This window comes from Vanellus vanellus, assembly GCF_965231255.1.
Source record: "Vanellus vanellus genome assembly, chromosome: 4".
NCBI lineage: Eukaryota > Metazoa > Chordata > Aves > Charadriiformes > Charadriidae > Vanellus > Vanellus vanellus.
The window spans coordinates 35,979,428-36,267,785 of NC_138909.1; the positions used below are offsets into that span (position 1 = coordinate 35,979,428).

At 40.2% G+C, this 288,358-nt stretch overlaps 5 protein-coding genes across 6 annotated transcripts in view; 1 reads left to right on the plus strand and 4 right to left on the minus strand.

Moving 5' to 3' along the window:
• Positions 1–4,578: 4,578 nt before the first annotated feature.
• On the minus strand, positions 4,579–87,671 carry FBXW7 (F-box and WD repeat domain containing 7). Its single transcript, XM_082482043.1, has 11 exons — positions 87,208–87,671; positions 34,420–34,502; positions 31,264–31,405; positions 23,773–23,907; positions 19,203–19,326; positions 17,415–17,551; positions 15,599–15,712; positions 12,379–12,560; positions 10,960–11,185; positions 6,467–6,677; positions 4,579–5,460 (listed from the first exon to the last, which is right to left on the minus strand). Exons 1-11 carry the CDS (start codon positions 87,352–87,354, stop codon positions 5,192–5,194), a joined length of 1,770 nt encoding a protein of 589 aa, XP_082338169.1. The 5' UTR covers positions 87,355–87,671; the 3' UTR covers positions 4,579–5,191.
• Positions 87,672–109,731: 22,060 nt separating this feature from the next.
• Positions 109,732–192,215, minus strand: LOC309670909 (uncharacterized protein). Its single transcript, XM_082482041.1, has 2 exons — positions 192,194–192,215; positions 109,732–110,338 (listed from the first exon to the last, which is right to left on the minus strand). Exon 2 carries the CDS (start codon positions 110,267–110,269, stop codon positions 109,742–109,744), a length of 528 nt encoding a protein of 175 aa, XP_082338167.1. The 5' UTR covers positions 110,270–110,338; positions 192,194–192,215; the 3' UTR covers positions 109,732–109,741.
• A 26,706-nt stretch (positions 192,216–218,921) lies between these two features.
• Positions 218,922–237,110, minus strand: TMEM154 (transmembrane protein 154). The gene is made up of 6 exons (XM_082482123.1): positions 236,947–237,110; positions 227,762–228,073; positions 225,959–225,986; positions 224,665–224,750; positions 223,057–223,117; positions 218,922–219,279 (listed from the first exon to the last, which is right to left on the minus strand). The coding sequence occupies exons 1-6, from the start codon at positions 237,104–237,106 to the stop codon at positions 219,264–219,266; spliced, it is 663 nt and encodes a 220-aa protein (XP_082338249.1). The 5' UTR covers positions 237,107–237,110; the 3' UTR covers positions 218,922–219,263.
• An 18,892-nt stretch (positions 237,111–256,002) lies between these two features.
• On the minus strand, positions 256,003–257,535 carry TIGD4 (tigger transposable element derived 4; the record flags this gene model as incomplete). The annotated part of the gene is made up of 1 exon (XM_082483064.1): positions 256,003–257,535. The coding sequence occupies one exon, from the start codon at positions 257,533–257,535 to the stop codon at positions 256,003–256,005; it is 1,533 nt and encodes a 510-aa protein (XP_082339190.1).
• Positions 257,536–258,042: 507 nt separating this feature from the next.
• ARFIP1 (ARF interacting protein 1) overlaps positions 258,043–288,358 on the plus strand; it is a 45,479-nt gene continuing 15,163 nt past the window's right edge. Inside the window, exons 1-6 of one of the 2 annotated variants that reach the window (XM_082483118.1) lie at positions 258,043–258,172; positions 268,089–268,190; positions 277,331–277,439; positions 280,158–280,253; positions 281,691–281,800; positions 286,606–286,827. In XM_082483118.1, coding sequence (XP_082339244.1) covers positions 268,098–268,190; positions 277,331–277,439; positions 280,158–280,253; positions 281,691–281,800; positions 286,606–286,827 — 630 coding nt within the window. In that variant the 5' untranslated portion in view covers positions 258,043–258,172; positions 268,089–268,097. Of the gene's footprint in view, positions 258,173–258,446; positions 258,591–268,088; positions 268,191–277,330; positions 277,446–280,157; positions 280,254–281,690; positions 281,801–286,605; positions 286,828–288,358 lie in introns of those variants that run through there. The other variant, XM_082483117.1, reaches the window with a different exon arrangement.

Genomic DNA, 288,358 nt, shown 5'->3' on the forward strand with positions numbered 1-288,358 from the left:
CATCTGTTGTATTTATAAACCTGCACTGATGCTTGAAGAGACGTTTGAAAAATTGTATATGCCATTTTAAGGTGAAGTTTGAACAACCTGGTGGATATCATATAGATCATATACTTCATGTATAATCATAAACATCGTACATCATCATAAAATACTAAACATCATCGCACATCATATGTATCTTTGCACAATGTCAGGGATCAAGGTTATAGATAAAATGATAGAAGATGGAAAGAAAATATTCCCACTTTTATTAAAGATTCAGTGGTCAGTATGTTTAGCTATTACCCTTTAAGTAATTAATAGTTGTTTGGTCAGAGTGACTCAAGTAATTACTGGCAGGGTTTTTTTAATTGTTGCAATCTGGTTCTTTTTCCTATATAATTATGGAATTTTGTGATTTGTTTTTCTGAATGATTCAGGTGTTGACTTGCTGGTAGAAATTTTTGGCCAGACTGATAGTGAGAGATTGGTAGTTCTTTGAAACTGGATTCTATAAGCATGCTGAAAGACAGCTGAAGGCATCCAAACTTTTTTTCACTGGCAAAAACTCTGTCATGGTATCAGGCGGATTCTGTTTTTCTGCTGGATGGGAGCTGCTTGCTGATTACAAATCAGGAGCCAGGGGTGCTGTGGGAGGGAGTTTGTGGCAGGTTATGCCCACACTAGCAGTCAGTGCTGTGCAGCAGGAGCAGAGCCATAGTGCCAATCTGCTGGTCCTGAGGACCTAATGTCCACATGAATGTATTTTTAAGGTGTTGGACTAGCTCCGGTTTGGTGCCACGTGCTCCAATAGTGGCTGGAGTGCCTGGAGAGCTGCTCCAGATGTAGTTACACCCCAAAGGAATCCTGTTTGTGTGCTCTGTTGGGTGAGCTGCTGATCTGAACTACAAATTGGTGTAGACACATCTGTTAAATGTCTGGTCTTACCTCTTGAGAAAGTAATTTGAGACCATAGGAACAGGCCCTTGGAGGAAGTGGCAACACTAATTCTGACTTATTGTTAGCTACAATCAAGGTCCGCTAAGAATAACACCTTTAAAAAAAAAAAAAATCTCCTAACGTTGTTGACTTGGCTTCAGATACAGGAGAAAATGAGGAAGCTCTTTCTTGAGCTAAAACAAAAAGAAAAAAGAGAATCAGCATTAAAACAAGAGGTTAATATGCCAGAAACTAGCTCAATTATCTCTCTAGGATAGCTGCAGATACTTTGACATAGCCTATGATGAGTAAGCCACTAAATTCCAAAAGTGCCTGCGTGTTGAGAGAATAAAGCAGTTATAGTCTTACACTAGTATTCTTACGTGGTTTTATTAAAAAAAACCAACACTACTCCACCCACCATAATAATTACATGACATGAAGACATTTCCTTAACAGTCTCCACTGGTGCATGTGCTGCCAAACTGAAGACTCCAGACCAAGTAAACTGTGTTACAGTGAGTGCGCATCAACATAAAGGGGGTAATAAAGAGACTGTGAAGAAAAACTGCTTGAACAGTTTCTTACAAGTGATGTGTTTACTACAGGCCCATTTTTAAATGCTGTCACTTTAATAAATTAACAAATTTCTGCTTATTGAGCTATGTTGTTCAGGTGTCTCATAAGCACCATCAACTCCTACAAACCTAAACAGACTTTTAACAAAATAGAATTCTTTAGAGCGCTAACACAATTAACTTTGTGACAGTCCATCATATCTTGACTTTGCAGCCAATACAATTTCCTTTTAAAACCTGAATCAGGGATGAAGGCAGCTATAAATGTGGTTTGCTTAACAGGTTCAAGTTACGCTGCATCCATTTGAACATAAGATAGTGTCAGAACTACACTATGAACCGGAAAACTAAATTCTGGTTAAGTGCATTTTGCTCCTGGTCATATTGGCTGCTTAACGTGTACTTAAACACAGCTTGAACTGATTTGGATTTGTTAGTCTTCCTCTTCTGTCATTTCACTCTTCTGTCCTGATTTGTATTCCTGCCCTCCAGCGCAATGTTACGCAGAAACCTCTCATTCTCCTGCACCGGCAGGCCAGCACCATTGCTCTTTGAAAACATGTTGTTGCAAATTCTACAAATCATGGGAAAAAATTACATAAAAGGTATTACTCTGTTCCCTGCATTAAATATTCATATTTTTAGCCTTCTCTTTCCATCCCCTCTCACAAGTAGTTCAGCCCAGACTGACGTACCTTCTGTCATCGGGGGGCTGAGGGTCCTGGGCCTGCGTTCCAGCACAACAATGTGAAGTCCTGGCAATCTTTCACTGTCATTTTAGGAGAGGATTAGCTCTTTTAATTGTTTTACATAAATACCAAGATAATCATAGCTTTTATAAGTCAGTGCTTGCTGCAATTTTTTTTTCCCTTAAACACCAATTCAGTGAACAGATTTTTACAATTTGTAGCTGCTCAGTCATTCTGTATGGCTTTTTAATCCCTAGAGGCCAGATGGAGGCATGATCCTTCAGCACTGATTGTTTTGCATAATGCAGGGATTGGAACCGCATTTGAATAGTACACAGTCATAGATGTATAAGTGTATAAATATTTTTCTTTTCCATCCCTGCATTTTCTCTTCTAATGTTTTGGTTTGGTTTTCTTTAATGACAGTTTTCTACAGCGAAAACTGTCACCAACGAGTATGCCCTGACAGAAGTCTTACATGGAAGAAAACAATGATTTTTGGTCAAGGAGATTTAAGAGGGAACCTGACACTCAAGTGGTAAGTTTCTTAGATGGCTGATGACTTACCTTGGTTTCAGGGCACTGATAAAACTGCTGTTGGACTGATCTAGAATGATGTGGTGGGTTTTTTTTTCTTCTTCGTTACAGGCTTTATTTCAAGCTCTCCTACAATCCTAACTTTTAGTTGTATTTACGGATTTATTCTCTGCTGTCACACTGCAATCGATTTACATCCATAAATTAATAAACATCAATTTTCAATTTCAGATGCAGTAACAAGATGCTATTGGAAGGAGCTTTATGTACTCGAGCCGCTTTTTATAGCTAACTCCCTCCAGAGTCAAATCCTGACATGTTCTTAGCAATAGGAAGCTAATGGCTTTCCCGCATGTTTGTCGAGGCCCATGTGACAAATGCTATATGGCAACTGCAGGAGAGGACACTCGTGCACCTGTTTGTGGAAGCGTTACATAAAAAGTCCTGTGACATATTTTAGCATCTACCAGTAAGCTGAGCAACTTGACCTGCTTTACCCTTTGTAGGATATATGATAGTAAATTAACAACAAGAAATAGAAAAAAAAAAAAAAAAGACATGCTAACATGAAAAAACACATTTTATTGCACTTAAGTTATAAGAAAATAAAATTTCTAAGTGAATCAAACCATAGACACAATCCCTTTAAAGGTTGTTTTCCTCCATCATGTCAGGTTGTTACATAACTAAAATTAACCAACTGGAATCTGATTGTTTTAAATCAGACTATAAATAAAACAAACAAAAAAAAAAACCAAAAACAAAAAAAAAAAGGAGGAAAAAAGATCGCCTAGGATACAGTGTTAAACCACTTTCACAGTTCAGCTTGAGTTGTGGCTCTTGGAGAATCAATAGAATGGTTTGGGTTGGAAGGGACCTTAAAGATCATCTAGTTCCAACCCCCCTGCCATGGGCAGGGCCACCTCCCACTGGACCAGGTTGCTCAGATGAATGAGGCAAACCATTTGACTCTTTCAGTTCTCATTTTGTTTGCATGTGACATCTTTACAAAAACGTGAGTTTTTGCTCTGTCAGTTCCTCCCAGCAATAACTGTAACAGTTGTTTTTTTTTTCTCAAATACTGTAAAACACTAAGACTGACCAGCAACTTTATTTTCATTTTTGTATTTTATAATATTTTTTAAAAATTTTGTCAGTTTTTTAATGTATGTTCATTCCATTCACCACAGCCCTCACAAAGAAAAATTTCCCCACAGAACAGGCTGCAATAGCTTTGTTCTAAGGAATGTGTTTTAATTTTTGCCCAGAAAAAAGAAAATAAGCTTTGCACACACACTCAATTCTTTATTTGCAGGCAAACTTCACTCTTAATTGTCTGAAACTCTTCCACTCTCAGCCTCTTAGAGGCACAGTTGGCTCAAGTTTCAGTGGCAAAAAGTCTTTTTCTGTAACCAAACTAGAGCAAATTTGGAATTCAGTCTGGGACTAAAACGTCACAGCAGAAAAAAAAATAAAAAAAAATAATTTGCTTTTCTTTCTTTCATTTAGCAGCATAAATAAGTTTGGCCACTGGGAATACAGTACAGGGGTGGGACAACAATCCCGTAATTGAAGACCTACTTCTAGCACCAGCATTGCGAATTAAATCCATCAGAGGACTCTCAAAACCCAGGACAACTTGCCACCTCAGAGCAACTTATGCGTTGAAGAGTGTAGATGGAAGCAACAGTAAATAGATTAAACAGAGGCTAATACTGTGATTGACATTGGCAATGGTTGGCAAAAAAAAAAAAAAGAGGAGTAAAAGAAAAAAAAGAAAAAGCTCTGATAAAACTGTACAAAACAATTCACAGTAATATTTTAGCTTTTCCACACCAGGAATGGACTCTTTGTTTTTGTTTGTTTTTTTTTTTTTTTTTCATTGCAGATGCTCTCTAGTTTTTGAAAGTCAACCAGTGACTGCTCGTAGAGGTTGGACGGGAGCGCTGGAGGTTGTCCGGTCCAACCCCCTGCTCAGAGCAAGGCTAAGGGAGAGCGCGTTGCTCGGAGGGGCTGCCGGGACCCAGGGTGGCCCAGGGGTGCACGAGCAGGCTCGCCTGTGCAGCTTCTTTCAAGATCTTTGTGGTAAAATAACCTGTTAACAAGAACTGTAACAATATTTTTTTTTTCGCCTCCAAATTGCTCAAGGAGCAGTTGGAGGAAAGTAAAGAAATAATTGCACCTGGTTTCATTTCGAAAGTCGTATTTTTGCAAAGCTGCCCCGGTCGAAAGTGAAGCCTTTTTATGTGAGGAGACAGCAAATGCCTCTCTTGTCAGTTATAGTTTGTCATCTTTGTCTTCTCCTTCGTAGTCTGTAGGTCTTTAGGATCTGTTGCCCCAAGCCAACATCCTGCACCACCAAGGACAAGGGATTTTTTTCCTTTTTCTTTTTTTTTCTTTTTTTTTTCAGGGGGAGGGAAAGGAGAACATCGTCTACACGTTTGGACAAATTCATCTTTCTGCCCGTCACTTCATATCCACGTCAAAGTCCAACACCAGCAGCTTTGTTTCCTCAGTCCCGTTGCGGCTCCCAACCGCGCACACTAGCTTTGTGTTAGAAGCTCTGATCCGCCACACGACGCCTCCGCTTCCCCCGCTCTCCAATGTGACTAGATTTCGGATAAATTCACCCGTTTTCAAGTCCCAAAGTTTTACAGTCCCATCGTCTGAGCTGGTAATTACAAAGTTCTTGTTGAACTGTAAACAGGTCACAGCACTCTGATGCTTGTTGGGACCTGTAACAGTAAACCAAAACGTTTTGATTTGTAATTAGAAAGTCATGTCAGACAGCACTGCATATAAAATAAACGCCTAGCTATTTGCATACAGTTTTTTCTACCTAGAAGCGTTAACTCAGTTTTTGTGCATTAAAAGGTACAGAAGCCTCGCTGTGCTTTCAAAAAGTGAATGCAGGTATAGAAAAATCCCCCAGTATTTCCTTCTTTATTACAGTGATCTCGTTTTATTGTATGCAAACAGTAGGGCAAGTGTGCACTTGGACATTCACGAAAATGAACTTAACCATCCAGAATGAGGTGACCGCCGTAAGCATTTGTTTCCAAGTCCCTTTGAAGTGTTAATATGAGATTACTCTATCAGTAAATATTGAGAGTTATATATTGACATATAAATATATACTGTTCAAACAGCAGCCTGTTTTACAAGGAAATTTAATTTTCTGCTCCAGCCAGCAATGCTGCATATGTTATACGGGCACGATACGAGGCCTTTTCTGTGGGGGGAAACAAAACAATGCGTTGGTGTGCACGATGCCTGAGTGGCAACTGTCAGAACAGAACAGAAAAGGAAATCTTTCTTCTTACTGAAATAAAGAAAACACCTTCCACTCATTTCTCTTGATTTATTGCAACAGACAGTGTACTTTGCCTCTCGATCCAATTAATCAGTAGGCTTTGAAACATCCAAGTGACCCCTAAATAAACATGTTGACTGACTGTTTTGAGATGTCATTTCCTACATATTTCTGTGGCTTATTAGGCTAATATACCCGTAGCAAATTGCTATCAGTCCAGACCATCTGCCTTTCATAATAGGCAAGTGATGTGAATAGATTACATTAAATACATTTTGTTCTTCTAATTCAGAGAAAGATTATACAGCTGTCATCAGAAAAATACTTAAGTTGTAAGTGGCCCATGCGTTTTGTTGTATGTTTTTTTTATATAGAATCCGCAGCATAGATTACTGCAGGCAGTTTGATTTACTGTAGTTTAAGCTCACCTTGCAATGTCTGTAAACATTGTCCTGTTTTAATGTCCCAGATTTTGACGGTAGAATCGGCATTCCCAGACACGAGTATATTGTCCTTGAGTTCCATTCCACTTGTGAGAGACTGGTGGCCTGTTAGCGTGTGAATGCAGTTGCCTGTCTCCACATCCCAAACTCGGATGGAAGTGTCAAGAGATCCGCTCACCACATGGATACCATCAAACTACAAGAAAGGTAAATCTATTACAAACAATTATATTAGGATCTTGCGATGCTCTGCATGAAGAAAGCTATTAAGCATTTAATTCACTCAATGCAACATTAGATACTATACATATTCGGAAGCTGCAAAGTAAGAACTGAGCCTAAGCAGAGACGTGGCCACATTTGATATTAGAGCAGGTGATTCATGGTCAGTGGAATTTCCTGTTGCAGACACGGGCTATGAGGTATGTGGTTCAAGGAGAAAGACTCTGAACCATTTGTCTTTTAAATGTAATACAACTCTTTTAAACACAACAGAATCCTGACTATACTGCAGTGCGCAAGAGTAGGAGAATGTAGTTTTCCTAATAAAGACATAAACAAGCCAAACTTGCTTATCACAAGTCAGAAGCACCTGAAGCTGGAGAAGGGTAACAACACTAATCCAGAATCATCTACATAGAAGCCAAAACAGGAAAATGGAAGGGATATAATTGAAAAATGCTGGGTTTAGCCATTTTATAATAGTAATTGTGTTTAGTAAGGAACTTTAACTTCCTAGTTATTGTTGGAAAAGGCATATGGGCCAACAAGGATATCCAAATTTTTGGATTTTCTGGGCATATATATATAAAAATATGCAGAACATGAACATGGAGAGAAATCAGCTAAGAGATGAGACACTTTTGAGCAGAAGGACTGAACATGTAGAGAATATAAAGGTGGAAAGTAGCTTGAGTGATGGTGACAATGACATAAGAGTCCAGAACTCTCAAAAAAGGAAGGAAAAAGAGCAGTAGAATAAAACCAGTGGGCTTCAAGGAGGAATACTTCAATAAATTGAGACTTCCTTCCCATGAGGTTTTTATGTATCTATTCTCTGAGGGGAAGAAGAGTTCAGGAGAGTTGGCACTTTCTTAAAGACACAAACTATCCTTGTGTGAAGGAAAGATAGGAAGTGTAGTAAATTACCAAGACCCACTTGGCTAAAGTACAAGGAATTGTACAAAAAGTAGAAACTAGATCAATAGATGTGTTTAAAAGAGCACACTGGGACAAAATCAGAAAGGCAGGGCACAAAACAAGATAAAACTAGCAAGAGCCGTTAAGGATGATAAAACACTATTCTATAAAAAAAAACAAGAGGAAGGCCAAAATAAAAAAGCTCATTTATGCTCAGTGGGAAAGAAACAGCAAGTGAGGCCAGCTATTTAACTTTTTTTTTGCTTCAGTCCTCAGCTGTCTGAGTGTAGGCTCACAGCACTACCACCACTGACAACCGAGTACAAGCTTTTGCTAGAATGGGAGAAAAAAAAACGCGTAAGGCGAGTTGTTTTAAGACAATCTTGGAGACATCTGCTGCTATCTTTTGAGAACTCATGGAAGACAGACAAGGTTTCAGATGGCAAATACAATTCCTTTCTTTATTGAAGTGGATGATGATGGGAGATGGGGAATTATGGACCGGTCAGCCTAACTTCAATTTCCAGAAGGAACTAACAAATAATCAATGTGGTTGTAAGCCCTTAGCAATGTGGTAAGTAGCAGCAAACAGATTTGTGGGACAATGATCTTACCCAATATGATTTTTTTCCTGCGACAGAGTAAAAAGCCACGTGAAACAGCAGATGTCTCAGTTGCATTTTTATAAAGAGGGAGGCAAATGTGATGTAGGGATGCTATCCTGTTCACAACTCTGTTCACAGCATTATTAGAGATATCAGAAAGAATTCGGGGTAGGGGTGGGGGTGGGGCGGTGGGGAAGGGAGGTGTCTGGCATTTTAGTATTTTCATTATGATTTGAGTGACATTTGAAATGGTAGACCTGACCCAAAGCAAAGAGCGTGAAAGTCAAGAGAAAATTGTGAAGATCTGAGCTTGGCAGGGAATCAATGAAGGTACAGCTGCAGCCTGGGAGAACGATAGCTGGGCAGGAGTCTTTGTTACAGCTAGGGCAATCGTACACTATTTGTCCGTGTGGACTGACTGGTATCTAATAATGGTGAAGAAAGAACCCAATTAAGGGAACTCAGCTATCTGAGACTGCTTCTTTTTATAAAACCTGCAGAAAACAAACATCTTAGATCTCTACGATCAAACATGGTTGAGCATGGCACCTAGGTTCAAAAGAATGTAGACAGCGACTGGCACATACAGACTGCTTATCTGCTGTATACATTGCATTTCTGGTGAAAATATACTAAAAAAAAAAAAAGACAGACTGGTATCTGAAATAGGGGTATGCTATATAACACATATAAAATAACTTTTCACTTCTAGTAAGCATTGATAAGACTTTGACTGGAATTTTGCATCCTGTTTTGGGCGTCCTGCTTTCAGAAGAGGATGTGAACAAATTTGAGTTCAGGAGTGCTAAGCAGCCCAGCAGACTTGCCCCCAAACACTACAGAATGTCTGTCTTTCCTAAACAGAACTAAATCAGATTGCCGTAACAACTTTTGAATCCTTTGCCCCCTTCCCAACAAATTAATTGTATTCCATGTATACAAGGTATTCAGAAAGAGAGCTTTAAGGCTGGACATCAGGAAGAACTTCACTCTGATATTGCTATAGTCAAACAGACAATGGTTTGGATCGGTGGCTGAGCTGTTATCTGTGAACCCTGGGAATCTGTGGATTACTTCAAAGGCAGCTAAGAAAGAGTAAGAAAACACAACCTGGTCAGTAGTTAACTGCTGCCTAAAGATGTCTGGAAAACGTTAGGGGGTCTACAAATGGAGAAATACTGAGGTATAACAGAACCTGCCATGGAGTGGGGACAGGGAGGACAGGCTGGTTATTCAGCCTGTTCATTCTATTTATGGGAGTTCTGCTGTTTGGGGCTGTTTCAGGCCAAAGGGCAGGAGCTCACCACACAATTTGGAAGACTCTTTCTGTGCTAATACTGTAAGCACCTGTAGCCTCCTGCACCCTAGAAATTTGTTTTAGAATACCAAGTTCCATTTACAGGGTGTAAATAGTATTGGGGTATGTAACATAACCCAATTAGTTTGGCCATTATTACTACACTATCGGAGCAAAACATGAATATTCATAGGCCAAAACATGAGCCACTGGTGAAGATAAGGCAGAGTAACACATACTGTTCCCAAATGGCCCTTGGTGAAAGAATATTTTTATGAGATAGGTGGGTAGTACAGCATTTTTAACTTGCTTGCTGCTTGTCTAGAGAATACTCCTCAGCTTATGAATGTAAGAGAAGGGCTGGAGATTTGTGATAAATTTTACTACATATTTTGGAAAAGGAAACCAATTAGGTATTTTGTTCATATTTAATCTATTGTGGTGAGATACACCTTACGAAAAGATGCAGTTTATGAAAAATGTTTCTAGCACGGAGCTTCACTTTCTGAACCATAAACCAGAGTAGTTACACACCGAATGCAATCTTCCGATTTTGAACTGTCTTTGTTAATTTCTTTTTCAAGTCCTGCCAGATTGTGGTGAGAACAGGCACAAGCATGAAATTAATTTCTTTTGCCTTTCAACGCCTGGAAGTGATGCTTTGGCTCTATGAATGAACAAGATGATCTTTTGGGTTGGTAAAGGTAAGAAGAGCTGACATGAGGTCTATGTGTATCTTTGCCAGCACAGTTCTGATGAGCAGTGGGGTGACTGGTAGGCAATAGAGCCATGCCACAGCGCGGTACCGTAATAACCTGCATCTACAGTAACATGTCTCTGTTGACAAAGCCTCACAGTTGTAGATCTGGCCTCTGCTCAGAGAAGAGGAAGTAGAAGGCTGGAGATTTACATTGGAACATTAAAATGTTTGCTTCAGCCTTACTGTGAATTACTGTTTGGAACCGGAAAATGAGACTACAAAGTAAGGACAGACAGTTCTGCATAATTCAGAACATTAATCGAATGGGGTTTTTTGGTGCATTTTCTATTACTAGATCATGTGATTTATTTAAAATGGTAACATTAGAATTAATTTGGGGAAACCAAAACCATAGCTCCAAAATACATACAAGATTTTTTTTAAAAAAAAACAACCCAAGCCCAACCCAACAACCCAGAAAACTACTTAACTTGCTGGTGTAGGTATTTGGGCTTTATTGTACTGGGTGCTTCTCAAAAAAAAATCACCTCTAAAAAAGTCTCAGTCTCTAAATTTAGACAACATATAACTACTGTAACAAAATGAAAGGCAGGACTATCACAGCTGTGGACTGTATAATTCTGGAGTAGGTACCCACAATTTAATAAACAAGGTGAAATAAACTGACTTGAAATGTTACTTAAGGAAACTAAAGTAGCAGATGAAAATCACATACCTGTAATGAGTAGACTCTGTTAGTATGCCCTTGCAGCGTGTGCAGACAGGTCTCTGTCTCTGGATCCCACACTTTGACCATAAAATCATATGCACCACTTACAACCCTTCTGCCGTCATACTGAACGCACCGAACTGCAGCTACGTGGCCCATCAGAACGTGTAAACACTGGCCCGTCTCTATGTCCCAAACTCTCAGTGTAGCATCTCGAGAACCACTGACCACTCTGGAGGAACAAGAAAACCCCTCCTGTACTTAGCGTTGGACATAGATGTATTAGAACAATTAGACTTGTGTATAAATCTGTTATGAGTTTTAATTTGGGACATTAGATAGCATTAGTCCACTAGCCACCAAAGATCTGGCTTGCATGACATTTTATTAGGGTCGCAAATTACTCGGGTGCTTTTCTTCCTTGCTCTACTCACCTCCTCAGGATCCGACTATTTGAAATAATTAGCAACCGGTATTTAAAAAGGTACTTCATTCCTGAACAGCAAAACGATGCCATGAGAAATTATGTGGACTGCTCTATCTATCTGTGAAAGCTTAGGAATATGCTGAGCTCAAGCCAGCACTATGAGCATTCTGTTTTCATGACTGAGTTAACTATTTATAACGACTAAACAAAGAAGAAATTTAGAAGTTTTACTTTTAGTTAAGTAACAGTTACTCTGTTTTTTTTTTAAGTTTATACTTTTAAAAGCTTTTTTAGGCAAGAACAGAAATGAGAAGGAATTAATATTAATGGCACTGATCAAGAAAAGCCTCATCATTCTTCGAAAAAGAAGAAATGCAACCAACAGGCACTCTGTCAACAGCTCCATACCACAGCGAAGTAAAAGAGCTTTGACAATGTTTGTTGGTTGAATCAAGACATGGTTTACTATTCTAAAAATTATGATATAATCAGTTAAAATTTTAATAAAATACTGCAGTGATAATACTTAAAAAGTCATTCTGTAAAATGAGTAAAGTTTGTAGCATAAACAAATCATAGAATGTTTTGGGTTGGAAGAGACCTTAAAGCTCATCTAGTTGCCACCCCCCTGACATGGGCAGGGACACCTTCCACTAGACCAGGTGGCTCAAAGCCCCATCCAGCCCGGCCTTGGGCACTTCCAGGGATGGGACATCCACAACTTCCCTGAGAAATTACTCAGAGTGTGCGAGACCAGCTCACAGCGTAACAAAGAATGTTTTAAAATAACACAGAATGTGACTTTATAAAGTACATGACTCAATTTTCTGTTCTTTAATTAGTACTCTTACGCTTTTACTCCTATTAATCATCATGCTTTGCGTGGTTTGTATTTCACTCCATGTTGGATGAGGTACCCAAGTTGAACAGGCGTTTTCTGTGAACTCAAGTGTAAATTACAAGCCCAACTGTGGCTGTAGCTTTGGACAAAGCCTTACCTTTTCTCATGAAGATGCATGCACCGCACGGTGGAGGTGTGTCCGTACAAGGTGTGTATGCATTCCCCTGTCTCAGCGTTCCAGACTTTCAACGTTCGGTCTGTGGATCCACTGATGATGATATTGTCCCTCATCTGTGATGACCAGACTCCGCCTGTGTGCCCAACCAGTGTTCTCAAACACTGAAAAGAAATATTTTGCTTTTGACAGAGCTGAATGGAAACTTAAGTAATCTAGGAGGTAAGAGTAGCCTCCCATAGCAAGAACTTAGAAAATACTCATGTAATTTCTCTCTCCATTGTTGGTACTTCCACTATAAGGAATTCTCCCTATAATCTTCCCCTTGTTAAACTAAACCGTCTTTCCAAATTTCTCAACACAGGGCATGTTTTGCAGCCTTGAGTCATTTTCCTGGCAGTTTTCTGAGTCACGGCAGGTTTTCCAATAGCTTTTTGAAGCATAAGTGTTAGAACTGGAGAGAGCATTCACTGAGTACTTTTACCACCAATCTATAAACCATATAGTCTTACTTTTCTGTTTGTTTATCCAAGAAACATGGCATTCTGTAGGCTGTAGCTACAGCATCGATACTGCAAAATCACATTTCAAACCTTTTTCAGACTTTACTGTTGCCCAGGAGAATCCCACACTACATAAGCACAGCCCACCTTCTTTGATCCCAAATGCACGACACGATTTCTCACCATGCAGAGACAGTGTTTGCTCACACCTACTTCTATAAAACCTCCGTCACTCGAACAATGACTTGTCTCCGTCTCTCAGCCTCTATTCCTTACAAGTAATGACTATATATGCTTTCTTGCCAGGTAGCAGTGAGTGCTAATTAGCACAGACAAGAAGAGATCCTTGCAAGACCCCTCTAGAAAGATACTCCGTGAAGATTCTGCATTTTACATTAACAACGTGTTCTCTATAATTACCCGCTTTCTAACCCATTTAAATATGTGCCATGTTGATTTTTGCATTGCTCTTTTTTCTTCAGTCGTGTCATGGGGATACAGGCTTGCGGTGCACGTAGCCATCTATTTCTGCACTATTATTTTTATCAGTCAAACCTGTAACTGCACCAGAAAAGAGGTCAAGACAGTTTGATGATCTCTTTTTCTGTAATCTAATGCTAAGTGGCATTAGTTTCCGTGGCCTTCCTTGAACTGTTAGTTGACTCCTCTTGATGTAGTCCAATATTTTTTACCTGAGATAATGTATCCTAAATACCCAGTCTTTCAGTTTACGCCATTTAAATATTGACACATTTTAGCTTTCTGGCCATCCTTTGGATCTTCTCTTTGTGCTCATACCTTTAGAAAACCCACCAATTTTACCCCACAGGTTACTTTAGAAAAAAATAATTAAATACAGATTATCTGGATCAACTGTAATAAGAAAAACTGTAAATTTGATAGCTGTTGTTTAGCATCCTTGTGAATTTCCGCTGAAATAAGTGTTCTATTATCACTGCACGCTGCATCTCCATCACATGAATTTTCTCCCAAAATAAGTATTTTTTCTGCATCAGTGATAGTATACTAATTTCTGTTCTTAATATCCTGTTCTTTCTAACATCCCTGAAAATGTCTTGCTTTTTTGCTGTACATAGATTTCCTGTTCTTGAACATTTCCTACCAGTGTTCTGCAATTCCTGGCTCCTAGCTCAATTCACTGCTATCAAATCCATCTTTTTCAGTTCCTAGCTGTTATTCACTTTTACAGTTCCCATTTTTTTTTCAATTTCAACCGATTTGCTCATATTTTAAGAAATCATCCTTCTAAAGCAGTAAGAACACTGAATCCTTATTTTGGGCTTTACATCTGTCAAGGGGATTATTTAGTCATGTTCATTTACACAAACCAACCTTTAGTTTTTTTTTTTTTTTATTATTTTACTAATCCTTCAGCATCAGTAAGCATGAGGACTGATTCCATCTTTCATATACCATTTTTGGCTCTCTTAAAGGTTCGGGGCAAACAGTCCCACTAGGATCTGTAATTACTTTCAAAAAATTACTGAACATGATTGTTAAGTCATGCTGCTATGATCAGTTATATATTTAAAGGAACATTTTTGCTTTTGAGAAGGTGGTAGGTACAAAGGAAGTATTTTTCATTTGAGTTTAGGCTGCCTTTTTCAATTAAGAAAATGTAAATTTCAGTATGGGTTGCTTCATTAGACACTTTGTTGTAGGGAAGCCAACAGCAGCAGGGTGAGGCTGCCTATTGCTCTTACTTTTTATTCTTCCCCACAGTAGTATTTACAGTCCCGTCAAGGATCTTCTAGGCATGCAAACACAAATGCTTAATACGTTCAGCTTCAACCTCATAAAGTGGATACCTTTTACATCTTAAACATGTTATCCTCAATAGCTGTCCTGTTGTTCACATAACTGTATCATTAAAACAAAGCTAAGTACACACAACACTAGTCGAGAAAGAAAAAGTACTGTTTCCCTGAGGCCTTTTCTATATCCTTGGAGTGTGGTCAGTCACCTTAAAACAAAAAAATCTGTGCGCTGAGTAGCTGTGATGTTCTAACGTGAGTGAAATGTTCAGTACTGTCTTTTTGATTGCACATATTGTTTTGCTTCTCCAAGCCAAAATTAAATTATTGAAGCTTATTAAATTCCTGCCTGAGCTGGATCTAATTTAATAGGAAATATTTAAACCTAAAGCAAGTTACTCTTTTTTTTTTTTTTTTTTTGGTGGCTCAGCAATATAGTAGCTTAGAAAGAAAAACAAATTCTGTATTTGAAATCAGAGCCAGTAAAATGAACACCCCGTTTCGATAACTTGAAAACAACAGAAAGAATGCTAGACGACAAGTGAGAAAGGGAGATCCAGAGGGGTAAAAGCAGGCTAAATTAAGCTTTAAGGAAGATAAAGTAAAGCATCTGTCCAAATTCTTTCGAATCCATGTCACAAACAACTCCACAAGAATAGCAGAATTGCCAAGAGAACAAGGATATATGCCAATGGTGACATGAGCAGCATTGCAATTTCACAGCAAGGTGACTTTTTGGAACTAGACTAGTTCTGTGTAGGAAAAGACAACCCAAATGCTTACTGGTACTTCTTCCGATTCTTGCACCAGACGGCACTGGAGACCACTCTGCAGTGCGGTCTGATGGCACAGCAGCATTTTTGACATACCAGTGCTCTACCTGTCACTCATTTCCTAAGGAATTCAGCAAAATAAGCAACTTACCTTGCCTGTAACCGCTGACCACACTTTCAGTGTGTTGTCATCAGAGCCGCTCACTATTCGGTTCCCACAGAACTGAAGGCATGTGATCACGTGGTCATCATGGCCTTTGAGCACCTGGCGATAAAGAACATAAAAACGGACAGTCACAATTTAACACTGGAGATTAGACAGAAGCAGGAGAAACAAAGTGCTCTTCTGATTCATAAATTATAAAATGCTAGAGTTGCTTCAATAATAATAAGGCCCCTTAAGCCCGCGTGTCAAGTCTAATTTACCACCAGCTGGGACCAAAGAAGGTATTTGCCTTCTTCCATGGAGTGACACTGCATCGCTTAGCAAGCTCACTACAGTTACTGTAAGCCTCCGAAAAGTACCAGGAAAAATCAGAGTGCCAGGAAAAAGTAAGCTAAATTAGTAACTGGACACTGCTCAATTCCTCTGCAGTTACTCCATCTCTTTATTTTTCAGTCAATGTTTTTTTGCTCAGACTTTTTACCTTTTCAGAGTCGTTTCAATCTCAAACAAAAAGGAAGGGGTTGTATTGTTTATTGTTTGCTGCATATTTGCATTTTAGTGGTCAAGGCTGACTATATCTTTTTTTTTTTTTCCTTACCAGCCAAGCACTATAATCTATCAAATGCCAGGCAGCACCAAAGTCAAAAACTGGAAAACCGTTAACTAAAATACAAACAAAAGCGGTAATTTAATGTGCTGGAAATGTGGATTGGAATGTTGCTTTATAGAAGTGGGATTTTCAATGCTTGATTTGGAGAAACTGCCATTCAGTGTATATTACTGCAATACAGCAAAAAAGTCCTCATCAGAATACACAGGATGAGGAAATTTTTTATTTGAGATATCTGAACACTTTTCAAGATGTTCACCGAAATGAAATGGGCATTTGGATAATGCCTGAGGCTGTAATTTTAATAATAATTCCAAGATAACTTGATGTGGCGTATCAAGGCAAGAAATACAGAGCTGTTGCCAGGGATGTACATAAGTCACGGCCAACAAAACAGCAGGATATAGCCATAGGTTTTCCATGGGCATTTTTTTGTTCTTGTTTTTATTATTTTGTTGTGCACTAATCAAGAAAACAGGCAAATTGCCTTAAAACGCTATGAGTATGGTTTTCTGTCATGTTTCTGACTGCTTGTTCAATATGAGGTTTGATTAGACAGTTGCTATTTTATTTTACAAAAGGTTAAGTATAGCTTCACATCTTCATAGTGGAAAAGATCTAATAATAATGCATTAATGTCACTGAAGAATTTTAATTTTTTTTTTTTAAAAAAAAGTCTTAGCATGGAATGAAGTTATTGTCTTGTGCTGCTCAATTTAGAAGAATATGTATAAAAATAAAGCATGAAATGATCACACAAGAGTTGTGGAGTATTTTTATGTTGCGACATGGCCCAGCTCTACAAATGCATACACATACATATGTATTTTTATATATTATTTATATGTCTGCATGTTTAATTTTAAATATAAGTATTTCCAATCAAGTTTCTGAGATTTTCTTTTTCAGAGACTGGCGTATTTATAGGCATTCACAAAACCGTACAGAAATTTTTAGAACAGCAGTGAAAGTAATCTGCTGTCTGAAGAATCGCGTTTTGATTTGCTAATATGGTGAGCTCAGAAATTAATTTAAACCCAGGGTAAGCTAAAACACAAATTATTTTTTTCTGTAACAATACATTGCTTTTTGTGCATGGATAGTCTGCCTTGTCCAAGGAAAAAGAAAAACCAACGCTACGAGTCGATCCTGCTTTGTTCATGGCAGCATGCACGCAGCTCAGAAACTTACCTTAGGCGATTTAAGTTCTCCTCGCCGCCAGTTGGTATCAATCCTGTGTTGTCTAATGTAGGCGCTTTTCCACGGACTGTGTATAAAGCCCGGTTTTATTACTTTCCTCCTCTTGATATGTAATGGTTCATCAATCCCTAAAACGAATTTTAAAAAACAGGGGAAGGGGGAGAGATGAGGCCACCCCACAGAAAACAACTTCTCTCCCTCCCAAACCTTTACAGTGACCTCTGACATTAAATACTGCATTGACGTAACAACCTCCCGCATGCCAATATTTGCACTGTGTGCGACACTGCCCTGCTCTTCAGCTCTCAATACTACTTTCCTTGTCATTTCAGCATAATCGTTACAGTAATCGCGGCTGAAAACGCTCTCGTTCATCAGTCCTTGCTGGCAACCTGCTAGCTTGTTCGGAACCCCCTTTTAGGAGAGTGTAGCAGCATCTTGCCTTTTTCGAACGGGTATCGTCCAGCAAACTCCAAAACCACTCATACGCTCATTTTGGAATCCTTCAAAAAGTAAAACTTTTCCGTCCGCCGTCCTCCTCTCTGGTCACACATCCTCATTACCTTTAAGTTCACCATGACTCTTTGTATTAGTGAGCTCTTAATTCTTTTCGTGAGGTGAAAGGCTGTGTGATTTTGGCATTGTCCTCCTCCTGGCTGGAATTTCAGTATAGCTTTGCCCTTTCTGAATTGACACTTGAGTGGTAGTGCTTTATTTTAGCCTTGCTACTACAGATACAGCTTTTTCCTTTTTTTTTTTTTTTTTTTTTTTTTTACAATTCTCTCACCCATCCCTCTCCTCTCTCCACTGCATCTCATTACTAGCAAGAGTCTTGTCTTCTTGTCTCTTGCCAGTATGTGGATTTCACCCTTGCTTTAAGATTTAAGAGGTTAGACACCTGGCTTCCATTGCAAAAGAAAACTAGGTACCTTTACAAATAGCCACCTACACTCACATACTGTCATGTTTTCTAAAGCTTTTGCGTCCACCTCTCTCAAGTTCTTGTCTCCATGCTCTGAGGCAGCCTGGACAGATCCCTGTGTTTGCCCACGTCCAAGCCGGATGCTGCTCTGGGATCACATGCACATGACTGTCCCCCAGGAACAGACTCCTTGTTCATATAATTCTCCTTAAAAATAAAAGCTTGCATTCTTCATGTGCTCAAATACGTGGCTACTTTCCTGGCAGCCTTTTTTTGCCCATTCATATTACTGCTGAGCTACTATAGCTACCTGATTCGGCATGACCAGGCAATAGCCATGTGGCTTATGGACCCTGTGTCCCTCTCTAAGCAGCCAAGTCAGCACCTTCTCCCCCTCCCATGTGCCATTTCTCTCTTCGTTTTCCTACAAATGATGTGAAATTACAGCACCCCTTCTATCCAGCCGCTGAAACAGTTTTTCCTCCATGTTATTTACAAACCGCAAGACTATACTCCTATCATTTTTACATCTCAGCTCTTATTTGCTTTGGTTGTATTTTGAACAAAAATAATCCTTAAAAAGCAAAAATATTTTTATTTTAAAAACATACACCTAGTATACTTTATAAAGACGATGTTCAGACTTAACTCTAGTTTCATTTCTAGTACTCCATGGATTATTTCTGCTTCCTACTTTCAACAGAGATATACACCACATAGCTCAGAGCATCACTAGCAGTAAATTTCAAGTCACACGAACTGCCTTTGTAAAACTTTAAGCGTATTATGTAAACGAACCGCACTTTTTACAACAGCGACACTTTGACCATTACATCCATCTTTTTGCTCAGCCTTACCCTCCTCTTTGCATTTCTCTCTCCAGAGAAGATTATCTTCAGCCAGAATTCTCCAGTAACGACATGTCTGGGCTGCCTGCAGAAGGTCCCTGGGTTCCAGGAATGACAGCACATACAGTGCCAGCTGTAAAAAAGAAAAAGAAAGTGTATTTTCTGCAGTGCTTTTAAAGGAGAAGCGAAGTAACTCCAAGTATTATCACACATCAGGGGCTGAAATCCAGAAAATTGAAACAATAAATTATTAAACAATCTATCTCAGACACTTAACAGGGCTACAGTTTATTCCAGTGGGCACATGGAAGTATAACAATCATCTTTTAAGTAAATAAATCCCTACAGATCACATCAGAAATTATTCTTGTATTTGCAAGAGAGCAGATGTCAGCTGAATTCACGATTATTTTTTTAAAAGATAATCCACAGTACTTTGAATGCCTTAACAGAATTATTACTAAAATAATTGTCTATGCCATTTTAGCTAACAAGTACACCAAAAGTTATTTTGAGAGTTTAATTAGAAAATACAACACTCACCACGTGAGCAAATAGGAAAGTTTTTGTTGCGATCAATAACGTCACTCAGTAAGCCTGAATCCAGAAAAACTAAATGCTACCTGCACTTGAGTTCAAAAGCACTCTGCAGCTGTAGGAAATGCAGCACACGTATCGCTCATTTCCCGATTAGAACGCAAACACACTCCCAAGTGGAGTTGCAGGGAGTTTTATGGACTGGGATGCAGAAGGACTGATATAAGTAACTTTCATAGCGTACACAGTTTCCTACCAAAAACATACGGGTAATCCCAATGAGCACCAGAAGATGAACTTTTCTGTGTGACAAAATTAAAGGTTACTGGGAGAATTCAAACCTCAGTTGACTGGGCTAAGCCGTATAAAGACCACGCTAAACCCCCTAAAATCCCCACAAATATTTTCAGATGCATTGAAGTCTTAAGCAGGGACAGAGCCATCTATGCAAATACAGAATACAGGGACAGCTATCCTTAAGGGTACGATGACCAAATATAGTTTTTCTACTTGACAGCAACAATACATCTCCCCACTCGCAGAAAATGTAAGAGGCAGGAAAGTCCCTTCCATGGCTAAAAAACTCTGCAGAAAGAACAATATTGATAAAAAGTGATGCAGAGAACTACTAATAGGCTGAAACAGCGGGGTCTTTGTCAGTAACTAAGAGGCCGCAAAAGTTGTCGGGGAAATCAGATCAGCCACTTTTACTTCTGCATGACGTATCTTTTTTGCGTTTAGGATTTTTTATTTAATTTTTAGCTGGCATTATGATGTATATAAATAGAATCTGCCCTTCAAAGCAGCACACGCTGAAATTCAGTACGGAAGTCATAACCGTTGGCTATTGACCTCAGCAGATTTTTGACCTTATTATGTGAGAAACGTTTACTTTCAGTAATCCAGCCCAGCCACTGACTGAGCAGGAAATAAAAATTCAGTACGCCAGAACTGTTTGCATCTTGACTGCACACACACCTTGTTTGCAAGTCATCACCTGCAGCTCACGTTGAGCACGTAGGACTCCACGTTTGAGGGGCCTGTGTCTTAAATTATGCATTAGATCCCGTATGCACCCCAGGCCATAAAGCTGAGGAATCTTCCTTCTGGCCCTACTCTGGGAGTCAGCATTTAGGAGCTGGTGTTAAGGCGCTCTACTGCAAGAGCAACAACCATACCCGTCCTTTTAGACTTTCTGTCTTAATTCCTGGTACGTAAAATTATTTAAGAAGCGCTGTTTCTTAACACACACCAGAGAGTTCTGCATGCAGCACGACTCAAACATGAAAGAGATCCTTTCCGTTTTTGCAGGATGTTCCGTAACTGACAGCAGAGTTTGTTTAAATATCACTGGTCCTATCTACACAGATATGGACGCTTGCTAAGATGGTGTTAATTAAAACCTGCGAGCCAGCCGATTCCAAACCAGGTTACATATGGGTGACATTTATTTTAGACTATATTTATCTAAATAGTCATCAAGGGTCAACACAGCCCACAGTTGACTTTAAGATTAGCAGTGCATAAAAGATGACGTCCCTTTGTCTCAGCTCATGGATCTAGTTATAAGAAAGCTTCAGGTAGCAAAGATCTGACCTTTGACTCAACTGTGACTACTCTCTGCTGCAGTGTTAATAATACCCAAGAAAAAGGTGTCTCGCGCCTTTTCTTCACTCGCACACACATCACCAAGAAAATTTCTTTGGCATTCTGCAAAACTCCTAATCTGTTGGTTTCTAGACCTGCTTTTCCCTAACAAGCAATTTTAATAATTATTTCTAAAGTCTCGTCAGGAAAACAGGAGTATTCATTTCAGATTAATTGTTTGACTGCACGTTTCCTCAGGAGGAAAGCAAACATCTTCTTGGCTATTCAGCTATTAAGTTATTGCCTTTGCATTGCTGAAAACGTTTTTGAAGAAAAGCCCTCCCCGTCCAAATCATCATCTTGTTCTGGTTAGGTAATAAAATCCATGCATTGCACCCAGCAGCACTGGAGATAACTATAGACGTTAACGCGGAGCGGCAGCTCGGGAGCGCGTGTTTTCACAGGATGCCGGCTTTGATAGGGAAGCCTGTTCACAGAATTACCGACCCTAAGAACTTATTCTTGCCCCCACAGCTCGGTTCATCACCCCCAACTGCGGCCAGCGTAAGCAGCTGGGGACAGCGTCACTTAGGAGACCCGGGTGAAGAATGATCTTCACAAAGGAGAGGAGATGGTGGAGTTAACTCCATGGGTTTGTTTTTTTTTAACTCGGTTAATTTCGCTGACAGTGACTGGGGGTTAGGAAGCTAAAATGATTTAAGGCAGCTTCGCTGGTGAAGTCAGCCTTTCATGAAGCTAAGCGCTTGACAATATTCTCATTTCAAGAGGCAAGAACAAACACTAAAAATAAATTAAACAAATTAAACATAAGTAGCTTACAATGGAGTCAAGAAACATAAATATGAAAGAAATTTTTACAGCTAAATAGCATATCTTTTCTGTGAAGAAATTGCTAAAACTGAAATAATACCATGATCATTAGTTACAGCATAACCAGATCACTGGTTGGACTTGAATTAGTTTTGCCACTAAATCAGGCAAAGACAACTGAGCTGTGTTACTGCTACCAATTCTGTATTAGATTTCCAGATTTACCAGATGCAGAAGTGGCAACGCATCTTCTGTCTTCTCAAAAGCTAACCTCTTGGTCCGCCTCTGACCTAAGGCTGCTTTGGGCAGCTTCTCTAGAAACATGGCAGCCACGTAGAGGTCCTACTAAACTCTTCTCCTCCCGCAGTGTCCTTCCCACTGATGAAGGCAGCTGCCACAGGAAGCGCTTCTGTACGTACTCATCTCAGGGCACGTGTACTAAGTTACCATTCATTGTATAAATTGCCTCCAACCCTTACAAATGCTCACCAGCAAGGGAAGGCTCTGCTGTTTCCTGACTTGTGAAGACAGGACAGTATATAAAAGAAAAGAAGGGCCGTGTACATCTAAGTATTCAAAAATAGGCTATATATACCAGAAAAAACGTCAAGAAACCGGCGTGCAGAACAGTCTGAAGGTAATAAGACCATGTTAAACACAGCAACCAAACACTGGCACTAGAATACCTTTTACGAACGTGTTTTATAATGTGTTAGTAACCGCAGACTTGCAAAGACTTCAGCCCTCATGAAAATTTTCACATGGGAAACCCAACATGCAGTAGATCTGGCAAAAGAAAGTAGTAAGACTTCCTCTCCGCTCCAAATAACAGAACAATTTCCAATTCCCTAAAATCAATCAAGGTCAGAAGTACCATTTCTAAACGAACTAAAACCCATTCATTTAGTAATTGTAGCAAAGTGGGTTTATAATCTTTCACATCCACCCTCACGTTCTAGCTGTGAGGACATCAAGAATTATTCTTCTGTGGACAGCATTTAGTTACACATGCTGAAATGTAAATCTTAGTTTCTCTTTAACCCGATACAACATGATCTGATTTGCAGTAAAGGATTTACTGTAAGATATCTGCTTGATGAGGGTTTGGCTTAATCCTTAGTGAGAAGTGCTTTTCTGGTTTTACTTTTTGGGTTTTATTGGTAGAGACTTCAGGGCTCAGTTTGTTTAAAATAAATTCAAATATCACATTCACAAAAACCCCACCACTTAAAGCATTACACAAGAATGCTTATACTTACAGAATAACGTGCAGAAAGGTATTGCATCCAGAGGAAATTTTTGTGCGTGCGTGCCCTAACAGAATTAGTTCTCAAAAAATCAGCATAATTAAGACACAGAGATATTTTTAAAGCTACTGGGATTTTGTTTGAAGGAGTCATCCATATTTTCAGGTATCTAAAGGCATTGATGCCTATCAAGAGACAAAGGTATGTTAATCTGAAATTACAGTTGCCATGTTATGGCAGTGTACTGAATTGTGGACCTCTTTAACATCATTTTACATCAGTAGGTTGGCAAAACTGAATGTCATAATTAGCATGGAAGTTTTTAAAAGGTGGCAGCTGATGCACTGCACAGTCCAGTATTAACCTATATTTCTCACCTCTTTTGGGAGCAAGGAAATGAAGTCTCTTTGAAACTGGGGCTCTATCACTTGCATCATGTGTTTTACTTGTGTTGGTTCACAGCTATCAATCAGTTCATCTAAAGCAAGTAATTTCTCTGGTCCACTCCAGCTCTGCAAGGAAAAGAGAAAAAAGAAAAAAAAAAAAAAAGAGTAAGCTTAGTTTAATATACTAGTTTGGTTTATAAGCACCACTGCTTTGCCAAAAAGGCAAGTTAAATTTCCTTGTCGACCTATATACAAGCATATAAATAGCACATAAAAAGCCAACAAGATAAATGCCCATGTTAATTACACAAAAATGAGAAGTTAATCAACACAAAATATTGAAAATTGCTACACTGATTCATAAGCTAAGAAAGGATTTGTTATACACACACATACAGATTAGCAATTAAATAGATAATAATATTTAATAATAATAATTAAATTAATTAAGCTTCTTTTGAAGTTGATGAAATCTACACACATATTACTGACAATGAAGGGGTTGCAACAGAACACACTCCCTCTGTCTTTCTCCATTGTGCATTCAAGTGAGAGGATAACTTTCAACCTTTACGTTTCATCAGGTAGACCAAAAACTTTAAATGAAACATGAGGAAAGGAAAGAAAAGAAACTTTCTCTAAAAGCACATTAGCTTACTGCCTGCTTATTTCTACGGTACGTCCCTAAGTGACAATGCTGTAATTTCAGAATCCTGGCTATAAACCAACATATATTTTGTAAGTATCAATTTACACTTGAATAAACAGGGAATTTTGATTGGTAATTTTCTTACTCCACATTTTTACTAACGGGCACCATAAAATTTGAAGATTTTAATAAGGCACTCATCTGAGAGCATAGCAGATTAGCAGCATCATTTGTAGAAAAAAATTAATAACTGAATATACTCCACATCTGAAAAACACATCTTAAACTCATCTGTGCTCATCAAAGAGTTTTCATTTGTTGCGTGAAAACAACTTAAAGAAAAGAAGAATTTCTACAGGAAAAACCAATAGCCACTGCTTGCTGATGTAACAACAGAATAAGAGCATGAATAAAGCCTTAGAGAGGAGAGAAAATGAGACATCGCTGGTTTTTAGAGCAGATTCACATTCATATTCTTGAGTATCTTCTAGAGTGACATTTACAAGTAAATTAGCACATACAAATGATTGCACAGTTATGGTAAGAGGCTAACTGAAATTAAAAAAAAAGGCAAGATACCTTACAATTAAGATTTCTGTATTAATCTGCCATGTATCTCAGGACCTTTATTACTCACGCTCTAAATTTCTGTTCTCTGGATTTGAATCTGACAATTAACTCTGGTCTCTGCAACACTATGACGTTTGCGTATTGCCAAGTTTCTGCAGAACAATGGGGCAAGTGAAGGAGAAGGTGGAACTTTTAACGGTGAACACAAAGCAGATAAACACCCCGCTTCACTCGATGCAGAAAGATCATTGTGTTGCATCATTTCTCCCTAATTAAAATGTCAAACTACTTAGAATGTCAAGAAAAGCATCATTTACCCACACGATGACCCACCTGACTTTCAGGTGACCCCATTCCATCAGTGCAGCGACAGCAGCTTCAAGCTGCCTTAATTACGGAGTGAGCACCTGCCGGGACAGTTGTGTGAGGGCACAGGCGGTGTCTACCACCTTGGTCACCCTGGTGACATGCTCTTGCTCTACAGCAAACGCGTGGCAGATACTGGACAGCCCACCCCAACTGGGGAGGGGAAGGAAGGTCCTATGACCTGTTTCCGCACACTGTTGGCAATTGGTAAAATGGTCTAAGCTGGCAAGAAAATATTCCCCATGCCCGTGCGTGTATGTAGATTGTCACCACATGAGATGAGGGTTTCTGGGTCTCATGTCCAGTACCTCCGAATATTGAAAAGAAACAAGAATGTCTCAGCATAAACTGCAGCGGTGCTGGTATAAACAGCTTTTCTTCTAAATTTCTTTCAATAGAAACATTTGCATGGCAGTGCAGTTCTCCATAAATCACCCACTGCAGAACTGTTTATCTCACCAACTTTCCAACTGCTGTTTGTTTCATTAACCCAGAGCTTTGCTGGTGTTAGGTACAAACATTTGCAATCTTTAATCTCATCTGTCAGCCGCGTTTGAATTTAGGAGAATTAAAAAAATGGAATACTTGTGCTACTTCCTTATAATATAAATTTCCAAGGTCAGTCTACCCTTAATTTATAAGCAGCTACATTTATTAAAGTAGAACAACTCAACCTGAAGAGCATCGTTTTTTGCCACTGCAAACATTGCGAGAAGTTATGAACATGCTGTTGATTAATAATTTCACTGTATCCTATCTTAATCTATAACTGTCTCACACTTAGACATTTCTGTTTTTAAAATACAATACAGATCTGAACAGAAAAGGGAAAAGATTCAAGAATGGGAAAGAGATGCTAATGAATAAAAATAGTACCCTCTTTCATCTGTCCATTCATCGTTAGAGGATGGCTACGGGCGGCTTCCTGAGGCTCTTTTTAAGCAATCAGCTGCTACAAAATGTTTTCTCTAGGACATTGTCCCCTTAGTCTTTCACTTAAGCAAACAACCCTCCAGCTACAGTCGGTAAGGGGTCTCTGAGGGAAATGTTTGGCATGGAAAACTGGGATGAAGCCTTGCCAGATGAACACAACTGTTTGAGTTAACGAAGGCAAGACTGGTAAATTACTGTTTCTGGGCTCCATAGCTTGATCTGTTTGCAAAAAATTTGCGTATAGCACATTGAGCGGAGAGGGGACGAAATAAGTTTGTGGCTTTGATAAGAAACAACAGTGAACAAATGTCACAGAAGAGAAAGAAGAAGTAAATGTGTGCCAAGCAGTCGGCAAAGTTTCAAACGTTGTAGATGACTAGAGACTTCCGAGACCGGTGGTGTAGAATCATGTAGTGTCCAGACACCTTGGATTTCTACCAGGTGATCCCCTTCCAAGTTAAAGGTCCTTGTGAAGAATATACTTTATCTTTAAAATGCATTTCCTTAATTAGTTTTCCTCCTCTTCAAAACTTAAGTTTAATTTTAATGTAAAATTAAAACTTTATAGCTTTTATTATGGGCAGGGGTTCCGCTAGAAAAGGTAACTCCAGGATTCATTCACCCACCCCTTGGAAAGCCAGCAGGGACTTGCCGAATGACTTGCGATTCCCAACCAGGCGTGCCCCCTCTTCCCTCCCATTTCCCCAGGGAGGTGTCGGTTTGTCAGCCAAGGCCTTTTGGCTGGTTCATACCATTCCCTCCCTCAGAAACGCAGTTGCTGCGACCACGGCACTACCTACCTGAAAACTATCCCTTCATTTTCCCCTTTGCTATTATGTTTAAATGTCTGTCTGTTCTTTTTCAGGCGTGCAAAACAGCCTTATAATTGGTATAAACAACAGCTTTTCTGCTTCTACAATGTCCACCTCATCCCTCCTGTCCGACCGCTACCTATCTTTTTACCATCTTCTGTTTCTGTACTCTCTACTCTTCCGTGATCTACGCTTTTCTATCGCACGGCTCTCCTCTGCTAGCTCCAATTTGTACAATTACAGTTTGTAGCAATTGGATCCTTTTCCTATTATAGGTATATTTAGGACATCTATTTTTTAAAGGGTTTAATTTCGGGGTGCTGCGCTCTGTCTGAGTTCTGTTCTGTCATTACAGAGACCTGCAGAAAGGACTCTTCTGGATCCTGCTTCTGCCTGACTCTTGGATCAGTTACCGAGATCCCTGCCATCCTCCACCGCAAAGGTATCTTGGTCTGGATAAAAATAGCACACAAGCAAAATCCACTGAAAGAAACACCGAGGACATCAGCAAGTAGTTTGTCACAACAGGAGGGGTTCGGGAGCAGCTGGTGCTGAAGCCCCCGCGTTAAGCCATCTCTAAGACTGAGCCTGGTCCGCTGGGCTGAACATCTGCACCACATATGACGTCAACCTGTCTAGAGGAACAGCAGCTGGTTTGGATCATTACATCCCTACTATGGGCGTCACGTAGAGTTTCTTTGAAAGGAATCTAGTTTGTATCTATCAAAACCGCCCTGAGACCCAAACCGATGGAAAATAAACAGGGACGGGCAGGAGATCTGCTTCCAATCTGCACTATTCCTCTGAAACGAATCGATAATGCTAGTATGGCCAAAAGGGGTACGTGGTTGTAGTGAGGATCTTCCCCATTCTGTGCATAGGGGCTGCACAGAAACACCAAACCCTTGACCCGGTCCCACAAGATACAGAGCAGAAAATGCTGCAGCGCTGGTTACGATACAATCTTTCCCGCCTGGTTCACTTCACGTACGAGGTGGGCTACTTGGTCGCGCGTTCAGGCATTCATGAGCGTCTTTGGAAGAGTAAGAAGCGGAGAATGGTAAGCAATTTGAATTAAGGTGGCTTAGCCCACTATGTATGTAAAAGCAAGGAACAGTACTCTTGCGAGCCAGAAATCGCAAAAGCATTTTGGAAGTTATCTAAACTGCCGAGAAAAAAAAAATGCTTCCAGTTTTAGGTAAAATAATAGCGTTCACTAGTTCCTCAAAGTGATTGCCTATACTGTGGATGGAACAACTTTTCAACATCAATACTCCAAGAAAATGCAAATTTTTTTTATCACATTACTTAAAATAAAACCCAACACTAAGTATGTGAAGTAGGAAGAATGAAGAGAGACAATTTAATAATATTTAAAGAAGGACCATCTTTGACTGAACTTCACATGCAGCTGATTTTTTTTTCCCTGTGGCAAGCAATTTGGTGACTTAAAAATATATATCCTGGTTCAAACAAAATTAAGTTCCTTGTAAAAGAAAAAAAATCTCGTGAAGATACAATCGGGCCCTGAGTTTTAAAGATCTTATAGTGGATATTAAAAAGACCTGAAGCCAAGAGCCACTGCAAACCAGAACAAATAAATAGGCCTTTAAGAAATTAAATGGTTTGAACCTATCAAAATGCTGTTCTATTTTTCTTTCCAGACTAACATTTCGTTGAAACCAATAAACATCTTCATTTTTAAAAGGAAAGTGCAACTAACCCTTCCAACTGTTTCTCCTTTCTGCATTAGTTTTTTGTCACTTTCAAAATGAAGGGCTTAGATCAACTATAAAACATAGCAGCAGCAGTAATGTATACGAAATTAATTTGAAAGAAAAAACCTTAAAGGCCATCTTAAATTTTCTTAATATTTGAAGAGTGGTCTTGCTTTTTAATTTGACAAGATAACACAGGAGAACAACTGAAGGCCAATGTACAGGTGAGAGACCTCAAAACACCCAAATATCACTTGTTACTGCCAGCTTCTACGCCAAAGGACAGCGCTACCTTGAAACAGTACCTATGTCCAACCAACGCGCCCCTGGAAATTGAGCTTAAAATAAGACAGTGCTATTAAGCAGGCTTAGCAAGCATACAGTACATGAAGGAAAGCCCTCCCTTTTCTGTTTCTGCACAGGAAAAACTTTGTATTGCAAGCACGATGCTACACGTGCCACTTAATTTGGGCAGAGCCAGCTCCCCTTACTTGGAGAATGTGCGCTTATCACTTGACTGTTTAAGACTTGCCCCTGTCCTAAAATTCATGTGGAAAATAAGCCCACAGAAAATGAGACACCTTGGCATTAGCCAAGGAGATGCAGCACGGAGATGCAGCTACGTGACTTTGGAAGCTTTTGGTTCTAAAATAAGGGACTTCCTTTTGTGAAAACAGTAAAAACTACCACAGTGACAGAAGTGATCAATAAGTGCTACTCGATGATCTCCAGTTATGAGAGAGAGGCCTCTTTCTCTCTCAAGAGTGTAGATCAGCATTTAGGAATTTAGTACTGCAAGTAAGTATTTTGAAAAGTATCTAATTATGTATTTATTAAAAGCATGGTTTCTACATTACTAACCCCAAATTTGGGACCCTAAAATAACAACAACCTAACTATAGGCAAAATTTCCACGGGTTTACAGACGACTTCTCCTTATCCTGACCAAACAGGTGATAATATTGCTTTTACTGTCAAGCGCGTCTGCACCACTCCCTCAAACACTTCAGCCCTTCATAATCTTTTTTTAAAAAATACGTAACTATTGATAACTAGCAATCCTATGTGAGAAAATACACATTGTGCATTGTAGATAACAAAACAGCTCCTGTTAGTACAAAGGCTTTAACGTTACAAAATGTTAAAATACAACGTAGCCTTACATTATCATATATACAAAGTACCCTTCAAATACGATTCTTAGTGGTTAAAAAGACATAATTCTACGAACCGACTCAAAAAAGATACACCACCACAATAATTAAATGTGAATATTTTTAAGAAACTGAATGATGTGTACAAGAATATCTCAATTCCAAACTTCCACTGTTTTAAGCAGATTATAAATGTGTAAAAATTAAGAGGGAAGGAGTTCTACATTATTATTTTAATGTTCAGAACTGACAGTGATTGAGATCAATGGTATTATGTGGCAGCATGAATCAAGCCAAAAGCACGCTTCTGCCTGCAAAATTGCGTGCTCGCTACTGTGTCTCCAGTATTGCTCTTCTATCTTTGCCTGTTATAGTAATTGAAACAATGCCTGTATTAGTTACTTGCTCCTTTTGAAAATGTTTTTAGAAGTAACAGTTTATTCATCAAGATACGAAGACATAATATTTCCATTTCTTAAATCAATGACTAGGACTCATCCCCGCTTCTTAAAAATACAGAGCAAACCCGTAGAGCAAAGAGATCTCCGTGCTCCAGGCTATGGAACGGGAGCAGGGGCCTGCCCCAAACTCTGTTGGTACTAACGTACACAAAACCTGCTTAGGTGCTACCAGATCGGTGTCCACACAGATTTCAGTTTCGATCCGCGCAAGCGGTGCATACCGCTGTCCTTCACGCCTTTCCTTTCGTCAGATTGAGTTTTAGGCATTGCTGAAGGCTGTTGGAAAGATACAGAAAACCTCTTTCCCCTCTCCGCTCAACTGTGCGCGCGTGGACTGGGCTCACATTGTGTTCAGTATATGGAAGATCAGGAAAAATACACAGTGTTTCCTTTTCGGCTATTTTTGCTAAACTTTTCTTTCTATTCTTAACGACAAATTTAGTGCTTTACCCGCACTGAAGCAAACCAAGCACTAAAGCTCACTAGTCCCCAAGTGAAAATGTCTCAAGTTAGCTTGAGGCCATGGAGGCAGCCGCTACACGCTGGACAGACTTTGCAGAAAATGGGAAAGCATCAAACAGGTTGGGTTGAAACCAGAGAAAGCAGACATTTGTTTGTGAATCTCTCTACAATAACTCACTGAAACAGAGAACAACAATTCCTTGAAGTCGATGCCCATTTGTTTTTGCAGCAGTGCGCAGTATCAATGACAGAGACATGCTGGGACGTATAAGGGGGACTGCCTTTACTGAAGCACCTTTTTACGTAAACCATGGAGGTAAGCTGCTTCAGATGTTTATTTCTCTAAGCACCGCTTACCTGAAACATTTTCAGCCATTCCTGAAGGCCCGTCGGTGGCTGCACAGATGTAATGCGGCGACGCTGCTGTCCCTGGCCATTGGCTGCCCTCAGGTCCCCAAAAGTAGTAGGCGTGGCAGAGCATGGCACCAGCCCCGTAGTACTACGATACAAATAAAAAGTGATAGTCCCATGTAAAACATTAAGGAAAAATCAGAAGTCTACTGCAGAAAAGGAAATCTAGTACCGAAGTTGCAACTTCTACTTAAACTTCATGCAAAAGCACTAACATGAAAAATTGTTCTGCTGATCACTCAAGGGGTCAGTTCCCTCGCTTTCACAAATCTGCCTGTTTCCACCACTGCAGTACTACTCCTCCAGCTGGGGGGGAAAGGGGATCACCTTTAAAGGCTGAAAAATTACCACTCCGCTAATCGACCAGCAGGTTGTCTATAAAGATGCACGTTTATATATTCCTTTCCTTGCCAGAGTATTTCCTTTCCTTCTGGGCTGCATTTGTGCCTTCTGACTGGTGATGCAGGAAGCCAGAGCTCAGAGTCTCACCTGCATGTGAAATGTGCTGGTGCCGCTTCATCGCCAAACAGAAATAAAATATATCTATTTTTAGCTCTTAATATATTTTGTTGACAAAGAGCTGGTAATACCAAGCAGTTCCAGTGGCTTAGTGGTTTGCAACTGCGCTTTGAAATACTCTATACAGTATTTTAAAGTTTGCGTGTTGATGGAGTGACACAGGAATTAAAGGGGGGGTGGGGGGGAGGTGAAGAGGGAAAAGGAGCCAAAGGTGCTCCCTGAATTACAGTTTGATTTTTTTCACTCTGACATGTTAAAAACCAGCTCATTCATATGGGATGGAGCTTTTAGAAGAGCTGGGATTAAGCTGCTATTGTAGGAGTCTAAAGAAATACAGCTGACTGGGTTTTCCTTTTCCCCCTTTTTTTTAACATAATGTAAAGTACTTCGTTCACAGAATATCAAAGTTGTATTCCCTAGCAGGAAATTTGGAACTCCAGTAGTGTTTGCACAAGCATGGAAATTTTAAATACAGTGTGGGACTCCAAAAACCGCTTTGCTTTTGTGTACGATAAATCCAGCTTTTTAGTAATGAGCTTTGGGCTTTTACTGACTTTTCAATGGCTACAGGAACAGCTTCAAATGATGCAAGGCAAGTTCCTTTTAATATTTATCTCATCATAATCTACAAATATTTCACTCTACTCTTCCTTGTTCTGAAGGACAATCATAGCATGTCCTAACATTTACCCAAACTGGTAGAGAAAAGGAAAGATTGGTTTGAACGGGCTTATTTTCAACTGTTGATTTTACTGAGTAATAACAGAAACAGAAGCGGATATAAAAAAGCTGTTTCACAGATGAAGGATCCTCTTAATGACATCACTTTACTGGTTTTACCTGTTATATGCAAAGAAAGTTCATCAGGCCTGTCAATTTTAGAAAGTGTCTGATCCTAGGGAAACAAGCAGGCACAAGAACTGCATCATTTGCCTAAATATTATTAAATAAAATACAATCAAACAGTTTAAAAGAGAGAGGATGGGAGGTTATTTAAGGATTCCTTTAAGCCAGTAATGACTCAAAATCCAAGCAATGTCAACTGAAAGTATTTTTAAAATAAAATCTGGTTTCACAGCTTACTCATTTCTCATAACCTGTACAGAGATCCAGCAGAAGGCCTGTCATTTAAGGTCCAAATAAGGCTCTTAAAATTGGCTTATATTGGATCTGAGCAATACGTAGCCTTCAGCTTGCCCCAGCAGAACAGTTATACTTTAATTTCTTCTGCTGTAAACTGGTTCTCAGTCAAAAACAGTTATTCAAAACGGGATCTGAAAGCCTCTCTCCTTTGACCAGAGATTATACCGCAACATTTTTGCTCGTGCTTTATTTTTCCTGTATGTTTTCATTCCCCTGAAACAGCCAGTTGGGTTTCTGTGGAAGCTGGACAAGTCCAGTGGGTCCTCTGAATCCGACAGCTACACTTGACAAAAAGTGCACTTTCTTTGTTGCTGAACTGTCTACTCTAACAGGAAGGCAGAGACCGGTGTGTCATGTGGAGAACTGGTGGCCAACAAGAGTGTTCTTCATTAGACTGATTGAGAAACCTGGAGAAGCTACCAACTTGAGAGGGAAGCGGGACTGCAACACATGCTTCTTGGCAACAAGACGACCTCTTTTTCTCTACTGCAGCGTTTACACATCTGAAAAGCAACCCTGGAGCCTGTTTCCCCACGCTATCCTAACTTTTCACTCATCACCCGATAAACCTCTTAAAGGAAGAGAAATAAAATATGAATCACTTAAGAAAGATCCATCAGTGACTGAACGCTACTCCAGCGTGTTCAAAAGAAATAACATCCCCAGACACTTCTGGGAGGCAAGTGCAATGCTTGTGGGAAGGCTGATGCTTATTACAGGGGAAAAAAAAAAAAGGTAAAATGGTGTAAATTCGAACAGGACGGGAAGCAGCGTGACATCCAAGCACAATTGTTATGGCAACTATACAGTCAGAACTGCAGAGCTGCAGTTGTAAGGCGGGCACCCAGAGCCCTGCTCTACCACTGCTTCTTGCGTTCGGGAGTGCTTTACCCCACAAAGCATCTGACCGGAACAGCAGCAGCTACTGGTGTGATCTGGTACCATTTAGGAGTAGTAAGGAAGCAGACTAGAACCCGTAATAATTTCATGTTGTGGATAACAAGTACGTGTGTGTTCCTGTTAAGATCAGATGGTCTGCTCTGCCTACATAAATCTCCATTCCTGTTACCATAGCAAAGTGATACATTTGATCACAGTTTGTAATAGTCTTAGGGTTTATCATTATGTCCCTTTTTAAAAACCTGATTGATTTTATTCCCAGGAATGCTTCAGCCCTCAAAAGGTCTCAAAGTAAATGGGCTATATTTAGAATGAAACACAAATCTCAACCGAAGAAATGCAAGTCTGGGTACTTCATTAAAACTCATGTTCAGTTCACGCAATTTAAATTAGCTAAGCAATATACAAATACTGATACCACCCTTTCTTTGCTTTGCAGTGGTTTAACATTAAGAGGAGCCATGAATCGGGATTAGCAATTGGAAAAACAGGATACATGCGAGAATCAGGATCCAGCGGTCTGTTACTGCATTTAATTACCTTGTGTATTCTGAGACTTTGCAGGGTTTCTTTCCCAGAGAGAAAGAACGGACCTCGGAGCCATGGTCCAACTTTCTCTTCATCTGCAAGGTGAGGGAAAAGAGTAACAGGGATTTAGTTACATGACCAGCCTTACTTGCGCACACTTCAGTAAAATTAATCCATTTTTACCTTTTCCTTTAATATTGAATTTCAACAAAGTTGACACAAGACAACATTTTAGTTTCTAGCTTCAAAAATATTGGATACATGTTTTATATGGTGCATGTATACATATCGTTGCTGTTCTGGGGTCCAAAACCTATTGGAATTACATTCTTTCCATTTCCAAATTTCAAACGTTACAAAGCGTGAAGAACTTATGCATTGGTTTATTTACTAAACTGCTCTCTCTCTATTCTCTTGGGAGGGGAGGGAAACAACTAAACCAAATCCCTTCAGTCTTTGTGTTCAGGTTCATTGCTAAGAATCTCATGGAAATGGTTAAATTTTAAGTAGCTTATCTGCATTATAAACCAAATATTCCTTTTAGGGCCTAAAAAAAAGAAATAATTCAAATATATTTTTTCTTTTGTTTACTGTTTTAAAGTTGTACATTGAAAACATTTATAAAACTGCAGTAAAACTGACCGACAGATTAACCCTCATTTCTACAAGAAGGGTAAGGATAAAAAACACTAAACCTCGGTCTTGAATGTCACCCCCAATTAGATATGATCAAAACCAAATAACGAGCAGGGCAGCTGCTAAAAGGGGAAGCCAGTCTGCAAAAATTACCAAAGAGATGGAAACCAGTGAAAGCCGTATTTATCCAGCCAGACAAATAAAGATTACTTTCTACATATTTGGGTAATCTTTAACCACAGGGTTTGGACTCAATGAGACACATGTACGCCAAATGCAATTTCTCAGCTTTTTGTTGGTTTTCGTTTTTTAAGATGTGATACACTAAAACACTTAAGCCAGCAGAAGGATGCTCACTGCTGTTTACAACTGTGAGCAGTAAAATGTATAAACTACCCGTGTAACAATTCAGGCTTTAGTTTGACCATTTGCTCCCTTTCTTCAAATTTTCATATTTAAGATACAGTTTAAAAGTTGGCATCTTTCCTACACCACTGATTCGATCTTTTAAAACGTTGCATTATAACACAGTTATTTAACCATTTACTGTATCAGGCTACCTGCCTAAAACCAAAACACCCAAAAGCCAACAGGATTCTCTAAAGCTTACGGTCCATATACTTCTGTCAGTTTTATTTTTTTACTTATAAAATATCTCTATGGCTTTCCCTAAAAACAGCCTCTGAGGATCCTGTGTTTTGCTTCGTTAGTCATTACAAAGGAGAGCTAACTAAGGTTAACTAGTCTCGTTTTTACAGTAACAGCTACAAGGCAACCAGAAGAGATTGCCTCGTAGCCGTGTTTTCTTGCCCGTGCCTCACATGGGACACTCCCCAGCATTTCACCAGACAAGCGTTCAGCCAGAACCGCCCCGAGCGCTGGCGAACCACCAACCTCACCCTGGCCGCTTCCCCACGCCCCAGGAAGAGCAGCCCCCCTGCGCTTCCCCCAAGAAAACCAGTTGTGAGCATCACTGCAAAATAACGGATACCATCTTTTATCGCCGTGCTAGACGAGCGAGCCATCAAAATTACTGGAAGCACACATGAGATGTTTGAGCATGAATTTCAGTATTTGCGGATAGACTTTTCAGAAAGGATTCTTCCTGTTCAAGGAAAATTTTTATTTCCAGCTTGCCTATCTGAGAGGTTATCATCATCGTATTCCTCTTCTGCTTCTCCTATGAGGGAGATGCAGCTTTCCAAAAGAAAAGCACACCTTAAAAATAACAAGTATGAAGCCTGCAGTAAAATAAGCAGCTATAGTGATTTACTCTTTTGCATTAGCAAAGAAAACAATATGCAGTTTTCCATACTGTTGCCTGATAATGATTTCACCCGTTTCTTTTGATAAGGTTGTGGGTTTTTTTTCAGGTATTTTAGGGAAGTTTCTCAAGGGGTCCCCCACACAGTCGGACTTTCAGCATCTCAGAAGGCGCTAAGTAAATACACAGTCAAAAATGTCGTTTACCATACGAAGAAGATAAAACTTTCTCTCCAGCAGAGAGGTCTAGCGATGAGATTTAGACATCACTAAGCTATCCGTATAGCCGAAAAACAGAAACCGCCGAGCAAACCTCCCCCGTAAATATTTATCCTGTCGCTAAGAAAACACAACTCCTTTAGACAACGTTTATTCACCCCAATAATTGAGACTGCGGTATACTAGTAAAAAAAAAAAAAAAAAAAAAAAAAAAAGAAGAAAGGGCAGCAAACTGTGTTCCGCATCCCCACCCGCCGCCGAGGGCTGGCAGCTCTCCCCGGCAGCACACACTGCAGCGACAGCCCCGCCACCGCCGCCGGCACGTTCCCGCCCGCGGACCGCCAGCGCGGAAGATGCGCGGATCCCCCCCCCCGCCAAGCCCTTCTCTCCCTCCCTCCCTCCCTCCCTCCCTCCGCGGGCGCGCAGCCGGGATTTCGCGGCGGCCGCTCACTTTGTAGAAGATCATCTTGAGGGTGCCGTAGAAGCCCATGGTGTCGGCGCGCTTCCCCTTGCGCGGCTGCGGCGCCCCGCGGGCCCGGCGGCCGGGCAGGCGCTGGCAGTACAGCCCCTTCTCCGGCAGGTAGGTCACCGCCTCCCGCGCAGACATGCTCGGGCACGGCGGGCGGCGGCGGCGGCAGCGCGGCTCGCCTCGCCTCGGCCCGGCTCGCCTCGGCCCTGCCCTGCCTGCGCCGCGCCGAGCCCGGCTTCCCCCCCCCCCCCCCGCCTCTGCCCGCCCGCCCGGCTCCCGCCCCCCGCGCCCGCCCCGTCCCCTCCCTCCCCGCCCGCCTCCGCAGCGGCGGCGCGGCACTGCGGGCGGCGCGGCCGGCAGGGAGCCCGGCGGCCCCAAACCGCCCCCGCCCCGGGAAAAGAGGAATCGAACCCCAGAGCTGCGTGGGTTGGGGTTATTCCCCCCCCCCCCCCCCCCTCCCCCCCAATTTCCCCCTTCCCTCGGAGGCCGGGAGCCTGCCCCCCAGCCCGCCCTCTATTCCCCCCCAGTGCCACAAGGCTTCACGGTTTTTCCAAGCGGGAGCAAAACAAGCTCGTTTCCACTAATTATAATCATACCGTCGCCCTCGGCGAGCCTGGCTGGACACGTACGTGATTGCATGCCGTGGACGGACGCAAATTAGTCCTTCAAAAGTGCAGTTAATTTTAGAATAAATTTGAAATACGCTACAGTTTTGCCAGGGAAAAAAGATGCTGAAATACCCTCTATTGGCTAAACAATAGAATAAACGGGGTTTGAGGATTTAGGAGTTGAAAGACCCGAATCCAACAATTATGTAATATACATTAAAATATTAATTCTCAGCGTAGCAGCGGTGAAGCTGCAAAACGCAGGAGCAGGTCCAGGGTTTCCCCAGAAGGCAGGCAGCCTTCTGCGCTCCTGCAACAGCCTGCGCACACACACGCTCCCCTCGCTCCGAAAAGACAGCCCTCCGGCGACACCAAGCCATCTTAGCTTGGTCTTCAAATACAGATCCGACGGAGCAGTATCACCTATGGTTCAGTGAAAGTGTAAGGAAAGCCCTGGGTAACCACTTGTGAGAGAACGCTCCTGTTTTGGTCATTTCCTGCTCTGTACACATCAATAAATCTGTTCAATTCACCCTTACAGTTTGATTCAAGGGCACCGAAGTTCCTGACATATGGTTGGGCTCTCAGACAGATACCTGCAACCAGCACAGCAGCCAGGCAGCTTTGCAGCTTTTTTTTTTTTTTTTTTTTTTTCTTTAAAGTTTCTACGCAGATACCTCAAGAGACTCCGGCTTCTGCACTTTTTCCTTTTTTTGTTTGTTTGTTGGTTTCCTCTCCGGGAAAGTTTTCTGCCCAAGTTCAGAGCAGAGCAGCGCATACCCAGAACATGATCTGAAGCCGTGATGTTCCTCAGCAGCCCTCCAGACCCAGGCACTCAAACAGAAGCAAACCTGTAGTCAGCTCCTGTTGACCCGAGGGGAAACCATCTTTTTCTTTATCAGCCAAACTAGTACAAAAAGAGTAGAAAAAAGAACACACATCTAAAGGAGTCGAATTACTTTCTCTAAAACGCGTCAGCTTCCTCATTAGTACTGTAAAAAAAAAAATCTCATATGTATTATTACTTTATAATAGCTGAGTGTGCCAGGTGTTAACATGCTCAGACAAGGCAAAATCACTGCCCCCATAGCACACGAGATCCGGCTTCTATACGGTTTTGCATATCTCCCATCCAACACTGAGTCCTCATACTCTTTTTCGTCTCCCAGTGAAAATGGTTCTGCCCATCAAACCTTGGCATTTATGCCATTATCCATTAAACTGCAGTGCTGTATATTTTATGAGAACAAAATGGTCTTGAGTTGACTTCATACCTCAGATATGAACAGAGCTGTACATATCCCAGGAGACTATTACTGTCTTCCTTTGCTAGCACATCACATGCAAAGGGGAAGGGAAGAAAAAAAAAAAACACACCATAGGCTGCACATACACATTAAATAATCACAGGAAGCAAATTAATACCGAAATCATCAGAGTAAGAAAGAATTTGAACATTATCGCTGTGGGGATTGAGGAGTACTTTATATACATGCATGCATAATGCCCTGTAACGTTCACAGCTATCTCTGCCCCTTCTCCAGTCCGCGAGCGCACTGGATGCAGAGGGGGGGACGACAGCTACTCTTCTTCCAGCCTCGCGGCGGGCACTCGCAGCAAATCCTCGGGGATCAGCCTCTCCCCCCACTCAAAGGCAAGTGTAACCTGGCAGCGTAACCAGATTTATCTTTTCAACAAAACGTGCTTCGGAGTAAGCAGTCAATCAGTTGAATAATAATTAGAAATTACTGTTTTCCTCTCTTTTGGAGTACTACTATTGCTGATTCCTTCTCTTTTGATAATGATTGGCAGATATTCTCTCATGGTAAAAACCCACCAACTTAACTGCTAATCGCTTCGCCTCAGTCAGGACCCATGTAGTAACCCCAACAATCATTCGCTACTAGTAGAAAACTTGGTATATCAAGTATTTATTCTGCACCAAAGATTTGGGGGTTTTCCTCATTTTAGATACACATACCACAGACAGATTTTGTCATTTGAACGGTGACCACCTTTCGTCTAGCAGCCTGCCTCTCTCAGAGCAAGAGACAAAAACTGCATATGAATATGGCTCCGGCTCTCACTTATTTAGTATTTTTCTCTATAGTGGTACCACTTTTAATTCTCTACAAATTAAGAATCATCCTCTGTACCTCAAATTAAGTTTGATAGTCTCTGGGTACTTGAAAGACTACTCTAGTTGGGTGTCTGCTCTTCCCCAAAATGCCTAACCACAGCCTGGGATCTCTATATAGTCAACGGAGAGGACCATGCTCCACCAGAAGCTAAGGGCACCTGCTGTTAGGTTCCCGCTCTAAACTACTGTCTAGAAAAGGCTTTCTCCCTCTCTTTTGACTTTGAGAACTCCCCTGTCCTCAGAAAAGTTTAGTGTCATGAATATGCCACACACTCAATTGTAAGAAATTAACTTAAGGCTTTGCAAAAGTAGTGGGGAACTGCCCAACCTGCGCGGACCGAGCAGCCCTGCAAGTCACACAGCTTGGCTCCGCACCTTCCTGGAAAACACAACCATGGAGGAGTAAGACCCCAAACCCTCAGATGCTTTTGAGCCCAACAGCAAGTAGCAGAGAGGATGCATTCATTTACATCTCTACTGATATTTGCAATAATATTTATGGCAGTAACTTTATACCATTAAGTAAGTATTCCTAGAGCATACTAAGTAAATGCTCATCGCAAATTAGGGCACACTGAAGAAGACTATAGTTTATAAAGCAATGTTAAGAGAAAATTCAAAAGTTGTCGTGTTTGTTTCCCTATTTGAGATATATATATATATATTTTCACCTTCAAAGGTTGGTTTTATTTTGTTTAAGCTGAAGATGATTTTTCAAGTTTTTAAAACCACAAACAGCATACAATTCATGACATTTAGAAAAATGTCTACACCAAAATTACATAGTTTCCACTGGACACAAGTCCAATCTTACTTCCCGTCAGTACTGCCAGCTCTTAATTAATAAAAATTCACACCATCCAATTCTTTTCCTGTTGGCAACATTTCTAGCACCTTTACCAGTTTGTCATGTGGCATGCTGTAATTAAGACCGTCTATTACTTCTAATGAAAGACTAGAATGAATTACAGAAATCACCCACAGAGCTATATAATCCCCAGAAGAACAGAGATTACAGTGCAACAGACCAAAGAAACAACATTTTCGATTTTTTGGTTGGAGAAACATTTTTGAGTGCAGAGACCACAGGATGGTCTGGCCATGGTAATGGCCAGTCAGCATTTCAGAAGCACGCTGGTGCTTAAACCATGGAACGCAAAAACCGTAATTGGCATTTCACATACACATTTGCGCATTAGGAGCATAATGTGTGCAGGAGGAACTGTGGAGCAATATGGTTTGGTATCTCCATTAATATTGGTAAATGCATCATTCAAGACGGTGCCAGAAGGGATTCTGTGTACTCTGCACATTTAGCAGACATTTAGCAGACTGACTCCTTTAGAAACATTTCAGAGGGATTTTTGTGTGTTGTCTAATAGGATTGTGTTTTTTTCCACCCAGGAAACCAAATGCCCTAATCAAATGGGGCAAAATCCTTAGCTGCGCAAGATTTACCCTGCAGACAGCGAAGACAACCCGGGAAGGACAGTCACGCTTAGTTATTTTTCCCTTTCTCAAATTTGGACCCGCTTAGGTTTTAAACACTTCCCTTCTGCTTGGTAATCTAGTTAGGGCAGCTGCAGCAGCCAGCGCTTTGTCTTCTATATTCGACCTCTCCATCCGACCACATACTTCATTTAATTTGCCAAATGCTCCCATTCAGGCAAGAGTCTAGCCCCACAGAGAGGTATTTCTGCCATCTGCTTTAGACATTTAACTGCAGCTTAGCTTAGGCTTTGAAATGTAGGTGTGCTAAGTTCCTCATTCAGTCAATGAGAAAGGCAGATACAAGAGTCCGACTTGTATAAAGTCTTAGAAGCGGAGAAAAATAATTCCGTATGATAGCAAGTGTTAAACATGTCCCAAACTAACTCGGGGCAGGCCTTTCCTCTACAAAAGGGCACCACTATTACTGTCAGATATTTTTCTTTTTGAACGTACTATGAAATGAAACAAGTGACCCACTGGGTTCCTCGAAATCCTACGTTCTCATCGTTTCTCCTGGTTCAGCTTGGGCTAGGCAATGACCTTAAGGCTGTTGCTAATTTGAGATTTATTAGCGTGCATCGTAGAGGCTGAGCTGGAGTGATTTTATGGGTAAATTCCATACCTGCAGGCAGAGCGAGACAAAGTTTTAGGACACTGACCAATTAAGGAAAAGTGATATTTGGATAGCTGGCAAAGTTCAAGGGCACAGTGTAGGATGTACCTTATCACACAAGTGTAACCGTGTGTTTGTGTAGAATACACAATTAGTATTGATGCAACAGAACAGGCTGGAAGAAACGAATTTAAGTGCAGCGGTTTGTGACCAACAGCTGCCATGCTGTGAGTACGAAGGAAGAGCAAGTGCAACTTCGCTCCCTGAAAGCAGTTTAGAGGGAGGAATTTCTACTCAATTTACTTACAATGCCTGCAGCAGGCTTAGAGAGGTCCACTCCAGCGTGTTTGCCTCAACATAGTTACAGAAAGACATTTAAGCTTATGATCTTGTGTAGTACAAGTCAAACACAATCCTGCTCATTGCAGCGTGCAGTGATCAGTAGCTCACTGATCAATGACACATTTTTGTAGTATCGAGGAATTTAAGGTTTGGGATGAAGTAGGGAAAGCAACGGGAACTCTATTATGGTAGGAAGAACACACAGAGGCACTACAGTAAATTGCATGAAGTCTTTTAAAGCTTACTTAAATGGAGTGGAGAATACATATTACAAGTATGATAGGTACTACTGAATTGTTTTACTAATTGTATAATGTTTCTTGGCAAAGCATTTTGAAGACTGCTTTCAAACTGAAATTTCCCACACATTATTCTTCTTTATTTCCATGCAAAGTAAGGTACTGTAGTTAAACAAAATCGTAAACAGCCTTTAAGTTTAGCTTTTGCAGGGAAAGAAAAAGGCATAGATAGCAAATAAAAAAAATCAGATTAATACTTATTAATAAATCCTGATTTTACCAGAATAGTATGAGCTTTGATTATAAATACTGTTTTTAAAGGTATATATCTGTAGCAGAGATTTCCCATAAACCACTTCCTTTTAACATTTGCCTTTTAAAAAAAAAAAAAAAAAAAAGTTGTAAATATATTGTGATAGGATTCAAAAGGCGTGCTAGTTAATGGCCGCAAAAATAGCTTTGAAAAGGATTTATGCAGGAAGCGTATGTAACAGACTTCAGCTTTCAATATTCAGAATAAACTTCGAATTATGTTTTGAGAGCAGGGAGACTGCAAAGACAGGCTTAATGTAATATGGCATCACCATGTCTCCAGCAGAGCAGAACTCCCCTCTGAAGGTCATGCTTCCTGTCCTCTTTGTTGGTTGCCTGTAGTTGGGCACAGAACGTGCAACATATGCTTCCATGCTTAGTTATTTTAAAGGAGTACAGCCAAGGCTGTCATACACCCATGCACTCTTTCTTGGTGGCAACACCAGCTTGAAGGTGTCCCAGTCTCACCTGCTCATTCCCATCCCCACTTGGCTCTCGCCCTTATTTCTGTGGGCAAATGTCTGTAGAAATGCTCTGTGAGCGAACCAGACCCATCAACCGATATGGGGTGAGGGGAAATAATTTTAAGCTTTTTCCTTTGGGGTTTTTTCTTAGAACCAGTTACTGGTTTAATTTTCCACCGTGCCTTCACAAACAACTGAGCCAGCAGAAGCAAATGAGCAATTCACAGGCAGGGCACAACTTCTTGAGCCAGCTACACCACTGAGAAAACGGCGCGAGGAACTGTGACCCGAGTGTCCCACGCAGAGAGCATAAGCCTATTATTTACACCTAGAGGCATCACTCTCTCGGCTATAGTTTGATGCGCATTTAAGCCAGCACAGCCACTGAAAAGAAAGCCGTCCCTGCATCCGCGGCTGCCCTTGGCCATTCATTTCCACACTTGCGTCACCTCAGGTGTGCCACCACTGCCTTCATTGTATGGCTCTGTGGTCAACTGGGGTGGCAACTGACCTAGGGACATTAGTTTTGCTAGGCTATTTTTCAGCCAGATCAGATTCCCCATCTCCCTCACTGCATGGCCACACAGATGCCTCTGCCAGCATAGCGAAGAGGAGAGCAGACTGTACCTCTTAACTTCCCCAAGCCGCCAGAAGGGCTGCCTTAAACGCTTGCCAAACTACAGCCTTAGGTGAAATGTCAAGGAACTGGGGTTTAGGCTTTGTCCCCCCAGCCCGGGGTGTGTGTGTGTGTGTGTGTGTGTGTGTCATTATTACCACAGAGTGATTTATTTGCACTGAAAAACATACTTAAGTCTCTGTCAAATAGAAATGGGGACTTAAATATTAAAGTTTTATCATAAAACAAGCACAACAAGGTGAACCACAGGCAGGGGGTATAATGTCAACCTTCCTTAAACACGTCATGTTAAAACTCCAGGGAGCTTGTCTCATTAGAACTGTATATTATTTCACTGGGGGGGGGGGGGGGGGGGGGGGGGGAAGCAACCAAAACATTTTCTTCCCAAAGCATTTTTTTATTGTTAAAGAAAAAGATAAATGAAAACAAAAGTATCAGTGGAGCTAGGCTTCACATTGCTTTTAATTCCCTGTGACAGTAACCATATGCAAGTTTCCTACAGAGAAATCTTGTATGGTTTGTTTTAAAACTAGCAATATTATCATATAATAAACATTTTTCATAATGCATATTCATAAGGAGCAGAGTTAAGGTTGCTAATGCAACCTCCACTTTCACGTACTTGACTGCTTTCCGTGCAACAGGAACATTATGAGTTGCTTTTTTTGTGTTTTGTTTCTAGACAGTATTGTTACATTATTCATTTTTCAAAGGAATAAGAAGGTATTACACATAATGCATCTTGCAAAACATTCACTAATGGCAGCAGATCTTCATAAGAACTGCGTCTCCATTCATTGTGCTCCTATTAAAGTTAACTGTAATCTATTTATTATATCATTAAACTTAATATATTGTAAGATGAATTCTATTTATAGATGCAGTAATAGCTGTGCTAATCACTCAAGTTCACATTGAACAGGGCTGTGCTGTCTGAGACACAGCAGCAGTTGCTTCAGAGACCAAAGTACAGTCCTAAATTTCCCAAAGAGGTGACCTTGCGCGCTCCATCCTGCGCAAGCCCCAGTGGCACCACGCAGGTGGCTGCGGCCAACCAGCCCGGTGTCACCCTGCCCTGCCAAACAGCCCCCGCAAGCCGCCGGCACCCATGCTTGCTCTGTGGAGGAAGCTGGCACCACGCATCCCATCCGGGTTCCTCCCTTGGCCCGCTCTTCTCCCGGATATCCTTATACACCACTGAAGCCAAGCGCAGTGGCTGCTACGCCAGCAGCCACTGGGGCAGCAGTCCGCATCTTACTCTTTGGGTGCTTGTATAGTCATTTTCTAAAATACTATCCCCAGGCTCCATTTTTAGTAAATTTATTTTATATTCCTGTTATAGTCATTGCACAGATTCTGCCTGTGACATAGTCCATAAAGTTCGAAAACCATCCACTTGAGACTCTTCTTAAATCCTACCATAGGTGCACAAAGCACAAGCCCTTCTTGCTGATCAACAGATGACGACTACAATACCAAAAAAAACCCCTCAACCCCCAAAAACCCCTAATAGGGATCCGTTCCTTTTTGCAATATTTCAACCACAGAGCTGAGTTGGTTTTGTTTATATAGACAAGAATGTTTCCAAATTGGTGAAGCGTGCATTTCTGCCTTTGAACACCAGTGGTCAAACTGTTTTCACTCAAATAGAAGCAGGTTGGGAAATCACTTTTGTACAGAAAAAGAAAAGTCTGCTTGGACTTGGAAGGCTTTCCAAAAATGTCTGTTCTTTGCACTGAATACAAATAGAGCACTGGTATCTGCTGCCTGTTTTCTGGTAAGTTTTCCATTTTTATTTTCTTCAGAGATAGCTTAATTTTGATTGCCAAGTAAAGTACTTGCTTATCTGGCATAATCTATAGAAATCTATTTACAAAACAGTGTCTGTCCCTCATCTGTGGTATGTGAGAATGATAACGGGTTAGCGGTGAGCTTTTAGGCTACAGACAGAAGAATTCCTGGAATTATGGATTATACTAGAAGGACTTAGGAAGAATTTGAAGAAAAAAAAACTATTAAAAATGTCAAATCTCTCTTCCTACCTGCATTACCTAAAGAGCCAAAACCAAGCATTTAAAGGAGTTTGAAATGACAGGTGTAAGATGCCGTTACTCCTAAAAAGCTGCTTACCGAGACATCCCTGTGCATGGTGCATACTAAATAAAACACAGATTCTGTGGAAAAAACAGCATCTGAGCTTGTAATTTAAGATACATCGTTACCTACTTGTGCACATGCATCAAGTTTGCAAAGGCAAAAACTCGCGAATGTTTTAGGCATGGCATCCTGGCAGGATTTTATAACGTCAAGGGAATTTAATTTCCCCCTCCATCATGTGGCAACACAGTGAGTCCCTGTTTGGGTGGCATGGAACAGCCAGAGTCCCCACATGATACCCCACAGCTGCAGGTAACCAGCGGTGAGGAATACAGCAGGATGCCACCCTTGGGGCAACAGCACAAGAGGAAGGTGAAACATGATGTGCCAGTAAGTTTCAGGGCAGTCTGCTGATAGCAGAAGGACAGGACCCATGAATCTCAGCTTCCGAGAGGAGTTCGTTCTGTTGAATGTGTATGAATCTCCTGGGCTCTCCCTGTCCCTTCCTCATCCTCGCTTCTCTGTAATCACCAGCTCCAGGGTCCTTCACTCCCCTGCCCTCTGCGCCCTGTATCGATCTCCTGGCCCAGCAATTCCCCTTCAGTTTCCTCCCTCCTACCCTTTCCGCAGCATCTCAGTCTAACAACTTACTGTCCCACCTTATTACTCCTTTCCCTTTCCATCCTCTTCCACGTTTTCTCCTTCCCTGGAATACAGGGGAAGCATTTTTCTAGATGATGTCCAAGCATCAACAAGGGGGGGTGTGTCTGGATTGCCCAACACAGAGGATATTTGGCTTTCTTCCCTCCTATACTTGGCCACATCTGTGGAGCAGCTGGAAGCAGCCACTAAGGGGAAGATGCAGCTCTGCCCACGTTGCCTTTGGCTACAGCATGCTCGGTGAGTCCAGGGGAAGGGTGCAGGTCAGTCTGGTCAGTGCTGTGACCTGGTGGGACGCAAACTTCTCACAGCCCAAAGGGTCTCTGGTACAAGCAAATGGTCATTTTTCCATGACACACACTCTGCCCTATCAGTAAGTGACAGTGGTGGTTATAAAAGGGACAATTACACATTATACCTGCTTGATCCAGCTCCCTTTTCTCACCACAACCCATGCCTACGGTAGAGCAGAGAAAGGGATTTACTCATCTTCCACAAACCCTCATGATTTATTTCCATGACAACTCTCCCCTCTCCAGAGCCCTGGGGGAGCCACAATGAGAGCTGGTTTCTCCTGAGTACATTCTTCAGGGCCCCGGGAGAATCGATGCCAAACCTTTGCACAGCAGAAAGGAATGCCAGGCATGCCGGGGTCACACCAGATGCTTTGAAGCCTCGATAACCCGCTGCCATTAACCTTCTGCTGTGCAATTTCAAGTCAAAAGGGGCTACAGGCGGAGGGAGAATGCCAGCAAACCTGCCCTATCTAAACAAACTCTTCCCTGAACAGGTGCTTCCAGTCCAGAAACCATACAACACGCTTGCCTGCCTCTACAAGAAATGTAGCACTGCACAATTTAGGGTAAGTAGTCCCTTATCCAGACAAGAGGGATGAGAATTGTTAATCAATTTTCTTTTTACACCAAACCTAGCATTATTTAGGTAAGATTAGGAATAGATACCTCTAATACATCTGAGCCCGGAACAGATATTTATAACAGACATCTCTCATAGAACACGAAAAGCATGAAATAAAGTGGCGCATTTCACAGTGTTTCAGAGAGATTTTCAAATAGTGCTACCTCTATGAAACCTAAGAACTGCAGCATAAAAATGAAAATGGCCGTACCTGTCCATTGTTGTGTCTAAGCTTCTTTTGGGAAACCATTTTGTTCAGTAAAAGCTTATGCTCCCTTTATCAAGCTATAATATTTATACTTGCATTAAAAAATTACCAGTCAAAACCCACCATTTCTATCCTCAAGGAAAACTGCATATCACAACCTTTACATAACCTCAAACATCACATTTTTAATCATTTCTCCAAAACTTCTGTCAACTTGCCGGTTCGGTGTGATGCAACTGATGCACTCCCTAAACCGATCCATTCACTGTGGGATAAGTAGCAAGTCAGTTATCTAAATTCCTGCGTTTTGAAACTTACAATTTATTTATTTATAGACAGGATGGAGCAAATTAGAGATTTCAGAAATTTCTGGCTTGCTGTTCCATTCACTTGTAACCACAAAATTAGATGGCAACCATGGTTTTAAAGTTTGTAATATTATGGAGACTCTTAGTATTTCACAAATCCAATTACTGAAGGAAACATAGTCCATCTAGTGTTACTGATTTACCAAAAAAATGAAATCAATGAAATACAACAAAGCCAAATGTCTAGGAATAGTCCAAGTCACCAATGTGGTTGGCTGTATGGGGAAGTTTATTCTTTGCGTCTTAAACTATTCTAATATTCTAGAAAGATGCAAAATATTACAAACCATTATTGAAATTAGTATACAAGGAGAGGGATTAAAGATGCTGCAATAAAGCCTGTGCAAATGTGCGTCCTAATTCCTATTCCTTCTCTTTTGCTGAAAGCAACTGCTAAAGCATGTTATTAGCTATAAGATTGCTAAAGTGATGCCAGCAATGTTCTGACAAATCTCTAGGGTTTTTTTTTTGCCCACTTTCCTTTTATTATCATATTCTATCTCTAATATTCAATCAGTGCCAAACTGGTTTTTGTATGCCAATCTTTCTCACAGAAATGGAAAAAGAAATCCTGCTATACGTCGTAGGCCTGACAGAGAGAGACTGAATGTTAGTGGGAAAGGGAAGCGAGAGGGAGGAGTACGAGAGCACCAGTCTGCAGTCTGGTATTTAGCAGAAGTCCCAGTTTTCTGATCAGAAAGTTGGCAAAAATCGAAGTGCAGAGTACTGTTAGGTTCCTTGGAATTTAACCTTCAATGCGAGCTTTGCACATCGTGTGGTCTCTTCCCTTCAGTCTAATTCCATATGCAGAGCAAACTAGAGCCTTGAAAACTCGCCAGATCTAAATAATCCCCATTTTACTATCTACCACCAACAAAACGTGCTACAAGCCACTGACCAAATCATTCGCTTATCAACCTAACTTTAAATCTCTATACAGTTATTTAAATACAGTCCCAGTTGTTGGCTGAATTCCCTCTTGGGACAAGATTTGATAATGTTCACTTTTGTCCCTTGTAAAAATCATAGACAATGTTTAGAAATATTTGATGAAAAGAAAATTCTGGAAATAACTAATTTGCTGCTTGTATAAATATATTTCCTCATTAAAATTTGATAAAAACAGTCTTAATGGAATACTACAACCTCATTCATGCTTTTGAATAAAGTGATTTAAACTGGCAAGAACAAAGTTTAAATACACTTTTTCCCAGCTAACTGTCGACAGCTTTTTTACGGCCTGCAGGGACAGGTATGACTCATGCTTAGGCTGTTCTTCAAAAACTATTTTAAAATGCAGATTTTTTTTTCCACTGGTCTATTGTGCTTTACAAGTAACTGCAAACTGAAAGAGACTAAAATTGGAAGGCAGACCACTATCACCAGAGGGATTAGAAACTCCTAGGCTATGTTGATTCAAAAAGCTGAATTGGTTGACCAATACGAGGGACTCTGTTATGTTGGTTCATACTAGATTTCTGGCAAACTTCATTCAAAGTCTCTCCTGGTTACAAATTATTTGAAATTCCTGTGTTTGGGACCAGCGGACGGCCTCCAGATTTGCATGCAACATTACACTGAACAGCCCTCTTACTCTCTGGTATGCGAGAATGAAAAAATGAAGGTCTTCACTCCAACCTAAGTAAGCTGCCACGAGAACGCTACCTGGTCACAAGTCATCTAGCAAAAGTTTGGGGTTTTTTTAAAACCAACAACTGTAGCAAGTGTCTTTTCATGTGCCTTACGAAAAGTATGCTACCATATACTGATTCTGATTAACACAAAATAAGTCCAGTAGAAAGGTAATTTAAGAAGAAATCCAACAGCCTCAAGTTTAGGCTGAGCAATCAACCTGCCAAGGAAAACACAGCAGAAGATACTAACTTCCCCTGTAATTCAGAGCGGCATTTTAGGTACTGCTGACTACCGGGTTAAAAGCTAAAACAATAAGATACATTTCAACTTAAGATAGGGATGTCAGCCTCCTTATCAGTACAGTCCTTCAAAGAGTCCTCTGAAATCCTCTGCCTTTTTGACAGACAAGCCTCAAATCAGTGGCAAGATGTGTGGGCAGTGAAAAGCCACCGACTAGGTGCTCTCCGAGTAGTATCTTGTTAACCAGAAAATCTGAAGAGACTTTGTGCTTCTTTATGCAAAATACGAAGGGAAAAAATACTAAGTACTTAATTTGCCACATCACAGAGGAAAGTTAAATATCTCTCAGGTGAGGATACCAAGAAGCAAGAATGTTTACACTAACTGGATTCGTTCACTTCCTTGTTCATGATAAGTAGTTACATTACTATGTTACATGCACCTAGTTTAAGAATGGATTTATTCCCCCGCCCCCCCCGTTACAGCAAGTGGACAGCAGGATGTTTTGTGTTGCACTCAGATGAGCTAGAGAAATGTGAATAGTGAGCTGGGTTAGCTGTTCAGTACTACACACTAAATGTGGGAAAGAGAAAAGAGGAAGACTCGACCAGACCTGCATTGATCTAAAGCATGGGTCAACGGTTCCAAGACACGGAAAATCCAATTCATTTCCCATTTCCAAGTTCCAGGGGACATCTATTACAATCTAAAAGATATCTATTTTGAAAAGCTGTGATCCTAAAGCTGTTCTCTAACAAGAGGCAGTGTACACCAAGGTTAAAGAGATGGCTGTAGCAAAAGAAATCTCATCTCAGAAGAAAAAACCATGAGAAAGACAATTATAATGCCCCCTCCACCTCCACAGAACCTAGACTTTTTTGTTGCAATAAAAAGTGGAACTCTAACTTACAAGTTTAGCAGATGCCCAAGTACGACAGAATGAGGGTACCAGCCTGAGGAGCAGTCATAAGGGCTGTGAGAACAACCAGCAGGCCAAATCCAATCCTGTCTTTTGAAGGCTATTTTCTTTATCTGCATCTGGTAGTTAGTATTTGTCTAGTTTTATAGCTACCTAAATATGCAAATAAGTAAAGTGCGTGCAACTCCTGAGGAGAATTTGCGCTCAAGGATACGTAATACCTACAGAGATCCCAATGAGCGGATCAAATACAGTCAATCTTTCCTCTCTACCAAGGTACCGTCAGACTTAGCACTTGATGAAACGGAACAGGTAACTGGTCTCCAAACAAGATCCCACCATGCAACCAGCTGGTTGATGGTGTCAATAAGTGTTTTGAGGGTAGTTTGAAATTAGACAGACAAAGGCTGCTGCAGTATCATCCAGCCGGGCCTCTGTCACATATCTAGCTTATGCCCTCTAATGTCAGTTGGAACAGTAACATATCTGAACAAATCCAGTCCTGCCCAGTGAAAACCTCAGCCTGAAAGAAATTACCAACTGATTGCTTTCAGACAACACAAGAATTTCAGGAATGCAAATTAACCACTGTATGCCCCTGACAGGTCTTTCTAAACCTTCTACCAGTTCTTCCAGCTTTTCATCTCCCCAAAACAAAAATCACAGTTCTCAGAAATACTCTGGAAGAGCACACAGCTAAGAAAAATTTTCCCAGTGCTCAGATGTTAAGCTCCCCTCCCCCAAGCATTAGTGTCTTCAAAATGTTTTTAAATGAAAGGGAAAAGAGGAACAGCTTGCAGTAGTTTCCATATAATGCAATTATACAACCTCTTATCTGTATGGATCCCAGCACGGAATTGCATTATTCCTTTCAAGGCCTTTGGGAATGAGGTGAGAATATTATCTTGATCTGCATTAAACCAGTAACAGAATTGAGTATATTTGCTTCTTCATGTTAAACTAATTTTAAGGAGCTCCTAATACATTTGTTAGCACTTTTTGGGAGTGATCTCAAAGCTGGAAAGGAAGAAAACAGATAGCTCAATGTGTATAATAACGGCTTGTGAAATAACATCAATATCCTTGTAATAAGATCACCCTTTCAAAGTAAGAACTACTTAAAGATACGATAGAGACCCCAGCTCAGTAGGACCGAATGGAGCGAAGGGGCCACAAGCTGAGGGCTTAACTAACCAAACGGAGGAAAGGACTAAAAACTTGGCTAGGAATCAGGCTGTTTCTTCATGTTGCCATTTCCACCTTGTGGTTGTAAAGAAACCCTAGGGCAATGGCTGGGAACAGCAAGTCTACAAGTGCACACTCTCCATATTAATGCCTCTATGCAGACCAGAGAAGATGACTTTAGACTACATCAGTAGAAAACAGCAGTTGACAAGAAAATAAATCTTTTAGAAGAGGAGGATACTGTGATTTTTGCAGTTCAAAACCCATTTTCAAATCTATGGGAAGATGACCCCTGACAATCAAACGTGTTTTTCACAAGAACAATCCTAGACCAGAGGCCTATCTACTGCAGAAACATTCCTCATGTCTACTGCTGCCTCCTCCTAATGAAATGCCTACACCCCTCTACAGATTTGCTTCACTGTAGGACAGGGATTGAGTGTACCTTTCATAAGCTTTTCTGAAACAAACTAGTCAAAACCAGCTCTCGACATGGAAAGCCACGACCATATCCTCTTCTGGATATAGCTGTACCTGAAGAGGAGGCGACTCTTACCTCCTTAACCTGTTTCAATCAGTGAGCTAAGTTGGCTTATACAACCATATATAGTAGCAGATCTTTGGCAATAAATGCACATTTTTCCCCTTAAACAGGCTAAGAAGTGATGACATGAGCAGCTTAAGTGGCAGATCAGAAACAGCAGAAGTGTGCTGGCAGGATGCATGACAAATACCTGCAAGTAGCCTGAAGGGTGGCAGTTTATTCAGCCAACATAGCTGTGTCAGAAGATGACATGTTCACAGTACCAACTGGTCAGGCTCACAGAAGCCAAAATACATTGGATTCCCTATTGGTAGGATAAGTGATCCGAATTCATTGGGAACTCATGGTATTGCCAGGATGTGAATGGAGATCTTATAACCCCATATTACTGCTGCTTTAACTACTAAGAGCTCTTCAATCTGATACATACAAAGAGTAGCATACCTGAGTTTCAAGAGCAGCTTTCTTTGAGAAATTCTAGAGGTAAATGACTTAATCCAACATCAAGAGATCTGTTGTAAAATTCAGTTGTGTTTCCTATCCGCTGTTGCAGTTACAAGACCTTCTTCTCCTGTACTAGCAGTCCCAGCTCATTCACACACACAAAAAATGCCCCCCCTCCCCTTGTGTGATAGGGCAGGCCAAGTCGTCTGTTCCACAAGTGTATCCACAGACAGATACACAGACAGTATTGCTAAAACACATTTCATTTATTCAGTTCAAAAGCCAACTTAGTTGAGTAAACAAGTCTTTGGTCTAATTTATCTTTTTCTTTTTTTAAAAGGAGTCCAGAGTTCCGTTTCTAGTGCTGCTACATGCGACTTTGTGCAACATCTCTTGGCTCTGTGAAGGGAAAACTATAGTAACCTACTCGGAGGACAGATATACAAGAGGCCTATGTTCTGTTAAGACTTATATGTTAGTAAATATACATGGAGTCAGCTCGTAGACAGCTAACGGCAGCCAGTTGCAGTGAAGACCCAGATTGATGGTCCCCTGCTTTCTCAGTTTATGACACAGGTTAGAGAAGTAGCGAGAAACAGCAGCACAAGGTTTAATGCATACTAGCAGATAAAGTATAAACTTTTCAGAGACCCTGAATATGTGCTCTGAAGCCCACTCCACAACAATTCCCTTACTATTGCTCAGGCCAGCTAAATGAAATTGCACTTTCATTCTGCAGGCATAAAATGATACATCAGAGAAACAAACTCTATTACCTTTTTATTGATGTATTTTGGAAACGGTTTTGGTTTCACCAGATGGAAAGGTTTTCCAGTGCAATCAAAGTCATTCTGCTCAGCTATTATTCATAACATGCATTTGCACCCACATAAAGGTTTCCATTTCAAAACCAACTAATTTTTATGAAGAAACATATATGTACTCCAAATCCATTGATGAAATATCACCAGTATCTTCAAGTCCCACATTTCCTTCACCCCCTTCCACAGACCTTGTACAGCCACACCAATTCACAAGATGATTTTACTACAGAGCCCTTGCTCCTGCTATACCGATGCCAACAGAGCCTTCCTAAGACTGCAACTACCCTCCATGCTGACATGGTTACACTCCTTCTGCTGGAAGCAGTGCCCAGCGTGCCCCAGGTGGTAAGAGGCTTGCCTCAGTCATCAGTCACTCTGCCTCTCCTCTGCAGCCCCCTACACCCGCCAGCAAAGCAGCTCTCACACAAACAGCCCGACCTAATCCACTCCAATCAAACAAGCCAGGTTGGCAGAGCCCAACTATTTAAAATATCCATTTCGTTTTGACAAACAACTTTGCCGGCAGATTCGAGAGGGCATTTCTCTCAAACAGAGGGCTTGTGCTGAGCTTACCCAAACAAACAATCTACCAGACTTAGGTACGTGTTTATCAATGACTGCAACGGTATAAACTAAGCCCCTGGATTTTGTAGAGATGTGGCTGTGGAGCATTAGCATATTCCTTCTACCAGTTGTGCTGTGGGAGCAGAGTGCCCACAAACAGCTGGAAGAAATAGTATCTTAAGCTGCTATGGCTTCTTGTTAAGACTGGATCTCAGCTCTTTGCCAACAAAAGTGCTCTTCGCCCAGCTTAGCTGTAACCAAATCAATGAGTTGGTTAGCTGAGAAATAAGGTAAAAATTGGGACTTTTCAAGGCATAAGACCTTATGGTTACATCAGAAAAGTTATTACACAAACAGTCATCACTTCTATGAAAAGTACTCCGGCAGAAGCAACCATATTCCCTTTTTTCTTTAACCAGAAAAATCTCCGTATGCTATCGTGAAAGCATATTCATCATCCATGTGATTTGCCTGTAGAAGTATAAGCTGTCACAGATGACTTCTGAATGGACAATGAAAAATAGTATGCTAGGCTACAATTTAGACCATACCTTGGCAATAAAGTTACCAAAAAAAAACCCAACCCCAAAACCAAAAAAAACTTTGACAGAGCCTAATCTGTTTACAGAAGTTCAGGACATCTGCTAACTGACTCGAAGGACACCTTTAAAGGCTGTGTCTGCAAGCTCTTTAAGAAATCCACTCATGTACAGAAATCTGCAATAGGAAAAAAATCCTGGGAGGGAGAGTTCAAATATACAAAAAAGTACAAAGTCAAAGACAGTACAAAGAATTTATGACCTTCTCTCTCTGTGTGTCTTTTTTTAAAACTCCTGTTTGAATGCCTGATCTTCTTTTTGGGTTTGTGGGTTGGGTGTTTTGGTTTGGTTTTTTTTTTTTTTTTTCCTCACTTTTTTTTCAAATCTGTTCACTGGTAAATAAACAGAACAGGCAATTCCTCCCCCACCTATTTCAGGGAAGTCAGAATAATAAGCTATTTTTTTTAAAAGTTGTAGCAAACAGGAGGTAAAAGATTATTACTTACTTGAACACAGTAGATTTAGTTGAATAATTGTTTAATCAGTAAAACCAAGGATTTCTTTAAATATGGTGTACTTTTCTTGAGATGAGAAAGCTCCTCTTACCCTATAAACAATTTTCCTTCCGTTTTAGCTAGGATCAGTTTCTTGTGCCAAGATGGGCGCAAAAGGCAACTTATACAAATATTTTTTATGTAAAACACTCAAGATAGTAATTACACAAGTAACTTACAAAAGAAAGTGACTTTGTGTATAATTAGAGTCCAGAATTTGATGCTAGTATTTAAACAACATACAAGAACTTTACCACAAAGAAATACAACACAACATCGATCTCAGCTAATGGTCAGAGACAGCTAACATTTCTTGTATGTTTGGAAAAGAAATCAAAAGAAAATAGTAGGAAAAGATATTAGCTTTACTTCTGAGAGCTGAGAGTAAAGAATTTCTATACTTATTTTAACCTGTGCCATAACTGAATTCAGCCATTATTATTTATGTCCTTTTAGTTCCAAAAGTGGATGGGAACTTTACTCTCAGAGCACCAGAAGCCACAAAAGACAACGCACAAAGAACTGGGAATGCGATGGAGCAAGTAACAAGAGTGTAAGTCTTAAGTTCAGTACGTGATTCTCTCCATTATCAGTGAAGGATAATTTTCTGCTATTTTCTGCAGAGGCTTTTTTGAACAGAACATTGAAGAGTGATTATATGTCCAAACCTTAATAAAATGTCAAAATCCACTGCTTCATTGTATCTGCAATTATGATGGTTTTCTCCTACACATGGGATAGGAAAGGATACAATTTTGTATTCATGGTGTTCCAAGCACTATGTTTTAAGTTGTGGTTTGATGTAAACCAGTTATTTGCCAACCAGAAAGCCATTATTATAACATCACATTTTAATAAAAATTGAATTTTTGTTCTTAAAAATACTGCTTCAGATCTTGAATACACTTCTAGAAACTGAAGATTTTTTAACAGTTAGTGGCTCTTGCTGCGAAACAAATCCCGTGGCCAACAGCTCGTGTCACCGCTACGACAGGGACGAAAGACAGCAGGCTGGGTTCTCCCCTGCAGTTTCAACTCTGCTCCAGTCAAAATGAGACAAAAGGCCTTTGGGGAAGGAAGCTGCAAAATCTCTGTTTTGGCCTCAAAGCTTCTTCCCTTTGCCAGGGCCAAAGCTCACGCCTCCGAACTCCGGGGTCTGTCCAATGCCAATGGAAAAAGCAGCCGTACCCGAGCGGGGTGGTCCTGCCTCCACCTCCCGCCTCAGGTGCTGCTCTGGATGCCAGATGCTAGATGGAAACTACAGGCAAACCAGACCTGCCAATCGCTGGCACCAAAGCAGCGTTCGCCCTGCTCTCTGGAACTCCCACCATGTGACAGTTTTTACAGTCAAGGTGAATTATAGCCTAACCTGCAGGCTGAAATTCCCTCACGTATTTTCCATAGCACAGATAACAACATCTGACAAAACAGAACCAAACTTTTAATATCGATTTTCTCCCTGTGTTTCGGATGGGCCCTCTTTTTCCAATGTGGACCACCGCCTGAATACTTGTTACTCAAAAGAAACAAGCTCCTCGGGTAAGATGAAGTATGCTTCTCTTCCTTTTTTAATCATGCTACTGTCTACAGACGGTTATGTTAGTATTTTTTCCTCTCTGCTGCAGAAAAAAGAATCCCTCTTTGAGCTTCAACAACCAAAAGCATTGCAAAGATTGTACACAATCTATGCAGTTCCCCTCGTAGAGGGAACACATCAAACAGAAAACTTCTGTCAAGGATGCACAGCTAAACGTTGATGGCCCATACAACGGTATTTAGTCAGCTTTTGTGCAGTGGCTGCTGCATAGCTGAATAGCAAATCTTACCACAACCTTCTTGCCAGGAGATTCAGCCCTCCTAAGAGTTGGGCTTTGATGCGTCAGAGAGGAAAGGATAATTCTTGTATTTTCTTTGGAAACAATGCAATCGTGATTGCGAGACGTACTTGTCTGAATTAGATGTATAATACCAGGTCTCATAAGAGACGCTCTAAACTTCTAAAGCTTGCCTGACTGTGATAGGAGCTATTAAGGAGTCTGCTTTAATGGATAAGAAATATGACAACTCCCACTGAGAATCAACTGGTGCTGTGCTGGAAGGACTGAAAGTGCAGTCCTACCGTTGCACTTGTCCTCACAGGGGGAAAAAGAAAAACACGGTTCGCATTAAGATTTCCAAAAGCGTCTGTCCTAGTTTTTGTTGAGAAATACATGAGTGAAGATCTTTGACTTCTTATATCCCTTCTGAAAGAATTTACTGCAATTAATTTGAGAAATTTTTGGTATTCCCAAAATGCAGGTAAAAGAGCATTTGCAGTGCAAATGTTAACCGCTATTTTTAATCTAGTGGCATTGAGAAGATCCTTGAAATAACAGATCTTCTTGGTGAGGCAGAAGCATCAAGTAAGTTCACCACCAACTTTATCAGTCTGAGAACCATTGCTCCATCAGCCAGTACCGCATTTGTCCATGTCAGTCCTCCTCTGAAAAATGACATATTGCATCGAGACTATCACCAGTTTTGTGAGACAGTTTGTTTTCTCTTAAATCTTAACAACTAGGGAAACCTAATAACGATAATCTTATTGCTGCCCCCTTGCCCACTCCCCCACGGTAAAAAGGTCAACTAGCAGCCTACTGAGTGGACTACCAAGGAGCATGGGTACCCATGAACCAAGAGTCACACGAAAATTCAATTTCTGCCTGGTAAACCATGCTGTCTGATGTACATTTTTCATCTGATTTATAGCACACACTGCAACAGGAAATTTCTCTTACCAAGAGGAAGGTGAGTATCTTTCTGCTTTGGAAATAGCTGAACCCATGATGGTTATTAGTTATAAATTCCTCATCAGATGATGTTTTCAGCTAACCAGAATAAATCTATTATCCATAGTTTCAAGACCTCAGTGAATGACTGCATTGCAGCCAACGGAGGCTGTACTCTTACTCTTCCTGGTACACACTGCCTAAACTAATATGGACCAGAATAAGTGCTTTCCATTATTCGCAGCTGACATCTGTCATAATAATTTGTCTTTCACAAATGGGGGATATCTTTGTATTTCTCACATTGTCTTCAGAGGGGACAGGGTATTTGTTTTTGTGCACTTCCTATTTTGAATTAAAGCCATTTTCAATTCTTTTATCATTATTCTCAGAGGACAACTTGCTCCCCATGGTATTCTCTTTCAGTACGGGCCTTCAGGCTGACTTCTCTGACACTGTGTATCCACCCTGCGCTTACTGGAAATCACGATACACTGAAAAAAATGTATCAGTTTGATTCAGGTTTCCCTCCATACATACATCTGCAAAACTAATGTGTATTAGGATTGTATTTCCTTCGCTCCTAAAAACAAATGTAGGAGCAGAAATGACCGAAACAGTCACTAGCCATAGGCAAAATGAGAGAACAGTAGATGGATTAGGATTGTGCTAAAACCCCTCTTGAAGAGACTTGATAGGAACAGGCTATATAATTCCATCCTGAATTTTTAAAAATCTTTTGTAACCCAAAGGTACTTCCAGAGATTGCTCAAGACCTGAAGCAAGACAAAACTACAGCACCTGTGACTTCTGCACAGCTTCACAGAATGTATTTACAGGACAACATCTAAGAATTTTAATCAAAGTTATGGTCAGCTATTTGGTGACTAAATTAATAAAATTGAAGGGAGCGGCACCAACGTAAAACTAGAGAAGGGCATATGTCAGCAAAGTGATTACTGCAAAGCTCGTGAATGAGGCTACTAACAACCTTCCTTCAGGACTTTGACGCTGTTGCAGGTATACCTTGCCTAGTGGTACTTTCACCTGCCGTACATCTGCTATACTTCTGTTTCAACAATACACATAAAGGGCCAACACAGCAACAATTTCCTAATGATTTTAATTTGCCTCTTATTGTTTTGAGAAGGTTTCCTAATTGAATACTAAGCATCAAAAATGATTCTTCATTGAAGCAAGGCTGAGCTCTTGAGTTTGAAGTACAGCTGTTAACACAGACCCCAGGGATGCCGGATTGATGTCTTTTTTTTTTTTTTTTTTTTTTACTGGCCAACTTCACTGGGTTGGATGGTTTGTCCAAACCCCAACATGCTGAAGGCCCATCAGCAGAGTCCTCCACAGCAGAAATACTCCCAACAAGAAAACTGCGTTAAAAGCCCATCTTCTACTACAGAAGCAGACAAGCTTTAAACAAAAGTGAAAAATTTCAAGAGGACACTCTCTGTTGTCAGTAAGTGACTACTTTGATTTTGCCCACAGGTTGCAGATGCAATGAAGCATTCAGCGCAGGAGATCCAGGATGTCAGCGTAACAAAGAAAGAATGACAACGTCTCTAAACACTATGAAGCTTCAGTATTTCCATCTTTTCACTGAAGACTATCTCTGATGTGTTCTCACTGCCAGTCAGTTGCTTCAGATGTCGATTACTCATTACATTGATTTCTCCACTGTTTTCAGTTCCCACAGATAACTACGCTGCTGTTCTTTCACTGAAGGTTTTATTGTGAACTTCTCTGAAACAAGTCAGTATAAAATACCCTTAGTGGGATGAGGTTCTGGAGAGAACTTCATTCTACTTCATCTACAGCAGTGCCTGCTGTCTGTCTGTTTTTTAGGAATATTTCTTTTAGTCTTTACTGCAAGATCACCTATTACCTTAAGGGCACTCAAGATCCTTACCGTAGGCTTCACCACAAAACTCGTGTAGACAGTGTAACAGGCAAAGATAGATACCCCAAGATCTCTCAATCTCTTCAAATCTGTACATCTATCAATTCTGAGCACCAAACATTAATTAGACATTAAGCAAACATTAGGTAGTCACATGCATTATTTTTTAAATAACGTGGAACAGAAAAACTATACACCAGTAAAAATTATAATAATGCAAAGGAATTCTGTAAAATTTTCAAAATATTTAAGGTAGGACCATGCAACAGGCTTTCCAAGAGGTGGTTCTTAGACAACTTTAAAGATGTAATTTGCTTCTCATGAGTCTCAGTCTTTTGAGCTTCCCTACCACAAATACAAGGACAACGTCATAGATCTGGAAGATTCTAACTTGTACCACGACTGTAATCATTTTGTATTTAGTGTGAAAAACTTATCTAGATATTTTGACGACTTTTATAGCAAAAACTTCAATTATTTACTGGCCAAATACTCCCACTGAATTAGTTTTACACATGAACTGAATTCAAATTAACATTGAAATTACATCACGCTTATGAACATCCAGACTTAGATGATAAAGTTCCTTTTTACCGCCTATCCACAGCCTGCAAAGTACCTAACTGCTTTCTGCTATGCAAGAATAAACCAAGTTAATTTACAGTTCCCTTCTTAGTTTACCTAAAAGGACTTCCGAAATATACTTGCAAAGTCTTTTGTTCATCTCTACTCTCCAAGCCACTTCACAGGAAGCTTTAACATTTCCTTAAGTCACAGGGCTGGGCACAATGATGAGTAGGGTCCTTACTCAACATGCCACCCGTTTGTCGCACCTGGACACCATGCAGCTTTTGTACCACATCCTCCCCCACGTTTAGCTGGGCCAACGGAAGATGCTACTGTCCCCACTGCAGAACCAAAGGAACAATCCACAGGAGAGTTTTTAAATCTACTTTAGGCAAAATTAGCTGTGTTAGCGCAAATCACCCATTTAAATTGGCTAAGCTTTTCTGGCTGATTGCCCCACAGCCCGTGTGGGAGCTCTGCTGGCTCAAGTGAGGCCGTAACCGCCACCAAAGGGGCAATAGCAACCAGCTAGGGGGAGATGAAGGTTTCCAGTGGCATGGATTTCAGCCAAGTGAACGTCTGTCTACAACCTCCAGTATGTGATTTTTAATCAAAGTAGAAATACTAGCACAAGCAGTCATAGGAGGGCATTTATGGTGACAGAAATGCGCCACGGATAGATGTTCACTCTGAAATCTTGGCCAGTTAAAGATGTTTTACCCCCGGGTACTCTACCACCTTTCTGCAAGAGGTTACTGACCTTAGAGCTCTGCTGCTCTTTCATCTCCTTCATGCAAAAGATTTTCTAGGTAGCTTAAATCACTTTTGATAGCCTTTTAAACTTAACTAACTTTGCCTAAAGCAAATTACAGCATTTACAGGATCCATTTGCCAGCAAAGCTGAAGGGAGGAAACAACTTCTGGCAGAGCAGCAATACTGGGAAAAGAGGTAGAAACGAGGAGGGTGGGTTAAAGGCAGAGGTGTGCAAATAAAGCCTCCAGCCAGCAAAGCTGGATCCAGAAGGTGGCAGCTGTTCATAACCTCTTCTTGTACTTTTGTATAACTGCATTTTAAGACAGATGTGCAAAAGCAAAGTGCTAGAGTTTATAGACTCAGGGAGTGGAGGGGAACTACTCCTGGTGCAGCAGCTATCACAACAGGGCCTTACTTGGGCCATCACTTTTTTTTTGCTGTACTCAATACACATCAAGAATTCTAATAAATTATATTTGATTTAAAGAACTTTAACGAGTTGCAGTTGGCAAACTGCACTTCACTCTTGCCAAACACAGAGTGAATGTGCTTAAAACATAAATGCTGTTCACTGGTTAGCTTTCAACTCGCAACTCAAAACACATATAAGCCCCACCTTAATCTTCAATTTTACCAACATAATTTTAAACACGATCACTGTAACTCATTCAAAGCAAAAGTCTTTGCATCGTATTTTCCACACGTGTAGCTCACACTATAAAGTGGCAACAGTATTTTTCAGCTGAACAACGTTGTTCTTGAAAATCTATGGATGCTTTCTAACTATACCTGAAATAAAACTCTGGGCAAATAGTTAAGTAGGTAAGAAGCATCTCAACTTGATCTCTTCTCTCCAGGACATAAAAATCTGGCCTACATGGTACAAACATCTGTCAGCAGCTCTGGAATCAGAGCTCGTCTTCTGACTTCCAGGCACTGGCTTTAGGAACTACAACAGTTCGCTGTGCTGCAGGACCAACATCTACAAATACAGCATGCCTCCTTAGTATCAGTAAAGCAAAGTTTATGGGTAGAGGCACTGTCTTTCACAACACCAACTAATATAGTTGGGGCAGGGGGATAGGCAGGAGAGCGAGAAGTTGAGCTGACAAGGTTTCAGATACGCTTTTGAGACCACCTGGTCTGCTTTTAGGTACACATCTGAATTTCTGGTTCCCACGGAGTAGGAAGGGTAGTGTTAGTAATGGAGAAGTAAGGAGTTTGTCTTCAACAAGGGGTGAAACAAGGGGGAAAAAACCCCAAGATCATAATATGCCATGAAATCAATACCTCTATTGAGTCTATGGTTTTATTGTCCCAGGCCCAATGCTTTGGAAAGCATTCTGTAGCTCTTCCTGGAGGGTTAGGACTGAGCGGGTCAGTGACAGCGTGGGTACTCTGAGAAATGTTAACCCAGTGGCGTTTCCATCGTTCATCAGCTGTCAGAGCACTCCATCTGTGCGAGGTGACTGCTTAGTCACCCCCGGGTGTCCCAAGGGGCTTGGAGCACTGCACGAATGCACCGAATTCCAGGAGGAAGCCAGGAATTTGATGATCCCGTTACAAGGGCCACACACTAGACCCACGCAGGGCTGTGCTAGCACATACCAATTACCTTGTATTTCAGACAGTAAATGATTAACATGTACGTCTACTAAATGCAGAACACCTGTCCTCAGCGTGCACTTAGCCTCAAAATTTCCTGCCTCCATTTCAGGCCTGGAAGAACAGGCCATATACCCGAAAGCTTGTCCCCCCTTCCCAGCTACGGCAATAGATCCGGTAGAAGACATACCAGCTCCAGACACAAACTTTGTTCAATTATCTCTTCAGATCATCTCAGCCAGTGCAGTACTACTCATATTGCTAGCAAGAGAATCAATTTCCATGTATATGTAAAGGGTTGGCTTCTGGCAAAGATTTATGTAATTGTACATAATGCGAAGTTCAGTCGCAACATCAAAAGGAAAATTATTTTTCCTTTCATGAGATCTGGGATTTTTACTGTTTATTCACTCATTTGTTTTGGCAACAGCCCGGATCACAAACACAGTATACAATCCCGTGGTTTTTTTTTGTTTGTTTGTTTGTTTTTTTCCCCCAAACCCCACAAACCAAATCAGGAGATGCTAAAGGAAATGAACCATAAAGCGGGGGCAGCAGGATAGTATCTAACATTTCTGCAAACAACCCATTTGTCACTTTCATGGACCAGGGTTAATTAATATTCTATAAAGGTCTTCCAAAAGCTGAATACCTCTCAAGTTCTGAATTCATGGGGCTGACCTTAGACTTTCTCAGAATGATTTTTAATGCAGTCTGTTATCAGCAAAACCCGTTTAAACACATGTCCCATCTGCCAGTACCCCATTTGCAAAAGAGCTTCTTATACTTGCAGACAGTAAAGCTTCTGCCTGCTTCCCTCTCTCCGCTAAATACCAGCTGTATGGTAATGAGCACAAACAGCTGAAAAATACTGCACAGTAACAAAGCTGGTACGAAGCGGGCAGAACAACGCTTCCACTCAATGAAGCAGTTGTAGCATGAATTTAGCAGATTAGCTATTGAACAGGGGTGGGGGGAGGTTTGGAAAAAATGTAAAGGGTCTGCACAGATAGCAAGAAAATGAAAAGAGACCAAAGGGGCACAAGCTACCAAAGAAAAGCCCGAATTCTAAAGTACTTTTGTTGCACTGCATGAACCGATTCTTCAAATTTTCTAAGGCTTATTCCTTGCGTACTAACGATACGCCAAATGCTATTCTGATCATTTGCAAGTTCAGTTAGTTTTTAAAGGAGGCAACTTGTTAATGAAAGTTTTCCATTCATTAACAAATCTCTTCATCGGCTGGGGGTGGGGGAAACCCTTAAGAACAGGAACACGCTCTTCTGCTTCAGTTTCTGGTACTTTCAGCATGTGTGACCAACAAGCACCATATTATCTATTAACTTTTTGCATAATAGCCCTCTCAGCCTATCCATTTTTAAAAATGCTGACAACATCCACGCTACCCTCCAGACACCGACAAGCCTTCTAAGCAGTGAGCATAAAAGACACTTGCTTTTAAGAAAATTTGTGCATAACTGCATTCAGCTGACATGTGCGTACGAGGCATGCCGTTGAGTATTTGTTTATGCAAGTAGCTAATTAGATATACGCTGTTTGCATAAAGTCTAAAAATTGCCCATGCACTTTTGCACTTGAAATCGCATGCATCTATCGACTGGCAGATGTGAAATACGCATGCAGTTTCCATATATAAAGCTGATGTGAAAATAGTAACTTTTTTCTTGTTTGCAATTTCCCAATGACATCTAGTGTTCCTGTTGCTTTTGAAGAACTGGAGCCTAACGCTTTCAAAGAAAAACATGTAAAAAGATGGTGTATTGACACTGCCCAAACAAGTGCTCTATCAAAAGTTTGATACACACAGCTTGCTTTGTTGTTGTTTGTTTTGTTGTTGTTGTTTTTTGGTTTTTGTTTTTTTTTTTTTAATTCCTAATTTAAAAGCCTTACTGTTTCAATCCCTCAGCATCCTAACATTTGTCTTCTGTGACAAGTAAGGCTAGTTCAATATTTTTCAAAAATTCATCTAGTAAGACATACTGAAATAAAACCACTATATTGCTTCTAGAAGTAGCGAAGAGTGAAACCCCCCATGTGAGGGGAAAAAAAATACATTTACCTCTACGGTCATCATAACGCAGCTCCTAAGAAAGCACAGACAATCTTTTAACCTTTATACATCACACTTAGAGATTTAAACAGAACACACATAGAAAATTGGCTGTGTTACTGGCTTCTTTTCACCAGTGATCATAGAATAAACAAAAAAAGAGAAAGCAATTTTCTCAGGGCATGAAAGAGCTTGTCATGCAGCTATACAATGGCATTCTCAAATGACATTTTTATTGCTTATGTCTATCATAACCCTGTAATAGATAGAAGAAAAAAAAAATCACTATTAAAGTTCACTGGAAGTCTCCACCTAATTTCAAATTTTAATGTAGGTCAAATCTATTGACTTTACGTTAAAACACACGTACTTTGATCTTTCCTGGAAAATTCTAGCACACATTTCAAAGTATTTCTCACATTTTAGAGCACCTTAAGGAAATAATAAAGAGTTTATCAAAAGACGAAACAGGTAACAGACATTTTAAACATACAGAAATAAATAAAATACTAATGAGTAATCAAAAGCCACTTATGGCTAAAAACTGTTAATATTCAGTCTACACATTTATTATCAGTCATTAAAATTGTCAGTGGTTCTCTTAATGGTCTGTACTTAAAACAACATCATACATACCACTCTGAGGTCTTATTTTTTAATCTGTTCTTTGAATTGTTTAATATGCACCAGGATGAAACCTGTTTGCTTTAGAACACTAACTGAAAGTATTATATTATGAAAGAATGTACAATACTTTATAGATGGAAAAATGACCTGCCAAAATGCCTTTGGTTCTTTCCAGATATATGCCTTTCTTCAGCTCATCAGCACTCCAGGTGGAAACAATGTGATACTCCAAAAGTGCTGTAGATGGTATTTGCTATGCTACTAACCCAGCTTTGCCTTGCTTGTTATCTTCAAAAGAGCCCGAGGTTCTCAATATCACTATTTACCTTTTAAGACCATGGTCCTGATCTACAGACTGAGGTGCTAAAGCAGAGTTAATGAATGAGGAAAGCCCCACTTACTGCGGAAGATTCAGACTTGAAAGATCCAAGGTTTTTGCACGTTCCACATTTCATATGAAATCTTTTAAGATTTAATGCTTTACTACTAAGAAACAAAATTAGACATCCACAGAAACAAAACCAGTCGTCTATAAAAAAAACCCATAAAAATTTCAAAAATAAGACACAGTATGCAAGAAAACGCTTGCCACTGAAACTGTCAGAGCTACACTCATTCATTTCTAAAGTATAACCTCAAAATCTTCATTATTATATCTGTTGGATAGAATATCAACTACACCAACCAGTACACTATCATAAGAAAAGACTGGAGTGAATGTTGACTCTGTTGTTGATGAAACAGCAACATCAGAAATAATCACAGAATCACAGTACGGTTTGGGTTGGAAGGGTCCTTAAAGCTCACCTAGTTCCACCCCCCCTGCCATGGGCAGGGACACCGCCCACTAGACCAGGTTGCTCAAAGCCCCATCCAACCTGGCCTTGAGCACTTCCAGCGATGGGACATCCACAGCTTATCTGGGCAACCTGTTCCAGTGCCTCATGGCCCTCATTGTAAAAAATTTCTTCCTTGTATCTTTTCTTCCTTATAGCTAGGGTTTATATCTATAATCATTGTTTCAGACCATACATGCAAAGATGACAACCCTTCTGTTTGTGATGGTGGTTTCAAGAAACACTGACACGCTGCCTGCTTTGGATACCAACACATTCTACTTGAGAAAAATATATCAGGCATCTCCAGTCGTTCAGTTCTGCAGAATCTCATGTAATACATATACAATGGTTGCTACTAACAAGGAAAATGTACTTCAAATGTACTTTAATATCCAAAAAAAAAAAAAAAAAAAGGAATCAAAGCTGTTTTGTCGATACCCTTTATATTTCAACTCTAGCTGTACTTTGCCAGCACTTATCCATACTCTTCACGTGCTTCTAGCACACGGAAACCTTTAAACACTTGCAGTCTTGAAAAAAACCCACTGAATATTATTTACATTAATGAACATAAGCAGTGTTGAGGAGAAAACAGTGAGTCATTTTAAACAAGAACTATCTTAACTGTATTGACATTTCTAGGATATTTCTTTAACTTAAAAGGATTAACATACTTCCCTTACAAGTAATTCACGTACATTCAACAGAAAACAATCACAATTCAAACCGTGATCTTCCAGAACAGATTGAAAAGATGAAAACAGAGGAAGATTTATAGACAACGCTACACTGCCCCTTCACGTCCACTACAGAAACAACACCACAAGCTGCAAGATGTAAAAGAATTCACTGAAAATTAACATGGTAACCATGTTAAAACTGTAATTTTCTTAAATTTTTATAGTTGACAGCCCCCCCCCCAACATACAGACAAAGGAAGAGAATTAAAATAAATGTAAACTTTTACTTTAGTGGGGAAACCACTTTTTTTTTTTTTTTTACTTTGATATTCATAGTTAGTCCTTTATTTTTAAAAAAAGATATTACTGTGGTTTACTGTGATTACATGGTGGATTACAATTTAAGGATGAAAACAATTCAGTTAAATTTAGCATTTTTCTGGGGAAAAAAACACCATACTAAAATGGATATAAATAGCCCTGAAAGACAGTTTTAAGTTAAGAACAGAACAATAAAACTTCCATCAGCATCAACTCTTAATGGCATAAGAAATTGTTTATGAGTAGCTAAGCTATTTCATACTTCTTATAAATTCCCTTAACTTTTTAAGGAAATGTCAGGAATAACATTTTCAAAAAAGTAATCTAATAGTTTCTTATTTTGTCGCTGCTTTGTTGACTTAACCTTCCTGTAAAAATTACACTTTGAGAACAGTGTAAAAAAAAAAATAAAAAAAAAGTCAATATATATTTACATCTTGTGCCAAGATATGAATTTAGAGTCATGGATTATTTCTAAAAGTCTTGGTAGGATGATAGTACATTTTTCTGAGAAAACATAACTAGAAAATTTCACAGAAAACGAGGCAGCTGGCATCTTCATTTGGCTTGCAAGTAGATACCTGATAACTATAAGCACACAGTATTTCACAAGTACGTGGCACACAACTCGAAAACCTTTACTGTGTGGAAGGTGAACTTTATTCATAAATAATTCAATCTTCTAATGCATAAACCCTCATTCCCCCCCCCCCCCCCCCCCCACCTTTTTTTCATTACTAATGATATTAGTTTTGGATAACCTTCTTACTGGTTTAATCTCTCAGTCTTTTCAAAAGTAAGAACTTAAATCACATACAAAACCAAGAAATGTATTATAATTTATTTTCTAGGGTGAGTAAATCTGTATTTTCTACCTCTTCAATGCAGCAAGCTATTCGATTCAAAACTGCATACTAATCTTGAGAAATCTCAAGGCACACTAGTCCAATCTTCATACTGTTCTTAAACTACAGGAAAGACAACCAGACTTTGTAATTCTATTCTGAAGAAAAATACAGGAATAACATAAGGTATTACTTTTCTGTATGTTCTACAGACATGTAGCAAGACAGAAGCATAGGAAGCTATTTTCCATTTCTATAGCTGCAGCTTGCTTGCAGTTGAAAACAGTAACCAAATAAAGAAGAGGAGCAAAGCACATTATGAGTAGATTTATTACATTAATAAATAAATTTCGTAGGTTTTATTAAAATTAATACTCTCTGCTTGTATGTAGGACTATACATTATAGTTAGCATTTCTATCCAGACCTGCTAGGATAAGTCTTTTGCTATTTTAGAATAAAGTATATTACTCGTTCATGTTACTAGGAAAAAATATGTATGTTCATACCATTTATTCAGATAAACTACATAACATCTTTTCATCTCCAGAAATTAATGGATTACTTTTCTGCAGAAAATTCATAAAGTATAGAAATAAATGGCAGAAATTAAGTTCTAGCTCTTTTCAGTCCAGATTTCAATATTAGAAAAAAGATAAATTCAACTTTTTTTCCTTAAGAAACTGGTCTTTGTAGAAGAGATTACTACAGCACCTTGAGGATTTCCTCAGTATTATGAAAACCCTCTCAAGCCAGGACAAAGACTTGCAGTTCCTCCCAGCCCTTCCTACAATATGATAGATTGACATAAAAGAAATAAAGACATAAATGTCATTGCGACCCAAAATTGTATTTTTCATTATGAAGACAAAATGGGATACACAGTGAGACCACAAAGAAAACCACTGTATTGCATAGAGGCAAATACCCTTTAAAAAAAAAAAAAAACAACAAAACAACAACAACAAAAAAAACCAACCAACCAAACAAAACCCAAAACCCGGAATGGCATAATTTGCAATTTTTTAAAATTTATGCTCAAAATATTTCATGTGTTACAAATGTTCATATGGTACATAGGATAAGGATAGCCTTAAGCAGCAAATGTGCCTTAGAAATCTCTTCTGCTTATAAAATACCCTAAATCTATTCTGTCCATTACATTGGTACAGTAACTCTATACAAATGGTACACTGGAATTCTTCCTTCTATGTGCACTTTATTAAATCCATGGGACATTTTAGACATGGTATAGTTCACCAGAGCATCACAAGTGTCTCTCGGGGTCAGGCTAAAAATCCATCTAGCTTAGCAGAGTCTAGTGATAATTTAATTTTCATCATAGATTAAACCCATGTCTATTAGACTATTCAAGTCACCTGCATACAAGCACAACTTTTTCAAGAATGAAAAGGAAAAATTTAAGTCTGGATTACCAACAGTTCTGAAAAAGGGTGCAAAGTGGTTCTCTGAATGATGTATTTTGGAAATTTATGCACTGAGAAACTTCAAACTTCGGTACATTCTTCACAATATTGGTGAAACGTACACTTAAGGACAATTTGCCATTTTTTGAACTTGCAGCACCCCCCCAATCAGATCAGATCCCCTCACTAACAAACTGTTGCAAGAAATAGTGTCTAATAAAAAAAGATCATAAATAATGGCATGCTAGGTATAGTGAAACCCCATTTTCCATAACCATAAAGATAATATCAAAAGGATTCTCTACCAACAATGGGAAAACAAAATTCAAGATCCCTCTTATGACTACTTGCAAGTAGAACCAAAGGGACTTAAAAGACAAGGTGGTTTATAATAAATCTTGAAAAACAGTTATTACAGTTGTTTCAGTGACAATATCTGTGCCATTATGTATTTTATTTTCTCCTCTGCCAAGTCATATGACTTTTTTTTTTTTTTTTTTTTTTTTTTTTTACACTGAAGTGTCAATTAACATACTATGTGGGATCTTTATCTTTTCCTTAAAACACGTCTTCTGAGCTTTGAAGGCAGCTGGCATTCAAGGGAAGTACCATGTCCTCTTCAGGGTTTCTCCTCTATAAAAGAGGTTGCTACTTACGACTTCAGTATCAGGTTAATTGAAAGGTTTTTGATTAAGAACAGGGGGTTATATTTATCATACTGGTGGCACCTAGAGGTCGTATCTCTGTACTACAGCCAATCCAGCTTTGACTCTGCAAGCAACACATAAAACAAGATTAAAAAGGGAACCACAGCATAGTTGGGCTGTCCAACACTCAGGTCTTCTTTTTACGAAATGAATGAATTCGCAAACAAGTCATGATCAATTCTTCCTCGAGAATATATTCTTGTTCAAGAGACTTCACTGTATCATCTCCAGTGTCACTTTTAAAAATGATATAAAGTTCTTGTCAACTGGGACTGCCACCCTGGGAGTACTAAAAAAAAAAAACATTTCAATACCTTCTACCGCTACAAAATTTTTCTATTTTGCTGACATCTATACACAGAAACAGCCACATTTTTAGCAATACAGCTCTGGCTGCTTGGTACTATAGCCACTCATTTTTCTGTTCTGCCTTCTGTCAGTCTCACTTTCTTTATCTCACACCATTTGTAGCCAACGAAGCAATACTGTATCTACGGCACAAGCCTGGGACTGGTGTGGCACTGCCTGGCTTTCTCCACCCTGTGACATCTATAATATTGCTAAACAGTCTCTGAATTTGAAGCATCCACCAGAGAAGCATAAAATGCCATTTCCCTTCAAGCAACCATTGTAAAGGAACTAAATCACTGCTAAGACCACACAAAGCACAGCTTAAGTTCCATCTGTAGGTAAGCCAAATCTCTCACAACTTGCAATTAGAGTAATCTACCAAATGCTCCTGACCACTTCTAATTTAGCTTTTAGGTGAGAATCAGTTTTAGGAATTTTTGTATTTTTATGAAAATAAACACAGCTGTGAATCAGAGCTCAAACATCCTCATTCATAAATGAAGAAAACCGATTCTGCTCTTTAAATGCAGTGGTGATTTTTCAACACCTCCTGAATTTTGTTTACAAAGTAGTGCTCTCAAATTCCCTTTTCAGAGACTTTCTATGCAGCAGTATTTCATCCTCCTGCCTACGCCTTCTGTTACTTCTGTATGGAAAAACTGTCTTTCTCTAAATCTTGATCCAGTGTGTACTATTTGGACCCAATGAGGTAAACACATTTTCAGAGGCAAAATTACACTTTCAGAAAAAATTCTTATATCCCAGACAATTTTTTTCACATTCCAAATTAAATATATATATAACACAAAAAATAGGTTAATTTCAATTACCTCCAGTTCCATTTATATGTTGAAAATTTCTTAACATATTTGGTAAAGAAATATATACAATTTTACTTAAAACAGGACAGCAAAATCTGAGGAAGATTTCAGTTTGAAACCATTTATTAACAAGCAAGCTACACTGATGCAACAACTGAATTTTACTTCCACAAAACCAAATACATTCCTAAAGCCTCAAGTATGGAAACTTGACAGAAGAGAAAAGTAGAAAGGATGACAGGACCTTCAAGTGGTCTTCGCTCTCAGGGGAAATTATACTACTCCCAATGGGATTAGGACAAGATGGAGTTAGTTTAACTGCCTTTGGCTTTGTGCTAGATGCCTTCTAAACAAGGGACTAGTCAGAATAGCACAAGCATCCAGTTCTTGAAACATCTTTTCTGTACCATCTCAGAGACCTCCAACTTTAACTTGTTGCAAACTGAGATGTGGCTAGCATTCAATACAAGGGTTTTTTTCCATTTCGATTTTTATTTTTCCTGTTGAAAACTGACCTCTTGTTTATACTAGAAAAAATCTGATTACTTTAAACCTAGAATATAAGATAATATAAAGGGAACAAAAAATGAAAAGGAAGAACTTAGGGTTTGTCGTGCTGGATAATAGCAGTAAATTTGCTGATTTCTCTATTTCTGAAAACCCTTAATGAAGGCACACCTAACACAGGCCAGATACAGCCTTTGTGTTTGATACAGTTTTTGATATGTCCGTGAGAGCTACACAAAATCAAGGGCAGAGTCTTATGAAGCAGCACTGCTACTACTTACTGGGCAGAAGCTAGAAGGAAATCTTAACGCTCTCCCTGAAAGAACAGCGTCTATATCTGTGTATGTATTCTGAAGATTGCTATTAAGTAGTATTAGATAATGAGATGCTATGACTCCCCAGTCCTGAATGGAAGAAGAAAGGAAGCAATTACCTACTAGCTTTAATATTGCATGCTACGGAATGAAAATTATATATTGTATTTTAAAAATAGACCATGAAGTTCACAAGCACTGTCAAAGGAATTCAAAAGTTCAGAAAGGTTTTTAGCATATTTATAAGTAGCAACTGACATTCTTTTAGAAATACAAAGATGGTTGCATATATTAGGTTTTTAATAGGGCAACAGCTTTGTGATCCATGTCATTACATGCTTTGGAATGCCACATCCAATATCTGGCACCCTGATTCTTCAAAGACAAAATACATTTGTATGTCCTCTCTACTGCAATGCATACTGATTTTTTATTCTTTGAGAGAAAATTTAAAAAAGCTTATTGATAATGCTGAGCTAATTTAAAGACTGGAATGAAATAGTTGAACAATACTCTCTTAAGGTACATACAATACAGAGGGGGCCACATTTGGGAAAAAATACCATTTATTCAATTGCTTTCGTTTTGTTGGTTACTTTGCAGCAGTAATTATTTTACCCCTTAATTTCAGTATTTGTTTTAGAAAATTAAATTGGAAACATCTATAAAGGAATACAGTCTCTTCGAAGTCCCGGTGTTTGCATTTAATTCCCTTTCTCCACCACCTCCTTCCTCTTCACCCCCCAATTTGTCTCCTAGTAAGCTAACACCCCCCCCCCCCCATACTTCAGATTTTCAATAGTTTAGTCTCATGACTCCACAGAATATTCATTCCCCATATGTCCACATACCATCAAAACATGAACTATTTCTCAAAACTCTGTAAAACTCCTAGTAAAGAGAGATCAAAGCTTCAAATTTGCGCTACGTTACAGGAATACAGAAAAAGTGGATCAAGAACAAAGTGTGTGCCCTGTGTTGCCTTACAGCAAGGAATTTCTTACATGAAAATGCACAAATAGGTCCTGAAGGCTAAGCAAAAAGGTAGAACAACTCTAAGATACAGGCAACCTGAAATTAAAATTAGAGAAACAGTGGAAAATAGTTTAGATTACATTTAAAACTACTGCTTAGTATATTTCTTTATTTTTCAATAATTTTATCTTACATTTCACCCCACCGAGGTTTGACTTGTGTCAATGCAAGCACCTTCGCAAAAAGGATTCTATTTACTTTCCTCTAAATACATACACAACTACTCTACATTATGCATACACTCAAACCATGTTAAAAAAATGTACACATTTTGGTGTTTATAGCCTGAAGATTACAGTTATCTCTTCATAGAGAAGACAGTTTGATTTAAAGTGTTTTTACTCACTAACATATTTCATGCTTAAGTAGTGTAAATCTGAATTACAAATCTTAAAAATCACCAAGAAAATACAAGGCCTTAGGGCCAATTATTAAATAACATGTCTCAATTTTTATATCAACATACACACGCAAAAGACTGACAACGCTAAGAGCAAATAAACACAGATGTCTCTTGAAAGATCAGTTTTACTAGGCTTGCAGTACCTATTATGACTGGGTAACGATGTCTGAATAACCTCAGGGGACATAAGTTGTCTACTGAAGCCCAAAGAATATGCTGAAAGTTTTCAGCAATTATGAATTCATACAGTCTACGTGTCCGCTGCAAGGAGCTGCCAGTGCTACCTGCTTCTATAAAATAGGTCCCCCAAGTCAGAAAGGCACTCTAAATTAGTGGAGAGAGGTACAAATTATGGTTTTTAATATTCCTGCACTTCAGTGACCAGTAAGAATTTTTACTGCAGGTTTCCCTCTGTATGAGGAAAAGAGAAACAAAGAAGTTGGGGAGTGTGTGTGGGGGGGGCATGTGTGCCTGGTAGGGGGGCCAAGGTTTCCACACCCGCCTCTCCTCACTGCCATGTTTTCAGGAACGAATTAATTCTCTGAGGATGTCTTAGATCCCTTCAAGCATTTACTTTCTCCACACACCAGAGAATGCATCACTTCTCATACAAGCTCTTCCTAAATCGAGAAAGGTAAGGCTGGACCTGCTAAACGCGGCCATAAACAGACAAATATGCAGCATTTCTGGACGTTTTAAAAAAATTCACTTGTGTGCTCAAATTAAAATGGGCCAGCACTTCAGAACAAGAAACTATTTCCTCTTGACCCTCTCAGCAGTTTGGATGCCTTCCCAGAAATCTCAAGACTGGCGCAGGGCTTAGTACTGTGCCTGCAAGACAGCTGCATCTGGATACAACCCTTCACGGGAATGCACAGGACAAACCAAGGAGGACAGGTTGAACAGATGTAATAAACTGAGGTGGTGCCAGGTCCAGAAAGTGATCCATGTTAATCAGGCGTTCCAAAGAAATTTCACTCAGTAAGGCAGCGCGATATGCAGCCCATTTGGAAAGCTAACTTGAGTTACGCCAACAGATCTCATGGAAGCCCACGATCACTCACACAGCTTGGTACCAGGCGGTTCCAGCTGCCTCCTCTTCTTCTTCTGGGAGGGAATTGCTACAACTCACTGGAGTTTTCCCCCCTATGACCACCAGCTCTTTATGCAACAACAAAACAGAAGCAGAGAAGAAACTAGAAGAAACTTACAGCAAACTAATTTGACAATTAAATGGAATAATTCCAATAAAATTATAACAAACTTTCTCTAGCCCATGAAAGGGGAGAGGTGTCTTAAACATCAACAAACCAACCCCAAAATGAATCTACTTTTGCAATTTTAATCACATAATATTACATCTGAATTATGCACTGACCAAAACAACTGCTGTTATTATTCTAATCCATTTTCCTTCTAAAGTGAAGAAATACTGCTATGGACATATGTCCTTAATAAAGCTGGAAATTAATTTCAGCCCTCACATTAATTGCAATTAGCGTCAAATTTTTATATAGTGCAAAGTCACCTCAACACATAATGATAGTTCAAACATGACGAGAAAACTAACAATTTCTATCAGAAGCAATTTTATACCATTAGATAAATCTCAATCAGAAATAGCACAGACACGACAGATCCTGCCATAAGCTAACGGGATGATGTAGCCTCGGTTTCTTTAATTTGTATGATTAGTTTTTTGCCACGTGCAGTGTCTATTATCTAACCTTACTTATTTCTTGCACCAGTGTGAATGGGAACAGCAAATAAGTGGCGAGCTTTCATGTCTAAGACATGAAACAATCAGAAGATTATTATTGTTTAAAATAAACACATTCCTCCCAAAAAAAGAAAGGTGGACAAGCATCTATTCTGGGTGCTACTCAAGAGAAGAGAATCGGTACCAACTATGAGGGTTTATTGTCTGCCTGGAGATAATAAAGCCAGGGTAAGAAGTGGAAATGATTGACATGTATTTTTTTAATACTTAATTTATTATACTTAAACCTAAATGCATGCATTTTAAAAATTAATTAATAGAAGCTGTACCAGCTGTATTTTTACATTTCTTCACCCTGATGGCTTCTCTGGTTCAATTAGGAAATATTAGACCAGCCAGCTACAGATAATCCCTCATTTCATTACAGGATGTGAGTGGGCAGGAAGGGCTTCCCAGAACTGCACGCAGCATAAGTGGAGAGGCAAAGGACAGGAACACTGTGGGTGTGAAAACGCAGGAAAGAAAAGAGAGATGCTTTAGCAAAGCTATGTGGACAGAACAGGCGCTAGGCAGTAGAGGACTTGTTCGATAGCTTGGTATCTAGACAGGATTTGAAGAAGGGGAGGCAACAGAAGGAAAGACTGCAAGGCCATGGACAAATTAATGGTAAGAATTCACTCTGAAATTTCACTGACAACGAACCACAGGAGAAATGCAAGATGGAATGTAGTAGTGCTGCAAATATGTTAAAATTGCAAACATTCTTGCCAGCTGCTGCTGTTATCATGAGAAGTAATCTTGTGTTAGGGTTTATTAATAGCAACATGCTTTGGAAGAGACTGCCATTTGTACTTGCAGAACACTGTATCATGCAGATTGACTCAGAGCAATAAAATCTTAACTGTTTAAGTTAGTAGTAAGTCTACCGAAACACAGTGTAAGTAGGGGAAAAAAAGGCACTAAAAACATACCAAAAATATCTTTCTAGCACCTCCTCTGCTGTCCTTTTTCAATTTTCAGGAAGTAAAATTCTGTTGGGAGAGTATCCATAGGAAGAAAGCAGTATAGTGTCACCTACAGACTCCTGGCCTATGAGCCAAGGAACAATTTTCTGTTTCTAGGGCTAACAACACATTATGTTTCTATTCCCATTTTGTCTTGTGTGTTTCATCTCTACAAGCAGTAAGTTCTCTGTGCAGGGACAATTTTGCATACAGCATTCAGGGCAACATTATTATACTACAAATAGTAATATTTGTAAATAAAAGTATGCTCTTTATACCCATGTCTGTATGTATAAATGGGGGCACCTAAATCATGAGGAAAGATCCCACATGATACCAGAGCAGTATGCTGCAACCAGTTATCTCCATTATACAATAGCTGAAATATACGCTGACTACAGGAACTGGAGTCAAATGCAGTTTTAGAAATTCCACAGGAAGGTACAGATACTAAAATACCCGGTCTCAAGTTTCCATGTATTTACATATTACAGATTCCTAAAATAAGTCTTTTACCTACCTGAGTCTTCTACATACAAGCTGCCTCTTTTTCACAGTTTAGAAATAAAATTCTGTCTACCAACTTGCATATGCAAAGCAATGCAGCATATACAAAGCAATGCAGCATATACAAGTTTAATAAACTACCTGAAATAATGAACCATCTGAAAAAGAGAGGAAAGAAGCATGTTTTACTAATTACAACACAAAACATTTGCTCTTTGACACATTATTTACACTATTCTCTGTAAAACAAAACCATCTCCTTAGCTTACAAATAAGTTTGATACCATTTACCAAGCATTTACCAAGTGTTATGAATTCCTTTGATACTAAGGATAAAGTAAGTCGAGCTAAGGAAGTATTGCTAAACTCAGATAATCCATAAGAGAAGAACATATATAGAAGAATATATTTAGACTTTTAGTATCGTTTGGGCATTTTAACTCATTTTTTTCTCTCCTCCTTTTATCAATCAGTTTAGGACCCGTGGATCTTTGGTGGTCTTGCGATATATATTAGCATATCATCTACAAAACAAATGAAAACCACCACACACACGAATCTTACAATGCTTTGCCTACTACTTCAAAATGTTATGGTAGCAGCAAAGATATTAAAAACAGATTTACTGTATCACCTTCCTGCACAGGATCAACATTTTTGTATGACATACATAACCAGAACTTCTCTTTCACAAACATGTATATTTGCAGCATATAAAAAAAAATGTAGAACAGTTTGCAATTATCATCTGAATTTTTAAGAAAAGTCAGTACCCCACTTCATGGATTGTATATTTTACTATTAAAACCATATCCATTTGAGAGGCGACTAACCAGGGAAGTTTTTCTGAAATGTGGTTAAACTGCACATGACTACACAAATGATCTGCAATCGTTTCAATCTTCTCACCAAGAAACCTTGCAATCACATTGGTTACTCAAAAAATATTTTAAGGAACACAACAGATCAAAAGTATAGACTTTCTTAACTAAAAATAAAGAAGAAAGGGAAAAGTCATGTCAACTCCAGTGTTGTTTTGTTGCCTTTTCAAAACAACTGAGTAACACTATAAAATACCCGAACAGAATTTGGAAAGATACTGCTGTTGTCCCCAGGCAAATCTATATTTTCAATTATTTTTTTCATGAAATTAAGATATATAAGCATACCAGGAGCTGGAAAGAGGGCAAAGGCAGAGAGAGGAAAAAGAAGCCCACTTTTAACAGAGGCTGAATATCAATGAGAAGCTGTAGGGAGAAAGCAAAATTAGCAGGCCAAACCAAAGTGAAGGACGAGTCAGATAGAGTGGACCAGAGCCTCGGAGTTTGGAAGAAAAAAAACACAAGCCAAGCAGTGAAACTAAGAATGAGGTGGGATCTTCGCTCTGAGGACTGGAACTATTTAAACTGGCAAAACCATCATTCCCCGACAGTAAGGGTTCAGCACCTAAGGAATGACAATCAATCGGTTGTGATAAGTGGCAGAGATCCAAGAGCAAGATGCTCATGCTACGACCCTGCTGATGACTTGTCTGGGTCTCGTTCTAGTTCAGTCCAACTTCCACTCAAAATGTGGTGAATGTCAGAACAAAGATTGCCAGTTAAAATTAGTTTGCCCTCTTTGTGTTTCCGTATTAAGAGACAGCCATGACACGGCAGAGCATTTTTTCCTCACAAAGGATCCTTTCCGCATACCTGAAAAAGCTCTGTTCAGGAAATTAAAATGGCTTCATTTGTTGTAGAAGGACAAAAAGTGTTTACTTAGTGGTAAAAGGGACTGCAAAAAGAGAAAAAGGAGATTCACAGTAAAGGCAATTAGGTTTCAAAGCAATAAATGATGTATTTAATTACACATTTCATGAGTTCCCCTCCGGCATGATCAATCAGCAAAGAGGCAGCTGGGTCAGTTTATAGCATCAGTGCTGTCTCCCATTCCCTCTTTTCTTCTGCTAGATGCTATAACCTCCACAGCTTGAGATGACAAAACAGACAGACTTTAAGCAGGTAAAGAGCTTTCACAAAGTAAATCCAGCATGTTTGAATAGCTCAACGTGAATAACAATAAAGGTTTCAGAGACACCTAAACAACTGGGCACAAAGGAGTAAAATTGCCCAGGCAACCTTCCTTCTGACACCTCCTGAAGGGAAGTGACTGACTGCAGAATCCTCGTACCATGCTTTTAGCATCTGCACCCACACATCAGGCTGTAACAGACAGCACCACTCATTGCACGGAAATGGAAGTTTTAAAGGCATCAAAACCACAAAGAAAAACATTTTAGCTAGCGTTAAATATAAATGAGTTTCCGATTGCTGCTTTTATCTTGGCCAGAAATAGGTAGAACAATTTAAATATAAAAGTGTTTCTCGAAGAGTCAGTACAGTGACAGAGTATTGCTGAGTATTCTGAAAAAGCACTCTCTGGGAGTGCTATGACATGTATTGCAGCGGAGGTTTTGAGAAAAAAAGCCAAACACCACCCCCTTCCACCACCCCCAAAAAACCCCCAAGCAAGTTGTCAGAGGTTGTCCAAGTATTTTTGACCCAGTACAGCAGGTTGGACTAGATACGCAGAGTTCAGCTAGCAATTTTCTTTTTCCCAGGGGATGCAGGGAACAGCTGTTTGAACAGCAAACTAAGTGCTCCCTCCTACAAATGGCTATCTTAAGCCCAGAGCTTCTGTAACACCCCACAGAAGGGGAGGGGTAGACAGAAGAATCCTTCAGCCTGCATCTAGTTCTACAGAGCCATAAACACTGACTACATCTGAGTGTATCCATGGTTTTGAGGTTTTAAAAACAAACAAACAAAAAAACCAAACCCTGAAACCACGGATTTCTGTATGGCTTGGCAAACCTTGTGTCAGCATAGCCTGGGAGACCACGGAGCTCTTCAGCCAAGTCAGGTTGAACCACCCCACCTTGAGTTGACCATGTAACTGGGAATCTGTCCACTTCTTTTTCCACTTCTGTGATTCCTGTTTTATTCCCTCTGAAGTACGGCACAGAATCAACTGGTTTGCAAGCAAAATGAAAGAGAGAATTGCAGAAAGAAGGAAAAAAAGAAGGGCGAAGAAGATCATTTTTAGACTTCCTCTGCTCCACGTTGAGAAAATAAGTAACATACTGCTTTTCTTCAAGGCTATCACCTCACACAGGAAGAACTTTTATTCCCCTTGTGAGAAGAGATGAAAGGCATGGGAAAAGAAGATGCAGAGTGGAGATACTGCATATACTTAAAAAAGCAGAGGACACAGTTCATTATTCAAGATTATTTATCTTCTATAAGGAGTTACCCTCTAGGCAGAGTTACCCAAGACTTAAGTCATTTCTGTAACTTCTCAGTATTCCTTTCTTTCCACTCAAAGCCATCTGCCTTTTCAGTTAACTTCCTTCTGCTGGACCTCTGAAATACTTCCATTACATTCCAAAGATCTTCCAAAACTGAAACTCCAAAAATAATAAAAGCAAGAAAACAAACACTATAAATTAATTTAACAATGAAAACTAAAACCTCTATAAGGCTGACTTTATTGTGAATATTTGGATATCCAGAGCAACGGACACACTCCTTTATGAGAAACAAGCGTAGGGGACAAGAACAAATTTCCTTTCATGAAGACATCAACTGATATCAAATTCCAACACAAACAAGGGAATTTGAAGCAAAGGCTAAATTAGCTTTGAAGGATTTCTGACAGCCACTCAAAGAGGCTTCTTACCACCAGTGGCCAAAATGCAAGTTCCCTGCCACAAAGCCCAGAACAAAAAGGTCTCTTGTAGAAGGCACAGGCGTGTGGGAGTGCTCTGATTTGTCCAGTGACGGACTCTTAAGACTCCCTTAAGTCTTAAATTTTAAATATTACACACGTATACGTATATATGCATGCACGCACATGCACATTTTTCACATTTTTTTCTTTATGCTCTTCTGACAGTCTCTTCTTACCAAATAGTAAGAAATTTCTAGGGAAAAAGAGGTCATTTCTTTCACTTTGTGTTTAAGGGGAAAATAGCTTAGTAGTTCTTCATATTACTCAGGACCTGATCCAAAGTCAGCTGAAACACAGGGAAGCATAAGACAGAAGGATACACCATTTCAGAGAAAACTAAATGGGTTTTTTGTCCATTAGATAACTTCTTAGTGTCATTCATGAAATAACGTGCTGTACTCAAGCAAGAAATATGATTTCTTGCAGAAAAATTCAGGACTACGTTTCCCTGAAAAACTGAACGTATGGACTACTTGGCTAAACTGCTGGCACAAGCATTTACATGGATTTGGCTAACAATGAAAAGGGTGTTTTGGTTGTTTTAACACAGAAATGAAGGGATAAGGAAACAAGTCCAAATAAGTGAAGTTGGTCATGCATAAGACGCATTAGTGTTTCAAATAAATTATTAGCATACCAGTCAACCAGAGGAAGGAAAAGGAACTAGAGTCTAGTTCCAAGTGCTCTACTGTAGTAAGAAATGGACCAATACCATATGTAATGAGTAAGACCAGCAGACGCTCTTGGATATAAAAAAAAAAACACAGGCTGGTATATAAATCAATTTTTAAATGCTTTGTCCTATGTTCATCCTACAGAGGGAAGCATTTCACTGATGAACTAAGTTGATGCATTGCCAAAATCTGGTTGGATACAGCCACACTGCCCATGATGCAGATTGCAAAGGCGAGGATTGGGAAAATGAAGAACCACTCACTGTAGGCGAAGATCAAGTGCGAGACCACCTGAGGAATCTGAAGGTGCACAAGTCCATGGGACCTGATGAGATACATCCGCAGGTCCTGAGGGAACTGGCAGATGAAGTTGCTAAGCCACTAGCCATCATATTTGAGAAGTCATGGCAGTCTGGTGAGGTTCCTGCCAACTGGAACAGGGGAAACATAACCCCTATTTTCAAAAAGGGAAACAAGGAAGACCCAGGGAACTACAGGCCAGTCAGTCTCACCTCTGTGCCTGGCAAGATCATGGAGCAGATCCTCCTGGAAACTCCGCTAAGGCACATAGAAAACAAGGAGGTGATTGGTGACAGCCAGCATGGCTTCACCAAGGGCAAGTCATGCCCAACAAATTTGGTGGCCTTCTACAAAGGGGTTACAGCAGCAGTGGACAAGGGAAGAACAACCGATATCATCGACCTGGACTTGTGCAAAATATTCAACACTGTCCCACATATCCTGGTCTCTATATTGGAGAGACATGGATTTGACAAATGGACCACTCGGTAGATGAAGAACTGGCGGGACAGTCGCACTCAAAGAGTTGTGGTTAACAGCTCGATGTCCAAGTGGGGACCAATGATGTGTGGTGTTCCTCAGGGGTCAGTACTGGGGCCTGTACTGTTCAACATCTTTGTCGGTGACATGGACAGCGGGGTCGAGTGCACCCTCAGCAAGTTTGCCGATGATACCAAGCTGTTTGGCAAGGTAGACATGCTGGAGGGGAGGGATGCCATCCAGAGGGACCTGGACAGGCTGGAGAGGTGGGCCCAAGTCAGCCTCATGAAGCTCAACAAGGCCAAGTGCATGGTCCTACATCTGGGTTGGGGCAATCCGAAGCACACATACAGGCTCGGCAGGGAATGGCTGGAGAGTAGCCCTGAGGAGAAGGACCTGGGTATGCTGACTGACAAGAAGCTCAACATGAGCTAGCAGTGTGCGATCGCAGCCCAGAAGGCCAACAGTATCCTGGGCTGCATCAGAAGAAGTGTGGCCAGCAGGTCAAAGGAGGTGATTCTGCCCCTCTACTCCACTCTGGTGAGACCCCACCTGGAGTACTGCATCCAGCTCTGGAGTCCCCAACATAAGAAGGACATGGACCTGCTGGAGCACGTCCAGAGGAGGGCCACGAGGATGATCTGAGGGCTGGAGCACCCCTCCTATGAGGAGAGGCTGAGAGAGTTGGGGCTGTTCAGCCTGGAGAAGAGAAGGCTCCAGGGAGATCTTATTGCGGCCTTCCAGTACCTAAAGGGGACCTACAGGAGAGCTGGGGAAGGACTCTTTACTTGGGCATTTAGTGATAGGAGGAGGGGGAATGGCTTTAAACTGGAAGAGGGCAGGTTTAAATTAAACATTAGGAAGAAGTTTTTCACTTTGAGGGTGGTGAGGCACTGGAACAGGTTTCCCAGAGAGGTTGTTGAGGCCCCATCGCTGGAGGAGTTCAAGGCCAGGCTGGAGGTGGCCTTGGGCAATGTGGTCTAGTGAGAGGTGTCCCTGCCTACGGCAGGGGGGTTGGAACTTGATGATCTTCAAGGTCCCTTCCAACCTAAACCATTCTATGATTCTATGATTTTAAGGGTGAAACATACACACATACAGCAAAACTATTCTCACAAAACTGTATGGTATAACAGAATCTTTGGTGTTTCTGAGAGTATGGGCAGTGAAAATGGATACATTTATTACCTTTACTTGGAATACCACAGGGTGCACACTGAAACCCCTGCTTTATAACAATTCAGTGCTACTTTAAGCCACTTGAAGGAATGCTGCCAGTGAACAAGTAATTTTCATGAATTCTCCAGCTTATTAGCACTTCTTAAAAACATATATTCAACATGATGAACTTTTATACGGCAACCTTGAAGAGCTACAAGTACTGGAATTTTCAGGAAAAAACATGGAAAAGTAAAGAGGGAAGAAATCTGTTTTTAAAGTACAGCTTTTGAAATAGTCAAGAACTGTAACAGTTCAGAAGGGAAAACACTTCTACTGTTAGTGGTTTAAGAGCAGTCTAATGGAAAAATCACATAGTTAATTAAGAGACAATTTTTTGTCAACTGAAAGTATTTACCATGGCAAGCAAAATATACAGCACTTGATTTTGGAACATATGTGACATACGTGACCATCTCTTAAGTATGTCCAATGATCAGCTGCAGTCGCAGCTACATCGCACTGAAGATCTAAATGATATCTGATAGCTGAAGTGTGTACTAGTTGAAAGGTATTCACTGCTTCTTCATATTATACTGCAAAATGTACTTCAGTGCCTACAAAAGATGTGTTAATGGCTAAAGAGGACCATGGCTATGTCTACGTTTGACGATACTGCATCAGTGTTTTCAGTGACAGCTTTGAAGGAATACATACATTTATTGTGTAAGTACAGCACTTTTAGAGGTATGCACTAAAGTTATTCTCAAGTGCTACACAAAGAACGCTAAGTAATACTATTTTTAACTGGATTCAGATTAGTAGTATTGCAGACAAGTGTTTTAACTACATGAGCAAATTGACAAAACGCATAAGGGCAAACCGTTAAGTCCTGTGACCATTTATAGTGCACTTCTTGATAGAAGCCCAATATAACTAATGCAGAGGATGCAGAAGCTATGAATCGTCAGCTCTCATAACGGAAGTATTTTTACTCCTAAGGATCATAGTACACATTTTAAAGATGTTTTGCTTGGTTTAATGTACAATTAAGGAGAGGAAGAAATGAGTTCAAACAAGGAGAAGGTCGATAATCTTTAAATCAGGTCAGTGTTTGAATGGCTCAATCACACATTTGCCTGGAAAAAGTTGGTATCGAAATATTACCAATTCAATAACCTAGAAGCAAACTGTAGCTCATGTTCTAAAGCACATCAAGTTTAGGTCTGAATATTAAATGCTAAATAATTCAATGCATTACTTATTAAATGAAAAGCAGAACTTGGAAAAAAAATTAAGAGTTGCATATTGGTGAAGACTTTGCATCAGTACTCATATTTTACATGAAAATACTTTTTTGATTCGTACTGTTTACTAAAATGATAAATCTACATAACAGAAGTATTGATTCTCTCACCTGTTGATATGCAAAATTAGGTGGTTGCTTTTTTTTTTTAATTTAAATATGCAGAAATGAAAATGCAGATCTTTTATGCAACCTACACATGTTAGCATGGAAGGAACCCAATATGGTAATCGCTATGAGTTACACGCAGGCTTTGAGTGCTGCAAGGCATGAGACTAAAGGCGGAGCTCTCATCTTTTCCATTATCAGCAGCCATCATACCGAGAATTATTAGTTTCAGAAGACAAGATAAGCTTAAATAGATTGATGATATCTTAGCTGGTAAACCATATATTTACAGCATTTCTTAATTTCCACCTTAGTTCTAATGATAAAAGAGAAGCAGATGCTGAACAGTTTCTTAAACCCTCCTAGACCTCAACCTCTGAGTCATTAAACTGACTGCTTGAATGCGCTGTAGGACAGGACAACGGAGACAGACTGTAGTTGTTTTGGAACAATGCAAAAGTCTTCTGAGAACTGCTTTAGAAATTATTTTTTCCATATTTGTGATAAGTTAATGTGTGACCACACTTCTCATTACAGAAAATACACACATAAGTCATCAGCATTAAAGTTCCAACAGTGTAACATATTAATATAGCCACAAAAAGCCTTGTGAAATATATCTACTAAACTTATTTCTATGCCGCATATTATGCGTTATCCAAGACAAAGGAACTAAAACTATCCAGATATATTCCAAATGCTTATTTTCAAGCAAACAGTTCTCAAAACATATAAAAAAATTGAAAGCACATCTGTTTAAAAATAGAGTTACTTTATCACTTTCAATCTTATGAAATGTTCCTATTCAATGTTCAAACACATAGGTATCTAATTTAAAAACCAATACTTTTCTGAAATGCACATGATCCAATATTAAAGTCATGTATATATATGTTCTAATTTTTGCATTGCTGCAGGTTGATATTATGTTGCTAGCTTTCAACATATGCCATATACCTTTACATAGAAGAAACGTTCTCAGAAATTCAGAGCAACATCACAAAAAGAAATCAAGCTTTCAAGGGTGATCTTGTCAAATTTAACTTTCACCTGTGATTTCACTAAGTTTACTAAAAAGGAGTATGTTGACATTCAAGGAAAGCCAGCACATTTACAAAAGCTGAGCTAGATTTTAAAACTTGCATCAATAAATAGATATAGTATTTATTCAGTAGCAATAGAAAACTCAAAGTAATGTTGGGAAAATTTTTTGAGCAAATTTATTTATAGTTTTACTGAAAAGTGTTCCAAAGAGTAATAAAGAAGAAAAATTAATTTTACTTTAAAGAATATGAGCTCAGCAGTATGCAAACTGAGTAATGAAATCACGATCTAAGTTGATTTGAAAATATTCACTTCCTATTGAAAATTGTATATTACAGAGAAAACGAAATTTAAAAGACTTTTTTTTCCCCCCACTCATATAATGCGCTTTAAGAGCCACTTTATTCATATAGTTCCTGAAGCTGTAGCATAAGACCCGTGATAGCTTGTCAGGCTAGGATTGTCTATATATAAACTATATCGCAACCTCCACATAGTAACATGCTATTTTTATTTTCTGTAACAGCAAAAATGTTATCTCCATTACCGAGTTACAAAAGTATTAAAATCGTATTTTAAGACTTCTTACTAAAAATGTTTAAATATTAATTAGTTTAACATCTCTAAATTCTCTACTTTAGTATCCAACAAGTTGCATGTGCCAATACAATTCAGAACTGCATTCGATGGATTTTACTCCAAACTATCTACATCACCTAAAAGAGTGAATAAAAGCAAAATACACATTTATGAATGCAGCTATTTTGCACAGCATTTGTTTTCATCTACATGGTTTACAGCTATAAAAGAATCTCTGGCATGTCCCTTTAAATAAGTAATAGCTAAGACAACACATACAGATTTTAATTAAATTAAACCACAAGAATTACTGAAATAAATGACCCGAGGGCTCTTCTGTGGCACCCTGAGTGAATAGATAATACAGATATAAGTATCTACTCATGGAATGAATGCACCATGACAAAGCACAGAGCTACAAGTCAAGTGATCAAAATTCAGGTTTTAAAGACTTTTACACTTACCCGCCTACGGCAGAAGGGCAGGCCCTGCGCAATGATGCTGATGCTAAATATCTTCATCACGGTTTGGTGCGGTAAAGGTTCTTTGGCACTTTTAAGATCAACGGGAACCAAGCCATGATTGATGGCAGTTTTCCCAGGTTTGGACATTTTATCGTTCTTACTTTGTCAAGTCTACTAATATTGCAAGAACATTGCTAAAATCTTTGCTTCTAAAGTTGCATGATTTCTTTTTTTTCTTTTTTCTTTCAAAAAAAAGTTTCAGATTGGTGATTCGCCTCCCCACAGCCTGCTGCCTTTGTCTCTCAACCCTCTCCTGCCAAGTGTCCTGACCTGTCTGCTGCTCAGTGAAGTGCAAGCTATCCTAGTATAGACAGGAATTAAACTACCAAGGGGCAGGCAGACTGCTCCTGCCAGTCAAACAGCTGGTGGACCTCCCCTGCAATGTCAGAAGAGCCCTTCTCCAAAAAGGGATCCACAGAGTGAAAAAGAAGAAGAAAATCATGACTGCCAGGAGGTTTAATAGCCACAGCCGCTTACGCCTGCGCTTTAAAGGGAGATTTTTTTATTATTATTATTTATTTTTTTGAGTTGGCATTGTGCTTTCAGAAGGAGAATCCAAGGAGATTGCAACCTTGACACAATAACAGCGTTACTGCAGGATCAACTCCACCGCTTACTGGGCAGACAACTTCTGGACTTCCAATAAAATTTCACAGCTAGTAACTAAAAAACTGACCCGGACTTTGCTGTTTCTCAACCACCTCCACAAACATAATATATTGCTATGAAAAAAGAAAGGGAAAAAAAATGGAAAAAAAGGGGAGTCCCCTAAAATGAAAGTATTGGCTCAAAACTTGCTCTTTTAATGAAAGTAGAGGTTATCATTGTATTTTCACCTACATTGGTATTTTCAGTTCCTTCCTCCAGGCCCTCCTTACTCATGCACAGGTACTTCAGCCTGCACAGCTCCCCACCTTCCCTGCTGCTGTGGGGGGAGCAGCATCTGGGGGGCTTTGGCTCAAGGGATGCAAGAGTACTGGAATAGTCTTCCCTTTTCTGTTCATCACAGGTTTGGGTACCAGTTTGCTCATGCTGATGGAAAGAACAGCCCTTCCTCCGAGAACAGTGTCCCCCAAAGGGTGCAGGGGGAGGTCTGCCTGCCCTTAGCAACAAAACTGACTGAGGGCCATTTTTCAGGAAAAAAGTTCTTACTCTACCAAACAAAGCTAGAACAGCAATGCCTGTTACTCAGATTATCTGCAATTAGTTTACTGCCATTTTAAATAATTTCTTGATCAAATTAGCTTTCCTACAATGCCTCTAGGTACCCACAATCTCTTTCCCTTCCCTATACTTGGACATGTTTCTTAAAAAAAATATATTCAAATTCTGAAAACCTTTTTGAGCAAAATTAAGTAGGAAGAGACAAAAGCCTGTGAAAATGTCTTATGAAATTGCTGATAAAAGATGCAGAAAGCCATCAAAGCCCTTGTATGAACTGAGTCAGTACAGTCCAAAACACAGTGAATACATGACCATCAAGAAATCTTACAAGTCCCTTTATGCACAACCCAGCAAAGATAATTAACTGTATAATTATACGAGGGCAAAAGAGAGAGTGTAGTAATGCTTTAATGCTTGAAGCACAACACTAACTTGACAAAAGACAGCATTAAAATATGCCTATATTAGCATCTCCACTTAGCCCTTTGTTTCCCCTTCAAAAAGCCAAGCTGTAGGCATGTCTCACTTGCATACAGACAGCCTCCCCTGACTAAACATTTGCTTGTTGAATGCTTTTTACAAAAAAAAAAAAAAAAAAAAAACCCAACCAACTAACTATAAAAATCCCTAATGTTTCATTGAGTATATATATGTTACGGTAAGCATTCACTTATTCACTTATAACAAAGTATCTTTCTCAGACAAACAAGAAATTTCTTATTTCTTTACAGGTGTCGCACATGGAAATGCTGTTATAGAATGCTGGGTAGCACAGTATTTTCATGCACTGATTTTTTTTTTTTTTCCCTCTTTTCTATCATTCCATTCAAACGCCATTCTAAAGCATATTTAGACATACATTTTCTTCTAAAAGACTCTTTACATTTCCTTCTTTATACTTCATCCTATAAACTCCAAAACACAGTTTACCATTAGTAGTCTGTCCTCAACAGCAGTATCACATCACAGTTTATAGCTTCATTCTGAATTACTTCATATTTTATACAACAAATATTAGGCTTTCACTTGGCTGGAAGACTTTGGGAAGGTGTCTTAGGCTCTCAGTTTCACTCAAATAAGAAAACTTCCCTGAAGCACTCCAAAGAGGGAGAAAGAGTAGCCTTTTATTTCTACTTCGAATAACTGAAGAACAGAGCCAAAACCCCAAAGAGATCAACTCGCATATCCCTATTGATGTATTATTCAAAAATAAGCAACAGGTCAAATTTTTCCATTTTTGATATACCAGTCACCATCTCAATCGTTCCAACAAAGTTGCAAGGTTACCAAAATGTATTTATACTAATATAATATGAGATTGAATAGTATGCATGTAACATGACAAGATCAGATACAGTATTTCATACAAAGCAAACCTCAGATTTCAGTTTAATAAATACTCAATATTTCATATAATTGCATACAGAAATGTCTCTCTGTGTGTGTATGCACTAAGAGAAACTGATGAAAAACTCAGTTTTAAAAGATTATTTCATCATGAATTGCTGAAAGGAAAATTTCACAGCATGGCATGTCACTATTTTAGTACCAGCTGTTATTAGTTGATATTAGAGCCTCGTATTTTACTACTTTACACGCTTACTCCCCCCATTTAAAAAAAAATAAATAAATTCACTCATAACCAAAGTGCAAAACAGGAATGTAACTTGGCCCATTTACACATTTACATGCAATTGGGGAGCAGACAAGACTGAAGTATGGCATTTTCCAAGCATCGCTCACAGCACAAGTCTCCAAGTCGACGGTTATTCTCACACCTCTGAAGAGACAAAATTCTGATTGTCAGCCCTTCTTTTGTCATTTGAGACGAAAGTCCCAAGAGTACATTAGTTTTTCCTTAGAAACTTCCAAACTATTCTGGAATAATTCCACAGGGACACACTTCTAGCTGAAAAAAAGTATCACATTCAATGTAGTCCCCTTTCTAAGTGGATGAAGCCAAAGCAAAATAAGGTGCTTTTTTGTCCCACATTAAATTACAATGCTAGATTTCACACTTTACCATAGCAATTAGGAAAAGTTTCAGTTTTATCTCTGACTATTTCCCCCCCCCTTCTTTTGTCATCGCCTCCCAGAAAAACACACTTGCACTAGCAGATGAGAACTTGTTGCCCCAATTTTATTGCCATGCATCAGTCTTAGATTTGCTACTCATTACTGACTGCAGATATGATCGTCTTACAGTAATGTTTAAAGGCCCCAAGCAATGCTGGACAGCTATAAACATTTAATAAGTGAAAGTCCTTAGCCTGAAAATACAACACAGTCTAAATTAAGCAATAAGAGGGTGTAACAGGAAGACAAAAATGGAGCGGCTTGGCTATCTTAGAAGTGTCAGGAATATATTGCATATACTAGATATCACTTATTTTTGTATTTATTACACATATAATTCTAACTTAAACTCTAAATTTAAAGTTTAAAGAGGCACTCTGCTGCTTTCATCTTTAAAAGTGTGTATTTTTTACATTATACAGGGTGAGAACATGTATGAACTTGACAAGTATGAAACTGAAAATTTGAGCTTTAATGCTCTGTAATACATTTCCCTAACATCTGGCTTCTAAATAAAGTGGGGCTGATTTCCAATGATGCTCTTTTTAAATGCCTGCCTGTCATTGTAATCAGAAGATCACATTTGAAATCGGATCACTTTATTTGGATGCATACAAGTGCCCGAAAACTTGGGTTTGAAAATACTAGTTTGAGTTTGTCATGGACTATTAACTGTAAACTTAAGAAACCAGAAAACTCCTCTTTCTTTTTGGCCGGTCCAGTGAAGAGACATCTTTGTAAAATAAAAGCATGTAGTAAGCAGCAATAATTTTTATACCTTCAGAGTAATTAAAAGTGATCCTGTAGCAGAGCTTTTTAGGAGCTGTTTATCAGAAAGCAAATGTCACAAAATTAACTAGCTCATTCAGTATGCTTAACTCAGAATGGCCATGGGTTTAAGACTTAGAATTTACCCCAACAACAAAAACCAGCTTACTCAAACTTTACAGAATCTTCTCCTAGAGCTGACAGTTGTTTTGCATATTAACATTACCAGAAAAAAATAAACAAACTCATGACATTTTAATATGGTGATCGAAGAGAACAAGACCTAGAGAGACCTAAATAAAGTATTTGCAAGTATAGAAAGATTAAAATGCAGAAAGCAGAACCCCGGACAGTTTTTTCACAGTTCTTAGTATCAGTGGTGAACAGCTGCCCTCAAATGGATAAAGCAGAGCACTGCAATATTTAAAAGTCACCTTCTCGAAGTAATAATAGTGGCATAATAATCCTATGAATATATTTGATAATATACTTCCTAAATAACATTTTTAGTAAGCTCTGCATAGCCATAGCATACAGAATGGACTACAATTTACCTTATACACAAACCTTATTGCTCCCTTGACATTCATGCTGGTCCCTGTCCGCGTGTAGAAAGAGCAAGAACCATTTTGTTAGCAAAGCAAGACAGTCTATACTACACCAGTAACTACTTTTATATAGTGACTGTGGTCTCAAGTTTGTTTATGTGAGGGATTTCTGATACCAGTATACCAATAGCTCCCAAATGGTACATTGCACATTTGCCTGCTTTGTACAGGCAAACGAAGAAGCTGTATAGAAAAAAGGCACTGCTGTACAAAACTAACTGCAACTACATTAGTGGTGCTGCACAGAAAAAAAAAGATTGCTCTAAAGAGTCTCTATCATATCCAAGTTTACTCAATACAAAAATCTGCATGTGTAAGAAAACATAATGACCCAGACCGCTGAAGAGGGTATGGAGGGAATCAATGAAGAGGATCATTTTGATCTCACAAGAACAGAATTTCCTAAAAAACGTACACTCAAATAGGGCACAAAAGGGGCAAAACTACTAATAAAACATGCAGACTGATGGGTTTCTCTGTACTTCATAGGAAAAAAACCCCAAGTGTAGAGCTGTGGTATCACAAGCAACAGAACAAATGAAGCCTGGCTCCAGGTGAGTTTGTCACACCAGTTTGAATTGTGCTTGAATCACACTATGGCTTCTCCAAGGCCTTACAGTCCCAAAACACCAGGGGACCTACATGGAAAAGTCATTCTGAACAGTCCCGCCATAGCAAAGCTTTATTTCAGGCTTATGCCTTACTATGAGTTTTGACAAATAAATGGCTTCTATGGTGTAAAGTAAGGAAAAAACGTCAACTGAACCTGTTTACATGATCAGAGCAAAACCCAATTCCACAAGGATTCAATGATGTCTAACCAGGTGACCGTCACCCCATAGACTTCTTCCTCAGCAGATGCATTAAGAAGTCTCTCCCTTTCCTACCTACCCTCTAGTTACCTTGAAAACTTGTGTAATCTTAATCTCTCTCTCTGTCAAATTGGTGAAAATTAGTCAAGAGATGCATAAACTGGAAAGGAAGAAAGACAATGACAGGCAGATGTCTCAAACTGCACAAGCTTTGTTTTCTTTCGTAACAAAGCTTAATAACATAGTGAAGAAGAATCCAGATTTTCTTAACTTGGACTTATACTTCCTGGTTATAATTCTGGCTCTGGAATCATTTTGAAAGAGGTTGGTGTCTAATACAAAAAAGCTACTTTAAAGTTTTTGCCATGAAAGGGCAAGAAAGAGAGATATGCCTTTTGCAGCTGCTGGTGGAAGATGGTACAACTTGTATAGAATCATAGAATGGTTTAGGTCGGAAAGGACCTTGAAGATCATCTAGTTCCAACCCCCCAGCCATGGGCAGGGATACCTTCCACTAGACCAGGTTGCTCAAAGCCCCGTCCAGCCTGGCCTGAACACCTCCAGGGATGGGGCATCCACAACCCCTCTGGGCAACCTGTTCCCAGGTTGGGAACTTCTCTGGGCACACCAGTTCAACAGGTATGACACTCCCATACAGATAAAAAGGTTCAAATGAATGTAGATAAGTATGATGGTAAAGCAAAAATACATCGCACTCCACAAGATAGCACTCCCCAGAAATCCACTAGTGCAGGCCAAGGAAGATATGAAATACCAAGTATATCAGTAAAGGGGAACTCATCAGGTAAACATACCTACTAGACATTTTTCATGCTTATGTGCATGCTTATATCTGTTTAAGCATCCTGGTATCCAAGCGTGAGGGCATGGAGTTATGTAATCATACCCAAATTTGACCTACTGTGTTTAATATTCATGTATGGCAGGTAACTGCACCAGCCTTGCCTGCTGGGGAACCCAAGCAGTAGTTCAGACAAAACCAATAGCAAGGGTTCACTAGTTTCAGTTTTTAATTGCAAACACCAATGCAAATAAGTTTGAATGACTGTCAGTAAAAAAATAACAGATCTCCATTGGATCTGTTAGATCCCACAGCTGATCCTCTTTGGCCCTGAAATGAGACAAACAGGTCAGCTGGAGATTCTAGTAGCAGAAGGAGAATAGTAGCACCTCCCCCTCCTGGCTCTAGCCATTTTATTCCAAACTCTTCCTTAAACTGGCTGTAGAACTTGTCAGGTGTATGAGCTCTGAAATTACTCCAGTAAGAAGGATACCTGAAAATCCTCAATTTTTGCTGCTGCTGAGTTATTTTTCCACTAGATTAGCAAACGTAAACAGCTCACAAAGCAGTCAGATGCATGATGAGACAAACAAAACACAAATAGCAGAAGTGTTTGAAAGTGGAGGGTAGTCGCGATCACCTCTCTTTGTCCATGGATGCCTTAGCATGCAATACTGGTCCCAAAGAGATAACAATGATAAAAGCTTCCTGGGCATCTCAACAAACATAGAATTTCATCTCAAAAGAAAGGGAAGGGAACGTGCAGGTACATGCAGCTATAGGTGTGGGATCTGCCCTCGGTCATGACAGTACTAGTGCAAAAGAGTGTTTGACAGATTACAAGGGACCATTTGCAAAAACTAACTTTTTATAAGGTCACATCGGTTATGAAAGAGATATATAGACTGTCTAGTAAACTGCATATTGGCAAGACTATATAGTATCAATACTAATGACGCTATCCTATCATTAAAACATATACTTAACCATGCACATTTTAAGAAAATAATTCCTACCACAATTAGACATCCCTGTAAATGCATATAATCATTTGTAACCAGAGGCCTATGTAATTTGGCTGTACTCCACAAGCCTCCTAACTTTATTTACTGTACTATAGAGTAATAGAATCATTTAGGTTGAAAAAGACCTTTAAGATCATCGAGTACAACCATCAACCTAACACTGCCAAAACCCACCACTAAACCATGCCCCTAAGCACCACATCTACCCGTCTTTTAAATGCCTCCAGGTATTTATTTGCTACTCAACCACTTCCCTGGGCAGCCTGTTCCAATATTTGATAACCTCTTCTGTGCAGAAATTTTTCCTCATATCCAACCGACACCTCCCCTGGTGCAACTTGAGGCTGTTTCCTCTTGTCCTATTACTTGTTATGAGTGAGAAGAGACCGACCCCCACCTCTCCGCAACCTCCTTTCAGGTAGCTGTAGAGAGCGACACGGTCTCCCCTCAGCCTCCTTTTCTCCAGGCTAAACAACCCCAGTTCCCACAGCCACTCCTCATAAGACTTGTTCTCCAGACCCCTCACCAGCTTTGTTGCCCTTCTCTGGACATGCTCCAGCACCTCAATGTCTTTCTTGTAGTGAGGGGCCCAAAACCGAACACAGTATTTGAGGTGGGGCCTCACCAGTGCTGAGTACAGGGAGACAATCACTCCCCTGGTCCTGCTCACCACACTATTTCTGATACAAGCCAGGATACTATTGGCCTTCTTGGCCACCTGGGCACACTGCAAGCTCGTATTCAGCCATATTTTGACCAACAATCCCAGGACTTTTCCCACTGAGCAGTGTTCCAGCCACTCTTCCCCAAGCCTGTAGTGTCACATGGGGTTGTTGTGACCCAGGAGCAGGACTCGACACTTGGCCTTATTGAACCTCGGACCATTGGCTTCAGCCTATTGATCCAGCCTGTCCAGATGCCTCTGTAGAGCCTTCCTACCCTCAAGCAGATCAACGCTCCCGCCCAACTTGGTGTCATCTGCAAACTTACTGAGGGTGCACTCAATCCCCTTGTCCAGGTCATTGATAAAGATATTAAAGAGAACCGTCCCCAGTACTGAGCCCTGGGGAACACCGCTCGTGACCAGCCACCAACTGGATCGAACTCCATCCACCACAACTCTTTGGGCCTGGCCATGCAGCCAGTATTTTACCCAGCAAAGAGTACACCCAGCCAAGCCGTGAGCAGCCCGCTTCTCTGGGGGAATGCTGTGGGAAACAGTGTCAAAGGCTTTACTAAAAGTCATAGAATGGTCTTGTTGTCATTGTCACTGTTTTTTAAAAAAATATCTTTAAAGCATGTGTCTTCATTTCTTCATTAAACATTTCAGAAAATATTCCAGGTATGTAACAGAAATCCAGCTGCATCATCTTGCATCTTACAAATATTCCAGACATGTCTGCCCAGTCCTCATTGGCTATAATATGACTTGTTGGATAAGCAAGTTTAACTCTTTGGTCTAGTCAGAGTTGCACCAGCTGTTAAAAAGAATTGCTACAGCTGCTCTGCAGGAATTTATTTGCTGACCATTTATTTATGCTGTTGTTGCACCTTTAAATAAAGCTGAGACAAGAATTAAGAACTACAACAACAGGTAGAGAAGTCATGCAATATTTAACACTGGATTAAAATACAAGTCAAATTCCTAACTGAGGATAAACTGGGGGAAGGGAAAGCAGGTGGTTTTATTAGCAAGGAGGCTGCTTTTATGAAAAAGGAAGATAGGAAACTGAAAAAATTAGTTTTCCATACAGTAATTCAGCTTTTCTTATCACTGTATAACTCTTCCATGTAAAGTGCAAGAGTTCCAATGAGAAATTCTCTCCTTATATACATGCACGCACAAAATATACACAAGGCAGTACCAAAATACTTAAAACATGATTATCAGTTTCTGAATAGTGTCCAAAAATCACTGCCAAAAATTAGGTTTGGACTTAGAATTTTCTTCCTTTCTACATATTAAATGGGAAAAGGAATAATCCCCAAAACATCAGAAAGATGTTAAAAATACTTCTGCCACCCAACACACCTAAAAACTAATTTTTTCTTCTGTAGTGAAAAATTCTGTCCAGATACTGTTTATTCAGCATTAAAAAAAAAATTCCTCTTATATGAAGCCTGACAACAGTAACACTCTTCATATTAGCTATATTATCTACTGTCAAAATAAAAGGTTGAGCAATGCAAAGTGTTACATTTTGTATGTTTGAAACAATATAGATATCAAGGTCTGCTTTGATACAAGATTGTGTTTTTCTTACTAGAACTGTAAAATGCACATAAATCTAACAAATGCAACAACTGATTGTTATACTGGCATTCATTTGATAGCACCAAATTAAGCTGTATAATCCTTTTCAGCTGGTTAACAGCATACTGCAAAGGGGTGTGAGGCTATTTATAAAGCTCAAGATATGTGAAGTAAAGAATACCCAAGACTACAGAAAAAGGCAGGTAGTCTGTGGAAGGGCCGGCACTATTGGTTGGTACGGTTGCCACCTCAATCTTTTATTTATCTTCTTTCCTTTTTACCACCCCCCCCCCCTTTTTTTTTTTTCTTTTTAGAGGAAGGGGAAGCCTTGCCTGCATTTTTATTTAACACTGGCTTTCTCTGATTTGTTCAAATATCACTTACTATTTGAAATGCTTATAAAAAGTCAATTTCTATTAAATACTTATATGTGGACATCCAAATCCAGCTTTGAGTTTATGGCCTGTCTGATACTCTGACTTCAAACACTACCAGCAAAATAGTGCAGTGCAGCAGTACCAAGGTCTGACAGGCACAAAAGAAGAGTTTCAACAGTCTGCCCTCCAAAAGAGACACGCACACATGCATGTAAACACAGCATTTAGCATACTTGCTGTAGGACATGTAATACTAGTGGTTTATACCAAAGCCAAAATTGTGCAGGTGGGTGAATGCTTCAGGGTAATAATTGAAAGTGTCCTTGCTTTGGATGAAGTCCAGCTTAAAAAGAAGGAACAACATCATTACATTTGGCAAGAACAAGGGATCCATAATGAATAATGTTAAGTCTCATTTCTTCCATTTAGGTGTGTCACTTCCAGTTTCTTAATTTAATTTTTATTTTTTAATTTTAATCAAGTGAATTATTTTCTGTGTGCTTTAGAAAATCTGACCAAGGGATCAGAACTGAAGGACTTATGACATTGGTAAAAAGTGTTCATTATTTGTTGTTTTTTAATTTTTTTTTTTTTTTTTAAGTACTCAGTATATTTGGGTCAATAATGATCACAGTAGCTGCCATCCTTAAGGGACACTCCATAATTTAACTGAGAAGAACAAAGGGTCACCTGGCCACTTGCAAACAAAACCAGTGGCTGGATGGCATAAGAATACGAATGTGATTTGCACTTACAGGAAACATTGCTCTTACTTTACTTAAAAGTAGTAACGACTTCTGATGATGAATAAGGTGGAATTTATCCCTGCTGGCAATCTGTGGTGGTGATCAGTGCATTTTCCACTTCAGCAGAGACACCAGGGGTTGAACAAATGTATTAAAATTTAATAAGCATTAACAGAGTAATATTTCCTGACACAGCTGAAAAGCATAGCCACTGTCTCACAAGATTGAATTACACTGAATATTACTAAAAGTCACTATTTGCTCTTTTCATATTATGGAATATACAGGCAAGTAGTAAAGTCAGTAGAAAACATCAGCTTCTAGTAAGAACAAGCATAAAAAGAAGTAAGGTTCCGTAAAGAAGTGGTTGGTTCGGACCAGCTTGACTTGGGATAGAAATCTTTGTAGTTCCTTAGTAACTGTGTCTTTCTCAGATCCTCTCCCTCTTCTCAATTCTTATTACAAACTAAAGAAAAAATTTAGAAATCACAAGAAGAGGAGAAAGGATAAATAAGAGCGAAGGAAGAACAGAAGAGATGCCTGACAGCAATATCTTCCACTTGTATTTCAGTGCTTATTCTAGAGACACCCATCTATGCACAAGAACCTTTAAAAGCTCAATACCAATTAACTATATGTAACATTACATCAGAAGTTGTACTATACAGAGTCAATGCACAGGAAGTTTTATAGAGTTGGGTTGTTTTTTTTTTTTTTTAACATAAAGCACATTTTAGAGTAATTGTGTGAAATCTTGAACTTGTTTCGCCAGAAGAGAATGAGCCGAAATCTAGCAAAATTTGCAAAAGTTGAAGTATTCTCATGAACCGCACTATGGACAAGAAGGGAGAAGATGCTTGTAAACAAAGACAATAGTTTGTAGAAACGTTGGTTCTAGGCTTTGTATGGATTTTTCCAATAGAAATTTCACCATAAAGGAAACCGCAAAACATTCACATGCAACATGAACAAACCATAATGGCAGATTAATAAATCTACAAAAAATGCACATTATATCATTGCTACACAAGCATAGCTTCATGCACAGATCACCATATACTACCAATGAAAAACAGTTCACGTGTCAAAAATCATCCTTTGTCAATAGACATTAGAAGCTGGCTGTTCAAACATTCTGCTGAGACAGTTTGGAAATTTTGGTTTTAGGCATTCTGCCTGCTCAGAAATGATTAAACTAACATAGAAATTGACATTGTCTAGTTTGTCTCCTTATACGCAAGAATTTGTAAAGATATGTAAATTACTGTGCACAGTTTGCTGAATAGCAACACGTTCTACAGATAATGAAAAGTCTCCTACAGAAATAAAGGATGTACTGCTATTTTGCAGATTACAGTGAGTGAGAAATGCATCAGGAAAAAATGTTAGTCCCGCAGCAGCTGTTGAACATAATTCTAGTCCTCATATCACCTTCTGTCCCTCTGCTTCTCTAAGCTAATTTCAGATCTCATAATTTTTAAGTATAAAACAACAGTCAATACAAGAAATGTACTGATAATAACTTGTATTTTCAAACACACACTTCAAATTCATAGCCAAAAGAACATTTAACACCTTCCATTTGGGAAGAGTGGGTGTCAACAAAACCAAAAACTAACTCACCAGCAAAAGTTTTATTTTCTTCACACTTCGATTCACCATTTGCATCAAGTTTCATAACCAGTAATATCAACTGCAGTTAAGCCCCAAAAGGTGAAGTAGCTTAAAATTGACACTCAGAGCAAGAGCATCCACTGATAAAATGCTCAGTAAATACAGCTGTATCTCTACAGGCTGGAGATATTTGCGCTAACGATCACATCAGGCAGCAGCACCTGCTACATAGTCAAGAACAACATACGGAACAAATGGCATATTTAAGTGGGGCAGAGCTCCCAAATGTATTTGTTACACAAGCCACGTATCCCAACAGAGTAAGCAAACTGAAAGTATTCTCAAGCACATTTTCATGTTTTCTATTTCATGATGTTTTTGCCATATAATTGGTGAGTTGAAATGGTATTACTTCAATTCTTTTCTTTTTTTTTTTTTTAAAAGCTTTTTCATTTTGAGAACAAAGATGCAGAGCAAAAACCATGCAGCTGCCTAACTGACACTGATTTCAAACCACGACACTATGAAAAAGTGTGCAACTACAAGACAATGCTTCAAGTAGGTATTCTGAAGGTATCAATTTAATCTATTCTACAAAAAGTAAACTGATATGGTAGTTTGAGTAATACAGGCAAGTTCCTTCCCAGTATTTACCTTTAACGACCTCTGCATAGGCCAAGCAACTAAAAGACAATTTAAGTCAGTACAACCTTGTGGCATTGCATCAATTCTGAGCAAGTCTAAACCAAGAGGCTGTTTCCCTGTCTGCCCCCCCTCCCCCATCCCGAAAGGTGGCTAGCATCTTTTTGGCTTTAGGGAACTGCTGGAAATACACCGGTGAACAACGAACATGGTTACAAAAGAATTACACACATGTTCACGAGAAACAACTGGACATGTCTGGTAAGAACCACCATGAAATAAAGAAGGTATACACTCCGAGATGCAGGCTTCACTGCAAAGACGGTGCAATTGTACGTTGTCAGTTACCTGTACAGACAAATCTGGCACAATTGAAAGCTCTGTAGTTTTTTATTTTCCAGTGTGGCTAGCTGAGGTAAATCCCTTGACTGGAGTTGAAAGCCTGACCTCAATTTATTGGCACAGAAGTAGAAAATTGCTTGTGCCTTACACAGCTAGGTCATTAGTCTAGTAAGCAATCTTTGTAAGCGGAAACTAAATGAGAAATTAAATCAGCACTACCTCTTTCCCCATCAAAAAACATGCATCTTTCTGTAATAAGAGGGGTGGGGAAATGAAGTAGAATCTACTTTTTAAATACAATCTTATAGTCAAAACTGGGATCCAAACTCTCAGCATTAATGGTTTCTGTTAAACTACTTTTCTTCTGTCCCAGGCACTGAGATTCTTCACTTTCTATACACAATTACTTACTTCACAATTATACATTGGCACTGTTATTTAATTCTGTAGTAATATTTGTAGAAATCATACTGAAGAGAGGTAAGACAACCTTCATTAAGGGAAAAAAAACCCAGAAATTATAGAAGAAATTCCTGTCCTTAGACTGCAAGAGACATTTAACACAGGAAGTTCCGTTCAAATACACGGAAACAGTTCTTTACGGTGAGGGTGACAGAGCACTGGCACAGGCTGCCCAGGGAGGTTGTGGAGTCCCCTTCTCCGGAGATTTTCAAGACCCGCCTGGATGCAGTCCTGAGTAATGTGCTCTGGGCAATCCTGCTTTAGCAGGAGAGTTGGACTAGATGATCTCTAGAGGTCCCTTCCAACTCTGATAATTCTGTGATTCTGTGAACATAACAGTTAAATTTAATTACTAGGTATTTCAAGAACGTTGCATGAGAAACCTGAACTAGATAGCCAAGTTCTTAGATAAGCCACCAACTGTATCAGGGATAACCCCATATATAGTAGAGCCCACGTATCAATCAGCAAGCTTCATGATCCACTTACAGAGTAGGGAAAATTAGCAGAGCAGCAATTATTTAACACCAGTATTACCTGCACGTGAAGGTGTAGGAGCAACTCTACTTACAAAAGGTGAAAGTACAGCAAAACCCCTGAAAGCCTCAGGCAGCAAATGAAGCCATTACTTAACACAGTCAAGTAAAAGCAGAGCAAACCAGAAGTACTTTTCAAAAGTCTTGGTATTTGCAGTTAAGAAGCATGCTGCAGGTTAGTGCAGATGGGGAAGAACCTTGCTATCTACAGAGAAACTGAGAATCTGCATTCCTTCCATGGATGCTTTAATATTCAACAAACTACATCTTAATGACAGTTGCATAACCTTTCCAAATGATCCTGCATGCCTGGAATCATTAGCAACTAAACTGTGTAGTATATAAATGAGAAAGAAGTCAAAGGTTAAAAGTGTTGACTGATATTAATTTCAGAGTATGAATATTTCTAATGTTATTACAGTCCAATATAAAAATAAGGTTCTGTATCAGAAGAGTAAAAAAAAATTTTGCTCCAAAAAAACTAATCTGTCATGGTAATGCAAAAATAATTCTGACTGGCAGTTGTAAAGACCATTTATTGTTTATCCTAAGTCATTTACTTATTTATTTAACTCATTCTATTTTAGCGCTGTAGTTCAGAATAACCAAAAGAGGAAAAAATTTGCCAGTTCCTAAGCTTTTAAAGAGATGTGAAAGGAGGTTTAATTAAAAAGGAGAATCCCAGAGAGAAGCAAAAGGAAAAAAAAAAATTGCCAATGTATTTTAAATATTTTTTTTATTTTATTTTATTTTTTTTTACAATCAGAGCAATGGTTAACACGTAGTCTTTTTCACACAGCTTTAGCTGAATTACTACTTAGTTTAAAAACTCCTTAAAGCATTAACTGTTAGACAACTCAGGAGATGAAAGGCCTGAAGAATCTAAATGTCCTACTTGTGATCCCTGTAAAAAATAAAGATGAAAAAGAGTCTTTTTGTAGCATAAAGTTTTTCCTCTTTCTCCTGTACACTCAGAGCAGAGAACTATACATGGCATTCTTATCACACAAGCCATCTGAAAATGTTTAAAACTTATTTTTAAAGGAAATATTCCTACATCATTTCACATACTGGAAACAGGCTTCTTCACAAATGAAAAATATTGAGTCCTTCTGTTCCAGCTGTATTTATTTCCTAGACTTAAAAAACATGCTTCAAGTTTTTAGCTGCCAGAGCAGGAAAAAACTTTGCAAAGGAACACTGCGCAAGTCTCCGCAGGGCAGCAGCAAAGCAATAGCAGCCCCCTCTGCTGCTCAGAAAAGGAGAAAAATATTAACACGCTGCTACAAAACCACCACCCCACCTATACACAATAGTCCAACCTTCTCTCAATTGCGTGTACTGTACTGTACACAAAACAAAAAACTGCTTCCAGGTATCAGCGTTTCTCTGATCATCCTTTATTTCCCCCTATCCCTACAAAGCTTTTCGTTCTATTAACATTCCGACAATAACTGCAGAGTTTCACACAGGGGTCCCTTTTCACTCCACATACGCACAAACTGCCCAGTGCAATCTTAAGTTTTCTTTAGTTTTAAAAGTTAATGTTATACTTCCATACAAAGCCAAAAATCATTGAAAAATAAATCCTTTATATCCTTGTGGCTCTACATACTTGCTTGGACCAAGCACCTCACAGTAACAAATTCTGGCCCAGTCCGCGCATTTTGAGAGCTCAAAGCTATGTACGTGAGCACGGCTTTAGATTCGTTTCAGAACTCGAGAGGGTATTTCAGTTCCAAGGGACAGGTCTTCCTCTGGTACATCCTGTCCTAGCTCCACTGAAGGCAACCCAGCTTATTTGTTCTGTCTCTCCACTCTCCAGCGTCAACGAACAACCAAGAAAAGGCACTCTTGGAACAGCACCATTACTTACACACGCACATCCAGTGACTTACAGCCAAACAGACAGTATGGTACCTGGAATCAGAGGACGCTGCAATCAAAGTACACTGTTTTTATAAGAAAATTAAGCTGCTCCTCAGCCTTTACCATTGTTACATGTAATTTCTGTTATATACGAAAGGCATCCATTAAAAAAATAATCTTACTACCTTTAGTAAAGAAGCAAATGCTCAAATATGAAAACTGCTGAAGGGGTATCAAAGTGTTTTTTGTGGTTGTAGATCCAACTATACAAGAATTTTTCATCTTCGTTTTACCTAATCTGTTTTCTGGTTCTTAGGAAGCTCAAGTTAACCAAGTAATTACCATCACAGCCCACAATCCTGCAACAAGCAAACCTGCATTTGGAGAGGACACTAACTCAGAAATTTAGTGGAGGGTTCTGCATGCAGGATGCCTGACCAGTGACGAGAAGTCACCATCACAATCCAAACAGTTAGCACACAAATAACGGTTCACATTTATATACCCCAATTTGCTAAGTTTCCCGACAGCCTCAATAGAAGAAAAGGAAATAAATGTTTAAGAGGGGTTTTGTTGCAAAGACCCTTGTTCAACAGTGCCTGTTGTCCACAAGGATTGAGCATCTCCCATACATGAGCTCAAACACTCCTTCACACTTCCCTCCAGACAAGCAGAGCAGGCAAATGTGTTTCCTGAAACCCAGAAGAAGAAAAGTGGCCATGCACCAGCCAACAATCCTCCCGCTCTACCCGTGCTCACTTGGATTTTAAAATTCAGGTCCCTACAGAATACATGAAAATAAATACCTTTAGTGCCTTCTGGTGTATTCTCCCCTCAAAACAAAATTTGTGGAGAAATATGAAATGGCTCCTGGAATCCCACCTCAAATGGGAGGTTGTATGAAAAGAAGCTATATGAAAATTCAAGATGGCATCTGCCTAAAGTGAGAGGCATACTTTTAAGAAGAAAGAGGGCTGCTATTTGCATATCTCCCAACAACTCTTCCCTACACGTACTTTTTGCCATGGACACAGTAAATTGCATCTTCCAGTTTCTGCATAATCTTCAGCTTGTTTTCCTCTTTTCCCAGAGACCAACTTCAAGCATGAAAGCAGGAGTAAGAAAGGAAACATGCCTTGATACCACAGTTTGACCTAGAGCACCTATATATCTGCCTCTGGAAATCTCACACTTGCTAGTCTGCTAGCAGTTATTTTGCCTAATCATACAAAACTGTGACAGGATTTGCTGGAATAAATGCAGCCAACGCTTCTCAGGAATTCATGGGTTTAATTTTATTTTATTTTTTACGTGACTCTTCCCTAACTGAGGTGGCTTCAACATTAGACGCATTTAATATTAAAAGTATCATGTAATGTAGAATTTTAGATAAAGAAAAACAAATAGAACAAAGTTAAATTCATGGTAGCTTGGGTAGAAGTGATTGTGACTTTTTTTCCCCCCTTCCACAAAATACGTCAAATCCAAACCAAAGTTGAACGAACCTGTAAATTATATTAAGTGTTTAGAAACAATTTCTTTCTAAGATAATCAAGAAGCCAATATTCCTACAAATAAAAAAAGTTCACCGCAGGTAAAGAAAACCAAGTCATCTTGATGGAAACTGAAAGCCTCAATTAAAACCAAAAGATTTAAGTACATTGAAGATGACACTCATTAATATTTAAAAACTACAAAACTGGGAGTTGTAGATACAGTTAAGCAAACAAAAAAAGGAATGAGTTAAACATGATATATATTATGATCAAAATTATTTTTAAGAATTAGAACAATCAAAATATTTCCAAAATCTCAAATAAACCTAACGATATACAGACACACACAGAAAAATATATTGAAAAGGAAATGGACTACAACCTGGATAACCATAGGCTGAAAACCAGGTGTCAGTGCAAGATAAAATAATGCAATGGTTGACATAGAATAGGATTAACAGCATTGATGCCAATTTTTCCATAAAAACATGCTGGTTATCACTTATGTCATAAAAACCAGTTTTGATAAAGATAAAATATTGCTGGCAAGATATATTGGTTAAGACTATGATTTCAAGAGCATGAACACAAGTAGACAAACAATTTAAACCTAAAATAAGCAAGAAAGTTAATTTACATGAGATATTTCCCAGTGACAGCGACTACCAGTAATAGGTTCTTGTCCTTGCAGTGCTAAAGAACCCCACACGTACTGAGAGATAAAAGCATTTAAGGGCAGTTGCTATGAAATATATGATGCACTGTAAATGTATTTGTTTGCTTATGTTGTGGTTAATTGTTACACAACTATTTCCAAGGAACTAAAGAAATACAAAGTCATCACAGAGGGCTGGAAATGGATGCCACAAATACCATGCAATCAGTGAAGAATCAGCATCAAGTGCATGTTTCTGTAAAAGCCCTTACTTTGCCTTCCTGTGCTATTTTATATTTTTATATAACAGACACGACAACATTTGAGAGGACACATATCAACTCCAGTAAAAATTAACAAATAGTAAAGGATCTAATGAGGGACACTGGATGTGAGCAAACTAGAGTCACTTTAATACAACCGAGCATCAATTCTTATGTCTAGGTACAAAGGACATAGGCCATACTTCGAGAACAGAAGGCTCTCTGAAGGTGGCTTGCATCACGTTAGACAAATCAGTTGAACGTGAAATCCCAATGCAGTGCTGCAGTCAAAAGTGTTAACGGAATCATTTGTTATATAAACAGGTAAATATATAGTATGAACAAATTTTAATTGTCATTGGCACAGTTGCTACTAGAGTTTTGATCTCCGTTCTGATATCTACAATTCAAGATGGATGTTCAAAAATCAGAGACAGCCTTCAGGGAAGTATCATAACAAGAACAAAAAAATAGAAAAATATGCCCAAGGGACACACTATCATTATTATTTACATTTAAGAGACCTTTCAGGAGTGAACTTGATTGCTTTATGTATGTGACAAAAGACCCCCTCTTTTTAAAGAGCTCTTCAGCACAAGACAAAAAATAATAAATTGTAATGGTCAAAAAAAGACAGACAACAGGAAAAAGGCAGAGTAGAGTAAAGGTGTAGCAGTTTAGACACTGATGATAACTAACAAATTATTACGCTAGGCTTGAGATAGATTTGCCTTGCTGGACTGTTCCCTGTTTTCAAATGGTGATTTTTTTTTTCTAAAAATATGCTTTAGCTTGTGCACAAGTCAATATAGAGCAGCCTAACATTTTATGGAGGAAATTGTAACGGGTAACCACAAGGACCCTTACAGATTCCTGGCTGTTGCTGGTAAATGCAATGAGGACTCTTCTGAGCTACGAGCCTTCTCATTTCAAGCACACATGCCCTTTAGTCATAACATTTTCATAACATTATGGCAACAATTATCTCAGTTATTTGCATGGAGGAGTAGTATGAGGCAAATATTTATATATAAGTTTATATATCTATTATATAAACATTATCTAAAACATGAATATATATATAAAATGTATTTCTATACAAATATAACGGGTTTTATGCTTCTGGTGAAATTTATCAGGTAGAACACAGCGAGCTTGCGGCTGTCAAGTGGAAGTCCAGGTGACAGGTGGCAAACGCAAGCAGGATACACTGTGGTGTTATGCGAGAACCTTGCCATTTCCATCCTTAACCGCACAGGATCCCGCAGGCCAATAAGCAAAACAAAAAAAAAAGTCAGATTAGGAAGAGACTTTATTCAGTAGTTTATGAGGAAAGGAATAAAAAATAAAAGGAAAAAAGGTATCAGAAAGTTGAGATGAGCTGCACGACGACACCTATGGAAGTAGTAGTTGCTGTTTATTCAGTGTCACTATTATCTCTTGGTATTTGGTAGCAATGAAAACTGTGTTGTCAATATTGCTACATACAACCAGATCAAACTAGCAACTGTGTTGGATCAGGATTGTATGCTTCCGAGGAGCCAGACACACAAACCGTAAGCAGCAGATTCAGCCATTGCAGACGATGCTGTTGGTGCAAAGCAAGTTTCACGGTACGGCATGTAGCAAGGGAGCAGGTAATTCAGCCAGAGTTATGAGAGAACTGTACCAGACTACAAACGCTGAGAAGCTAAAATAAGTCTACCAGGTTGGAGTCTCCTAGGATGAGTCTGTCTTCAACAGGTAGAATCAGAAACCACTTGTAAGTACAGCTGATGAGTCTACAAACACTCCTTTTTCTTCTCAAAAGCAGCATATTAATTAGTTGTGTTTATTTTTACTCTGCTAATTCATTCATGCTCCCGCACAGCTATATTTCTACAACATTTCTTAATATAGAACATGTTCCTATGGTTAAATGGTGGTTTATTAATGAATTGGCCAACATTAATGTTGCATTATGTCAGTCTCATTATGTAACCATGACCTAGAGCAGTGCCAGCTCAAGCAGCTTTCTAACCTGTGCTGATCCTTCAGGTACGCAAGTCAAAACTACCTAAAATAGAGCTGCACCATGAGTCAAGAACAATTCCCAAGGAAGGTTCGCTACATAGCTCCCCAACAGTTCTTGCAGAAGCACAGCCTGGGGACAGAGCACAGACGAAAATGGCCAGCACTGCACAGAAACAATACGCCAAGCAACTATCAGACCACACAGAAATCGTGCATCTATATATATATAAAAAAATAATCTTTCAGACAACTTCCTTCAGGCTAAACCAGTTTGTTTCAGTTTATGTGATATATACCTTAAAAAAAGAAAGAAAAAAACCAGCATTCATTATTGGAGATGATAAAAAAAGCTTCAGGACTGACCACCACTGAAAACGACATTCTGCTCTGTCTGTAATTTGAGTACGGTTATTTACAAAGCACTTAAAAAGTCTCCAATTGAGAGACTTAAAAAAATATATTTTTTGAGTGTAAGCATTTCCTACATTAAATATTCGAGTCCATACTGGATGCAAGTTGTTGTACAATACTCTAAGTCAAACTAAACCCGGGAAAACCAAAGCACTGGAATAAAAACAAGAATTTGAGTTGTAAGAAGCCAATTGAATGACATAAAATATGGCAATATTTCACTCCAAATTAGAAAGAATACCATTCAGTACCCTGAACAGTAGAATTATGAATAGAAAACTATATAATTTACTAAAAATTCATGTGAAAACATTATGACTTTTCAAAAATATCAAAGATGTTACTTAAGATACTTTAAACACACAAGTGAATTACTTACTAATCACTATTACCAAAAACATTACTGCAGCTTCCAGAAGCAAACATTCATCCTGTTTACCTGTTCTGGTGCATCTTCAAGACTGATTATCCATCCCTAGACATTTATGTTCATACTCGAACACACAGGGAACCCTGTTATGTTAACTGATTTTTGGAGAGTTCTGTTTTGTTTTACATAAAGTTGTTGGGGTTTTCTTTGAAGTACACTGCAAAAATTTGAGGGGTATTGTCATTTTGTTTTTTTGAAAGGTGAGAGGAGGCTAGGTGTTCTATAACCAATTAATGATTAAGAAAAAAAAATTGGTACACAGGCTCAGGAACATTATTCCACAAGAAACCTTGCCTGCTCCTCTTTATTACTAGTCAGTATCACCACTTTCATTATTCTTTCAGTTTTTGCTGCTGCTAAGAGTTAACAGAATTCCTACTTCCTGAAGAATTTGGAAAAATATGGTGACATACTAATGTACACTGGAGTTATTACTCCAAAACCATTTTTTTTTGTTCCAAAATATTAGGTGATATAAGTAGCAATAAAAATATGAATATTTATTTATAAATTCTTATTACAAATCAGAAGTTCCCAACAATCATTGCAAACAATTTACAAGGTCCTCACAAGCAGGATACCATACAACATTCTGTAATGATTTTGTAACTGAATAACTGTCTAACACACTTCTTTTTTAACCTGTATTTTGTCACTGAACTCACTATAACCTGGCCAGAAGGAAGAACTTGCTGTTTCTGTAATATTCCACCCGTTTTTTCATTACAATGTTTTCATCTCAATGAACCAGATATTCTCAGAGAACACCACACGTGCACAATTGCTTACCTTCCTTCTTGCCTGCTTTGAGAAGGAAAATATCATAAACAACACCAGAAGGGTCTTATTAAGGGCATGAGTTAGCATGTAAAAATATTTATAAACACCTTGATCTTTTGAACATAGTCATCAGAGCTCTATTCCTTAAAATATATAGGAGTATTTGCTCACATCAAATGCATGCAAATAATTTGATTATTCAGTTAAAACATTATAGTTTGTAGATTGCATAAATTCTTCATAATGAGCTCTTTAGGAAGTAAAATCTTTGCTTCACTGTCAAACTTAATCTAAAGTTAAATATGCAAATTATTTTTCAAAATCCAGAGTTAACGAGGATTAAGAACACACAAAAAAATGTAGTCTCTCACCTTTGTCTTTATGTAGAATGGTGATGACTGGTGAATGGGCAAGTCCATGAGGCTATTGGAATTTGTGACACTGTTACTGTTCGCATGTTCGTCTTCTCTACTGCTGTCGTCAGACTGATCGAAATCATCACTCTCCTGGTCCATTTCCTCCTCCTCTTCCACCTCCTCCTCTTGATCACCAGCATGTTCATCATCTTCTTCCTCTTGGTTACAAGTGGATTCTTCATCCACTGTAATAAGTCTATTGTTATTTTCTTCTAACTGTTCCTGCTGAGACTCATGCCTGTCATCAAATCCAGGTTCTTCTCCTATCTCCCCATTCCTCCCAATGTGCTGCTCCTCTTGTTGTCGTCTTTGCTGCTGCTCCTCCTCTTCTACAACCCGATTCATCTGCTCCTCATCTACTTGGCTTGAGGAAGCATTACCTCGAAGAGATCCACCAGTTCGTCGCCTCTTGCTGCCCACAGAGAGCAGTTCCTGATTCATTTCCAAAAGCCAGCTTGCTACTTCTTGGACCTTGGCTAGGCTATCTGAAGATGCAAATACTTTCACATTCTAAGGAGACAAAAAAAAGGAAAAGTAGGAAATTACAAAAGTTTATTATATAAAGCATTAAAAACTTATTTCATGGTATTACTCCTGACAACTTCAAATTCCAAGAAACAAGGAATAATTTCTACTTGAAACACAACTGGAACAACCCAGACAGACTGCAAACAACTTTGTAGCAAGACAGTTATTTCTTCTATCCAATAGTGTGATCATGATCTCTGTAAGCACCAGATTCCACAAAATTCAGAAGAACCACTTGCCCTCCTAGAGAATCCACAAGAACTATTAACGTTCATGTTAACAGAAGATCCAAGTAAGTGATATTACTTGCTAAAAATTGGACAAAGATCATTTTCAAACAGCATTATATTTTCCCTCTCATTTGGTTACAGACTTTATTGTGGGGACTGAGGCAAAAGAAGGGTTAAGTGTGGTAGAAGTAATAGGGAGGAATAAGCAGCTGCACCACTGTTTTGGCAGGCGATGAAGTTGTGTGAAGCTACTCCCTAGATAAGGAGGTGCCGCTCACAGGGAAGAGAGATTCCCTTTTCGGTGGGAACGTGATCTTTCAGAGTATGCGATGGTGTAAACAAGTAAAGTAGAAAATTACTGGCCTTGGTAGAAAAGTATATAAAGAGCACGCTTGCTTAATAAAGCTGATTTGGATTTCGATCCTGCATATTGGAGTCTGTGCATTTCAATTGCCACAAATGGTCACCCCGACGTGATGCTAAGGAAGAAGACGACTGGAAATAGTCGTGGGGACGGAGCCCAGTGAAGCTGAAGACAGCGGGTAGAGCTGTTGACAGATCCGGATTTTAAGACAACACCTGTAGTAGGTGAGCCACTGGGGACATGGGAGGGAAGTCTGGCCGTCCCGACAGCGACACTTTATATATTACTCACAAACAATGAACTGCTTTTGTCTTAGGCCTTAAGAGCAGGTATATTTTCAGGTATAATTGAAAATCATAGTAACAAGAAATGAATCGTTCCTTTAGATAAATGAAAAAGAGAACACCCTCTTAAGAATATAGTCTTATCGTTTCCAAGTCTTCAACTGACCACAGAGACGCCCAGTGGTCAAAAGTTGATATCACTAGACAGCCTGTGCAGCCCAGAAACGGCACATACTTCACCTGGCAAAAATCACTATTAGCAGTAAAAGTTCTCCAAACTCTAATAAGCTACAAGAATTGTTAAATGAGATTCTGATAAGTTAAAAAATTGCCAAATTTAGGTGCATATTAATAGAAATCGAAAAACATTAATGCAATTTCCAAATTGCATTTGGCTACACGTGTGTGCAAGCAATATACAAAAACAGAGGGATATAACACAGTCTTAGCTAGATCATAAATTTGGTATTCGATATCCAGCTATACAACCTTTCAGGCTGGCACGCTGTGACTGCAGTTCCCCTAGACTCCAGTGATGTGTTGAGTAGGTGAAATCAGACATGAACTCAACAAGTAGTCGATTCACAGGTTGCACGTGAAAATGTGTGCAAAGAGAAAGCAACTAGCTTTTTCATCACGTATAGAACCACTGTTCTCAGGTGTCCACAGACCACACCACACTCAACAGGCTACACTGTGAGAGATTCAGAAGGCACAACAATACAATACTGGAAAGGAATACAACTGCGTAGGAGTAGGAGCAGTGAAGGATCTAAGTTTCCACGAGTACTTCAGTACAGGAAGATATTCTCCTAACCTCTCCCAATCTCATCCTCCACACCTGTTGGTTTGTGTTTTTTTGGTAAGAAAGTCCTCTGTTTCTTACAGTTTAAAAAAAAAATCATAACAAAAAAAAATAGCGTCTTGGATGATAGAGGTGTAGAACAGAAACTCCAACTTTGCTCCATGGCATTTGTAAAAACATTGAACTTAACAGTGAGGAGGGAAGAAAGTACCAGAAACCATAGCTCTAAGGTAATTTTCATAGTGCTGTACCATAAAACCCACAGAAACACGTTTACAGATGTTTTTCAAGTCTTGAATTGAGAAGTATTCGTAGATAGGATTCTGCACACTTGTCCCCTCTTCCTCAGGGAAACATTACTTACATCCCAAAGACGCGTTCTCAAGTTTCCACATATCTACCCAGATAACAATTGCCCCCAAATACAACCTTATGAATTGAAAAGCTGAAATAGATATTCCAAAGAAAGTGTCTACTCGCAATTAGCTCCAATCAGTGAATGAGAAGCTAATACTAAAAGACAATTAAGCTGCACACGTCAAGGCAAGGACATGATGGAAGCAAGCAGAGACTGTGCTGACTCCTGCTTTTACCAGTGGGAAAAATGCATTAGGGCACGGGGGTGCACATGACCCAAACCAAAAACTAAGGACTCCAACCTTGAGTGCAAGGGGCATCAAAAGTGAATGCGTTTAATTTTCTATACATAGTAAATAGCACTTGAGAAAGAGTGCACTCTTTGTGGCATCTAAGAGAAATGTTATCACTTAACATTTTTCCCCCAAAGCCCAGAAACCTTAGCATATCGGAGTGATGTTTAATAACTCCATTTCATCAAATGTCAAATTTGGTTGCATATATAATCTGGGGTTGGTACAACCTATTTATCAGGCTTGCTACACAGTTTGGGCATTATGAACACGACAATACTACACCTTATTTTCTCATTAAAAGAGAAAAGATTTACATTTTTTTTAAGCATTAAATTATGTAAATATCAGTAATAAAAAAAAAAGACAAGATATTTACATCTTCACGTTCCAGCAATTTCAGCTTCCACCAGAAATGATTCTCTAAAAGGCCATGAATGCAGCTCAAAAGTTTTAATCACACTTTTTCATTAGCAACAGCATTATTTCAAATATATGCAGCAATTATTGGTTTAGGACTTTCTTGATAAAACTGCAAATGCTGCATTTTTTTCCATAATTTAATACATACTTTCAATTGGTATCTATAAGCAACCAACATGAAAGGTCAGCACTGAAATACTTAAGTAATGAAATGCATGATTCTGCTAAATGCTTAAGTGACAAAAATAACACTATTGTTACTGTTAATATATCCAAATAAAACTCCAGTCCATTAAAAAAATGAACATACACTAGTACTATTATATATTTTTAATTATTCCTACATTTTTGCAGTGACCATCAATTCACAAAATTAGCTTCAGCCATAAATGATTTTAGTTTTACTCTGCATTTGCACCAATAAACTCAACTTGTTTTTTCCAGAAGCCTGTAAAATGCATTATCAAAATTTAATTACAAGCAGGGATACATCAGAAATCATCAATATGCAAAGTAGTGATGCATTTGCTAAAGAACAGATGGATGTACATTATCTGAGAGATTTGAAACATTAAAGCTGCCTTCTGTCACGTAAGTGCTTTCAGAATTAACTACTGTCAGCTAATACACAAGATATGATCGCTTCCATATATATGGTAGATAAGAAATAAGACAGGATTATTATTTTGCAGGAAGAAGTGTATTTACAAATCAACCACCAGAGAACTAAAATGCTGTGTTTTCAGGTAGTACAGTGTCTCCTTCATTTATACTCTCAGAGCCCAAAATTACTCAGATCAGCTAAACCCCAGCAGATCCAGAGAGGAAAGCTGTTGCTTTCCTACCCACCCCAGACCACAAAGAGACTGGTTTTAGACAGACACCAAAACATTGCAGTGCAGCGGCAACACTTCTCATAAACACGCAAAACTCATTAAACTTGGTCAACCAGTCAAACTTGGCAACTCCCAGGTAAATTTCATAACACTTGCAGCTGGTTTATGGAAAAGCAAAATATAAGGAATCCCTAAGGAAAATGGAAGTCCCTGGACTGATCCCGCTGTAAATTCAGAGCTGAAGAATGCATCCCCCATCTATATTGAAGGTTAAATACTGCTTAAGCAGAAATCTTCAGCTTTGTTCATTAAATTTGCACAGAAGATAGATTATAAAAATAACAGAACAAATGTTTCTCAAAACCACCTGTAAGAAATGCCAACACTGGGAAACTAGAGAGAAAACTCCTTGGGTTTATCGACCACAACAGGTTGCATTCTGTACTGAGAGAAAAGAATGACCACTTCACTTCTTGCTTTACAGCTGAAATACCTCCGTCCCTCTTGTAGGTACAGAAGTTGATATATGTTTTTGTAGGTTAAAAATGTTTAATTATGGGGAAAAATATGTTGGGAGATCTCCATCAGTACTGTTGTTTTTTATTATTCCTTTTTTATCACTTGAAACTTTAAAGAAAAAAAAAAAAGGAAATGAGGTGGGTGCAGAGCAGTGGGGGTGAGCAGTAGAGGGTGGGGGATTGTTTTTTTTAACAAAGTATAGTGGAACTTGAAAAGGTTTTAAAGAATTAACTTTGAAATTAAAGAGTTAGACTGACCTGGATACTAACCTAAGTCATGCTAATACCGATCAGGACAGCAATTAGTGAAAAGGCAGAACAGTTACAGTCACAACATGGTTGATGATGGGCAGTGGATGCTACTCAAACAAATCTTTTTGAGATTATAGATTTGGTGGACAAAGACAATTGGACTAACACAAAAACTTCTGTAGATATTTGATCAAATCCTGCCTAACATATTAATTTAAATAACCCAGTAAAAAGCTGAGATATATTAAAATGAGTAATATTGAATTATAATTGAGGAAAATGGAAGGTAAAAAAAGGAACATCCCACCCAAGCTAAGGATTTCCTAGGACTTCATTTCAACATCCCAATCTACTTTCTGAAACAAAAAGAAAAACAGAATCCTTATAAGCACACTCTGCCCAAGATTGACATTGGCATGTTGGCAACTTAAAGCTAGGTCTCCATTAGCAAAGCCGTGCAGAGCAGCAGGGGCAGCCGTGCAAAGCTGGGGCTCAGCACCCAGAGGACATGGGCTCCGTCAAAGGGAAAGGGCTGTTATTTCCAGACCAGCTCTCACCCCCAGGGTCTAAACTGACCCTCACTTCTGGTTTAGTTTCAACCAGAAGGTGCTCTGGGACAGCTGTGCTTTAACTCATTTTATTGGGGAGCAGGTGTGGACAATCAGGAGTTGCACTTCAAAAGTGTGCTCTTGATCCAAATCCAGACTAACACACCGGGGCACGCACCAGCGCTGCCAGCCACCTAAGACTCCTTAAGCCCTTTTGAAAACCATGCATACAAAGTGAATGAAATGCAGCATCAAGCAGGTAGAAATAAACAACATAATTAAAACTGATAACATTGTGGACCATGTTCTACACCAAAAAAAAAAAAAGAAGAAAAAAAAAGTTTTGAGTGTATGGCTGTGATAACTAACAACGCAAAACACTATAAGCAAGCAGTGTATATGCTGTATTAAAGGAAACATTTAACATACTGATCTTACTACTGGCTATGCAGTTTATATTCTAAACAAAAGCAGTAACAAACCCAAACAATCAACATGCAATTACTGGAAACTGAAACCATAAAAAGTCAAATGAGGAATCCACCACCTTCTTTTATAGGTTATGGTAGTAGAAAATAATCCTCAAGCAAGGATTTAACAAAGACAAGATACTTGAAGTAAAGTTATGAGCATTAAACAAGAGCTACAGGAGAATAATTTTGCTTCATTACACAGGATGGCAAACTTGATCATAGTAACGGACTCCTCAAGTCATAAAATTCTGAGTTGAATACATTGTACAGAAGAGGAAAATAATCCTGTATTTCATCAGCACAAAATGTTGCTTAGAGCAAGATTAACATACAGCTTTAAAAACCTTCAGTAACTTTTCATCAAAATAAAATACATAATTAACAATGCATCTCAATACTAGAAGCATGCGTGCTTTTTCTAAGAACGATAAACTACTACTTCCAAATGTATACACACCTCAAATCTCTTGGTCAGCTCCAAGCTCCAGAACAAATTAGCAGCTAAAAAGAATCTCTGCTCCTGCTCTACTATCACCCTGCCCAGCAAAGCTCTGCCAACACTCTGTGGAGCAGCACACCTGCTGCTATCCTGCTCCCTTGTTCACTCTCTAGATTCTTTAACAACTACGCTGTTTATTCAGTTCAAATTGGTCAAAGTAATCAACACTAAATAAAAGTACTCCTCTAATTACTTATGTCAAACACAAATCTGACAGCACACAAAAACTCCATTTAATATTCATTAAATTAAAAAAAAAAACACAATTAAAGTTTCCTGTGCAAGTTTAATTAAGCCCAGTTGCCTCTAATCTTATGTGGCCAGCTTTAATTATACCCCTCCCTACTGTAATCTGGCCCCAACTTTGTATCTACCTTCTGAGGCTTTTCATCAAATCCTTGTGCCCTGACCTCCTCTCCTAAACGTTTCTGAACAAAGACAATTCCAGTTTTCCCACCACATATGGTCTACTGTAAGATGTGACTCCCCTCTGTTCAGCTGCTTCTATTAACCCCACAATCCTATTTCAACAGACCTTACCCCTTCTCTCCCTATTTCATGATCCCAATTTATTTTCTTCTCCCTGGACTGCCTCTTAACACAGCTCCTTCTCTAATCCCAATCAGTCTCCCAATCCCTTTTGGCCCACAGCACTACTTTACAGTCCCAGGCACTTTGCTCCATTCTGATCCATTCCCCACAGAAAGTGAAGGGATTTAGATGAGAGACAATAGCTGCCAATATGTGGGTAGTAAGAGCATGACAGAGCAACGTCCCCTTCCTTCCAGTTACGGGGACAAACACACAGCAGCCATTAAAAAGAAAATGTTGTTTTAACTCCAGGATGGAAAGACAAAGGGGTATGGAGGACCTATCTCATAATCCTACCTCTTTTGGTGGACACAGGTAAAGTATTTAATATAGGATAAAATATGAAATAGCACACAAAACCTCAAAAGAATGAGGACACAAAGTAGTTTAGGAAATCAGTAATTGCTACAAGAATTAACATATATTTAGCAGTACTGAAGATGAGTGGCATAAGGAAATAGCAGAGGTAGAAGAGAGATGAATAGACCTCTCAGGAGCAAAAGTTTAGAAGAAACAGCTTGAGTTACAACAGTCAACATATTTGATTATGATAAAATATGTATGATCACATCTAATTAATTTATACAGATTAAGATATTTTGTATCACTAAGAAAACAAGAGTCCAGCACTGAAGATTGCTTCTGACCTTCAGCTACATTTATACACAGACTTCCATCTGCAGATGTCCAAACCCTCCTTAAAACTCAACTGCTAAATCGAAGATAAGATTTTCTGTTCAATAGGTCTTCGTCCTGACAGTGGGGAAGAGTAAATTCTTCCATTTTATGGATCTATCGTTTCTTCTCTTTACATTATTTTTTTCCATAGGCTTTCCACATGATCTCCATTTGTGCATATTTAACATCATCCCAGAGCATTGACTTTTAATGTCAATTCTTTATTCAGAAACAGGTAACACTGTATTGCACGAGTAAGCCGATAGAAAAAACCTCTCTTGAGCCACCACTGTAAAAGCCCAGTCTCATCAATACAGGATCAGTTAGCCCTCACGGGCAGCGACTGCGGGTAGAGAGTGGGAAAAGCTGCAAAAGACGCAACACATTCCCTTGCTACGTACAAGCAGGGCACACAAGGGTCCATCCTGTCCATGTGGGCAACACAACCACCTGCGGGGCTCACGCCCACACAAACACAGAATCTGCAGGTATTACAGCTGAAATGGATTCCATGGATTCCCTTTGCAACAGGCAAAAGGAGTGACGAGCCTTAATGCTTTAAACCAGAAGCCCTTTTCTTCCCTCCTCATGCACTCTCCTCAAAACCAGGACTGCTCTGGCTAAAATTTATAGTGACCTGATGACAAAATTAAAGCAATCAACACAAAACAGGAAGAGAGGAAACCACTGATATTTTTTTCTGTAAACACTTCTCCATAAGTAATTCCTGACCTTAATTCTCAGGTTTGAAGTGTTAAAAAAATGCCTGCATTTTCCTTCATTCAAAAATGAGAAAAAGTATCATAGCAAATAATTAATGAATAGTGTGTTGCACAAGTTACATTTTTACTTAACATTGGACACTTAAAAAAAAAAAAAGAATGAGATATACTGTGAGATATTGTGGAAAAGGATGGAGATAAGAGGGAAGCGCGGAAGTGACCCATGAGGAAATTGTTGAAAGCCTCCACCACCCAGAAATAAGAAAACTGTATTAAAAAAAAAAAATAAAAATTGAAAGTCCTTTTCCTCAAAGCCATATCCCAACTGACAAGTAACTAACACCAGTACAGCGCTATTGAAGAAGTGGGGCGCTCACATCTGTTTATCAAGAACCCTGTTCATTCCTCTAAGCTCCCTGAAAGCCAAGACCAACAGTAAAAGCACAGAAGTTACTCCTTATGTTTAATTCCGTATTGCTATGTTGTCATCAAGAAGAGTGAATGGATATAATTTAGAATAAAATAATTTAAATTCCGTGAAAGATATCATGGGAGGTAACAATCCACAGTAGGAGGAGATCAGTATTATCACTGATCTTACTGTGTTCATATAAATAATCACGTTATTTTTAGTAGTTATGTTAATGACTGTTATACAGAAGATGGCTGGTTTGTCTTTTCACTAACAACTCTTTAAAGAAAAAGGATTAAGCTGTAAAATGTGACAAGTTAACTATCATGTGCAACTAATGAAAGGCTTCTCTCCCCTTTTCCTTAGAAAAGGGAAAGCTTTGAGTTATTTAAAGGGTGCCAAGTTTTCCAGCAACTATTGAAACCAAAACAGGCAAGCCCTCCATGCCTCCACTGAATCTTTAATATCAAGCAGTGTCCATTTCCTCATTGAAAGAACGTCTGAGCTAGAAAAGTAAAGCACACAATTTTCAATTACATCGCCTTATCCTTTCTGCTTTGACAATTGTACCATTACTTGGGTTCCTGTATTAAAATTTTCACCTCTCTAAATAAAAAATTCTTACCTCGCTTAATTAACGAATACCTGTGGTTTTGGGGTTTTTTTTTTTGTTTGTTTGGTTTTTTTTTCCACAAATTAGATTACTACAAGAAGCCTGTACTACTATTGCAAGTGAGATAGCACAAGCCCGCTTGTTTGCTCAATTTAGAACAGCAAGTTTCTATCTGTTAATATTTTGGTCTCATGTAAACTATGCCTTCTGTGCATACTAACAAGGAAGAGTTTCTTGCCAAAAGCAAACATTAGATCATACTTATAGCAACATAAACTGACTATATTCGGTTACACTAGCTGAGAAGCACGTGGGCTGAAAAACTTTCAGATTAGAAAAATAGTCAGGCAGTTTATTATACTCCCTTCCAATTTAAAGATGCTGCTACATGCCTACTTAGCGAAGGCACAAACAGAATCATCACAACTCTTACTTTCTGATAGATACACATGTAATACAGAATTTCTCTACAAAAAAGATCACAAATCCTTTTACAGTGCAACAAGAGACTAAGCAGTCCTTAAAACTTAACAGGTTTGGATAACTTCAGGGTTCAATTCACTCCTCTTCCCCAAAAGTAAGTAAACGAGGTTTGTAGGTCTGTGGTAGTTGTAACAGCTTTCCAAGCTGGCCCAAAACCTCCACAACACGAAGCATTGTGTTCCACTTTCTACACGTGCCTTTCTGCCCCCAAACCAGACCACCTGTATTCCCTACAACAAAAGTCCTCGCGGTCAGTTTTACAGCATCATCAACTGCACCGCATATGGGGACCTCCCCAGCTGCCTGAACAACAACTGCTTAGGATGGCTTTATGCAGTTCAGACTCCTTTCCTATGGATGAAAGGCCTCGAGGAACGGCAAGGATGCCACTGCTAGTCATGCCTTCTAGTAGTCAACTTCGGTTAAGCTATGCTGGAAAACTCTTGAGTTAACACACCTGTTAAGTTTGAGGTACCAACAGAAGGACCTGGAAATCTCAACTATGAAGTCCAGAACAATCATTTAGTAACACTTACTGTAAGTGAACGGGCAACATAATTACTATGCAGAAACAACTACTTTCTTCCCAACTGTCTAAGCGAAGAGGGATTTTACCTAGTAGACAAGAAGCAAGATCCAATAACTGAATGCTGAAATGAGAAAAATCCAAATGGAATTAACTATGAGGATAATTACTCACTGTAATAGCTTACTAGGAAGACAGCAAATGCATCACCACTTTAAGTCATTAATTAGAAATATACTCCATCTTGGTTCAACACACTGTCATGATTTCAGCGAGGATATAGTTAACTTTCTTACTAGCAGTTGGCACAGTGCTATGCTTTGGATTCAGGATGAGAATAATGTTGGTAACACTAACAACATATTAGTTGTTGCTGAGCAGTTAAGGACTTTTCAGCTTCTTATACTGGCCTGCTAACAGGAAGGCTGGGGGCACCCCAGAAGCTGGAAGGAGACACAGCTGGGACAGCTGACCCCAACTGACCAAAGGGATATTCCATACCATATAATGTCATGCTCAGTATATAAAGCTGAGAGAAGAAGGAGGAAGGGGGAGATGTTCAGAGTTAGGTTTTCCCAAATAATGATCAGGCGTGATGGAGCCCAGCTTTCCTGGCGATGGCTGAACACCTGCCTGTCCATGGGAAGCAGTGAATGAATTCCTTGTTTGGCTTTGCTTGTGTGCATAGCTTTTCCTCTACTTACTAAACTGTCTTTATCTCAATCCACGAGTTTTCTCACTGTTACTCCTCTTATTCTCCCCCCCAACCCACCGGGGCAGGGTGCCGCTGTCTGGAGTTAAACCACGACACACATACATTCAACAACTGCAGAACATGCAGCACAGGCGCAGCTATGAAGGCACGGTTGGCTGATCGCCTCTCCCTGGGAACATACACAAGCAAGAGCTGCTGTTGTCACCTCCTCTCTGCTCCCACAGTGACACACAGGCAAAATGCGTTACTGACTTGCTGATTAAAACCTGCCTATTTCCAGTGCAGACTTTATTTCACAACCACCAGGCTTAACGCACAGGCTAGCATGGTATGCCCCAAACAGCCTTAATATATATTTTTTTTTCAGCATCCACAACAGTGCTGAATGTGGTCCTGGGGCTGGAATGCATTTCCAATGGGAAGACCTACAGACCTTAGCAGTATGATACACTAAACCGCTTTACAGATCCATTCACACAGTCTGTTACCTAGCGTGGTGCAGCTTTGCAAAGCTGTATCATAAGAGCAATACATAAATAACTTCCAAGCAGAGTTGCTCATTATTAATGCAAACTATTCTGAAGGCAAAAGCAAAACAGCATTTGGCAGCAAGAACACCGCCATTAAGACTTTTGGTCTTGAAACCGCAAAGTGATTTAGAGAGTACCCAACTGACTTCTGTCTCGGTTTCTTTCCTGTCCACTAATCATAAAAGTCATTTTGGGTACATTTCCCCAAATTATGGGTTTTACTGATACTGAATTGTAATTTTACCAGATGGCTGGTGTCAGCTTCTGGCAAAATGGTAGGATGATTTCTTCGACTAAATCTCCAATTCAAATGCTGCAAAGTGCACCACAAACAAGCAGACACGCAGAACAGCGGAGATAGCAAAAAAAAAAGTCAACAGAACAGAAAAGATGGAGCAAAAAAAGGTCATCTTTAACACAAGTGGGGGAATAGGCCTTGAAGACAAACAGCAACTAAATTTAGTTGAATTTAAACTCAATTTAGTTACATTTAAATGGGAAGAAGGGGAGGAAACTAACACCGAGTACTAAACTCTCCCCTTACCTCAGAGCTGTTTTGAGAATGACACCTCTAATGCAGAATGACAACACACAAACAGATGGAAACACATACACCCTTTTTAACCACTAGAATGCTTTTCGGTGTAAAGAGAGCAGGATTGAAGCTGAGGAAAGCGAGAATCAAGAGCAGTGACTACTACTTAAGAATTTGTATTTGAACAATTAAAAAAAGTTTAAAATAAATACCCCCCTTTCAAGCAGCTCTTATACTATCTCTAATCACCAAGAATAATCACCTCCTTTTATTCCCCAAAAGCTTCAAGGCACAGACCAGTATTTTCAAGCCTGTTAATAATGACGAATGAAGTAAAGGGGAAGCAATGCAGATTATGCCATGAAAAGGGCAATCTCTTCATTCTGTTCTGATGCAGGCTTCTGCATCAGACTAACCTTCTAGAAAAGATTATCAGGCTATTGTAAAAATGAACACCCCCCCCCCCCCAAAAAAAAAAAAAAAAAAAAAACAAAAAACAGTCCTTCTATATTATTCCAAGCACACAAAAAGATGACAGGCAAGGGAAAAAGAACAAAAACCCCAAGTCTTGCCAGGCTATCATCAACATTTTCTACCTTAAGATTCATAGTGGACAATGCTTATCCCAGGCTGCTGCCAAAAATTTCTGTTTTAATTTCCTGTTTTCATTTGCTTATTCTTCAAAAAAAAAAAAGTCTAAAGGATGATTATCTATAATATTCAGCTGTCATATAGTCCTAATTGATAGGAAAAAAAACCTGAAGCAATGCTATCAGTAATGTTAAAGCAGCTGGGAGTAAAAGGCTTTAATATATTATGGAAAAAGATAATTTCTTATTTGTGTTTAGTTCAGCAGAGTTATAAACTGAATTTCTGAGATAAGAAAAAGTAGCTAGGGATCAGGTTGGGGTAGAAAACATGCTTCATGGAAGCAACACAAGATACTATCACTGGTGTATTTTACCATTTTGGTGGGAAAAACTACAGTTCAGCCTTATTCCTGTGAGGTTGCTCTAAAAGCACAAGGAGTAATATATATTTCGTGAAGAATGCCTATCTTTCTGCAGTCCCAATTAATATCTTATGAAATGTTCAGCTGTGTACATTCAATCAGATTTTGTGCAGTATCCTCTGGGCAATATTGTCTCCATTCTGAATACTGTATTTTCAAAGATGAACTCCGAATCATGTACTTTCTTCCAGAGCTAGTCAATGAACTATTTAATGCCTTTGCATCAACATCTGATAAGGAGGAGCCTTTGATCTGCACTTTTTTTCCTTCTAATAAAAGCAAGAAATACAAAGAGAAACAGAATGACAGCGTTTACCAGACCTGCTGAAATTTGTTAATACATTGGTTTGTCTGCATCTTCAGAATCTTCAGCAGCAGAAAGACATAAGTCAAACAAGGTCACATACTACCAGGACACAGGAGAATAAATTCCCCTTCCTGGGGTCTCACTTAAGAGGGAAAAAAAAACCAAACCAAAAAAAACTGGCCTCTACAGGGTATTAAAAAAAATAAAATGCTTTCTCTTTAACCTCACGTCTCCAGAACACTGCCTACCACACATTGGTTCCTAAATGTTATGTTCTTTGTGTCACGGGGAAGCTTTCCGGCAGTAATGTAGAATCTGACCTTGCAGAACAACAAGGCACTTGCTGACAAACAGCATGCGAGATTGCCAGGTTTGAAGGAAGATATCCCAACCTGTCTAAAAGAATTTGGCGCCGGCCCAGACAGACTCTTAGCAGGCTCCACTGGAGAAATGGAAATGGTTGCAGTTATTGTTATTGATTTAATGCCCTTAAAATGGCTCTCCGAGAATCTTATTTCAGTAACTGATGAAGCAGTATGGTTCAGCAGCAGGGAATTTGCCTAACAACCTATGGAAACCTAAATTTGCTTGGCCAAGCTATTTCTAGGACCAGGAAAGTAATTTTTTTTGTATCTGCTCAACCAGAGGTGAAAGTAGGCACCTAAATAAGAATGTAAGGTGGCCTATGATGTTAATGTCAGGCAGGCATTCAAACTTTGTTTCAAATCCTATGAAGCCATCAGATCTAAATATTCTGTGTTTCTGCTCTACAGCACTTTCCTACTACAGAAAGGCGGTATGACAGTAAAAAGCTGAGTATAACACAGGAAAGCACTGACCACCAATATGGTGAACAAATAAATGATTTACCCGAACTAACAACTGAAAGAGATACTGATACAGCCTGCAGAAATATAAACAATCTTAAAATTTGAAATCGGGATCGCAATTTGAATGGATTAAAAACAGGTTGTAGAGAGAGAGACTTGTCAGAGACTAATGTCATCTAAGATGCTGTTACCACCCTACCACAGGATCTTTTCAGTGAAGCTTCACCGAAGTCAACTGAGTGCCACCTAACTTATTCCAGACAAAATTAGGCAAGATAACTTAAACTTACCAGTTTCCTCTAATTTATAGGATGTTGCTGGCACTGGATTAAGAATGACTGATGTGAATTCTTGTAAGGACAGCAGACCTTACACCCTTCCAGCAGAGAGCAGGTAACAGCTAGGGACTAATCAACATCTTACACCACTGCAAAATAAACACCAACCCACAAACTTAAAGCTACACTCTTCAGTAAAAGCAAGCCATGCTTCATTGCTACCATTATGGATCTAAACTTGACTGTTGTCAGAAGTCTCACCAAACCACCGGTCTGTCACAGTTGGCATGCATGAGCCACCATTTCTTATGGCCATGTAGAAAGGTATGCAGGGTTAGGACAGTTTCTTTGCAATACTGAACCCATCACACAACAGCAGCTGCAAAGAGGAAGAAGCCCCGATGTCATTGCTTCCACCCACCTTTACTGCAGGCCAGTCTACGTTCCCGACTTTTCAAGGACATTGTCAGTGCAGATTCATGTAGGTGAAGAGTAATCACTATCCTTCCTGGACAGCAGTGCTAAACAGCATCGGCTGCATCGATCAAACAGACAGCGCTACTCCCTGTCCAAACCTGCTGTCTGTCCTTGCTGCTACACCAGGTGTATAGAATTTCACAAACGTCAGCTGCTATGCCACACAGCTGCCTTGCAGATTTTGGAGACCAGCACCTTTCTGAAGAAAGCAGATGAAGTTGCTCAGGCCCTAGCGAAGTGTGTGTTAATGTTCAGAGGGAGAGACTTGCCAGATTGCTGGTGATGGGTGGAAATCCAAAGCAGCTGAGATGGTACAATCTGTGAGACAAGATGGTTTGTCTCCTAGGCGTCACAGGGACCCACAACACAATAGGGAAGGGAGCCTGAAGAGTCAAACCCTGTTGACACAGGAGAACAAAGGTCTGGATGCACTGAACAGACAAGGCATGTTTCTGGGTTGGTTTATTTTCTAACAGAGAAAGTTGTTCAAGAAAGAGACTTGTAAAATAACTGACTGCTTTAAACCAAATTTTGAGGCTATTATCCAACTAATTCACTACATGGTTTTATCACTACCATGTAAGAATGATGCGCGGAATAGTCCAGCTGCCAACAGTTGTATTTACAACTGTTTCTACTGATAGAACACCAAATTGGATCACTTTCTGCACAATACATTGATCGTCGGTAGCAACAGCACCATCAAAACCAGGGCATCTATATTTGTCCTTACTGGAAAACCTGGCTGATTAGGTTATGTCCTATGACAGGCAGAGCTTGAAGCCTGCAAAATGGACCTTACAGTAACCATTCTCACCGCAGCAGCCCAAAAAGGCTTTTAGTAACTGTAAGGCTCTCTCACTGAATAGCTCAGCTTCTCAAAATGTCCAGTCCTCCACTGAGGAAAACAGAATATAGTACAAACAATGCTGGCAACTTGAAGCCCAAGTCATGCTTCATGGCCTTCAAGTCTGTGTGTATCTTAATTTCTCTTACAATCTACATGTGGGCTTCCATGTTCTCAGATGCAAGGCTGATTAACAAATAGTACCGTTCTGTCCAGTTCAGAAATCACTTTGTGGTCACGAGGACATAGGAGTCAGCTATTTGTTCCATAGAAGCAATGACTAGGTATAAATTGTAAAATGGTACCAAAAAATACAGTTGAACTTTCTAAGGTTTCCATTCCCATCATCTTGACACCTAAGAAATATCTAGCAAATAAAATAAGAATCCTGGAAAGAAAACAGGCTCTAAGAAATGCTTTCATTTCCTGGTGACATAACTCATAGATTTTTGTCAAAGCCTGGCAAGAATATATTTTCTACTTGTAACAGCGCAGGGCTCACGTACTGAAATAATTCCCATGGAGTTCATAGCCATTCCCAAAGGTATTGCATTTCTTGATTTTTGAGTCTGTGGGGAAAAAAAGAGAAGCCTGCTGCACATCTGGCTTGGGAGGTGGAACTGTCCCAGATGGCAACATCTGCCACGCTCAGTGCTAGGGGTCACAAAAAAGTAATCTTAAGTCAACAGATCTGGAGCTGTCTATTTTAAAGGACTTGTTACAAGTGGATGGGAGGAGACAACTTAAAAGTCTGATCCCAAGTCTGTTCAGCCCCAGATGATAAATTTACAAGACAGAATCCATTCAGGAAAACTTTTTCTGAAGAGTCATATCATCTGGAAAAGGCTTGACTCACAGTAGCAGGATAGCAGGCTGGACATCACTGGGTCTTTCTGCCACTGGTGAAGGAACAGAGATTGGACGATGAGTGCTCCATCATTTATACCCCAACATGGAAGAAGTACTAAGCAGCTCAGATGCAGGCACTATCCATCAAGAAGAAATGGTTGACTCAGTAGAAATCACATTACCAACCTCAAGAAAGCATGAGATTTTTATGAGCTTGCACAGAAATTCTCCTAATTATGCAACAGAACTTGGTGATATCTCTTTGACAAATGAAAGAAAGCTTCAGCAGGTTTTCTAGCAGGACTTCTTCAAAATATAACAAATCAACTTCAAAAGTCTGACAGCAGGTTTTTTTAACAGGTATTTCTGGAAGACCATTAAGTTGATCTTTTTCATTGTTAGTTGTGCTAATACAATTCCAGTGGAAACTGAAATATTAGCAGAACTTTTTATAGCTAGAGATATACCAGGACTAAAACAAGCATCATGGGGAAATCCTAGCTCACTGAATTAAGAGCTAAAACTGCAACAGCGCACCCATATATGCTTTAAAAAAGCTTAGAATAGGTAAGGAGGAGCAGCTAACAGAAAGCAAGTGCTCAGCAAGCTCCCAAGCACACTTTATTCTGTACAATATTTATTTTGCTTTCAAAGTAGACTTCCGGACACATTAAAATAAGCTATTTAAAGAAACTTTCAGAAAGAATAGCGTGTAGACAGACATGCGTACACTCTTCCTGAGGCGTAGGTCAGCCTCCCTCACCCAACCCGCTTATCACTGCATCCAACCAGACCTCCTGGCATACCTGCGCACATAAGCATCACTAATCCGCTTCAGTCAGAATGAGCCAGGTTAGCTTACAAGTTTAAATTCTCAGCTAAGCAGATTCGTTTTGCCTGAAATAGATTAGGAAGCACTCGCACGAGCAGTTCCACAAACAGATTAGAGACGCAAACAATCTCCTTCAGCAGGGGGACAGGACAGGCAGCACGCGGCTGTAACGTGCGATCAGCCCACCTGAACCCGAATTGAACGCCCACTGCAGTTCAGTAACATCCACCTGGCAAATTACTAAGAGCTCACTTCAGATTCATGGTCTGTTTCATTTCACAGCTTCCCCATGTTGATAAGACCCATCAAAAGTGAACCAAAGATATCAACCCTAGTCTTACAAAGTAGCTGGCATCTACAGCCTACAAAGTTTGAGATATAACGCACATCTCAGAAATCCTAAGAACTGTACAAGTGATATTTAGAGATGAACTGCTAGCACTTCTCTTATTTAAGCAGAGAACAAGCTGTAAACACAATTGAGATGTTAAATATTTTCCAAGGGACAAAATTATTTTATTGCTCTCTTTGTTTGATAAATAAACGAGGAAAAGAGTACTGGTCAACTGGAATTGCCAGAAAGATCTTATCTCACTATTCTAATTTGTGGGCTTCCTGCTTCTTTGTCAGTCACTTTCACAAGTGACCATCCTGAGAAAGTTCATGAGGACAGATTTCAAGGGGAAAAAAAAAAAAAAAAAAAAAAAAAGAAAAGAAAAGTCGATGCATATATCCAAATTGCAGACTCACCACAGAATTTACTACTTGGCCAGAGTGCTTTACTCCCAAGTTATAAAAGTATTTTTTTTTTCCCCCAAACTTCCTCAAGTTGTTAAAATAACCTCAGAAGTTTAACAAAATAAACAAGTCTGCAAATACTCTGAAAGCATAAAAAGATATCACCAATCCCTTCATCAGTAGCTTCAAGGAGACGTGCCATGCAAGGGCATATGCAGTCCACAACTAGAACTATGACAAAGGGCCTTTGTAAAGGTAAAGGATTTAGTGGTTTTGCTACCATTATGTTGCATTCACATGCATCTGCTGCTTCTGTTCTGCTACCACTTCTTGTTATTCACTTCTCCAAAAAGGTCTGAGAACAATTTTGCCCTAGCATTCTTAACCTACAAGTAGAAAGCAAAGCAATCAGAGCCTGGGATGCAGACATACAGACAGGACAGCTAAACCATTCAGATTGATGACCAAAAATAAGGAATCGAAAGGCTAAACCTCTAAACCTATTACAAAAAAACCCTATCCTTTTCTAAACACCTTTCAGGTTTAACAAGATTGTGCTGAACCATCCACTGAACAACTGGGTGGGAGAGGCAGGTGCTCTTGTACTCAGACCATCCCTCAAGGAACTGAACACCATCAAGGACTGCCATTTTTTTTTTTTTTGGTTTGTGTTGTTTTTTGAAAAAAAAAAAAAAAAAAAAAAAAAAAGGATGTGTTGGAAAGATTAGAAGGTAAGATACTTCAAGAAGATGCAATAAATTTAACATGACTGAAGAATTAGGCATTTCTAGCTATAAAATACAGTACCATTGTTCAGGAGTACATGCTGCTCTTATCAAATCGTCATCAATAAGAAGCATTGGGAAAGATGACAATTGAACTTAGAAACATCTACAGGCTTTTTATTCACTGATGTTGTAATAAAGTAGAAGAAATAAAACATAGGTCAATCTATGCCAACTGAATCTCTTCTGTTCTGGTAGCAGCAGTGCCATAGACTATTTCAAAAGTCATCTGGCATCAGCCAACCATTAACACAAAACCCTCAAAAATCAACACTTATAGATCATGCATTCATTCGTATTTTATAAAGGACTTATTACTGTAAGTTTACAAGATGTGATGAAAAGTCCAAAATATCTGAAGAGAAGATTCTTTGTTTATTCTGAAAAGTATCTGCAGTTGGTTCTGAGCATCCATTTATTTGCTTATGTAATGACCACACACTTGGTGACTGTACGCTTCAGTAGTAATGTCAAACAGTAGGGGTAGTGAAAGATGGTGATGAAGTGGCCTGTAAAAGCTCCACCATATCTTCTGAAAGAAAATCTCAGGGGGAAGAAAGACTAACATATCTTTCCAAGTGTTAACATATCCTACAAAAGGCTCTAGGAAATGAACCTATCCTCACTTGTTCACATATTATGTTTACCATTTCCACTATACAATACCCCATGGCTGAAATGCTCAGTAGTGCTCCGCAGCTTCAGTGCATTTCTGAAAAGTCTGTTAAAGTCCTTAGGATCTGCAGGAGTAGAACAACCACAGAGCTTGCTTCTTATTGTACACATACGCCCTCCAAATTAGTTACCAGTAAGCTTCATACCTAGTACGTAAAAATGAAATGCAAATGCAGGTGTTTTCACTTGCCTTTCACAGGGCAAATCCTTCATCCAGGCACAGGTTTGACAAATACCACCTAGGATCTCCCAGTGTCAATACACACATACCTTTCCAGAGAGAATGAGCCAAGTGGCTCTTGTACAGCAGAGTCCATAATTTATACTGTCTAAAGGACAGAATTTGCTCAAAGAATTTGCAAATCTCAGACAAGAAGGGAAGGAATACATAAAATCAAGATATGCTGTTGGTTGCTTGCAATGGGATAGCTATGCTGCTTCTTAGTGCCTCCAATGCTGTTTAAGGAAATTAGAAGTAGTAACACAGGAAAGTGAGACTTGATGAGATCTCAGAAAAACGGTTTTGAAAAGAAATTGGAAGGTGACGCTAGAAGCTGCGTGTCACAACAGAGAATATTCCAGGCAGATGTGGCAGCATAAAACTAGAAGTGAAGTAAGCATAAGGGGATAGCAAGGAAAAAAAAAGTGAAGAGTAGAATACATTATACAATATAAGGTCTGAGACAAATTATAGATAATTCATTACTAGATATAGAGTAAACAGGATCAGATCTGTTCAGCACCTGTGGCCAAAAAAGTGCATTATTGATCTACTGTATTATGCAGGTCTTGGAAAAAGACAACAACTCAGGAGTAAGTGTTCCAGCATATCAATTTTTATATTTAGTAACAGCTGAAACAAGCAGAAATGGACACTTCATAACATTAGTACTTGATTGTTTATTTTATGCTTCAAAATAAATTAGCTTTGTGCACCCAGAAGAGGAACACTGTCATAAAGGCCAAGAACTCAATTCCTTAATTCAATAATATTTAAAGTTTCTCTAACAATGGAGATGAAGGGAGTCCAAGCAGCATTGTCCTTGCAGAATATTATTGATACTGTTAGGACAAGACTTTCATAATGGAAACTAACAATTAGAATGTTAAACCAGTCAGCCAGTGAAGTTCAAGTGGACTAGTTGATGTCTAAAGTAGCTGCAATGTTTAGAAGCGGGCATTTTCAAAAAGTCTTAATCTCTCTGAACTCCTTTTATTTGACAAACCCAACACGTTTGTGTAAATCTGTGTACAATCCTGAAACGTAAAGGCTGCTAAAGCAAAACCCATACATCGTGTGAAAGCGGCAAAGTCTATTCAGCTCTGCATGGGACTCTTAGCCAGAGCCAAGTTCTGTAGAGCTGGTATGACAGATCTACAGCGGGATCCAATGAGAGTTATTGACCAAGTAAATGAGCAAAACCAAATTCAAGACTAGACAATTACAAACAACAGGCCCTCTCATTGTGACTAGTAGAGGCAAAAACTTGACCTTGGGACAGCAATTGATTTTTTAGCATTAAAAAACACAAAATACCTTTTTGAATTCTACCTGAGATATATAAATAAATATATTTAAAATACCAAATATATATAAATACCAAATATATATAAAATACCAAAATACCTTTTTTAATTCTACCTGAGATATATAAATAAATATATTTAAAATACCAAATATATATAAATACCAAATATATATAAAATACCTTTTTGAATTCTACCTGAGAAAATGCAAAGACTGTACTACAATCCTTGCATCAAAATGAAATCAAGTGTTTTGTTTGTGATAGATTTTGCCCAATACCAGAAGCCGTTTGCCAGCCGTCAGTGCAATCATTAATATAAATCAACTAAAGAGAAGACAAAAGTCTTCATGTATTAGCACTATGGCCTATTTTACAATCATAGTAGGTTTTACTGTGGAAAACAGCGGACTTGTGGTTCTAGGAATATCAATCCTGTTACTGTGATAGATGGCTTGTCAAGATACAATAGCCACTGTATACTTACACATTAAAAAAGAAGCCTAAATATATATAGCAGTAGTACCCACCTTCCTCAGCACCAAGGATATCTTACCTGGCCATCTGAGAACTTGTTTTTTAAAACCAAAAGTGTAATTGCATTCACACAGCATGAGTAAATGCACAAAATCTGTTATTTGCGAATAGAAGTGGCTAAATAAAGTGCATAAATACCTGTGTGTCCTTACTGTTCCCTCCTCAAAAAACTATGCCAACTACAACTGCAAGTGAAGTTTGACACCATCTGTCAGCTAATTACACCTTACATAATATATGTCATCAGGACATTTACCACAGTCATCACTCTGCAAGTGATGGCACAAGATTCAAGTATTCAACTACCTACATTTTTAACGCTCATGGAACCAGCCACAAACATCTGTAAAGCTGCATGTGCTCATATAGAACCTTTTCAGATGCAATGGCTAAAATAAATTGCTAACAGTTAGATAGCCAATGAACTGCCATCACCTTTTTATTTCTCAGCTATTCCCACAAGCTGGTACTTGTGGTATGCGTTATTTTCAATAGTTCCTACACTTAGAATTTTAATTCTGAGAGTCAAAGATCAACTACACACATTGGAATAGCACCCACTTCATTCAGTACGTGGAGATCTAGCACACGTACGGTATTTTAAAAGTGTACTTCTTACATCAGCAGACAAGAGGGGACGTTAAGAGTCTGTTCCACAAGTTACAAGAATTGGATGCCACTGCCTTTTAGCACTGCGGCAACCCACTATTTCACAAAAAAGTCACTCTGTTTAGTAACACAGAGCAGGAGAGCCTCATCTACTGACTTGCAGAGAAATCAAATCCTGTGCCCACTTGCTGCTGCTGGCACATTCAGTACATCAAATGAAAGCTGAAGCGCTCGGTACTTATTAAGACTTTGTTGTGAGAACTTCAACATGTTTTATCTTGAATTTGGCTGGATCTACGTAACAAAGTTTACACTGATTTAAAAGTAGACAAAATCCCTGAAAATGTCCTGACTAAAGTATTTAGAGGCTCTGCACTCCCTTAGCTCTACTCTTTACCTATTTTGCAGTTTGCTTTCATGTTTAATTTTCCCTGTATTTATAGAGTCTGGAAAAAATATCAGATTCTTCTCTGTTCAAGAAGAGATGAAACTCAGCCACCCATGACAAAGCTGAGGATAAATAATAGCTGTTAGAAAATGCCAGACTACCCTGCCATGTACTGGCTGACCAGGGCCTTTGCATAAAAGCACTCACCTCTCTAATGGAAAACAATGCCTGCTTTATGCTATAGATTCTCTTGCTCTGAACATGCCATCTCCTCCCTTTACTCAGATATGATGCAACAACTAAGGTACAAGACTTGGCTTGGTGTGTTTAGAGAAAGCATAGTCACTGCCATAAAACGAGCTAATGTCTCTAATACATCAATACATGTTTTGCATCTTCATTCTCTCAGAACAGGGCTCGTGCCTAGTTTTTGTTTGGTGGCAATGGGAGCATTGTTTTGTTTCGGGATTTTTTTTAGATGCCATAGGATCATAAGCGACCTGACACATTCCAAAAACCAAGTCATTTTTGCTACCTTTGCTGGCCACTGAGTCAGTGTAACAGCTCAGAATATTAGATGTAGTTTCCAACAAAACCCACTGCTTCTTTGCCTATGTTTTTTTCACAGATAGAAGGCTGCCATTTTAGTTTACTTTATTTACAAAAGTAAAGGCACTTGACAGTGTACTACTACTGGGAAAAAAAAATATTTTCATGTAAACAACTAGCTTTATAGAATAGAGAAAGGATTAATGTTCTAGAAGACAGGTTTGAGGAAGCCATTAATTTGAGACCAAAACATAAAAATCCATTACGTTCTTCATAAAGAAAGATGCCTCTTCTGTAAGTTTGTCCACAATGGTCACCAAATGGCCAGGAACTTCACAGTCTGGGAAAGATTACTCCACAGTTTCATAAGAATCAAACTGGGAAGTGGCAATTTTTTGTCTCTTCAGGATGACAATTATCCTTACATGCACTATTATTTTTTCCCCCAGAATTCTGGGAAGCTTTACAAAGATGGAAGTACAGCAAAAGCATGTTACCTACCAATTCTTCTAAAGGGAAGAGTGCCAGGCATGCAAAATGTTAAGCAAGATACACAAGTACTTCAAAATTAACTTACATATAGGCATCAGTCCTCCGATCTGATCATAAGAAATTTTAAAGGAGAAGCTACTAATATATACATACACATAACCAAGATAAAATCTTCATTACAAAATGAAACGAGTGAGCAGTTTAGACCAACAATACTTGCAAATCTTAATTGGTTTGTAATTGCTGGTTGTTGCTTTCTTGAGCTCCAAATCAAAAATTGACACCAAGTCAGCCACAAGTAGATACATCAAGACATATATATATTTAGAATAAATAGATAAATAAATAAAATTAAGCCTCAAATGGGCATGAGGAGCAGGCAGAATCTATCCACATTACTCACTTGAATTAGGTTAAGTGGCTTGCCAATTCATGTTTCGTTTCAAATTCAGCTGGCACACCACCCTAATTCTGATGCCCTGCACTGACTTAGCAACATGATTTGCACATCTTAAGATCTTGAATTGCTCGTGTTATGCAAGGTAGAAAAAAGAATTACTGACCAATCGTTCATCAGTAAATTACCACTCAAAATTAGACATTATTATAGCTTTAGAGAAACAAATTACAGAATTGTTTTCCCATCTCCTGTACTACCCCTCAGTCCGTGTTGTCTAGCCATTTCCTTTCTTTCTCAACTTATGCCACTTAACCAAAACCTGCTCAAGAAAAATATTTTGTTGTCACTCCAGATATTGTGAGAAATAGCTGTGGCTGTGGGTGGAAAGCAGATGGAAAATGCTTTTGTATACATTAAGTTATGACATGTTCAGGAAGCCTCTTCTGCTCCCCATCCTGAATTGCGAATATGGGCGCAGGCGTCTGGAGGAAGGAAAGGTGTAATCTGCATCCTTTGGGGAGACTGGGGGCAAAAGGACAAACTGACTATCACTGACAACTATGCATCTGGGACCCCACACAGTGGGAAGTGGAAAGCAAACAATGGAAGTGACCAGGCAAGCAGATGGAGCCAAAAAGCTTGGGGGGGGGTATAATCAAGTGACAGCTGCATTAGTTGGCACACAGTCCCCAACGGTTGGCAAAGACGCTACACACGTACTTGTGAAGAAGTGACACAAAAGAAACTGAAGCAGCAAGATCCATCTTTCTGTAAAGAGGCTACAGAAACCGTTTTGTTAAAAAGTGTTAAAAAGATAGAAGTCAGATCTAATTTTTATCCCAGCTCCAGAGGTGAGAATCTAGGTGAGCCACTGTCTTCCTTGTGCCTTGTTTCTCCAGCTATACCAAGTTGAAATCACCTTTTTAAGGTACCTGGAATACTCATACAAATGTTCTGCCACCTTTCACCTACTTGAGACTTAACTTTTCTTTGTGCTTTTCCCACAAAGAAAATACTATGAGGAGAAAATGTGATCTAGTGGGAAAACGGCTGAATTCAGTCTGAGGAGACTTGGTTTCCATGCTCAGATTTGCCAGGGGCCTGAAGAGACACCTTCAGCCTCTTCACGTTCAGAGTCTGTTTCCCCATTTATTAAGTGAGGTTTATTATGTATGCTTCCCTGCAAAAAGACTTTGAAAAAATGAAAGGTAAATCAAGGATCAAGACCACCATTGCCTTGTCAGCCCAACTTCTTCCTGCACGTGCATTACAATAAGGTCTCACATATGAATTTTTGCCCTCAGGGCCTATTGACATGCCGAGAGAATGCAAACAAGGTGTATTTACCGAAGTTATTTTCCCACCCTTATTATTCAGTGGAAGTTTCCAAGGTATATTTTATTAATGTATATTTTCCAGGTTGCTCAATGCTATGGTGCATACGTACATTTCATAGTTAACTGCTTTATCTTAGTGACAAACATAAGAGTGATTTTGCCTCCCTTCTGCAGACGGGCCTGCACAGGCGTCAGCAAGGTCAGCTACATCGAACTGAACTGTGGTATCCAGCTCCTGTGAAATCCAGACTTGTATCTATAGCAGCGTCAGAGTTCAAAGCACAGCTACACTACAACTCCGACCCTTCAAATCCAATTTTTTTGAGCACTACACCTCCTTCCCTTGTCTTTTCACTTGTTGCACCCACCACCAGTTGCCTGTGCCGATTATGTTTCTTTCTCCTCTAGCATTCCCATCCCAGGAGGGCCCAATGATCAGGCTAACACGTGGCCCTAAAACAAAAAAAAGTCAAAAGACTATAAGGTCTATGCCAGGTTCAGTTAGACAGATGAGAAATGAACACACACATGTGCCTCATCAGAGCGAAATTTGATGAGGGAGATTTAAACCAGCATTTCCTTCTTCTCAGTGCAGCATTCTACCAAGAAAGCGCAGAGTAACAGAAGGGATGAGGACTCTAACCAGTTGTTAGGATACCAGGTAGGAGAGGGAGCTGTATTTTAGTCCCGCTCTTTCTGCATAGCTGTCAAATTTTTGAGAGAGACCTGGAAATAAACGCAGGGAGCAGATTCTGGTAGTCAAGCATCTCTTCCCCAACCTGAGGGCAAAGTACACCAAGTCTGCAAAATCATATTCCTTCTTGCTTTCTTCCCCCTTGACCACACAGTGGCCTACACACCCACAACAGGGCTGGAAGATGCCCCCACCCAAACAATTCCTCAGCACTCTTCTAGAAGAGTCAGGAATGTGTGTTTATACCCTTGCAGGATGAGGAAGAAACTGAACCACGCCTTGAGTTCTCTAGCCATTATCCTTTCGTGCAAAGGGTAGACACTACCACTAACACCACCCTGGAAAAAACAAGTCCTGTTCATTTCGGCTCCCATCATTAGGGAATAGCTCTGTGCTCTGGATTGTGAGCCAGCACAGATACCTAATGCACAGCCAATTCCAACAGCCTCAGTCTGCAATATTAGAAACATTCTTTTACAGCAGTAGCTTTATGGTTCTAATATAAGGAGAAAATAATCCTTATCCTCCGCAGACATTACTTTCTTATGTGGGATCAGACATTTGGTAAGTATACATATAGCAAACACAACACAAATGAGATAGTTGTTCTTCATTCTCGTTAGGTCCTCCTCAGAGCCTCTCAGGTTGGGGAGAAGGGAAAGGAAAGGAGGAGAGGAGCGGGGAAAAAAAAACACCAAACAAACAAAAACAGCAAGAAAACAAAACCAAGAGGCAGGCAGGTTCAGGAGCTACTGTAGATCCCATAGTGATGCCCAGAGAATGGGACAATGAAATCTGCTGCTTTTTAGATGCTGAATGACAGTATCACAAGTAAGAAAAAAAGCCTTAAAAAAAGGAAAATATTTTGAAAATGGTATTGCAGGCACACATAAAGAGTCTGTGTGTAAAAGAGAAGGTTATAACCTTTCATTAACTCAGATTTATCTGAATAGTTTTTAATACAGTGAACTCTTACTGACTCACCCTGAAGTCTAAGATCTTGCTATGATTTACCTCAAAGCAATTTTTTATTGTCAGTATTAAGTTACTGATAAAAATGAGGGATTTAAAACGTAAGTGCTGACACAACCCTAACTACAGAGCTCTGCACAGCATAGTGGCATAGCTATAATTAAAAAGCAGCCTACATCAAGTAAAAAGCTTCACTGCAAACCTTTTTAGTGGATCAATACAATATCATCAGTGACATCTCAACAGAGACGATAAAGGAAAAAAGAGGCTTCTTATGGAATTAAGAAAAATTGTATGTGTTAATAAAAAAACCCATATGTTTTGAAGTCCTTGGAGAACAAGTTAAATTTACAATTTAATTCTAATATTATCCACAAAGCATAATATACCAATATCTGAGATGTGTTTCCCTATTTTTTTCTTGCACTGCAGTATAACTGCAAAGATAGTTAAGGTGACAGATAAAACGCTACTAAACCTGGAATAAAAACATGCTGGTGCAACAACTGTTTGAAAGCTTCAGAACAGAAGCTTTTAAAAAAATGAACAAGAAAAAAGTCTTTGCAATCACTTTACCAAAACAGTGAGCAGAGTACAGCATTCAGCTTACGAGGTTGTAAGATATTGACAGAGCACTGGAACAGGCTGCCCAGGGAGGTTGTGGAGTCTCCTTCTCTGGAGACATTCAAAACTCGCCTGGACGCCTTCCTGTGCAACCTCATCTAGGTGTTCCTGCTCCGACAGGGGGATTGGACTAGATGATCTTTTGAGGTCCCTTCCAATCCCTAGCATACTGTGATACTGTGATATTTTTAAGCAACTGAAAGTGTTGCAAGAATGACCAGAATGGTTCACACTGCATCAGCTTTGTTCTTGACGCGTCCCTGAATACCATCTACTAAGGCTGAAAGTCAACAAGCTCTAAGTCACAGTGCAAAGTCTCAAAGAGTAAAATCTGGTACTTAGCAAAATGAAAATTCATTCACAGGAGCTGCAGGAACATCAAGCTACCAGTAGGTGAGACGTTTCTTCGAGAACCTTTCAAAGCAGCCAATCCAAGCACACGTGTTTCATTTTTGCTCCAGTGATACTATTGCTCAAGAATCTGAAGACCTCTGTTGCTGTGATGACCTTTCACCCTCCATAGCTCATTGCTGTCTTGTATAATCTAATGAGTAAAAATCAACTGGGGGAGGGAGGGAGAACTGGGGGGTGAATTATTAAGATTGTACATGAAAAGCTGGTTTGATTAAAATTGACAATATTTAATTTGTACTCAGATCAAGACCTGCGATGTCAGCCTGTTGGGAGGAAGAAAAACTCCACCATCCTGTTAAACCGTCCCAATTCAGACTTTTGGGAAATCTCATTTATTTCTGAAATTGATCGTTTTTTTCTAAATTCAGCTTTGCGCAAGAGGATATTGCAATGGTTTTGCTATCTCTTACACTGCTGTTCTTCTGATAATGACAATATTGATGGCGGTAATAGCATTTTACCACAAAATGTTACTGTTTACTGGTTTGTCATCATTTTTCCTTTTTTGCCAACAGCAGGAAAGAAATGACGTGCTGCTGTTTTAAAAAAAAAAAAAAAAAAAAGAGAAACCACTTTAGCTTGACAAAGACCAAGGAAAATTGAAATACTAATAAAAATGAATCTTTAAAGAGTTAATAGATGACAATGCAACAAATGTCAGACCACGGCTTTGTGGTACAGAACAGCCTACATCAAGAGAACGAGCGGTACGATTTAGCTCTGAATACTGTTACAGTTGAACCTCAAACTCAGGGTTACAGCATGGGTGCAATCCTGTGCTGTGCTATACAGATGGTCGAACTAGATAATCATAATGGTTCCTCTGACCTTAAAAATCTATTTGTCCTTTCTCCCCCTGCTCAGTTCCTCGGTGTATTCTGTTGTCTCCCACACACAGGCGGCTTCCGCCATCTCGGTTCTGCACCCTCACCACCATCTCCTCATTCAAACAACACCAAGGAAGGTTCTCTTCCTCCCAATTACTCAGAAGGTCGGTTGCCACTTAAACTTATTCCTTAGGGTATTCACAGTCCACTTTACTCTCTCCACCCTTCTGATTAGAGCAAGGCATCATTTCTGAATGCATAACACCATGCCCCTCCAGTCTCTCTCCCGTAAGTCTGCAAGACTTTCACTTTTAAGCGGCTGGCAGACAGAACAGCCCACCTATGCTGAGAAGGACCAGCTTAAAACAAATGAAAAACCACCCCGTAAATCAACGTTTATTCGTAAAGATCATAGGCCACCATACTTTGGAATTCAGCAAAGTCTTCTCTCTTCTGTTATCTTATAATTACGCTAACCCAGACAGTGGATGTTAAGATGGCACAACTGAAGACGTTCCAAAAAAAAAAAATCGGTATCTGCTCACTCAGCTGAAATACTTCATGCCATTGTTACATGACTTGGCTTTGTTGTGCCATATGCAAAATATGAGAAGTAGGTATCTCCACAGGAAACAGAAGTTAAGAACTTCCAGACTTCAACATCTGTATGAATTAACATTTAAACATGAAAAACCATTTACAAGAAGAATTAACCTTAGATTTACTAAAGGTCTTGATCTAAAGAGGCATAATTGTGTGGGTTTTTATTGGATATACCTAGATGTATATTTTCCCTTCAATCTACCAAAAGAAGGATTTGATTTTTACTATTTTTTTTTTAAATATTATTCTTAGCAGAGCCAAATTTAGCCATGTGGGAGTTACCAGGTTCCTTCTTACACACATTAGGACTGCTACCTAAAATGCAGAATTATGATCACAAATTTTATTTCTGAGAGAATGAAGCCTGGCATTCAGATCCCATTATAAGTTTCTAATGACATCAATTTGGAGGGCAGCTGGAAACAAACAAGAAAACACAAATCCCAACTCTGGTGTGTGTATATAAAAGCACACATACTGCATGTTATCTGCAAAAGCAAAAACAAAACTGATTCAGCAGTTGTGCAGGATTCATACATACACAGATAATAACAGTGGCTTATAGCAAGGTTTTCTACCTTCCAATAAAATCCCTGCCTGTTTCTACTTCCTTATAAGTTACCACTTCTCTCTTTAGTATCCCATCTTTAGTTTCCTCAATTCTTTTTCTAATTTCATGCAGGATTCCTAATTATTTTTTTTTTTTAATATATTTCTTCTTCTCCACTACTGGTACTTTTACTGTTTTGGAGGAGGGCTAAACATATGAGAATACAGTCCTCTACATTCTTCTAAAATAAGCACGTCTGAAATTCTGAGGTGCAAAATACGCCATGCATCCATTTTCATAGTCACATTATTTTATTCTGGATTTAATTCAAGTTAGGTTTAGATGAGGCCCTAAAAGGATCTGCAATCACTGAACTAGTATTTGTTCCTATTGAAATCACCAGGAAGGGGGGAAGCTATTAATCAATCTGGTCAATTCCTCATTAAGTAATCAGGTACAGAAGTCCTGAACTGATCCGGAATGTCAGGGAGAGTGAGAAAACCAGTTTAGAAGATCATTATCTTTTGTCTTTAGCTACACAGACATTCACAAATAGCAAAGCACTGGCTGCAAACTATTGGAGAGTTCCACTCCACAGTTCTGCATTAGAAACAGACTTTGCTCATTGCCAATATCCCAACCCTATTATATGAGTTAAGATCACTAGAAATAACTTACTCTTAATCTAGCTACATTCCTCCCACAGTCATGCAAAATTTCACTCATTTTCTAGCCTCACCCCTCTCATTCCAATTCAGACACCCCCAAGTAAGGCGCAGAGGAGCGAACATCCCAGGTAACAAACAGCCTGACCCCCAGAACTGCTCCCCTGCTCAGCCACTCTCTCCCTAAAACCATCTGCTCCTCCAAGCAAGTGCTGCCCAAGAGAAAGCCGAGACCCCGCTTGCCCTGCTGCAGACCAGCTGGGCAGGCTGAGCTGCTTCTACTTTCAGTGGAGACTGATGACGCCATTATAACATATGTTTCCTACTGATGACGCCATTACAACATATGTTTTCCATGTCCAACTCTTCATCAAGTGCAACCCGTATCACTGTAACACTAACTCAGAAGGGAATGAAGATCTGTGTTCCACTTCCAGAATATAGAGAAAAATATTAGAACTTTGAAACCAAATGACTGAAATATTTCAGAAGTATGACACAGTGATTTTTTCACTTAATTTTTGCAAAGAGATCAGTAAATACAAGTATGGGGTTTCTCCTATTGGTAACAAGCATTTGCAATCTGGTAACAGTTTCAGTTCCCCTAGAAGCTAGTATGGTTATACAAACTAGTACCATCGCATTTCAGCAAAATCAAATTAAACTAGACTGGTTAAAAATTAAAGTCCTTCCAGGAAACATCATTCTTGTCAGTATTTCGCTGGGAAACATATCTAAGAGTCCTGTTAAAGCAGGTAAGAAGTATATTAGCAGCATCAGTTTTTATAAAATTGATAAAACTCTCTCACATGCTTTTTTAAAAATAAAAGTAATTTAATTTGTTGAAAGATTCCTTTCGCTGACACTTTGGGAGACACTTTAAACATGCACCAATTTAAGTCTACAAAATCATCCCAGTAAATGGCATGCACAATTAAAAACAAAAACCAAAAGTTGAGGCCTAATTACAAAGGTTAATTTTCAACAGCGAACACACCCGTTAAGATAAAGCCAGTTTCTTTGTGACTTTAACACAGGTTTTTACTATAATGTTTAGCCTAATGTTTCACACACTCAAAGTTTCATCCTCATGACAATTTCTTTAGAAAACGAGTCTTTTTGGGGGCTATTGTAGCAGCTACCACTACAAATATTTTCTGGCTGAATAATATGGCGGAAACTGTCATTTTAAATCTGGCAAAGTGCTGGCTGTTATTAATGAGAGCATCACTGAGGTGCCAGGACCTAAGGACTAGCTGCCCCATCCACCCTGGACGTGGCTGTGCGGTGGGAGCTGGGAGCCGACCCTGGGGACACAGCGGGTGGCCAGGGGCAGGGTGGTGGGACAGGGGCACCTCGGACCCACCGTGTTACCCAAGGGTCACCAACACCCACTGGAGGCACTCTGACAAGTCTCCAGCTGAACTTTCGGACTGCTAACCTAACCCTAATCTCAACGATTCTGATACTACTATTCAATTAGTTCCATTGCTCCTTCTGCTCTGTTAGCGCAATAGTACTCCCACTGCACAGATTATCAGTATTTACTACTATTTCAGTAGCATATCACTCTCAACAGAAAGGCCCTTTTCTCTCCCCCCCCCAGCTACAGTTTCACCGAGTATGTTTTGCAATGCAGTTTTGCACATGAAAAACTTTTACAAAGATGCCTATTTTCAGTTTTCTCAAAAAAATGCAATGCTTTCCAACTATTTTCCTCAGTGATTTATAAATATTTTCCTCTTGAACTTCAGAACATAATTCATTAGCTCTTTATCAGTGTTTAGAATCACAAAATACAGCAGATCATCTTTCTCACAAATATTTTTATAAAATACAACATTATGGTTGCAAAATTCTTACATAGTATAAACTAACCTTGAGAACAATGTATAAAAATAAAAACAAAGTAAAAGCTAACTATTTAAGATTATTTTTCTCATAAAGTTAACTCCTTTAAATGGAACTGATTTTTAAGTATTCTCTCTGTTAAGTCAATAGTTCCATTTCCTATTGCCTCTTAAGGCAATTTAAAGTAAATAGCTGGAACACTGCGAGATTTTTGCCTCCCCCCACACTTTTTTTAAAGTCAAATCACCGAACTCAATAATCACTAATTAAATCCTGCAACCCGAGCTCAGTGAAGTGCTATCCCCTGCCACCATCACCACCTTTGACCACTACTCCTCTTCAGGTTCAAAAAACACTTTGGGGCTCATTCTGCTACTCTAACACAATGACCAGTTCTTTCAGACTGAAAAAACGTATTGTATGCTGGAGAAATGGGAATTTGGGTTTCTTTTCACATGTACAAATTGGTGAGATAGAAACCTATTTCTGCAAGGGGACTCATGCTCATTTCACAACGTGAAAAAAAAAAAAAACAAACAAAAAAAACCCCACACAAACCAAAACCAACACCCAAACCTAACTGCTGAGAAGAACCTGAATGTCAAGCTATACACTATATGAACAAATGTGGAAATAGCAGTAGTATATTCTCCTCATTGGGAAAAAGGTGTAGCAATTTCTGAGCGAGAATCAATTTTCTTTTAGTTACCTCCTCTGAGGTATAAACAAAAGCCAAAATTAAAATCTATTGGTTTAAATCAAGTGTTTCTTGCTCGCTGATTTTTATCAAGTGAGAACTAGCCTAAAGATCTTAACTTTTTAGTTTAGTTTAATCATTATTAGGTTCAACGATTTCAAATTCAACCACCTTGATTTACTTTGGGCCATTTAAATCACTGTATATATGATCACTTGAGAAAATGTTACGTATTTCATCTTAGCTATTAGTTATTTAATCGCCTGTTGTACACAGCATACTCATGTCCTCAGGCCGAAGTGAATGAGTTAATGTCATCCTCCAACACTCAGCATACTGAAGTTATATCTTTTGACTGTTTCTTACTTCGAGGTCCATGTAAGACTCACTCTTCTGCTTCCTGGTGCAATTATTTTCCCCATCAGTTTTCACTCCAAAATAGGCACAACAACAATTAAAAGCCATTCTTAACCCAATGGGGGAGGGAGGGGTGGTGTTTAAGTTTTCATTCTTATATGATATGGCACATAACAGTGAACAAGCAATCAAAAGGGCATGTTTGTTCTTGCCCAATAAAGAATTAAAACTAAGAACTATTTTTTTTTAATGAAAAGAATTAGGTATAAACTACTAATAACCACTGTAACATACTCTTTGCTCATACTACTCTTCAATTAACCTGAAGAGAAATGGTGCACTACATAGCTTAAAAGCTCTAAGAGTTTAACAATAGTTTTCAATTTTATAAGCCTAAGACAGCTTGGTCCAAAAGGCAGACCCAATTAAGCTCCCCAATTTCATTCACTGGATCACAGCGCCTAATGACTTTTTCCTACAGTAAAATCCATATGCTGATACTGCATGTTTTTTGTTTAGTTAGGTTTGGTTTCTAATTAAAGCCAGACTTCTGCTTCTGAAGCATAATATATTAACAGAAAAATGCAACACAATAGCAATTCACAAAGAATTGTTGTATATTTTCCTCTAGGCACAGAGTTGGACTACATCAGCATGGACCAAATTCTCAGGAAGTGCATAAAGCACATGCGTTAACATGTTTTCAGTGGCTATTAGGAAAGGGGCTAAGTTGACTAAGAGAATTTCCAATTCTACACAGAAAGGAATTTAGAAATCCAGAATCTAAAGAGTCAGTATTTTAAAAATTCGATGAATTTCCAATGTTATTGGAGAATACAGCTGGAGAAGTTTTTATTCTGACAAATGAGACGTTACATCTTTGAGCATCCAGCAGTTTCAGAGCAACTCGAGGCTGCAATCAAAACATCCATTAGAGTGCTCCACGTTTCAGAACAAGCAAGCAAGTGGTTGTCAGTGCAGCCAGTAAATCACCTGATCCTATTACAAAATCAATTACTGCAGCACATTTCTATTGCTACACAACCTGATAATGGCAAAATGATATTGGATAGCTACTGCAAGGTCAAGAAAACTGCTAAGAACATCTGAAATTTGTCTTTTTATCATGTAAGTCCAAATTATACAGCATCCGTTTAATGGTATAGTTAAAATTTAAAATACAGTTACCTTCTTTGGCTGATTGAGACATTCAATGGATAGTCTCTGCAACTGCTCTGATGTATGACTGCAAGATAGAAGATTGGAGCAGCAGGTCGAACAGCCCAGCCTCTTCATTAAAGAAGAAATAATGCTGCAGCCACAGCCACACATTGACTTGCTCATCAGACGAGTTTATTCTTAAAGAAATTAGGACCGGTACTGTCCCATGAACACTCAGAATTGACCAGCTGCCTCATTCTGCAGCTCCCTGGCTGAAATTAAGACTGCTAAACAGAAAGGAAAAAAAAAAAAAAAAGTGTTTCTCAAAATAATGTCAGCCAGTCTCATCAGCAAGTAATACTTCGCCTTTAAAAAAAAAAAAATGTACGTTTTCCCCTCTACTCCTCTTTGCAAAGTAAGCTGCTTTAAAGAGACAGACAGCTGTCTATCAGAGGAGGAAATTCAGGGATGGCAATCTCTCCAAACTGCTTGCTGACTATCCCTTCCCGTGGCTCTTGTCACTTCAAGTCTGTTTTACCCTCCCCAGCAGCACAGCCTATCCAGCCTGGGCCCCGGCCAGAGGAGGCTACGCCAGCAGCCCACAGCCCCACCCCGCGCAGCCCCACGCGCTCGCCCACAGCATCCTCCGCTCGCCCACAGCATCCTCCGCGGCGGAGAGGGCCTCCACTCCTCGCAGCCACAGCACAGAGCAGGTTATCACACACATTCAGAGCTGCCAACCTTCTGTAACACCTCTGCCTGAAAAGGACCTTCCAATTACACAGGAGAACGACAAGACCCGTCTGACTGCTACACTCCGAGACTGACTATTTACAACGTCTGGGGTGGGGGAGAAAAAAAAAAGTCATCTTGAAAAGTCGGAATGCATGAGAAAAATGCTACCCAGGTCTACCGAATCCTGAAAATAAGAAGAGCTGCTCCAGAAGGTACATGAGTGAAAACAACACTAGGAAAAGCCAACAGAAATTTAAACCCAGGAGGAAACAAGTGTGAAAGAATTCACAGTAGAATGTCAAAAGGTACCACAACCGACTCTCAAAGCAAGTTAGAGGCAGATCATATAAGCAGCTTTAATAAAGTCTTTGAGGAGCCTTCGCTCCAAGAAAAACAGAAAAGGTAAAACTAATTCAAATAAGCAGTCAGACATAAACAGGTCTTCTAACCTTTAAAAAGAAGTGTACTCTGCTCAAAATAAGATATTGAATACCTCTCTAATTTGACACGCAAGTAACTTACTGCTGGAAATGTTTTCTCATTTGCAAGAGATACTAATGCAATAACTATATACTTCTTTTTCCTTGCTGTATAAAAAAACCCCACATAAGTAATATTGTAAAAAGCTCATTTTAATTAGTTTAAGATGGTATGCAATACTATTTCTGAAGGTAGAAGGTCTCATATTAACACTACTGCTTAACCTGATTATGGGATAATCTGACTTGAAATAATTGTCACTTACATTTATAGAGCTATCAGTGCTTGTTCAATAGCATCCTCTTTAGCAAAAGGTTAAGAAAAATGCAAGTGATGTGAAAGCAGCTGAAATGAATATAGTCACAAAAAAACTTCTCATTTTCACGCTGCATCAAAAGCTTAATTTCTCTCCTGCTCTCTCTCCCCTCCCCTTTACCCATTCTCTCTTTCCCCCTCCCTTTCCTTGGTTTAAAGCTGAACTGAGCCTCTCCCTTCACCTTGCTCTGCCCTTTTGATATTCATGTTTCTATTAAATCAATTTCCAGCAGTACCTATATACAAGCACGCACAACAAATTGAACGATAAAAAGAAAAACCTTTAGTAGATAAAGACCACAGATGCAAACAAGGAAAATAATGCAGTAACCTTTTACTCGCCTGCTGGAGGTACTGTCTGCTGCATAGAATTTTAAATCCTCATCTGCAGATGCAATTGAGCTGGTATTGCCAAGGACTTTGCTCTTCCTGTGCTGATTCTACACAGCTATTCATCGAAAGAGCACATTATATAGAAAATTTAAAGTAATATCAGGTGATATTACTTAAATGGCTTGAAAGGAACCAACTTCCCAAAAAAATCAGCTGTAGCTCTGACCAGTCACATTTCGGAGATATGTCAGACACATTAGTGAGGAAAGTCTTATTGCTGATGCATGCTTGCCAGCAATGTGCAGGATGTGGAAGCAGAGAGAGCTAATGAAAAAAAAAATTAATACACAGATTTAAAGTGCAAGGATCATGCTCTAATGCCTAACATTTCACATGTCCTGCATACCACAAAAATCTCTTTTCACAAGCATCTATTGTTTATCAAGCTAAGAAAACGTTGTTGAAAGCAACCCCCACATCCCCCAACTTCAAATCCTGGTCTCTCAGTAGACTGCAGATCAGCTCTAACACAAATATTCTTACTGTACCTGTATTTCTGATAGTAGAAACGCTAGCTTTTTCCTTTGGCGGCACGTAGTTAAGGATTACACAGATACATTTCTTAACAAGAAACAGACTAAAGGAAAGCATCAATATTTGGGATAATGGTTTCCAGTCTAATATAAGGTTAGGAAGTACAAGGGTACTTCACTAGAATTTGTATTATTCTTGGTAGACATGAAGCGCCACCAGCGAAGCCTGATATTCATTATTTATGAATCTTTCCCCTCCTCATGTCAGTTTCCTTAATGTAGTATTGATCCCAGGGTGTGTGCAGATAGAGCCTGTGACTGACAAGGCACAGCTTCACAGAGTAAGTATCTGCAACATAAATTAATATTTTTAAGAATATTGAAGTAATATCACCGTGGATATTTTTTTTTTTTTTGCCTATCCATGGACAGCAAAATTGAAGTCCCACTCACAGTGACATAGTTAACAGAGATGAACAAACTTTTCCCCCCCCACCAAAAGCATCCTATAATGTCATTCTCCTTCATAATATTCATTGACAGGACAAAGTCATGAAGACAACATCCTCAGAACTGTGGTCACCTTTCAGAATACCAGCTATTTTTATATTAACTCTCACTGAGTTCCAAAAACTTAGTCAAATCCAAACTTAAAAACACAGCAGGATTGTTTATGGTTTTAAAGAAGCTTTTATCCCACTAACAAAGCTTTCTTGCAATATTCTCCATTACAAGCCATAGACGACTTCTATTTAAAAAAAAAAAATACAATGGAGAGATGTTTTCATGCTAAGCGAAGGCCATACTCTCCTGTATGCAAAGTCTCAATGGGCAAACAGCCAGACACACTCTTAGTTAAAGAGCCTGGATGAAATATCACTTGGACACGGAGAGTGAAAAAGACTGTAGACCATGAAAAGTGTAAGTACCAATAAAAAAAATTATGTGCAGAATATATACTTCGCTTAATTGTTTGCGTGGATATACATATAGAAACGATACATAAATTATGAAATACAGTTACTGAACAAACAATCAAATATATACAACTCTTAACTGGGGGAAAGCCTTTCCTACAAAAAGAGATTCTTGCCAAATCAGTGCAGCACACAATTAGGGCAAAACCACTATACTATATACAATTAATTGTAAAGTTTCAATGTCCAAACATATTGCCAAGATCTAAACATCCAACATGCTTGATACACAGTAAAACACCCAACCTGAAAAAAAGCCAACGGGTTTATTTGTTACATATTTAGAAAACAGCAAGAGAGTACACGAGAAGCTACAACTCTAAAGGGCTCAGAAGGACCAAATATACTTTCCACAACAGATGAACGAGTTTTAAGGCATCTCTCTGACAGACAGTGGGAAACAGAGCCTCCCTGGGCTGGCCACATGGCCTGGCCAGCTCCCCTGTTCTGTCTGCAGCCAGTTCCACTGTCTCAAAAAGTAAACCCAACATGCAGAGCAACCACCTCCAGTCTACTTTTCAATAGCTGGTCAAAAAAAGGGCTGGCCGGTATATTTCCTTGCAAATGAATCAATCTTCTCAAAGTTAATTCTCAAATTGTTGCTTAAAATAAACCAAAACACCAACCTGTTTTCAATATATACCTAACTTTTAATACAGTCAGAACGCACATTTGTTTGTGCAAGGCAAGAATTAATACATAAGTATGTAGGCAGGGGGGTTGGAACTCGATCTTCAAGGTCCTTTCCAACCTAAACCATTCTATGATAGCAATCTGAAATAAATTCTGTAAGTCTCATTAAAGTAATAAAAGGACTTGTAGTACCATGAACTGAATCTAAGCTATGTATTTCTTTCATAATCCAAAAAGCTGCTTTATTGGTACATATAAAGGACTAAGAGTCCTTTCATACACCAGTACAATAGGTAATAGGTAAAAGATAGCTTCTAATCGAAGGTTTGCTACTAGTAATAAAAATTTTAAAAAACCCTCCCATTGGGAGAAGCAGCAAATTGCTTCAAGAATTACATCATCTGCAGCACTCTGAAGAAATCAGAGAAGGTTCCAACTTAAAGATGTGAAAATGATGTTTGGATTCTCATGTCAAAGATAATAAAATAAATCAGAAAGATTTAAAATTTGTTAAAAGCCATCACAACAGACAAGTACACTGTCCCCTGCAACAGGCATATTTCAAAGCAGTTATAGGAAGGATATAAGAAGAGATGCCCAACTTCACCCAAGACACAATGCTACAGAAGTGGTGTTTTGCAGCCTCATCGGCTTTTCTCAAAGCCCCTTCTACTTGGTTGGGGCGAGGAGAGATCGATAGGTAATCAAACTCAGGCTCATTCTTTCCCCTCTCTCACAAGAGCCAACACAAGAAATGGCTGAAAAAGTGGGAGACTATTTTTGTTCCAGAATTGAGCAATTTGTACAAGCGTACGCAGGACAAACACCAGCTGTACTTCCTAAGACCACCATCTCACACCTGAACCCCTTTGTTGATAAGAAATTTTCTAATTTGGAAAACAAAACATACAAAGAGCACCTATGTCCAAAAACCAAACGGCAGTAGTCTTCCCAACCTCACCCACAGAGATACAAGGAAAAATACAGTTCTACCATTTGCAATACCAGGATGTGTTTTCTTCAACTTCTCTGGACAGCAGTGGACTCACCATCTTCCCACACACAGTACAGGCACACGACCCGAACACTGGCTTCCAAGAGCACGAAAGCACTGTACTGCTGGGAGGTTTATGGGCTAGATGAGGTGACAGCGAGGTGGATTGAGAGTTGGCTGCGAGACAACTCAGAGGGTTGTGATCAATGGCACGGAGTCTAGTTGGAGGCCTGTAACCAGTGGTGTCCCCCAGGGGTCAATACTCGGTCCAATTTTGTTCAATATATTCATTAATGACCTGGATGAGAGAACAGAGTGTATCCTCCGCAAGTTTGCTGATGATACCAAACTGGGTGGGGTGACTGACACCCCAGATGGACATGCTGCCATCCACTGTGACCTGGACAGGCTGGAGAGCTGGGCAGAGAAGAACCTAATGAGGTTCAACAAAAGCAAGTGCAAGGTCCTGCACCTGGGGAGGAAGAATGCAAAGCACCAGTATAGGTTAGGGGCAGACCTGCTGGGAAGTAGCTCGGAGGAGAAGGATCTGGGGATCCTAGTGGACAGTAAATTATCCATGAGCAAGCAAAATGCCCTTGTTGCCAAAAAGGCCAATGGAATCCTGGGCTGCATAGGGAAGAGTGTGGCCAGTAGGTCGAAGGAGGTCATTCTCCCCCTCTACTCCGCACTGGTGAGGCCACAACTGGAATACTGTGTCCAGTTTTGGGCTCCACAGTTCAAGAGGGACGGGGAACTGCTGGAGCGAGTCCAGCAAAGGGCAACTAAGACGATTAAGGGCTTGGAGCATCTCCCTTATGACGAAAGGCTGAGAGAGCTGGGACTCTTTAGCCTGGAGAAAAGAAGGCTGAGGGGAGACCTTATTAATGCTTACAAGTATCTAAAGGGTGGGCTGAAGGAGGATGGAGCCGGGCTCTTTTCAATGGTTCCAAGTAACAGGACGAGGGGCAATGGGCACAAGTTAGAACACAGGAAGTTCCATTCAAATACACGGAAAAAATTCTTTACGGTGAGGGTGACAGAGCACTAGGACAGGCTGCCCAGGGAGGTTGTGGAGTCCCCTTCTCTGGAGATTTTCAAGACCTGCCTGGATGCAGTCCTGAGTAATGTGCTCTGGGCAATCCTGCTTTAGCAGGGGAGTTGGACTAGATGATCTCTAGAGGTCCCTTCCAACTCTGAAAACTCCGTTTGGGGCCTGTGTTTCAGTCATCTGCTCTGAGGTAAGAGTCCACACCACTGCTGTTCTGATTTCTTAACACCATTCACTGTGGGAAATGCAGTGACGTATCCAACTAACTGATCTGACAAACATCTCGGTATAGATACATGATCATCATTACCTGTACAAATTAGAGGCTCCCTCTGCCTAAATGTACACGCACACTGCCTTCTCATTAACTCCATACTGTGTTCATATTTCCAGTATTCATCTTGCATGCTGTCCCTTTACCTGGACTCTCTGTTGGAGAGAAACAAAGGTGGCAGGATACCAATTCATCCTCTGTAATTTCATAAGAACCACTCCATCACTTACCAGATGCGAGATGTGTTTATTCATTATATCTGAGAGACCCACATGCCAACTGCATTTCTTTGTCCCAACTTTGCTATAGTACTCCTCAGAGCTGAAATATCATTTGATATTTATTGCAAGTTGACACAGCAAGGAAGAAAAAGTTGTTCTGTACATGATGAAAGCGTTCTCAACGGTTGTTCCAACATATTCATAAACAGCCTAAAAGCAAAGTTAAAAGGGGGGGGGGGGGGGGGGAATAATGTATCTTTTAGAGTCAAGGTATTTTGGACTCCAAAATTTAATTGCTCCAATCCACGACAGTTGCATACTATAGAAAATTTTAGTAAAACTTTTGAAAATCTCCTGTATTAAAAAAAAAACAACAACAAAAATACAACCACACACCACGTAAAAAAGAAGAAATCACTAGCATTTCTTTGACTGGGGCTGAGTGAGCACTCCAGCCACTGGTCTTGCCTCCCTAGCTAACTTCCCTATGCTTCACTCCCCAGAGGAGTCATATTTACCTCTTCATCTGGGCTGACTACCTAAGTAACAGTCATACACCTTGAACAATTCCCAGCACCTGCTAAAACAGAGGAAAGTCCTTTCCACCATCTTCCAGCTGTATCAGAGAAAAAAGGTTTAGCCTACACAGTGATACAGTCTAATGAGAGTAATCAGTGTCGGGCTTGTGAGGATGTCTCCTGAGTGAGCAGGAGATGATCCAGTGGCAGATTTCTGGATGCCTTTTCTAGTGGGCTTAAGGACAACAGATTTCATAATTTGGCTTGGGAGCTAAAATCACTTAGCTTAAGTAGTGCTGTTGATAGACATGTGGTTCCTGGCATTAGATAGGAAGGCTACATTTGAGTCATGAACACAGGCAGCAGCAATCACTTGCACCAAATTAGGTACGGAGCTATTACAGCAAAATACAGGGACATCTGCACAGGAGTTGTTCCTCTCCTTCAGTCCTCCTAAATGCACTTACAGCTTTACTGAGTAGTCTCTACTTCCCCTTCTCTTCTCGCCTCTTCCCTAAAAACCATCTGTACAACACAGTTTTCTATACAACACAGGAAAACAGCTGGAGATTATAAACCAATTGAACACAAGAAGTCACTTATCCTTTGAGTAACGAATAAATTCATACTAGTGTATATTACCTACTCATTTTCAGCATGCTAAAATATTACCTCATAAGTATTAAAAGTTGTTAAGATATCTACACATGCCTGTTTTTTAACAGCCGGTGATTTTCCTCATTTAGAGGTCTGGGAAGCAGTTTGGGATAAGCACTTAGCTGACTGCCAAGTTACAACCCAGTATTGAAACAGTTAATATTTTCCTCAGAGGTAACCCTCAGTGCAAGCACTGAATGTTTCTCTCTTTTAGAGCTCTTGTTTCAGGCTATGTGCTGACTTAAGAAGGAAACACTATCAATTTATGCTTGGTACTTCTTTTTAAAGGTGACTTAATTATGAGTGCTGCCCCTTTTCAAACAAAAGCAATGAAAAAAAATTCCCAAAGTAGTGCAAGAGAAAACAGACATCTTATGGAAAGAGGGATGCTGCTATAATGCTTTAGCATGTAATAAATATCACAGAGGAAGCAAGTGGCTCGCCATTTGACTGCAAATTTCAGAGCCACGTATTTCCATTACTACTGATGGGGACAAGAATGAGGACATCCGACTCCTCAGAACAGCCACACTGTCACCACTGACAGGATGGCAATTTTTCCACAAGAAGCACAGGATAGTAACCAAGCAATTCCTGCTATGCCCTTGGAACAGAATGCCTCTGACCTGGCAAGGCTGAAACATGAGTCTTAAATAGTGGTTTTCAGCCCCTTTATGTAGGGATTGCCACAAGTAACTTAGCATCTGACCCCCGGACCCCTTGCCTCCGGGGGCAGATGGGGAGGGATGAGAAGTAACATGGACATAATCATATATTTATGTGTCATGAAAGCCTGATGCTCGCAAAAAGTGTCAAGCCTGCTGTACATGGGCAAAGTGACTCCACTATCTATTCATAGGTGTGTCCTGCCAAGTGACAAAGAAGGAAGAGACCACACTCCCTTCCCTGCTTCTCAAAGTACCAAAACACATCATCCAGCAAGGTGCATGTCTGGGAAGAACAAGCAAAACAGGAGAAAGGCTCTCTGGCAAAACAGCCAACCCTTAGGTATAGAAATTATCATGTCCCGATGTCAAATCACACCATAAAGCAAGACCTGTAATTCTTTTTGTTCGCTGAGATTTCAAGCAATATTCAGAACTACTAAGTTCTTTTAAAAATCCCATCCATAATCTAGGTTTTCATAAAGTTGACTTCTATCTGCAGCTCTATGAAATTTGGTTTTTCAGCAGTATTTTTTGAAAACACCAAAACAAACAAACAAAAAATAACACACCAAAGCAAAACCAGGAAGTAGGAGACTTACCCATGTCTGAGTACAGAGGAAAGCAGACCTGCACTTTCTGGTTAACCAATAGGCATATTTCAAATAAGAAACCTTACAAGCCGATTTCAAAGTTCAAGACAGAAGGACAAGAGCCTTATAAAGATCAGTGTTCCCACTACATTTCATGTTAAATCAAGAACCACAACAACAATGAAGCTATTCTAATTCCACAGGGTGCAGGAAACTAGTGGATTGGTCTTCATTATGTTTAAGATATAGAAAACTCTTCAGAGGTGACGGGCTACTTCAAATAAAAGCTTACCATGTTAATGTAACCATTATCAAATAAAAGACATTTTTTGCCCCATTTCTCCACCCAAGCCTCACCCTCTACCTACAGGCTTACAGTAAGGGAAAATATTTACTACAAATATTACCTCTGCAATACTGTGCGTGAAGTCCTTATTCACTGCCAAATGCGTTTTCATTACCCCTTTGGAAGTCACGGTCCAGATCTTTCTGCACAGCCTTACCCACAGCTACAGTTAATACAATCTGTATGAGTGAGTCATGGGGAAAAATGCTAGCTTAACACCAGAAGGTTATGAAAGTTTAAAAAGCTATTTTTAATTTAGATAGAAGTTCATCACAACACACAATTATGTTCTGTGCCCCTGTTAACTTTCTGGTGAAAAGCTGGGTGTTCTTAATAGGAGAAACTGACTACATTTAACAGCAGAAAACATTAACAGATGTTGAGGTAACAGGATGAAAAAAAGCACCTTGCTGGTTCACTTTTTTCATATGAGGTCATCAATCTGGTAATCCTAGAAGGGAAACTGTGTCCTCCAGTTTAAAAAAAAAAAAAAAAAAAAAAAAAAAAAAAAAGAAAGTGAAGGTAATCCAAAGCTATCAGTCAGAAAAACTGACTGTTTTGCAAACCATACTTCCTAGAGGATACTTCATATTTCCTTAACAAAGATTAAGTGAACTTCAACTTCAACACAAAAGTGAAACAGAATACAAAGTCCAATCTAACTCAAGGTAAGCAGAAACTACAATCTTCCGTCAATCTCCTCCTAACAAAAAGGAGGTGGCAAAAAAAATCCACATACATATAGATGCAGTGCAAAACTTGTTCACAAAAATATATAGTATGTCAGTTCTAGAACTGGGCTGAATAGTAAGGAACAACCTACAAGGACATTCCATACTTTTGACTGCTATATACCGAATTTCTTAATACATCTTATAATACTTTCATCCATTCAAAAATCAGAGACTGATACAAAAAGAACTGAAGAAATAGTTAAATCTTTTCTAATCAAATATATTTGTATTTATCAATTTATCTACCGGACAGAAAACAGAAGACAGCTTCTCCTCACCTCTTTATGCCATACCATCTATTTTGTACACAGAAAAATACAGGTATTATCATGTATGAGCTTAACCTAGACAACACAAGTACCAATAGCAGCACAGATGCTTCAGTACAAGCTTTAAGTGTGTGCCAGGATGCAAAACCGAAGCACTCTCCATCCTTAAAGACACTAAACACACGCTAGCACGGGCATATTAACTCCCACTACAGTCACATCTTGAATTCTGCTGAGCTAGAGTAACCCAGTGTCAGTGCTCACCATGGGGAAGTTCACCTGAGGCTGCTGCAGTCCGACAAGCACTGGCAGCAGAACCACTTACGCTAGCTTCAAGAGTCCTTCATTCCCTTCTCAGGTGTTTCCACCCCCGTGTCACCCCGGCCTTGAGTTGGCACAAGAACCCGTGCAGCACAGGCGTTTTAGATGTTCTCTAGATAATTTGTTTTAACCTGCAATAGTTCTTAAATCTAGTTCACTGCGCAAATGCTCCAAAACATCTAGACTTCTAGAAGTCAAGAGTCAGAAGCTGATCAGAGTTTATTTCAGTAGCACTGCCTACTTTGAAAGTACTCAAAAACTACGGCCTAACACTACTTTCAATCTTAGCAGCAGCATTGCTTATGCCGGGTTATACAGCCTTTGATCCCCCCTTTCAATCCCCTCTCCCTCCCATACAGAGGGGAATACAGAGGTACAATTGTTCATTTAGTTGGACAAGGAAGAATAGGAAAATTGATTTGGAGGAAAAATAACCCAGGAAAAAAAAGAAGGCCCCACTTCATAACATGGCCAATCTCGATCATCGTGCTATGCTACACATGACTTCATCAACATAATACAGAGGTGGATGGCGAGGTGAAGGATAGAGGAGAAAAGGAGAGATGAAGGGGGCCAGGGGAGGCTGGGGATATTGCTCCTTGAGCCAGCAGGGCTATCACAGGAATACAAGCACAACCAAATCCACAGCTGTCATACGTCATACTGATGAAATCATTTGTTGCTCTGTTCCTCACTTCCTAATGCTTGCAATGCTTAGGGCACCCCGGTACAGTAAAGAAGTTAAAGACTAAGCTTTTACTTACTATATTAGCAATGAAGGTATATAGGAAAGGAGGGATACAATTCTTCTTGAAGATAGGACAAGAAAAAACAGCTAACGGGGGAAATAAGTAGTTTTATTTCCTTTTCTTGTGACCAAAGTATAGGAAAAATAAATGTTACAGGTTTTGACATGATGGAGCCAGCATGCCAGAGAGAAAGAAGCACGCAAAACTGAGGGCGGAGCTGCAGCAAAAACCGCTCTGAACCCTGTTCAGAGAGAGCTCAAGCTGGATGAGCTCTAATGGGCTGCTCAAAGTACTTCAGCCCTTTAATTGTCCACAGCTGCCTTCGCATTTGAGCAGCAAGTGGACCCATGGCATTCCAGGGGAAGAAGAGAACTGACTCAGAACTAGCACGCTAGCTCTACAGGATGATTAGCCATCAGTGTGATATCCTAAACAGACTTTCATTATGTATTACCAAAACAAAATTTTACTTCTAAATGATGGCTAGTTCTTGTGTTTTAAGGCTCATTATTTTCTTATATGTTAACAAGCTTTAATTAATATCAAGATATGAAAGACCAATTAAGTAGTGAGGTCACAGTGAGGTCACCTGTGCACATACTGGGATCCAAGTTTTAGATACACGCATCCCTCTGCAACCACTTAGCAGTAAGCAGCTAGTGCAGATGAAGCAAGCCATACAAAGTCAGGTAAGGTTTAACAAGTTAAAATGATTAACTGGAAGCAGAAATATGTATACAAGGATCTTGCAAAATTCACATCTGATTACATGCCTTTTAGCAGTTTTTATTTTTATAATTAAGAGGAAGTATTCAATTTCTCTACAGTTCTGAACATCTTTGGTCCCAGAATATACAATTTACAAGCCATCTTTAGAATATATGACTTACTGGTTTTCAAACTTCAGGAGCTACTTTCTCCCTAAAGTAATACTAAGATGAGCTGATTAGCGTACAAGTATATGCAAGAACTCTAAATGACAACCACTTCACACTCTAGGTTGACGAGCAGAAAAACTAGCAAAAGATACCTGAACAACCGAGATCCTTAAGAACAAGCAGTTTATCATTCCTGTTAAGATCACGACATTCTTTGCTCCAGACTTCAGACACAGGTTTGAACAGACTTCAGAAAAACATTTTCCTTGACCTATGATATACAGAAAAGGTAACATGTTCTGCAAAGCCTTGACAATCATATTTCAGTTAATTAGCAAGACATCTGCCGTCACCATTAAAAAAAAAACCCGAAAACAGAAAACAATAATATACGACATTACTAATGTCATAATTTATTAACAATAAATAACTAAAGAATAGTACAAGTGGAGTTTTTATCAACATAATTCTACAGTGTTTACCTGCAACACAGAATGCTTTTCTTACAGAATCTTCACCTAATGGGATCTTTATAATACCTGACAAGCAATACATAGGTGATGCGATATACTTGGGATGCAGCATTCCAAGTAACACATTCCCAGCTCAGTTTCCTGAGGGTCATATTGAAGAAATTAAAACCTACAGAGTAGCACAGGAACTTGTTAGGTCAGCTGGTTTGTTTTGTTGTTTGGTATATTTTTCATTGTTTGGAGGTTGGGGTTTTTTCCTCTTTTATTGAGTTGGGAGTGGGTGAGAGGGAGACAATAACACCAAGACCTTTTAGGACATAAAGAGAGTCTATTGTCGTTCATTTTGTGTAGTCACCAGTCAAACACAAACCACGTTTTACTTCGTTTGTTGTAGCACTGTAAATAGAGTACTTAAGGACACAGTCAAGGTGAAGTCTTAGTTTGCTCATGCTTTTTTTTTTTTTTTTTGTCTGCCATAACTAAATCAACTTCAATTAAACTAAATGCTTTAGTTAATTAATCAGTGTAAGGAATTTATCATTTGCTATTTACACCTAAGAATTCATACACTAGAAAATTCTGCCCCCTTCCTTTTCAGTAGCTGGTATAATAAAGGATATTACCCTTCTTCCCTCTCCTGCCCCTCACTGCACAACAAGCAGGTCTTACTCTCATTATTCTACCCCATCACAGCTGCAATGCTGTTATGATTTGCTGTATCCACTCCTCAGAACGCCTAGCGTATCCTGTGTCTCACACGTTCCATAACACAAAAATTTTAAGTAATTCTAAAAATCTTAGGCACTAAGCTTTCAAACTGGCATAAAAGAAAACATATACAACCCGGGCACAAATATTGAATTTCTCAGTGACTAAGACTTAAATCAACAACACCCGAGGAAGAGTTCTCCCATATTATTTCTTGGAGCTTTTTAATTGATGGATCTTTGCTGTCCCAGTTTTACATAAACATCATACTTCTAGACTTCACCAGCTGGGAATGACTTTATTAAAACATACAAATAATATTTATTTGCAATTCTATGTTATATTTACTCAGTCAATGACCTTTCCCATAAAGGAGTGCCACCGTGTCTCCCAGTATTATATTCTACTACCTGGATACATCAACGTGCATTCATGGCTCTGGTTCATTGCAGTCCAGTTCCCAGACTCTTTAACAACCTGACTTTAAGTATTGCCACTTTCAATGGTCAGCCCATCTTTTATCACAATGCTCTTCAGAGCTGCTCTACAGCTTGCCACTCCTGAACGCAAAACGGACCTTTCAGAGCAGATACCTCCAACCATTTTACACACTTATCTCAGGACAGACTCTGAATATTACTCTCCGTAGCTAAGTAGCAGTATCTTTGGAGCATGTCAGATAAGCTGAAGTTCTGTAGGAAACTCTTCATGTCATCTTTAGGATCTCAAAATCGTATTTTCTTAACTTTCTGCAAATAGTTTCTATTCCTATCCACTAGTTTTTCTACTCAGTATTTTAATGCAATGTAAATAACTCTTCATGGAAGATGTCAACCAGTCACATATTGAACCCATTAGCCAAAAGATTGTGTCAGTGAGGAGCAGAAATCATATGGTCACCTCTAGGTATGAACAATGCCCGTAACTCTATTTCAAACCCTTCCCCTCACAGTTTTCATTTGCAAGACTTCATTTTTAGTCTAACATTTCATACAAGTGTAGAAGTTTACCCAAATTTAAGGAAGCATTTCCCTTAAATTTTTCCCAGAAGAATAATTTTCTACTGAAGTTTATATTCAGCTAGATATTTCATCATCCTCCAGTAGCTGGCAAATCAGCATATACTTCAAAACTTCCGTTAAGGAGACAACTGGAAGCATGTCATTAAATATTCATATATTTTGTGCAATTGAAACTGAACTGTAACAGCAGCTTTCTGACCAAAACTAAATTGGTGCTTGTTTACCTCAAAAATGCCTGACTGTAAATTGCAGCAGTTCGGGAACTGCTTCACAAGCAGCTCAGTCCACAGTGCAGACAGAGATGTTCTGCAATACCATTAGCTATCTCAATTAAGACCATCGCAGCAGGCAGTCTCAGGATGAGCTTAATCCATGAACTATCCTGCAAAAGGTCGTCTTCTGCCACCCCTGCAAGCAGACGGCAGCAGCCACTGTCAAGACAGGTAGGTTGTTCTGTGTCGGGGCAATGACGGCTGGTCTTCAGTTTTATCTCACTGGAGACAAGTCATCTTCCCAAAGGCCATTCAATGAAAAGAGGACAAACAGCAGCGCTCCCTTTGCAGATATTAAAGTAGGAAGGGCTGGCTATCACATTACATCACTAGCTGCAACGTCATCTTACAAAAAGAGACTTTGACAGCTAAAGAATATTTTGTGTCATGTTCAGCTCTGGAATGAAGTGGAGTAATACGCATTAAGAGCTCCCCTGGAAACATACTTGTGGTTTCCCAAAGAAAAAAGGGAAAAATGTACATGAAGTTACTAATCTGTGTTGTTTGAAGTGTTAAAGTTAAGGAACAGAATTTGAAATTCAATTTGCAATTGGTATCTAATTAATTTGCTAGAAAACACTCAAGATATTTCTGTGGGTAATAGTCTAGTGAAAGTACAGTTTCACTTGATTATTCAAAATACATCTAGCTCAAGATTTGAGCAATAGGAAACATTGCACAAAAATATAAAAATATTTTTAAAATGAAGTTCCAAAGAAGGAAAAAAAATAAAACCAAACAAAAACAAGCACAACACTGAGTTACTACAACTACTTAAAAGTAATCATCAACAAAAAAGCATTATTTTTTCAATGACCATCCCAGGAGATTCTATTTAAAAAAAAAACATTACATCTTTTCCACTGAGAACACTGGAAAAAGGAAAAAAAAAAAGGGGGGGGGGGGGACGGTGTTAAATGCTTAAAAGAAAGTTACTTTTCAAGTTAAACCAGAGACAACTGGCAACTTGCAGGGCAACTTCACCTTTGCACCTTTTAATTAAACATGTCAAGTCATCAAAAATTGATTTTTAGTAAATATCTTTTGGAAATAACTAGTGCATTATTTTAAGTTACCTTCATTTTGCTGCAAAGTATTATTGCTGACAAAGTTTACAATGCACACAGTTCACGTACCAAATAACACAACCACACAAAAGGTCCAAACAAGGATCAGGCTTGACAGACAGATGAAAGCACAGAGGCTGCAAGAAGGGGCTCGTATTCCTAAAGTGCGTGTGACCCTTGCGCAAACCCACCAAGAGCAGCTCTCTTTAAAAACCTCATTCATTAACTACCAAGGGCTAATGATTCAGATGGCTTCAAGGAAGGCAGCAAAGAGCTTTGCAAGTCTACTAACTGCTGGCTGGCAGCTGAAGGAAAGGATGGGAGGTCTCTCTGCTCTCTTCTACAACTTAGATCTCCCATGGGACAAAAATTCAAAGGTTTTGGAGTTCAGCCTGCTTTGTATTAGGTAGCGCAGGCCAAGTAAGAATCTTGCATAGATTCTAAAATTATGAAAGACTAGTTTTAACAGCAGACAGAACAACGAACAAAGAATATTTCACCATATTTTTACCCTACCCTTGGCATTACTGAAGACAAACTTCTCTCCATGTATCAAAAATCCCAAATAAGTTTACTTTGAAAGCTACAACTCCTGTGAAGACAGTCTTCCTACACTAATTCATACCAGTCAGAGGCAGCTTATACTATACCACTGCTCAAATGTATATGCGTGCTACAGAAGGTCCAATATATTAATTTTCATGTCTTAAAATGCATAGACTAGAAATCTTTTCAGGTAATTTCATATGTTATTGGCTTTTTACTGTCACAGAAAAGTAACAAAGAGACTTTAACTCTGCATAATTGACAATCTATCCTGCAGAGTGTTTCTCTGGCAGACTCTTCTTGGAGGCACATAGCGATGAAACAAAGGCTATGGACACAAGCTGCAAGAACAGAAATTCTGACTATATGTTCTGAAAAAAAGTTTCACATCACAGACAGTCAAATATTGAAGCAAGCGTCTAGCAACGCTGTGGAATATCTGCCCTTGGAGATATTAAAAACTTATCCTGCGTTGCAACCCTGAGCAACTTCATCTAAGCCAGTCCTGCTTTGAGTGGGGGTCTGGACTAGATGACCTCCAATGTCCCTCCTAATCTAAATCGCCTTGTGACTCCATGAAACTGAAAGGAGGATCAGAAGGGGGGCAGGGGGAGGAAGTCAACTGTACCACACTGTAAAACAATACATTAACACACATACAGCAGTATACAGTCCGATGTTTGATTTTTGCCTGTAAAAATGAGGGTTGGAAACACCCTTTTTATTTTTTTATTTTTTTTTTTTAGATAGTCTACTCTGTCTCCCCAGTGTTCTTCTGTTCTACCTCCCTATAATCAAAAATTGAGGCTTTTTTGTTTTCATGTTAATAGTCAATACCATCTAACAAACAAAATTTCTGGTCTCAGATTTCTTATGAGAAAAAAAAAAAGTCATCACTTGCTTTTACAACAGAATATTGATAGACCTTTTTAAAATCTTATCAAATGAACTGTACTGGTCTCAGTATTTTAATAATTTCAGCTGACTGCCAAAATAGGAAGAAGCCACAAAAGTTCTTAATAAAGAAAAAAAAAATATAAGCAGTGTTTGATGTAATGAAGGTGAAGGAAGGCAACCATACAGAGATGAGGCCAGTACAATCTAACAGGTAAGAACGGAGGTTATTAAGGTGTGAAGCACACATCAGTAATGATCCTCAAGCCACTTCAAAGTTCTACATCCTCAGCAGAGTATGGAGTACGTACATACTCAGAACCAGGCTGCTTCTGCATCTGTGCACGTGCACAGAAGTACATCCTAGCACTCCAAAGTCAGGAGATAGGAAAATGCAGGGTATTTCTGCTATAATTGTTTGGTGCTCCAGCACACTGATAGGAGTTAATAGAAGCTGAGCCCTTGACTCTCCATTGGATTAGTCCTCCAGCACTAAAGCTTTGGCCCCTGCTACTGACTATAGAGCCAGATTCTCATTCTACATCCCCCCAAAAGAAGAAAAAAATAACAGACCGGTTTAGATTTAAGGGATCTCAGGAGGTCTCTATTCCAACCTTCTATTCAAATGATAGTCCAATACTGAATTCAGACCAAGTTACTCAGGGTTTTGTCCAGTCGGGTCCTGAAAACCTCCAAGAACGTGGTGGAGGTTTGCACTTTGCAGTGCAAGTCTGTCGACGTATATGGATGCTTACCAATTAAGTACGTAAGAAAAAGGGAATACTGTAAGCAGAACTGAAATGGAATTGAGTAAATACAACTGCCTGTGCAATTAGAGATGCAAGAGGAAGTCTAATGAGTAAATGATTTTCAAAAATACTGTGTGATTTTTAACAGTATAAAGTGTTACATATTCACATTGTGTCTGTATATATATATATATACACACACACAGAGTCTTTATATATACAAACAACAGCACAAAAAAGATTTCAAAATTACATGGCTTGGCATAGAGCCAAAAAAACAGTTGGTGCCAACAGTCATGGTATCTCCTCCACTGCCTCCTGGAAGCATTGCCCAAACACTTGTTTTACAAGAATAAAATTCAGCATGCAGCAATAGTTTGAGTTTATACAGCAAGAGCAAGACTGCATTTGTAAAAGCCTGATAAAAGGATGCTGCAGCAATCATGATGCCAGATGATGAGAGCTAGGATGAGAGGTTTAACTGTGTGGATAGAATACGAATCTCTCAGATTTTCTGCAGGAAGAATCACTGTGATTGCCTGTGCAAAACAGCAGCAGCAGTTTCTTTGTGGAGACATGCTTTTTTCCAAACCTGTATTGAGACAACACGAAGTGATGTTGAATGAGGGAGCACGCCTATGTTTCTGGCAGTCTCTCTGTCCAGTGGGCTGCTACAGATACACAGGCAGTTCCTTAATTTCTGATCCCACCAGTCGGACATAAAATGACCCCTTCCTGCCTCTAAAAATGCAGTGGGCTGGTGTTTCTCAGAATACCGCTTGGTCTGGCATTGCCATACCAGCAAACAGAAGCAGCGAAAGACGTGCCACTGGGAGGAGCTGTAGTCATACTCGACTTTAAATCCTTGCCCTCCACTCCGGAGACCGCAAATCTAACAGGAGTTACCATTGCTGCACACCAGGTTCTGCCAAGCAGACAGAAGCTGCCTGCTTCAGCACACAAAACAGCGACTGAACAAGCACGGAGGACTATTTCTACATTTTATAAAACAGGTCAGACTTTTAGACATTAAAATAGCCTGTCATTTGTGTTCTTCCCTAGGGCAGTCCAAAGTTCTATCTGAAGCAAGTGTAGAGAAATGAGTAACCGAAGTACGAAAAAGGTAGCAGCTTCCCTGACTCCACAACTGTGAAAAAACAAAGTTTCTCTGTAACGCCACTCCCAACAACAGATGAACTACTGCAAATGAAAAAAAAAAAAAAAAAAAGAAGAAATCCTAAAATCCTATTGATGTTTATTCCCTTGACCACACCTTCAGAAATTGAACAAAAGACAGACTTCAGTGTTCACTATATTATCTATGAATAGAAGAAACAACAACGACCAAAAGCCTGGAATGGCAACTTACAGCAAAAGACTGAAGAAACTGGAGTTGTTCAGTCGGAAGCAGTGCTCCCCCACCTCTTGTTGCTGAGCCTAGCCCAGCGTAGCCAAACTAGGGGTGTTCAGCATGACTCCTTCCACAGCGTACCCCAAGCCACAGCCACCCTTCCCATCTCCACCTCCTCAGCCTCCAGCGCAGGAGTGCTCCCACCCCCTGCAGCAGCCGTGAGGCCAGGCTCTCCCGTGGTCACCATCCCTCCCAGGCAAGGTGCAAGTCATAAAGCATCAACTCCCGAGCACTGGCAAGGGACCACAGCTGACACACAAGCCACCTCAGAGCATCATACGGCCCAGCAGAGCCAGCAACTACCATTTTAGATGCAGTTATCTCACTGGTGGATGCCCGCACCCATCACCACTGACGATGCTGCAGTGCCACACAGATTTGCTAACCTTTGGCTTAGACGACAGGGGTGAGGAAAGGAAAATAGCACTCTTTAAAAGCAAGAAGCATGTGTGAACGGAGGAAAGAAACTACATAGTATTTATCCTATCTACAGCAAATATAGAGGGGAAAAAAAAGTGGAACTGAGCTACACCAAGAAGAAGGGGCTAAAGCAGTAGGGCAAGTCTATGGATCACAAAGTGGCAGAAGAAACTGGGGAGGGAAAACATGGACTTTCTGTCACTTAAGACTTAAAAAGAGATCAAAACTTTCCTGACAGACACTGGTCTAGATAAAGTAGATTTTTGTCTTGAGGAAGAATGGTCTCAATGGTCTCCCAAAGTCCCTTCAAGCCCTAGTTTCTCTTAATGAGCACGTGTGACAAGGTAATAGGAGGTTAGTACAATTTCTAATGACATTTTACACAGGATCAACTGTCACATCACAATCAGCATTTTGGTATATACATAAGAGGCCTTGGTAGCACAGCTGGTAGTGCTCTCTAGTGGAGATAAAGGAGGAAACGCTTCAGAGTTCAAAGCCATTGGTGGCTTCCTGAAACAGAACATAAACTCATTTTGCTGTATTTCATAGATTTAATTTAAATAATCACAATTCACTGTAAACATCAATACTGCTATTCTAAGCTGAAGAGGCAAAAGCAGAGTGAACCCCTTCAGAACACAGGTTTTCTAGATATCTACAAAAGATAAAGGGTTGTTTTTTTCCTTCATCATCTCAGTACATTGCTTCTTATTGACTTACTTCACTACAGGCATATGATAGAAGAGGGCAGAGGCTGGACAACATCATTATGCAATATCTAAAGTGTGCTTTACTATCCATATCCAAAACCAATAGATACTACAGAAAAGTACTGCAAAGCTTTAAGGCGGATGGATGATAAACTAGAACACTGATTAAGTAGAGTCCCTGTAATGTACTCCTCCATTACTAACGTCACAGCTGATGTTGCTTCAGAAAGACCACATCATACAAACACAACACAGTACTTCACTCTAACTAGAGCAACAATAAGTTGCAGCCACAGGCAGTTTTGGTTTTGGTTTTTTTTGCAAAATTTTACATCAGGAGTCAAAGCAGCTAAAAAGCTTGCTAAGAACTGCCAAACACATGCATTTTTGAGTGCAACACTGGTGACAAAACAAAGAGTATCCTTATCACCCTGCCATGGGCATAAGATCTCAGTCGCGTATTTTTGAAATCTTCTGACCCCCAATCCATACACACTGCAAAATCTTAATGGTATGCCAAAATTATTTTCTCAACAGTACAGTTATACATCCAAAGTAACAGGAAGGGAACAAATTGTTCCAGGTTGTCTATCAAGATGACCTAGAATTCAGCTGGAGATTCAGAGCTAAATCTTTGAGTTACTGGTATTGCCTCATCCTTTTTATTTTGAAGGAGGAAATGAGACTCCTGTCCGCTGACTAAAATTTTGGATCAAAGTGGATGCTAATTATCAGATCTGATAACAGAGAACAGAATGGGAATGTTGAGATGGTCTTTTTCTGATTCCATACACAGCAGTAGAAATTCTAAATCCCAGTGAGGTCCTTGGTTATATCTGTGCAGCCTTAAAATCTTCAAATCAAAATTTTCAATGCAATCTGAACTTACCTTTTAGTAGAACTAAACCTATATAACCATAAACAGAACTGAACAAAAGCCTGCAACTACTGGACAAGGAAGAAATTATTTCAGCAATTTAGCAGTAACATGAACAAACGTGTGCCACAGCATACACATGAAGCTACAATAAGAATAATTTCAAGTTAAGTTTAAAAAGACAACAAAAGTTAAGCTATGGTCACTGTGGAAGATTAACAGTTATTTGTGCATTTTGATCCCCAAATGTCCAAACAGACAATCATAAAGAGGTGACGCATTGCATTAAGCTTGTCCTGTTTGAAAGATGGAGATGATTTAACAGATCTATGAATGCTCGTGCGTGCTTACAGCTGTTGAAGTCTTACAGTTGTTGATGTGACTAGGGCAACTTTGGTGGAAACATTAAGCAACAAAACAGCCTACATATTAATCCGTGTATTTTTTCAGTTTTCTACGAGAAAGTTTCAACAGCCTCCCTGTGGTCCCTGCTTAATCAGTTAACTGAGGGAGAAGGAAGAAGAAATTGCATGCAACCTCACACAGAGAAATACAAAACACCAACAGGCCATTAACAGTGCATTTAACGTTGATCTTTTGATCCCATCAAGGGCTCATTCTCCTACAATTGGTATGAAACTACCACGAATGATACCTTAGCTGTAGAGGATTTTTATTTTATTTTTTTTTTATAAGCATTGGAATAACCAACTTCTCAGGGTGCAATAGTTTCCATGAGTAATCCCTGATAACCTCGAACAGTTCCAACCCAGTAAATCAAGCTACTCACACAACAACTTCACTTAGCAACTGGAAGAGGGAGTAAACAGAAAAGGCAAGGCATTTTTTCAGTGATGCTTTCAGAGACCAAGGCTCACATCTCCTGGTACAGGTAATGAATATAATGTAACATTATCTTCTCTCAGACCAAAGAAAAACTACTCTGTAGGCAAAAACTTGTTACAGACCTTATACACCAGTGTTTTAATGGCTTACATGACATTAAATTAGGAACGTTAAGTTAGACAAGCTTATTTTCTGTTACTGTTCTAAGGCAACACTCTTCATACCTATTTTTTAGGCCATGATTTACAAAGAAAAAACCTCACAGAGCATTACAGGTGCAGATACCTGAGAAAAGGCAGCTAAATTTACAGTATCAGAAGAGATAGGATGCCAAGTTTTCTACTGGAACGATTGAAGACCCTAGCAATCAGCCTCTGGTATTAAGGAGGGTTTGCAGTTTTATTTTCTGTTCTGTTTAGTTTGCAGAAGACTAAAGAATGGTGTGTCAAAGCAACCCTTAGCAGTCCCTGGGGTCTTTCAAAGTCTTTGAACAGTCAATCTAATTTTAGCACCAGGTATGGAAAACTAGCAATTCTGTTTACTTACCTTGTACCAGCGGACAGAATAAATTTCGCTTTCTAGCAAGCAGAACATTACTGAAGTGGATAAACATCAAGAAATTCCCCAGCACAGTCTTGGATGAGAGTCTGTACCAAAGACATCTAACATTTTTCTGTATTAATATGGATGTATAGCTAAGCATTGAGAGACACAAATAGACTAATCACACTGGTCTACAGCACCATACCTGTCATTCTACTGTATGCCCAGAATCCAATGGACCCCTTTGAAGCAGTTGGTCCATTCATCTATATATATATGATTTCTCACACATGCAAGCACAGCTGATCAAGGCCTTTGATATTTTAAGATTGAATTACCACAAAGTACTGGATAGGCAGACAGTTTTTGGGACAACTTTGAAACTACTCTCAATGAGAACATGTCTCAGGTTCTCAGTACTTGCATACAGCCATCCATTTTTTTGTGCAATACTCTTGTAAATTGAGATATTCAGATTAACAGCTAAGTCTTGTGTCTGCATCCAGATTCATATGCAGTACTGGTAAATTATCCTGCAAGTTCTTTCAGTTCTGTGGCCATCTAAATATTTTAATGATATTGGTATTTAAACAGGAAAATAAACATTGCATTCATTGTATGCATCCTCCTATTTTAAAGAATTGAGTTTTATCCAGTTATAATCCATGCCAACAATTTCCAATAGGTTGAGGTATGATATTATCAGTATAATACTAACTTCCAATCTAAAAAAACAAACAAACAAACAAACCAGAAAGTATTACTATAGGAGTTGGCAAAGCCAGTAAGTCTAAAGTAAGAAAAGACAGAAGACTCAAGAAGACACCAGGCACCTTTCAAAATAAGAAGTTTATCAGTAACCTTATCCATTTCCCACAACTGAGACATTATTATCATTTCCAGCTTGACTATCAGCTCAAGTTTGGCCCATGACATAAAATTCTATCTAACCAATAAGAAAGAATAATGGAAGCATTTATTAGAGAAGGAAGGGCTGTTTGCTTTGTACTTCCCATTTGTTTGCTAACAAAACATTCTGTCTGACTTTATAAAATAGCAGCACTCAGAATGAACAAACAGAAAAGAATTAAAACTTAAATGGCATACAGTACTCTCTCCCGGTAACCACCACACTTCAATAACGAAGCACAAAAAGGGTAAAAATGAAACTGACTTTAAATTGACCAATCTTGTTAAGAAAAGACGACTGTCTTTGCTAAAAGAATTTTACTTTAACAATCTAATCTGAGGAGTATTTCTTTCCAAAAATCTGAATGTTCTTTATACAAATTCTCTAACTCAAAATAAAGGAAAAGTAGTCAATCATTTCTAATGGCATACTGCCTCCTAGACCCTCCTGTTGGCTGCTGTTTAAATTAGCAAGACAGTATTCAAAGACCTGCAAAACCTACATGTCGAAGAAACAACATACAAGACAGCTGATGAGCACCAGAAGCAGATTCAGGTGCTCCAAACACCAATGTCCACCAAGATGTGGGTTCCTGCAGCTCTGCTTCTGCTCGTGTTCAGGGACTGTAATTCTACCCACGCAAAGCAGAAGGATCCCATTCCTTCATGGAGTAGGAACAAGAGCATCTGTAACATGTACTATTTTTAGAAGCAACTAGCTGAGAGAGAAATGAGGAGCTGCAGGCCAGAACATCAGATCTGCCCGCTAGCTACTGCTCTGTCTGACCCAGAGGGATGTGTCAAGCTCCCCCTGCCCTTCACTACTACCTAGAACATGGACTCAAACTGAGACAAGCTTGCTAGAGGCATTTTTTTTGCCTCTCCTCACCAGCAGTTTTTGTCAGTGCTGTTTCCAGCCCCAGGCGGGCAATGCTTTGTGAATTACGCTCTGATGATGCCTGCAGGCTTCCCTTTGCAGCCCCATGCACTTGAGCATTTTGTAGACAGCTCAAGGCTTTGATTGTATCACCTGATGGCAGGTGCCAAAACCAAAATTTAGGCCTATAATTCATATGTCTTCACTTAATCCTGTTCAAAACTTCTTTCCAATTAATTTGACCCACAGGAAGATACATGTGTATCTGAGCACCAAATGATTTCCAGGCTTTTATATCTACCCCAAAGAGCGCAGTACCATTATTCATATCTAAACTGTACATTGAAAATCAGAGTAAAGCACTAGTTCCTTAAATGATGGTTCTAGCATAAGAAATTTTCAAGCATTAAAAATCAGCAAGTTGTCTTGACTATTTTGTGAAATTCAGTTCAGACATGGGAAACGAGCAACATTTTCAAATAAAGTATGAATAGTCTATCTTACAGTGATTTACAAGATCCAGATAGGGCATTTAACAGCTCTTAGAAGTCAACCCATATTCAAAAGAAGAAAAGTAACTACTAACATCTTTTCTCAGAAGTCTGAGCATTTTGACAAAGTTTCTTCAGAGTTCTTTACAAACGGCATTAAAAATTATAGGCAAAGCCTTCACATCAGAAGAGGGGGACAGGAATGAAAATTATTGTACCTGACATTTAGAGTTGAAAACTCCACAGAGCCCACTTTCTAGAGATTGAGTCACATAATTGTACCTTTCAAATTCCAGCAAAAACAACTACTGTTGTTCAAAGATCCTGCATTCGGTTTCCATGAAGCACCAAACTCAAAGATACATCAAGGTCTTAGCTTCCTTTGAGGGAAAAGAAAAAGAAACATGCAATTCCAGCAATATGATATCAACATGAAAACTTATAGCAATGCCTGTCAGCATACACTTGGAGGAACAAGGCTGTCATTGAACTTTCAGTAAATGCTCATCAGCGTCAATAAATATTGATCCATTCCTTCTTTCAATTTTGTCTTTAAAGCTTTAAAAATCCACATGCAGAATCTGCCAGCCCTCCTTCAGCTACAGGTACAAGCCATTCATATGCATTTGTTGCAATCAGGAGTGGCTTAATTACAACATTTTACTACATGTAAGTTACATGGAAGCTTCAACATGAGACGTACCTATAACAACGCTTAATTTCAGAAGAGTCTTGAGGTCATATATTTATGACCTTTTATTCATATATGCTACTGGAGGTGTGCTAGGTATACCACAGTAGAGTTGTACACCAAACTGACATAGCTCTTACCAAAGCTGGAGGGCCAGCATTCATTTAATACCATATGATATTTAATGCAGGCCAATTGTATGGATTTCAATAGTGTCCCGGTTATCCCTGCATTCGTGACAGCTGAAATAACAGGAAGAACAACCTGGGCCTGGGGAGTTGATTGTTTGGTTTGTTGGTGTGGTCTTTTTCCTCAAGGAGTAGGAGAAAGGATATAATCACACCTTAAAATTTTACTGTGAAACTTCAGTGTGTATGTCTCTCACACCAAGAAAGGCAAACACAGAGCCATACAAGAGCTCTACCTTATATGTAGCATAACTATTGCCACAGTGCACTGTTGACACATTCTTTTTCTTCCCTCTGCCTTCAACCCCTCAAATAAATCCCCTTTATTGGATTACGGATTAATGCAGCAACTATAGCAGTAAGCTGTTTCCATGAGAGTGAAAAAACATAAGATGCGGACCATTAAGCAGAGTAACTTCTCATTTGGAGTTTGTGGGTCTGTCTTAGATATTACATGCATTGCAGGAAAACAATATTTATGTTTCACTAAATGTGTTTTGAACAATACCAACAGGACATAAATTTATCACCTGCTAAAACAGTTCCACAAACACTGAAGTAATTAATATAAACCCCCATTTTCATTAAAACATCTCGTGTCCAGTAAAACTAATAGCAACTCATTTTAATTCACTGGTCCCATGAAACAATGAATAGTTATACATATATTAAAGACCACATTAACTTCAGAATATTACAGAAGTTAGAGTGCCATTTGAATGCAGAATGGTGACCTACTGGTGCTGCTTCTTTTCAACAAAGAAATAAAACTGTATTATTATACTATCATCACAGGCTGCAATCCCCTGAAACAAATACTCAGATCAGAATAGTGTTTACCCAAAGATCTCAAACCACTGGTATAAATGTGGCTGAGTACTCTCATTTTACAGAGGATGAGGCACAAAAAGGAATATTATGCTCTTAAATAAGAGAATCTCGGAGAAAGTCAGTGGCAGAAGCCAGGAATAGAAACCCCAGTTCTTCCAACTATCATGCCACTGCTCTGTCTACATCTCCACCCCCAAAGGACTGATGAAAAAGGCAGCTACGCGAGTTAAAAATAACTTCCGATTAGCGAGGCAGTGATGAAGACAGAAGCCCTATGGAAACCGAATGAGCCAGAGTCTCACGTAAGGCAGAACTAGACTCTAAGCTGGGGAAACTGAACATTGTAAAGCCAGGTTAACATTCCGCTCAAATTAAGTGAAATTGAGTTTTCTAAGACAACACTTTTGGTCTGGAGAACAGTGTTAGAAGCACTGATACTACAAAACAAAAATTCTCTTCCAGTAGTCAAACTGACACAGCTGAAGAGACCAGGTACAGAAGGCCCCCGAAAAGACAGAGAACAACCTTCAGAACAACTTCAAGTTGAGAATATGAGCTCTGATTTCATCTAGGCTATGCTAATTAATATGAGGTGGCTGAAAACCTGTGGAATGGAGTTTTTTCCAAGGAAGATGGGAAAAATTAAAATGCCTTTGTTGTTCAAGGAGGGCAAAATAGACAATTACTATTTTCCTGTGATATACCAAAGATTTAAAGGAACGGGAAAGCTTATGCCATTCCACAAAACCCCTCTCTTGAGGTCATGACAGGCTGCATAAACCCACACTTAAAGACCCAGATTTGTTTTCTGGTGGTTCCTTTTGGTGTACCTAGTTAAATGCCGACTACCCAGTTCCTCTTGACACCTTGCTTACCTGAAAGAATAGAGTGGTTATTGTAGATGGGAGTTCATTTGGGTGCTCAGCAGTTGTTTGCTTTCCCTCCCTTTACTCCCATAAGAACATTTGGTGAACTACATTGAGTCATTGCATTCTGGTGTGTGAATATGCAAGACCCACATATTTTGTTGATTTTAGTGGGGAGAAGAACAAATATTTACTATAGGATGGTGAAGATTCATTGGCAAGCTTCGCATTTGTTGTTCTGCAGGGCCTGGTACTATTTGATGCAAATTTACTTACAAAAAGTTTGGCTCTGATCATGAACTCGATGGTAGGGGACTATTAGAACACTAGGGAAGAGGGTCAGAGAGAAGTTTCTTCCACTTATGTTTTCCACTATAGCTGCTAATGCTTAATCATTTTTTGTACAGATTTCAAGGCACAATGCTAAGCCACTACAGGACTTGTCTTGTTGTATTGCAGCAAGTTCTTGCATGATATTCAAAGATTTTACTATTTCTTTAGAGGAATAGTGTTCTGAGGTACGTATTTTGAAAGATGAACATCAAATGCACTCTCCTTATTGCAGACGTGATGATATCTAAGGGCTAAACAGCACACGTTTTATTGTATGTTGCAGATGGTTGCTGGTTTTAAAACAAACAGATGATAGTTGTGTCTTCTTTCTTCAATACATGCAGTTTGTGGGCTGCCATTTGTTATTGAGATGGATGTTTAGGAAGTTGATATTGATGAAGAAATGTATAATGAAAAAGCTAACTGCAGCAGAGCTCTGGACAGCTAGAACTCTGCAATTGTTTTTTTTCTTTATCTTTACTTAATATATCTTTAAATGAAAACTGCACCAGAATGACCAGTTTTCTTTGACAGTTACAGCCGGCATCAGTTGCCATTGCATATACAAGTTACAGATGGTGCGCAATTTTTATATCAACACAGACTCAAAACCAGTTCCCCAGCTGTGGGCTGTTAAAACACAAGTTTCCACATATTAGGATGAAGGGTTAAAAAGTATTATTCAAAGCTATACAACCTCTTCCATTCCATTACTCATAACAATACTTTGGACATTAAGAATTTACAAATATGAATTGTGTTTAGCCAACTGCTGCGTCTGAACTAAATTTCCACGTTGACTACTTTTACAGTATTTTTATAGCAACTATTATGCCAAAACCCTCAGATACCTTAATTGATTCTAAACAATTCTGAGGGCATAAGTTACTTTTAATTTTGTACATCAGGGAGCTGAGGTACAGACTCAGTGGCAAGCAGAGTTGCTGAGGAACATCTGTGAATGTCTAGCAGAAGGGTGTGCTAATGTGGCCTCTGGAAGAAGTGGCTCCTTCAAAAACCAGGGCTCGCTCAAGTCATTTTTTTAGGCTCACAAAGGAAACCCAATGATTTTGAAGATGTATAAAACTACTGAAACAGCACTAAAATGCAAAACAAGGGTGGGAGGGAAGAACTGGACAAAGGGGAGGAGGAAAAAAAAAATGCAGCCAGAAGGAGATAGGGAGATAGCACCAATAAAAGAATGCACTAGAGAGCAAAACAAACCTCCTAGCGCATACTGAAAGATCACAGAGAGAAAGATGAAAAGCAGGGAAGGCAGTAATCAGAAGAGGCAGGAAAGAGGGCCCGCGTACAGCGGCAACGAAGAACTCCAACCCTTCTCCTCAAGGGAAGGGGAAATGAAAAAATGTGCTTTCCTGCTCTAAGTTTCCTCCATGCAAAACCATGCAAATTTTACATTAATGACGTTTTGATATTATACAATTCAGAAGAAGACTAAAAAAAGTTAAAAGGTACTTCCTCTAAATAGCATTACAAAGCTATAGCTGCTAACCAGAGCATGATGGCAAGTCCGCTCCTCCCTGAACAGGATTCTCTGTGTGCTGTTGCTCTCAATGTATTCATACACAAGCTCACACAATCTCATTCCTAACTTCAAAAACAAGCTTATAGGGAACAACTGTCTCAAAAATGAAATCTAGGTAAATTTATGCAAGGACAGCTTCACTGCTTGTCATAGTTTTCCCCAAGAAATTGGCTTGGGGAAAACTTGCTTTCCTGAGGAATTAGGAATGCATTAGGGCACGAAACTGCTCCATGAAAAAAAACAATAATTTAAACACTTTATTGTAATACAAACAGAGACGCTAGGCCCAACACATCATAGCCACCAGGCATACAACATGATCCCTACAACAAAACTCGAAGTATAACTACAGTGTAAAATATATTCCAGCAGCTGCTCCCACCAAATGACAAGTGCTCCAGTGCAAGTCTGCAATCCATAAAGCAGGCAGCTACAGAACATCTGAGCTGCACTGAACTACCCCACCCTAAAAAAAAAAAAAAAAAAAAAAAGTATTTGCAGAGAATAGTAAATTGTTCTCATACAGTGCTTTCATTAAAAAGAAAGTTCCTAATCCTTTTAATCATGATTATAACTTCACGTGTTATGTAATGTAAATACGTTTGGCAAATCTATCTGAATCCCCAGCTTCAACTGCAACACATTATGCCAGTTACAGGAAGATACTCATTTTTACAAGTAAAATGATAATTTTTTTAAGCAACCTGATAACTACAAGAATGAGCTGGGGGACTGCAGTGACATCCCACCTGATTTAGCATCCTTTCATTACACAGGCAACAACTTTGAGAACTAATTATTATCGCTAACAAAAGTCTAAAGCATCTATCAAATTTCTTCTTTGTCTTAACCAAAAGGAAAATAAAGCCAGAAATAAAAATAAAGCTATTTGCTTACTTAAACAAATTCTTAGGAAGTAATTCAAGAAATAAAATTGTCTCATTTAATTCAATCAAAGGCTATGGTTAAGTCATGTGTGTTAATCACTAACAAACCAAACAAGACAATCAATAATAAAAACAGAATTTTTTTTGAAGACTAACACACTTTCCATTCAGAACTAAATGAGTACCTACTTGATATGCTTCCTTACAGCTACAATACAAATACATTCTTACTTTACACACAGGTTCCATGAAAAACAGCCTTCAGAAAGTCAGTCTCGCCTATTCCTGTTTCAGGTGGTTCACTATACTGAGCCACCTAGCAAGAAAAGCAACAGGAGAGGTACACGGTCTCTTGATTTTAACATTGCTGAACTCAAGTCAGAGAACTGCATTGCTCTTTTCCCTGCACACTTTCCTTCTTCACAAAAAACTTTTTATTGTGCTTTTACAGAAGGTCAATGGCTATCACTTCTCTACTCTAGCACAATGGTGAATTGAAACAAGAACCCATAGCTGTTTGGACCGACAAAGCAACCAGTATGTCTAAGCCAATAAAGCGATTTGTTCATTAAAGCTACTAATAAAGCAACCTTTTGTTAGTCTATGAAACATCAGAAACCTCATAGAATGCATTTAACTATGCTTTCTTAAAAATCACCAACTCAGAAGTTCTAAGATCTGTTAACTTCTCCACTTCCTTAAACTGATAATAAAAAACCTTAGCATTGACTTTTTAAAAGACAGTAAGTGGAACACAAACTTCCATGCCTATTCAACGACAGAAAAGTTTAGGGTTCTTGGTGAAGGTATCCCCCCTGCCAAAAGCTCAAATTTATCATGTTAATGACTTAAGCAAAGCTTCCAATGCAACACTGACACCATAATTCTGTACTACAACAGCAACAAAATCACTCAATGGATGCACTTAGTTTGGATCCAAAGATTCATTTGGATTTGACAAACAGAAGAAATGAGTAGAGCTGTAATGAGCAAAGATCAAAAGTGCTGTAAGTGCTTGTGTCCGTTGCTTTCAATTAAACTCAAGCAAAGTTTGAACTTATTTCCCCAGTGCTCAATGGTGTTGTGTGGGGTTTTTTGTAACTATTCTTGATAACCAGCTCTAACATGACTATGGCCGCAAACTTCCTCCAAGCAAGATCGCATTTTTGCCCTAATAACTTTAGATGTACAGTATCAGCAATCCTTAATAGAATTAAAACAAAGTCTTACTTACTCACAATTTCTAAACTTGCTTCATTAACAAGTCAACTCCATTATTCTGTGAGTAGAGACTGGGCCAAAAAAAAGAAAATAAAAAAAAAATAAAAAAAAAAAAAAGAAGCATCTTTCCATCTAGTCACCACCAGCTAGGCAAAAAGGCTGGGCAGAGGCAGATATAGTTTCTCTAAACCGCTATACTTAGAATCTGTGAAATACATTTTTACCAGCAGTAACATACAAGTATTGTAGCTCCATAACACATTAGCACAGACAATAAAGCAAAACAAGATCTGAGGGGAAAAAAGTATGTACATACAGTCTATTACTCATACTTAACAGTTCAATACCCCTTGTCCTAGTGGCAAGCCAGTGTGGTAGCAGAAAATTACTTCAGATTGCTTCTATTTCTCATCTCCTTTTTGTCAAGCATAATGCTAACTACTAGGTTTTTTATATGCACAAATAACCAAGCAAAAATAAACAAGCAAGTTTCATCCTTACTACTGCAGTTTCTCAGGGACAAGATTCCCATTTGTTACACTGGATGTAGCATTTGAATTCTCAGCAAAAGTTCTTGTAACAGGACAATGGTAAAGTATTTGTCCCCACCCACTCAGAGATATTTACAATTAGCCAAGGTTCTGTTCTTTGCTATTCAGAAAAAAAATAATCTATATTTATAAAATAAACGTGTGCTTTTTAGGACAGTGATAGCATCCCTCCACCTACACTGTGACTCTCACTATCAAGTCATGAGATTATATCCTCCTTCTGGAACTAAGTGCTTATTCTAACAATAACACTTCAATAGCATGTGAAACTTTTCAATTAAACAGTTGTCAAGCAGCCTGATAAGGCACAGAAAGACAACTGATAGCTGAAACACAAGTCATGCAATAAGTTTTGCAGTCTTCCTATCTCCTGCCAAACAATTAGTTAATAAATGAGTAGTCAAAGAAGCAAACAAACCACCATCCCATTTCATAACTAAGACAGACAGGTAATTTTACTTAATTGTAGAGTTTCAACCATCTTTTAAGGTTTTCATTAAAAGTTTTTCTTGGACTTCAGAGTCTTTTGCCTACTATTGCACCACTGTCGTGCTGGCAGAGAAAACAGCAGTACAATAACTATCGCAAACACACTGAGTCTAAAAAGACAGTTACACAATGCTTTTCCTATATTCTCCTTGACAGCAAATAAACACGACTTCTAAACACCAATTAAAAATAATTTTAAATATAATGCTTTCCTAATTAAGTTCTGAATTCACATTTTGTTAATTCTCCCTGCCCATACCTGACCAAGTCTTTCAGCAATTTTAGTCAGATGTTCATTTAGGCTTAAGAAGATACGTACAAGAATGAGACCCCCATAACACAATACACTGCCTGATATTAGTGATTGACTGCACTTTCCAGTTTGCTTAACTTCCAAAATTAATCCTCTGCTTCAGTTTCATTCTACTCCTCTTATAGTACAGTCAATGGCATTTATGTTCCTATGACTTGTGTACTTGAAAAATCCTGCTCTTCAGAGATTAGCTTCTTGCTTTTCCAAATAAATAAATAAAAGCTTAGAATAACAAAAAGGTCCCAGTACTTCTTAGACTGTGTTATCAATGAAAAACTGACAATCAGTTTTGTTCTGAGGCAACAAAAGTATGTCACTAGGAAGTCTGACAAATTTGCATTTGTAGCTACTGATGGAGCAAACATTTATGCAGACACTTAGCTTTCTATAGGTATTCTTATGACCAAATTTAAGTGTATACTTCAATGACTGCAGGATCAAGATCTGGATTTCATTTATCCATTTTCAACTGTACTCCACAAGAACTGGCATGGTAGCCTATCAGTAGCGGCAACAGAAAATTAACCACCGAGTTAAAATGCATCACAAGTGTCTTCAAGATGTGTATCTTCATGGTAGTGATCAATTTGACCAAAAAAAAAAAAAAAATCTATGATTATTATTTAAAATCAGCTTTTAAAGAAATACTTCAAGTTACAAGTCACTAACACCTTAGTAAGACCTCAACATGTAGCTTGCAGAATCTCTTTCTTACAGATTTATTGTCTACAAACCACACATGAAATAAAGGCTTTAGAGGTTTACAGAAAACCAGTAAGCACTGAACTTACTTTTCTTCACAAAAGTACTCATATATGTGATGAAAATTTAAGTTGGCCACGCACTATCAACAAAGCAGACCAAAAGACAACTTCAATTGCAACAGCTGAATTTTTGTTTGCTTTACCTGGTTGCAACAATTGCAATACTGACACAAGAAACTTGCTGTTTGTCATTTCAGAAAGATCCTAGTGTTTCTTCATTATTATTTTTTATTATCCATATCATCAAGACAACAAAACTTAAGAGTTGCTAAGCTGATGTTCTAACCATGTTAAAAGACAGCCACAGGAATAGCTATACAGGAATTGCCATTTCCTGGAGACACAGAATTATTCATCCTTACTTTAGTACCCATCATTTTCACAGGGTCAAGCAATTCTTCAGTAAACATCCCCCCCATAGCCTAAACTTCAGTTGCAGTTGCTATTCATGGGAATGCTTCAATCCTGAAACACTAGTCAGCCCTGGTACCCAAATAGCACCTCTCCTTTTCAATTAAAAAAAAAAAAAAAAAAAAAAAATAATCGAAATCAAGCAGTTAGTGAAGAAATATCATGCACTATTTCGTCAAAAATTACTTAAGTATAGAAGAACTGGCATCTGAAAAATGTTCTCTTTTGGACCAAAGAGCCCAATTTCAAGGGACTATGCCAGATGCAAGTGTCATGAAAAGCAAAGGATAGTAACTGACTGTTCATTGCCCCTTCAATACAAACACTAGACAGCAGCTAGAGCAGCTAGTAGGAGCCACCTTCAAGACACGAGTGACTCTTCAGGCTAACAGACCCGTAGAATTTCTTGTGAAAGGATGCACAGAGATGAAAAATTTACATGGGTCGAAGGAGAAATTGAACAAGTTCACAGAAGAAAAACCATTCAGGAGTTTCTGAATAAACCAAAACAAGCTCTGGCTCATAGATTCCACGAGCTGAAAGTAGATGGAGACCAAGCACGAAAAGTAAAATATCTAACACTTATCTTGTTCTCAATGTTCCCCATGCATCCAGTTACAGACATTTTTGAGATGGGTCATGTGAAGAATTAAGGAACTTCTGGGTTCCTGTACATGATTTTGGCCTCTATGGCTGCTATCAGACACAGGATACCAGGCTAAAAAGAACATCAGTGTGATCTACTGTGGCAACTCTTCTGTTTTAAAATGAGAACATTCCAATTAAAATATAGAAAAAGTATTTTAATGTTTGGATCCCCCTCCCCAAACTGCCAGCTTGATAAAATACATTACATTCAAATGTTTTCATGAGCTTGACCTTGCATTCAAAATATTAGTTAAGAAATTATTACATCTCTACTGAAATAACATTACTGATTATTCTCCACCAAAACATCTCCAGCAGTTTCATAGCTTTGCCTCCTACACACTGTGTCTGTGTAAGATCTTAGTGGGCAGCAGAATGGTATACTACCAAAGAGTTCTGGCTGCCATTTTTCCTCATCGGAAAAGCTAAATTACTCACTCCGGGTTGGGTTTGCAGGTTGTTTTCCTTCCTGAAAAGGGATACAAAAAACAGATGTAAGAACATGTCACAGGCATCAGCCCGTTCACTAATTAGGGAGACCTCTATACTCCTGTTTGTTCCCTCTCCACTGTACATCTGGCAGTGTTTCTGTCATCTGCATTCAAGACCTCTTAGATCCTAAATTCAAAGTCTAAGAAAGACTACCTGAGCACACACGTTTCTCAGCTGCCAGTACTCCATTACACAGTTTGGGGGAGCGGAACAGAGCTAACAAACCTAAACCATTAACGCCTCATTTGAAGAAAACCTGGTACTTCTGCATTTTCTCATTTTATTATCAGAAGTCAGAACTGGGTTATGTCAGAGGAGCGAGAGAAAAAAAACAATTTGTAAATATTAAAAAATTACATTAACCTCCTACTAAAAATACTTAATATTAGAATGTGAGAAAACACAGTACTTACTTACATTAAAAAGAGCCAGTAAATATGACTTAGCATGTTACAAACAAACCAACCAAGCTTTCATGCATCCGCAAGCTAGCTGAAACAATTGTTTAGAGAATGCTATTGTAAAACATACACAGGTTGATAATTTTAGGCTAGTAGAATTTTACAACAAACACAGTGAACTACGGAGAAATTGCTGAAAACTGACTCTCAAAAAAGCCTCCCCCAAAGTCTCAAGAGTCCATTAAGTAAAATTAATCTTGGTGTTAGAAGTATTATTTGCGTTTAGATGCCACCAACAAAGCTTCAATAGAAAAAGCAGTAAGTGGTCCGTTAAGTTGCAGAAAAGGGTTAACAGTAGCAGGCCGGGGTTCTGTGCTAGAACTACTCCACGTATTCCCTAATGGTCCAGAAAGCAAAAAGTGGCAACACTCACTCAAATGAAAGTTATTCAGGTTAAGACAAGAGAAGGAACTCTAAGAACTTCAGACAGTCTAACCAAGCTAAATAAAAAGGGAAATACATGACTGACAAAAAGAACAATTGACAAGGTATTGCATGTCAAGGTGAATATTCTACTCACCAACTTTCTGGCTTTTAATAACGAATTAAGAAAGAGACACGTTCACTCTGGATAGCAGTCCACTGAAGAATGATATTCAGTTTAAAAAAAAAAAGTTACAATGTATATAAAATGTTTTGCAGAATATTACAATTGGTACACTGCAAACTGAATGCACACAATGTAACAAATGGTTTGAAATGCTAATTAAACTAAAACAGATTCAAAAAAGTGAAAGTTGATGACAGTCATCTTAAAGGAGATGCCAAAAAGCATCAGAAAGATCAGGTATGTTAACTGTAACTGAGAGATGCAGAATAACACACAGGAAAAGGTATAGAAAAAAACGTAAGAACTTTGAGTTCAGCTGGAGAATATATTCAACTAAACTATGGGGTTAAAACATCATGAATAACCTAAGACATCACTATGAAATTCATCATTAATACAAGACAATACATTTCCATACAATTGCTCAGATCCCCAAACTTGGTTAAAAAAAAAATAAAAATCACTTAAACTCCAAACTTAATGCATTTTGTAAAAGGATTACATGTTTTATTAAACAACATAATAAACTGTAACGATTAAGACTGATCTTGAAGAATAGTGAACTACTACAAGTTTTATACATGAAACTTTTCAGTGGCACTACACAGCTTTCCAAAAAGTGATTCTGAAAAGAAAGGAAAAACAAAAAGATGTGTCCTATAATGAAATCTTAATTCTTTTCTGGAGATGGCAACTGACAGGCAGAGAGAACAGCACAAAAGTTAAACTCTCAGCTCTACAATAAGTAGAATTTTTGAACGTGATTTCCCCCCCCCCCCCCCCCCTTTGGCAGCAGCCAGCAAGCATACACACAGCTCTGCAACAATCACAGCACATGCTGCCTTTAGCCCAGCTAGCAAACTAAAAAAAGCTCGGTAAGAGTAGCAGAGTAGTGAGGCTGCAGGATCTGAACATATAAGGGAGGTCACAGAAGATAATAGGACAGTAATGAGGACTGTTACTGCAGCGGTGGGATACAGCAGCAGACAGAAGATACAAATCCACAGGAAACCAGGTTTTGTTAGCTCTGCTGCTCATAGAATAATTTGTTTCCCTTGTGTTTTACAGATTTGAATACTAATATTTCTGCACACTGTAGCTTTGATCACTGTGTTAAATGTAGCTCTACTGAATAAAAGGATTAGTTTGTCCAGATTGGCACAGCTATGACTGTGATATGAAGAGAACTCCAGGGAAAAACCTTTGAAGATCAAGTGCATGCTCAATTTTGTAGGTTGAATTGGCAGTAGTAGCTAAAGGTGTTTTTTGTCACGCATATCGTTTACAATATGATACATACAACAATCCTAATGCAGTTCAGTATACAGATTATAAGCATTTTTAGATTACTTAAATTTGTCTTGCTGTTAAAAGGGGCAATCCCACTCTCCCCTTACCAAAAAGGCCAAGGAGTCAGGCAGCGCTAGCACTCATGTCGGCTCGCAACCAGCTGGATTTGAGAAGTGGACAGCACAACTGCAAAAGCCAAAAAGGAGTGGGAGGGAGCAAGACCAGCCCTTTTTGTTGCAGCAAATACTCTGCACCGACTTCAGCAGATCATCGAACCACAACCACAAGGTTTCAGGGCACAGTTAAGCTGATCTAATGGCCAGCCAGTGCCCAAAGGATTCACTACCAGCTGTGCATCCCCTGTGCCAGTTCTAACGCACATCCCGTGTCACACTGAGCCAACTCCATTTGATTTTTCGTTGCCTTCTCACTTAAATTCAAGAAACTAAAATGGTGGAAAATCAACAGCACAAAAGCAATTAGCAAAAAGTCAGATTAAACCAATACCTAGCACAGGAAGAGGTTGGGGGTGGGAGAAGCTGTTTGGAACCGTTCCTTTCAGCAGCAACCAAGCAGGTCAAAGGCAATATAAAATGACAACCCTGAAAAGGACAAGTGAATATAACATCTCAGGAACCCTCAATCTTTGCAAAGTTTGAAAAGACTTTATGAAGGAAGGGTAAATTCTTTCAATGTTAAGCTTCTCTTTTTTAATATTTGCTATGTCCTGCCTAACCTAGACAATCAATTTGGTTCCCACCACACTGCAGTGTAAACAAACAATAGGAATGAGAAGGACCAAAACGTTAACATTTCTTTTGTGCCACCAAACAAGCTTTTGTTTTTCCAGTCATTCCCAGCACCCTTTCGAAAGGTTCCCACAGCCCGTATAAACAACACGCAAGCTGAGCGGGATGACTGTACGTACCTCCTACATCGGCAGCCAGCAACCGCAGCATGTAGCTCCCCTAACTAGACAGCCACACATCCACCCCATGACATGGGACACCACCCACCCTTACCCTTGAAACAAAAAAATCCGGCCTGTGCTCCTGAGTCATACTGAGTGTTATCTAGTGCTCCCGCCAGGCACAGCCAAACATCAGTAATGGCCGAGCTGAAGTTTGACCCTCGGTTATTTCAGCATCAGCCCACTTCTTTTCTGTTGCATATCAGGAATTACTTGATTTCAAAATAGTCAAGCATAACAGAATTCAAAGGACAAATAACAACAAAACAATTTGCAAGATTTACCATGGCAATAAGCTATAAAGCCAGGAATACAACACAAAACCTGAAATGAAGAAACAGTATGTCCTGGAAACAAATCAAATATAACCGTGAATGTCAAAGTTGTTTTGCTACAGCAAGCCATGTTTAAGAACCACCCTAGTTTTAGTGCACTCTCTGGTATGTAAAACTTCCAAAATTAAGTTAAACATTTAGACAAGCTAAGAAACTGCCATTATGGAGATAATCAGGGTCATTAACACAAACGCACTTCTGTATTACAGGTTTGAAAAATGGAAAGTTCAGACACCTGCCTAAATTATTTAGAGCCCACCTAAGATTAGAGACCACATAAGATATTCTAAGTAGGACCTATTTCACACATATTATCACTTTCCTGAAGACACATAATGTCAAAACAGTGAGAATTACTACAGTGTTACTAAGGGGCTACCAAAGCCTGCATGCTACACTTGCCATATTTCATGAACACGAAGCAGTGGTTCAGGACCACGTGCCACGCAGCTGGTAGTGCGGAGCAAGTGCAGGGCAAGACAAAGTCCAGCAAGAGTCAAGCAGTGACCAAGTCGAACTCTTAACCAGACCACAGCACACAGAATCCCCTGGCTACCACAGATAACACAACTAACACGCCACAAAAGCAGAGGGGTACAACTGCCCCCTTCTACCATGGGCGCATGTCTACCATCCTCTTGGCTACACAGAGAAGTTTAAACACGCACCAGGTGGGCAGTCTGGGGTGAGGGGGAGCACACCAGGTTGAATCGGCTGCCTCCTCCGGGACGCTTGCAACCAGTATCAAGTTAGGAGAAAAGCAATTTCCAAACACAGTGCCCCAGACAAACTGATTATTTCAAATTCCATCTTGCTGGAATATCCAACAGGGCCTGCCATCTAGGTAGGTGGAGAAAAAAAACAGTGTCAAAAGTTTCCTGGCAAAGAAAAAAAATACACAGCAGTTTTGCCTTAGCATGATATAAAGGATGCTGAGGATGCCCTCAAGATCCATAAAAACTGTCACTATTGTACTCAGCAGCAAAGAAAAAAGAGTTACCTGTCATTGCAGTGATCCACCCACTCACAAAAACGCCACAGATCTGAAGACACATTCATCAGCTCTGGCAACAACAGACAAAACTGCCACAGCAGAACTCAGAAACAAATGTTACAAGTAACTTAGACAAGGATATCTCCAGGATCGCAGTTTCAGGGACCTTTTCTACTGTGCTAGAATATCTCTTGCTCTGAGCATCGTTCATGCATTAAAACAAAATTACAAGATATAAACAGCAAGAGAAGTAGGCGCTCCTGGCAAACTGCAGGTTTAGTGGCCCTGAGCTTGGGTCAGGCGGGCAGCAGTAACACTGCTTAGTGAAGGCACAGCATTTGGTAAATAAAGGTGCAGACATCCTCTCTTCAAGAGATTCAAAACCATGCCAAGCTACGTGGGATGACACTTGCCACAAAAGATGAGTAACATTTCTTCAGAGATGCCTGAACCCAAAGTTGTTGTTTTGGTTATCATTATTAAGTGGTTATGGCCTTGAACACTGAAGAAAATATTATTTTAAAAAACAGCCTTATTAGGCAATGGAGAAGCCAATGAAAGCATGTACCCACTATTGTCACATGCAGCAAAGAAACGCTAGATTTTGCAGCTACTGCAAGAGCTACTGAGGGACCTCTCAAGCATGAATGATGCCAGAACGCTGAAAGGCTTGCACTTGCAAGGGAACACACCAAGCAGCTTACCCTCCTAGAAGGGGAAGTTGGGAAAAGGCTTGAAACCTTTTCTTCCCCATTGGCTTTGCATTGCGGTGTTTTGCGCTTGTCAGTCATTTAGTAAGATAAGTAGCTTGTCCTGAAGTAGCCTGCTTGTTTCCGAAAACATTGCAACTCTTTTCATTCCTGTAGATATATAAGGATACACATTCTACGCCATAAAGCACATCACATATTTTACACAAAAAGAACAATATCCTTTCACGTGCAGTTTGTAATACAGCAGAGTCCATACGAGCAGATCCTGCACACTACAGCAGACCTAAACATAAGGTTTCATCTTAAAGAAAACATGGTATACTTTATCCTGAAAAACACACGCTCGAGAAGTATTCACCAGCATCTGTGAGAACACAGAGCCAATGCGTGCAGTAAGGACATTATGTCAGTCAAAGAGGGCAGAGTCAAGTAGATACTGTCAACAACACGCACCCTGGGTTTGCAGTTCCTGTCCTTCAGAAGTTCAAAGCCATTGCCACAACCTACAACAACACAAAACCACAGCTGAGTAACCCTAACTCTGCACAACCAAGTTCGGGAGTACTTGGTCATACTATTCCATCAAAAAGATCTCTCAACACTCCGCATGCAGACAGCTCTCCACCACCACCCTTAAGCTCTTTGATAATCCCAGCAAGGGGACAAACAGGGGAAGTCTTTAGTAACCTGTACCATGTCAAGGTCCCTTCCCACCTGCCCAGCCACACAGAGCAAGATTTCTAACAGAAGAAGTGCTGAAGAGGGAGAATGACAAGCTTTGACATCAAACCAAAAGGCTGAGGAAGTGGAAAAGGGAACATAGAAACAAGCATAAGGTTTATCCCAGAATCACTTTAGGTTTCTGATTTTCAGAGAGACCCACGGGTAAAGAGGGGGACCAGGGAAGGGAAAGAATGAATCCATGATTACGACTTGGGATACTGCAGTGGCAAGGCTCACTGATTGAGGTTGATGAAGAGTTTAGAGGAAACTATGGCAACTCCTTCTCCCCCAGTGTCCCCATCCCCACAGCTCCAGCTCCACAAGGCCAGGTTTCACCACAGCACGTTCACACCTCTCAGCTCCACCTGCAGGCAGCTCTCCTGCCTCGGAAAGGAGGCAAATCTTGTGCTTAGAAAGTGTTGGTTCAGCAGTATGCCCTGCCCTCCCAGTATACCTCACCTCAGCCTGCCCACGCTGAAGAGCTCACAGACTGCTCAGTGCTGCTTCTCCAGAGAAGCAACAGGCAGCTCACGCCATCCATACTACCAAAGGGTTTTCAAGAAAGCGAGCACTTCAACACACTCACATTTTGGACAAGTTAAAATAGTTAGCCTTTAAACAGGAAGCATTACTTAACCTTAACTACGTCAGGTCCCTCTGCTATAAGCAGCCATCCAGTTTCAGGCCACAAGACGAACTAGATTCACCCAGGCCAGCTTCACCAGCCACCACCTACTACAGGCTTCCCTGGCACTGTAGCTGTGAGGAAGCCATCTGGTGTGACCAATGAGAAACACAGATCACCCAGTTTCAAGAAACACATTACTTCCCCCTCCCCCCCCAACATCCCAATGACCCCACGTCCATACGACATGTAAGGCACATCAAAATGTTATTCACTATCATAACAACGTATTTGGGTTACAAAATCTGAACAGCACTCTCAAACTTTTGTGAGACTATTAAAGGGAAACTGCTTTTCTGGTGTTGTGGGGTTTTTGGTTTTTGGGGTTTTTTTTGTTTGTTTGTTTGTTTTTTTTTTTAATACAATCTGAGGTAAATAGCAATGCAAAATGTATCATACTGGTACAACTATAAATTACAGCCAAAACCAAAACCAGCACATACAATTAAAACATCCCATGCTTCTCCATTTTAGGGCCTTATTTGTGGTTGGTCAAAACACTAGGCAAATTTTACTAGTTCATACTGCAACAGTCACCACTGATCATGCTGGAAGGACTTAGGAGGGGAAAAAAGAGCTGTTTGAGAGCAAATCTTGCCCTTTTAGCTACTTGTGAGCACACACCTGCTGAAACCAACACATCAGAATTGTACCGGCAAAACACACACACACTCCTCATCCTCCAGCGCAAAGCCAACCATCTCAGCTCACAATGCAGGCAAAGCTTATCTGAGCTACGCAAGCTAGTTTTGGCCAATAAGGAATATTTGACACACCTCCTCTTACCAGCCAAGCTGCGGGTGCTGTGTTCTCTAGCCAAGGGTAATATCTTCAATTGTCCCAGCACACAGGGAAAAGATGTTTGCAGGTATGTTAAGACACGACATTATGGAAAAAAATACATTGTTTCACTCTTGTAAGAGTAACTGCAGTTGTTTCAGAGAATATTGAGAAAACAAAATGTGTGAAGAGCCACTGAATAATAAAGACCTGTCTACTTTGCAAAGATGAACAGTCTTGAAGAGATGACGACATAGATTTTGTCACAGTGAGCACAAATAAGATTGACTGCAGTAGTTCGGGTTTATTGAAGTACTTGACCTTGCAAACTAAATTGTATTATAGCATATGTGCATTATGTTTCCAAATTTAAACTATTTTGATGAAACTCTGAAAAGAAATAAGCTATTTCAAAGTAAATGGGGGGGGGGGGGCAGCAAAACAAAACAAAAACCCCATAAACAAGTATTAGGCTCCTTTAAGCATAAACTTCATGTTTATGGGCTGCAAGTGGAAGTGCTCTCAGACATAAATCATGCCCACATTACTGAAAAAAAAAAAAAAAAAAAAAAAAAAACACCAAACGCAGCAAGGATCTATTAGAAAACACTTTACCGCAACATATAGATGGATACAGGATGAACACTGGAGTGACTGATCAGAACTGCTGGTAGAAAGAACTAGGCAGGATGAACAATATCGCAACAGAATAATTGCTCCCATTCCCTCTCCCTGCCCAAGAAATGTTCCCTCACAAGTGAGCTGCAATGCCTCTAGCATTTATTACAGCCAAAAAATGTCTTGCATATGCAAAGTTCTCAAAGAAGAGAAGCAAATAAGTACTTTAATATTTAAGTAAGAGCCTAATGAAGCCGTTATGTTCATTTACTGATTCTGGCTGATCAGAGAACAGAGCTAAAAAAATTACGACTTCATTATTTCACCCATAATCTATATAAAGTGAACGCTGGAGAACCACATTTCATTTTCTATTGAACACGAAACTATGACAGGTAAGGAAGTGGACAGGGATCGAGTATTCTTCCTTTCTCCTCACACAGAACTTAGAAGGTATCCAACACAGCCAACAACTCGTATATTCAAAACAAGTCACTAAGCAGTGAATTGCTCACTCTGCCCTCGAAGCCATGAAACACATTCACCCAAGAGGAAGCCACTAAGGGTCACCAAATGCACCAAAACAACACAGCCCTACAGCACACACTGATAGCAACCAGAATGGCGTTCTGGGACAGGGACTTGTAAGCACATAGTGCTGCCTACGGTCCTTCACAGACATCCACTGGTGACCCCTGAGAGATACAGGATACTGGGCTAAACTGACCTTTGATTTAAGCCAGAACAGCCTGTGTAATAACCAGTGGCCATACCACCACAAAGCAAGACCAAGAAGTTTGTTAACGATAAGTTAACTTCTACACTTACATGGTTCTAGGTCTCCATCAGACAAATTTTTGAGGTCTTTGTAGCCTTTGCTGTCACAAGAGACTATCTTAAAGTCCGTAGAAGCAATCCTGGTAAACAGATTTTTGTCTATCCTGTGAACACATGGAGCATTTCAGTACAGAACCATCCATCCGTTTCCACAAATTCACTAAATCACAATTCTGTTATGGAATAGCATTTTCAAGAGCTATTACCTGTAATCCTCATCATCACTTTCAAGAATTACCTGATACAGACAGATAAGAGAAGGCTGAAGCAGCTCTGCAGATAGGGTCTTTGTCTTACTTTTATACATACATTACATTTGAAATCATCGGTTAACAAGCATATGTTCTTCAGAAAAAGATCCAGAAGATTAAAAGTGTTCATTAAATACAGCCTGAATTTAAAACATGCTGACCAAAAGATAGTTAACTAACTTAGTTTACTTTAAAGAGACAGAAGAATAGCATTCCTCTCTGTTTAATAACATTGTCAGGCCTAAATCATCACACACCATTCCTTTCTTTTACTGATTCACAGACAACAAATTCCATTGAAGTAATTAACAAAACTTTTGCAAAGCACCACATGGGGGGAAGTAAAGTTAACTTGTCAGTCTAAGAATCTAAAGATAAAAATGATTTCTTTCCCTAAACTGAAAAGCTACTTACTATAAGAGCTTCTCTAACAGTTAAAGTAAATTCACATACTTTCTAATAAACACTTTTGTTCCCAAACAGACACTGCTTTAATAGTAAATTGTTCAGCTTGAACAAAGTAATTACACTGACTAGATCTAAGCTGCAATAGGAGGAAAAACTTAAACCTTGACAAAAATCATTTAAATAACATAAAATGATGTGTCTTCTTGAGATATTTATGAACCTGGAACACCAACAAGAATATGTAAGTGCCAGCAAGAGACAGAACCAGGCTGCCATTAACAACCAGATGATGATGGAATGGGAAAGGGTAGATTTAAGTTTGGAACCAGGAAGTGCCATAAAAGCATGTATAATCACCATATCGAATAAGACATAGTGCCTTTTAGCTCCCATAGCTATTAAATACAGCATAGCATTGACCACCTCCTTAACACCATGGCCTGAAGAAAATACAACTTCCTTTCCCGACCTCCTAGTTCCAGGGCCAAGAAAAGCAGAGAGTGAACTGAACGGAGAGTTCAACTTCTTTTACCCCCCTTTTTAAAACAGCAGCGATGACAGGAAGCTCAAGATACAGAGTATTTTAGTCTAAAAAAAAACAGTTGTCTTACCTGCCAGCATACTCGGTCTCAAAAAGAAACTGCAAAATGTCAGGTGCCCCATCTACCTTTGAACTTCCTACTGATGTCTAGGTTTTCCCCTGAGTTTTCAGAGGCTGTCTCCTTCTCAGTGGAACAGACAAGTACACAGTTGGGAAACAGACTGTACGTACTCTCAAATGCGTAGCACAAACAAACTAAAGCACAGAGCGAGCACGAACTGCTGGAATTCTGGTGTATGGCTTTCTGTTCACATGCACATATTTTAGACCTTCAGCCACTATACCTTTCTGCTATGTTTTATTTTTCTTTACTTTCAATTCCATCTGGTAAAGACAACACAGAAGAGCAGGACCCTAGCAACTGACCCACAGGATGCTCACAGGCTGCTTATTCTTCTTTTAATGAAGAACCAGACAAATCCTACAACTTCTTCCTTCAAAGTCTTTCTAGACTCCATCAAGAAAGATGCGGAGAGGAAGCAAGTGCCGAGCCTAGACTCATGCAAACAGTTTTTGCACAGAGTTATGATTTCTGGATCTATGTCTGAATACTGTCTCATCAAATAAACGACATTCAACCCACTCTCTTCACTTTTTAGTACATCCTCTTCATATGAAACTAAGTGTTGCATAAATTTTAACTCCCGAATAGTACAACTTAACACCGACAGATGTAAACACTCGTTCCCTGACTAACTACTGCGGTGGTGTTCTCTTCGGTTAAGAGCAAGTTAAGATACTCTATTAAAACAATCTAAGTTTTGCTGTAGTGTTTGCTCTGAGGGAAATTCTGCAGCAACGCTGAAAAGCAAAGCCAAACAAACCCCAAGCAGATAGACAGAGTCCCATTCCCAAACGAGCCCCGCCGCTCCCCGGCCTCAGAGGGAGGTCTGGAGCGAGAGCAGGAGCACTCACTCGCCCCTGCTTCGTGAAGAACCAACTTCTCCGACAAACAGGAAGAGCCAACACTACTACTGGCTTCTAAGCTGCATCTTAAAAAAATTTTATATGCTTTACGTGGAAAAGCAACTCCTGAATAACGTTTCCCCGTGACAATAACAGCAGCATTTTCCACCCAAGTGTTATGCAAATGAGCAGGCAGGAGGCAACCACGGGGTCTGTCTACGAGAAGCCACTCAACCCTTAAAAAAAAAAAAAAGAACCAACACAACACAAAAAAAAAACACGAGGGGTGTGTGGGGGTGGGTGGGCTTTTGAAAACCCTCACGCCTCACAGCAACACCGCGGCCGCCCGCTTCGCTCCCGCCCTTGCGCAACTTTCCGCCGGCGGTGGCGGTTCCGCTCGGCTGCCGCGCCGGGCGGGGAGGGAGAGAGGGGGGACGGACGGAGGGGTCCCCCGGCCCTTCCCCTTACACCGCCCGCCGCCTTTGTTCGCAGGGGCCGGCGCTCCCGGCCCGCGCCGCGGCGGCTACAAAGGGGGCGGCATAAGTTGGCGGAGGAGACCCCAGCCCTTCCCGGGGGCGGCGGCAGCGGCGGAGCACCCCCTCCTACCCCACACCGCCACCCCCCGTCTCCTCAGCCTGCGGCGGGCGGGGGCACCAGACCGTGCGCAGCCGGCAACGTGAGCCGCATGGGAAGCGGCGGCGCCGCGCCCCCCGCCCCGGCCCGACCCCCGCGTGCTCCGCCGGCAGCCCCGGGGCACCGGTCGTGTCCCGTCCCGTCCCGTCCCGTCCCCCCCTTCCCGGCGGCTCCTCCCTCTCTCACTCACTTTTCGGGACGGGCTCCGCTGGGCTTTCCCTCCGTTCACGCCTTCCCGCCGACGGGGCGATGCCGGCGGCGAGGTGGAGCCCCCCTCCCCCGGCGGGAGGGGACCCACCGCCCCCTGCCCCGGGGCTGCCGCCGGGGGCCGGGCGGCTTTAAGGGGGCGGGCGGGTCCAGCCCCCCCCCGGGCGGGTTGCGGGGCAGGTGGTGCTCAGGGCCGGGCCCCGGGCTCGCTCCCCCGCCGGCTGCGGCTGTCCCGGCGGCTCAGGTGCGCCGCCGCGTCCTCTCACATGGAGCCGCCGCCGCCTCGCCGCCCCTCGCTGCCCCCCGCGCCGGTCCCCGCGCCGCCGCCGGCCGGGAGGCGAGTGGCTCGGGCCGCGGCCCCCGCCCCGCTCTCCCTCTCATGCACTGCGGGCGCCGCCGGGCCCCGGCTCCGGCGGCGGGGGGAGGGAGGGGGGTTACCGCTAGGGCCCCGGCCGGGCGGCGCGGGGCAGCCGGGCGGCGGGGCTCGGCGCCGCGGCCGCTCCGCTCTCCGGCATGTGGGAGCGGCGGTGCGGGGCGGGGTGGCCGGGCACGGGAGGGGGGTGGGAGGGGTGGCGGCGGGAGCGGCGCCCCGGGATCCGCTCGTTTCCTGCGGCGCCGGGAGGGGGCGGGGAGGGCGGGCGGGCGGGCGAGAGAGCGAGCGCGGCGGTGGCGCGCGCGGATGACAGCCGTAACCCAGCAACAGGCCCCGCCCCCGTGACGGCGCGGGGTGATGACGCCAACTGGGGGGGGGCAAGGTGGAGCCCGAGCAGGTACCGCCGCGGCTGCATGGTTCAGCCCGGGACAAGGGGGCGGGTCCTGCCGACTGCGGCTGCGCGCGGACGCGGGTAGCCACGCCCCCTCGGCTGCGCGGGGGGGGGGGGGGGGGCGCGTTCGTCAGCTCAGCCTGGGACGAGAGGGGAGGGTGCAACGCTCGCTCCCCCCCCCCGTGACGTCAGGGGCGCGAGGAGGGCGCGAAGCCCTTACCCGCGAGCACGTGCGCGTGCCCCCGCCCCGGCAACGGGGCGGGGCGGGCGTTGGCGCTGCCATGGCAACGGCCGGGGCGGGTCAGGCCGCGCCACCTCCCGACGGGCCTCGGGGGCTTGTGGCGCTTCGCCTCCGTACAACCCGTTGGCGGTAAGAAACGGCCGAGGAAGGTGTTGGTCACCCGGCAGCCGTTGCTGCGCCCCTGCTCCGCCGGTGTTCCCCGAGCCCAGGAACTGCCTGTGCCCGGCAGGGCCCGGTCTCTGGGCTCGGGCTTCTCCCCAACGCCGCCCAGCTCTGGGCGCCTCCAACGCGGTAGTCGGGGTAACGGTTGTACAGGCCCTGCTCTGCGAAAGATAAAAACCACTAATAGTAATTTCGGGAGTTTCTCACGTTTATTCCAGAGTTATTCCGCTACACCAGAACTCCACCAAGGTTCCTTTAGTACGTGATGCAGAAGATACGACGCTGTTCATTGAACACAAGGAAAAAAAAAAAAAAAACTTAATTGCCGCTCATTAACTGCGTGGGATGGCTGCACTTTCCTGTGCACCGACAAAAGCTTGGGCCCTCTGAAAACAAAAAAAAAAAGTGGTATTTGATCCTGTTACTGTCACAAAACGCATCCAGAAGAGCAAAATTAAGATTATTCATTAACTTATGTCTGGCATTTCCTACCTTTGGAGTGCTAATCTCTGCCATGTTAATGTATCCCCTGGGCAGACCGTAGACAGACAGTAGCAGCTCTGCCCAGACCCCATGCCAGCCCTGGGCCAGAGGCTATCTAACCACGCTGAAAGACCCGATTGCCCCCTAACTTTTTCCCATCTGCTGTTCAGTTTTAATACTGCCTCTTACTCTCCATCAGCTTAGGCTGGATGTTTCTTTACCCTTTCCTATCACCTCCTTTATCTGATTTTTCTCTCCCTGCATATTAAAAATGGATGTTTGAGCTTACCTGAGTGTCCAAACCTCTCCCTTGTCCCCCCTGGGACAACATAGCAGAGGAGCATTCTCACTCTTCAGAGCTCCAGCTTCAGAAGACACCTCAGTCGCTACCCAGCTTATGCTTTTTGTCACGAATTGGCAGGGAGTGTTTTTGCAGACAGCAACCTGCTTCACCAGCTTCCTCACAGAGCATCACTCACCTTTCCCACAGAATGACAAAGCAGCCCTGTAATAAACACATAGATTAATATGTAATCAGGTAATTAATTTAAACTTTATATTCCTGGAGCAGGTGGGAGTTAAGTCTGCATGAGTAATCTAATATTTTCTTTTTTTTTTTTTCCCTAAGTTTACAAAAATGTGTGTGCATTTTTTGCCATCTACAAAGCAAATAGCAGTGCTAAAACTTTTTCTTCTACAGTATGGATCTCTGCCCCTTGAGCTAAGAGAAGAGAGGTCTCTCCCCTCAGACCTCATCCACATCAAGGGGTTACTAGTCCCTATTTCTTGGACCTATTGCTTATTATTCTGGCTTTCCATTTTATTGTGGTGTTCTCCCTCTGCCAGTTGAATAATAGATTTACACATAGATCAAACATATCTGGGACACTAATACTAAGTACATATTACTTGGGAGGGAAAGAAAAAAGTTGGCTGTCTGATCGGCGTAGATCACTGGCAGTGGCAGATGCATCACTCGAAACAGAAAATCACTACGCTGCCAGCACCAATGATAGTGCCGAGACTGTATGTGGATTTAATGAAAATGTTACGATTTTTTTATTAGTCACAGATTAAAATGGTTCAGCGCCTAGTCTTTAATGGAAATGCGGTCATGACTGACTGCACTTCAAACAGTGGGGATAAAAATAGGAATCGTACTGTAGATCAATGCATTGGCAGAACTAAGCAGGAAGATTAACAATGTTGTATGCCAGACTAATGCCACTGCACATACAGTTTCAATAAAACTTATTTTAAAAATAAAACATAGAACAGTTTTAAGCAGAACTGTATTGTTTTCAACATACAATCCAGTGAGAACACAAAAAAAACTTGCCAAAGGTTATTACTGTGCATGAAATAGTGAGAGAGCTAGGTTTTCAGCACTCTGGTTTTCAGCACTCTGTCTAGAGGCTGAAGGGATAGCTGCTGGCTGTATTTTCTTCCCGTGGTGTTTTTAATCTTGATGGACTACCATCTGTACCAGAAGTTGGTATTAAGCTTAATGGTGAGACTGCAATCTATCATTTTTTTATTACGCTTAAAATGCACGTATAAGAAAAACTGCACTGAAATACATTAAAACTTCCCCACGACCTTGGTAAGTGAAAAGACTACATGCTAAAAGGCATAGAAAAATTAGATGATGATTTCAAAAATGTGCGTTAGCCAGGAGAGAGAGGGCACATGCATTAACAAATCTACAAGAAAACTGTTATTACAGAGGAAAGCTGACCCTGTATTGTACTGTCATCTTTAAAGTGAGATAAATAATAAGGTGAAATAACCAAATGAAAGGAGCAAATTCAAATACTAAACCACCATTTTAAAATCTGATTCATTTGCCCATATTTCTGGTTTTATCACATGTCTATGATAAATTTTGAAAGCTTGAAGTGCTGTTTGCAGATAAAGGGAAGCATAAGGGATTTCTTTCTGTTGGAAAACATGAACTCAAATGAAGTTAATGCTACAGGAGGCCTTCTGTACAAGGTTTAGTTCATTTTGACTAACGCAATTTAAATTCACATCCTTACTTTTTTTTAAAGACTATTTGCTGCGAATGTTTACAAGATAGACACATCCAAATAGCTTGCAGTGCCGTGCATCACACGGTCTGCAGAAACGAGAATGGAAACGGAGTGCTGCCTCAGGCGGATGCTTCAGCTTCTCTAACCTGCCCGTGTCCGAGGCTCCACGTGCCAGGGTTTGAGATGGCAGAGGCAGGCAGCCCATGTATCAGGGTCACAGGCGGTGCATACGTGTGGGAGTCCTGGGCTGGGGAGGGTTTCTGAGGCAGGGTTGCTGCCCGAGAAACAGACCCTTCAGCAAGACTCTTGTGAAGAGGGAGTCCCACTGGACATGAAGTCCTGGCTTGCAGCGTAGCGCTTATCCACCTTTTGGATGCCCCCTGCCAAACGCAGGCCAGAGCCGTGGGGAAGCTGCGCTGTTGTGCTGCAGGTGTAGGAGGCAGCAGGCAACGGAGTGGGGGATGCCAGATCAGCAGCTGTCTTAATCACAGCATGTTCTGCTGGGCAAGAAGAAAATCTCAGGAGCAGATAAAAGGTAGCAAAATGGGCAAGCTAACCAAGTGACAAGGGAGTAGAGCCATGCTTTTTGTTGTTCGGGAAATATAGAGTGGTTCATCTGTCTCAAGCTTCACTCTAGTAGCTGCAGCGCATATGTTGCACATAGGTTGTCAAGAGCTTCATACTAAATCTAGTAATTCAGACCGCCTGCTGCCACTTCCTAAATGGTATGAAACATCCTATCTATCTGCTTTATGTAAGGATATGACAGACTTTGAGTAAAGAAGCAAAGAGCTCCTTCTTTTATAGGCAAGCTTCCTAGCAGTCACGGCTAGTTCTACCTTTAATTCCCAACAAATGAAACCGCTGTCCTAGCTGAGCTTGGGGAGATCATTTTAAATACCCTGCAGATGGAACTGAAACATCCTCCCTCCCAGCAGTTAGACATTTGGTTAGTGTCTGTTTTCTTACTTTTCTTTTCAGTAATGTTTTTAGAGTGACTGGTAAGGCATAATTCACATTTCTCCAATGGTTTTACAGAGTATTGTAAAACCGCATGCAGGCAGGTTGCACCAAACTTCGACAATAAAATCATGGTTGTAGATAGAACCTATTGCATTCAAACAAAATATAAAAGATACAACAGAAGCGACAACAAGAAACTAAGAAAGAAAATCTTTTTTCATCTTCATTCCTATAGGAAATTTCATACAAGAAACAGGGCCTCATGAACAGGCCCTGAGCTCAAGCAGAGTTATAATGTAATTTTTCTGTTCCAATAAAAGGAACAAGTAATGAAAAATAGAGCTAGCCAAGATCTTATTTTTGAGAGTTGTAATAGCCTGACACTTCCCAGTTGCAGAGAGAAGGTCTGGGAAAGAGAGAAGAAATTTCTGAGATAGATAAGGCCAATTTTCATGAATGCATTCAAATAACTGGAGCCTATTTCCCAAGCCTCCTCCCTGCTTGGGAGACAAAGGGAGTAAATTTACTGCAACCAACATCGATGAAACTTTAGCCAGACATAACTACAGCAGAGCCAGGATCAGGATGCAAGTAAAGGTAAAGGGCGATGCTGCAACAGCACCAGCTCAGGAAGCTGATAGCACAGACTATCTCAAACCACAGATCTTGGTGACACCACCATCCTTTGCCATGGACATCTACTTATACATTCCATAGTAGTAATATCATATCAGAGAGGGTTTGTGAATCCTTACCCTGACTCATGAAAACTCAGGAGGGAAAAAAATAAAATAAAAAAAAAAAAAGTCTTACCCTGACTGAGGAAACTTGGTTTCTTTACAGCACTGTTGAACACTGCATGCAAAATTGTACTTTTAAATGATACGTCTTTAAACAAAAACACTGGGTTTCGTGAAATGTTTGGAACGGAGCCCCAGTTTGACCTGACCTGTGCAACATTGCAGGCTCAGATCTCTAGTCTTAGAAACCTTACGGGCAGGTATTTAACTCCATTCCTACTACTAACACACCTGATAACGCACTCAAGTGAATTGATTTCTGAATGCTCTCCAAATCAGCACCAAAACACAAAGATTGTGAGGTCCACCAAGGCCATGATTACAGCAGGACTAAACCAGCACTAGAACTTTGTTTAAAATTAACTGTATCCTGGAAAAGTTGGGGCAGACATAGCAAGGGTAGCGCAGATCAATGTATTGGCAAAACTGCATTGGGCAGCTTGCCTGAAAGCTCACTGCTAGCAAGCTTTGTCGGTCTCTTGTCGCTATTGGACCTGAAATTAATAGTAATTAAAAGAGAGCTTAGATATCTAACTAAGAGCAGCTACTTGTTCCCGTAAAAGCCACAGAGGGAGCACAGAAAATTCCCATGAGAGAGCGTCTATTCTGTGCCTCTGTTAAGTACTAGTTTACAAAACATCAGCCTATTTATAGTATTTGTCTAAGTGTGTGCTTGAACTTGAAAGCGTTAGCATCTTTCTTCTATAATCTATATTTAGCCATGGTAGTCTAACTTTCATGGTAAGCAAAGCAGGTTTGGTGGGAGAAAAACCTAATAAGGTATCCCCCAGTATTGAAAATAACTGAGTCACAGTTGCAGTATTTAAACTATTTATAATACCATTAAACAACAGTTCATAGGAAACCACTGTGGAAACCTGTTTTCAGTAACATTGCTGGTTTTTGTGACAAATTGATCTTAGTGCTGAATAACCCCAAGCCATAGCAGAGCCCAATTTTTATCAGACATTTCATTAATTTCTGGTTCCCATCTCCAGAGGTAATTCTACAAGATTTAAGATTCATGTTTTGACTACCTATATTTTATGTTTCTTTCAAATACTATCTGACACTGTCCTGCTCTCCAGTATAATTAACATTTTGTTCAGCCACCTTACTTTGGCCATCAGCAGCCCATCATCAGCATGCATTTTATAAAACAATTATTCAGCATGTCAGCTCCTGAAAAAAATATCTGCATAGATGTAAAAAAGACAATCTTAGGAAGAAAAAGACATTGGACTCGTATTCAGCTAACTAGGAGAATAACCACTAACTAACAGGCAACACAGCATTCTCATCAATTAAAGTTTCTGAAGCCAATTCTACTTTTGATTTTAATTATGTGGCTATAAAACTGGACACTGAAGTTTTAGGCAATCAGCACCTGGTCCTCCAAATTAACAGTCAGTGGAATGGGGGTAAAGGCACTTTCCCAAAACCTATCTGAGCGAGATAGATCTCAATTTATCTGAATTAGGCTATTAGTACTGCCATGGAGTGTCAACAGTATCTCATCAAATTCTAGGCTTTGAGGCTTTTCTGAGATTACATTTTGCAATCAAAAGTACTGGCAAATGAATATAAGTCTAGAACTTCATTTCAATTAGCTTACATGCTCTTCAGTTAGCAACTTGTTTCCTGCGTTGTAGTCTTTTACTCGGTAGTACGTTCTTTCTTCTCCCCGTCTAAGCAAATCAAACTCTCCCGTGATGGAATAAAGTAGAATCAAGTTTCTGTAGTTGTGCTGCTCCAGAATAAGCAGATTTTAATTTAACTACTTACATTTCAATAATGATATTTTAATTATATATACATACAGAAAGAGAGAGAGCAAGAACAACTTCTAGAGTACATAGCTGCGTACTAAAAAAAATCAAGACATAGCTATTACACAAAGTTGTACAATACAATCTGAAAACTATACACATTTAGCAAACCTTGTGAAAAAGGAATAGTCTTCCTGTCTTTTAATGGTGCAATCCAAAATGATAGTTTTGTTCAGCCAGTCATGCAGTTTATTTAGCTTCAGCTGAATAAATCCAGGCCTCTAGGAAGAATGGAAAGACAGTGAGGTTTAACGATTTACACTTCCTCTGTGCTCCTTGGGATAATTTTTCAATAAGTTAGCAACAATTTAACCAGAAGTTATTAACTGATATAGTGAAGAGCAGCTTCTGCATGGCAGGTTTAAAGCACAGTGCTACACTCTCTGGCTTCCTTGAGAAAGTGCCTTTTCTCATCAGATAAACCCGTATCACATTAAGTCCAAAGGGAACCAAAAGCACTGAGAAATAGAAACATTCACCACATAGGGAGCACTAAGCATGGAAAGTATCCACAGCCGAGAGCTCACCTTCACAGAGAAAATTCCCAGACTCGCTTTTCAAAGGCAGAACCCACAGACGTTTCCTGAGGAACCAAGCAGACAGCTGTGGGTTTGTTCTTCAGAGCATACTTTTGCTGTAGGCAAGTAACACAAAGTTTTCCAGAAGACAGTAGCATAGAGGGCTATATAGGCACCCAGGGAAGACCCTGCCATAAATTTGTGTTGAACACTGTCTTTTTCCCCTGAAAAAGGAAACCCTGAAGAAAGGAGGTGTTACAGCCCTGATAATTGCTATGATAAGGGATGCTTCAGATTATTGTGTTCCATCTATCTCAGATATAAAAGTTAGCAGTGCAGCATAAAGCCCCTTTCCACAAGGGAAAAGCTGGAGATCTCCAAGCATCAGCAGGAAAGATGGTCCTGAAACTCAACAGGGACAGGGGCCAAGGGAGAAAAAAAACATTTTTGATTCTCTAGTACCTTCACGGGTTATTCTAAGGACCGTCATCACTTTCAGAGATGGTGCTTCTGTACAGGCTATATCATGCAATGTTAAGTGCTTTAAAAGTTTTAATTAATGAAACCAGCCTGAAAGCAGTTACTTATTAGAAATAATAAATAGTTGCAGCTGCCTGAGAGGGAAAGCTGAAGGCAATTCCAGGATGTTTGGAAGCAGTCCAAATAAGTTTCCAAAACTTTACAGGATTCTTATGTAGCTGGACCCTCTTACTAACCCTGTCATTATAAAAGCAATTTTTTTTTTTTTAAATGAATGTGTTTATGGGAATCAAACTGTTAGTCTGAGTATCTCAAATATGGTTCTCATTAGCAAGGTGTTACCACAGCTTTCTTGACTAGTAGCTCGTATTCCTTTGGGTAATATTAACAGCTGCAATCAGAGACTGTTAACTATTACCCACATTAAATAGCTTGTCATTCAGATTTATGTAATGGGGGGAGGAAATAAGGATGAATGCCATTCTAGCCCTCACAGGTCAAGTATTTATTGTAGCTTAGCTAGTATAATGGGCTTGAACCGTGTCATAAGCTTGAACAAAAGCAAGATAACATAATATCTCTTCTGCAGCTTTACTCAGGTCAGGTTCTTCACCGTTTCTATTAAGCAAAGCAATGAGCCTACACGTTATTTTGCAGAATTAGCCCTTAGCAGAAGCAGTACTAGAAAACAACTCAACAAACAAAAATTCCTCAGCCAGAACATCTCCTCAATTATCATCTTCAGCATTGCTCGGAAGGCTACTGTGCAATAAAACTTATCCTAATTCAGCAGGAAACATCAAGACCCATGTTACTTGTAGAAAAAAATGCCTAGAGTTATAGTACTCAATCAGTTCCATGAATATTAATAGGACTGAGAGCCTTAATCTAGATAGTTCTCAAACTTTGCAGACTCGTTCAGCATTATGCTCATCAGGCCTTCCGGGACCGTTCCTCAACAACACAGAACCAAGAACGCTCGATACAGCTGAAGGATAACTCATACCGGTTCCTGGCACTGCTCGCACTGCAACTGCACGCAATTTAGGCACCGAATTTGGGAAGGGGGATGTCAGGACAGACCCCAAACTCCCGCACACAAGGCTGCAGAGGAGAAGCAGCCTGCCGAGGCTCAGCGGGCAGAGCCTGGCCAGGCACACACCAGCAGACCCCATCCCTGCCTTCCCCCCAGGAGCCCAGGCTGCAGCGGGAACCACTCCTTCAGCCTCCGGTTTGGCGTGGTAATGATGCTGCACGCAAAACCCAATGCTCCCTCGCAATTGCTGCCAGACAGGGTGTGGCCTTCGGGATTTTTGTTAATGCTGCTACCGAGAAAAAAAAAAAGCCATCATTTTACTGTCTGACCAGCCGGGTTAGCCGATGTGAAAGGGTAAAAACAGTCACAGGGGTTTGGCTTTTTCACTCAAGAGACTGAGTAGTAAAATGTGCTTTGAAATCTCAAGCTCTGCTTGGGATCTCTTCATAAAAAGTTAGGTCTTTCTTAGTTTTGCCCTCTGACTCCGCAGCAGCTTCAGAAACGCAGACCGGGCTTTCCCCCGTGTGATTGCAGAGGATGGGGCACCGAGCGTCATGCCGCAGTTTTGGTGCCTGCCGCCTCTGGGAGCCCCTCTCACCTCCAGGCCGCACAGCCCTGTCCCCACCCCGACTACGACACCAGCTTTGTGTACAGCCTTAATGAAAACCAGATCAGAAATAAGCCCTTCTTAGGAGGTTTATTTTGAAGCTCGGTCAGCGAACTGCTCCGTTTTTTTCCTATGATGTGGGGATGCTGGGGGCTGGTGCGCTGAGCCCGCCGGAGAGCAAGCGACCAAGGAAGCAGGAACTTCCCAAATCCAGCCTTCTATGGAACCTAGCGTATGGCAGGTTGCATTTCATAGAGCCTCCCAAAGGCTTCACTCGCTTCTGTTAAATGTGTGTTAAAGCAAAGGTGAAATAGAGGCTCCTGAACAGTTGGCAGAAGTCCCATTGCCCTTCCTAGGGCTGGGACTTCACCCGTTTATATAAAAGGGCAATCCAATATTTCTTGTGGTGTCATCCTAAACTTAGCTGTCCCCAGGCTGCCATAAAGCCTTCCAAGCTGGGTATGGCCTGATCTTCTAATGCAGAAGATGCAAGACCATGCATTTCTTTAACTTTCCAGCAGGAAGGAGAGCGTGAAACTTGGTTCATTTTTTCCTGTCGGCCACCTAGATTATAAGCAGTTGATATTCAGGGCTGAGTCTCTGAGCGGGTGGGAAGTTTGTGCCATGAAATTCAAATCTGTTCCGTGTCCTTTGGATCTGAGTTTTAGTTTCACCTCTGCTTTTCTTTCAGCGTTCGTATTCCATACGCAGTGCTAGCTGCTTTTTGTTGTTATATTTCCAGGAAAGTCGTTGAGTATCTTCTGATAGACACTGATATGCTTACATCCGTGTTTGTGCTTATTTCTGAAACCTTTAACCATAGTTCCTAAAAAGTTCAGCTACATCAACAAAACCCACAGCATTTGCTTTCTTCATCTTATCTCTCTCTACTTAGCAAAATTCAGCAAGGGATTCAGGTGACTAACACACAGAGGATTACAAAGGATTTCAGCAAACTGGCTGCAGAGCTCAGCTTCGGTGTGCAGTATTATGAAGGAAGAACTACAAATATTTTGTTGTTTAAATTGTTACACTGAAAATAGTCCCCCTTTAAAATCTTGCTGCATAAGAACAGCTGATATTTGTTTAAAAGGTATAGAATAGGCTGGAAATTTTGAGTAACCGCCTGAAGTTTGTCAGATAATTAAATCTGATGTTTTATGATAACTACAGAAACCAAGGAGGAATTTTTATTGTTATACACCCAGGGAATCTAGATACACTGTAGGAGGATTTGCTCTTTGAAGCAGTAGGTATTTGTCACAGGCAGTGTCAAGATACTGAACGTGATGAACAAATTGCTTAATGACATATTTTCCTACTTTTTTTCCTCCTTCATCTGTTCTTCTTTACCAAAAATAGGTTACAATATTGTCTATCTTTTTTTTTAATGAAATGTAACTACAGCATGTTTCATTAAGATCCTTCTATGACAATTCTAGCTTTGGAAGCATAGCAGGGTTAACACATTAGGCTTTTGCTGATGGAAGTCCTAAATTCTGTTTAGCTCCCATGCAATATGAATTTCATTATTTAAATCTGGTTTTTGATGGCCACAATGAGCAGTCTCTGTTTAAGGGAAGACCAGCACTGAAATGTCAGACATTTCTGCCTTTTAGGTTATAAAAGGAAAAAAAAAGATTTCTACCAAACCAAATATAAAGAAAACTGGTATCTGACAACACTGAATGCTCGAAGCCTCTCTCGCTTTCTACTTTCTTATCCGCCACAAGCTTCCTGTATAACCATAGTTAGATGCTAGAGCTACTAAAGAATTCAGGTGCCTGAAATTCGGGCAAGGCAGTGACCAGCCTTTGAGGCTTTATCTGCAGTAGCATCAAAGCCTGTCCCTCAAACCATCATCCTTCACCTGAACCAACCAGAAACCGCCCACAATGGAAGTCCTTACATCTCAGCCCATATTTCAGCCCTTGGGAGCAATTCAGCCCAGCCTCAGGAATGGGTATCACCTGGCATGACCTTGCCCACCAATTTGCTTTGGTGTGGTCCTCTTATGCTGTGGACTTCAATCAGTGGTGCCACAACTTCGTGTTTCTGGCTCACAGCTGTGGCTTGAGATTTGAGATAAGCATGGAAATAAAAGCAGGGCTGATTGCCTGAGGGTTCTTGCCAGGGGAAGTAGGCAGTGTAATGCTGGTTCCTGCATCGCCAAGGTGAGGTACGCATTTGTGAGTCTGGGCTGACCAGACCCTAAATAGTGTTTTTTATGAACTTGTTGAAACTTGCATCAGAACTATGAGTTAGGTATGTTAATGTTGTGTGGTGCCAGGAAAACAGCAGATGCTTTGGAGATTGCTTTTAATAAATGGCATGATGGATTAGAAAGCAGCTGTTCTATGTGAATGCTGAAGACAAGGGTTTTTTGTTTGTTTGTTTCCTCCATGTTCTTGGAGCTGTTTTCAGTTGGACTGCTTTTGTGTTAGTCTAATAAAGAGCCTGATAAGATTTTGGATGTATCCCTGTGCCGAGTGTTTCTGTTGGTCTGCTTTCAGCAGCTCCTGGCTCAGCACACAGGTCCTCTGGAGTGTTGTTCAGGAACCTCTTTGGGAGTCAGGCAGTCTGTAATTTGACCAAAGGGAAACCAAAAAGTGAAGACATCAGGCAACAGATATCCTATTGCCTAGGTCACTAGTGTTTGAGTGATGGTCAGACTTGTAATGTAACAAAGTGAGTGCATCATATTGTTACTATTTGTTGTTGCTGCTAAAAGTTTCTAGCTGTCTGGTATTGCTTGAAACTGGGTATTTTGAAGTATTTCAATGTGTTTGGAGCAGCTAAAGGGGGAGGGAAAGAACAATTTTAAGTGTATACCTAGAATCAGTTGTGGTCTGATTTGTGTAGCCTGAAATATATTGGCAAAAAGGTGTCTGTAGCAAAGCATTTATTCTAGCTCTGCAAATTGCAGGAACAGCTCTCTGATACCTGAAGGTATTTACTGAGTTAAAGGGAGAGACTTATAATACTGACTTCAATGGCACTACACAGATTTACATCAGCTGAGGAGCCTCTGTGTGCTTTTTAGCCTTATCTGCTTGACTACTTGTCCATCTTCTCATGTGACTTGACTGTCTTCTGTTCTTCAGCTCTAGTCTTCTGCACATTAGTGGATGTCATGGTAACTGAGGAGCAACCACACACAGTAGGCTAGCAAAAAGCCCAGAACTGCTGAAGGTTAAGAAATAACTGGAAGGAGTATTTCAGTAATGTTAAAAAAAAAAAAAAACAAAACCAAACACTTCAAACTGATCTTTGTGGGGTTTTTTGTGAAATAACACAGTGGCAGTAAATGAATAGCACAGCTGGAGCATCTAACAGCATTGTGATGGTTCAGTTAAACGTGTTGGCAAGCAATGGGGTATGGGTTCAAATTTGGGCAGTTTCTTCTGCCTGTGTAGGAAGGAGGCTGAAGGCAGCAAACTCTGGAAGTGTTTAGGTTCATGTTTTGGCAGGTGTCTGTGGTCAGAGTAGCAAAGATGAAACTTGCCTTTGCACAGCTAGGAACCAGATAAAACCCCTTACAGCACTTCTTCCCAACAGGGATGTAAGAAGTGCAGTGGAAGCTTGCGGTGGTGTGGGCTTGTGGGAAGGAGCTGCAGGGTGGAATGTGCCAGAGTATGACCCACCAGGTGGTCAGGGAGCAGCTTGGTGATGGGGCTGTGCCTCAGCAAAGAGGTTTGTTGTGAACTTTAATCCAGAGTGATGTGTGCTGAGGGATCATCAGTCTGAGAAATGCTCAGTGAAAAAAATATGTGGTTCACAATTCGAATACTCTTCTAGGATTTGAATCCTACTGACTTCTAGATAGGCTAAAGATAAGTGGAAGACAAGGAATGAGCTTGGCCTATAACGCCCAGATCTTGGACTTCCACCTGTGCTGATATCCTCCAACAATACACATCTTTAAAAATAGTCTCTTTTCCAAGTGCATTGAAGACTGTACACAGGAGGCATCTTCATAACAGCAGGACCTTAGGAATGTTAGAAACTCTTCTAACCATGTCTCAGCCAACAAATGTCTCTACTTTAGCCAGCTGCTGATGGTGGTTCAGAGTTCCTATGTCATGGAGTGAAAGTGAGGTTCCTTCATAAGTCTTCAAATAACAAATGCATCCTGCTCCTAGGTTATTTATCCTTTTTATTAGAAATGTTTTGTATTTCTGCTTTGCATTTGTCTGGCTCCAGCTTTCATCCATTGAATCTTTTGATATAGACAATAGATTTGAGAACACTCTATGATAAAAATCTTCCAGTGTTGAGACATATGAAATGCTACAATTCTAACTGAATGTGTCACATGGCAAAGTAATACCTGAAACATAGCATTATTTTTTATGTATAAATCATTCTTGAGGCAGACTTGTACTTGGAGAATTACAGGCTTCACATAAGGCATCTGTCTGGGAACCTCTTCTTCTAATGGCACCCAGACAGAGCACTCTAGAGCTGTAGGCACATCCAATGCTGAAAGAACATTAACAGGAGTGAGGGGGCTGAAGAGCTTCTCGCAGGTGCTGTAATAAGAAACGCTTTTCTCTTTCTCCATTGGTCACTTTCAGACTGAACAATTTGAAATCACTGGTGTTCTGGTTTTCTTTCACAATAAAATGAGTAACTGCTTGCTTGTTTCCATCGGTCACTAGAAACTACATCCATCTACATAAAGAAAGCTATCACGATGTGTAGAAGTCATCTAACTTCAGTGCTTTTTTTTATGGAATAAGGATTTCATGAGACAGCAGTTGGATTCTTTGACTCTTGTTCTTCCCCTGCCTCTTCTCCTGGGTTATTACACCAGGATCTTTCTTGCACACTTTCTTTTGGATGTTTCAGCCTTGGCTTCCCATCCCTCCCCATCCCAATATTTCCCTTAGGTTAACTGCCTCCAACAGTACAAATGGATGCATTTGCCTCTACCTAAAGCACATTGGTTTAGACATGATCTTGGGATTGGGAATGTATATGTTTAACTGGGAAAAGAATAGCAGCCCTGTTGGCTTTATCTCAAAACCAATGATGAATACAGGCCTAAACATGCTTGTGCAATCAGTGTATAAAAATAATTTGGTACCCCCTTCTGCTTATAGACATCCAGTGGCTCTTTCAGATGCTGATGATGCTGCGAAGTTGAAATTCTTTCCCTGCCGCTCCTAGCAGCCCTGCTAAGTGCGAATCCTGTCAGTAATTCACAGCACTGACAGATCGGGTGCTGAAGCTGTTGGGTTGGGTGAGAGGAGGAGCATATCTCTCCTCCGCACGCTGCGCGGCTTCCCAGGAGGGCAGGGTGGTACCTGGGGAACCACCGTGCTGCAGCTATGGGAGGGGACTGTGCCCTGGGGAAAGGGGGATGGGGGGGTGGAATGCCTTAGTTGCCTTTGCCTCCAAATAAAAGTAAAGAATTGAACTTGCAGCTGTGTAGCAGTTGCAGTATCCTTTGTATGGGTGGAGCAAAAGATAGCTTTAAGCTGTATTTCTTCTTCTCCCCAGTTCAAACCCAGGAGGAGTAAAACCAGGCCCCGGTATAACCTGGCATGGACTCAGTCCTGCTCTGAGTTATCCTCTGCTGCTGGCAGAGATGGCCAAAGCTCCCCGCAGCAGCCCTGTGCCGCTCCTGTGTGGAGAACTGGGGTGCAGAGTCCTCAAACCAGGACAGGAGTGAGGTGAAAGGGGAAGAAAAATGGGCCAGCAGATTATGCCAGAAGGAACTCTGTATTATAAATATAAGGCAGTCACGTTGGGGACCAACCAGATGCTTATGTGGTAACAGAATAAATTTTATAAATGTAGTTTGGAACGGACGGGAGGATGAAAGCAATTAATCTGTTTTATTATTTTTAATTTCAGCTTTATATTCAAGTGTAAAACATTTCATACACACAAATGCAAGAATGTGCAGACTGAAAGTAAAAACAATATATGGGAATTTTCATATTAATATGAAAGAAGTTGCTGGAAGAATCACTGGGGGAAGTGATTTTTTTTTTTTTTTTTTTTAAGCAAAACCATGCAGGCCATGTCTGTCTAGGATTGAGGATTGTGTTAAGAAGGCAGGCAGAGAAACAGCAGGAAAATAAGTAAGGCACAGAATTGCGTGCAGCAAACAAAACCATAAATTTGGGGTCCAAGGTAAGACAAGGGTAATGAGGTGGGGAGCTACTGGGAATAAAGTGCTGATGTGCATGGATGTGGTCAAAACTCTGAAAAACATTTCTCGAAGAGAGGAGGAAACCATTAGAGTTTTATATTTGGCATTTTGAATAGACTCAGAGGAGGAAAAAAGGCATAGGTAACTGGGTAGGTCAAAGAGCAGATGGCTGTAAAGTTACAAACTGCTTTGATTCAGTTCCTCAGTATAATGTGGGAAAGACCCTAATAATAAAACTGTAGATGTCCAACCAGTGTGTCTCCTGTGGGGATGAACTCCTCACTGCTCCATGCCTTCATGACGTTTAATGAGTAGGGGGCAGATGGACAGAGATGGGATGCAGAGAGCTGGGCAGGGGACTTGCCAAGGTTTGCTTGTCAAGTTGCCTGTGCGGCTGTGCTGCCGGGACAGAGCCTGACGGGGGGAGAAGGACCGACTTTGCTGTGGAGGCACTCGCCAAAGCCCCACAAGCCGCTGAGCCTTTGGAGCAGCCCTGCCTGAGTGTGAGGAGGGGACAAGGGGGGATGCCACTGGGCACTTCTGCTCGGTGCACAGGGGTCATGTTGGGGAACAATGTGATTTGAGAGCTGGCATAATTGAAGCCTCCAGTTTTAAACAGTCTCCTGGTTTTAAACAACAGCTTTGGCTGGTTGTTTTTCTGGCCTGTGTTTCCCAGAACTACACAAGTTTAGTCAACTCTCCCAGTTGATAGTTAATGACATAGGGATGGGAGGGAAGTGAATCACTGAGGCTATGGGAAAAATTATTTACAGGAGAACAGTAATGCCATATATCAACAATTTTTTGTTCTGCCACTTAATAGCTCATCAGCCATAAGGCAGCAGCTTCGGATCTCTCTCAACTGAGAGCAATGGCCTGTCTATACCTGAGTTATTTCAAGATTAGAAAGGGCTTCATGATACTTCTGTGAGAGTCGTAGAAAGAGTCCTATAGAGATGAATAGTATCTGGACTGAGGCCAAAACCATCACATGCCTCTTTGTAGTAGCTGCATAAACAGGGGATGGGTAGATCATTTCCCTGCTCTCTTCTGCTCTTGTTTAAGATCTTTCTTGTCATAGATAATTATAAATCAAAAATAATGAACTTCCTCTTTACTGCATTTGAAGCTTTGGCATGAAGCGATGTAAACAAGTTCTGAGGACTAGTATGCAGGAACATTAAACCTAATTATTAATAAATAAAATTTGATCAAAAACTGAGGGAGCAGTTTAGGGCTGGTGTTATTTTGTGTTAATATGTATATCTGTAAATAATATTAACTCGAGTCTCCTGTGACTAGCCTTGTGTTCACAGAATAGATGCGATCTGTGCAAAATAAATAGAACAGAAAGGAGCCAGTTTATTGTGCTGCCTGCCCAGACCTATGAGTCCTCCCCCAGACCTCAGCTCTTCCCGTGCTCCTGGAATGCACAAGGATAATACTTTGATTCATGCCTCCTTCTGGTTTTTGCTTTCAGTTCAACAGTTTGGCTCAAGCGAGGTAACACAAGGATCTGTCCTTTTTAGACTATCGTCTTTTACAAATTGACTAGTTCTGCTCTTATTATATTTTTTTTAAGTTTTCCTACAAGGCTGCTCATGACACTAAAAATGGCAAAGAATTATCTATGGTTAAATTAAGTGCTAGCAGTATGTTTAACCTTAAGTATACGAATTGCAGGAAAGAGGCATTTCTTTGTTCCTGTGTTTTTTCTAAAAATAAATCTCTTCTGTGAATCCAACTAATGCACAGCTATAGAAATCCTTGTTTTTCCTCTAGGGTTTTAGGCTTATTTTAGATCTACTCTATTTCTCCTTGGTTACCCCTTTTATCTGTGTACTCTGACAGTCACTGCTCCACAGACAGTGATGCTCTTTGCACATATCCCTACAGCATTGTCATCCAAACACTGGATGAACCAGCTTCAGAAAGTCTTCCACTTTACTGTCTCCACGAGTCCTATTTTCCCTCTTTGCTGTTTGGCAATAAAGCATTAAACTCTTTGACAGGTCTGGAAATATAGTGACTGAAAGAAACTAGACTTCTTAAATCAACCTGCTCCTGAAAGTTGCTGTCTGATTTCTTCTGCATTAACTTTGTTCAAACACCACACAGCCTAGCAGATAAGAAGCATCTATTTTCCCCAAGGAAAATGCTTATAGCTATTCTAGAAGAGAAAAAAAAACATTGTGTTTCTTTGATTTCTTAAACTGGTCCTGTTTTGCTACAAAATACCCTTAAGACTTATTTTAAAATCACATAATGCTTGGGAAAGTAAATGCTGCTGTTAAGAAATTGGGGGCAACCTTGCAGTCCTTACTTGAGAGAAGCCCTGTTTAAATTGGAGGAAAACTGTCAAAACAGATTGAATTTAATTTGTGGTGCTTTGAGAAGAGTCTCCTTGTATCATTTGGACTGGTCTGCAGGACTAGTATTGAATAAGACTGAAAAGGTCTGGCTGAAGATCATGCTGCTGTAGCGTGCCGTGGGACTCAAAGCCACATCTTTCTATGGAAGAAGCTTGAGCTGTGGGCGATCTTCCCTTGGGAAGAGTCTTCCTATGGCTGTGGCACTGACCAGCACAGCTTCGTCCCCTGGGGGATCACCCTTACAGCTAATCCCACCAGCACGGCAAGCCACCTCACCGCCCCACAGCTCCAGCGAGCCCTCAGGGTCGTAGGCAGATAACGAGGGTCAGCGGTGCTCCCCAGAAAGTGTTGGGCACCCCTTTGCTGGGGGGAGAGCAGTGGGCTTGTAACCAACCCAGGCCAAACCCTGGGGAGCAAGGCAGCCAAGCCAGTGTGTCCTGGGGAAAGAGCATGTCCCCCTTCTGTCCCCGTGCTGTAGGTGGTAACTACGCCTGGACCCTGGGGTCCTGCTTTGGCTCCTTCCTTCAGCCATATGAAGTACAGTTCAATGTGGAGTAGGCGCTGCAGTGAAAAGCACTTCTGCGGTTGCAGGTCGGGATTCCCTCCTGGGGGTGGCACTCGGAGCATCATTTCGAACCGGAGCGGGATGTGTTGAAGGCAGAGGGGGCCCTGAGCCAACGTGCAGCTGGGGGAGTCCCCCGGCAGCGGGACTGGGACCAAAAATGCTCCTTTACTGGTAGCATGGGGGCTACACAGCAAGCCTCCAGCTGCTTGCTGGGAAGATGACGCTTTGGTTCATTGTAATACCATGCCCAAATTTTATATATATAATTTTTTTCAGGAAATCTAAACAAGGGCTTTTTGATAATGTTATTCCATCCTGTGCATAATTCACTCGTTTCTAATAGTTTAGTGGACATTTCCCTGCAGGGAGTGCTGCTTGCTGTATTCCGCAAGGAAAATGTGAAGCGGGATAAGTGTGCAGGTACTCTAAGCCAGAAAGGGTGTATGCTTATTCTTGATAGCTACAATCTGACTACAGGATGCCAAATAATAAAAATTACAGCTAATCTGCGGTGAATGGTAACCTCAGAGGTCTGAGGCAGAAAAATTATTGCTACCACTACATCTACTGCCTGAATGCATTTGCTACGGAGGTCGGAGAAACTATAAACATTTTTTTTTTCCCAGGTATTATTTGAGCCTGTTGTAAAAGAAGCAAAACTTTTCAGCAAAAAGCCCAACTAGCATCCCTGAGAGTAGAAAGACAATAAAACTAATCTACTATGTTTATTTAAAAAAATAAAGGGGGGAGGGGGGGCAGGGGTGACAGGCTGAATCTGCTAGGATTGCTTGAATAAGGAATTAACTGCTTCTGTTGGGGAAACCTGCTAGTTTTGATGCCTTGTCATACAAATCCCAGCATAACATATGTCACTTGCTCCTTATTTCAGGTTATAAACCATAGCAGAAGTCTGATTACAACAAGCAAGTTCCAAGTACGTTCATGAAACCTGTCAGATCTGGCAAACATCAGAGATTATAAGGCAAGTCTTCAACTTCCACTTTGTGTGTCTGTGCATTATACAAGTGTATAGATGTCTTCAGCTTATGAAGAAAATTAAAATTGAGATAATGCTCCCTTCCCAGTGCTGACTAATATGTGTGTATTCATTAGGTATTCCTTCCCAAAACTAAGTATGTAAGTTGAAACTCAGACTTGATTGTAGGTTTCTGTGTTGGTATTTTTAGCAGTAATGTCTGGGTGGGTATTTTTGTAGTCAGCTTTATTTCCTCTATTTTACAGAGCTTAAGTATCGAACATTAGCTTCTAGTGTGAATTGAAGTAAGAATAAATAAAACTTGAGTTGACTGGGGGCAAGGGGGAAAGTTAATTGAACTAATATGTTTCACTCCACTTCTGGACTTGATGTTAGTATTGTATATGGAAAAATACTTTTGCTTCAAAACTTTCTCACAAACTATGTTGAGAAGTCCCTTTTCAGTAACTTTTAAACTTTTTGCAGAAGTTAAAAACCACTGAAATGTCTATACTCAAAAGTGTTTGGTTTTGAGAAAAATCACCCTTTTCATGAAAGAGCAGCTAGTCAAAAGATGTCCTGATCCTTGTATTGAGATATCTCCTTTTTTTTTTTAATCAAAATTAGCTGAATAAAAGCTAGGTATATTTATGTTCCCCTTTTATTTGTAAGTTACAGCACATCTGATCTCTTCAAAAAATGGGGAAAGGAAAGAAACCTTATTTTTGTGCTGAAAACCTCTTAGTGTATATCAAATGGCTTCCTGTGTCATTCAGGTGCCCAAATTAGCAATTTTTATTTCTCCAGTTGCCAGAACCAATCTGACAGCTCTCAACCTACAGTTACGCATGGCTGGTATAAAAATAACCATTGAAAACCTGGTAATAAAAAAAAAAAAAATGCAGTTTAATATACAAATAAAAACCTGTAGGAGAGTGCAAATCAGGCTGTAATAATGCACTACTTAAATAACCCTCGACTTACGAGTGTATTGGTGTGATTGTGGCTCTCGTACCAGTGTGTTGCCGCTGCCTGGGGAGCCTGGGTGTGGAAGTGAGGTGCAGTTTGCTCCTAGAGCTGTGCTGTGTTGATAACCTTTCTTCTTGAGAGTGTTATTTCAGGTATGCTTTTAGCCTTTGTTTGCAGAGAAACATGCTTTCCCGTAGAGCAGGCAATAGCAATAGCATTAACATACATGTAAAATACCCTGTGTCTGTGACCAGTTACATGATTGTGTGAACTAGCTGACCCTTGTTTGTATTTTGATTGCGGGGGGAGGGGAGGGGTGATGCTGCGCATCCCCTCTGCAATATCTGCTTGTGTGCTTGGAGGGTTGTGTAGCAGCAGGGAAGCGTTCCCAGCCCTCAACATGCGGGATCCCACCCAAAATCAGGCCAGGGCACTGATCCAGCATGAAACCAGACCTGAAGCAGCCATGTGCTGAAAGGGCACGGCAGCCTGGGGGACAATGGCCGGTGGTGCCCTTCACTGTTGTGTCAGACCATGCCACTACTATTTTCTTTTCACCGATGTTCTCATAAAGTGTGGCTTAAGCCCTTCTTAAAACCTAAGCACAGATTTAGTGCTTGGGAAGTGTTTCCATGTATGTTGATGATAATGTTGGTGCAGGATTTGTCCTTTGCCCATCCCTCATCTCCTCTCCCCTTGCCAAACCAGCTGCCCCATGACCCCTTCCAGCCCCTTCTTAGTGCACACTGGAGGAGCCCCTGGTCCATAGGGCAGCACGCAGAGAGGCACCTGGGGATGAGGGAGTAACTCTGCGTTACTCCTCAAGGTATCAAAATCCATCCTGAGGCTCTGTAGTCAAGTCCTCTCTTGCACCTCGCTGGACAACTGTTGCCTCAAAATACAGATTTAGGGTTTTTTAAGAGTCTGTACTTGTGCCAAAGACAAGTTTCTTGCCGATGTGATGTTTAGGTGAGAGGGAGGGGGAGAGAACTAGTTTCTGCCTGGTCATTGCTATGATGCTCTCATATTGAGGTTGTTTGAACATTAAAAGCATTACATAGAATCAAGACTGACTTGAGCTTTCTGGATGCCCCTGGGGTCACTGCTCCTCTCTAATGAAGCTGTCTGTTGCAGACATGGATAAAAGTAATGCTCTGCTTTATTAATCTTTTTTAAATCTCTATCTAGAAATTCGTCCCTTTTTTTTAATCTTTTTCCTTATATCCACTGAAATTTATTTTATCAGCCTTATCAATTTGGAGACTCCCGTTTTGGTGCTTAACTGGAATAACCTGAGAAACAATCCATCATTAAAGAAAGATGGCTACAGTCACCCAAGGAGAAATCATGGGGGCGTTCACCAATGTCACTGGAGCCAGAATTTGACTATTGATAAAGACAATTTGGAATATCCAAATAAAAATATAACGAAATATAAAGCAGCTTATTTTTGGTTAGGAAAAATTAATTTCAAAGCACTTGTGTAATTTGGAAAGGCTAGTGCACTAGCCTTTAGGCTTTGTTGCCTGAATTTTAGCTAGCTGATGAGAGTAGCATATCAAGATACCATATATACCTTTGTACACCTTCTAAGGCCTGAGTAATCTTGGCATCAACAAGAAATAATTAGCAGCCATTGACTTGAATGGATTAGCAGCATTGTGGGGAAAAAGAGAACCTGTAGACACTAAAACCTGCTATAAACCTTTATTAGAAAAGATTCTTTAAAATCTCAAACTCTTATATACAGTTAAGCAAGAATATGACTTTGTAATGTTTAAATTACAAAATAATTTGAAACAGCTATTTGATAAAACAAATGCATGTGCATATACAAAAAGTAAACAAAATTTGGGCTTTTTTATAATCTTCCATCAGACAGCATTGCAAACAAATTTACTTTTTTATCTCCTAGTTCAATAGCTATCTATGGATCCATGACTTACAACAACCTAGAAACTAAACGCAACATTCTTTTCTTTTTTTGTTGAGATTAATGTAAGGGTTATGTGCTTGACAAGTGCCTGACTTATGGTATTAATCAGCTGCTGGTAATACCACTAACCTTATGTTTGTGACTTTATGGAGGAGGTGTTTCTACTTTGTTGAAAAATTCTCTAAGATACCGACTTTTAGCAGATGTAGGAGAGATGCTGGTTGTTAATTACTCTTTCTTTTATCAATGTGTTTCTCAAACACTTTCTCTTTTGGCTTTCCTGCCTTCTGTAGGACAAAAGGTGCTCACACTGTAAATTAGATGTGGAATTGCCTTGAGCAGTGCTGGATAACTACTGAAATACTGGAAGAAAATGGAAGAAGGGTAACAGTTTCTTAGGAATCGTCACACTTGCTAAACATTTGAGAGTAATACATAGTGCAAGTGACTTTCTATTTGTCTGCTTTTTCTCAATTTTTACTGAGGCATAATAACTTAAGTTATCAGTTGGTGGTAGGTGTTGCAAGATGATGGCGAGATGGGTCGGCTCCGATCAGGCTGCTGATGAGGATATTGCAGCAGAGGCATAAACACTGTGTAGTGTATGGCAATATTAAAATAACTTTAAAGATCTGCTAGTATCTTATCTGCTGTCTGGTTGTTGTGCTCTTTGTTTTGTGGGTTAGAGGACTTGGCTGTGTGCATCATTTAGGGAAAATTAAGGTGCATCAACAGAAGGTGTAAAGGTAATACTTGTAAACTGGAATATTACAATGTTTTGGCTGTACTAATACAGGTGTAAAAAGGTCTAAATCTCCTGTAATTCAATCCACCTACAAGATTAAAACATTGGTATAAACTGTGTGTAAAAGGAAATGACCAGGAAGTGATGGCTAATGTAAAATGAAGAGGAGCACCAGGGGCAGACAAGTAAACCAGAGAGGGAAATACCGAACGGGGTGAGGGAGGAGAGGAGCCCGGGTGGGTACCACGCTGGAGCTGTGCCCGTGAACCCGGGCGCCACAGAAAGATTCAGCTGTGACGGGAGTGAGCGGATGCTGGGCGGTGGCTGTAGTAAATGCAGAAATTGAGGTCAAAATGAAGGTGAAAGAGACCAGAGGGGTTGAGGTATCAGATGAATGAGTGATCCCTTCCATAGCTTAAGGCTAGCGTTCCTCTTTGGAGGAGAGGAATAACAATGGTGTAAAAATGTTTAGGGAAACTAGAAATGCTAAAAATTGTGTTTCTCTAGTACTAAGGAAATCTATTAGAAATATCCATAACTATGCTGAAATGCAAATCATTTGACAGGTGGTCTGTTTCATGTGGGGAGGGTAAGATTTGATGAAATGTGATCTCTTTCAATAGTAACACAGCAACTATGAGACATGTATTTTTTTAAAAAGCAGTAGATCCAGATAATTCGTATCCAAGACTGGCCATGGAAGTGTCCAAACCATTTTTTGTGTTTTGCAATGCTTGGAAGTTCCAGAAGTAGAAAAGAAATTTTCCAATGTGCCAGATCTTGGAGATGGTAAATGGCACAACCTGGATAATTATAAAGCTCTTGCCTAGATATTAGTTCTGTGCAAAATTGATTTTAAAGCTTGATGTAGAATTTGATTAATCATGAACTCTGGAGTAAGAATTAATGCTTACTAATATCAGTTTACAGAATATGCATTTCCTCAAGCTAAACTTAAATCTTTTTTTTTTAAGTGAAACTAAATCTCTGTGAGAAATTTATTTGAAATTGTAGTTTTTTATTTAACAAAAGGACCATCTGGGATTAACATTAATCCCAAACAAACAACAAAACACAGGCATGACACAGCCTCTTCTGAAATGCCGCAGCAGACTGAATTACTGCATTACACTCTTGTAGCTGCGTAGCTGGGACAGGGTGAAGCATCATCAGCATCTCAGAACTGACTTATGCTATATAATGCCGTTTGGGGGGTGGGGGTGGGGAACTGGGTAAGTTTCAAAAGTAAAAATGATAATAAAATCTATAAAAAAAGGCAAAGACTCCAACTCTTCTTTGTCCCAGCTGTGCTGCAGCTTTCCTCATGGCGAAGGCGGTGGCTACCGCATGTGGAGCTGCGGCACCTGAGGCAAGGGAGGGTGGGAGTCACAACCCAGACACCAAAGCTGCAAACTGCTGGCTCACCACGGACTGCTCTCCAACCACACAGCCACTAATGGTCTCAAAGTACATCTTTTTATCTTGTACTGTTAAAGAAAACATTCTCTGTTTTGGCCATCTTCAGGCTACTGTTTTGCAAACTGTAGGAAGTCTGAGCACAGCATCTTTGTTGGAAGAGAGTTGCAAACAAAGGTGCTACCAGAAAATATTCACTTCCTTTTTTTTTTAAAATTTTCTATATTTTAATCTTTTGCTTTTTTCCCATTGTGACCGCATTATTTTACATTAACATTCTAGAGAATGAGTTTGCTGTCAGGAACTTGTGGAAATTTAAAATTAAAACAAATTGTGAAAGATGAACTTTAAAAATATGTTTTAAGTTAACAATCATCCAAGCAGCGAAAATTATTTTACCATCACTCAATTATTAAATCCAACATTTGCAATAAATTGTTCTGGAACAATGAAGGAATCCTCTACTCTTTGAGGAAATTACTAGTCAAGTCATATTCAGTAAAAAATGAATATGGCTATCTGTAAACATTTTCTTCCTCTTTATTTTGACACATCCTCAATTACTCACAAAGCTGAACCCTCCTCTGTAGTCTGTCAGCTGTTAGTGACACTTCACTGTCATCCAGAGGCTCGGAGCATTTGTTTACTCTCTTTGACCAAGCTGTGCCTGATAACATATTAGTGAAATATTTGCAGATGTACCAAAACTGTATGTTAAACATGTATTGAGTGGAGAGAAAGGATACATTTAAAAAGACTAGGATAGCTAGAATATGATAGGGTGGGATATAAGATATGGTAGGATGGGAATTTAGTATTTTAAATAAGGCAGGGGATGCTTTGCACAGACAAGGATCCACTTTCATGTGTGTGTTACATATGTAAACTACATTCATAAGAAACACATCACCTAAAACCAATGGATGCAATTACAATATTTATATTCCCACCTTGAGATATCCAGAAGTCTGATTATTTTTTTTAGTGTAATTAAAGGTGACAGGCACATTCAGAACTCAATGTACTTCTGATATTCCAATCTCAATATTTAAAAAAACAGAAGCAGCAGGAATCTTACTGCATCTGAAAATCTTGACCAAGTAGTTATGCATAACACATACTTAAAGAAACTTGTGTGCAGTGTGAGTACTGACCTGTTCAATTTCTCAATATTTCTTATTTTTTAAGAAAAATATTTTCAAGTTGGATATTGCTGAAGGAGGTGGTCATTAGAGAACAGCACTGGGCAGGGGGGAGGGTTAAATGGTGAGAGGGAGCCCAGGGTACTCATCTGTGCAGATAACTGAACTGAAAGGCAACCTTGAAATAATAGTTTTCATTTCTACAGTGCCTTTAATTTGAAAACCAAAAAGCAAGCTACAAAGACCATGCCCTCGCTGGGCTGCAGTTGCTTCCATTGAATCCTGAGAGGCTTTTCAGCTGCTTGGTCTGTCAGTCCCGGTCTGGTACCTGCCCAGCAGAAGTCCTGTGCAAATCAGTGCACTGTTACCAAAGAGCAGATTGGAAAAAGAAATGTATACGCATAAGCGCCACCTCCACCAAACCAGGGTAGCCCAGAATTATGGATGCTTTTTATATTTAAAAAAAAAAAGCACACAAAAAATACAAAGAAACCCACCAAACTTGGGACGGAAGTGGTTCTGCATGATACACAACTGAAGAACTAGACAGAAACTTGAACTACTTTTGAGAACTTTTTTTTGGAGAGGCTTCTCTTGATTTGTGATGAATCTCATTGCAGAAGGAATTTAAATCGGTCCCTAATCTTACTACAGTGCTTTTCCTTTTCTTCTTTTCTTTTCTTCCCTTTGGTGATGTTTCCTTTCTGAAGACTGTATGTAGTGGGACACAACAAAAGCATTTGCTTCTCTGGCCTTTTGAGGTGAATTATATTTAAATCCAGTTCATCCAATATCTGGAGGATTGTGAGCTTGTGCGCTGCTTCCCTTGAACCAACTCTTTGCTGTTCTGACTTCATGATTCGCCATCACTGCGTATACGTGGAAAAGAGAAAAAGCACACCAGTGTCGTGATGTTGGGTCAGTTGTCTCAGCAGGAAATAACATGCAAGAGTAGTTCTGGAGCCGGTGAGAAGGTGTTATCAGAAAACAAACGTGTCAGCCATGCAATGCATGAAATGACCCCATCTGTGGTGCTAGATGTTGGCAGCAAGGGCTGGTCCGATTTCCCTGCTGGTTAGTGGCTACCCAGTGCGCCCTGTCTCCTGCTCCCAGGCGAGGACTGAGCAATCAAATTGCCTTTTTTCCACAGGGGAGGATACTTGCTACAGATGGAATTTTTTGTAATAAATCTGGCCTCATAACAGGTGGATTTTCCCTGTCTCACTGGTTTCTGCCTGGGTAGTTTGGTCCCTAGACTTTATTAATGATGCTTGGTTCATGCCAACATTAAAAATGTGACAGTTTTTTATTGCCTGGTTAGATTTCAGTCAGCATTAACAGCAGGGGTTTAAACCACCTCTGAAGTTAAAAGGGCCGCTCGTAATCTTAATATTTTGTGTGATTTTAAGTACCTTGCCAAACTGAAGCACAGCCTGGGAGAGGAGTATTTTTTTCTGTATTGACTTATTCCCCACCCAGAACATCTCTCCGTAAGAAAGTCGCCCTTTTTCAGACAGAAAGACTAGGAGGGTGCCCAGCAGTGCCCAAAGAAAACCAGAGCCCCTCAGGAGGTGTGATAAAGCAGAGGGGGGAGTTGCTCCATCACACTTGCCAGCCAACAAAACCCCATGCTGTAAAGGGGCCAGGGTGCACTCCTGTTTTGCTGGGGGAGTAAAGGTCCCCAGAGAAGAAATTGGTCTCGCACCCACTTGCGTGCCGCAAGAGCATCAGCCCTCGCCTGGCTGCTCCCTCCTGCATGCGCGGGATGGGAACCCCACCACCAGTAAGGCAGGGGACACTTTGTGGTTCTCTGCTCAAGCCCAATCAGGATTTTAGCACGAGCTTTCAAAGGCAAGATATATTATTTTAAATATATATAGGTGTATATACTTTTTTAATATATATTTTTAACTTGGCTTATGTGCAAGGCGGATGACCTCCACCTCCAAAGGAGCCCAGGCTGTCATATCTTGCCTCTTGTGCATAAATCTGCAGCCTCGATGCTCATGAGTACAAGTTTTTGCCATAATAAGAGCTTGTTTTGTTTCAATTCATAGTCTTTCACTTTTCTTGCTCAAAAGAGCTGCTGAAAACAAGTATTTATCTATACGTAGTTCTCGCTGACATTATTCAGCTAAGAGTTTGGTCAGGAAAGCAGCAGATCTTGGTCTGATAAGGTTCAATTGCAGAAGTAAACAGGAATCAATCTTTTTTTTTTGTTTACCAGGAAATCCCACCACTTCAGATAACTTTTCACTTTGAAATGAAGCATGTTTCAAAGTTTCATGTAAAATGAAATTTGAAAAAGTAGTTTTGAGTGAAGGGAAACACTTAGAAATATTTCCCCACTGCAGGATTCTGTTCTTTAAACCTTTTAAAAATTTTATGTTAAAAAGTCACTTACTCTGAAAAGTAGTTTTGGAACAACTTTCATTCTGAAAATGTCAAAATGTCATTATTGAAACACTTAGTCTCAGATGTTTTCAAAATTATAAATTATCAAAATCAATTCACAGTTCAAAACATTTGGGTCTTGGTGAACTCCCCCCAGCATCTTTATGAAGCAGGAAAACAACGCTCAGCCAGCTGTGCTCAGTGAGGCCTTGAGATGTTTCCCATACTGAAATATCATCAATAAAAATCTAAAAAAGGAATTACCATAATTTGAGAAGAAAGCGGTCTTTCGGAATCTGAAATTGAACCTAATAATCTTGCACTTTGTATTCAACTAATATCCTTTGTCTGAGCGGCTCTGAATGTTTTAGAGATAAATCTCCTCTTTTTATTTGCATTTGTTTGCCTTCCAACGATTTAGAGGCAAAATTTCCTCTACAGTCTGATAGTAAGATACTAGTCATAAGAAAATACGCTTAAATAATGTGTGTACCTTCACTCTGACTGAAGCATACTTATCTGAACAGGGCTCCTTTTTTGCATCAAGGCTTAAGCCTCACTATAGTGCTTTGAAGTGACAATATCTCTATTTTACAGGTGGGGAACTTGAGGTAGGGTGTAGCCCAAAGAAACCTTTTGCCAGTTGGTAGCAAAAACTCCACCTTCTGACGGGGTTAGTGCAAATCTAGTGCAAAAGCACTTTAGCAAGGAGGGTATTTAAAGTTTCAGCTCGTGCTGGTAGGTCATGATGATTTTTTTTCTGAAAATGAACTGCTAACATTTTGGAAAGTAAACTTAACGCTCAGGGTGTTGTTGTGCCTAAAAAGCCTTTTATAGCATGACTAACTTCTGCTGGTGTTAGCGTATGGCTCAAGCACACTTTGTCCTATGTTCGCTCCCATCGCCAGTGGTGCGCTCAGTGAATCTGTTTTTAGAGAACCACTCTGCAGCTGCCTCTCCTTAACAATTTTCCCCCTCTGAGTTATCATTTAGAGGCTGGAAGGGGAGACCCAGATGGCTAGCAAATCCAGCATCTTTTCCAGCTGCTCAGGGTAAAATTACTGTGCTTGCTTGTCTGTGAAACCTACGATCTAAGTTTTGTTTTGTTTTGTTTTTTTTTAAATCCACAACACAACAACAATTTCTCTTGCAACAGGTGTGAGCAGAAACCTTTTAAATACAAATAGCTGCAGTGGAGCAGCCCCATCTAAAAGCTACCCTGAAACTGCAGCTTTGGAGCAACTGAGTCGCAAACTCTCCAGCAGTGATGGTTTAACATCACTGCTATTTCACTCTTGAGCGAGGAAACTCAGAAAAGAGGGGGACGGGGATATTATGATGGTCTGCAGTGGGAGGTGGAGCTCTGTCAGAGAGGCGTGTTGAGCCGAGTTGTCTGGTGCCGTGCAAAGGGGAAGGCCTAGGTCCTCCTCCTGCCACCCCTCCCTGCTCCCAGCCTTGCCTGCTTGCGTCCACTGCACCGGGGGTTTTCTTGCGGCACACAGGATAGTTTAATTGCTTGTGATCATAACCTGGCGCAGAGGAGCTGCTTTGCCCGCTCCCCAAAATGCAGCTGCACCACAAGCGTGCGGAGAAAGGCGATGTACAGCCCTTTGCTTCTAGTGGGAACCAGAATTTTTAATTAGGCAAAATGTGACTTTGAGAGGGGTTTAGGGGTTCTGGCCTTTGGCCTGAGGAAACCAGCTAGAAAGTTTTTAAGTTTACAAGCTGTTTGTTGCGTTTCCTCTGGGATATTTGCTTGGAAGGGGAAGATCCTTTGGGTTTCTCCTGGGGTCAGACAAGCCCCTGTCCGGCAGGTCACAGCTCCAGCCAAAACATCTGGCAGTGGCTCTCAGGGACCTGTAGGCACCTGGTGGCAGAGGGGAGCTGGGTGTCTGCGTCTGTGAGGAGTGCCAAGGAGGCTACGCTCAATGCTTGTATTAACACCTTGGGAAACTGTGATTAAAGTCTGATCAGCGAATGAAACTCCATCTGTGCCATCTGGTTGTCTGTCTCGCACAGGTTTACAGCCGCAAGATTATTTAGCGGTGCCATTTACAGGCAGGGACCGGTTTAGAAATAAGAGCGACAAACCTTTTGTTTAGGTTGAAATCAAAGTCTCTCTCTATACAAAAACTTTAAAACTTAAATAGACCAAAGAATCACTCTATTTATAATTACATATAAAAAAAATTAGCCTATTTTGGAATGACATTGCACAGATTTCTTCTAATAATATAATGAATTAAAAGTACCTTGGGTTGGCAATTGATTCTTTTTCTTCTTCTCTTACGGTAGGCAAACATTCACAGTCAGCTGAAAAAGGGTAAGAAAGAAGACTATAGTTACTCTTGGCAGTTCTTCTACATTTATTTCAAAGTTGCATCAACTTTTATCATGCAGTCTCTCTAGAATGTAAAACTGCAGATGCTCGTTTGCACTTTTATCTGTAAAATCTGCATGATCCCCACAGCATAAATGTTAATGTGTTTTTAAATCCTCCAACACCAAATAGGTGTTACCGTTATTTCTTTGTCTATATTTCAGTTGTTTATGTACCCCTATACAAATGAACTACTTTTGAGGACTGTTTCCTATATATTCCTCCCATGGGGAGGACTATTTGTTAATCTTCCATTGCTTATAGTTGCACCCAGGCTTTACAGTCCAGCTGGGAGTTTGGGGCTGGGCTTTACCGAACACTAATAAACAAAGAAACCTCAACCCTGTGTGTAAACTATTTGCTCACTTCCGTCCACACAATTAAAAATATTTTACAGCACTCTTTCCCGGTGTATTATACATACTATTTCACTATTTCACTACTGCAGCTTAGCACATGTTTTCTGCTAGAGCTTACGGACCATGAAGGTCAAAACCCCATCATGTGGAGCACTGTGCTAACACAAAGAAATGCTCCAAAGAGTTTTATGTCCTGAAAAACAAAGCATCCCTAGGAGGTCAGGCAAATGAGCCATTTGGACATAAGGCGAGGGACCAGGAATGAAAAAATATCAGGGCTTCAGCATTTCCTAGCCAGCGAAAAGCTGTTAGCAGTTCAAAATCAGGTCTCAGCTAATTCCTGTCTTGCCAACAACCTGCCTTTTTTGAGGATGGCCTTGAAGGAGCATGCAGGGCTCTTGGAGATTTTGACTGTGAGATTTCAGTTGGGGGGGGAAAAATACATGACGCTTAGAAGTAGCTAAGGAGGAGCTGAAGATACTGCTGGTGGTAGTTACTGCGGGTACTGATTGCTCTGTGGGCTGACTGATAGATTTGCAGGAGATGATGTAGATGGTGAACGGTGCTGGCAGCAAAGAGCAGCTTGTGTTTCATGCGGTAGAGATGGCAAGCGAGGGAAAGGACAAAAGGAGGGGAGGGATGTATTCGTAGGGTCCTGGCAGCAATTTTAATTAAACGGTGGTCTGCACTATGAGTAAATGCATGTTTCTTCCACAATAGCACAATTTGGAGCACAGAACCGTAGAAACTCTGAAGACTCGAAAGAGACTAGATGCTTCAGAGAAACTAGTATTTTGCATTAAAAATGTGTATTTAAAAATATAAATACTATTCACAGCTATACGTGTATTTAATAAAAGTGTCTACTGGAAACTCAAAACATTTATGATATTCCATCATATGTTAAAAATAAGCTCCCACACTAACTAAAATACTCCTCTGAACAATTCTACCTCTGACATTTGTGCTGCTATTTTAGTAGCAAGGAGTCAAGAACACAACTCAAAATGTTGGGGAAAAGCAGTGACACGCATACAAACTGCCTTACATTCATTCTCTACGTGTGGTATCTACATCAGCGAGAAAGAGAGGGATGATGGAGTAGAGGGGTTACCATGTACCGTTTTTGTTCATGCTGTTCATCCATTTATCAAGCTCTTCCATTTCTATCTCCATAACAGAGGGTGTGTCTTCTTCAAAAATAGGACTTGAGAAGAGGGAGGGGAAAAACAAAATGGCATTACACAAAATGCTTAATTCAAACAACTCACAATGTAGTAATTTTGTACAAGTCTCTTGTAATTCCAGACACATATATAAACTCCGGAAAGCCATTTTAGCTGAGTAATCTGAGGCGATGTCAGCCCAATGGGTGTGAGGGAAACAGCTGCAAACTGATGCGAAGGAGCGGCGGTGAGATGCCAGTCCTGGGCAGAGGTGGGGCTGGCTGGGACATCACAGGCAGAGGGACTCAGACGGTGCAGGCTGGGGTATGCCGGAGCCCAGGACCGCTGCAGCTATTCGAGAACTGTCCCTACTCTAAATACAAAACTGAGAAATAAAATAGTTTGCCTCTGCCCTGCTGGAACACACGGCAAAAGTCCCGTTGCTCCAGTGATAAAAGCAGAGGGCCTAAAGTTTCATCCTAGCTGGGACTGACATTGGCAGCAACTTCAAAAGGAAAAGTCATGAGTAGAGTCGCTCTGCGTTTGTTTAAATGCCTCTATTTAGCTTCCCTTTGCTGATCATTCCTGGAGTCACAGGGTAGAAAGAATATATTTAGCAAAACTGCAAAACTCCTTTTTTTTTTTTTCCCCATGAAGCCAATTTAATAACTTCCAGCATTGATTAGCAAGATGGAGCTCAATAAAAGATAACAATAAAAATTATCACTCTGATGAGAGCCACGCAGCTTTTGGCTTGTTTTCCCAGCCGGTGAGGCATTGCTTCCACGGCAGCTGGGAGAGCCTTTCAGCCTCACCTCAGAGTCCGAAGACAAACTTGAAAAACAGGGGAGCAAGATACAGAGCTTGTTCTGAATAGCAAAAGCCTGTGATGAGCCTGGGAACTGACCCCCTTTGCTCATGGGGCACCTCGTACGTCCTGTGGCATCTCTTGGCTGGTGGAGCCGGGGGTGCCCGGAGCAGGCGTAGGGGTGGGTGCCTGTGGGGCAGCGCTCGCCTCGGCCACTGTAACACCCGTTCTCCTGCTCTAGTCTTACATCTTCAGCTAGATACTGAAGTCACATTTTAGCCACCTCTAGAGATGGTGAACTGGACCAATTGATAGCAAAAGGCAATGGTGTTTAGTGTACGGTTAAATTAAAACAGGTGGTGAAGGAGCCAAAAATCATAATATGCTGTTAGAGTAAAAGAATAAAAAAAAAAAAAAAAAAGTGATGTTCATAAACTTTACCTTTTCACATTTTCACTCCCCAGCTCATCTGGAAAAGAAAAAAGTTGGTGTTCTTAGTGCTGCTCTTTGAATATACAGAGTCCAGACTGCAAGCAAGCCTTGAACAGGGTCACGTAAAACACGTTGCATTTTCAAAAGGCATAAGAGTTACCGTGTAGGTGAAAGACAAAACATTTCATTCTGTTTGTAATTTTCAGAAGAACTCATTATTTTTAATCTTGAACACACTGAGAGCAGCGCATTATTAGCTCAGCCGTGCTGGGAGGAAAGCGACTGTTAGCGCGGCGGTGGGCAGGGCACGGCAGATGCGCGCTTCCCTGAGCAAAACAGATGTCGTGAGGGAAACGTGATCCTGAAAAGGAACCACTGCTGCAAAAAAAATTGTTTACTGGAAGCATCGGGACATTTTGCTGCAGACTACATGCAGGCAATCCGGCTCGGCCTGGAGACTCTGGGAGCCACTCATGGAGAGAAAAAGGGGGGGATGGACTTGCATGGCAGATTAAATCTCCGTTAGGCAAATGAAGCTGAACTAGCCAGATGTCAAAAGCTAGTTATGACCCCAAGACAAAGTAAAGATGGGGAAAAAAAATAGCGTGACAGCCATTATTCAGATAAATATCTTCCCCTCAACGAATCAAGTGACTGAAAAGCCTCAGCTCTCAAAAAAGAATGAAGAACTACATATAAGATTCATATTGTATACTGTCTTAAATGAGCTTATTTTTAATTCGCTGTCGCCAATGGGTGCTGACACTTGTTCTAGTGCATTCCCTGACTGCAGAACCACCCCAGGGCCACAGAGTCATCTGGCCCCGCCTTAAGGATGCCCAAAATCCCAGTTCCAAGCAATAGGGACAGGGCAAGAGATCCTAGGATTGCGCTCCTGCAAGGCACCACATTTCCTGTCCCTCTGAATGACGTATCTGCGTTTCAGGTCCTCCAGAAACAGACGGGCAACAAGGTGCCTGGTTGCGAATTCAGAGTTTTCTACGAGGGTGACCTAGTGATAAGGCAGGCGCAGCCTAAAAATGCCTTGGAAAATGGACCTCAGATCTATGTTGAACGTACGTCACTGTCTGCAGGCTGAGGAGCTTCCAGCTGCGCTCTTGTTCTGTAGGGACACCGATACTCCCATTTCAGCATTTCACTTACCAACTGTGTGGTTCTAATATGACACCTCAGTTTATTTCCTGTGGCTTGACACTCCAAGTTACCGATTTCTTTGCTAATAGATCAAGGTACCTTCCTGAATCACTGCTCTCCCTATCACAGCACCCAGGCAGTCTGACCACGGGATTCCTTGCTCTTTTACTGTGATATCTTCATAGCTGCCACCACCCTACAGGATCCCTTAAAAGCGTTCCTTAACATGGTTTTGCTTGTTCTTATTTGATTGAGGGTCCGAGCAGCTTTACCTTGTGGGCGGTATAGGCAATAGGAGCATTAAATTCACCTTGCATGAAGTTATTAAGCCTAAAGACAGAATAAGCATTTGCAGCCACATGGTTACATCCATACACCGTTCCCGGCACTGCCAGGAGCCAGAGCTCGGTGCAGCGGCTCCCGTGGGAGTCCAGTGTGGGCAGGAGGTGCCAAGAAGCTGAATTAGCTCCCACCCAAGGAGAGCTGCGTGCCCAGATACCACGGGCCGGGGGTGGATTCCTTTCCTAGCTGTCATACGCGCAACTACAACCGGAGAAGTACATCCTAAATGTGGCACCCCAGGCCTCCAAATAACGTTTTGTTAGTGACGAGCGCATCCTAAAAATATCCTTCTGATGCGCGAGAGGACAAATTTACCTTGCTTAGACTTTTTCCTTTTATGATGTATTACAAAAAATATGATGAGCAAAATCAGCAGGACCAGCAGCACGACGGGGACAACGTATATCAAGATAGACTGTTCTGCTGCTTCTAGGCTGTCCTGATTGTTCACGGTATTCATTTCAGTACTTGGAGTACTTTTTGTTTCAAAGGTGCTTTCAGTAGCGCTTGCAGTGACAAGTACTGGCTCGTGGTCATCTGCAGTCGAAGAATGAGTAGCAGGAGGAGGCGTTACTGTAACAGTGGATAACATCGGTGATCCATCTCCTGAACCATCATTTTCAGGGCCTGCCAAATATATGAGGACAAATTAATATTTTATGGGTTTTACTGGTATTATCAGTGAGTCAAAGCATACAGCTTTAATATTTACTTTTCATTTGACGTCTTAAAAAAAAAATCTGCAGATGCCCCATACATACAGATTTGAAATCTTGGGCATCAGATGCAAAGTTAGATCACAAATTCATCACAAAATCTTGCCAGTCAGTCCTGACCACGTTCTTCAACTGGCTTTTACTGGGACATGTCAGCATGCGTGCTCTGCCCGCCCGCAGCTGTCTTGCAAACAGATTTTTTTTATCCTGGAGGTTGGCAACTGGTCTCACTCTCACATGAAAGTCTTCTGCCTCTCGGTAAGCCGCACCATCCTGCTTTGCTCCTCAGCTTTGGCGCGTACGGCCGCAACCTCTTTCCTCCCTCCCCTTACCCAAGGAGTTAGCAATGGGGACACCATTAGCCCTGGTTCACCGATTCCTCCGGCTCACTCATCTCCCTGTTTCTGTGCCTTTCTCAAATGTGTTAGATTTGTTTCACTGTGAAAAACAGAACTGGTGGAAGGAAGTCTGAAGCCTGCAGAAGCTGCTGACTTTCACTTCTGCGTGGACTAGAAGAGGTACTAACAACACGGGGACTTCACTGGATGAGAATGCACTTACCTGCTCCTCCGTCTGATCCTGCGGGCTGGGTAAAGCAGCCGACGGTGAAGAGTCACTGCTGGGTATTCCTCACAAATGTTACGACTGGGGGGTTTGAAGCTTGATTTGGGGTTTGGTTTCATTTAGCATATATTTTGCAAGAAAAGTGGCTAAAATTGGCTGCATTGGTAATAGTGAAACAAGCTTTTGTTTGAGGCTAATTAAGAGTGGAGTTTAAAGCTTAACAGAAGCACAGCAAATTCTGAGCTGATACTGTATTCCACACCAGCACAAAAAATCCTGTCGTAGCCAAAGGTGCAGGAATCAGCCCCTAGACAAATTACACCGGCATGTTTCAGAATACAAAACCTTCAATAATTTCCTTAGCATGAAATTAAACGATGATTTTTTAGTGTTATCTGCCCTTTCAGGTACAATGCCGGCATGGCGCAGCTCTCATTTTATGCAGTAAAGCAGCACAGGATTTCATGACTTTAACAATGACATGTTTCTCCCCGTTCTTGTAAAGTGCTGGGCAGCCATAGTTTCCACTAGAGTTAGCAAGAGCTTAAGGTTTTCAGCACCTCAGCGCTGGCATTTTGAATCTCACAGGACTGGAACCAGAAGTACTTAGCATTTTAAACGCTTTTGTAAACACATTAATCTTCATAATGGCCCTGAGAGATGAGCAGTTATCATCCCATTTTACAAATGAGAAATCAGAAGGACAGGGATGTTGTCCTTCCCAGGGACGGCAAGTGAGAGAGGAAAACTGGGATTAGAGCGCTATCTCTTGCTTAATCCACTCTGCAGCATCTCCTCTCCTGTCAGATTTGTCTCGAAGAGGAGATGAGTATCTCATGAGACTGTATTCCAGGAAACCTAATTTCAAATGAATAAAATGATTTGAGTGTGACAGCAGTGATTTATCTAGATTTTTATGCCACGCTTATCACTCAGGCACCCGATTGTTTCATCCTTTCCTAAAAACTAGCAAAGGATTTTAATACTTAATAAATAAGACCTGATACTCACATATAGTATTTAATACTGCAAAGCACACCAGACACTTTCACCACAACGCAACAATGAAAATGTTAGCTCTTCAGTGGCAAAGCGTTTCATACCAATAGTCTCTCTGTTGCTTCTTCCGCATTTAGTATTTCAGCCAAGAGCAAAACACGATCTCTGCCTCCCTTGCAGGTAATGACCCCTTACGCGTGTGCTCCTCCACCCATCCCTGTGATCTGCTGGCTGTCCTTAATCCCGTCGCAGAGGACAGGAGGGAGAGATCCTCTCCCTTATTAGTTTGGCCACTTGACTTTTATTTCCCGAGGTAGTTTATAGCCCCCGGTGCTGCCGCTCCATTTCGATTGCCATGAGAGGTATCGCAAGAGATGTCTGCACCGCAGACCGTGGCGGTGTGACTTTAAAGCAAAAGCAGTCACACCTCATTAACTGCGGGGCTAAACTTTCAGCTGCAGTGTATGCGGTGCTTGATTTCCAAGAGAGACACTTCCAGCGTCTCTGGTATTTTTTATTTGCCTGGTTTTGAGCTATGAAGCAGATTTCAAATAATTTGTCTCTGTGTGAAATAGAATTACCTTTTCTAGTCTCTAGGCAAAGAAAATGGCAAATCACAGGGAGTGACCTTGCTGCCACATAGTTTTGTTCACTTTGCATAATTCCAGGGACAAAACAGCATCTCTTCTGCGAACGCCATTTCCTCTTACAGAGATCTTTTCTCCGAGTGAATTAAATACGTCTTTCAGCAGAAGGGCAGCCAATTGCACAATGTTCTTTGCAGGGATATTGCTCTTATTTCCTGTGTTTCACCTGCCGCCTCGACACATTTCCCTTCAGCCGTTCTGCCTGTCACCTCTGAGGACCAGAGCTCAGACCCGGGGGATGTCCTGCTTGTCACACGGGGGCTGCTCTCGCTCTCGGGCCACCACACATCACGTTTTTTACACCATGAGAAAATCACAGCCTGTACCTGGGTGGGCCTGGTGGCTTGCGCCAAGGAAGGATTCCTACTTCCAGCCTGGCAAGGAGGGACAGACTCCGGCCTCCCGGTGCAAGCACAGTGCTTGCTGCAGCCGGCTGCCCAGGCCGCATGAGCCCCACGTGGTTGGCCCCGAGGTAGTTGTTGTTTTTCACAGTGTTTCAGCTTAAAGTGCTCAAAATAGTGGGCAGACTGTGTTGCAGCTGACCCCAGTGGCTGTTTTGTAGGGTGAACGAAAGCTGGACGTTGCAAGGTCTGGAGCAGAAGAGCATCTGAAAGTCAGATATTTTGTGAGGTGCTATTCAAACATTTTCCCCATGCACACAGGGAGCCTGATTTGCAGTGGTCAGTCATATCACAAACTGTCTTGTCAGCTGTGCTTGCGTTTCATCTTGCAGAGATCGTAGAATCATAGAATAGTTTGGGTTGGAAGGGACCTTTAAAGGTCATCTAGTCCAACCTCCCCTGCAATGAGCAGGGACATCTTCAACTAGATCAGGTTGCTCAGAGCCCCATCCAACCTGACCTTGAATGTTTCCAGGGATGGGGCATCTACCACCTCTCTGGGCAACCTATGCCAGTGTTTCACCACCCTCGTTGTAAAAAATTTATTCCTTATATTTAGTGTAAATTTTCCCTCTTTTAGTTTAAAGACATTGCCCCTTGTCCTATTGCAACAGGCCCTGCTAAAAAGTTTGTCCCGATCTTCTTTCCTGTAGGCCCCCTTTAAGTACTGAAAGGTCACACTAAGGTCTCCCCGAAGCCTTCTCTTCTCCAGGCTGAACAACCCCAACTCTCTCAGCCTGTCTTCATAGGAGAGGTGTTCCAGCCCTCTGATCATCTTTGAGGTCCGTGTCTTTCCTGTGCTGAGGGCCCCAGAGCTGGACACAGTACTCCAGGTGGGGTCTCTCCAGAGTGGAGTAGAGGGGCAGAATCACCTCCCTCAACCTGCTGGCCACGCTGCTTTTGATGCGGCCCAGGATACGGTTGGCTTTCTGGGCTGTGAGCGTACATTGTCAGCTCATGTCCATCCACCAGTACCCCCAAGTCCTTCTTGGCAGGGCTGCTCTCAACCCCTTCATCCCCCAGCCTGTATTGATACCGGGGGTTGCCCCGACCCAGGTGCAGGACCCTGCACTTGGCCTTGTTGAACCTCATGAGGTTCACTCCCTCTGAAAGGGAGCCTGACCGTAACATAACATACATTCAGGATGAAAAACCAAGGCCAACTGAGCAAAACAAGGAACAAGACACATCTGACCATGTAGGTACCTCCTTGACTTTGCAGAGCACCTTCTCTTCCTCTTGCTGAGCCCAGCCTTGTGCTTTTGGCCACGGTCTGACATCTGTACTCGGCCCTCTGCACATCTCAGCCAAGGAGCAGGTGCTCACAAAACATCTGCATCGGCTTCAGCTTTGTCTGGACTGCCTGGGACATGAGCGCTGGCCACTTCTCCCCATGTCAAGGGAAGTGGACCCACAGCTTCAGCCCAGCCCTTATTGCCACTTCCCACGCTTTCAAGAGCAGAAGGGAGAGGGGTTGGCATGCAGCTGCGTCCCACCCTGATGGGGAGCTGGGCACAGCTGGAACTGGAAGCTAAGAAGTCCTCAGGTTCCCACCACTGATATATTAGAGGATCTAGTCCTGAGGGGACCAAAATGCCCGAGCAAGCACTAGCAGTGGCTCAAAAAAGGTTCCATTAGAGTTCTTACGAATTACAAAAAGGCTATGCCCCTCTATGCATGGAGTAAGATATTATTCAGTGTGTTCTGCTTTAAAAATATGCTCAGATTACTGATGGACTTCGCGTGAGTTTTGGAGGTGCTCCCAAGGCTGCCTTTCAAGGGAGACGGGGGAGCTGAATACACCGAGCAGCTTTATAGACTAGAGTCCAAACAACTGCATCTCAAACAAACAAACAAACAACATTTCTGTTGTTTCAGCATTTCTTCCTCTGAGGCTTGTGCTGTAGCACTCGGAGGTGGCGATGTGAGCTTCTTGATGAAGTAAGTGGGCAAACAGGTTTCTGAGTTCGGTTGGATGTGAGGCAAAGGGAAATAGCCGGCAGTCAGCACATTTGGTTCTGCTGTAAATCATCAGTCTCCCTCCTGCCTTCTCATCAGACTCACGGATTGGGGTCTCTAAAGGGGATTTTTCAAATTACACTGTAGTACCTACTTACAGAAGAAAAAGGGGTGGGATAGAGGAAAAGCAAGAGCTAAATCGATGGTGTAGTCAAGCTTATTAATTTGAAAGGGAATTTTCTATTTCTCCAAACCTTCCTATAAGCTATAAAAATGCAGCGAACGGAAGGCTCAGGAGAGGGTGACAAAACAAGAAAAGGCTATAAAGCTGTGCATATTGGAGTAAAGTTACCACATCCTACATGACTCTGCTCCATACGCGCATTCCTTCTGGTGGTACAGTCATACGACTCCACGTGGTCCGTATGATCCTCTCTCCTATTGCTTGACTCACCCCTGTTCTGTTCCTCTCGCTGCGTTTCACGCTGCTGTAAGAAGGGCCGTTCCCTGCCGTGGCCAGGGCTTGCCCAGCTGCCTGTTGCGGCAGGTCCCGCCTGTCAGTCTGGCTAGAAGAGGAATCCATAAAGCCCTCAGGCTAGCTGTCGGACGCACACGCTCTCCCGACGAGGCGGCACAAGCGTTTCAGGATGGCTAATCTGCAGACAAGATCCTATTAAAATGGGGTGCTTAGAAAGTGTTATCTAGGTATAACCTGAAAGAGGAAACAACCGTTTGAGTTCATTTCTAGATGATGGAAACTGCTTTCTCCCCGCTGTGCTTCCATCCAGCTGAAGCGCTGCCTTAACTGCCGGTGTTGCAAAGTCAGTCACGCGTCTTAGAGTCAAACAGTGAACCCGTAGTCTCATTTCTTACCCCCAGTGCTGTTGGTTTTCCAGACCAATTCATGCATTTAGTTGCATCTACTTAATCTTGTGGCCTTCCAGCTCTGCCTCAGTGATACCTGTACATCCTCACTGTGATGTGAATCTCTCGGTGCTCCTTGCTCACAGGAGGACCATGAAATGAAAGATGCAAAAGCTCCAGAGGCTCTCCGGCTGTCATAAAATCTCTTGAGCGAACACAGCCTGGGGTCACTGGCTGAAATTAAGTATACAATACTGCAGATGTAAAGGAGAGATTTTCTGAAATACCCCTGAAGCACTTGAATAAAACACAGTAGAAGTTTGTGTGCGTGGATAGCAGGGATGAACAGGAGTAAATACGTACAAGGAATTGATGTGTTCAGTAGAAAGGGGTTTTCATCTGCACTTCAGGGGTCTGCACTTTGGAAAGAGAGGATGTAGCAAGTCTGCATTTCTTATGTTGTTGCTTTGCTAGAAAATTGTAACAGGCAATTCTGATGCATTCAAACCCATTCCCAAGTTCATTACTGCAGGGTGGAACAGGTCAAAAATATCACTCCCTTATAGACCTTGGCTTTGTAGGGGACTTTACCTAAAAGGCACTTCTCCGCCAAAGAGAGAGCTGCTGCCTCCGCTCACGGCACAAGCTGCTGAATATCTGGATCTTTGATAGCAGCATTTCTTTGAATGACAGCTCAAAACAATAGCGCAGAGACACAGCCAAAAGCACCACCTGCAACCATCCCAACTCTTCAACTTAACAACTTGACATGCTTTACTGCTCCTCTCCCTCATGCGTTCTCTTGCTCCCCCCATCAGACCACTTACACTGCAATTCCCCCGAGCGCCGGGGGAGATGGCGTACCCTGGGAAATGCCCATAGGGTCAGAGCCTTTTCCTATAAGCTACAGTAAGGGCCTTAATACTTGTTCCTAGGGTCAGCACACACCTAGGTAGGTCTTTAGGGCTGCTGCGAGGCTGAGCAGTGACCACCACCACCCAGAGCAGGGACGGCCACTGCTGGCCCTCAGCAGGTCACCAGCAGGGCTTTCTGCCTGGATAAAGCAAGGGGATGGGCACGGGGAAGGGGACTGGTGCAAACCCCATGTCCCCTCAGTGTGGAGCCGGGAGAGGGCCGGCACCCAGAGCTGAGACCTCAGGCACACTCTTAGAGCTTCCAGCTTAGAGTAATTGTAGCATCGCCGGGAGAAACCCGTCTGTTAATCATAATCCAAATGGCAAGGCCAGGGTTTTACAAGGCTCCAGCAAGGTATGGGAACAGAACTTATAAAGGCTTCAATCTGTCTATGCTGCAAGATTTAATCATACTCCTATCGCCTATTTTGTAAGTGGTTTCTAGACAGTAGAGGTGACACCTGGGAGATCCCCAAGAGCTTCTGCTCCTCTTCTCCAGCAGACCACTTTAAAGTGGGGGAAAAAAGCTCCTTTTAAAGTTCTGTCCTGTTGATCTGTGAGCAAGCAGGGGTGACAGCGAAGGATCCCCCTGGCTGGCTGCCCTCAGCAGAGGGGTCCCAACCCACCAGTGCCTATGGGGTATATAAGCCTCTACATACATAAACTTTTCCCCTTCCAGTTCAATTTTTCCTCTGAGGTCCAAGCTCACAACTTCCCCTCTACCACCCTTGCAGTCAGAGTAAGCCCCAGGTACATTTTGGGGCTGGTTACACAAGCAAAAGCTGCCTTCGTGTGGGGAGGAAGGGTCCCTGCTCTTCTCCAGGTGGGTGCTCTCCTCCCTTTCCCCCAGAAGCTGAGGATGGGCTCGAGAGAGCTCAGGCTGAGAGCGGTCAGGGAGAGCTCTGGCAGGACCGACTCACTCCCATGGAGGAACCGTTCCAAAATCAACCAGAATTTAAAAGTGGACATACTGGTAGGAAGCCTCTAAAGGCAGTGGGGAGTAGGTGGGGGCATCCCGTAGGTGCCATCTGCCTGGTGCTTTGTGCAGCCCTGTAATGCCCATCGCAAAGAAGGGTAGGGGGTGCCTAGCTGGGGGCTGGGGGGGTCGGGGACTAAGGCATCCCTCCGCCCTGTGGAGATTGGTGATGAAATACTAGCAATCGCTACACTGCAAATGAGCGGAGGAAGCTGGAGCCTGATCACTGCGTTGCTTGCGTCGCCCCTCCGTTTCCCCGGGACCTCCGTTTTGCTCTGTCCATGGCGGTATTTTTTCCTCTGATCACTTTGATTTCGAGCTACCTTCAACGCTTGCAGCATATTTTCCTAATGCGTCTGTAACACAGCAGGGCTGTAGTAACGCAGACAAGACTGAACCATTTCGTGCCTTGCTTAGCTCACTCTTACAGCCAAGCAAGGCTCTTAACTGCGAGCAGCTCAGCAGCACGCCGGGAGCCAGCAGCCCACTTTTACACCCTGCTTCTAGTACTGCTTTTCAGCGAAAAAATACCCATGTCAAACCACTTATTTCACCAATGCATTTTAAAACCTTAACAGAAGAAGTCCAGTGATAGCTGAGAGTGACCGCCCTCTCTCCCCGCTTTCTGGAGAGCTCCCGCTCGCTACTGCAGCACAGCGGCAGCAAACACTTCTCGTCCATACTGAGGCACTTCGGCAGTGATTTGTTTGACACCGAAAGGCATACAAGCACCACCTGGCATGGTTTTCCTAAAAGAGCTGCCTGTCTTGCGCAGTCGCTGGCTGCCAAAATGTCAATGGAACAAACTAACCCCTGCGAACGGGGTGAGAGCCTCTGCAGCGACTCCCCAACGCTTCAGCATTTTGTCACATGTGGCTTTTACGCTTGCGGTTCTTCCCTTCAGAAGGTCAGGACCTAAACCCATGGTGCCGACCACTTTGTTCTGCAGCCGAGAATTCAAAATATTTGTCTCCGGAACTGGCTGCTCTTTTGTTAAACCGGTTTCAGTGCACCGGGACTACGGAAATCAGCAGTCGGCTTTTGAATGGAAGCGGTGCTCTGTCTTTAACTTTACTATTAAATGCTGAAAGTATGGGTGTGGGGTTAAAAAAGTACAACAAATCATGAAAATTAGAGCCAAAATGCCTGGCGGGCCAGCACGGAAACTCCGGTTCCCTACACACCTGCGATTTAGGAAATTAGGTAGGGATTGTAGCATTCGGGTGCTACCGTTCGGGGTTAGGTCTAAGGAAAAAAAAAAGTCAAAGCTTTGAGAAAGACAGGCAGCTGAAAACAAGAGAGGGTGAGCACAGCTAAAAGAAGCAGAGAGCAAGTCCCCACAGATCTTCTCCTTGCGCTCCGCTGGGAGGGCGTGTTGCCCTCCGACTCGGTCCCATCGCTGCGGGCGCGAAACGCGGTCCCAACCTCAGAAGGCAAAAGAAAGGTGCTTTCTTACTCACCGTTGCCGGCAGATCCTCCAGCCAGCGACAGGGCAGAAAGCAGGGTGAGGAGGTTTTGCTTTCGCATGCTGCCTCGGCGGCGCTGCCAGCCGAGGGGCGCTGGGGGCCGGCTCCCGCTGCACCCGAACATTGACGTTTCCTGTTTCCTGCCGGGGTGCATCTGAGCTGCATTTCTGCAGGAGATAGACTCTCTTTGATGGGTTTTAGGAAGTGATGTAATTCCGTCTGGGCCTGTCAAGCGAGCAACGATTGCAAAAGAAAGAAGAAGAAAGAAAAAAAAAAGAGAAGTTGCTCTGCCAGCACTAACTCGGCTGAAGCACCTTTAGGCTGTAGGTGAGCGTGATCCTACACTCCTCCGCTTCTTGGGCTCCCAACTTTGCTACCATCTCCCTTCATCAACATGCAGTGTCACAGGATGAACATCACACAAATACAAATATGACACAGAAGGTCACTTGTTGTGTGTTCGCAGGAAGGTTTTAGGTTGCTTTCCAGGGTGGTTGAGCGAGCAGGTTTCAGTAGTGCCTCCCCCCAGCCTTGGTTTCCAAGCTGTCGTTCTTGCGCCAGTGCGGTGGGACACTGCGTGCATTTGTGATCCCAAAAGGTGAGCCCCTCCAAGCGAGGGTGTCTCCAGCAAACGAGAGAAGTGGCTGCTTCACTTGGCAGTCTGTAACTGAGTATTTTGGGCCAGTTTGAGCCAGGCAAGAGGAAAAAGCAGAAAACCACATCACTTTTTGTTAGGAGCAGGTGCCTTAGCTGGAAAGCACTTAGACACTGGCGTGACGATAGCTGCAGATGACAGGGGACAGAAGGCCTTGAGCCTCACCAGGATGCTCTTGCCTGATGTGGGGGTCCGTGGTGCCACAGTTGATGGAGGTAGTGAGGGGGCAGGTAACTCCTGCCTCCCTTCCTCCTTCCGTCTGACTTTCGCTCTCCCCTGGTGGTGTCTGGCTGGGGGTGCAGACCGTGGGGCATGGCTGTGCTCCCCCACCTCGCTGCCCTGTCCTCTTCGCCCACCGCCCCACCTCACGCTCTCCTCACTCACTCAGAAACACATGAGGGTTCAACAGGAGCTTCCACCTATCGCCTGCCGCTGGATAAGAGCAATGGAGGAGCTCAACATTAAAACCAGTATTTTCCATCTTCTTGCTATATGGGGTGGGCATAGCCAGGGCTCAGAATTTTGACCTGGGTCCAAACCGTACCTGTCCCCAAGCAGGGAGGGTGGTTGGATCATAGGTTTGGTTTGTTCCACTGTACAAATACGTATGAGGTCTGAAATGTGTCCATCTGAGTCCAGGAGAGTCTGCACCCCAGATTTTACTCTGGAGCATCCCAAGTTTGAGCCATTTTAAATACTTGTATAAAATTTTCCAGTAATAAAGTGAGAAGAAGAGATGTATGCTGCCTGTGTAGCAGCTTCACGGTACTCCCCCTAGACATTAGTCTCTGTCAAAAACTGATTCCTGGTGAATTAGTTGAAGCTGGCAATGGTGAATCTTTCTGTTCAGATCAGTGGGAGCTGCTGAAGTGACCAATTGTTGCTCTCCTCCTGTAGCACACTTACGCGCACACATTTCTCTTAACACACTGATGCTTTTATAGGTCATCAGTTATAGTTTCTTAGCTTGAGTAGCTGAGAAATAGGTCACTGATTCATTTAATGGCCAGCTTGTTAATAGATTTTAAACAGTTGAATGATTTGGTTAACCAAAAATCTGAACTGGTTGCTCAGTATTGGCAATGTACGTTTAAGCACTTCATAAAACAGTGGGGAAAAATAGCAAAGCAAAGGTACAACAATGCAGCTACAAGAAGATAAAGAGGTGCTCTGAGTTATGAAACCACCGACTGACTAATTAAATATTTCTAGGAGATATTCTTTAATATGATGTCATAGCCATACATGATAATACTTACCCGACAGAAGTGTTAGAGGTGAGACGTGATTGCTTTTAAGATTTTCCCGTTAAGGAATTACGGAAGTTCCAAGTATTAGTAATACCGTCTAATTGATATAGATATTTTCAATTATGAAAGTACGGAAATTGAGGCTACCCAGGCACCTCCTATGTGCTCAGAGGTGCCGTGGCTTTGTCTAGTCTGGCAACGGGAAAACTGATAATCGGCCATTGGGGCAGCACGGGCAAGGACTGTCTGTGTTTTGATGAGCATAGACTCAGGTCCTAAGGCTGTTACTATTGTCCAGCCTCAGCTTTTCTGTAGCTTTAGTCAATAGTAGGCAAAGTCATGCTTTTTGACTGTGTTTTTATCTGACATTGATTTAAAGCATAAAGGACGCGTTATCCTCCTTGCCATTTCTTCCCCATCTTCTTCCTGAGTTTGCCGCTCTCGGTCTTTCCTATACCACATGGGCTACAAACATTTCCTATTGGTTGGTCCTGCCCTGTGGTTTTGGCTGTTTTGCCCCATTCTGTAGACTTAGCCCAATTCACTCATCCCTTACTAAAACATAAACCTAGATAGAAAGACTGGAAGGGAAAAGAAGAAAGGACTTGTTATTTTTGCTTTGCATCTTTGCTGCATTTTATCTCCTCTGTCTAATGTACAAGACCATATCCTTTCCTCTTTTCCCTTCCAGTCTGTCTGTATAGGTGGTAGCATTTCCCACTCGGATTCCTATCAACTACTTTTGACACACGTTCAGCTAACAACTCATCGCTGCCCCTTGAGACCAAGACAGCTGCCCACTGGTGTGTACCCATTAATGATTTCTAAGGCAAATTAAGGAAACGGGGCTTCGTGCCACATCACATTTTAAGACTTCAGAGGGTTACAGTGGCAGCTTGACACGCATTTGACTATTTTAATTTTAAAAAAGAATTGAGAGAAAGAGAAATGGGATAGTTTGGATGCTGACGAATCGGACTGTCACGGAAGGGCAGTTACCTCGGTCCGTCCCCACCAGGACCGTGATCATGCTCCCCTGAAGCACCCCCAGCAGGTTCCCTTTTGGCTGTGTGGGAAGCCAGGTTAGTACCTTCACCTCGGTCGCTGTCTTCAGCCACGTGCTTCTCTCTTCACAGTACAAATACGGAAACCAAAAGCTACAGTGACAACCTTGCTGCAAAACAAAATTGTGCTTTTGGAAACGCAGGTGGCTCCAGTCACAGATGATTTTTGTAAGAGGGGCAGATTGTATCTGATAATTTCATAGGCCTTAGTGTATTCACGAGGATCCATAACGCACCTTAGCAAAAAGAAATGTCTTTCCACAGATAAGGCAACTAAGGTCCTTGGGTGTTTTCAGCGTATGTTACCCAGCTGGAAACAGCTGTGCATGCTTTCAGTATTGTTTTATTGATTTTTATGTTATAAAGGGCATTTCTGACTGCCTAGCTGGCTGTTTGCTGATGTTGTTCCCTAATCAGAGAAAGGTTTGCATCACTGAGATTACAGGATGTCATCAGCATGACATTTTCAGAAAAACAGAAATGTTTTGTAACACTGCAGCCGCTTGACTCACACTCCTCTTGTTCCTTTTTTCTATGAAAACTCCAACACAACAGCAGCAGCTAAACTTTTGAGAGTGATGGAGCAAGTGGCTGGTTAGTTATAGGGCTTATATTATAAACCCCTGCTAATGCAGCCTGTCTGCCGCAGATGTCAGCAGCTAATCTGCCTGCTCTGAAGTGCAGGCAGGGGCTAGCACCAGTCAAGTTCCGCTAGTCCCTTAATAACTTATTTCTGCCTCTGACATACGTTGGGAAAGGACAGAGAAAATGTTCCCCCAAGTCACCATGAAAGAACGGGAAATTGCACTGTATTGCAATTCACTGCAACATAAAAAGAAAATAATAAATAAATCCCCAAAGCAAAGGAGGGTTTGCAAAGCCCACAGGGATCTTCTCAAGCCAGCCTGAGTGCCAGCTGCAATAGCGCTTCTGTGGGCTGCAGAGATAAGTAAGAGTTGCAGAATCAAGGCCAAAATCCACAGCATCCGTGTGGAGAAACCTCACGTGGATCGGGAACCACATCCGCGGTTGCACTTGTTTCAGAGCCAGCTTTGCCTGGGTGAGCTGCAGAAGATAAAGCTCTCTCCAGCAAACTCTCTGGATTCTGGATTATATGAAAAGACAAGTTACGTTTTATTTCAGCCACAGAGGGGCTCAAGAAAAAGACTGATACCTTTCCTGAAACCAACGACACCAGTGTAAATTAGAACAACTCTTGGAACAATGAGATATTGGCCCTAAATGGGTATCATAAAATAACATAGCTAAAATTAGAGTGATAATAAAAGCATAAACCCAAGTATCTGCCAGTTTTAAGTACCTCTCTGCTTAACCGGGCTTGTAAATTTCCGCTTTCTTTTACTGTCTTTTTCCTTATTTTCTTCCTCACACACAACACAGGCCATTAAATCATGGCTGTAATATTCTGGAGACTTCAGTAGGAACAGAAAGAAAATACAAAACTCTACTTGAAAATATCCAGAAGTTTGTATCTAAATTTCCTTTAACAAAATGAAAAATGGATTCAAAGAGAGACTTCTAACATTGAAAAACTCCTCTGAAATGAAAAAGACTGCAGGGTGCAATAGGGTGCTGGCAGACTTACGTCGAAGTGCAGCTGGACACTTCATTTCTACTCGTTTTTTGGAAAGCGGTACATAGATTTTAAATTTTGCCCACGCCAAAAGCTTCCTAAGCTATTTGTAACTTGTGTAAAACCCTAAAATAGACGATGCCTGTATTACGTTGCGGTACTGACTGTGTTTTGAAATATGCTTCCCCCTGTGGGCTCAGCTTTACTTTGGGCAAAACTCACAGCTGAAGACTGCACTTCTGAAAGGATGACCTCTCTTCGGCAAAGTCATCTTTGTATCCAACTGCTAGCGAAACACAGCATTATGATGTGATGTAGGTAGTCCCAAGCAGTGCCTCTGCCTAACCTGCTGCAGGTTTGCCCATGAAATCCTCCCCCCGTGATCTTCCAAGACTCCTGCCGTTGAAATCTAGGTGGGACTCCATGAGATGTATCCTTGTCTCAATGCAGGCTGGATAAAGGTGGGATGAACCCCCCAAAGTACAGCTTCAGGGTTTCTTTTGGGGGAAACCCTGTGCTTATCTCAGTGCTACCGCCTTCACCTTCCCTTTGGCAGCTAAATATATGAGCTCTGTCCCAACGTTGCAAGGTCCAAGTGCTCCTAAGCTCCGGCAGTGGCTGTGCACCCCCACTGCCCCCCACTTCTGCCCCCAAAACTCTCTGTTTTAACATGGAAAACCTAGGCGGTGGGGCCAGGAGGCTGTGCCCTACTTTATTTCGAAACTGTGCAAAGCGCTCTCGTGAGATGTGAAGCCGTGAGCATCTCAGACAAGCAGCCAAGGTCTGCCTAATGCAATTCTGAGAATCAAGTTTTCAGGCGCTTTTATTAATTCTGACAATACCGCTATTGTGACAGAAATCTACAACTTATTAGTCTCTTCCATTTGGGTCCTTCCAGGCCAGCGATGGAATGAAATTGAAATAAAATGCATCAGTTTTTAAAAGGGGACGGGTCAGTTTCCTGATCTTTTATATGTGAGCAAATCAGGGGTTTGCCTCTTTGCAGAGCAGCGCAGGGAATTATTAGGTAAAGGTTTGTCTCATTCTTTGAAAATAATTATGTAAATGATGCACTGCAATGTTTAGGGCCTAGGGTGGAACAAGAGACTGAATGATTTAAATATCAATTTTCTGCTGGGTTGCAATGTATCCCAAACACCTTTGGTATAAACAGTCCAAGATAAACTAATTTAAGGAACAAGTGGTTCACCAGGGAATTGCAATTGTGTTGGCAGGAGAGGGTCCCTTTCCCCTCCCCGCCAGAGGTTTGGGAAGATGCCTGACCAAAACTGGACCCCAAAACTAGCGTTGCATGTGTATGGCTGTAGTAAGCTGCATCTTGTGCTCAAATGCCTGTTCAGAACAGGAGCTGAGAGCAGTCTCCAGTACCAGGAATAAAGTCGTCTTGTATGGAAATGACTGCGTAGGCACGGGAGGGGAGTAGACCTCGCAGTACAGACAGACACGGGACGGACAATACAATTATAATGCTAAAAAGAGGAGTTGTGCAATTTGGAAAAACTGCAGAGAATGGAAATTCTCCGTGACTGCCCCTGGGAGCAAGAGAAGAAACGCTGTCTGGGTGTCCGGCACAAGGACCAGAGCCTTGTCTGGCCACAGGCTTTCATGTGCCAGCTCAGTTAATAGATGTGCAGACAGCAACTTAAATGTGGAAAAAGCCGTCAGGCGGTGAATTATCTTTACATGAAACGCCAGTACAGCGTGTCTTACGTGGAGGTGCCTACTCATTAGCTGTCACTTTCAAGTCAGTGCTAGCTTAAGATTTGTCTTGAAAAAAAAAAAACACAGTGCTCCATCGAAATTGAAACATTTTTCTTAAAGAGATAATAAAAAGTGAGGTTGATGAAGTAAAGGATTGAAAAAAAAAACAAGCATAAATCTGCCTCAGGTGTCTTCATTGGTGAATTTAGTAAAATGAGGAGTAGAGAAACAAGGTACTTGAGGGAAAGTAAACTAGATTTTTTTAAACCCTTTTTATTTTTATTTCTAGGGTGCTTCAACCGACTGATTGAAGGTTATGTTTTCAGCTGTGAACGATTCATAAGAAGAGAATAAAATCTGAAAAGCACGTTCCTGCAGTAACACTCTACCGTAAAAAAACATACCAGCACATCCAAACTGTAATGTGAGTACTAAGGTTTTTCCAGCCACACCTTAAGTATCTGAAGATAAACTTTGATGTCCTAAAATAATGCTGCTTAAATGTTGCTTGATACTTTTTTAGGCTGTGGCAGCTCTCATTTGATCCTCCCATCTAAGTCCCTTTCTCTATTCTCGAATTAAAATGTTCTCTACTTTTTTTTCGTGCATATTTTCACTGTAATTACTGAACTTTGCTTCACAAATAGCTAATATAGAGTCCAGACTAAAAAGAAACATTAAAGACGAGCTTTTTTAAAGCTACTTAGATACCTAAAGCTGCAAATAAGCACTAACTACTTTCAAGAGTATGGATATCTGATCTGGGGCAAGTTTGGTTCCTAGAGACTTTGAAAAGGTGTATTTTCCTAGTTGGTCATTTAAATATCTTTAAAGGATTTAACCCAAGTGCCGAGCTCTAGTCTAGTGTTATGATCCACCCTTTAAATGATGGCAGCAGCCTCCAGTCCTGTCTTAGTCCTGCTCCGCAGAAGTTGTGAACATATTTAAGCATGTAAATAGTCCCAGTGGAATCAAAACGATGGCATCCGGCTAAAAACAAGACAGATATTAAAGGAAAAAAGTGTGAGTCTGTAGAGAGGTTGTATTTATAATGTGTATAGCAGCAAGAGGCTAAATTAAGGCTGTGTGGATGGCTCTCAGCCTGTGTGTCAAGCATATGCCTTTTTAACTTCAGATCCCTGTACAGAAAAGTGTTGATGCTCCCGAAGGCATTTTTGCCCGCTCTTCTATGCCAGTGGAAACTAGGACTGAAGCAATGAAGCATAGGGAGTTATTTTAAAATGGACCTAAGTATATTTTTGAGACACGATTTTAAAAAAAGTATGCAAATAAATGATTTTCTGTGGCGCTATATTGTTAATACTGGTTTGGTCATCGCAGATGCTAGTATGTGATACGTCCCTTTGTCAGTGTGGTCCTATTAAGCACACAGCTTGCTAAATCTACGAGTTTTCTACAGTCTTTGCAATGCCACGGATGCTATTTCAGGAATTTGTAAACTTCTGCATGATATCTGAAATCATTCATATGCCATGCTGAACCCTGAAGTCATGTACCTGCACCCTCATTTTCAGTAGGTAATGTGAGTAGTATCTTGCCCTGTACCAACACAGGGTGTATTTCATCCCTGACCAGCTCTTCCCGTGGGTGATAATATTTTTTTTCTGATACTTTACTGATCCAAAATGCCACCAGTCACAACCCAGGGAGGGATATGCTGAGTGAAGTTACAGCAGAAAGCATCACTTCTCAGCACCCTCTGTTTAAATCGAACTTTCAGTTCAGTATAGTTGACTATAGTGCAGCAAGACTACCTGGAAAAAAAAAAAATCAAAAATTTTGTCTTGTGTCTTTTCTGCTACTTTATTTATTTTCTGCTACTTTATTTTTGTTTCTTTCTGAGATATGTCTTTCTTCGTCCCTCATGAGAAACTATGCTGGTTTATTACATGGTTAAACTGAGTTTATGTGTTTATTCACTTCATTTAGTTGGACTATACAGAATGGCTCCATTTTAAAGTGGCAATACAGGTGTCACTTAGTGAAACCGTAAGAATTTGATTAAGCTGTGCAAGTGCTGAGCTTATCAAGATGTCACTTAGTGAAACCTCATGCATTTGTATAAATTGTAGAAACGTTGAGTTTGCCAAAATACAAGCAACTGTCTATGTCCCTTTCCTCCTGCTTCAGTCTGCTATGGGCAGAAATCCTTTCCAAACAGATGGGCTAGGCGTGCTGTAGCTCATTTTCAGGTAGGTCAATTTTTTGATGGATATCATAGAATCATAGAATTGTCTCAGTGGGAAGGAACATTTAAGATCATCAAGTCCAACCACCAAGCTAACACTGCCAAAACCACCACTAAACAATGTCCCTAAGCACCATGCCTACCCGTCTTTTAAATACCTCCAGGGATGGCGACCCAACCACTTCCCTGGGCAGCCTCTTCCAGCGCTTAACAACCCTTTCTGTGAAGAAATTTTTCCTAATATCCAATCTAAACCTACCCTGGAGTAACTTGAGGCCATTTCCCTCTGTCCTATTGCTTGTTATGAGTGAGAAGAGACCGACCCCCACCTCTCTGCAACCTCCTTTCAGGTAGCTGTAGAGAGCGACAAGGTCTCCCCTCAGCCTCTTTTTCTCCAGGCTAAACAACCCCAGTTCCCTCAGTCGTTCCTCATAAGACTTGTTCTCCAGACCCCTCACCAGCTTTGTTGCCCTTCTCTGGACACGCTCCAGCACCTCAATGTCTTTCTTGTAGTGAGGGGCCCAAAACCGAACACAGTATTTGAGGTGGGGCCTCACCAGTGCTGAGTACAGGGGGACGATCACTTCCCTGGTCCTGCTCACCACACTATTCCTGATACAAGCCAGGATGTCATTGGCCTTCTTGGCCACCCGGGCACACTGCTGGCTCATATTCAGCTGGCTGTCAACCCAACCAACACCCCCAGGTCCTTTTCCACCAGACAGCTTTCCAGCCACACTTCCCCAAGCCTGTAGCACTGCATGGGGTTGTTGTGACCCAAGTGCAGGACTTGGCACTTTGCCTTGTTGAACCTCATACCACTGGCCTCAGCCCATCGATCCAACCTGTCCAGATGTCTCTGTATCTGTGACAGCAGTGCAAGTTGGCATACCTTCATGAGATTTGTATTTTTTTTGGTTGCTGGAGAGAGCTGTCACAGTGAAATATACTTCAGTATGAGCTAGCAGCCCAATTACATATCCTAACAGCACTATTACAGGTCTCTTCCAACCAAAACGATTCTATGATTCTATGTTTCTATACAAACCGATACCCTTTGACTCCTATGGCTCCTTTTCCCTGTACCTATCCATGCCACAGTCACACCTCCATGCCAGAGTGTAGGTGCACCAAGTATGGTGTGAAGCGAGAAGTTCCTGGGTCTGACAGGCTGCTACGCTGCCTAGATGCTGCTCTCTGAAGATTGACCTACTGTCAGAAGGTACCATTTTTATACTTGGGTGTACCTTGCGTACGAGGTAAGCAATATTAAAATTCTGCGAGAATTGGCATTCGTCCAGTTACAGGCTGCAGCATCAAGAGTAAAAGAGGTCGATGCTAATGGCTGGTAATGAAACCCATGACGGAAAGAATCATAGATATGATCCTACAGGAAACAGAGGCTTCCTGGAAGTGAATGTATAATTCCTCTGTTAATCCATTTTGATTCTGACTGCTTAATTGGGAAGTTTTACGTCTCCTACCATGTCTGCAAAGGTCAATCCACACAGAGCTTGAGCCTACAACCCCCCTGAAAGTCAGTAAGGGCAGATATAAATTCTTATAATTGCATCTCCACACAGAGAGAGGAACTTGGAGTTCATTTGAGGTCTGCAACTCATTCTTTGCCCATTAGAGCTGGAACTGCTTTTAGGGAATGCAAATATATGAAACTCAAAAAAAAGCAAAAAGATGCCTGCCAAATATAGGAGTTATATTTAAAGCCTGTAAATCGGGCGGGTGGATGGCATGGAACTATCTCAGGTTTCTGAACTGGAGGACTGATCAGATCGGGCAGGCGGCTGACGGGGAATTTTTAATCTCCAAGGAGCTGGAATGGCAGACAGGAAGGAGAGTGCAGGATGAATGATGAAAAGCAAACCTGTACCTGCATTTCTGCTTTCTGAAGATGTAATCTCACAAATATGTGCCTTGCCTGAGGAGCCAGCATCCCAGTAAGAGGCTGGCTCAACCCACTCAAGAGGCAGAGCAGCAGTTACACCTCCCGCTGGCTGCAGCATAAGGGCTGTTTTCCATACATTGCAGCATTTCCTCCTAATTCTTGCAGACTAATACACTGGCAAACACTAGCAGAGCTCCCCACAAAGAAGGCCGTTCGAAATGATCATGCCACCCGTGTGAGACTGCACCAGTGCAAGACACCAGGTTCTCCCCTTTGTGAGATGAGGTGAGAAGATGAAGAAATCCGAAGGAAGTTATACATTCATAAAGCTCCCTAATCCCCATTCTAAATAATCCCTTAGGAAGCTTACATTAATGTAAATTTCATATAATCTCATTGCCCAGGATGATATCTGCCGTCCCAGTATTAGTCCTCGACAGATCAACACTGGCACTTAAATAGGAATACAGGTTTGGAGCTGCACATGTGCATTAAGGCTGGCTATAGATAATGGTGTAGGTATTCTTAGGGAATTATCAAGTCCTGCTATTTGGTTGCTATTTAACCATGAATATTTAAGGTGTAATCGCAAAATGGTTTCTAACCACCCGAGCATTAAGCTTGCCAAATGCTCTCCTGTTACCAGTAGTGGGCAAGTTGCTGGCATTAAATTAGATTTTGACAAATCTTTGAAAGTGCTGTCTGATTTAGGGGACTGTGCAGGTGGCCCCTTATAATAATTAGGCTAGGTAAGAACATGACATAAAACCCTACAAGCTTCGTTGTGCATTTACTTCAGCTTTACCTTTTGTAGTTCTGGTTTCTGCGGCCAACTGCTACGTGCTACGAGGGTACAAAGCACGACATTGCCAGACTGGCAAGAAAGTCTCAAATCTTAAATCTCTTCCAGTTCATAAGAGCATTTCCTTTGCTTTTTGGAAAAAAAAAAAAAAAAAAAAAAAAAAAGGTTGGTAACGGGGCATGTAGGGACAGCCCTTCTGATGGGGCATAGGACGATCCTTTATAGTCATTCAACAAGCGGAGCCGAGGGCCTGTGGCTCTGTCTGCCTGTACTTGTCTTTCCGTCCTGCTGTTGCATGTCTACAGCGTATGCCACGTCTGCTCCTGCTTCTCCGCAGATGCTCGCCATCTATGCACTGCATCTGCTCACCCCCAGCTCTCACAGGGAATTGAGGTTCTCTCTCTGCTAGAATTCAAATTGTCATGTTTGTCTGTGCCATGCGTTGAGCGTACGTGTATCGCCCTTTGCCACATTTTCTCAGAGCCGTAAAACTGACATGCATCAAGCCAGCTTTTCAAAAACAGTTCAGTAGTTGTTGGGAACTGCTAGTAATAAGGATCTCTCTAACTCAGAGATCCCAAGCCCGTGCTACAAAGTGTCTCTTGGTAGCTTCTGAAATACCATGCCAATTTTCAAGCTCATCTGACCCTTCTGCAACTTCTAGACTCTAAAGAAATGCTGCTCTTACACAGAAATGCCGTTTCAGCCTTGCTTTGTCGCTAGGCAAATTGCTATTTGCTTAGTGAGCGCAGGTGAGCCCCGGGCAGTGCAGTGACGTACGGTTTACATAGATCATGTCTCCCTAGCTCTGGGAAAAAAACCCTGTGTCAACTGATTTTGAAGTGCAGCTGAATTATGGACGGCCATTTCTTGCCATCCTAAATTCAGACAACCTGTGGTGTTATCTCTCGTATCAATTTTTGTGGCTAATTTGTGTATGGATGTGGACTTCCAGAGGACTCTGAATATTGATTTTGAATAAAAAGTTCTGCTGAACCTGAGTTACAGGTTCTCCTCAGGTTCCTGCAGGGGAATCTCAATGGGCCAGGACCTTGCCTTTCAACTCCTCCTTTTTTATGATCTACCTGCTTTTCTCCATGATCTCAGGCCATATGGGCTGGCTACAAAGCCAAAGAGGGCATAAATATCTGAAAACTCACAAACAACTATGGAAATAGGAAAAATCAGAGTGGAAATAAACAACATAAAATGTAAATTCCAATAAAAACCTTGACAGAAACTAGCTAATGGCTGAGCTGGCTTTCAATCTGATATATCTTATGCAACATCACAACACGGTTAGCTATGTAAACAAATAGCCCCAAACTCTTTGTGCAGGTTTTGTCTGTGGGTTTATTTTTCTACAAGCTTAAAAAATGAATCAAATTCATGCCAGTGACCAGGAGTGCAAAAGAAAGGCTCAAACAAAGGAAAGACCTGAAAGTGCTAGGAATAAAGAATGGGAGAAAACAACGTGCAAAAAGGTAAATTTAGGGAAAACAACATACCTTTAATGAATACATAATCTTTGATTTAAGGGTATTATGAAGACATACCACGTAAAATAGAAGGTAAAAAACTGGTTGTCTCCAGAAAGAGTTAAATATTTGGGTTTGGAGAAGAGAAATAGACATTGAATCATGGAAAGGAGGAAAAGGGAGTCTGAAATGTAGTTTAAACATTAGATGGGGCCAGTAAAAGACGAAGGAAGAAAGATCCAAAGAGCTGAGGTTAGGGGTATGATATTTAGAAACAGAAATGTAAAAGTGAACTGTGGCAAGGATGCTCTACAGGCAGATAAGGGTAAGAGATGAAAGAGAAAAGGGAACGGTTTAGACGAAGATCCTAAATGTCAAATTGAGAATCTCAAATGTCCAGATCAGAAGGGACCACTGACAGAAGGAAAAAATGGAGACACCTGAAAGGAGAGAAAGATTGTGTGTTTTATGACCAATTCTCTCAGACAACCCAGGCAACGGCTGAAAAAAGCACCGCTCACCCTCCTCTGCAAAAAGAAAAGAAAAAAAAATCTGGACATACTAAACGTTCTTGGCTAAATGAAGCAAAGATTTGGGAAGGCCACTAAATACAGCAATGGAGAAATTAGGGCCCGAGAACACGAGCATGTGTAGCAAGAGGGTGATACTAGCTGACACATGAGATGACTCAAAAATACCACCTGCAAAAGATAATATTAGAAATAGGGGGAGTAAGGAGAGAAGCAGCTTGCCAGAAGGTTGTGCCAATGATCCTAACACTAACGCTAGAATTAGCAGGATATCAATGAATAGAAAATGGTAGAAGGCAATGGATCAAAAAGATGGAAAAGAAATACAATTCTGAATAGCAAAGTATCGTATTGCTTCATTTATACAGCTTAGAAGTATAAGGCACCAACATTGCTAGGAGAAGAGCACTGGTTTCAGCAAGTTTTCTCCTTGTATGCACGATACAGTGGCAGCCCCGCAGCACGCATCTCAAGAGAAGTGGATGACTTCAGATCAGAAATCCAGAGCTAGTTATCATACGTGGAAGTGATCCTTCTTGAATAGCGAGCGTTCTTCAAGAACTTCTCCAGAGAGTACAGCTCTTCAGCTTTGCTCCTGAGCAGGGGCCAGGAGAGCTGAGACCTCTTACCACCCTGATGTCTTGACCAGCAAGCCCGGGTCCCGCAACGTTCTCAAAAAGCCAATCTATATATTATGAAAGGTGTTTCATTGGCACTCGGGGTGAGGTTGCACCGTCCCATCGGACCACAACTTTCTCAGACAGATGAGATTATAACCAAGCAGTTATATAACCAAGTGGTTATAACCAAGGGCTTGCACAGGTGCACAAAGCAACACAAACGTAGAAGTGGAGGATGCAAACCAGCTCTGGAGCTCCCCGATGATGTGGCTGACAACCTGCGTGCAGGCCAGCAATTCACACGGACTGCAGCTACGTGTGCGGGGAGGGGGTTGACCTGTTCCCCTTGGCGCTATTCACATGCGAGGCTGCAAAGTTGCGCCAGAGGTAGGATGGCCCAAAAGCTTAGGAAGAAGGTGGCTTTCAGCTGAAATACTGTAAAACACAGTAAGGCATTTTAACAATTGTTGTAAATACGGCATCTTCTCACTCAGCAGATCTGGTAATTCAGTGGAGTATTCGTTCACTTTGCGGATCACAGCAATTTGTCGTTTACACTTTTCCATTCCGCTCAAGGAGCAGAGGTGACACAGCTGTTAGGAAGTCAGCAAGATGCTACTGGTTTTCCCACCCTGTCTTAACACAGAAGTTGTAGGGTTGAACTAGATGGATGCAGTTAAACAGCTGCAGTTGTAAGAGAGAAAATACATCTCAAATGGAGGAACTCTCCTAGCAAGAAGGGCAATGAGCTATGCCTGAATTAGTAATCTCATGTAACAATTACACGGTTATACCACCGCTAGTTATGTCTGTAAAAGGGAATCACATCTCTATACATGGTGGCTTTAGCAACACAAAAGCAGTTTGTAAAAACAGGCTGTCAGGCATAAAATTGTTATCTTTTCATCTATTACAAAGGTTTTTCTATTGTTAACGAATATATCAATAAGAAGTACACCGTCACTCATCGCGTTGCAAAAATTACAATTAGAAGAGAGTTGTTTGCTTATGACTGATTTTCATTCCAATTTTCAAGAAAGGAAACCCCAAAATAATCAGATTAAAACATGTAGATACAAATACTGACTTCCTTGCTTCAATATAAAATCTCTTCTCTGGTAATAGCCCCAATAAGAACTTTGCAAAGTCCTCCTTTAACACTTGCCTCCCAAAACCAGGAAGCACCAACTTTTATTGATATTAAAGGAAGAAAATAATGTGAAACGCTGTCATTGCATGCCATGATTGCCCGGTCACCACATGTTTTAGTAGGCCAATATTCATGCTATCATTTCAGTGAACATAACCACCAAAACATCTTGAAGGTATTTTACTAATATTTTACTGTTACCATTAATGAAATTGTTGCAGTTAAATTAGACTAAATCAGTTCCTACTGTTCGTTGAAAATTGGTTGCCTCCCTGAGCATACTTGTACTCTCCAGGATGGTAGAGAGAACAAAGAAAAATGCTCTGAAATTAACTGAAATTAATACTTGCATATGATTGCTGTTTTCTCCTGCAAGAATACTAGCTAACAAAGTAGTATGGCATTTCTAAAACTTAAAATCAAGAAAGATTCTGCATGTTTGAGACTATCATTCTCAAGCTCTGCATAATAAATAATGAAGAACCATCTACTTTATTTACTCCCTCCAGATTACTTAGCTATCAAAATGTATAGATCTTGTGTATAGAGGCACACATAGATTGCTCTCCTATAAATCCCTTTCTGCCCCCTCTCTTCTGTTTTTGCCTAAAAGTGCAAAAAACTGTTAAAGTAATTTCCTTTTACCTTTAGAGGTGAGTAACGTTCCTTTAAGTAACAATTTTAAAAGGAGGTATAGTTTTATAGATCTGAAAAGTATACAGAACCACACACAATGATAAAACAGAAACAGTGTAGTATTTATTACAATTTTCAAATGCAGATGTATTTTGAAAAGTATGCTCAATTTTACACATTACTTGTCTCAAGAATGACTCTGAGAATGCTTTTGATTATATTAAAGATATGTTCCAGTATTATTTTTTTCCATTTTGGCCTTGTTTGGAAGTTACTTATATTCTCAAAACTTCGTATTTTCAGTTCACACTTCTAGAATTAACTTTGTGTTACTTAAAGTGACTTCACTGACTTGATGCCGAAGTACGCAATTATTATCTAGCTATAGCATAAAATAGAAAAGTGTACAGGAAAAAGTCCATAGCTGTCCAAACAAATATCTGAAATATTAAAGCAAATGACAGCCTTAGTAATCTGCCTTTTATAGAAAAGGTTCTTATTTTGTAAATATGGTGCAGTCTAAAGCACTATTCTTCCTCTCCCTCCAATAGATACCACCCCAGACATAAAAAGCCAGTGTCCTGAAGGTTTACCTAGACAACGTAAAAAAAATCTCTAGCTCAAACTGTGCACACAAGCTGCAATATGACTAACATTTACATAGCGTACCACTTCCTTTTTCACTGCTAGTGTTTCGGATCCGAGGAGTCTCCATTTCCCCATGAACAAACACCTGAGATAGCAACAAGCTTCAAAATGGATTTCACGGTCTCTGTTTGACTATAAACATGACCAAAATCCAAGTGAAAAGAAATATTTGGGCTCCTATACCATTTTGAAAGCTATAGTGTTAGAATATAAAGTGTCTGACCTAAAAAATAGTTTTGGTGAGCGCATTTTAGCTTGGCTTCTCAGAATGACCTAGGAGGCTAGGAAAAAGTCATAGATTCTCTAAAGATATGGGATTTCAATGGGTTGAATGTCTTAAAGCAAGTTCCACAGTTCACCTTCAAAGTCCGGGCCAAATTAGTAAATCCTTCCTGTTGTTTTCATGAGGGAGTATGACAACACTCAGTAATTTACCTTGTCATCAGCTAATTATATTATTTCAAATCTCCTGATTGTCTAAGCCTCATCTTGCAAAGACTATGCTTCTTGTAGATTGAACCCTTGTTTCACTAAGATTTGCTGCTTACTTACACAAGTCTTTCTCACCTCAACCACCACTTTCACACTCAGAACTCTCTTAGAAGGAAACAGAGAGTCTCCTTATCTGGATCCTGGGCCGATAAGGTCCACATGGAGTTGAATCTTAAAGAATATACAAATTTACTATATGGATAATAGAAACTTTTTCCTAAACTTGCTTTTATCAGGAGAAGCTGTTGCAAAGAAAACCATGGATTTTAAATCAAAGGATTACTGCAGGAAAATTATCCGTAGGGCTCTGTGGGATTTATATGAACTTCAAAACTTAGTGAAAATAAAAAGTACTTCTCATAAGCTTGTGCTAAAGTATTTAAGCAAGCAAAATGTGTTATTTGACACAGCTTCTGAATTTAAAAGACTTTGCATCTATATTTTAATAAAATAAATAGTTAACAGAGATAATACAGAGAGCTACCTCTTTCACAAAATCTATAAATCTCTGTGTGGGACTTTATTTATTGGAATTTCAATAGAAATTTCTTATTTCATCAGAATGTTCTTTGGATGGAATTCACATCAGATATTGCATAATAAGAAACCAGAAGTACATGGTGGGTTTTTTTGTAGGGATTCTAGTAAAACATTCATACAGTTTAGCCATAGGCATTTTCTCACCACACACCCCCCTCCTCCATTTTCACTGTCTTCCAACAATTTGATACATTTACTGAAACGCTTTTAGAAATGGATAAACCGCCCTCCACCAGAAAGAAGAGTAAAAAAAGCTTTAGCCAAACTATTTATTGAAAACTGAAGATTCAAGTAATCAAGAGATTGTTTCTCATGGTTTAATTATAGACATCTTAATAGATTCTTTATTACACAGGTTTCCTAAAGGGCCTCCATAAAATATTTTATTCTTCCTCTAAAATAGAAAAATTATTATCTCTAACTTTTGAAAAAATTAAAATTGGTAGATATGGAAATATTTTAAAAAGGTTTTGAAAAAAATCACAAAGAGTATGTCTCAAACAAATTGAGATTTTTGGCTCTGGTATGATTACATTGCTTGAACCCCATACGTGAAGATGTGTAAATGTACTGTGATTTACTCAACTTCACAGCACCCATGCAAACAGCACCCCTGTTAACGGCACCTATAGTAGTGAACTGCATTGGTGCATTGAATCCTACAGCAAAGCCTCCAAGTATAGTAAACAAAACAAGAGTTCAGTAAGGTTTTGAGTGCATATACCGCATAAGCTGATTTTTTTCTGCGTTTACTGTAGAAATACATGGAGTTGCACAGAAGGACCTACACCAAATCCAAATAAGAAAAAGGCTGAAAAGGAGAGAACGACCTTCCTTTTGACCTCTTCAAAGACCAAGTAAAGGTTTGTTTGTCTTTTGACTCTTGGATAAATGATTATGCCATTCGTGTGTATCCACACATAAGCAGCTTTCAGAAAAGAAAACACATCCAAAGCTGCTAACTTTCTGCTGTTCATCATCTGCTGCAAGAATAAACTGCGGCCAGAATTCTTGAACAGGGACCAAAAAAAATTTATTTTAAAAACCCTTTAGGTCTCAGAACTTAAGCATGTATTTTCTGTGTTGTTCAATTTTTTTCTTTAAGTATCAAAAGCACCTAGCTGATAAATTATTTACTGTTCCACTGTCAACAATACCAAAGTGTCAAAGACACTGATGAAATTATGATAGAATCTTAGAATGATTAGGGTTGGAAGGGACCTTAAACCTCACCTATTTCCAACTCCCCTGCCATAAGCAGGAACCCCTCCCACTAGACCAGGTTGCTCAAAGCCTTGTCTAGCCTGGCCTTGGACACTTCCAGGGATGAGGCACCCACAACTTCTCTGGGCAACCTGTTCCAGTGCCTCACCACCCTCACAGTAAGGAATTTCTTCTATATCTAATCTGAATCTAGTGCTAACCACTTCCTGAAGAAAGAATTTCAAGTGGGCACCAGTTCATCCTGAATACCCCAAACTGCTTTTGCCTCCACTGTACTTACTAAAGTTACCATTTTAAAGGTTCAACTTATTTCCTCTCTCCACCCAAAATTTTGTGTTCTTTTCTGATTTTGTGGAAAGCTTCCATTCACAGACCTTTTTCATAATTTCCTTTTGTTATATACATTTAGGTACCTGAGCAAGACACACTAGAGAACATTGCAGCAACACTTGTTATTAAACTGCCTCTTTTTGTTTACTTATATAATTCTTTTTTTTTTTTCAGTTACATGCTCTCACACTTTGCTAAAATACTTATTTATGTGCTACATGTTGAATAAAATTCTCCAGGTCAGCTAGGGAATCGTGAAGAGAATCATTTGTGTCTTGACTTCTGAGAAACTTTCGAAGGGTATCTAAAGCACTCAAAGCCTCATTTTTTGATGGTGAAGGCTGTTCAGCTCCCTGAAATCGATCACCTTCATCTTCATCACCAACAAATGTCCCACCTTTTTCTGATGTGCTTTCTTTGGCACACATCCTTTCATTATTTGTAGGCACTTCGCAAGTTACCAAGCCATCATCTAGAGCTGCATATTCCTCCAAAGATAAACCTTTTGGAAACTCCACTCCAGCTGCCTGTGCATGTGCAATCAAATCAAAATCACTTTCAACCTCTGTGCCGTTACCATTTGCCTTGGTTTCTAATTTGAATCCTGCTTCTTTATAACTTTTTACACAAGTCTCTGGTATTACTTTCCTCCAGCACAGGTGCAACATCTCAATTGCATCAAGAATAGTCAGCATAAACTCTTTATTACCTTCTACGCAGTCAACAAATCTCTTGATCAGACAGCGCCTGTATTTAACCTTCAGACTTCTGATAACCCCTTGTTTCGTAGCTATACATGAAGAAGTGTCTGGAGGAGAGAACACTAATTTGACAGACTTCAGATTCTTTACTTCTGTGTGAGCCGGGAGAGAATCAACAAGAATAACTACTTGTCGCTGCTGCGCTTGAAATCTGTCATCGAGTTTATGCATCCACTGCTCAAACACTTCTGAAGTCATCCACGCCATGTCATTTGCTTCATAATCCACAGGTAACGACTCCACACCTTTGAAAGAGCGAGGACTTTTGTTTTTTCCTATAACAAGCAAAGGAAGTTTCTCAGAGCCATCCATATTTGTACCCACTGCTACTGTTATTCTCTCGTTGCTTAGTTTACCTACAGAACAAGTTTCCCCTTTAAATGCAAATGTGTTATGCGGTAACATCTGATACAACAATCCAGTCTCCTGTATAAAAAACACGTTTTTTGGCTGATAATCATTTAAATGATATGGAAGAACATTTTGATACCAAGGAGTTGGAGCATCCTCTGTAGTAGTAGCAGCTGCTTCTACAGGCTGAGCTCTGAAAACTAAACCATACCTTGACTTGAAACGATCAAGCCAGCCATTACTGCATTTAAAATCACTATGTCCAAGCTTCTGGGCAAAATCATTAGCCTTGAGGCGCAACATGGGACCGTTTACCGGCACATTCAAGCACTGAGCCATTCTGTACCACTTCATCAATGCTTCCTCCAGGTCACTATAAAAAGCAGTCCTCAGTCTTTTTCTTTTAGGATCAAATCGTAAAGATTCAAAGGCTTCCAAAACTTTTTCTTTATTCTTCATAATTGAAGACAAGGAATTCTTCTTTATGCCATACTTGGCTGCGATGTCTGCCTTTTTCTTGCCACTCTCCACAGCACTTATGATGTCAATTTTTTCCTCTATGGATATGCTTTTTTTCCTCCTCACGACAGGCTGGGTTGGAGGGCTCCCCGAAGCCTCTGCCATGGTACCCAGCGCCGTCTTCCTGCCGCCCACAGGCCAGGCACACTCCTCCTCTGCCACTTCTTTGCCGCAGGCGCCTTCGATGAGGCTGGTTTTCAAGACCGAGCTCTGATCTCAGGGGCATGGCACTTGGCAGAGGCAGGAGGAGCCTGATCCCGATTACAGCTGGCACACGCACGCCAGCGCCGCGAAGCTTAATTCTGCGAATGCCCTCGGCTTTGCTCCCCAGCCGAGGGCATTCACAGAATTAAGCCTCGCGGCGCTGGCCAGCTGTATTCGGGATCGGGATCCGGATCGGGCCTTCCCCCCAACCCCCCCCATCCCCAAGCAGCAGGCCCAGCACCGCACCTCAGGCCCTGAACAGGCCCCGGGTCTGGTTGCCATGGCTACGGCTGGGCCGGGCAGCGACCATAGAGAGGCGCCCCGCAGCCTAGAGAGGCCGCCGCCCGCCGCCACCTCCCCGCCGTCAAACCGCCTTTCCGGCCAAGCACTTCCGGCTCCTGCTGGTACCAGAGAAGGAACAAAATAAAGCTGGAGAGGGAGCACCAGTGCCGCCCCGCCCGGCTTCCTCCTTCCCCCCTCCTTCCCTCCGTCCCATCCTCCCTACCCCCTCAGCACGACGCCTCCGGGGCGGCAGCAGGTGAGGGACAGGGCCTTTAGGCCTCGGCCTCGGGTTCGGGTCGGGCCCGGCCCCGGTAGCGAGGCGGGGAGGGCCGCACCTCACCTCCCCTTCCGTCCCGTTCTACGTGTGGCACCGCGGGAGCGGCCTCCGCTTCCCCGGTAGCCCCTGGGTACGAGCAGCGGGCGGCTGGGCCTGTGGGCGGCGTGGCGGGGGGCCCTCAGCCCCTGACGGGGCCCACCTGGAGGCTGCCCCTGCCCGCCAGCGCCCGATTCGTCCTGCCCGCCGCCCCGGGTGCCCTTGCCGTAGGGGACGGGAGTGCGGTGCTGGCTGGGGTCTGCCCTTCTCCTTGCCTGTCTGCGGAGTTCACGGCGGGGTCCCGGCTCCGGGTGGTGTTGGGCACCCGGAGAGGGCGGGCAGAGCCTAAGCTTGGTAGAAGGTGGGTTTCACGAGAGAGAAAGGGAGCCTGATTGTTGGTGGAGGAAGAAAAATCTAAATGCGGTGTGAATTTCATGCCTCTGGGACTTATTCCACACCCTGACAATTACTGTTTTAAGTGTTCCAATTTGTCTTTTGCAGCTGGCTTAGTATTCTTAAAACATGGAAACACTGTGGTGTTGTGTGATAAGCAGGTGTTGCATCCAGTATTGTTGACAAACTATATGCAATTCTTCTATTGTTGCTTACAATACATATCCGATCTATCATTTTTAACTGAAACCTCCTCATAACCTTTCATCTTACATTCCCTGAACTGGATGTAGTTGTAGTGTCCAACGTGTGCTTTTCATGCTTGGTGGAACTGGTCACAAGAAGTTAGTGCTTGCAGTCAGTGGCTTTGTTATCTAAGTATTGATAATCTAGAAAAGATAACAGAAGGGTTCTTTTGCAGGGCTGGAGAAGTATGTCATTTGATCAGTGCAACTCCAAAACCAAACGGCTGTCTGATTGATACATATGCTTATGTATGTATGTACGCACACAATTAAAGTTGTAAGGAGTAATACAGAAGAACATTGGATTGGAAAAACTAGAAGCTGAGGTAATATCTTGATCAGCTGCTTCTTTCTGTAGAAGCTGAAACCATAACGGGAGCCCATGCGTCAGCTAATCTGGAGACGACCAGAGCGTTGAAGTGCTTAGAGGCAGCTTGACCTAGAGTAGGGAGTGTGGTAGTGGCAGCCCTGTTCTCCAGTCCTTATCTCCATCATGTCTTGTAACTTTCAAGGATAATTAGATCTTTCAAGTGGAGCAGGCAGGGAATTCAAGAGCATAAAGAGGAAACGATGGTGTGATTGCGGCAAAAAGTGTTTAATACCATTCTTTAAATTATTTTAAAGAAGTTATTGATCTTTATAAGAAATAGTGATAGTCGTCTTGGTTAGAAATTGAAATTAAGAAAATATGTGTTAAACATTGTTTTCCACCTGCACTTGTGTTTTCTGCAGTGTTACAAGAACTTTAATGGCTTACCTATGCAGTGAAGTAATAAGACAACAATAAAAGTGTGTAATAAATTTTATTTAGACAGAAGATATCTAGCTTTTACCTTATTGATGATTAATTTAAGAGAAAAAGTTAAGTGAAGGAGCCGGTGCATCCTGCTTAGAAAAGCAGATTTAATTGTTGAGAATCCTGTGGTTCTTGTTTCTGGGACTATAACTCATTTACTTAAGCAATGTAACTATATTAAGAATAAACCCCTTACTCAAAATGAAGGTATTGTTGATGACATTTAGGTCATATCTGCATGAATAAACAAATATGAATTTGCCTTTTTTTAGGAAAAGTCCATAAGTGTGCTCTTATAACCACTAATTATAATTGGTTAAATGTCTCTAAAGTCTTCATGCTAAAGGAAGCTTAGTGTGTTGTTTAAGTTTTTGCTTTGCTTTTTACTTTGCCAGTTGAAGAAATGATATATAAATCCCCAGGACTTAAAAATTGTCTGGTTTTGTTTATGGTGAGCAGAACTTAAAATGACTGAGTTTGTAATCCGATATGCATTTAAGGTGGCTTTGCCATTGGGGGGGAAGATTCTCAGTCTGTTCAGTCTCCTCTCTTCTACTCTGGTACAGTATTTGTGTGGATTTGCAGAATTGGTCTAGTGGGGAAAAAAAATGAAAATCCAAAGGGGCAGGAGTGATAAAGTCAGGGTTTCAGGCTTAAATTCATGTCAGAATATGGATCAGGCATATTTTTAGTAGAGCATCTCTGAGTTCTAATTGCACCTGATAGAAATGAATGTCCTAGTACACTGAACAGTCACCTAGCACGTTCTAAAGTGGTGGCTACTTTAGTGAAAAAATAATTGATAATGCAGAATTCCTATGGTCCTGACGATCAGCAAGCTGTTATAAAGAATGACTCTTTCTCTGACACCATAAAGAGAACATCAGGAACCACTAAGATACAAAAGTCTATATGCATTTCTGTAATAGAACCTTAAATATAAGTAATATATGTATGTTGATGCCATGTTTGCCCAATTTCACATGAGCGTTTTAAATTCTGAATCTTCATAAACTTGTAGAAAGCTTTCGTCCTTGCATCCAGTGTTTGATGTTCACATTTCCTTTTTTTTTTTTTTTTTTTGGTATAGAAGCAGTCAGCAGGCAATTCTGTAGTTAAACTAGAAGGTACAGTTAAACTTTGTACAAAAGCCACCTTTAATCTACAGTTTTCCCCTTCTCGTGTTTTAATGTTGGTTAGTGTGAACCTGCAGAGCTGTGTTGAAAGTGTTGATACTGCTTGCAGGAAAAGAATACTATGCAAAAAACTGGGGGGGGTTGTAACACAAATGGTGAATTAATTTTGATTTTTTAAAAATGAATTATTTGTCTTTACACAGTGTCTTCTACATGGGTTTGTGAGATGGTTCCTGCCTCTAGATTAGGTTATTAAGAGTTCTTAAGACTATCAAGAAAATATTTTTGCTGTTCATAGCATTTAATAGTTTTAAACAGTGTTGCCATGGTATGTAAGTTCGTATGTGAGGTACAAACATAACTCCAGGATCAGCAATGTGATAAAACTGAGGTATGGAATATCTTAACTCAGACTGCACTACAAGATGAATTTAGCTTCTTGTTTAACCAGCAGAGCAAAGAAATCGCACTTACTCTTCTAGTCCATAAGGGAAGTTTTTCATCTTCTCAGAAATATGCTGTTAAGAATGGAGGTTGTTTTCAACCACAAGCAGAGTTTGGACAGGACTCTGTGGGAAAACACTTCTGCTGTATGGTCTTTCCTATTTGAAAGAATTATAGAAAATTAAGAAAACTATATAAGGAAGTTATATTTAATTACTTAGAAAGGAATTTTGTACTGGTCGGAGAAAAATCCAACTTCATTTGATGATAGCCCTGAAATAATTGTTTTTCTGGAGAAAATCTCTTTTATGTGTTTGGTATTCCAAAGGAAGATAATAGGTTATCCAGTGTAATATGATCTAGATGGTTTAGTTTCTCAGTCTTTGTGTCCTTATTTTATTTCCCTTGTCATGTGAGCTGCTTACCTTATTAATTATTTGCTTTAACTAAAATGTTTTATAGCTTGGGAAATCGAAATACAATATAAATCTCTAGAATTTTTCTTGATCTGGTATATGGCTGAACATGTATAAAATGGTGCAAGACTTAATAAACTGAAGTCATGTGTGATTATACTCAATACTGATAGACTTGTTTAATTTTTAATGATTGGTTGTCTCCTCCTCTCAAACAGCTGCGTGAATTGCAGTGTCACCTGTAGTTACTGGCTATTTAGAGTTAGATTTAGATACTTTTCTTATTTAAGCTATACTGTGTATGTAACTTGCCTTTCGTGATCATTCTACTCAGAATTATTTCTTGCGTGTGTGCTCAGTGTTATTGACTTTCTTTGCCTCTGTAGGTGAGATTTTTTTTTTTTTTTGAGAATAAACCGAAAGTGATTCTGTTTCTAGTTAGGCATAACAGGCTGAACAGCTTACTAGGTTCCAGTGGCTTAACATCAATATAAACTTGCAACATTTGGGTAAATCTCATGTCTTAAGAAAATTATGATCTCTGCAATGGTAGGATACAGTCAGTGTATTGTTGCAGGTGACAGTAAATATCAGCTGAAGAACCTTGTTTGACTTCCTGGTTTTTATGTTGCAAGCTCAGCTGTCTGCACGGGGAAGGTTGCTTTGGCAATGGGAGTTTATGCTAAACTATATTCTTAGTTTTGGTTAGATTTTTGGAGAGCTAAAGACCTGGTAATCATCAAAAGGAGGAGGTTTCTCTTTGCTTTAGCAGAACTTGTGAAAGAAATGTTTTCTGAAAGACTACTTTGGTTTCTGTAAGGTGCAACATCCAGCTCATTTCACATCAATTAATGCATGCCAAACCTATTTTATTTTCAGGTATGTCAGAACACAGCAATGAATCCACAACACTTGATGAATCTCACCCAGCTGCAGAAGAGGTCCAGTCTGACTCTGAGGTGATTGGGTGATAGTTATATTAATGTACAATCAACCAATCCCAGCAACAGTTTCAGACTGCCAAAAATTCTGATACACGTAGCACAGTGAAGTTAGTATGGGGATATGAGCTCATGCACATTATCTTGAATGGGTGGGTTTGATTTTGAGACACTGTTAAGAACAATGCAATTAATTCACTCCAAAGAATTACTTCAACCAATACTCTTTTACTGTGCTGTGGTATTTGTTTTGTAGGCTGAATAGATTTAGGCGGGGTAGAGTCTGAAATGGGTGGGTGCTGCAGGAAGAAAGGGCTGGTATTAAAAAGGCAGCAGTCTTCGTGTAACCTCACTATAACGCGGTATTCTAGCTGCTGCTGGAGTGGTGAATCTTTTTTCTTGGGAGCAGATACAGCTTGAACCTTCATTGTGGAGAAGTCTGATGTTTTAAAATAACGAATTCCTAAGGTTCTTGATAATATTTAGCCAATCAGATGTGTTTGGGAGGCTGTTTCAGAAAGGTAAAGAATACAGTTTTCCCTGGCTGCTCAAGGGTGAGAATGAGAAAAGATGATGCTGACTTTATCATGATTAGAGTTTCAGTACCAGTGAATTGTCTTTAAACTTTTTTTTATAAAAACAGAATAGTGATTCCATAGATATTTAGTATATCTCCAAATCTGATATTTGCAAACAGATGTGCTAAGCAAAAAATTACTGAAGTATTAATATATTTTTCTAAATAAAATATCCAACTCAAACTTCATGATTTTTCCATTATGCTTATTTCATTCATGCCTAATACATCAATGCAAATTGAGGAATGTCTTTGTATTTACTTTAGATTCTTCCTACATCTGAGGAATTTCCTTCTCAGAATGCAGTTTCTTTAAGTTGGCTGTGGGCTGTGCTTACCAAAGGGACACTTCATTCAGCGATCATGCTCACTGTTTTAACAGAAATACTGTTATGGTTTGGTGTTTCAGTTTTCTCTCAGATCAGTAAGCTTATCAAGATTGTGTGAGGTTGCAGGAACATGCATCCACGGGTAGAGAGAAATGGCCACTGGTTTTGGCAGTAGTCTTCAGTTAAAGTATTTTGAGATACTGCACTGCTGAAGTAAGCTGGTGCTGTGGCCGAGAGCAGTCCTTCATTCTTAATAGAGTTTTATTGCATTATTGCACCCTCTGTTTTGCAGGTACAAGTGTTGGAGCTGTGTGAGGAACTGTTATGGAGAACCTATTTGAGTGGAAAAATTTTACATCTCCTTTTTGGGCATAGGTCACCTTCTTTTAATATGCGGTGTTTCAGCAGTCTTGTGTGCTGTACAAATACATTGGTCTGGCCCAGGGAAGAGATGGGGGAAGCTGATGGAGGGGAAGAGTTAGGGGTAAAGGGCAAAAATAAAAAAGGGTCAAGGACTTTTTGTTCTTGGCAGCAATGCTAGCTTAGACTATTGGATAAAATGCAGCTGGTGATTTCTTATTATGGCTGAGCCAAATTAGCATTTTATCTCACTTCCCTTTTTCAGCTGCTTGCTTCATGTCTTTGGTGCTTCCCTGACCTTATTGCAAACTGATTCAACTCACTGAAACTGGAAAATTAACCTGGTGAAAAGGTCTTTTGTCAGGCTAGCAAGTTGAGTCTGTTTATTGTGCATTGGGGTGAGTGGCAGGCAAGTGTGGTTGGGAGATGGGACGCTGTGTGGCTCATAGTAGGGACTGGAAAAGGGCAGTAGTGAAATGTCCTTCTTTCAGCAGTGGACGATGGTGTTTTAGTTCAGATGTAACATGAAACTGAAGTTAGCAAGTAATTTTTTGCTTTCTCTGAAGTTGATACATAGGTTTGCCTCAAGTAGAAACATCTAAAAAAAATCCTGTGAATTGCTTTTAGGCCTTTTTAGATTTAATAAGTTGTCCAGAGAAGCTGATGATTTTTTTTTCTTTTCTAATGTATGTATTTGAGACATGTATAGATATGTGTGAGGATGGATATCTCTGAATAAATGAATAAACATATATCAATGTACAATATTAGCAAAATTATTTGAAATTCTTGATGAAAAGCACCCAAGCTGAGCATTTGTTTTGCCGTTTGGGGGATGCAATTCTGTTTGATTCCTGGCAAAGTGTATCCCCTGACAGTACAGGACTTCTCCTTGACACTGTTTTCTGACAGTTGCAGAAAGAAGAACAAAAATAGTTATGTTAGCCAATGCTAATGTTTCAGTATTGGCGGGTAGCTGTGGCAGGCTAAGTATTTTGAAAAATACCTCACTTTACTGTATTAAGTAGAAGTATAGTTCCTAACAGTGTTGGAGTTAAAGCAGATGTGAGATTTAGAGCAAGCTTAAGAAGCTTGAGCTATTGGACAAATTTCCTAAATTAAAATCTAACATGGCAGGTAACTAGAACACTTGATCTAATGGTGGTGTGCAGGAACTCCCTGTGAGGAGCAGGGAGTTGGACTTGATCTTATGGGGCCCTTCCAACTCGAGATGCTCTATAATGAAATGAAACAAATTACTGTTTCAGAGGTAGTCATAAAATAAATATAGACCTTTTGGTGCGCTTCAATATTTTCATTTACTTAAAAGCCATGAGCTTGTTCTGTTGTATGAAGAATGACCCAAAAAACAGCTGTTCTGTGTTCTAGTTGAGGGTGAAGACTGAACTACATGGAGAATTTGGTATGCTAGGCCAATGTGAATATATGGCATATGAGCTATTCCTTCCCGGTGCTGAAAGAAGGCACTTACTGGATCCTAAATGAGAGGGATTGATGGGGTAAGTTAGTGTGTTATAAAGTCACTATTTTTTAATTTATAGCACACTGACATTTGAAAACTATTCCCTGTGTATTTAGAATTTTTTTCAAAAGCTATGCCTGAGTGCATTGCTTCTCATTTTAGTGAAGTGTTCCATAAAGCACTATATTTGAAAGAGTAGCTTTCAATTCAGTTTTGCTAAGTTGTAGAGAAAGTCTTGATCCTCAAAAGGGGAAAATGTGTCACCTCAGATGGTATTTTATGGGTGTGCATCCACGGATTGTAGTTCATATGTGTGGTTCTTCGAGTGGCTTCTCCTTGGTCTTTTTCTTTCTCTTCTCTATGTGGGTAAAAGGGAGCATTTACTGAGAACCCGATGGACTTTAGTCTCCTTGTTTTGTTGTTTTTTGTGATGGTGGTGTTTTATGCTGCTAATTGAAGAAACTTATTGCACTTTCAGAAATGTAAATCAGATTTTGTAGGTACCAAATAAAGTTTGAGTAGTGAGCTCTGCTTCAAAACACCAACAGGGGTGAAGTCTCGGTAATTTACAGTCTTTGGAAGAAGTTATGGTAGCAGCTTTGAAAGCTATCTGGAGTTGGTGGAGCCATGTTTATTGGAGCCCACAGACAGTGACTAATTAGAAAAAAGCTTGGGAGGCCTCCAAGCTTGCTAAGGAAATCAAGCTTACTAATGTAAATGAAGTGATAGGTGAAAGTGGGGGAAATATTAGCAGTGAGGTATGACAGAAGATGTTGCTAATTACACAGAATCACAGAATGGTCAGGGTTGGAAGGGACCTCTGGACATCATCTAGTCCAACCCCCCCGCCAGAGCAGGGTCACCTACAGCAGGTTGCACAGTACGGCGTCCAGGCGGGTTTTGAATGTCTCCAGAGTGGGAGACTCCACAACCTCTCTGGGCAGCCTGTTCCAGTGCTGTCGTGGTTTAGTGGTTTAGGACAAGTGCTCTGCCACCCTCAAAGTAAAGAAGTTCCTCCTCATGTTAAGATGGAACTTCCTATGGTCAAGTTTGTGCCTGTTACCTCTTGTCCTATCACTGGGCACCACTGAAAAAAGACTGTTCCCATCCCCCTAGCACCCTCCCTTAAAGTATTTGTAAGCATTAATAAGATCCTCCCTCATTTGTCTTTTCTCTAGACTAAAAAGACCCAAGTCCCTCAGCCTTTCCTCATAGGAGAGATGTTCTAATCCCCTAATCATCTTTGTAGCCCGTTGCTGGACCCTCTCCAACAGATCCCTGTCTGTTTTGAACTGGGGAGCCCAGAACTGGACACAGTACTCCAGATGCAGCCTCACCAGGGCAGACTAGAGGGGGAGGATGACCTCCCTCGACCTGCTGGCCACACTCTTCTTGATGCACCCCAGGATGCCATTGGCTTTCTTGGCCACCAGGGCACATTGCTGGCTCATGGTCATCCTGTTGTCCACCAGGACTCCCAGGTCCCTTTCCACAGAGCTGCTCTCAAGGAGGTCAGCCCCCCAATCTGTACTTAAGAATGATGCAGGTGATCCTGAGTAAGTACCAGTAAAAATCTTCGTGTTATATGGATATCCTGTAAAGCTTCACCTGTGGTTGGAGAAGCTGCTGGTACTTCAGCCTGATCTGAGACTGGGCCTCTTCCTGACCCTTTGGCTGAAAAGCGCTAGTTCAGTTTGATGATTAGGAGCTTTAAGGGACCTTTAAGTACCTATTCTCAAGTACCTGTTGATGGTGTATCATGTCTTGCCAGTCTTGCACAGGTGTGTGGGTTGGTTTGAAGACTTCAGACAACTTTTATGTAAGTAACTGAACAAACACTGCTTTGGTTGTGTTGAGTCTTCTACTGTTTATGCTTTTGTTGACTAAGGAAGCTGTCATGCAGAGTCAGGGCTGGCTTTTTGAGAGGGCCAAAATTTTCAATTTCTCTTAGTTTTTGAGCGTGTTAGGTTGCCATTCCCTCTTCAGGTGCTTGTAAACAGTGTGCATTTCTTCTGGAAATATCTCTTCTAGGTTATACTTTAGGTCATTCTTGAAAGCAGTGGTTTCGCAACTGCAGCTACAGTGCATAGTGCACCTGCACTTTGAAACTAACTTTGATTCTTGAATTGCACTGGTGCAAAAAGTTCTTGTTTCTACATTTCACTTTAGATTTACTGCTTTTGACTGAATGAGAGTTGCATACCAACAGTTTAGTCAGAAGGTGGCACTATATTATGATAAAATAAGAAGGAAGTTAAACTATTTTAAAGTTTGGAACCATTACTTTTCTTTTTGTACCGCATGATTAAACTCATTGCACTTCTCTAATATTTCTTGCTTATCATTACCTAGTACAGTTTTTCTTTTTTTTAGCCAAGCTCATCTTTTTTAGTTTTTGAGACATGTAAACTCTACCCTAAGGGTCAAGTGTGCATAGAAAATATTTGTGTGGTCCCACATGTCTTATTTGTCTGACATCCCCAACCCCCATCCCCCCATCACTAGGTTAAATTTCCTCTTAGATCTTGAAGCTTTACATTACTTCTGTCTGAGCTGTGCTAGCATATTAATGTGATTTGGATATGTGATGAAATGAATGTATACCGACCTAGTAAATCAGAATATTACCAATAGGAGTTTGAAATAAAATCAACTGTTATAAAACCCATACATCGAATGTTTTCGTATAGATCACTCATTGGAATTTTAAGTGCTAACCTGTTTCTTCTTGTACTATAGGAAGGTGCAATGGCTCAAGAGTCTCCCAAAAATTCGGCGGCAGAAATTCCTGTAACTAGCAATGGACAGCTGGAAGATTCTCATGAGCACAGCTTTAACAGGGTAAGAATTTTCTTTGCTGTCTAACAAGCTATCATTATCAGAAATGCTAAAGTTACAATGCAATTCATAGCAGACTTCACTTGACGTAGTTTTCTAGAGCTTTAATGGAAAACCTCCTAAATTATTGTTAAGTTGTAATGTGCAATCACCTTGTTATGTCAATAGCCTTTTTTGTATAAAAAGCATGTTAGTAGTGGCAAATATTTCTGAATGTGAAATAGTGTAAAGAATTGGGTGCTAACAAGCGTATCTGCTTCTTGCCTTTGATCCTTGAGGATACTAGTTTTTAATCTGACAATTTTATTCATAAAACAGGACAACAAGCATTTTGAAATATGAGACGTAACAGGTCCTTTGAATTTAAGCTACCAAATCCTAATTTTTTTATGAAGAAACATTAAAGTGTTCGAGGCAAGCTACTTCTCAGGGGTATTAAGTTTGGAGGCAATACTCCTAAAGTAAAGATAGTCATGTTCTGATTTGAAGTTACAAAAAACAGGAGAGTAGCTTTTCTTGTGTTTGAAACTGAAAAATGACTACGGTATTGCTGTATGCTATATAGATGACATGTATCAGAATCCATCTTATTTGTTGTATGTTGACAAAAAAAAATTATACTTCCATAATCATCTTTATGTAATTTTGAGTTATTTCCGTTAACCTCATATATTTTACTATCACTTCTTCTTGTGTTTGGCTGTCCAGCAGAGGGTGCTATGGTACAGTTTATGGAATTCGGGGTTGGTTTTCTTTAATTTTGCTTTTCAGTTGGAAATATGAACACTAGTTAATTATCCACATTTATTTGACATCTGTTGAGACTTAGATTTTAAGGAAATCTCTGAGCTTTAACAGTCCCATGCTGGTTTACGGTGCAGGATTATTTCTAAAAGAAATGTTGAGCAGAACTTCAACATTGTATTCTATCCTACTAAAATGTTGATTAGAGGGGGGAACCTTCATAAGTTTAAAACAAATTACATATATATCCTGAATATTGGTAAAATAAGCATCTACCTGATTTTGTCTTCTGGTTTTATTTTTAATAAAAAACTCCTTCAAATGTGATAAATTATTGTTAAAATTGACTAAAATGAAGCAGATACTGCACATTGTAATAACCTTTTTGTATAAAGGTACATTAGTAGTGGAAACATTTTTCTGAATGTTAAATAGTGTGGAGTATTGGATGCTCTGTAATGCACAATCAAATCCATACATTTCTAATTATTGACTCTAAGTTTTGAGGATACTGATTTTTAATCCAGCAATTTTATTCATAAAACAGTGAAACAAACATTAAATATATAGTAAAAGTATATTTAAAAGCATGTATTTATCATATTATCATTATAACTAAAAATTATATTTAAATATGTTAAAACATGTATATTTAAAAAATAAATAAAAATAAAATGCATCCTGAAAACAACATCTGAGACCATTTGATTGCAGGTTAGCTGTATAGTGAGCACAGCTGTAAAAAAGTATGAAACTTCGTGAGGTGGAAATGCATCCGTATTTGAGCTCTTACTGAAAAATGCTGCACTTTCTACTGTACGTTTTTGCTACTTCTGCTGGACGGGCCATGATTATTTTTTTTTATGAGTAGCACTGCAATGAGGGAAGGCTTATGTTTCTTAAGATTTGTTGTTCAACTAAGGTAAGTGTAAAAATCAAGATAATGTTTAATGAAATGAAATTTAAACTAAATTTTGATAAAGATATACCTATGTTTGGGCGGCGACAACAAAAATACACCTTGAAGTGGTAATAAATTTGGGTTCACCTGGAAGTAGAGAAACAGATTTACTGGTTTTTTTTTAAATCTGATGACCTTGATGCTGTTGTGACTTGACTGCTAAGTTATCTTTTCCTTACGTAAGAATTGCTTCTTCAGTGTAGTGCCTCCAGTACTTATTTATTAGTTGCAGTAAATCGAACTTGCACTCTTGTTGACTGGGTCAGAGCCCTTGTTAAGTCAAAATATAGTCACTATTTACTATGGAAAGTAAAAATATTAACGTAGTTTTTGTTAACGGCTACATACAAAAGTTAAAGTAGGTTTTTGCTGGCTTGGAGTTAACTAGATTTGAGACTTCCACTTTCACAAAAATGGGTCAAATATTTGGTCAGAGTGCAGAAAATTTATACTATGCAAGCGTAGTTGCATTTGCTGCTGTAATTATTTTCATAATGCTTATTCTGAGATCAGTGAAGTGCACTTCAAATATTTTTTTGAACTGTCTTGTACAAGTTAACACCTGCATATGTGACCTAAACTCAGCATATGTGATAATCAGGGCTTCTTATAAACAAAACAAAGAAAACAAACTTCTTGGAATTAACATCTAGGTCTGTTTACTAATCTGTTAGTCTCAAATTCTAATATTTAGCTTCTATTCATCTTGCTTTGTGTTTGTAATTTCTAAAGCTTAATGCTGTGCTTTCTCTTTTTTTCCTTGCCAGGTATTTTTTCTTGTTTTAACCTAAAGCAATATGCATTGCACCACAAAATTTCTGTGCCAAGTGTTCAGGGGTCTTTTTTCCTATCGGCTTATGGAAATGACAAGCCACCTACTGATTTTTTAGGAGGTTGCTTAAGAAAGGGGCAAACAACCATTACCACTTTAACTTACTGTTACCACAGGGCTTGGTAAGACTATGTGACCACAGTAGAGTTTAGAGCACTCGAACTCCAATATACTGGTTTCAATTACACCTTCTCGGGAAGCTGGGGAACAAAGTTATTTTAGTTTCTTGTTTTCTTATTTTTATGATCAGGGAGCTGTTCATCTAGATATTTTATAATTCAGATGTAAACAATAAAACATCATTTATCCTTTCTTTTTTATTTGGTCTTCTACAGCTACTTTGTGACAAACACTTGAGCAACTTTGATTGTATGTTTTTGATAGACTTGGTAAAGAGGTAGTTGTACAACCTTTTGTTCAGTCTTTAATTACAAAACTAAACTTTCCTCTAGCCTCGCATTCTATTTAGCACTTCCATCAGATTTCATCGATAAACTACTTAGGCATGAAAATGCACGTTTATTTTCCACCAAATGCAGTATTTGTATGTACTCAAGCATGAGAAGTCTTTCATTTTGTAAGGCAATGCAGTGCAAATGTATTTACCTGAAAATCGCAAGTAGGGTTGCTCCTTCTTTGAAGAAAAATGCCATTAGTTGTGCAGAACATCAGACAGCATAGATTGCCATAATGTCATTTCAGAAGGAAGCATATTAGTTCCAGTCTTGTGGGAATGCGATATAGCACTACTTGAAGCGTCTTCTTGCTTCCTTATGTTTAAGAAAAAGAATCTAAAGCATATTTATAAGGTAACTTAAATAAGTGTTTGCCGAACTGTAGCCTCATTCAGAAATATGCTGCTACGTTCTAATTCTGTTTTGTTTGTAATAATAAGAGATGCCTGTGGAATTCTGACAAGTTTTGTCCTGCCTGCATGATGGATGGAAATTTTTTTTAACAAAAAGCCTGTAGCTTCATTTTTCATTGGATGAAATATCTAATGTCCTTTCACTATGAAAAAGCTTGACCCAGTGCTTTTCAGCTCTCTGAGCTCTGTTGGAACTCACAAGCTTTAAAAACTCGGTGTATATAACCATTTGCCAATGTTTGGATGTTTGTTAGTCTGTCTTAGCAGAGGACTTAAGCATTTCCTAATCAAGCATGTTTTTCGTACTACTTTGTATGAGAAAACACCTCAAAAAAAAAAAAAGTCTTGCTGACATATTCTTCTGACTTATTTCACTTATCCCTGACTTTTAGAACACAGTTTTCCTCTCATGCTAATTATAACTACGTGATTAGAATAGTGGTGGTTTAATGTCACTGAGAGGATTGGGAGCTGAGGACTGGGAAGGAGTTGAAGTATATTGTTCCTAATTCAATAACATGCCATATAGTGTGAAAGCTGCGTAAGAATAAATTAAATTAATTGAAAAACTGTTTGGTCTGCCTGTAAAGGTATTCAGGCAGCTGTAAACTATTTGTTACGTTTAAACTATTGTACAAAATCTATATGAAGTCCTTATCAGTCTGAGTCTCTGAAATTGTTGTTCCAATTGTTTCCTTTCATTTTAACTCCAGACTCTTCTGGATCTTTTTGTACACTTATGGGAACAAAACCATTATTAAACATGTGTATAATACCAGTAATAACCTTTAGACTGCAAAAGATAAATGAACTTTGTTGTGAATCTTAATTTGTCTTACTAGAACTACGAAATAACCTCTGAGATCTGATGAATCTGAGTGCATATGTTCAGTTTCTTGTTCTGTAATTTTATTGCCAGACTGCACAAATAGATAAGGTCAACTATTTTTTTGTCTTTTGCCTTCTAAAAAAAAAAAAACCACCAGGCTTGTCACTCACATTATACTTGAAACATCCATGTTCATCTCTTAGGTTTTGCTCTGTTGACTGGCATAGTTAGATTTTATTTTGGGCAATTATAGTTTAATTAATGTAGACTGATTTAAAATATATTTCTGTGTGTCAGCTCTAGAAAACTGTTTTTAGGTGAAAAAAACAAAAAAGACCAGTCTTTGTTGCCAAGTGATGTGCTTCATACAGTCTTAAAAACCAAAAATATGAATGTTAGTGATGAGAGTAGAAGGGAAACTAATTCAAAACTCAATGGTTGTATGACATCAGGTAAGTCAAAAGGGATGTAGTAGAAGAAAGGCTCTTCTGAGTGAAGAGCAATGTCTTGGAGAATAGGAGCAATGTGTCAGTCCTGGTTCTTTGCCACTTCAGCATAGATTAAAGCCTTCAGCTCTTCTCCCATTTATTTTTATGCTTGAATTTATATTGATGTAATGATCTAGGGACTTAATTCATGGAAAATAGGATCTGAGTGGTGTAATAGGGCAAAGAGAAGAAGAAAACACTGAGCTCCGCTTGCACACAAATTAGGGTAAGAATTTAAAGTTCAGAGACAGTTATCTTGTTGGATAGATGTTATGTCTATCTACACAACACTTCGCTTCATTGGACTCGTAATCTTTAAAAGTTTAAACTGTGAACTTTACAATAAGATGTGTTGCAAATGTTTTCTAAAGGTAACTTGAATAGTTCTATTTAAAATGTCATCTACCATCAAAAAATAAACGAGTATATTATTGTTCTCAGTTTAGTTGGTCCAATTTTAATGGACTCCTTGAACCAGCTAGTGATGTGAGGTTTTTAAGATACCTTTATTCAAGATAGTAAAGGCAAGTAAAACCATATCTTTAAAATTGACTGTTGGTACTAAGCAAAAGATAGTGCTTAGTCATCCATTAATAGTGGACTGACATAACTAAGAAATTAATACAATGTTGTTTGCTGGCTAGCTTCAACTAGGCTAGCTTCTGCTGGTGGAGAAACAATACGGTTCTGGTATCTTTCCCCTCTTCGTTTTAGATTGTTATGGAGAGCATGGATTGGAAGTATCTTTTTGGAAATAGTGTTGTAGTTCAGTCAACATTCCTTCATGAACATGCATTCTGAGCGACTTCGAGTTTACTGGCTCAACAGGATTTATATGTCAAAAATTCATACTGGTTCCTCTGTATGATCTGTATAATCTGATTATTTATGCAACTAAGGGATACTAAACCTTACAAAAATATGTTTAGTTTTATATGGTAACTTGAATGTGATTTTAACAAAGCGCTAAAGCGATTTAAATGCTCTATACAATACAGGTTTGCGGTGTCTTGACTAGACATTAAGCTAGTGCAGCTGTTCTGTGTACCTGTATCTCATGCTTTTGCTTCTTTGAGCCTTTAGCATGCTAAATGGCTGAGAATGGGATAGCTAATCCAGCTTTTTGACTTCCTGGGAATCTTCTGAGTTGTAGGGTTTTTATACCTCTTGCTCTGGGTCTCAGTGAAGTTACAACATTAAAATACTTCTGCTAGATGATAGTTACATAAACATGCAATAGTTTTCAGCCTCATACAATTGAAAATTATGAATGAAGCATCTTTTTTGTGATGGTGATCCCTTAACAGATTCATGATTTTGAAATGTACCAGCAAATTTTGATTAAATCTGAAGACTTGATTTCCGTTTTATGAAGGAGACAAATCACTTTCAAGACTGAATGCAGATCTTCTGATCTGCTAGAAGAGCAACATCTACTAAAAATATAACCACTTTATTGTAGTAGAGGAATCTGTCCTCACTTCCTGTGTTATAACAGCAAACCTACATTTGGTGGGAACAAAAAAGAAAGCTATTTATGTTGCCTTCTTACTACTCAAATCTCCTTAAGTATTGTCATACCTTCTCTTAAATGGGAAGCTTTGTGCACATCTTTTATTACTCTGAGTCTGTTTCTAAATAATACTTTGTAAATAATTGAAAGGGTAAATTGCTTTGTCAGAATGATTACAGATCTTTGGGTAGCTTTTTTGTTTATCTACACTTGTGGAAAAAAAAAAAAGGCAAGCACAGTCAGTTGCAAGAATGACATGTTAAAAGTTGAAGTTTACATGCAGAAGCATGTCTCCACTTAACAGTAACTTGCATGTTTATAAACATGTGTATTGATGATCACTGGCTTTTTGATGACAATTCTGGTCATGTATAAATCAACAAATGGTAAATCTTTCTTTTAAATTTATATGCAAGCATATCTATCTTCAGCAGGATGTATTTCAACTGGTTTATATAAGTGTTTAAAAACAGGTTTGAATGCAGTTCTTTACACTGCCTTTTTGCCAATGAAAAAAGTGTAGCTCTCTTCAAACAAATACATGTTTGTGTACATATACATACACATGTATGTATTTATGTAAAAAAAACCCTGATGTGTATATATACATGGTTGTAGAACTTAATTCTCATTATCCAAGTAATCAGGTTTTTGAGGGATGTATTTTAATATTCTGATTTATTTCAGTCTGTAGTTTGTTCAGCCTATGTTTAGCTTCAAATTAGAAATAAGTTGAATGTACAGAAGTAGTACAACTGCTTAAGTTTAGATATAAACTTTTCCCTTTACAAAGCAGATGTTCTGCATTTTAACCTTAAATACAGATGATTCCTTAGATTCCTATTGCAAACATGCTTAAGCAGGTTAGCTGTCTACATTTCTTTGGCTACAAATTTAGATATTTCTGAAAACTATACAACGTGCCAAGGTGCCTTTAGGAAAAAAATTGATGCCATGTCCTTTTTGTTAAATCAGTGCATCTTCTCTGCAATCTGGTTATCCTTTTTCAAGTCTCTGCTTTTTCAGCTCCTAGTGACTTGCTACATTTTGAGTTAAATGGACTCTTTATTAGCTAAACTAAGTTGAAGCAAAGGCTTTCCAGCATACCACCAACTGCGAGTACTTAAATGGAAGCACCAGTGTTAAGTCAGTTGTGAATACAGAAAACAGTATGTATCCAATGTTGTGATATGCTTAATTTGTGAGATCAGGTTCTGCATGTGACTAGTATTTGTTGTTCATGCTGTTTATTTTTCCCTTTTTTTTTTTTTGATGCTTTAGATATACAAATATAGCGTAACCTACCATGAAGTAGCCGGTTCATGTGGGTGAAAGTATGGCTTTAGGAGTTGGTCACTCTGATTGCAATAACATCCTGGGTTGTCTATGTCAACAAGATTTCTGTTGTACTGGAATTTGTGTGTTTGTAGCTCTTCCTTTTTTCCTTCTCCCAGGAGTTTGTCTTAAACTAAAGACAGCTAACTAAATCAGCGGGAATGTGATCCAAAGCCACTTCTTGACAGTCTGAGCCTCTAGGCAGTATCATTCTTATGCACTGGCTTGCTTCTGGTTTGTGGATCGAGCAACTACAGTAATATGTCAAACATAGATTGGTTTTTAAAGGTTGTGTTTTCTTTGTAATTAGAAGCACTGCATGTATCATAAATAGTTGCTGCACATGTTCAGGCACTGACATCTTAAAGCTATGTATAGTTGTTCTCTGCAAATTTTGCTATTGCTTCCCTATACTTTGTCATCTTTTTTGCCTCTGTATGGTAGCAGAGGGGATGCAAAAGAGTACTTAACTCCAGAAAACTGCCAGTTTTCCAATTTCTTGATGCTTAATTTTTTGTAGATGTATTATACCTTTTTGCTTTCACTTCCAGAGTAGCTTTTCACTCAATTTTACTTTTACGAATTATCGTTTTTAAATTGCTTTGAATACATGAACTTTTTTTAAAGCACTAAGTATATTCCATAACATCAGAGGCCTAAACTTCAGTCAGATGGCTGGAAATATAGTCCAGGAAAACTTTGGGAGCTATTTGTAGAGGCAGGTAAGATAGCAAAAAATGGGCAGTAGGATGGTATATGAATTATGGTGTGTGAATTCATAGTTTAGTAACAGGCCTGCTTTGGGTTTCTTTGAAGACTTCAGATGGCTGAAAGTTGGTTGTAGTAGTTAATCTAGTTCTCAAAAGTTAATGAGGTGATCTCAGGCAATTTTAAATCAATGAGTTTCAAAAGCAAACAGAAGTAAATGGCAACTTTGTGCTGTGGGCACTTGTGATGTAGAGTAGGTGCTTAGAAGGAAGCTGTTGAAGTGGTGCCTCTCTGGATGTTCCTCCCATGTCAAATATTAAGGAGATTTCATGTGCTATTTGTAGAAATTAAGAATGCTGTGAATTTTAAAGCTCTTTCTTGCTTAGGGTGAAATAACTTTATTTTTTTTTAAATCTTTAACATGATGATAGTCACTTCCACACTTTTGTTTTGTAAAATGTTGTCTGCTCTTAGTCTTAGATTATTCTGTACCCCTTACAGTTTTTGACTGGAAGCATTATTAGACTGATATGGTTGTTTGGACCAGCTTCAGATCACATAACATGATGTTGCGGGCCAGATTTTTGGTAACCACTGCTCTAAAATGTGTCATTCTAGTTGTTCATCAATATATATGAAAAAAGTCTAGAATAAATACACGGGCTATACTTAAATGAATGAGAAAGACCGTATGTTTTATTTATGCATCGCATTAGAATGCTGTGACACCAGCGAAGACATTCCAGGCTAAAGGCAGAATTGCCTGTTTTGAGAGCTGCTGAAATTGCTTTATAATACTTCTGAGTTGCTTTTATCTTTTTTTTTTTAAACATTAACTTTCCATTTTTATTCAAATATTTCTAAGGACTTGAAACGTTCGTTACCAGTTGGACTTGGACTTTCTGAAACCAAAATAACATCTCATGGCTTTGACAGCACCAAAGAGGGAGTTGTTGAGGCAGGACCATTTCCAGGTAAAGGTAACTGCTTTTTTTGTCTTTTATTTCTCGACTTAGTCTTTAGGCATATTTTCATATGGTCAGGAGTACAATATTCTGTGGGTTCTTTGAGCATTTTGGTGTAAATGTACACCTTGAGATGTGCATTAGTGACAACCTGTTTGTCTTCTCTGGTAGCTGGGTGTTAAAATAGAGAATATATGCTACACTTGTAGTATCTGTCAAGGGACTGGTGGAAGCTACTTAGTGTCAACTTGGTCTGCGTTTACAGGAAGGGAAGTCCTTGAGCACATTGAAATGGTGTCAGACTGAAGAACTTTACTGTTACATTGCATTAAGTTTTCTTTAAATGTTGCAGGAGGTGTTCTGATTTGAAGCACAACTGGAGAGTTATTTTTCTTAAAACACAGTTCACTTACCCAGAGCAGATTAATAAGTGGAATTCTTTGTTGCCCCTGAGACTTGCCTCTCTGTTTTTTGTTATAGTGCATATATTACTTCAATGTTTTGTTGTTTGGAGTGGTAACACTTTGGGTCTCTTTTTCCAGGTACTATCTAATGAAAAAGTGTCTGTTCTATTTGCTCATCAGAGTTGCAGTTGTTTATAGCAGAAAGATTTTAGTTAATTAATATTTAATTCACTATGCAAGCATTAATGTATGTTTTAGAGAATCTAAGCTAGTATTAAACAATGAGAAATACAAAGTGATAAACAAGCCAGTAATGTGTGTTTCCCATCTGTCTAAAGACAACAGAGTGCTGTGATATAGTATGTGAAAGTGGTATTTTAATGAATTATGTAGCTTTGACAATTCCTGAATTTGAAAGGTTTGAAATGATATCAAATGAGCAGCTGTGAAAATAAGTCTCTTTGTAGTCATAGATTTAATTTGCATTTTGCTTCTTTTCCTGTTTGGTAAAATGTGCTTATGAAAACAGTGATTTACATGCTGTACTTCACATACATTACAAAGTGAATGCTGTGGTTTCTTTAAGTCTTTCAAATTTGCAAAATATCTAGCTAAAAACTGGGCAGATAGCAAACTGCTCACCATTTTTGCCTTTTTGTATTCTATTAGCAGGATAACTGTTGCAGCTGTTAAGCACGTTAGCCTGTAAGGGGAAAAGTGTCTGAGATGTGTTTCAAGCTAGACTAATATGTTTGAAAGCCACATGTTCTCTAGTAAGTTATGTACAGCTTTGGACGTTTAATTTTTAACACTTCAGATATCGCAGTTTTCCTCCAAGGATATTTTCTTCAGATTGTTCCTAATGCTGTAGCCAAATCAGACAGAGAGAAGTGGTAGAAACTAAGGTGGCTATGAAACTATGGACAAAGGTAGAATAATTGCCCTATTTCTAAAAATTCTGTTTTCTGTTTGAGTGTCATTATTAGGGCTTAATTATTGAATGCAAAGTAGACAACACTGGGGGGGAAGGGCTTTTAGGATTTGGGGGATGTTGAGCGATGAAGTATGCATAAAGCTGCTTTAATACTCTGTCAAATGATAAGGCTTTTTTAAACTGCTTGTCTTAGCTCGCTTGCTCAAGTGATTCAGTCTTTGAGCCTTTAGTAGGATCTTGCAGTCAAACTTTTATGTCTGGATGAATCCAGTTGCAGCTCTTATGCAATCTATCGCTACAGAAGGACACAGCAAGTGAGTGATCTTTCAGTCTAGTCTTCTCTGTGCAATTGGATCTAAATCATTGGATTAATTGTACCCCATGTTAGTGGTGCTCTATAGTATGTTTAAAAGGCAAAAGGTGATTGTTGCTTCTGTTACTTTGATATTTTGGATGTTACTGATAACTAAATTTTGCTGAAACTGCTAAAGTTTAGGTTTGATTTCCTCTTCCTCCAGCACACTGTCAGCCTTGAAGTATCTCAGAATTTCTCAGCAAAAGCAATAAAAGCTCCCCCCAGTATGTTGATTACTCATCACTACAGAGAAAAAGCTAATTTGTTTGGTTATTAAGTCCTGAAAACTTCACAAGAATGGCACTTTGTGTTTTTGACATGAGAATTGCAAAGCTCTGAAAGCATAATCCTAAAACAGCTTAGAGAACACACATGGTGCAGGTCATTTAAAGGCGGGTTTCTTTTTCTTAAAGAGAACAAGCGAGTGCTGTAAAACCTTTCTTTTGGGAAGGAGATTACACACCTTAATGGCTAATGGCTCGTATGATCTTCATGATAGCTTATTGCTGTGTGTTTACACAGACTTAAGAGCAGATGTTAATCGAGTATATCTGAAATTGGCACAGATTTCAGAGCTTACTTCACCCCTTAATGCAGTGAGTACCATTCAGTGACAGTGCAGAGTGAAATCTATCTAGACCTTAAAAAGGAGGTTTCAGCTGTGGAAGCTGTATATAACAATCTTTCATGGAATTTCCTGTTGATAGTATATACTTTACTGATGAAACTGTCAGTTCTATTTTGATTACTCTTACCAAAAAAAAAAAAAAAAAGCATAAAAGTATGGCATCATGACCTAGAGAAAGCTTAAATCATGAAGACTTGGAGTAGTTCACATGAACAGCTGTGCCTCTTAAAAAGCTTTTCTGTCAGAAATTCCAGCAACTTGTCTGTCAATGCATCTATTTAGTGTATTGTTAAAGCAAATGGTTCTTTGTTTTGGAAAAAAAACCCCAAACTATCTGTGTAAGAATGCGTGTTGCCTTCTAAGGGAAGATTATGGATTTTCATGGTTAAATATGTCCGCTTTTCAGGTTTCTCAGCATCACCCAAATCATCTGTTATATCTCCTAGCAGTGCAGCAGCTAGCAGACTGGCTGGACAAGGTTGTGATTTAATTATTCCCACAGGTATCATAGCACTGAATGGATAACGCCCTTGTCTCTGCTGACACTGTACTAACTCCTCCATGTCTATAATAATTTGATTTACTGTTAGTTGGAAATATAACTTCTGGGTTTTTTTGGTGGCTCTCATTTCTGGCTTTTAACAGTTCACAAAGTAACCTCTGCTTTCCTGTCTGTATGCTGCTTTTTGCTCTATAAAATTTAAAAAATAATTACCAAATATTAATAATAAACAGTAGCTAAAAAGGGAGTAACCAAAATCTTTTATTTAGGTCAAAGCTGAAACTTTTGGTGTTTTTTGCCAAAATGATCATGTATTCCAGTGGAATAGAGTATGAGGTGGCCATTAGGAATTCACAACACCCAAACTAGGCTTTGCCGCTTGACTCATTTTGTGCCTATGGGCAATTACTTAACATCTTTGTCTGTTTCCTCTATATAAAAGGAGAAAACCTATTCAGTTACCTCATAAGGGTGTTGAGAGGATTAATTACTTAATGTTTGCACAGCATTTTGAAGACGTAAAGAACATAGTAGAGTTTGATGCTAAAGGAGTATCTTGAGGCATCTGTATAGACTTTTTTCCAAACTCTTATTAACATAAATAACCTGGCAAGTGAGTGGCTGTAAGTAGCAGTAGGGATTAGAAGCAGGAGTAGTCAAAATGGTACATGAATAAATAAAAATGTTGCTTAAAAAGTGGTAGTGCTTTGCGGTTCTTAGTATTTAGGACACAAGGAAATATTTTTTTCAAAATCAAAACTTGGGATCCATGTGATATCCTATACTAGCTTGAAAATGCAAAGTATTGGCAATTAATATGTGGTGACTGGCCCTAGATGTTTTAACATGTTGCTTTAAATCTTTTCTTTGTTGCTGTTTTTATACTGGTGATTTGTAGAATTAATTCTTTGTAATACAATGAGCTAATAAGGCTCAAATAAGTTAAATATTGGCTGAACACATCTTCCGGAAAGGAGGACATTCATTGGAAAAGACAAAAAATGTTTTGCAATTTACTAGTTGTACTCTGTGACAAGTTTTTATATGCCGATAATTTTCATTTAATGGTCTGCAGGTTGTAAACAGACTTTCAGATTGGCTAAATCCAAGAGGGTGTTCAACTGTTGGAATTTTAAAACATAGATTACGTAGTAAACATCTCAAAAGCTGTTTTAAGGTTGGTTAGTAAAACTCAATCCATGCAGGTAGGCTTTTTCAGCCTATTACTACACGAAATACTGAGATATACGGACACTTTATATCCGTTTTAGAAGACTTCTTTCTTTCTGGAATTGATTTTCAAAAGGTGCATATTTGTCTTAAGTTCTTGCTGTCACCTTGCTCTGCTTGTGCATGTGCAATTGCACAAATCCTTCTACTAATCCCTTAAAACAAAAAAGCCCACAGGGCCTTCAAGATTTGTTTTGTCTGATACAGGGGCCAGAGCTCAACAGAAGAGTGGACCTGTTGTGTTAGCAGATGAAGTAAAGAATCCAGCAATGGAGAAATTGGATTTGGTGAGAAAGTGGAGCCTAAACACTTACAAGGTATGCAGACATATGTTTGTGTGTGTGCATGTATGTATTCTAGAAATGAGTTTGCTACTAGATTGGACTAAAGCTTTCAACGTATTGTACTACTGCATGGAAGTAATCTGTTGTTGCAGTGAGCATAAGCAAGAATGCATAAGGAAGGCTTGGTTTTCTTCCTAGTGTAATGTTCTTTGTAAACCTTTTTAATTCCCTGGCTTTAAGTGGAAAATCTTTTGTAGGTATTATTGATTTAATAAGGTAAAGAATGTTCCATTTCTCATGCTCCCTTCAACATACAGAATGTACCAGATTTCAGCACTACCGCTTGTAATTAAATCATTTTGCTATCTTTGAGTTGATTGCTGATATGATAAAATTTTAGCTGATGGGAAAAAGTCAGTCCTGTTTACAAGTTCCATACTTGTTAATCGCTATTGTGATGATTTTATTCTGTCTTGGCTGGTGGTTTTCTCAGTGTTGGAATTGTTGCTTCAATTCCTGTGTATTTTACTCTTGTATGGTGCTTCTTTCTGATCAATTGGGATTTGATGAAATTAAATTATATCAAAAGAATAAAGAAAAGGTGCTTAAAGCACACCAGTTTGTCAGAAGTGACTCTCATGAAAAAGGAACAATTGTCAGGGAATACAGTACTATCAGGAGTTTTAAACAAAGACCAGTTTTGAGAAACAAATGCCACTTTTGAAAAGTAGGTGGTTTTTTTAGTGCCTGCAACTTAAATGACAGAGTTGTCGACAGGTGGGTTGTGCATCAGTGATATCTACGTCAAAACATGAAGAAATGAAGAATCTGTGGAAAAAAACTTCCCTTAAAACACAGGTCTGAATCTCTCCGGTGTACTTAAGTCCAGATAAGGACTTCCTCCTCAGTGAGGATGGGAAGCAGGGATGGAAACATTATACCCACTAGTAAATACCTATGCTGTTCTTTATATTAGAATCAGAAGTTTTCATCTTTTTTTGTCTAATTAAATGGCTTTTCAAATTTCTACTCTTCTCGTAATCTAAATTTTGTAGCAACTGCAGAAGTCTGTCAGCGTGCTGTGGTCCAATCAGAATAAGCGCTATTCAGCTGAAGCCTTTCTTTAAAATATTCTGTGTGTCTAAGACACGTTGACTCTTGAGATTGAATCTGCTTTACCCCAACTAAATAGGAGAGGACTTGACCTTATTCTCCCTTTTTGGTGTCTTGATTTAGACAACAAAACCAAAAACATCCCCATGTCACAATGGCAGAATGATTGCAAACCTGTTTATGTGAAGCAATAGCCAGAGGGCTAGTGAAGAATGCTGGGAAGAGTGGTCTCAGATCCTTGTTTAGAACATGATTTCTTTGGCAGTAGTCTTTGCAAAGTCTGGATTTTTAGATTTCTTTCTTGTCTTAAACTTCCCCCTCCCTTAAATCCAGAATCTCACCAGTCATGGCATAGCAAACAAAGACCAGCACTTCCAGAAAACTAAACTAATCTATTTTCTTGAAATCTATAAGCTTGAAGCTTTTCCCAAATGTGTCTAAGGAGATAGGTCAGTTATGATCTTTCTAGAGTCCCATACTGACTTCTTGTACAGCTTTTTTGGAAGAACAGGATTGTTCAGAGAGACCTTATGAATTCATTCTGAGTTGAGGGAGCATTATGCAAATATCCCTGGAGGTACCAAACATTTGAAAACACTTTGTATATACACTACATACAAAAAGCATATTTGATTGTATTAAGGACAGTATTTCAGTTTGCGGACATACTGGCTTGCTTTGGTTCACTTTAGGAAAGTTGTAGGAAGAAGCCTCCTCCTTACCTCATAATAGCTAACTGATCATGGGTTAGAAGATGTGGAAATAAAGGGAAGGAGTAAATGGGTAGTGGAGGGAAGTCAGCAGTTGAACCTGTCTGAGCTGAACGTCATGTTATTCAATGTACCAGACAGTAATCTGCAAGTGGAGTTAGTGGTGAAACTTGCTGTTAGGAGCTTCTTTAGGAACCTGACATGAGTAGTTCTCTGTCACTGTGTCTGTATCAGGAGTTGTCAAATCCAAATTGCTGGATGCGTTCGGAAGTCATACCCATCTGTGAACAGATGATAAAGTATGCCTCCGTATGTTTTGAGTACCTTGCTTTTTGTCCCGTATGCATGAGAGACAATTGCTTGTGTTTATCTCCTGCTTTTATTTCTGTTTGAAGAAACTCTTTCCAATTGAAAATCACAGGAGGTTAAAGCTGTTCTTCTGTCTAGCCTAATTTTTGTAGACTGTATTTACCTTTTCCTTGTAACTTGCCTTTGCAACTGTTGTCCCTTTTCTCTCTCTTTCCGGTCTTGTGCTCCCTAGTAATCATGAGTTAGTGTCAAAAGAAATTGCCCTTCTTTCCATTATATAGTGGCAAAAGCTTTTCCTGTTCTTTCCCTTTCCCTTGCTTCCCCTCCTTTGGATGAGAAAGGCGTTTTCAGTTTAGCAAGAAGACGTAGGTACAAGACAGTCGTGACTATTCTTGACTTTCAGCAGTTCTAATAAAAAGCTTATCTTTTTGTTTTTCATACAACTTCTTAAACTTTGAAGAAAAAAAAATACCTGTTTTATAAGCCTCTAATACTGGGCTACTGGTGGAACTCTTATTTCTAAGACATGTCCAGTAATGTCTCTGATCTTTTAACATAGGCAATTTAAAATAGATTTCTCTTAAATGTATTTTTGGTAGATTTTGTCTTTGAGAGAGTTGGTTGTCTTAAACTTTACTTTGTGTGACTTCATTTTGAGGGTTGTGGTCTTATTCAGGTCTTATTCAGGACAGTGTTCTTTATGGATACTCTTTTAGAACAAAGCAAAATGGAATGAACGTGTGGAATTTTCTCTGTTTGCTGGTGAGAATATACAGTAACTTTTATGTCTGTATTAGTCTGTTTAGAACCAGAGTAAATCAAAATAGATAGGTGCAACTTCTTTCTCAGTTATTTTTGTTCAGTCTCAGAGTTCAACTTTAGCTACATCTCAGTTTAACAAAGTATGCAGTGTAAGTCTTTCAAACTACTAGTTTTTCCTCACTTGTCACTGCTTGGGTTTTTAGGTGTTTTGCTGTAACTTCTGGAACAAGTACTTCTTGATTGAAAATAATTCATTCCCTTTTAATTTATTCTTGCTTCCAAAAATTTTGCATTTCCAAACGTGTGTGTTTGTCTCAGCTTTTTTTGAAAATTTCTAAAATTTGTCCATCATTCCATAGCTCTTAGTGAAATAGCTTATTTATGCTCTGACCACGCTTATTGCTAAACTGTATGTTGCAATTTCTGTTGCAGACTTTGGTAGTAAAGTTGTATTCTATGTTGATACGATTTGCTATGCTCTCCCAAATTTTAGATTCTTGACAGACAAATATCTCCTAGATTAGCTGTGCTCTTTCTTCTTAATTGGTTGAATCTAATGAAGTAGCCCAAATAGTACATACCTTCAAAGCTCTTGAGTTATGACTGACTCGTTCTGCTTGATCATTCTTGAGTCTTTCCTGTGTTTGTCTATTAATAAATTTAGAAAGGACATAAAAGTTCTATCAGGTTAAATGTGTATTTTATTTGGGCTGAAATAGAGACTGGATTAAACTAAAGTCCTTGAATTTGGAAACCCTGGGAAATCCAGCGATGTAATGTATTTGGGGAATGTGATAGAAGATAGGCTTGGGCATTATTTCACTTAAACTAAATGCAAAGCTGCTCTTTTGTTAAGCCCCTTCAGAGTAGCTGTGGCCTTGACTACTAACTTAGTTTCCTTGTCATTCTGTTTCTAGCGGTAATTCTTCATATGTGTAACTTGGTTATCCCTTCACCTCCTGGGACCAGAGGTTAACTTCAAGTAACTTACTATAACAGTAAATAATTCCTGCTTTCCATAGGGAAACTGTAAGGCTTTGCCACACATCTGCTTTACAAATGGCTTCTCCTATGTCTCAGTCAAGGGAAACCCAAACGTGCATCTTGGCAGGCTCGTTGCCAAGTGGGGCTCAAACCTCTGGTAGAGGAGGTGTCACAGATAAGTGGAATGTGGTAGCAGCCTCAGCTGTCACAGCCATTGGCTGGGTGATGGTGTCTACAGCCTTGTAAGAAGAGCACGTTTTCCGCTCACTTGTGTTAATGAACTGCACATCTGTTAAGAATTTGACTTGTGAGAGAAAAGACACAGTAAGTCTTTCTGAGACAGTTGGCTCCGTTTTATAGATGTGTAAATAATGAGAAATGCATTTTAATAGTTTTACATGTTTCTCCGTAGGAGTTCCCAGTTGCCTAATCAGCTTTAAAAAAACATGCTGAAAACCACCACCTCCTTACCTCCTCCCCCAAATAAACCACCAAAAATAACATTTTTGGAAAACATAACATGGATGATCTGGAGTTGGATGGTTGGTAGACAAAGCCCAAAAGATCACTAACTAGATATTTTTATGCAGAACTAGTGATACTCGCATTAACTGTCTTTAATGCAGTGGGCCAAATTGCTTCTTTTAACTTGATGAGATTCACCAAACCTAAAAAGAGATAAGAGTTCTCTTACTTGAGAAACAATTAGTTATGCTCTTGATTTGCTAACTTGAATATTCATCTTAGTAGGAGTTGAGACTTGTCCAACTGTTCTTGCTGAGTCCTGATAAACTTCTAAAGAGTGTGTTGTTTTTTCAGTTTGTTGTGCAAACTTATATTGGGAGGGGTGATTGTGAAAGAATTTTGTGTAATTATATGTCCCTTGAAGCTGAAAATGGGTGTATGCTGTGTTGTCTTAAATATACTTGATTCTTTATAATTTAATTTTTTTTTCCCCAGTGTACACGTCAGATCATCTCTGAAAAATTGGGTCGTGGCTCAAGAACAGTAGATCTGGAACTAGAAGCTCAGATAGATATACTGAGAGATAACAAAAAGAAATACGAAAATATCTTGAAACTGGCACAGACGCTGTCCACACAACTCTTCCAGATGGTACATACCCAAAGGCAACTTGGAGATGCATTTGCTGACCTGAGTTTGAAATCATTGGAACTTCATGTAAGACTTTTATAGTGTTAAAAAATAAAATGGCAGAGATGAAGATAAGCCGAATTGACTCATGCAGGGTATATGGTAGTTAGCAGTTATTTTTCTAAACACTGTAGTTAACAACACATTACATGTTCTTTGTGTTAAAAGCTCATGTAATTTATTTAAAACTATAGGAAATTATTGAAGTTACTGTAGTTCTTTATTGTTTCTTAAATGTTTGCTTTTAGTTAATGGTTGGACTCAAGAACTGACAACTTTCTTTTGTATAGAAAATGCATTTTACTATTCATTTTGCTTCTAATGAAATGTCATCAAAGTGTTCCAGAGTGTTACGTCATTTCAATTACAGGGTGTCTTTGGGGAATATACCAGGGAGTAAGTAGAATAAGGCACGGTACTTCACTTGCACACACTGAGTGTGAGTAAATTATTTTTCTGTAGCATATTCAAGCATTGAGATTTCACCTCAGAGTCCTTTTTTAATCAGAATTTTGCTACTAATAGGACTAATCTGTATTCTCACATTGTTTAGAGTTTCTGAGCAAGAGAGGCAATCTTTAGATCTCTGCATTTGGATTGTTATGATTCTTTGGTTTAGAAGTTTATGTAACACTGGCACTTTTGTTGCTGATATTAAAACTGCAGTAAAGAGAGAGAAGGTAAATGTTGCATACAAAACAGTAGCTGGCTTGTTTCTACGTTGATTGTTCTGTACTTCCAAAGTTAAAGCAATTTCATACTGCTACTGTTCCTTTGGAAAATCAGTATTAAGAGGCTTAATGATTCCCTAAAACATAGCTGTTGAAACAGCCTAAATTACCTTTGTGAGTATTAAACTTAAAACTTTTGTCTGTTTGTTTTTCCCTTTTCATGATTGTCTATTCCCTTTGAGTTTTAAGGGAGGAGCTGGAGTTCATGTTTGCATGGAGGAACCCTAACTGGTAGCTAGCTGAAAAAAATTGGAGACTCCTGCACTGGAGTACAGGAATTTTTAATATTGCAGCATGACAGATGAAAATCTGTGGAAGTATTTAATTTCTTAGCTGCTAGAAGTGCTCTAATCTGCTAAAATAAGAAGTGTTTGATAATCAGTTTACTCTTGACACAAATACAGGCATGTGGTTTGTGTCAGAACTGAAGGATTGTTATGAAGTATGTACTGAAGCTGGATGTTTCTTCTGAAACTTGGATTAAATCTAGCATCATGCTTTTGTTTAATGAATGTTGGGTTTTTTCCATGAATAGCTTGTAACTTCTAATGGGAATACTGTTCTTCCAGGTTCTTTCAGCATCTTGTACTGGTCTTGGAATTTGTTTCAGTCATTCATCTCTTGTGTAGATTATTGAATGGGGCTGTTGATGCAAATCAAATAAAGGTTTCTGCTACTGTAATAAAAGTTATCTAACCTTTGCCTCTTGGAGACTTGCCTGTTGTTTGTCTCTTTCCTCTTTGTGTTTCCCCTTTGTTTAATCTGTACTGTATCATCATCTGTAGCCTGACCTATTCTTGGATGTTTGGATAGCATTGTTATCTCTA

Excerpts from the sequence above, each read along its gene's own strand:
- FBXW7 (XM_082482043.1), bottom strand. The coding sequence starts at position 87,354 with ATGTCCAAACCTGGGAAAACTGCCATCAATCATGGCTTGGTTCCCGTT. Across the intron at positions 31,406-34,419 it reads AAAGTCTCAGAATACACAAG|TACTACGGGGCTGGTGCCAT; the intron begins GTAATTAAATGC and ends TTTGTATCGTAG. Across the intron at positions 12,561-15,598 it reads GGTCAGCGGTTACAGGCAAG|TGTTTGAGAACACTGGTTGG; the intron begins GTAAGTTGCTTA and ends ATTTCTTTTCAG.
- TMEM154 (XM_082482123.1), bottom strand. The coding sequence starts at position 237,106 with ATGCACCCCGGCAGGAAACAGGAAACGTCAATGTTCGGGTGCAGCGGG. Across the intron at positions 228,074-236,946 it reads TGGAGGATCTGCCGGCAACG|GCCCTGAAAATGATGGTTCA; the intron begins GTGAGTAAGAAA and ends TATATTTGGCAG. Across the intron at positions 224,751-225,958 it reads GGGAGTGAAAATGTGAAAAG|TCCTATTTTTGAAGAAGACA; the intron begins GTAAAGTTTATG and ends CCTCTTCTCAAG.
- LOC309670909 (XM_082482041.1), bottom strand. The coding sequence starts at position 110,269 with ATGAATCAGGAACTGCTCTCTGTGGGCAGCAAGAGGCGACGAACTGGT.